This window comes from Balaenoptera acutorostrata, chromosome 1, assembly GCF_949987535.1.
Source record: "Balaenoptera acutorostrata chromosome 1, mBalAcu1.1, whole genome shotgun sequence".
Classification (NCBI taxonomy): Eukaryota; Metazoa; Chordata; class Mammalia; order Artiodactyla; family Balaenopteridae; genus Balaenoptera; species Balaenoptera acutorostrata.
The window spans coordinates 22,048,366-22,308,168 of record NC_080064.1 but is presented as its reverse complement, the minus strand read 5'-3'; the positions used below and the strand labels follow the sequence as shown (position 1 = coordinate 22,308,168).

At 42.1% G+C, this 259,803-nt stretch overlaps 5 protein-coding genes and 1 long non-coding RNA gene across 11 annotated transcripts; 2 read left to right on the top strand and 4 right to left on the bottom strand.

Annotated features, from left to right (window-relative positions):
* Positions 1-58,157: 58,157 nt before the first annotated feature.
* On the top strand, positions 58,158-158,711 carry EYA3 (EYA transcriptional coactivator and phosphatase 3). 6 transcript variants are annotated; one of them, XM_007170507.3, is made up of 19 exons: positions 58,185-58,299; positions 67,633-67,792; positions 95,183-95,283; positions 102,470-102,513; positions 105,904-105,983; positions 110,750-110,816; positions 113,654-113,790; positions 120,518-120,655; positions 127,184-127,269; positions 130,408-130,591; positions 132,506-132,645; positions 136,700-136,783; positions 138,242-138,331; positions 140,418-140,476; positions 142,566-142,726; positions 145,035-145,149; positions 146,468-146,589; positions 152,942-153,042; positions 155,039-158,711. In XM_007170507.3, exons 3-19 carry the CDS (start codon positions 95,251-95,253, stop codon positions 155,117-155,119), a joined length of 1,722 nt encoding a protein of 573 aa, XP_007170569.1. In that variant the 5' UTR covers positions 58,185-58,299; positions 67,633-67,792; positions 95,183-95,250; the 3' UTR covers positions 155,120-158,711. The 6 variants fall into 6 exon arrangements, with proteins under 6 accessions (XP_007170566.1, XP_007170573.1, XP_007170572.1 ...); XM_007170506.3 differs by lacking the exon at positions 67,633-67,792 and adding an exon at positions 80,388-80,434 and having other exon boundaries at positions 58,206-58,299; XM_007170504.2 differs by lacking the exon at positions 67,633-67,792 and having other exon boundaries at positions 58,158-58,299.
* On the bottom strand, positions 123,255-145,026 carry LOC103020176 (uncharacterized). Its single transcript, XR_450018.2, has 3 exons — positions 144,946-145,026; positions 141,700-142,025; positions 123,255-123,682 (listed from the first exon to the last, which is right to left on the bottom strand). It is a non-coding gene; the product is annotated as an uncharacterized LOC103020176 (long non-coding RNA).
* Positions 158,712-160,202: 1,491 nt separating the features above from the next.
* XKR8 (XK related 8) lies at positions 160,203-168,617 on the bottom strand. The gene is made up of 3 exons (XM_007170512.3): positions 168,215-168,617; positions 165,965-166,161; positions 160,203-163,411 (listed from the first exon to the last, which is right to left on the bottom strand). The coding sequence occupies exons 1-3, from the start codon at positions 168,505-168,507 to the stop codon at positions 162,702-162,704; spliced, it is 1,200 nt and encodes a 399-aa protein (XP_007170574.2). The 5' UTR covers positions 168,508-168,617; the 3' UTR covers positions 160,203-162,701.
* A 544-nt stretch (positions 168,618-169,161) lies between these two features.
* Positions 169,162-198,261, bottom strand: SMPDL3B (sphingomyelin phosphodiesterase acid like 3B). The gene is made up of 8 exons (XM_007170513.2): positions 198,201-198,261; positions 182,935-183,148; positions 180,274-180,371; positions 175,125-175,268; positions 173,917-174,089; positions 172,605-172,785; positions 172,392-172,525; positions 169,162-169,798 (listed from the first exon to the last, which is right to left on the bottom strand). The coding sequence occupies exons 1-8, from the start codon at positions 198,259-198,261 to the stop codon at positions 169,433-169,435; spliced, it is 1,371 nt and encodes a 456-aa protein (XP_007170575.2). The 3' UTR covers positions 169,162-169,432.
* An 18,223-nt stretch (positions 198,262-216,484) lies between these two features.
* Positions 216,485-234,460, top strand: RPA2 (replication protein A2). Its single transcript, XM_007170503.2, has 9 exons — positions 216,485-216,760; positions 217,001-217,107; positions 220,842-220,943; positions 221,639-221,752; positions 226,533-226,607; positions 227,114-227,230; positions 232,115-232,222; positions 232,393-232,487; positions 233,653-234,460. The coding sequence occupies exons 1-9, from the start codon at positions 216,751-216,753 to the stop codon at positions 233,735-233,737; spliced, it is 813 nt and encodes a 270-aa protein (XP_007170565.1). The 5' UTR covers positions 216,485-216,750; the 3' UTR covers positions 233,738-234,460.
* Positions 234,461-235,000: 540 nt separating this feature from the next.
* Positions 235,001-249,171, bottom strand: THEMIS2 (thymocyte selection associated family member 2). The gene is made up of 6 exons (XM_007170502.2): positions 249,019-249,171; positions 246,655-246,795; positions 243,628-244,038; positions 240,927-241,993; positions 238,371-238,527; positions 235,001-237,939 (listed from the first exon to the last, which is right to left on the bottom strand). The coding sequence occupies exons 1-6, from the start codon at positions 249,110-249,112 to the stop codon at positions 237,887-237,889; spliced, it is 1,923 nt and encodes a 640-aa protein (XP_007170564.1). The 5' UTR covers positions 249,113-249,171; the 3' UTR covers positions 235,001-237,886.
* Between the last annotated feature and the right edge of the window lie 10,632 nt (positions 249,172-259,803).

The window sequence follows — 259,803 nt, the reverse complement described above, 5'->3', positions numbered from 1 at the left end:
CTCATGCACCTAGAGCCTGTGCTCTGCGATGGGAGAGGCCACCACAATGAGAAGCCTGTGCACCACAATGCTCCAAGGTGGCCCCCCCTCCCTGCGACTGGAGAGAGCCCGCACACAGCGACGAAGACCTAATGCAGCCAAAAATAAATAAATAAATAAAATTAAAATTTAAAAAAAGAAAAAATTCCTTAAAAAAAAAAAGGAAGGAAATTCTTACATATGCTACAGTGTGGATGAACCTTGAGGACATTACAATAAGTGAAATAAGCCAATCAAAAAAAATATACTGTATGATTCCACTTGTATGAGGTGCCTAGAGCAGTAAACTCATAGAAACAGAAAGTAGAATGGTGGTTACAAAGGGTGGGCGAGAGGGGAATGGGGAGTTGTTAGTGTTTAATGGCTTTGGAGTTTCAGTTTGGGAAGACGAAAAAGTTTTAGAGATGGATGGTGGTGATCGGTGCACAATAATCTGTAAGTGTCACTAAACTGTACAGTTAAAAATGGCTACAGTAGGGCTTCCCTGGTGGCACTGTGGTTAAGAATCAGCCTGCCAATGCAGGGGACACGGGTTCGAGCCCTGGTCCGGGAAGATCCCACATGCCATGGAGCAACTAAGCCCGTGCACCACAACTACTGAGCCTGCGCTCTTGAGCCCGAATGCCACAGCTACTGAAGCCCACGTGCCTAGAGCCCGTGCTCCGCAACAAGAGAAGCCACCACAATGAGAAGCCCGTGCACCACAATGAAGAGTAGCCCCCGCTCGCTGCAACTAGAGAAAGCCCATGCACGGCAACAAAGACCCAACGCAGCCAAAAATAAATAAATAAATACACTTATTAAAGGAAAAAAAAGACAAAAATGTTATTTTTCAAAAAATGGCTGAGATTAGGAACCAAGATGGCAGAGCAGAAGGACGTGCTCTCACTCCCTCTTGCGAGAACACCAGAATCACAACTAGCTGCTGGACATTCATCGACAGGAAGACACTGGAACTCACCAAAAAAGACACCCCACATCCAAAGACAAAGGAGAAGCCACAATGCGACGGTAGGAGGGGTGCAATCACAGTAAAAGCAAATCCCATAACTGCTGGGTGGGTGACTCACAAACTGGAGAACACTTATACCACAGAAGTCCACGCACTGGAGTGAAGGTTCTGAGCCCCACGTCAGGTTCCCAACCTGGGGGTCTGGCAACGGGAGGAGGAATCCCTAGAGAATCAGACTTTGAAGGCTAGTGGGATTTGATTGCAAGACTTCGACAGGACTGGGGGAAACAGAGACTCCACTCTTGGAGGGCACACACAAAGTAGTGTGTGCATCGGGACCCAGAGGAAGGAGCAGTGACCCCAGGGGAGACTGAACCAGACCAACTTGCTAGTGTTGGAGGATCTCCTGCAGAGGTGGGGGGTGACTGTGGCTCACCGTGAGGACAAGGACACTGGCAGCAGAAGTTCTGGGAAGTACTCCTTGGCATTAGTCCTCCCAGAGTCTGACATTAGCCCCACAAAAGAGTCCAGGTAGGCTCCAGTGTTGAGTCGCCTCAGGCCAAACAACCAACAGGGAGGGAACCCAGCCCCACCCATCAGCAGACAAGCAGATTAAGTTTTACTGAGCTCTGCCCACCAGAGCAACTGGTCAGCTCTACCCACCACCAGTCCCTCCCATCAGGAAACTTGCATAAGCCTCTTAGATAGCCTCATCCACCAGAAAGCAGACAGCAGAAGGAAGAACTACAATCCTGCAGCCTGTGAAACAAAAACCACATTCACAGAAAGATAGACAAGATGAAAAGGCAGAGGGCTATGTACAAGATGAAGGAACAAGATAAAACCCCAGAAAAACAACTAAATGAAGTGGAGATAGGCAACCTTCCAGAAAAAAAATTCAGACTAATGATAGTGAAGATGATACAGGACCTCGGAATAAGAATGGAGGCAAAGATAGAGAAAATGCCAGAAATGTTTAACAAAGACCTAGAAGAATTAAAGAACAAACAAACAGAGATGAACAATACAATAACTGAAATGAAAAATACACTATTAGGAATCAATAGCAGAATAACTGAGGCAGAAGAACGGATAAGTGACCTGGAAGACAGAATGGTGGAATTCACTGCCATGTAACAGAATAAAGAAAAAAGAATGAAAAGAAATGAAGACAGCCTAAGAGACCTCTGGGACAACATTAAGCGCAACAACATTCGCATTATAGGGGTCCCAGAAGGAGAAGAGAGAGAGAAAGGACCAGAGAAAATATTTGAAGAGATTATAGTCGAAAACTTCCCTAACATGGGAAAGGAAATAGCCACCCAAGTCCAGGAAGCGCAGAGAGTCCCATACAGGATAAACCCAAGGAGAAACATGCCGAGACACATAGTAATCAAATTGGCAAAATTAAAGACAAAGAAAAATTATTGAAAGCAGCAAGGGAAAAACGACAAATAACATACAAGGGAACTCCCATAAGGTTAACAGCTGATTTCTCAGCAGAAACTCTGCAAGCCAGAAGGGAGTAGCATGATATACTTAAAGTGATGAAAGGGAAGAACCTACAACCAAGATTACTCTACCTGGCAAGGATCTCATTTAGATTTGATGGAGAAATCAAAAGCTTTACAGACAAGCAAAAGCTAAGAGAATTCAGCACCACCAAACCAGCTCTACAACAAATGCTAAAGGAACTTCTCTAAGTGGGAAACACAAGAGAAGAAAAGGACCTACAAAAACAAACCCAAAACAATTAAGAAAATGGTCATAGGAACATACATATCGATAATTACCTTAAACGTGAATGGATTAAATGCCCCAACCAAAAGACATAGACTGGCTGAATGGATACAAAAACAAGACCCATATATATGCTGTCTACAAGAGACCCACTTCAGACCTAGGGACACATCCAGACTGAAAGTGAGGGGATGGAAAAAGATATTCCATGCACATGGAAATCAAAAGAAAGCTGGAGTAGCAATACTCATATCTGATAAAATAGACTTTAAAATGAAGAATGTTACAAGAGACAAAGAAGGACACTACATAATGATCAAGGGATCAATCCAGGAAGAAGATATAACAATTATAAATATATATGCACCCAACATAGGAGCACCTCAATACATAAGGCAACTGCTAATAGCTATAAAAGAGAAAATCGACAGTAACACAATAATAGTGGGGGACTTTAACACCTCACTTACACCAATGGACAGATCATCCAAAATGGAAATAAATAAGGAAACAGAAGCTTTAAATGACACAATAGACCAGGCAGATTTAATTGATATTTACAGGACATTCCATCCAAAAACAGCAGATTACACTTTCTTCTCAAGTGTGCACGGAACATTCTCCAGGATAGATCACATCTTGGGTCACAAGTCGAGCCACAGTAAATTTAAGAAAATTGAAATCATATCAAGAATCTTTTCTGACCACAGTGCTATGAGATTAGAAATGAATTAAATGGAAAAAAAACGTAAAAAACACAAACACATGGAGGGTAAACAATACATTACTAAATAACCAAGAGATCACTGAAGAAATCAAAGAGGAAATCAAAAGATACCTAGAGACAAATGACAATGAAAACACGAAGATCCAAAACCTATAGGATGCAGCAAAAGCAGTTCTAAGAGGGACGTTTATAGCTATACAAGCTGACCTCAAGAAACAAGAAAAATCTCAAATAAACAATCTAACTTTACACCTAAAGGAATTAGAGAAAAAAGAACAAACAAAGCCCAAAGTTAGCAGAAGGAAAGAAATCATAAAGATCAGAGCAGAAATAAATGAAATAGAAACAAAGAAAACAATAGCAAAAATCAATAAAACTAAGAGCTGGTTCTTTGAGAAGATACACAAAATTGATAAACCATTAACCAGACTCATCAAGAAAAACAGGGAGAGGACTCAAATCAATAAAATTGGAAATGAAAAAGGAGAAGTTACAACAGACACTACAGAAATACAAAGTATCCTAAGAGACTACTACAAGCAACTCTATGCCAATTAAATGGACAACCTGGAAGAAATGGACAAATTCTTAGAAAGGTATAACCTTCCAAGACTGAACCAGGAAGAAATAGAAAATATGAACAGACCAATTACGAGTAATGAAATTGAAACTGTGATTAAAAGTCTTCCAATAAACAAAAGTCCAGGACCAGATGGCTTCACAGGTGAATTTTATCAAACATTTAGAGAAGAGCTAACACCCATCTTTCTCAAACTCTTCCAAAAAATTGCAGAGGAAGGAACACTCCCAAACTCATTGTATGAGGCCATTATCACCCTGATACCAAAACCAGTCAAAGATACTACAAAAAAAGAAAATTACAAGACAAGGATGTCCACTCTCGCCACTATTATTCAACATAGTTTTGGAAGTTCTAGCCACAGCAATCAGAGAAGAAAAAGAAATAAAAGGAATACAAATTGTAAAAGAAGAAGTAAAACTGTCACTGTTTGCAGATGACATGATACTATACATAGAGAATCCTAAAAATGCCACCAGGAAACTACAATGAATTTGGTAAAGTTGCAGGACACAAAATTAATGCACAGAAATCACTTGCATTCCTATACACTAATGATGAAAAATCTGAAAGAGAAATTAAGGAACCACTCCCATTTACCATTGCAACCAAAATAATAAAATACTTAGGAATAAACTTACCTAAGGAGAGAAAAGACCAGTATACAGAAAACTACAAGACACTGATGAAAGAAATTAAAGATGATACAAACAGATGGAGAGATATACCATGTTCTTGGATTGGAAGAATCAATATTGTGAAAATGACTATACTACCCAAAGCAATCTACAGATTCAATGCAATCCCTATCAAATTACCAATAGCATTTTTTACAGAACTAGAACAAAAAATCTTAAAATTTGGATGGAGACACAAAAGACCCCAAATAGCCAAAGCAGTCTTGAGGGAAAAAAACAGAGCTGGAGGAATCAAACTTCCTGACTTCAGACTATACTACAAAGCTACAGTAATCAAGACAACATGGTACTGGTACAAAAACAGAAACATAGATCAATGGCACAAGATAGAAAGCCCAGAGATAAACCCACGCACCTATGGTCAACTAATCTATGACAAAGGAGGCAAGGATATACAATGGAGACAAGACAGTCTCTTCAATAAGTGGTGCTGGGAAAACTGGACAGCTACATGTAAAAGAATGAAATTAGAACACTCCCTAACACCATACACAAAAATAAACTCAAAATGGATTAGAGACCTAAAGGTAAGACAGGACACTATTAAACTCTTAGAGGAAAACATAGGAAGAACACTCTTTGACATAAATCACAGCAAGATCTTTTTTGATCCACCTCCTAGAGTAATGGAAATAAAAACAAAAATAAACAAATGGGACCTAATGAAACTTAAAAACTTTTGCACAGCAAAGGAAACCATAAACAAGATGAAAAGACAACCCTCAGAATGGGAGAAAATAATTGCAAACGAATCAACAAACAAAGGATTAATCTCCAAAATATATAAACAGCTCATGCAGCTCAATATTAAAAAAACAAACAACCCAGTCCAAAAATGGGCAGAAGACCTAAATAGACATTTCTACCAAGAAGACATATGGATGGCCAAGAAGCACATGAAAAGCTGCTCAACATCACTAATTATTAGAGAAATGCAAATCAAAACTACAGTGAGGTATCACCTCACACCAGTTAGAATGGGCATCATCAGAAAATCTACAAACGACAAATGCTGGAGAGGGTGTGGAGAAAAGGGAACCCTCTTGCACTGTTGGTGGGAATGTAAATTGATACAGCCACTATGGAGAACAGTATGGAGGTTCCTTCAAAAACTAAAAATAGAATTACCATATGACCCAGCAATCCCACTACTGTGCATATACCCAGAGAAAAACATAATTCAAAAAGACACATACGGGCTTCCCTGGTGGCGCAGTGGTTGAGAATCTGCCTGCCAATGCAGGGGACACAGGTTCGAGCCCTGGTCTGGGAAGATCCCACATGCCATGGAGCAACTGGGCCTGTGAGCCACAATTACTGAGCCTGCGCGTCTGGAGCCTGTGCTCCGCAACAAGAGAGGCCGCGATGGTGAGAGGCCCGCACACCGCGATGAAGAGTGGTTCCCACTTGCCGCAACTAGAGAAAGCCCTCGCACAGAAACGAAGACTCAACACAGTCATAAATAAATAAATAAATAAATAAAAGAACGTGAATTTCTTTAAAAAAAAAAAAAAAAGACACATACACCCCAGTGTTCATTGCAGCACTATTTACAATAGCCAGGTCATGGAAGCAACCCAAATGCCCATCGACAGACGAATGGATAAAGAAGATATGGTACATTATATACAATGGAATATTACTCAGCCATAAAAAGGAACGAAATTGGGTCATTTGTAGAGACGTTGATGGATCTAGAGACTGTCATTCAGAGTGAAGTAAGTCAGAAAGAGAAAAACAAATATCGTATATTAACCCATATATGTGGAACCTAGAAAAATGGTACAGATGAACCGGTTGGCAGGGCAGAAATTGAGACACAGTCAACAAACTCTGCCTGAGTTACTGTGTGTGAAAGAGCTTAGTCAGTAAAATTCTCTACATATGTAATATTTTTGGTACGTGTGGCCGTCTGAGGAAGCATGGCCTCGTGAAAAGAAAATGGGTGTGGGCATATATATATGTATATACACAATGGAATAGTACTCAGCCATAAAAAAGAATGAAATAATGCCGTCTGCAGTCACATGGATGGACCTAGAGATTGTCATACTGAGTGAAGTAAGTCAGAGAAAAATAAATATCATGATATCGTTTATATGTGGAATCTAAAAAAATGCCACAAATGAACATATTTACAAAACAGAAATAGAGTCACAGATGTAGAAAACAAACTTATGGTTACCAAGGTGGGGAAGGGTGGTGGGAGGGATAAACTGGGAGATTGGGATTGATATATACACACTACTATATATAAAATAGATAACTAATGAGAACCTACTGTATAGCACAGGGAACTCTACTCAGTACTCTGTAATGACCTATATGGGACTAGAATCTAAAAAAGAGTGGATATATGTATATGGATAACTCATTCACTTGGCTGCACAGCAGAAACTAACACCACATTTTAAATCAACTATACTCCAATAAAAATTAATTCAAAAAAAAAGAGAATGGGTTTCCTTCTTTCATTCCCCAACGTTTAATGATTGCCCATCATAGGTAGCACTCTGCCATGTGCTGTGGGGACAGAAAAAGATAAAGTCTCTGCCTTCACACTTTAGCAAGTGGCAGATGTGTTAAAAATGCAATAGTATGTTATGTCTGCTATTCAGTGGTGCTAGAGCTGGGTCATCCTGGCTTGTGAGGGTCTACTGTGAGCATCTCTTCCCAACTCTGTGTTCAGAGACGTCATGTTGGTAGCTTGACTGAGTATTTACACCACAGAAATTAGCAAATGCTACAAATCTTTTGAATCTCAGCTCCGTCACTGGCTGTGCAATCCTGGGTGAATCACTTCACCTCCCCAGCCTCGGTTTCTTTATTTGTAAAATGGATATAGTAAATGTTGGTTCTTTTCTCTCTCCTAGGAAGAGGATGATTTGACACTTGGAATGCAAATTGGTTGTTCTTGGATGACAGGAAGCCCGTCTCTCCTCAGATTAACTGCTGATACTCCTACCGCATCTCCTCAACTGGCACTGATGTTGCCCCAGGCTGGGGGTTGTCCAGGGAGGGCAGTAACTTATAGCGCCCACAGGGTGCAGGCTTATTATGTACCCTGTGGGCACTAGGGAGAGGGAGGGGGAGACTAGAAATGGAGGAGATGATCATTGCTCTCTGCAGTTCATTGTTTCATTGTTTATAGCAATACTTGATCTCACAGCCTGCAACATTATGGATGTTTCACAACAAATGAATTTTAACTACAGCAGCAGCCAAAAATTGTTCAGGAAGGCAAGATGGGGAATGCGGAAGAACCCTGGCCTTGGAGTTAGATCTAGATTTGTCTCCCAGTTCTGTCATCACTAGTTGTTTGGCCTTAGGTAACTGAATGCCTATCTCTGAGCCTCATTTTCCCCAATTGTAAAGATGGAGGTGGTGACAACTACTGCAGAGATGTGTTAGAAGGTGAGGGGGAGGCAATGGAGACAAAACCATTTTGTAACCTGTCAAGGACCATTACATGGGCCATCAAATGTGAGCAGTTAATTGCGGCAATACTGCCGGTTACCTAATATCTACTCTCTCCCTACTCCAAAACAGAAGAACGCCTATTTTTTAAAAATAAATTTATTTATTTATTTATTTTTGGCTGCATTGGGTCTTCGTTGCTGCACGTGCTTTCTCTAGTTGTGGCGAGCAGGGGCTACTCTTTGTTGCGGTGTGGTGGCTCAAGGCGCGCGGGCTTCAGTAGTTGTGGCACGTGGGCTCAGTGGTGTGGTACGCGGGCTCTAGAGCACAGGCTCAGTAGTGGTGGAGCACGGGCTTAGTTGCTCTGCTGCATGTAGGATCTTCCCGGACCAGGGCTCGAACCCGTGTCCCCTGCATTGACAGATAGATTTTTAACCACTGTACCACCAGGGAAGTCCCAGAACCCCTATTTTATTGGAAGTAACAATGTATCAAGCTTAAAGACTATACTTCCTTACAGCCTCAGGGAGCCAGCTTTGTGACTAAGTTCCAGCTAATGAGATATAAGTAAAAGAGGTTTTTTTTTTTTTTTGGAGTATACTTGCTTTACAATGTCGTGTTAGTTTCTGCTGTATAGCAAGGTGAGTCAGTTATACATATACATATATCCACTGTTTTTTAGATTTCCTTCCCATTTAGGTCACTACAGAGTATTGAGTAGAGTTTCCTGTGCAGTATACACAGTATTCTATACAGTAGGTTCTCATTAGTTATCTATGTTATATATAGTACTGTGTATATGTCAGTCTCAGTCTCCCAGTTCATCCCACCCCTCCTGCCCCCCTTGGTAACCATAAGTTTGTTTTCTACGTCTGTGATTCTATTTCTGCTTTGCAAATAAGTTCATCTGTACCATTTTTCTAGATTCCACATATAAGTAATATTATACGATACTTGTCTTTCTCCTTCTGACTTACTTTAGAGATGTAAGTGAAAGAGCTGATAGGACTTCTGGAAATGTTACTTCAAGGGAGTTGACTCAGCTAAGTGAGCCTCTTCTTCCTGTCCCTCCTTTCTCTTCTCACCTGGAATTTGGTGCTCCAACAGCCATCTTTGGCCTTGAAGTGACCTTGAAAATGGAAGCTCTTTGCCATGATGGTAGAAGAGAATGATACAAGGAGCCTGGGCCCGTGATATTGGTGGCATACCATTCCTGCCCTCTATTGCCTACCTCTGGGCCACTTCTATTTGAGAGAGAAATAAAATTCTCTCCTGTTTAAGTCTCTGCTGTTTTGGATTTTCTGTTACATGCAGCTAAATCTAACCTATATGAATATTTCTGGATGGAGCTGTAGGAGACTAGAGGGGAGAGGAGCCACCTCTGGCAGCACTTGCCCTGGGCTCAAATGGTTTACATGTTTATGAGGTTTCAGTGTTTCCACTTCTCAGCAGCATTTGACTCTGTTAACCATTCTTTTCTTCTTAAAACTCTCATCGCCTGGCTTCTGTGACCTCACATTTCCTGGTGTTTGTGGGGTCTCTTTTTCTGTTTAGTTTAAATGCATTTTGTTTTTTTAAAATTTTATTTATTTTACTTATTTATTTTTGGCTGTGTTGGGTCTTCGTTGCTGCGTGCGGGCTTTCTCTAGTTGTGTCGATGGGCTTCTCATTGTGGTGGCTTCTCTTGTTGTGGAGCATGGGCTCTAGGCGCACAGGCTTCAGTAGTTGTGGTGCACGGGCTCAGTAGCTGTGGCTTGAGGGCCCTAGAGCTCAGGCTCAGTAGTTGTAGCGCCCGGGCCTAGCTGCTCTGCAGCATGTGGGATCAATTTGTTCTGCAGCCCCTGTCATAAAGGTTTTTACTCTTTCTGATCTCTGTTCTTCAAGTTTCCCTTTGATTGACTTCATATAATCTTTGATATACTTTTTTTAAAAAAATAAATTTATTTATTTATTTTTGGCTGCGTTGGGTCTTCATTGCTGTGCGCGGGCTCTCTCTAGTTGCGGCGAGCGGGGGCTACTCTTTGTTGTGGTGCACAGGTCTTTCATTGCGGTGGCTTCTCTTGCTGCAGAGCACGGGCTCTAGGCGCGCGGGCTTCAGTAGTTGTGGCTTGTGGGCTCTAGAGCGCAAGCTCAGTAGTCGTGGCGCACAGACTTAGTCGCTCTGCGGCATGTGGGATCTTCCCGGTCCAGTGCTCGAACCCCTGTCCCCCGCATCGGCAGGCAGATTCTTAACCACTGCGCCACTAGGGAAGTCCCTGATGTACTTCTTGTAGGCTTCTCTTGTGAAGCTGGTTTCCTGCAAGTGATGGTTCATGACAATATCCACACCAGTGATTACTGTGCTTTCGGTACCTTCGCCCTCCCGGCCTTCAGCGGAGGCATTTCCATCAATGAGCAAGTCATCAGTGTTACCCTCTGTCCTACTATCTTCCCCTCCACCTCCAGACACAGCCCCCCACCCCACTCCCCGTGACCTTCCGGATCTTGTAGATGTCGGAGAGCATCTCATCATGGTTGATGAGGTCCCGGTAGATGATCATGATGGAAAGGAGATGACAGCGGCGCTAGCTTAATAGGAGCCCGGAGCTCAAGGCAGCGGCGCACGGCAGGGAGTGGAGAGCGGTTGGAAAAGTGTGGCGTCTCTTGGATTATCAAGTGACAGAAACCTTGACTTCTACTGGTTTCAACAACAACATCAAAAGAACGTATTGTCTCAGTAACTCCAGAATAGTCCAGGAGTAGATGTTTGGACCCAGTTGAATAGAGGGGTTCAAACCATAGTATGAGGACTGGAATGACATTCAAAATATTTAACAACTGGCCTTGCTTTGTCATTGACCCTCAGAATAGAAGTAAGAGGGAGTGTTCTGGAAGTCCCCTGCTGGTTCTGACATTAACTCGTAAGTTACTGGATCATGGGGAAGTTCAGGGATTGCAGAAGGGTGGCGAGGAGGAAGTGGCGAAATCACTCCTATTCCCAGGGGGTTCTGGGCAGCATTTACTTACCAACAGAAATATTTCAACAATAATCAGCCATTCCAGTGCGTACCAGGTGAACAGCAGCCCTGTGTTAGGAGCCGGTTACTCTTTTTTTCCCCTCTCTCAGCTGTACTATTCCATATGGACTCGGTTCTCAGACAGTCTCTCTCCCCTGGTTGTGGGATGGCTGCCAGTGGCTCCCAGGGCTGCGTGCTTCCTCCTTCACATTCAGCAAAGAGGAGTGAGGCCCTTTCCCCCAGCAGCCCTGGCGTACATCCCGAGATTTGCTCTGATGGGGCTGGCTGAGATCATATGCCCAATCCTGATTGATCAACGTGGCTGGCAGGGGAGGGGGTGGAATGGGAGACTGGCTTAGGCTATGTCACTTACCCCACCATTGGAGCCCCAGCTTAGAGGTAGCTTCTTTGGAGTATATAGGCTTAGAATTGAGCTGCTTTCCCCAAAGCAAAATTGGGGTACTGTTGTCAAAAGAAGAGGGGTCATGTATTGATTTCCTGCTCTATGTAACAAGTTACCACAAACACAGTGGCTTCACACAACACAATTTATTCTCTTATAGTTCTGGAGGTCAGAAGTCTGAAATGGGTCTCATGGGGCTAAAATCAAGGTGATGGCAGGTTGTGTTCCTAGGGGAGAACCCCTTCCCTTCCTTTTTCTAGCTCCTTGGCTTATGGCCACATCACTCCAGCTCCTGGTTCTGTTGTTATGTTTCTTTCTCTGACTCTGACCCTCCTTCCTCCCTTATATAAGGACCCTTGTGATTTCATTGGGTCCACCTGGATAATCCAGGGTAATCTCCCCATTCAAAAATCCTTAATTTAAGCATATCTGTGCAGCTCCTTTTACCATGTAAGGTAACATATTCACAGAGTCCAGGAATTAGAACATGGACATCTTTGGGCCAGGGAAATGGGGTGAGGGGGAGGCGTTATTCTGCCTACCACAGAGTGCATGCTGGAAGGCAAAGACAATAAGTATCTACGCTCTCTGCTTTGTCTGCCACCTCTCTGGCTACTCTTTTGTATCTTTTGCAGATTCAGCCTTCTTTGCCTCACTTTATTTATTTCTTTTTCTTTTTTTTTTTTTTTTGGCCATGCAAGCAGCATGTAGGTTCCTAGTTCCCTGACCAGGGATCAAACCCACACCCCTGCAGTGGAAGCATGGAGTCGTAACCACTGGACCTCCAGGGAAGTCCCATGGCTTTTCTTTCTTTCTTTCTTTCTTTCTTTCTTTGTTTCTTTGTTTCTTTCTTCTTTCTTTCATTTTACTGAAGTATAGTTGGTTTACAATGTTGTGTTAATTTCTGCTGTACAACAAAGTGATTCAGTTATACAAATACATATTCTTTTTCATATTCTTTTCCATTATGGTTTATTATAGGATATCAAATATAGTTCCCTGTGCTATACAGTAGGACCTCATTGTTTATCCGTCCTATATACAGTAGCTTGCATTTGCTAATCCCAAACTCCCAATCCTTCCCTCCCCCACCCCTCTCTGCTTTACTTGACTTTAAATATTGTTTCTCAAGTTTCAGCTCTAGACTTCTTCTATCCTCACTCTATATTCTCTCCCCAGGCAAGCTCACTGAGTCCAAGGCATAATTACCAACTATGGTTACATAGCCACATCTCTAGCCCAAACACCTCTGAGTCCAGACCAATTTATCTAAATGCTCACCTGACATCTCCACTTGCCAATCTTGATGGCCCTCCAAATTCAAGACGTCTCACAGCTTCTCTGCAAACCAGGCCCCAAGTCAGTAAATGGCACCAACATCCCTCCAGTTATGGCAGCCAGAAACCTGGACAATCATCCTTAATGTCTATCCTCTCCCTCCTCCCAATCCAATCTTTGACTGAGTCTTTTCTTTTTTTCTTTTTCTTTGATGGAATTTTATTTGTAGCAACAACAATCATTAAAACCAAGCAAAAAACAAAAACAAAAATACCCTCCACTGAATGGGAAGGGTACCTATTATTTGTCAAAACCCTTTCAGTGGAGTTTGACTGAGCGTTTTCAGTTTTACCTTCTTGATCTTAAATTCATTGATTTCTCTCAGTCTACTCACCTTCCACTCCAAGCCACCACCTCTGTCTAAACTGTTAACTCTTCTTGCCTGGACTTCTGCATTGGCCACCTAAACTAGTCTCTCGGGTCCATTATGACCTATCTCCAGTTTGTTCTCCATACCATTGCCAGGGTTATTTTTCCAAAATGCAAATCTGATCATTTAACTCACCCACTCAGAACACTTCACTGGCTTTCCATTGCTCTTAGGAGAGAGACCAAAACCCTTCCCATGGTAGCTAAGGCTTTGTGGGGTCTGCTCCCTGTCTATTTCTCTAGTCCTGCCTCCCTTCAAGAATCTATTGGTCTTTTACTTTTTTTTCCCTCAGACTTGCCATGTTCTTTCTCGTCATTTAACCAGGGCATACTCTGTGCAGTCTGCCAGACCTCTAACTCATCTTTTATATTTCCCATGGACCCTTTTCAACCTCTTGGACTAGATCAAATTCTCCCATTGTAAACTGTCAGTGAATTCCATTATAGACTCTGCATTTCACCTAGGTAGTGCTAACACAATTCCAATTTTCTGTTTACTTGTCTACTCATTTGATTAATACTTGTTCTCCCCAACACAACCACTACTACTAGTCTGTAAGGTCCAGGGGAGCAAGGGCTTTGCCTGTGTCTGTTCGCCATTAAATCCCTGCACCTTGTTCTGTAAGCACTTCATGTCTCTTAAAATCACAGACGCACATGCTCATTTTTGAATCAGGACACTGAGGTTTGTTCCGAGGTCATACAACCAGCTGGGGGATAAATTCCAAATCTGACTCCAAAATCTGCCCTTTCTTCCTTTCACTCTGCTGTCCTCTGAGATGGGGAAAGTGTTGGGATTGTGCCATTTCTAGATGTGCAGTTCTAGAAACCTCATCTGCTTCCTTTGGAAGCCTTTGGAAATGGATCTGAAAAGGCTGACAGTTTGCCTGAACTTATAGGGGTAGGGGGGAAGTTTTTTTTCCCTTTTCTTCCTTTTACGTCTGTCTTTCTTTCTTTCCTCCCTCTCTCTGTTTTTCTCCTTCCTTTCCTTTCTTCCTTCCTCTTTTCCAAAAAATGCACAAAGTTCCTGCTCATTGCCAGACTCTGTCCTGGGAGATGGTGACATAAAGATGAATCAAAAAGAGTCTCTGTCCTCAAAGAGCTCAAAATCTAGTCTGTTAGAAGTCTAGGTCAAGTAAATAAATTCCAAGCCAGTATCATTTCCTCCTCTGTAAAATGGGCATCATCCTTACTACACCAGAGTTTTTGGATGCAAGTAACTGAAACTGACTTAGGAATGAAATTTATTGGAAGGGCACTGGATGGGTCCCAGGAATGAAAGAAAAGCAGGAGAACCAGACCCAGGAAACAGGAGGGTGGGCAGCTCATGGAGCCAAGTCCATGCTCTAAGAACTAGCTTGTGAGGACAATGCCACTGGCACTGTCCCCACTGTGACTATTCCAGTTGTTCCCTTGTCTTTGAGACTGTCCTCCAAGATTCAAAGACCCAGGTGGGAGCATCCCATGAAGCAAGCATGGATCAGTCACCTAGCCAGACTCCAGCTGCCTAGATGTCGGGAGAGGAGATAATTGCTCCCTTCCATTGCAGAATGGGGGTTGGCACTCAGAGCCCCTGACACTGCTGCTCTCATTTCCCTGTGGTTCTTGGGTGACACCAGGGCTAAATAACCTCTTGAGAGGTCACCTATTCATTGAGTCCCTGCACAATGATCTGCTGCTTAGTAGTAGGACTGGGACTGAATTTGGGTCTAGCTGGCAGACTAGCAGTTAGAGTTCTTGGCTACAAGCAACAGACACCACCTCTGCCAATTTTCACCAAAAGAGAATTTATTGGAGGGATGTGGGCGAGGCTCTAAGAATTTATGGAGAGCTGTAGAAGCCAGTTTGGGGACAGACAGGAACCAAAGGAGAGATGGAGGGTCTAGGATCATGTTGGAGACACATTTACACTTGAGTGCTGCCGCCACCAGCACGATGAATGACCTGCAACAAGATCTCCTATTTTGGCTGCACTGCTTCCAATTTCAAATTCTCAGGACATAAGGTGTTTGATGGGGTTAGTTTCCATCATGGCCCTGTCCTCCAGGGTGAGGATAGGAAAATGGCTTTTTTAGTGGGATGGGTCATTTGGAGTTACCTTTCCATCAAGGCCACAGAGGAAATTAATACAGTGTTGGGGGGTGTTTATCAGTTATCTATTGCCAAAATAATAGTACATAGCAAACAATCACATGCTTCCAAAGCATGCAACAATCAGCTCATACATCTGGTGGTCAGTTAGGCAGCTCTGCTGATTTTGGCTGGACTTGCTCACATGTCTGGAGGTTGGCTGGCTATTGGCTGATCTAGTCTAACCTTGGCTGGGAGGACTAGGCCCTCTGGTTCTGCTCCTCCAGTGGGTTACTTCTGGCATGTTCTCCTGGGTAATGGCAGAGGCAGAAGAGGGGGCAAACCCTATCAAGCAAGTGCTTTCTAAGGCCCAGCTTGCATCACATCTGCTGATATCCTATTGGCCAAAGCAAGTCACATGACCAAGGCCAGCATCAGAGTGAGAGAGCACTGTGAAATATCATGGCAAAGGGTGTGGATACAGTTGGCCCTCCCTCCATATCTGCAGGTTCCACACCCACCGATTCAACCAACCATGGACCAAACATATTCGAAAAAAACAATTCCAGGAGGTTCCAAAAAGAAAAACTAGTTACATAGCATTTACATTGTATTTACAATTATTTAAATGGCATTTACAGTGTATTAGATATTATAAGTAATCTAGAGATGATTTAAAGCATACCAGAGGATGCGCATAGGTTACATGCAAATACTTCGCAGATTTTGGTATTTGAGTTGCAGGGTTGGGGCGGTGGTTGTCCTAGAACCAAATCCCCAGCAGATAACAAGGGGAGACTATACAGGGAAAGGTGAAGAATTGGTGCCATGTTTGCAGTCCATGGGGAAATGTCTACAAGGAGCCAATGTCTGTGACAGACGTCAAAGTCCAAGTTCTTTCCATGTTCCACACCACCTGGGGCAGCAACCAAAGGAGCTTTTCTCTAGGACAGGCCTCTGTCCTTATTCAGTTGTATCACTTTGAATGTCAGGTTCATGAGAACAGGGACTTTTGTCTGTTTCACTCACCATGTAACCCCACTGTCTAGAACAGTGCCGGATACATAACAGGTGCTTAACAAATAGTGATTGAGTGAAAATTCCCCTGTGAACTTATCTTATGCATCTAACCAAGGTTTTTCACTTTTGTGGGGAGGTTGTATGCTATGGAGGAAAGGACTTAAATTTGGACACAAATCAACCTGGGCTCAAATCTGGGCTTCATCCTTTACTACCAGTGACCTTGGGCAAATTATCCAGTCTTCCTGAGCCTCATTTCCCTGTAGTGGAAAACTTTTGGGTGACTTCTCAGTGCAACCTCCCCATTTTCTGGTAATTGTCCCTTCCATCTCCACATACTTCCTGTGATGGGGCTTCTGTATTACGTGACCCTGTCCCCAACCCCCAACCCTGTCTCAACTGATTGGACCAGGGGTATGGATCTGAACCATAATGGGCCAATCAGAGTCTCTTCTCCAGGAATTTGGAATTCCAGTCTTAGTCTGATTGGCCTCTTAAATGGAGGAGATAGGAAATCAGGAGCTGGTTATGGTCATTTTCCACCAGAGAGAGCTGGTCTACAGCAGGAGAGAAGAATAAAGCCCTCATTGCAGATTATTTCTTAGGCCCAGTCAGCTATCAGACAGCTAGCTAGGCAGCTAGGTAACCACTGGTGTAATGGTTAAGGGCATAGTCTCTGGTTCCAGACTACCCTGGTTCAGATTCTGGCTCTAACATTTACTAGCTGAGTTATTTAACTTCTCTGTGCCCTCATTCTCATCTGTAAAGTGGGAATGACATTAATACCTACTTCATGGGGTTGCCATAATGATTAAATAAAAGTGCATAGAACTATATCTAATGCATGGTGAGTACTAATCCATGTGCATGGATTCCAGGTCATAGTCTCCGATCCTTAAAATTAATACCCCTTTTTCACCCCACCCACCCCCTTTCAGGAAACACTCACTTCAGTGGATTGTTGATTCCAGGGCAAAGAATCTGAACTAATACCATTTTCACCTGTGAAATGGGGAAAGTTAGGAATCTTGAGTTCTTGGAGTAGTAGTGAGGATGAAATGAGATGAGTACAGCTCTTGGCACACTGTAGGTACTCAATATTTACATGCTTCTCATCCTTCCTACCCTGCCTTCCTCAGACTCCAACTGGGGCCAAGCATGGGAGATGGTGCTTCTGGTCTGGACGATCTTGGCCACAGCTTGGTTTGGCTCCTTTCTAAGGTGAGTCTGATCTGTTCTTACAAGGTTCGTAGAACCACACATCTCAATACTTCATTCTGTACTCAGAGGAGTGAATCATTGATCCTGAGGTGCCTTCTCCCCTAGAAGACTTCATCTCCGATGCACTCTAGATTTTCTCATTGCTGGGGAAGTAACCCAGGGCACAGCAGCTCTTGGTGGGGGCAGGGGTGGTGTGGGCAACAGGGGTAAGAGAGCTGAACCTTACCCTTTCCTTATTTGTCCCCTGCTGGTACAGTCCTTTTCCTGGTCCTTGAGAGCTATATAGGAAGGGAGAAAACTGTGCCACTGGCTTAAGAGAACAGGGGCAAGAGGCTTGGAGGTGTGGACAGAGCTTCTTGATTCATGTGATAATATTCGGGGGTGAATAAGTCCATGACAGGGAGGTTTTCTTCCTCTTGGCCAGCTTCCTCAGCCCTCCTAGCTCCTCCCTTTGAGGCCCCTACTCTGTGACCACCCAGCTCAGCCCCCAGGCGAAGCCCAGCAAGGGCAGGGCGTGTGAATAAGTGGGATGGGAGGTTCTAGGAACATTTTTTTTTCAATTGAAGCATAGCTGATGTACAATATTATGTTAGTTTTGGGTCAACAAAATAGTAATCCAACAATTAAATCCACTACAAAATGATCACCACAAGTCCAGTAACCATCTGTTAACATGCAAAATTATTACAATATTATTGACTATGTTCCTTATGCTGTATATTATGTCCCCATGGCTTATTTATTTTATAACTGGAGGTTTGTATCTCTTAATCCCCTTCACCTATTTTGCCCAACCCCCCACTCCTTCCTGGCAACCACCAGTTTGCTCTCTGTATCTACAACTCTGTTTCTGTTTTGTTGTGTTTGTTACTGTATAAGTGAGATCATACAGTACTTGTCTTTCTCTGTCTGACTTATTTCACTTAGCATAGTACCCTCTAGGTCCACCCATGTTGTTGTTAATGGTACAATTTCATTCTTTTTTATGGCTGAGTAATACTCCATTGCATATATATACTATATCTTTTATTATCCATTCATTCTTCTATTTTTTAAAAATTTATTAATTTATTAATTTATTTATTTAGTTTTGGCTGTGCTGGGTCCCCGTTTCTGCGCGAGGGCTTTCTCTAGTTGCGGCAAGCGGGGGCCACTCTTCATTGCGGTGCGCGGGCCTTTCACCGTCGCGGCCTCTCTTGTTGTGGGGCACAGGCTCCAGACGCGCAGGCTCAGTAGCTGTGGCTCATGGGCCCAGTTGCTCCGCGGCATCTGGGATCCTCCTAGACCAGGGCTCGAACCCGCGTCCCCTGCACTGGCAGGCAGACTCTCAAACACTGCGCCATCAGGGAAGCCCTCCATCCTTCTATTGATGGACATTTAGGTTGCTTCCATATCTTGGCTATTGTAAATAATGTTGCAATGAACCTAGGGGTGCATACATCTTTTCGGATTACTGTTTTTGTTTTCTTTGGGTAAATACCCAGAAGTAGAATCACTGGACCATATGGTAGATCCATTTTTAATTTTTTGAGGCAACTCTATACTGTTTTCCATAGTGGCTGCACCAATTTACATTCCCACCCACAGTGCATAAAGTTGTCTTCTGTATTCGTTTGCCTCTGGGTTGGGGGGCAGGCAGGAGGGTGATTTCCCTGAGATGAGTCGGCTGTTGTCATTGTCCCTTTCCCCTTCTCTCTTGTGGGGAAAAAAGTTGTGAACATGGAAAAGGCCATAAAGTTGGCAGATGCTTCTGGGGACCCATAGATCCATGGTGCTGCAGGCTTCTCCTTCTGCCGTGTTGGCCCCAGTCCTTGACTGGGATTCTGCCTCTGTTTCCCTCCAAAGACAAAGAGCACTGTCTTTGTCCAAAGACAAAGAGCACTGTCTCTAGAAAACTCCAATGCTAACTCAACAGGGAAGACCTCACGGGTGGCTTTCAGGCATGCAAGTGAATCTTCCAACCACGTTATGAAACCATCAATGGCTCCAGTTTCCTCAGTCTCAAAGAATGGGACAGTCACCACCGTGAAACACATAGTGGCATCTAAAATGACAACACCAGGGGTCTCAACAGATATAACTTCCACCACCTTAAAGTCTACACCCAAAATAACAAGTGTTTCAAAAAACATCCCGGATGTCAATCAACATCCACAATGACTACAACCCACAGTAGTTCGGTGACATTTGTTTCTTCATCAGTAACAATTACAGCAACTATTAACTCTAAAGAAAATAAAAGATCAAAATTTGATACTGGCAGCTTTGTTGGTAGTATTATATTAAATTATGGAATTTAATCTATGCTTTACATTGGATGCAAAATGTACTATTCAAGAAGAGGCATTTGTTATAGACCCATCTGTGAACATGATGCCATCATTTAAGGAAATCCGAGCACCAATGGAAAGAAGAAAGACTGATGCAGCCCAGTCAATTAATTTTGTTTTATTGTTAGTTTAAAACAATATTCTCTTCTTGAAAATAGTATGAACAAGCCAGTGCATATAATGTACAATGTATTATATGAATATGTAAAGCTTCCTCAAGATTACTAAAGGCAAAAAGGATTTGGATTTTTTTTTTTTTTGGTTTTTGGGTTTTTTTGGCCACGCGGCATGCAGGATCCCAGTTCCCCGACCAGGGATGGAACCCGTGCCCCCTGCAGTGGAAGCGCAGAGTCTTAACCACTGGACCGCCAAGAAAGTCCCTGGTTTGACTATTTTTTTTTTTTTGGCTGTGTTGGGCCTTCGTTGCTGTGAGCGGGCTTTCTCTAGTTGCGGTGAGCGGGGGCTACTCTTCGTTGCGGTGCGCAGGCTTCTCATTGTGGTGGCTTCTCTTGTTGCGGAGCACGGGCTCTAAGCGCGCAGGCTTCAGTAGTTGTGGCACGTGGGCTCGGTAGTTGTGGCTCGCGGGCTCTAGAGCTCAGGCTCAGTAGTTGTGGCACACGGGCTTAGTTGCTTCGCGGCATGTGGGATCTTCCCGGACCAGGGATCAAACCCATGTCCCCTGCATTGGCAGGTGGATTCTTAACCACTGCGCCACCAGGGAAGCCCCAAACCAGGTTTTAAGCATAATTTTAGTTTCAATGTCTCTTCAGAATGCATCAGTATATTATATGTTTTAAAGCTTAGTACTTGTTTTTTGGCGCGCGCACGTGTGTGTGTGTGTGTGTGTGTGTGTGTGTGTGTTTGCCACGAGGCTTGTGGGATCTTAGTTCCCTGACCAGGGATGGAACCCGTGTCCCTTGCAGTGGAAGTGCAGAGTCCTAATCAACACTGGACCGCCAGGTAATTCCCAAAACTTAGTACTTGGTTTAGAAAAAAACACATACCAAAAACAAAAACAAAAAACCCAGAAAAAACCCAGATAAACCCAGAACCAATATCTGGGCTTAAGTCTGCTAGAGAGGCTGTTTTTTTTTTTTGTTTTTTTTTTGTTTGTGTTGGGTCTTTGTTTCTGTGCGAGGGTTTTCTCTATTTGCAGCAAGCGGGGGCCACTCTTCATCGCGGTGCGCGGGCCTCTCACTATCGTGGCCTCTCTTGTTGCGGAGCACAGGCTCCAGACGTGCAGGCTCAGTAGTTGTGGTTCACGGGCCTAGTTGCTCCGAGACATGTGGGATCTTCCCAGGCCAGGGCTCGAACCCGTGTCCCCTGCATTAGCAGGCAGATTCTCAATCACTGCGCCACCAGGGAAGCCCCCGAGAGGCTGTATTTTTATTAATAACTTCTTTTGAGCATTCCATGACAGTTGATATAATTTCAGTGAATTGCAATGTTTAACATGCTAATGTTTTAAAGACTTAGTTGTCAGTGTTAAATAAAAGTTGGATTATTTGGTACCATGAGAATATTGTCACCACTGCATACTGCTTCATGTCATACTTAGCTGTTAATTTCATATTTGGTGAATATTTTTAAGAGCTGTATCTGGAAATGTTTGGTGTAATGGAAACACCCTTAAATTAAAAGAAAAAAAAAAGCCCATCATATGATTTCCAAAACAACACTTAGAATTCTGAGCTACTGATGGATGCTGTGTTTATCAAGCCAGGGATTGTGGGGCTGCTAAACCTACAGGATGAAAATGCTGCATTTTCATTCACTGTCCATTTTACTCAAAGATTTGGGGAGACAGCATTTTTGTACTAAAACACCAGTGTATTTTGGAATCGATTCTTATGAAGTTTTAAAGCAGGAATTTTTAAGACAGGAAGCATCCTACTTCCTTATGTGGGTATCCTTCAGACAGCTCCTCTCCCTCCCTTGCTGAAGAGGATGCACTTCCAGATGTATTATGTTAATGGGGAGAAAAAGCACAGTATTGTAGGGACACTGATATTAGCCAATGTATTTTGCAATGTTTTCAGTTTTATAGTTTATATTGGAGCATTCAAAGTTCAGGGTCAAATTTCGACAAAAGAGGTATTTAGTCACACGGACTACTAAGCTAGTATTTCTTCTATCTTAGATGGTTAAAGCAAATCGCACCAATTTCTGATAGTCCAAAAAGGAGCTGAGAATCATAATGAACATGCATTTACATTTAATAGGAATTAAAGGTGACTCTTGTGATCAGCTTTTAATTTTCAGAGAATGAAAATTCTCTGAATTTTCAAGAGAATTTTGAAAATATTATATCAAGAATTTTGATATAAAAGGATCATTTCTACTCACTGTGCATTATGGCTGATTGATATGATGAATATGGGTGATAAAAATTATCCAAAATATGGATATGATAGGATGTATGTAGTGTGGAGAAAGCATTATGAAACACATGTGGTTACATTGGTTTGAAAAGAGATGTGACTGATAGGTAAGTTGCCCCAACTGATCTTTCAACCACTGCTTTCACTTCTTTGGAAAATATACTTAAGATATATTTCATAGCAATGGGGCCCTTTTAAATTTAACTTGTTTTGTCTCCTGCATTCTTGATATTTCAGTACTTCAAGTCAGTCAGAACATTGTGGACAGGCCTGAAGTTTTCTTGAATACTTGTTTCTTTAGCATTTTGAAGATATAAAACCACCTTTTAAGCACTAAATGTCATTATTTGCCTATAAAGTTTCCTGTGCTTTGGGTTTGAAATAATTTAGTTATCTCTTTCCTCTGCATATAAGTTGTATACTTTGTTACTTTCAAATACCAGTACTTCAACGCAGACATTTTTTTTTTTTTTTTTGGTTATCTGCAAAAATTGAGGAAAACAGTGATGCAAACCAGAATTTCACTTTGGAGAACATTTCCTCAACGTCACTTTATCTTCCTAATTATGTTTATTTAAGCAAATGTTCAATTTTGTTTGCATTCTTTGAGAATGTGTTTACTTGAAGATAAAATCAATCTAGGTATATGTCTAAATATTAGGCCGAATCCAATCTATGATTTTAAAATGTCTTTGGATAATCTATAAAATGAATAATTCAAATACAGATAAATGAGAGTTGGCAGTATATTATAGTGATAATTTTGTATTTTTCAGGAAAAAAATTAAAGCAAATTCCTGTTACCTTTTTTATTATAATGACCAGCTTTTGGTATTTCATTGTTACTGAGATCTATTTTTAGAATAAAATTGTGCTCTCCATCTTAAAAAAAAAATGCTTTTAAAAGGGCTATGTCAGTTACAATGTCACCAGCAAATTGTGTAAATACTGGTTTTGTCACATCTTTGCCAGCACTGACCATTATAATTATTCTAAGTGTCTCATAGTTGACTTAGGTTTTGTTCCTTTCACAGCGTAGGTGAACAGGGTGTGCGAATAAGTAAAAGTTCATCAGGACTTACAATGCTTGGTGCCAGTCTATTTACCTCTTGTAAAAATAAAATACAGTGTGTGTGTGTGTGAAAAAAAAAGAAAATAGCATTTTCCTTGAAGGAAATGTGAGGATTAAATAAGATGATATATGTAAAATATTTAGAATGGTACCTGGCATATGTTCAATAAAAGCTAGACATTTCAAAAATAAATAAATAAATAAATAAATTATGCTCAACTTATCTGTGGACTTGAATCTCAGATAAATAAATTTGCCAAAGTTGGGGAAAAAAAAAAAAGTTCATCAGGACTGAGGAGGGATCGTTTCTTTGAAGAGGGAACTTAGAAAGAAAAACACATACCACACACTTTGTAAATATCCTGAAAATTGAGGATGTTGTTCTTCTTGTCCACTGCAGCTACTTCTCTTTTCTGAGACATCCATTTCTATATAGCTAGTTCAGTTCCCTTGGCTTTGACACTTGTAGATCTAGAATGTGGAAGTACCCTGAATGATGATGATGATGATTTAACAGCTTGAGATAAACTTTTGAGGAAATTTCAGATCAATTTCTATGTCTCTTTGAATATGCATTTTCTCATGAAAACTTTCCAAATCAGAGGAGAAGCTGAAATTTCTCTAGAAAATTATTGAAGATGATGAGACTCAGTTTCTCCATCTGTAAAATGGGAGAGGGAGGTTGGGATGAGGTAATGTCCAAAGAGAAGCTTCATGGGTTTGCAAAGACCTGCAAAGACTTGGTTGGCAAAACATGTCTCGAGACGAGGAGGATTTAATCCAAGAACAAACAGCATCGTGATTCTTGATGTCCTGCTTGTTCATCCCAGGAAATTATCAAATGACAAGGAGTTAAGTAACCAAGAGAAGGGACGTGGAGCTAGAGTAGACCAGAAGCCATAGATCCACTGTCCTCCATGCCCAATCACATCGTTAGAGACATTGAGAGGGGCTCTGAGTCACCCACTCTCCAGGATCTGGGAGTTCAAGCCAATTTTACTTAACTTCCCAAGAATTACTGTTTGCTCCATCTCAGCAGCCCCTTGCTTTTTTCCCTTCATTGAATCTATCATTTACATGATTTTGCATTCTTCTTTGGCATTTTTACTTGCTACTACCTGTCTCCCTTACTACAGTATAAACTTTCTGAAGGCAGGGAATACATCTGTCTCATTCATTGTTGTATCTCTAGTTTCTGGAAGATGCTAGATGTTCAAGAAATATTAATGCAGTGACAGGTGACCCTAGTGGGCTGGAGGTGTGGGGGACATCCAGACTGCCAAGTCACGGGTTACATACATTCATTTCCTTTCTAAAAATGGTCCTCTACCACATGTAACTGGTAGACATGGGATTTGAAAATAGGCAGGCTGACTCCAGAATCCATGTGCTTAGCCATGAGGGCTTGCAGCTGTGCAAAGGAAGACCATGTGGCCATTAAATCCATGTGGCAGAAGAATATTTATTGACATGGGAAAATATTCACAATATGTTGGTGAGTGAGAGCATCCCGTTTCAAAATACAGCACTAACCATCCAGGGTTGCTGGGAGGATTAAATGAGTCAATACAGGGAAAGCACAGAAAACAGTGCCTAGCACATGGAAAGTTCTTGATAAGTGTTGCCCAAGTAGTTGGTGAGCCATCTCTCATCTTCAGGGTTTCTTAGGGAGAAGTCAGGCCCCAGGCCACAGTGTGGAGAGGCAGCGTGCTGTTGAAGAGCTGCCTCCCTAGGTTTGAAATAATGTATACTGCTCCTCTCCACGTCTCTCCCTTCCACGCTGGGCTGGTAAGATGGTGGGAACCACAGTACAGACAATGGCTCTCTCCAAAGATATCTCTTCATCAAATCTCCCCTTTCTGCATTCTGACCACCTTTTAGTATCTTTGATCTGGCTGAGAGGTCTGAAAATGGTAAAGCTGATTCTACACTTTTCCTCTGTAACTTCTATGTAGGAGGTAGCCTCACATTCACTTTGGGATATGATATCCATGTACTGGCATCTCTGTAGAAACAGAGGTGGGGAAAGGCCCCATTTCAACATCCTATTACATGACTGCAATTATGACCTTGGGTTCTGTGAGACCCCTGGGCTCTCATAATACATTCTTCCTTTTTAGTTTGAGTGGGTTTCTTCTACTTGCAAACAAGTGATTGCTCACCACGGCATAGGTCCTAAAGATCTGAGCTTGGATGGGGTATTCCTCCTGAAGCGGGCAGGAATAAGAGGAACCAGAGCAGAGCCTGAGTTAAAATCCCCCACAAGTTCAAAGGGCAGAAAATGGAAGTCAGAGTTAAGGGTCAGGGCCAGGCCCCAGAGCTGAATTTCAGTTAAAGAGGAGAAGATTGAATTCAAAGTGAGGTGGTGTCCTGGGCAACGGACAGTGAGTGTCCTGGGTGGTGTCCTGCTTTTCACAATTTTGCTTTTCAGACTCTGTAGCCTGTGATGTGCAGTTGGCTTAAAGGTACAAGGACAGGGATGGCCGCCACCAATATCTCCAGGCCTGTGGCTTTCGGTTTTTGTCAAGTTATTTTTGGAGTGGGATTATAGAACCAGAAGATTTGATTCTTGGTATCAGCCACCAGTGGCTTTATCCAAAATGGTACTAATTAGCCCTGCCATGAGCCATGTGTGAGCATATCTGGGAGTATGAAGGTACAGAGTTACAGGCAAAGGAGTGCCCAGGATGTCCCTGGCAACTTTATACCTTTAAGGGAAGGACCAGCTGCAGGTGGAGGAGCTGAAGAAAAAACAGGTGGGGGAAGACAAGGCACTCACCCAGCAGCGCAGCGTTCCTGACATTCCTCTGGCCTCACTCTGCTGTAGATTCCTGATTCCGACTCCTTGATTATCCCCAGTTCCCAGGCTGTGTCCTTTACAGGTTAGACTTTTTCTAATCACACCGCTTTCCCCCTTACCTGCTGGCCAGTCCTGCATGAGGAAAGGGTCACTGGCTCCTGCCAGTCTTTGCCTTTCGAGCCTGGAGTGGCTCCTTTGAGCTGCCGAGCCCACTCTGAAAGGCCTGCTGGACTCTACTTAAAGGTCCTATCTGGCCAGGGCACCCCATACCTAGTCTAGTCTGTTAACTCTTAGTGAGGCAGGATAGCAGGATGGTTAAAAGCACAGGACCTGGAGTCAGACTGTTTGGGTTCAAATGCTGGCTTCCCCTGTTACGAGCTGGGTAACTCAGGGCAAGCTACGAACCTCCCTGGGTTTCAGTTTTCTGTAGAATGGGGGTGAGAATAACAATACCTAACTCATAGGGTCATCAAGAGGATTAAACTGAGTTCATGTATACAAAGCCAGGGACACTAAACTAACCACAAGAGTGAGATGGACAGTTCTGTACAGCAAAGAACCATCCCACCTAAAATGCCATCAGTGCTCCTAGTTGAGAAACACTGACTAAGAGCATGGAACTCGAATGCCTGGGTTGAATCACAGATCTACCACTTACTAGTTTTGGGATCTTAGACACTTACTGAACCTTCTGTGCCTCAGTTTTCCCATCTGTACAATGGGAGCAATGATAGATTTGTAAAATAAGAACAGTGACAGCCTACCTTATACAGGGTTGCTCTGAGGCTTAAATGAGTTAATATGTACAAAGCTTTTTTTTTTTAATAATTATTATTTTTAAAATATTTATTTATTTATTTATTTATTTTTGGCTGCTTTGGGTCTTCGCTGCTGTGTGCGAGGTTTTCTCTAGTTGCGTTGAGCAGGAGCTACTCTTCATTGCTGTACGTAGGTTTCTCATTGTGGTGGCTTCTCTTGTCGCAGAGCACGGGGTCTAGGCATGCTGGCTTCAGTAGTTGTGGCACGCAGGCTCAGTAGTTGTGGCTCACGGGCTTAGTTGCTCCACGGCATGTGGGATCTTCCTTGAACAGGGCTCGAACATGTGTCCTGTGCATTGGCAGGTGTATTCTTAACCACTGCACCACCAGGGAAGTCCAATACGTATAAAGCTTTTAGGACAAGGCCTGGAGTATAATCAGCTCCATATTTTAGCAACTGTTACTATTATACGTCCCCTTATCTGATGTTGTGGGCATAACTGGAGGTGGCATATGATACAAGCATTTTTCTCACATCATAAAATAAATCTTTGCTTCCTTTGAAAGTTCTCTGGAAGAAAAGTTTCCTTCAGGAGGTTGTTAATTCCTATGTGGATTACTCATAAGAGAAAACACTTTCCTTAACACAGGGAAAATGAAACTGGTCATGTTCTAGACAGTGGTGAATTAGACCAGCCTGAAGAGCCAAGGTGTCTTAGTCAGGAATGGTTCAGTTGCAAATAACAGAATCTGTGTCACGCACTAGCCAAAGCAAGAAAAACGTTATGGGGGAGGAAGGAAGGGGAAAATCTAGATGAACACTTGGGGGTAGGAAGTAGACAGGTCTCATGAGGAACTAGAACCAGGAACTGGAAACTTCTAAATAGAACCAGACTCCCACTCTTGCTCACCACTCCCTCCACACCACCCTAGCCTAGCCATCTTCAGCTCTCGCCTGGATGGTTGCGACATTCTCTCTGCTTCTCCCTTTGTCCCCCTAAGACCCATTCCTCACACAACAGCCAGAGCGATCTTTTAAAAATGTAATAAGATTGTGTTGTTTCCCTGTACAAAACCTTTCAGCAGTGTCCCATTGTACCTGAAGGCAGGAATTTGTCCTCTTGTTCACTGCTATATCCCTGGGCATGGCACATAGTAGGTGCTCAATAAATTTGTTGATTGACTGAATGGAAATGCACCAGGACTCCTGGCAGAACCGTTCTCTCCTTCTCCCTCTGAGGTTTCTCATCACTCTTTGTGAGTCTTCCATGGTTCTCTCTCTGAGTTCTTGCCATTCCCATTCACATGGTGCAAAATGGCTGTCCAGCCAATGTCACCTCTCAGCTTCAGCATCACCTGCTAACACATCCCAGAGTCCAAATTTCTGGAAGAGAGAAGTTGACTGATCCAGCTTGGATGAGGGGATCCACCCCTATTCATTCAGTTATGGCTGGGGACTGCTGAAGCCCACTTCTATGGGAAAGGCATTTTAGAAAAGAGGAACATGGGCTGGCAGACCAGCCTCAGAATTGGATACTACCTTTAGGGCAAGGCTCAGGTATGGGGAATCCCCAGTCCTCAGGGAGTCCAGTACTAGGTTTGGGTGGGCAATTACACCTTGTCTAGAAGATCCCAAATAGAATCCAGGATATGAAATAGAGATAATAAACTAGCTACAATTTTTATGAACTATTGAACCACATGCCAGACATAGGTCTAAGAACTTTATAGGTATCAACTCTAGGTATCAAAGTGTACAATCTTCCCAACAATGCAATGAATAAGGTACTATTATCCCCATTAAATAGATGAGGATGTGGAGGCACAGAGAGATTTTCAGTGATGGAGCCAGAATTCTAAGCATTCCAGCCCCCGACTGCATCTGCTCCTTCACCACCTAAACAAGATAAAGACATAATTCCCCTCTTACAATGAGGAAAATGAGGTTCCGAGAGATAAAGTAAAAAGAATAATGTACATAAAGCCACCTGGCTATAAAGTAACAAAGCCTTGATTGCAACAGCTCTGCAGCCCTTAGGCCAAACTTCCCCCATCACCGTGCCCACTGCAATTAAAAAAAAACACCCAGCTTTATTGAGAGAGAATTCACATTCACCTATTTAAAGTGTATAATTCAATGGTTTCTCGTATAGTCACAGATATGTACAACCATCACCACAGTCAATTTGCCCGCTACAACTCTATGGATAAGGTAATTCTATCCCAAAGAGGGGAAGTGGCTAGGCAATCGTCACACAGGATGTAGATGACAGAACCCAGGCCACTGTCCCAACCACTATGAGAATATTTCTGGAAATCCCCACTTGAATAACTATGTTTGTCAGAACAAGGATGGCTTGTTGTGGTGTGATGGCATGGGGGCAGAGCTGGGAGGAGACAGGATAAGAAAGCCCCTATCCCATGGAGACAGTGTCCAAAGCCGAAACTCTGGCCTCTGTGACCTCCCCCACCTAGCCAGACAACCTCTTTTCTTGCTTCTCTCCTTTATTCCTTTGACAAACACCTACTGTCCTTTAAGCCTCGGTTCAAATATCTCCTCCTCCAGAAAGTCTTCCCTGATTCATATCCAGGCTGGGCTAAGTGCTCCGCCATGGTGTCTGCTGGACAGCTTTCTCTGTCTCAACAGCACAGCTCTTCTCTGTCGTGGCCCCTCTGCCTTTGCGCAGTCCCCCCAGTGCTAAGTGCATGGATATTGGAACTAAAAAGGCATGGATTTAAATCCAGGCTCCGCCATGTCTTAGCTCTGTGACCTTGGGAAGGCACACGGTAGGCCCCCCAAAATTTCCAGTTCCTTTCATCCTTCCCTTCTGGTTTCTTGGAGGGTGCCTATTAAGCCTTAGTTCGCATTGGAATCCCACGTCCTCATGTCTGACAGCCTTCTGGCAAATGGCAGACACACTTTCATTGCTCAGACTGTCTTCCAATGGAGAAGCATTCCTCCTTCCCCAAATGCAGCTCAGTCCTTGTGGCTTGGGTGGTTCTGACTCTAAGTCCTAGGGGTGGGCAGAAGACCCAAGGCTGGTCAATCCAAGGTTTTTGTCCTGTGTCTCTAGTGATTGATCCAGGGATAGGGATGGGCCGGTGACTTAATCAGAATCCGTTCATGAAATCTGTCAAATGGGCATTAGAAAAAAGAAGGTCTCTCTGTCTCTGTCTCTCACGCTCAGCATGAGATACACGGCATTGAAGGTTTGGCATGCCAGCAGCCATCTCCTGTCTGAGAGTGACGCCAAGTAGAGTCAAATAAGCCTGAAAGATGGAAAAAACAAAAGTTCTGATGCCTTCCTGGATTCAGATATGCCTGAAGTCCCCTTGGATTCCTATTTTCCTTAAGCTCATCTAGGTTGGATTTCTGATGTTTGTAATCAAAAGCGTTCTAATCAATACATGGGTTCACTTTAATATGCAATCAGGGTAGCTGGATCTATGGTGGCCTGAAGATAAGCCAACAAGCTGTGGATAGCAGAGCAGCAAGAGGCAAAGAACTTTGGGCCCTTGATGACATCATTAAACTACTGAATTAACCAGCCCTGAAGCCAGTCTAATCTAGGATTTCTCATTCTGTGAAACAATAACATTTCCTTATTGGTTAAGTAATCGTGAATTGGGTTTTTTCTTACATGTAGCCAAAACCATCCTTAACTTGGTCTCCAGCCCTCTCCCCCTAATTCCTGTGATTTTAGCCAAGGGATTGAGTGGATTTGGGGCCACATCCCCCAGGCTAGCCCAAGAAATAGTTTGTTTCTCATTGTTACTCTTGTTCCTTTGGTGCTATTTTTTTTCTCGCAGGCTCTCTCAGCCCCTTCTGGACAAGTTGTTGATTCCTTCATTTCTCCAAGTAGTCCTAACACTGAGCAGGTTCTACTGAGGCTTTAGTGACACACAGGGAGAATTTCAGCACAGTAGAGGCACCCACTTAAAGTTATCTATAAGACATCACTGTCCTAAAAGTTCATGGGCCATTACTGCCAAGAGGAATTTCTTTCTGGCTCTATCCCTCCTTGGGAGTCAGCTTGCTCCCATCTCCTCCAGCCTCTAACTCCATTCTAGTCTCCAGCGGTCTGTTCTAAAACTTCTCTTACTCTGTAAGGTGAAGTATTTTCTTCTCTGTTCTAGACCCCAGGCTAAACCTCAGGCTGAAACTGACCCACGGAACACTAAAGTGCCCTTTGAAACAAAGGAGCAAGTATACCTGACAATTATAGGGTTTGTTTTTTTTTTCTTTAACAAAACTAAATTCTTCAACTGGGCTCCCTTGCCACCAGTTTTTGGGACGTTAAAGAGAATATTATAACAAATAATTCTCCTTCTGTCCCAAGCAAGCTTCCAGGGATCATGGGATTTCTCCCCGCTTCTAGCTACACAATCACTAGTTGCATCCATGTAAATATATATTTTTAATAACAATTTTATTTGAGATATAATTCACATATCACAAAACTTACCATTTTAAAGTGAATAATTCAGTGGTTTTTAGTACATTCATTCACAAGGTTGTGCAACCATTGTTACTATCTGATTTCAGAACATTTTTATCACCCCAAAAAGAAACCCTGTACCCATTAGTAAATTCCTATTTCCCCCTCCCCCAGCCCCTGGCAACCAGTAATCTTTACAACTGATCTTAAGGGAAAATATTCGGTTTTTCACTATTAAGTATGGTGTTATCTGTGGGGTTTTTGTAGGTGACATTTATCAGGTTGAGAAAGATCCCTTCTCTTCCTAGTTTGTTGAGTGTTTTTATCATGAAAGAGTGTTGGATTTTGTCAAATGTTTTTTATGCATCTATTGAGATAATCATGTATTTTTGCCCTTTATCCTGTTAATATGGCATGTGACATTGATTGCTGTGTAGATACGAACGTGATGTTTTTAACACACTCCATGTTGCTATGTTAAATCATCGTATTGGTTTATAAGCTCAGGTGAGCCTCATTTGAAGAAAATTTGATAGACAGCAATACAGACTTACAGAACTATAGGCTTGGTTACTTAGGTTAACAAATTTTTTTTTCTCAAAGTTTTTCTGAAGGAAAAAATTCATTGTGAGCATATAAAATATAATGCAAAAATATGTTTAGGCTTTTTAAGGAACTATCTGTTGGTGTCAGTCTCTCTGCGGCTGAGAAAAGCTACAGCATGCATGATGACACTTTGTCCTGGGCAGTGGCCTAACTGGTCAAAATGGTCCCCAGTGCAAAACAAAGTCCACTGCCTCCTCGGGGCTTCTCTAAGTCACCAAGATGGCTGTGGAATTGATTTCTTTCCTCTAGGGGGCAGGAGTCTCCTATCTTGGGCTGGAAAATAGAATGAAGTTTGAATAAAGATAACTGTCCAAGAGTCCACATTTTCCTTCCCTCCTTTTCTTTTTAAAAAGTTTTCTCCTCTGGAACTTTCTGTGCTGAGAGAAGTTGCTGCAGCAGATCTCGCACCAGATGGAGAGAGTTGTGCATTCAGCTTGGCTGTCTTCTATTTTTGTCTGACCAGCAAGCCTTCCTTTGGGGAACTTCCCTCCCAGCCCCCCACTGCCCCCAACCCATGTGAGACTCAAAGGGCTGCCAGTCACAGGACTCTACCCCTCTGACCACAGGAGTGACTAAACTCTGAGTCAACTAGACTTTCTCAGGACTGTGGAACCTTGAGTGGGGACACGGAGATGGAAGGCAGTCGGTGCTGAGTCATTTGATGTGTTTACCTAGAGAAGTGGTTCTCATATGCGGCCCCTGGCCCACCAGCATCAGCATCTGGGAAAATGTTAGAAATATGAATTCCAGGGCCCTACCCTTCATCAGCTGAATCAGAAATTCTGGGAGTAGGCCCCAGAAATCTCTGTTTTACCAAGCCCTCCAGGTGATACTGACTTCTAATTCTGGGAAATTAGAAGTTTCTGCTAGTGGGATTCCCAGAGCTTACCTGGATCTTGTTCTTTCCTGAAACTTGGCTCTCAAGATATTCTGTAGATTCTTTGATCTCTTCCGTGTCCTTCTAATAAATTCCTTTTTGGCTTTGTTTTATTTGAGAGAGTCACAGTTGCCTTCTGTTGCTTTCAACCTAAAAAGACCCTGACTGATGGCCCTCTCACCTAATTCATAGCTGCACAGACCCTTCTTGAACCATGGGTCTTTGTGCCATTCAGGCTGCACTGTTCAGGTTCACCCCGGTCTTTGTATTTAGATTCAGCCCCAACCATATTAATTCCATTCTAGGCCAAAGCAGAGCCCAGCAGGGCTTCTGACCAAGCTCTATCAATGCCCTGCCTGTTAGTAGTTCAGGTGCCTCCCCCAGTAATGAAGGCCTTTGTATTTTCCAAGACCTCTTTACAAAAACATCTTCTCCTATTCCAGCACTTATTTGACTCCTTTTTTCAACTTAGGTCCAACCCCCTTTTCAACTACTAACGACAACCATTAGTACAATGCGGTTTGTTTTCTATATTAGTTGGGGAACGGAATAGCTGTTTTAATAAAGAGATAAAAAAATACAGGATACTCTAAAAATACATATCTTGTTTAATAGCTGTTGTTGTTGTTGTTTTATCTCTTTAAGCCTATGAGTGGGTCAGCATGAGTCCAGTGGTGAGTACGTGGCTCTGCCCCAGGTGGTCATTTTAAGGACACGGGTTCCCTCTATCTTGTTCCTCTGCCCTCTCCTAGAACATTGTTGAAGCAAGCTCTCCACCACTACATCTGCATTCCCAGCCTGTGGGAAAGGGGAAAAAGAGGACGTAGATGGCTAACAATTTCCTTTTAGGATATGATGTAGAAGAAGTGATGCTCATATCAATTCTAGTCACTTTCCAGTGGTGAGCACTTGCATGGTCACACCCAGCTAGCCGCAAGGGAGGCTGGAAGGGAGGCTAGCCACAAGGGAGGCTGGAAGATATGATCTTGAGCTGGGCAGCCATATGCCCTGCTAGTTCTTGGGGTGAAGGTTGCTTTGTTACCAGAAGAAAGAAGGAAATGATGAATAATGAAGGACAGCTAGCAATTTTTTCACATTTTCTAATCTTGAGTTTTATATTCAAGTGTTGAAAGCTCAGATGCCCTCAGGGACTAGCAGATGATTAACTGAGTAGAGCAATCCAGGTGTAAGACTAGAAGGAGTGAGGTGACAGTGACAGTGACAAAGTGGACAGCATGTCCTGTCTAAAGGGAGCAAGATCTAGTTGCCTACCCAATGTCCCTGCTCCCTTCTTTGCTAACAGACCTTCAAGTTTGTTTAGGTAGTTGTGTAACTAGGGCATACATCATGACTTTTGAAGCCAATCATGAAATTTCTGTTTCTAGTGTCCCCAGCCTCCCTTGTAGCTGGGAATGTCCATGTCACTCAGCCAATGAGAGAGTTAGGGAAGTATAGTGGGGGACTTCTGGAAAATCTTTTGCTTTCCTAGTAAAGAGTTAGCCATGACTGGAGCTTCCCCTTAGCCATTCTTCCTTCTTTGAATGTGTATGTGATGCCTGGAGCTGGGGCAGCCATCTTATGACCATGAGGTGGCAAGCATGAGGGGAAGGCCAAAAGAACTGCTGTGATACTGAGCCAGAGAGAACCAAGGCCAGAGGCTGCCTACTTTCAGACATCTTGTTATGTGAAAAAAGCAAACAAAAAAAAAACACGTACCTGTTTGTTTAAGCAATTTAAAATCAGTTTATCTGAACCTCATGGCCATTCAAAACTGATTAAATCCTTCCAGACTTTTTCTATGTGTATATTTACTTTGTAAAAATGTGAAATACGTACACTGCTTTGTAACCTGCTTTCTAGATGTACAATAAATAATGTGCATTATACAATATTAAAATAATGTACAAGGGGCTTCCCTGGTGGCGCAGTGGTTAAGAATCTGCCTGCCAATGCAGGGTACGCGGGTTCGAGCCCCGGTCTGGGAAGATCCCACATGCCGCAGAGCGGCTAGGCCTGTGAGCCACGACTACTGAGCCTGCGCGTCTGGAGCCTCTGCTCCGCAATGGCAGAGGCCTCGACAGTGAGAGGCCCGCGCAACGCGCAACACGATGAAGAGTGGCCGTCGCTCGCCAGAACTGGAGAAAGCCCTCGCACAGAAACGAAGACCCAAAACAGCCAAAAATAATAAATAAATAAATTTATTAAAAAGAAAAGAAAAGAAAAGAAAGCAATGGAGTAATTACCATAAAAAAAAAGAAAAAAAAATAATGTACAATATTATAAGCATCTTTCCCTGCCATTTACTACTGTTCAACATTTTTCACTTTAATGACTTCAGAATATCCATTGTAGGCCTGTAACATAATGCATTTAATCAATCCTTTATTATTGGACATTCAGGTAGTTTACAGGTTAGTTGTTTTTGTTTTTGAGGGGGATGTTTGCTGTTATAAACAATTCTATAGACCATCCTTGCAACTAACTTACAAACTTCTAAGTATATCCTTGTAATTACTTTCCTGATTATTTCCTTAATTTTCTAGAAATGCAGTGACTGGGTGAAAAGGTAATAAATAGCACACTCTCTTAATTAAAATGATACACTTGCCTTTGGTTCCATTTCTGCTACAGGGAGTAACCAATCATTCATTTATTCATTATCCATTCACTTAACAAGCCCCAGAGGCCTGTGCTAGTCACTAAGGAGCACTAAGATGTGAGTAAATTGTGGTTCCTGTCTTCAAAGCACTCATAATGGACTGGCAGGGACAGGCAGGACAACAGCCGTGACAAGATGGAGTAGGAGTGACATTTGTAGTAGGCAGCTTCTGACAAGCTTCCAAATGATCCCCACCTCCTGGTATTTATGACTGTGTAATTCCCTATATGTGAGTATGAGCTGGACCTAGTGAGTTGTTTCTAATGAATGGAATATGACCAAAGTGAGAGGATGTCACCTCTGTGATTAGGTTACAAAGGACTGTGACTGTCACTTAGCTGCCACTCTCTCTCTTGCCCTCTCATCTGCTCGCTCTGATGAAGCCAGCTGCCATGCTTGCTTCACGGAGAGGTCTACATGGCAAGGAATGGAGGGAGGCCTCCGGCCAGCAGCTTTTGAGGAATTGAGGCCTCAGTCCAACAGTCTATGAGGAACTGAATCCTGCCAACAATCATGTGAGCTGGGAAGCCGATCTCTTCCAGCTGAGCCTTAAGACAAACCATGCCCGGATGCCTGATCCACAGAAATGGTGAGATAATGCCTATGGTTCTAAGCCATTACATTTTGGAGAAATGTGTTATGCAGCATTAGATAACTAATGCACAGGTGGAGTGGTCCATATAAGCACAGTGTGTGACAGACGACAGGTGCACACGTGAAGGTGAGGCACTGAACCACTGTGGCGGGGAAGGGCTGCATCTGGTAAGATGTCTGAGAGGAGAGCAGGCTGGCATTGCGTTTTGCAGGCTAAAAAGGCATTAGTTAGGGGAAGAAGGCGTTGCCAGGCAGAGTTTGTAGAACAATCAAGCTTTGTGACCGTTTCTCAGATCTGTTACCAGCTCACTTGTCACACCATCAATTGGAAGTAAATTTACTTGATCAGAGGTGAAATCAACAGAGCTTCAGGGTCCCTCACCAGCATATACCATTCAAAGCCCAGGAAGGGCCCTAGCAATTTTGTGGTAATAATTTTGCATTCTTTTTCTTACAGAAATCCCCCGACTTCAGGTCCTGCCTCAGTGGACCCGCCAAGACCCTTCCACTGTCACCCACCACTCACCCCTCCCAATCTACAACATTGACCTACCACTGTATGTATTTTATTTTGTTTGGCTTCATCTCTTTGGAAACTGTTTCTCAGAAGCCCAGGCTTCCCCTCCTGCCTTCACTTCCTTAACCTAAACAATCTAGGTTCTGTAGACTTTCCTCACAGGCCCTTTTCTCTAACTCTTTAATCATCTTTACTGCTGTTTTTGAAATGTCTCAGAGTTTTCCCTTAGGTAGTAGTGCCCAGAACGTATGTGCTTTTCTAAGCAGCAAGTCTGGCTCCTGACCAGGTGGCATCTGAGCAGGGCCACTTTGCGGATGGCTGAGTCCCAGGAACTGCCTCTCTTTCCTGTGTTGCCCCACCCCCAACTGCAGAATGACTAAGGTTCAGAGAAGCAAAAGGAGTGACTAGGGAAAAGGTAGAAAATGCAATAGGAGAGGGGAAGCCTTGCTTCCTTAAGGGTGGGACCTCTCTTTTAGGATGCTGATGGTAGTACTTCAAGACAGTGATGGTCTGCTAGAGGGAAGGAAACTGACATTACCCTTGTCTACTCTGTGCCAGGCACATGGGCTTTCCAGTTGCTATCTCGTGGATTCCTCACTACATCCCTACAGGTTAAGAGCCAGACTCTCCATGTTATAGCTGAGGAAATTAAGGGTCAGAGTTGAGAAGTAGTGTGCACGCCTCACAGCCAGCAAGACCAGGGTCAGGCCCAGCTGACTTGAGGCCCAGGCTCCAGCCCCACTTGGTGACCTCTCCATCCTTTATTGGTGCTCCCAGGGGCATAATCACCTACATTCAAGTTCTAGATGAAAACTGGTGGGCATTGCAGCAAAACTTTACCTGGAAATAAGTTTTATAAATGAAAACGTCAGGCAAGCTAAATTCTTGTTTCTGGAAGATCTGTCTAAATGAAGAAGACCCACCAGTGAACTGGGAAGCCTCCCAGGGTTTGGATTCACTTCTAGAGAGAGAAAAAAAAAAAATGACAAGAGAAGGCAGGAGATCTAGACCCCAAAGTACAAAATCGGCTGGACAGACTACAATGTGGGGATAACAATGAAAGTAAGAAAATAACAACTGTTGTTTATCAAGTGCTTACACAGTGCCATGCACTGTGCTAGATGCTTTCTATAGGTTAGTGCATCTTAGCCTCACAACAAGCCTGCTATAAAGATAGGGTTATCATTCCTAATTTTAGGTTGGGAGCCTGAAGATGAAGAAACTTACACACGGGCAGGCAGTGGTGATGCAGGGACTGGAACCTAGGTGTATCTGGCTCCAAAAGCCATGCTTATATCCATTAGGCTTTACTAGGTCAAGGCGAATGGGAGCGGGAGAAATCTACTTTCTGTCGATGAAGTTAACACGGCGAAGCGGGGGTTAGCAGGTGCCGTAACTTGGGCGCGTGTGGCACAGAGGAGGCTAGGGCTCCCCCGGACCCAGTTCTTGCGGGTAGCAGAGGTGACTCAGGAGACCCTTGAGAGCCAAGAACTGGGTACTGTGGAAGGTGTCTGCAAAGGAGGCTCTGGGGTCCAGTGTGGGTGGAGAGAATCAGAGTCTCTCAACATCTATTGACCGCTCCCTGGATTGGCTCAGGAACTTGAAGGGGAGGGGCTTAGGCCTCTGGGATGCTGATCTGAGGCTGGACCAGGAAGCTGGAGCTCGCTCGCCCTCCTGGTGCTACGGTCCCAGTGCTGTAGTCACACGTCTGAGTTTGGGTCCTGCCCCTCCTCCTTCTAGGTCTACGACTTAGAGATTTAACAATCTTGAGCCCCAGGTTTCTGTAGAGTGCAGATAATCAGAGTATATATAGCCAAATAATAGATAATAAATTTGCCGTTGGGAGAATTCAGTGAGGTGACGGATATGAAGGACTAACTCAGCGCCTAGGGCGGTGGGCGCTTGGTAAACGGCAGCCATATTATCGCGAGATTCCATCCTCTGCTGAGATGGGGAAGCTTTTTCTGCTTTCAGCTTGCTTTCACTCCCATTGCCTACTTTGGTAGTAAAGTGAGACTGCATTCCAGGGAGGGAGTAAATTTAATATGTCTCTCACCTTTCACTTGTTCAAACTCTGAATTTTTAAATTGTTTTTATGGTTCACAGCTCACTTCACAACTGTAATTTGTCTCCGGCCTGGAAGATTTTAACCCTCATATAAAAGCAAATAGATTTTTCATGCTAGGAATTTTCTCTGTAGGCGTTCTTTCTTCTGTAGGTGTTTTTTTGTTTTTGTTTGCTTTTTGTTTGTTTGTTTTTTGTAAACAAAACATTGGATTGGTGTTAAAATGGTTCACTGGTCAAAATCAGTGACCAATTCTGGTTTTCAGGACAACAACAATATTTTATTGGAAAGAGTGGGTTAGCTCACTGAGGCAAAAGCTAAATGGCAAGCCTCAGAAAAAGCACACAGGGTAGCTCTAGGGAGTTGGGAAGCAGGAAGTGATGAGCAGTAGCTCCAGGCACTATCAGGTGTGCCTTGTGTTAATCTACCCAAGGTTAAATTCTTACAAGGGAGTGTTTGATTGACCTGACATGGGTTGTGCACCTACCCCCTTGGTTCAGGGAAGGAGAGGACACCTAGATTGAAATTTAGAATAAGTGGGCGTACACTGGGGGAGGGTAATGCCCAGAAGGTAAATGGAAGTGCTGTTACAGGAAGAGGGGTATGTGTGCTGGGTGAGTACACACAGCAAGTGTTCCCTACAAATACTGTTCTCCCTGTGATGAAATATCAAGATTCTGGATTTTTCTAGTATTCTCAGATATGCAGGATAGTTGAAAGAATACAACAATGAGCACATATCTACCCTTCCTCTAAATTCAACAACTGCTAACGTTTTGCTACATTTGCTTTATTTTTAAAAACTTTTATTTATTTATTTTTGGCTGCATTGGGTCTTCGTTGCTGCGCGGGCTTTCTCTAGCTGTGGAGAGTGGGGGCTACTCTTCATTGTGGTGCGCGGGCTTCTCATTGTGGTGGCTTCTCTTGTTGCGGAGCACGGGCTCTAGGCGCGCTGGCTTCAGTAGTTGTGGCGCACAGGCTTAGTTGCTCTGCGGCATGTGGGATCTTCCCTGACCAGGGATCGAACCCGTGTACCCTGCGTTGGCAGGCAGATTCTTAACCACTGCGCTACCAGGAAAGTCCTGCTACATTTGCTTTAATTTCTCTCTGCATTTTAAAAATTTTGTGAACTATTTGAAAGCCATAGACATCATGGCCCTTTAGCCTTTAAATAGTGAATACTTCATGTATCTCCGGAGGATAACAACACTTGCCTACATAAATGCAATACTATTACCACACCTAAGAAAGTTAATACGTATTCTATAATATCTTCTAATTGCAAGTTCATGTTCAAATTTCCTCAATTGATACAAGAATATATTTTATAGATTTTATTTTCAGATCAGGATTGAATTAAAGTTCACTCATCGCACTTGGTTTTAGGGTCTCTCTATTCTCTCTCTTTTTTTTTTTTTTTAAATTTTCAGCTAACATTGATTTTGTGTTTCCTTTCAGTGTATTTAGTAAGCCTAAGCAGAGACATCTTTTTTTTTTTTTAATTTTTATTTATTTATTTTTGGCTGTGTTGGGTCTTCGTTTCTGTGCGAGGGCTTTCTCTTGTTGCGGCAAGTGGGGGCCACTCTTCATCGCGGTGCGCGGGCCTCTTCACTATCGCGGCCTCTCTTGCTGCGGAGCACAGGCTCCAGACACGCAGGCTCAGTAATTGTGGCTCACGGGCCTAGTTGCTCCGCGGCATGTGGGATCTTCCCAGACCAGGTCTCGAACCCGTGTCCCCTGCATTGGCAGGCAGATTCTCAACCACTGCGCCACCAAGGAAGCCCTATTCTCTTTTATTTATTTATTTTTTGGCCGCACCGCGTGGCTTGTGGAAACTTAATTCCCCGACCAGGGATTTAACCTGGGCCCACGGCAGTGAAAGGGCCAAGTCCTAACCACTGGACCTCCAGGGAATTCCCTCTATTTTCTTTAAATCTAGAGCAATTCCTCTACATTTTTGGATTTTTCATGTCATTGACGTTTTAATCCAGGTTAGTTGTCTTTTAGAAAATATTACATTGTTTCCTTTGAATTGCTTTTTTTTTGTATAGTTTTTTTTATTGTGGTAAAATATTCATAACATAAAAGTTGCCATCTTAACTGTTTTTAAGTGAAGAATTCAGTGGCATTAAGTATATTGTCAAGGTTGTACACCATCACCACTATCTATTTCCAGAACTTTTTCATCATCCCAAACAGACACTCTGTACCGATAAACAATAAGTCCCCATTCTCCCTTCCCCCAGCTCCTGGTAACCTTGGTAACCTCTATTCTACTTTCTGTCTCTATGAATTTGCCTATTCTAGGCGCCTCATCAGGTGGAATCATACAGTATTTGTCCTTTGTGTTTGACTTATTTCAGTTGACATAATGTTTTCAAAGCTCATCCGTGTTGTAGCATGTATCAGAATTTCATTCTTTGTATTGCTTTTTAAAGTTAATCTGTTAGAGTTTTATATTTAATCTTTTATAAGATAACTTTTTCACATGAAGGAAAGTATTTACATGCATTATCAAATTTAAGAGACTCTGCCTAGACTTTTATACTTGTCAAGTTAATTAGATCTAGATCAGTGAGGTCATAGGGGGTTAATTTATCACCAAACTGGAATAAAATTAACCTTCTATAACAAAAATAGTTTAAAGCTTTAAATGAATAACCACTGTTTTCTACAACAAACATTCTTTTTAAAATGTAGCTTTCTAAAAAATATATAGTTTTCTATAATAAGAATTATTAGCCTCAGGGTTACAAGTAAATACTTCCTGGAATTATTAAAGCAAACATTCCAATATTATAGAAAAGCTCTTTGTGTTTTTAATTAAAAGACTTAGTCTTTGGGCTTCCCTGGTGGCGCAGTGGTTAAGAATCCGCCTGCCAATGCAGGAGATACGGGTTCGAGCCCTGGTCAGGGAAGATCCCACATGCCGCAGAGCAACTAAGCCTGTGCGCCACAACTACTGAGCCTGCGCTCTAGAGCCCATGAGCCACAACTACTGAAGCCCAGGCGCATGGAGCCCGTGCTCCACAAGAAGAGAAGCCACCGCAATGAGAAGCCCACGCACCGCAACGAAGAGTAGCCCCGGCTCACCGCAACTAGAGAAAGCCCGCGCGCAGCAACGAAGACCCAACACAGCCAAAAATAAATAAATAAATAAAATAAAATAAAATAAAATAAAAAAATAAAAGACTTAGTCTTTTTATAATGACATGATTTGGAAGTCATTTGGATCTGTCTTAAATTTTACGGTAACTCCTATGTAAAAATTCACTAGCCTTCTTCCTTATCTCTCAAAACAAAGGAGGATGGATAATCCGGTGTTGGCATTCTCTAAAGCACTTGGATTAATAGCTTCTCATCTTCTCAAGTTTCCTGATAAAGATCAGACCTTTATGGTTTATTATAATGTTTTTCTATATCTCTAAACTCATGAAAGCTTCATAATATTCCTTCTACTTCTCCATTCTATTTTGATTTTTAATCACTTATATAGATAGATATCTGACATAATTCTAAGCACTTTACATATATTTAATGCTCATACAACCCTATAAGGGCTTTCTTCTTCTCTCCTTCCCTCTCCCCCTCCTCCTCCTTCTTCTTCGATAAGCGGTTTTTAAAATCTCCATTTTAAAGGTGAGAAAAATGAGGCACTGAGAAAGTACTTGACCTGCCCAGTGTCACACAACGGTGGGATAGCCAGGGAGTTCTGGGAGATCAGACACAATCTCTTTCCAGAGCCCTTGTTCTTAACCTCTATATATTCTCACTATAGTAAAAAAAAAAAAAAAAAAAAGCAAACTTTACAGATACATACAACATAGAAATTAAGTCTCTTTAATCCTACCCACAAGAAATATTCAGTGCTAACAGTTTATGTTTTAATTTTAAATCTAATTACAGAGTACAAATACACAGATAACAACATTCTTGGTGGCAGTTATAGCCATAATTAAAAGCAAATATTAATCCATTATGTGGTTGGCAGGAAACTTCAAGAGGCTTCAGTTTGACCCAGCTCAAGCTATCCAACTGGACAGGGCTAAGGGGTGGGGATGGCTCAGTTTAGTTGTGGGCAGCTGGCAATGATCCCCACAGCAGGTGGCCACTTGAACAGGAGGGGAACAACAGATAGGAACAGGGGGCCAAAGTGGGTGAGATTAATATTAAATAGGGTGAAAGCAGGGGCAGAAACCAGGTATCCCAGATGAGTCCAGCCAGAAAGGATGACCCAGCACCAGTAAAGCAAGGGGCTGGGCTGTGGGTCTAGCGTTGTCCGTGAAGACAAGTCACAGTTAAATGGCGTCCCAAGGCTGTGCCAAGACAAATGCTACTAGACATCTGTGCGAGAAGATACTGTCTCAAGTATGTTAATCAAAATAGAAAGGCATCCTAGTAGAAGAGTGCTGGACATGGTAGGGTTATGAGTGGGAATCAGGCAACCAGAAATGGTTAGAGTGGGGGCCATTACAGATAGTACGAGAATGGGTATACATAAGGGCCTAAGTGAGCGGTTCTCAAATGTTTTTATTTCAGGATCCCTTAACACTCTTAAAAATTATTTAGAACCCCCAAAGAACTTTTGTTTATATGGGTTATAACTATTAATATTTTCTCTTTTAGAAATTAAAACAGAAATTAAAAAAATAAAGAATACACCGGCACGTGTTCCAGTTAGCCATCAGAGCAAGGATGGCATCACAGAGTCTCTGGAAAACACACTTTTTGAGAGAATAAGGGTTAAAAAAAAAAATGCTGCATTAATATTATTTTTAATTTCACTTACTCCCTGATAGCGGCTCAGAGACCTCCATACTTTAAGAACAACCAGTCCAGATACTACGTAGCCTCTTATATTTGTGTAGTACTGTATAGTTTACAAAGTTCTGTGAATTAGGACTAGTATTCTTATTCCCATTTCAGAGCTTTAAAGCACACTGCCATGGAGCAGGGGAGGAACTAGGCTGTCCTATCTCTCAAGAGCTAATGCTGAGATGGTACCTTGGGTCCCTTGGCTGCTGCGATTGCACTTCCCAAGCTTCACGTGATTCCCGGGACTTGCTCTCTGGTCTAACACTTGGCTTTCTCTCTACCAGGGACCTGGTCAGGTTCACCCTGTGCCTGGAAAGCTGCAGAGCTGTCTGGGAGGAGTTAAAGGCAAGAACATCAGATGCTCAGATTTCCATGTGAGGGATTCTAATGTAGTCATCAGGTAAATATAGAGGGTCTACCTAGAAGGCAGAGATAGTGGGAACTGAGTATTTTAATTTTAATATCATACCTTCTCAGTCAGTTTTCAGCACAGGCAACAGAAATCTTTCTAGGTGTTTAAAGCAGAAAGCAATTAATTTCAGGAAATTGAATGCTTACAAAATCATTGTAAATCATTGAAAATTTGGAGGAGAGAATCAGAGGTCAACTCAAGAATGACTAATTTCAAGAACATAGTCATACTTCTCTACAATTAAGATTCAGGGGTCAGAAAGCTAGGACTGGGTAGCTCTCCTTTGGTGGCCACAACTGCCTTCCCAACTCATGGAGCTGGAGACTGGAAATGGAAAGACTGCTGCCAGAAAACCCCATGTCTCCAGTAATGACCCTATTGGCCAGTAGGAATGGCCAAAATGCAGGAAAATGGTCTCTTCCTCATTTCCACCTTGTAAATCTTACCCAAGTGCATCTAATTGGCAATACCTAGCTTACATCCAGAATCCTAGCTGTAAGGGAGCCTGAGAAATGCCATCTTTAACCTTCCCACTTCTGCAATATAAGAAGGCTCACTAGAAGGAAGTGGGAATAGATGTTTAACCCCAAATGAACCTAGTCAACTCACTAGATTTCTGACTATGGATTGACTGGAATGTGAGCTCCATGCAGGCAGAGGTTTTTGTCTGATTTGTTTTCTGCTGTGTCCTCAGAGCCTAAAATATTACAAAGTAGTTGCTAAATAAACGGGTAGATACACATCAAAATGAATGTTTCCTCAGGAGCTCTTTGGGTGAACATCAGAAAGATAACAATAGTGGCAAGAGGTCCAAGTTACTCTGACAATGTCCGGGGTCTACGTTGCCTTCCTTGAATCTAGATGAGCTTTATGATTGTTTTGACCAGTGGATGGAAGTGATGCTGTGTCAGTTTCCAGGCTGGCCTTAAAAGAATGGCAGCTTCCAGGACCTGTCTCTGCCATGTAAAAAGTTCACCTACCCTGATGGACAGACCATATGGAGAGGCTCTGAGACTATACAGCTAAACCCAGCCTTTCGGGCATTCCCATCAAGTGCCAAGCATATGAGTAAGGCTGTGTTGGACCCTCCAGATCAGCCTAGCTGCCAGTTAGAACATTACCAACGAACTCTGATTGATTCCAGATGGAAGAAAGGAATCATCCAAATCAGGCCTGCCCAAATTCCTGACTCAAAACTTGTGAGATATTATACAGTGGCTGTTTTAAACCACTGAGTTTTGGAATAGTTTGTTACATAGCAATAGATAACCAGAATACACTTCAAGTGTGATATTAATGAATACAAAGCTGCCTGTGGTAAGGATGCAGAAAATGTTCCATTTATATCTCATGTAGATTTCCAGGGTTATAATTTTAATCCTGTCTGGTGAGGTGTACTAAAACATGGGTTCGAGCCCTGGTCTGGGAAGATTCCCACATGCCGTGGAGCAACTAAGCCGGAGTACCACAACTACTGAGCCTGTGCTCTAGAGCCCACAAGCCACAACTACTGAGCCCACGTGCCACACTACTGAAGCCTGTGCTCCTAGAGCCCGTGCTCCACAACAAGAGAAGTCACGACAATGAGAAGCCCGCGACCACAACAAAGAGTAGCCCCCGCTTACCGCAACTAGAGAAAGCCCGTGCACAGTAATGAAGACCCAACACAGCCATAAATAAATAAATAGACAGACTGCAATGGGATTTGGCTCAAGATTGCGGAGTAGAAGGACGTGCTGTTACTCCCTCTTGCGAGAGCACCAGAATCACAACTAACTGCTGAACAATCATCAACAGGAAGACACTGGAACTCACCAAAAAAGATACCCCACATCCAAAGATAAAGGAGAAGCCACAATGAGACAGTAGGAGGGGCGCAATTGCAATAAAATCAAATCCCATAACTGCTGGGTGGGTGACTCATAACTGGAGAACACTTATACCACAGAAGTCTACCCACTGGAGTGAAGGTTCTGAGCCCCACGTCAGGCTTCCCAACCTGGGGGTCTGGCAACGGGAGGAGGAATTCCTAGAGAATCAGACTTTGAAGGCTAGCAGGATTTGATTGCAAGACTTCGACAGGACTGGGAGAAACAGAGACTCCACTCTTGGAGGGCATTCACAAAGTAGTGTGCACATCAGGACCCAGAGGAAGGAGCAGTGACCCCATAGAAGACTGAACCAGACCTATCTGCTAGTGTTGGAGGGTCTCTTGCAGAGGCGGGGGGTGGCTGTGTCTCACCGTGAGGACAAGGACACTGGCAGCAGAACTTCTGGGAAGTACTTCTTGGCGTGAGCCCTCCCAGAGTCTGACATTAGCCCCACAGAGAGCCCAGGTTGGCTCCAGTGCTGGGTCGGCTCAGGCCAAACAACAACAGGGAGGGAACCCAGCCCCATCCATCAGCAGACAAGCAGATTAAGTTTTACTGAGCTCTGCCCACCAGAGCAACTGGTCAGCTCTACCCACCACCAGTCCCTCCCATCAGGAAACTTGCATAAGCCTCTGAGATAGCCTCAACCACCAGAGGAAAGACAGCAGAAGGAAGAACTACAATCCTGCAGCCTGTGGAACAAAAACCACATTCACAGAAAGATAGACAAGATGAAAAGGCGGAGGGCTATGTACAAGATGAAGGAACAAGATAAAACCCCAGAAAAACAACTAAATGAAGTGGAGATAGGCAACCTTCCAGAAAAGAATTCAGAATAATGATAGTGAAGATGATCCAGGACCTCAGGAAAAGAATGGAGGCAAAGATCGAGAAGATGCAAGAAATGTTTAACAAAGACCTAGAAGAATTAAAGAACAAACAAACAGAGATGAACAATACAATAATTGAAATGAAAAATACACTAGAAGGAATCAAGAGCAGAATAATTGAGGCAGAAGAATGAATAAGTGACCTGGAAGACAGAATGGTGGAATTCACTGCTATGGGACAGAATAAAGAAAAAAGAATGAAAAGAAATGAAGGCAGCCTAAGAGATCCCTGGGACAACATTAAATGCAACAACATTTGCATTATAGGGGTCCCAGAAGGAGAAGAGAGAGAGAAAGGACCAGAGAAGATATTTGAAGAGATTATAGTCGAAAACTTCCCTAACATGGGAAAGGAAATAGCCACCCAAGTCCAGGAAGCACAGAGAGTCCTACACAGAATAAACCCAAGGAGAAACACGCCGAGACACATAGTAATCAATTGGCAAAATTAAAGACAAAGAAAAATTATTGAAAGCAATAAGGGAAAAATGACAAATAACATGCAAGGGAACTCCCATAAGGTTAACAGCTGATTTCTCAGAGGAAACTCTACAAGCCAGAAGGGAGTGGCATGACATATTAAAGTGATGAAAGGGAAGAACCTACAACCAAGATTACTCTACCCAGCAAGGATCTCATTCAGATTCGATGGAGAAATCAAAAGCTTTACAGACAAGCAAAAGCTAAGAGAATTCAGCACCACCAAACCAGCTCTACAACAAATGCTAAAGGAACTTCTCTAAGTGGGAAACACAAGAGAAGAAAAGGACCTGCAAAAACAAACCCAAAACAATTAAGAAAATGGTACTAGGAACATACATATCGATAATTATCTTAAATGTGAATGGATTAAATGCTCCAACCAAAAGACACAGGCTTGCTGAATGGATACAAAAACAAGACCCATATATACGCTGTCTACAAGAGACCCACTTCAGACCTAGGGACACATACAGACTGAAAGTGAGGGGATAGAAAAAGATATTCCATGCAAATGGAAATCAAAAGAAAGCTGGAGTAGCAATACTCAAATCACATAAAATAGACTTTAAAATAAAGAATATTAGGGCTTCCCTGGTGGCGCAGTGGTTGAGAATCTGCCTGCCAATGCAGGGGACACGGGTTCGAGCCCTGGTCTGGGAAGATCCCACATGCCGCGGAGCAACTAAGCCCATGAGCCACAACTACTGAGCCTGCGCGTCTGGAGCTTGTGCTCCGCAACAAGAGAGGCCGCGATAGCGAAGAGGCCCGTGCACCGCGATGAAGAGTGGCCCCTGCTTGCCGCAACTAGGGAAAGCCCTCGCACAGAAACGAAGACCCAACACAGCCAAAAATAAATATAAAAATAAATAAATTAAAAAAAAAAAGAATGTTACAAGACACAAGGAAGGACACTACATAATGATCAAAGGATCAATCCAAGAAGAAGATATAACAATTATAAATATATATGCACCCAACATCGGAGCACCTCAATACATAAGGCAACTGCTAACAGCTATAAAAGAGGAAATCAACAGTAACACAATAATAGTGGGGAACGTTAACACCTCACTTACACCAATGGACAGATCATCCAAAATGAAAATTAATAAGGAAACAGAAGCTTTAAATGACACAATAGACCAGATAGATTTAATTGATATTTATAGGACATTCCATCCAAAACCAGCAGATTACACTTTCTTCTCAAGTGCGCACAGAACATTCTCCAGGATAGATCACATCCTGGGTCACAAATCAAGCCACAGTAAATTTTAAAAAATTGAAATCATATCAAGAATCTTCTCTGACCATAACACTATGAGATTAGAAATCAATTAGAGGGAAAAAAAACGTAAAAAACACAAACACATGGAGGCTAAACGATACGTTACTAAATAACCAAGAGATCACTGAAGAAATCAAAGAGGAAATAAAAAAATATCTAGAGACAAATGACAATGAAAACACAATTATCCAAAACCAATGGGATGCAGCAAAAGCAGTTCTAAGAGGGAAGTTTATAGCAATATAATCCTACCTCAAGAAACAACAAACATCTCAAATAAACAAGCTAACCTTACACCTATAGGAATTAGAGAAAGAAGAACAAACAAAACTCAAAGTTAGTAGAAGGAAAGAAATTATAAAGATCAGAGCAGAAATAAATGAAATAGAAACAAAGAAAACAATAGCAAAGATCAATAAAACTAAAGGCTGGTTCTTTGAGAAGATAAAATTGATAAACCATTAGCCAGACTCATCAAGAAAAAGAGGGAGAGGACTCAAATCAATAAAATTAGAAATGAAAAAGGAGAAGTTACAACAGACACCGCAGAAATACAAAGCATCCTAAGAGACTACTACAAGCAACTCTATGCCAATACAATGGACAACCTGGAAGAAATGGACAAATTCTTAGAAAGGTATAACCTTCCAAGACTGAACCAGGAAGAAATAGAAAATATGAACAGACCAATCACAAGTAATGAAATTGAAACTGTGATTAAAAATCTTCCAACAAACAAAAGTACAGGACCAGATGGCTTCACAGGTGAATTCTATCAAACATTTACAGAAGAGATAACACCTATCCTTCTCAAACTCTTCCAAAAAATTGCAGAGGAAGGAACACTCCCAAACTCATTCTATGAGGCCACCATCACACTGATACCAAAACCAGACAAAGATACTACAAAAAAAAGAAAATTACAGACCAATATCACTGATGAATATAGATGCAAAAATCCTCAACAAAATACTAGCAAACAGAGTCCAACAACACATTAAAAGGATCGTACACCATGACCAAGTGGGATTTGTCCCAGGGATGCAAGCATTCTTCAATATACACAAATCAATCAATGTGATACACCACATTAAAAGATTGAAGAATAAAAACCATATGATCGTCTCAATAGATGCAGAAAAATCTTTTGACAAAATTCAACACCCATTAATGATAAAAACTCTCCAGAAAGTGGGCATAGAGGGAACCTACCTCAACATAATAAAGGCCATATACGACAAACCCACAGCAAACATCATTCACAATGGTGAAAAACTGAAAGCATTTCCTCTAAGATCAGGAACAAGACAGGGATGTCCACTCTCACCACTATTATTCAACATAGTTTTGGAAGTCCTAGCCAAGGCAATCAGAGAAGAAAAAGAAAAAAAAGGAATAGAAATTATAAAAGAAGTAGTAAAACTGTCACTGTTTGTAGATGACATGATACTATACATAGAGAATCCTAAAGATGCCACCAGAAAAATACTAGAACTCATCAATGAATTTGGTAAAGTTGCAAGATACAAAATTAATGCACAGAAATCTCTTGCATTCCTATACACTAATGATGAAAAATCTGAAAGAGAAATTAAGGAAACACTCCCATTTACCACTGCAGCAAAAAGAATAAAATACCTAGGAATAAACCTACCTAGGGAGACAAAAGACCTGTATGCAGAAAACTACAAGACACAGATGAAAGAAATTAAAGATGATACACACAGATGGAGAAATATACCATGTTCTTGGATTGGAAGAATCAATATTGTGAAAATGACTATACTACCCAAAGCAATCTACAGATTCAATGCAATCCCTATCAAATTACCAATGGCATTTTTTACAGAACTAGAACAAAAAATCTTAAAATTTGTATGGAGACACAAAAGAGCCCGAATAGCCAAAGCGGTCTTGAGTGAAAAAAACGGAGCTGGAGCAATCAGACTCCCTGACTTCAGACTATACTACAAAGCTACAGTAATCAAGACAATATGGTACTGGCACAAAAACAGAAATATAGATCAATGGAACAGGATAGAAAGCCCAGAGATAAATCACACACCTATGGTCAACTAATCTATGGCAAAGAGGCAAGGATATACAATGGAGACAAGACAGTCTCTGCAATAAGTGGTGCTGGGAAAACTGGACAGCTACATGTAAAAGAATGAAATTAGAACACTCCCTAACACCATACACAAAAATAAACTCAAAATGGATTAAAGACCTAAATATAAGACTGGACACTATAAAATTCTTAGAGGAAAACACAGGAAGAACACTCTTTGACATAAATCACAGCAAGATCTTTTTTTTTTTTTTTTTTTTTTTTTTTTTATAACAATTTTTTTTTACTAGCAGCCTTTTATTTATTTATTTATTTTTTAAATTTTATTTATTTATTTATTTATTTATTTATTTATTTTTGGCTGTGCTGGGTCTTCGGTTCGTGCGAGGGCTTTCTCTAGTTGCGGCAAGTGGGGGCCACTCTTCATCGCGGTGCGGGGACCGCTCTTCATCGCGGTGCGCGGGCCTTTCACTATCGCGGCCCCTCCCGTCGCGGGGCACAGGCTCCAGACGCGCAGGCTCAGCAATTGTGGCTCACGGGCCCAGCTGCTCCGTGGCATGTGGGATCTTCCCAGACCAGGGCTCGAACCCGTGTCTCCTGCATTAGCAGGCAGATTCTCAACCACTGCGCCACCAGGGAAGCCCAGCAAGATCTTTTTTGATCCACCTCCTAGAGTAACGGAAATAAAAACAAAAATAAACAAATGGGACCTAATGAAACTTAAAAGCTTTTGCACAGCAAAGGAAACTACTAACAAGACGAAAAGACAACCCTCAGAATGGGAGAAAATATTTGCAAATGAATCAAAGGACAAAGGATTAATCTCCAAAATATATAAACAGCTCCTGCAGCTCAATATTAAAAAAACAAACAACCCAATGCAAAAATGGGCAGAAGACCTAAATAGACATTTCTCCAAAGAAGACATATAGATGGCCAAGAAGCACATGAAAAGCTGCTCAACGTCACTAAGTATTAGAGAAAAGCAAATCAAAACTACAATGAGGTATCACCTCACACCAGTTAGAATGGGCATCATCAGAAAATCTACAAATGACAAATGCTGGACAGCGTGTGTAGAAAAGAGAACCCTCTTGCACTGTTGGTGGGCATGTAAATAGATACAGCCACTATGGAGAACAGTATGGAGGTTCCTTCAAAAACTAAAAATAGAATTACCATATGATCCAGCAATCCCACTACTGGGCATATACCCAGAGAAAACCATAATTCAAAAAGACACATACACCCCAGTGTTCATTGCAGCACTATTTACAATAGCCAGGTCATGGACACAACCTAACTACCCATCGACAGATGAATGGATAAAGAAAGTGTGGTACATATATACAGTGGAATATTACTCAGCCATAAAAAGGAACGAAATTGGGTCATTTGTAGAGACATTGATGGACCTAGAGACTGTCATACAGAGTGAAGTAAGTCAGAAAAAGAAAAACAAATATTGTATGTTAATGCATATATGTGGAATTTGAAAAAATGGTACAGATGAACCAGTTTGCAGGGCAGAAATTGAGACACAGATGTAGAGAACAAACATATGGACACCAAGGGGAAAAAGTGGTCGGGGGTGTGGTGGTGTGATGAATTGGGAGATTGGGATTGACATGTATACACTGATATGTATAAAATGGATGACTAATAAGAACCTGCTGTATAAAAAAATAAATAAAATTAAATTAAAAAAAAAAGAAGACAGCAATGGTTACTGCACATCTTGAAAATGTGAACTTATTCCACTCCCAAGGCTTCTTACTGGTGTAAATTTTGACAAAACTGTGAAAAAGACTATGATAATGTCCATGCAGGGCCGAGTAGGCATAAAGTGACCCACATCTTTATTATATCAATGACTAGATTGCTATAGATTTCTTTTTAAAAACTAATTAATTATTGTGGTAAAAACGTATCATAAAATTTACCACCTTAACCATTTTTAAGTGTACAGTTCAGTGTACACTTAACAGTATTGTTAAGTATATTGACATTTTTGTGAAACAGGTCTCCTAAGTCTTTTTATCTTGCAGATGAAAGTCTCTACCCATTACGCAATTCCCCTTTGTTCTCTCCCTCCAGCCACTGGTATATTTATTTTTTTTAATGTTTATTTTTATTTATTTATTTATTTATTTTGGCTGCACCGGCTCTTAGTTGCAGCATGCGTGCAGGATCTATTTCCCCAACCAGCGATTGAACCTGGCCCCCCTGCATTGGGAGCTCGGAGTCTTACCCATTGGACCACCAGGGAATTCCCCAGCCACTGGTATATATATATATATATATATATACATATATATATATATATATATATATGTATATATATATATATATATATATGAATTACTACTTTAAAGACCTCAGATAAGTAGAATCATACAGTATTTGTCCTTTTGTGACTAGCTTATCTTACTTAGCATAATGGCCTCAAGGTTCATCCATATTGTATCATGTGACAGTATTTCCTTCGTTTTTAAGGCTGCATTGTATTCTAAAGTATATTTAAAAAATAAAGTATGTATATACCATATTTTATTTATCCATTTACGTGTCAATGGATATTTGGGTTGCTTCTACCTTTTGGCTATCGTGAATAGTGCTGCTATAAACATGGGTGTGCAAATATCACTTTGAGACTGTGCTTTCAATTCTTTTGGCTATATATTCAGAAGTGGGATTGCTGGATCATATGGTAGTCTGATTTTGAATTTTTTGAGCAACTGCCATACTGTTTTCCATAGCAGTTGCACCATTTTACAATCCCATCAACTATCGATTGCTTTTAGAGGCTCAACTATCACGTACATAATAAGATATTGCCTTAAGTACCATAGAGAAGTCAACAGAAACAAAAGCTAGACCATTAGCCTCTCAGATCAATCAGGAGGGTTTAAGTTGATAACTATTACAAAACACTAATTCATTATGTCTTTTTAATGGAAATATATAATTTAGAAAACTTATTTTTAGATAGTTTTAGTGTAATTAGGCTTGTGTTTTGATTTACATTTTGGCTTTTGTTTAGAAAGACATGGCCATAATACTTTTGGACTATTTGAATAGCCTTTCTTTTGTGTTAAAATTTGAATGAAATATTTCAAATCTACAGAAATAATATAGCAAATATCTAAATAGTTAAAACTCAGCTTGAGCAAAACCATATTTTTAGCATATTTCTTTTTTTAAAAAAATAAATTTATTTATTTATTTATTTTTTTGCTGCCTTGGGTCTTCATCACTGGGCGCGGGCTTTCTCTAGTTGCGGTGAGCGGGGGCTACTCTTCATTGCGGTGCACGGGCTTCTTATTGTGGTGGCTTCTCTTGTCGCAGAGCATGGGATCTAGGCGCGTGGGCTTCAGTAGTTGTGGCACACGGGCTCAGTAGTTGTGGCACACTGGCTCTAGAGCACAGGCTCAGTAGTTGTGGTGCACGGGCTTAGTTGCTCCGTGGGATGTTCCCGGACCAGGGCTCGAACACGTGTGCCTTGCATTGGCAGGCGGATTCTTAGCCAATGCACCACCAGGGAAGTCCGTAGCATATTTCTTGATATCTGTCCCCAGGAGTAGTGCAGTAGGGCAGGAAAAAAACCCCAACAAACATTTCCACTCTTGCTGACCATGACAGCAAGCACAATTGTCTGAAGTCAGAGAAAAGAAACTAGTAAATAAATGAATCCATACTTGCTCTTCCTGTAGTTTGAGAGGAATCATGGGCTCTGTAGTCTTGCAGACCTGGATTCAAGTCATGGGTTTGCTTCTTGCCAGTTGTGTGGCCTTGAGCAAGTTGCTTAACTTATCCCTGCCTCAGTTTCCTCATCTCTAAAATGGAGATAATCACAATACTTCCCAAGATTGTTGGGAGGATTAAAAGAGAAATATGAGCATTTATATATTTACTGTGTATGGTAAGTAACACATAGTAAAGCTTCAGTAAATTTTAGTAATTACTTGTTTTGTTTATTGAGCACCTACTATATGCCAGTCACTCTTCTAGTGCTGAGAATTCAGCAGTGAACAAGAGAGGTATAGACCCCCATGGAGCTTACTTTCTAGTGACAGATGATAAATAAACAAGGTAATTTCAGATAGTGATAGGGACCATGGAGAAAAGATAAGGTATGCGAAGGGGATGGAAGAGCTACTTTAGATGGGAGATGGGGGTCATGGGGGGCCTGCGTGAAGCCTTCAGAACTGAAATTTAACTGAAAGTAGCAGAAGGAACAATTCATTGGAAGGTTTGGAGAAGAGTGTTCAAGAGAGCAGAAAGGGTATTTGCTTAGACCCTGAGGCAAGAAAGTTTGGTTTGTACAAGAAGCACAAAGAAGAACAGGATGGCTGTACGTGAGGGTAAGGGAGGCTGGAAATGACATCAGAGAGTTAGGAAGGGCAGGCCAAGAAGGGCCTTGTAGACCATAGTAAAGAGCTTGGATTTTATTCTGAAAGGACTGTGAAGACATTGGAGGGTTTTTATTGATAGTAGGTCCAGCATTCTTTGCTCTGGGGAGGTATTTGTGTGCTTTCTTGTAGGTGTGTTTTAGAATTATGTGTATGTATATGCTTTAGGAATAACTTTTCTGGGGATACCACATTGGTTACTCATGGACTCCCCCTGGTGGAGTTGGTGGCTCAGCTTGCATGGTTTTGGATGAGCAAAAGCAAAGTAAATGAGCAATTGATCCTTTTACTCAACAAACATTTATTGGGTGCCCTCCATATGCAAGGTTCTGTTCTGGTACTGAAATACATCTGTGAACAAAACAGACAAACATGCGTGCCCTCATGGAGCTCACATTCTGGTGGGGGGAGGAAGGGGAGGGTGGTGGGGGTGGGGGAGAGATGTTAAACCAAATTCACTAGCAAATTGTTGGATGGGAAAAATGTTATTGTAGAAAAATTAAGTGAGGGAACTGGGCTAGGAAGTGCAGGGAGGATGGTAATACTTTAATTTTTTTTAAACATCTTTATTGGAGTATAATTGCTTTACAATGGTGTGTTAGTTTCTGCTGTGTAACAAAGTGAATCAGCTATACTTATACATATATCCCCATATCCCCTCCCTCTTGCGTCTCCCTCCCACCCTCCCTATCCCACCCTTCTAGGTGGTCACAAAGCACTGAGCTGATCTCCCTGTGCTATGTGGCTGCTTCCCACTAGCTATCTATTTTACATTTGGTGGTGCATCTATGTCCATGCCACTCTCTCACTTCGTCCCAGCTTACCTTTTCCCCTCCCCGTGTCCTCAAGTCCATTCTCTACATCTGCATCTTTATTCCTGTCCTGCCCCTAGGTTCTTCAGGACTTTTTTTTTTTTTTAAGATTCCATATATATGTGTTAGCATATGGTATTTGTTTTTCTCTTTCTGACTTACTTCACTCTGTAGGACAGACTCTAGGTCCATCCACCTCACTACAAATAACTCAATTTCGTTTCTTTTTATGGCTGAGTAATATTCCATTGTATATATGTGCCACATCTTCTTTATCCATTCATCTGTTGATGGACACTTAGGTTGCTTCCATGTCCTGGCTATTGTAAATAGTGCTGCAATGAACATTGTGGTGCATGACTCTTTTTGAATTATGGTTTTCTCAGGGTATATGTCCAGTAGCGGTATTGCTGGGTCATATGGTAGTTCTATTTTTAGTTTTTTAAGGAAGCTCCATACTGTTCTCCATAGTGGCTGTATCAATTTACATTCCCACCAACAGTGCAAGAGTGTTCCCTTTTCTCCACACCCTCTCCAGCATTTATTGTTTGTAGATTTTTTGGTGATGGCCATTCTGACCGGTGTGAGGTGATACCTCATTGTAGTTTTGATTTGCATTTCTCTAATGATTAGTGATGTTGAGCATCCTTTCATGTGTTTGTTGGCAATCTGTATAACTTCTTTGGAGAAATGTCTATTTAGGTCTTCTGCCCATTTTTGGATTGGGTTGTTTGTTTTTTTGATATTGAGCTGCATGAGCTGCTTGTAAATTTTGGAGATTAATCCTTTGTCAGTTGTTTCATTTGCAAATATTTTCTCCCATTCTGAGGGTTGTCTTTTCATCTTGTTTATGTTTTCCTCTGCTGTGCAAAAGCTTTTAAGTTTCATTAGGTCCCACTTGTTTATTTTTGTTTTTATTTCCATTTCTCTAGGAGGTGGGTCAAAAAGGATCTTGCTGTGATTTATGTCATAGAGTGTTCTGCTATGTTTTCCTCTAAGAGTTTTATAATGTCTGGCCTTACATTTAGGTCTTTAATCCATTTTGAGTTTATTTTTGTGGGTAATACTTTAATTTTAAATATACTGTTCGGAAAGTTCTCATTGAAAGGGTGACATTTGAACCAAGATGTAAAGGAAGTGATAGGGTGAAAGATGCAGTTATCTGGAGGAAGAGCATTCTGGGCAGAGGGATCAGCAAGTACAAATACCCTGAGTCTATGTGCAGGTTAGAAGAATAGCAAAGAGGCCAATGTGCCTTGAAAAGAGGGATAATGGAAAGAGTAGGAGATGAGGTTATTTGTACTGGGGGGTGTCAAGTCTTGAGGGTCCTCTAGGCTTATGCAGGATTCTGGTTTTCACTTTGAAATAGGAATCCACTGGAGGAGGGACCTGATCTGATTAAGGTTTTAACAGGAGCCCACTGCTGTGTTAATAGACCCTGGAAGGGCAAGTGTATAAAAACAGCAAACGGCCACACATTAACTGTGGCTTATACCAACAGAGGCAGTAAATAGTCGTAATCTGGACAGATTTTAAAGGTAGATCCTGCAGAATTTACTGATGATTTAGATGTATGGTGTCAGAGAGAAGAGTCAAGGATCCCGGTAAATGATATTACTTAGTAAATTGTCATAGGAAAAGGTGATCAAAGAAGATACAGCCAAAAAATGTAGCAAAAAACGTACTTTAGAGGTGTATCAACTAATAGTGTTTATTTTTTCTGGATTTTGTGTTATTTATGAAATTTTAAAAACTTGTGATTTGTGATTTCTTTGCTAACATTGAAGATTCATTTTTAGACCTAATATTGTATTTGTAATTGTGGGTTTCCTTAAAGAGAGCCCCCGAATTGAATAAACTTCAGGCCCCCACAAAACCTTAATTCAACCCTGCTCCTTTTCCATATTGGGGTGGTAATTTAACGTTAACGAAGCATTTAAAAACCTTGTTTCTGATAAAATTATTACATAAAATATTGTGCACGAAATAGAAGTTAACTGGAAGCTCAGTACAATATTAGGAATAAACTAATACCGGAATAAAACCATCACCTGGGGCTAGCCTCCCCTCCAAGTGCCTTCCAGAATTTCCTAGAGATTCTTCCTCCCACAGTTTTTCTAAATCTAACAAATACGTCCAACATTTCACTTTCGCTTTAGAGATAAAGGAATTACACGCAACTTAAAACACCTTCTTGAAACATGAGTGCTGAGTATTTTTTTTTTTACCGGGGTTGCTTGGGCCTCGGTGGTACCTAGGCGCCACATGAACCAACCTACCCGGCCCAAGTACCACCGAGGGGCCGGGCGGGCCGTAATCAGGGGCGGGGCTCCCGGGACGGCCGAGTGGGCGGGGTCTAGGCGCTTCCCCGCCCCTCCCCGTGAGGCCTGACACATGCGCCCAAAGTCTTCTGTTGGAACGAGGTGTGGATTGTGTGATGACCCTGGCCGCCAACTTCCGGTTTCTAGGGATGCGCATCCGGGTCACACTAACGCCGCCGTTTCCTGCAGCCGCTTGGTTCTCCTGTGTGTTTGGACCGGTCCCCATGTCCTTCTGTGGGGCCTCTGCAGCCTTTGGGTGAGTCTCCGCTGCCGACAGGGTCTGAGTGCGGCCGGTCGAGTACAGCCTGTAGAGGGACGGGTCAAGAGTTGTGTCCCGGTCCCTGTGGGTGGGGGTTCTCTTTGCCTGTCCCTTGTCCCTGCAATGCTTCCTGAGCTCATTTCATTCCTTTCCCCCCACGCCTGCCTCGCCTCTTTCCCTTCAGCTGAGCCTGTTTTGTCGCCGCTCACATCTCGCCTTGCTATTTTTCCTCCGCCTCATCCGCCTTTTAAAAGCCCTGGTTTCTTGCCTTTTCGCCTCAGCGCTTCCCTAAGCCACTGCCCCTCGGTTTTGCCCCTACTCTCACTTTAGCACCTCTCTTCCCCGACCGTTGATCCTGGAATCTTGCTGTGTTTTCACCCAGCAGGACGGCCCACCTCCTCGTTGTGCTCACCCTGCTCCACTGCGAAACTGAACCTGTCTCTCTCTGGGGTCCTAGGTCCTGGTTCTCCAACTTTCTTCATCCTTGACCCCTACCCCTCCCGGGACGAGTAGGTGACATTTGTGCTTCGCCTGGGTTCTCCCTCCTTTCCTTTGCTAGAGGAGGCCTTTGCCCAAGCCCGGATCTGGGCAGATTTACCCGGCCTGGGGGAAGTTTTCCTTAAGGCGCTGGGTTAGACTGAACTCTGGTAGCTTCCATGGTTAGGGAACAACAAAGGCGTTCCCAGTTCTTCGCTGGTGCACAGTTTTGGGGGCTTTCGCTAGAGCAGGCTAACAGGTGGCAGGCACTCGGAATTGCTGGCAGATTGGGCTTGTGTCATCTTGTTAATCGACAGGTCATGAGGACGTTCTGTCATTTTCTTGTTCTCTATCCCATGAGAATGGATATGCACAGCTGAGGCAAACATGCGGATGTTCTGGGATGATCAGCTCTGTTTTCTGCACGGGCTTTACTTATAGGACAGTTGCTATGACGGAGGACAGAGTTTCTTGGGAGATTATTAGCCCCAGATTTTTAAGCTTATTGCCCAAAATTTTAGTGTACTGTTACTGAAAAAATTTCTGCTAAAGAGTTCATTATAGTAATTTAGAAGTACATTTTCTTTAGTTGAACTCAGTGTGCATGTGTATCTTTATCTTTGCTTCTTATACATTGTTTCTTCATTGTTACTGTATTGACAAGTTTTCTGTTTTTCTTCTTGTTTCTTCATAGACCAGACATTACATTACTTTATTACTTAGCATATTCTTCTCTTTTTTTCTTTACTGTTTTCACTGTCTTAAAACCATCTTTTTCTCATTTTGAGACTTCAGTTTCTCATAAATTTCTTAAATGTCTCTGTAGGCTTTTAGTCATGTCTAAAATGAAGGGATTAGTTTTAATAACGGTTAGTGTCCTGTTTTCCAAAATTTGTTATCTGAGGTATATTTTGAGACACAGAGTTGGATAATTTTTATTTTTGTCCTTCCAATATTGTGTATGTCTAGCATTTGATTACAAATGTTTTTGTGTGATCAGTTTCTGTTCTCATGTAAATTGTGCTCTAAAATTTAGTACTTCAGTGAACAGAATAAATATAGCTTTTAGCATCTGCTTTTCTTTTGACTAATAAGTTGTAGAAAAGTCTCCCTCATTATATGAGACTATACATATGCAAGCATAGCATAGACCTTGGCGTATTCCAAAATTGGGCTGATCCCTTCAGCTATTTTTAGCAAAGGACTTTGGATGGAGCTTGACCGTATTAGTCCTAGAAACCACAGAGAAGGACCCTTCTGGTTGGCTTTCAGGACTTATTTCACTGCTGAGGAAGCCCTTTTGAAAGCTCCTTACTAGTACTTCCTCCCCAGCACCTACCTTGGAAACTCTGGCTTCTGTTCATCCTGGCCTCATCATTTCCCAATCTTTAAAAACTAACCCCAATGAATATGGGCTGACACTATGTTTTCTTACCTCCAGGCTGGTGGACTCTTTTTTTGTACATACATATACCTATATTTGGATTGATGCAAGGCCCTCTTTCAACCTTTTTCATTTCTGAACTTCTTACTTCTTCAGCATGTCTGTTTAAATCTAGATTGATTTCTATAGTTCACAGCTTGAGGGAACCATAAGAATTCAAACTTATCCCTTTATTTTACAAAATACGGAAATCAGGGTTTAAATTGGTGGTGTTTTCCCCAAGGTCATTTTTCGCAAATAAGTCCTGTTCACGTGTTTAGAGAAATGGGTTTTAGTTCTTTCAAAGCTGTAGGCTGGAGAGCACAATGTATTTAGTGGTGCATGTCGATAAATTTATGTCATAGGAATGAACGTTTTAGGTTAAGAAATCTATGATGCAGAATTTAAAATTCAAGGCTGAAGTCATTTTGCCTTCAAAGAGGGACTCCAGAAAGAAACTGTTGTACAGAAGTAGAAGTTGAAAAGTCTTAAGGAGTCTCTTTCTCTCTCTCTTTTCTTCTGAAATCTCTTTGGCCTATTATGATACAAATTCTGCATAAAAGCTCTTACATGAAACGAACATCCTGTGGTCTCATTGGAGCAGTTGTATTCATGGTCCTGTTCTTTGTACAGAACAGTGATAGACTTTCTAATTACTGAAAAGCCTACACCTCTTGCTTAGCTGCCAAAGGAAAAAAATATCACTAGAGACAACATAATGTATGTGTTTTTAAAGCTCAGGAGAGGAATGACTGTCGGTTTTCTATAAAAATTTCTGCTTTAGTTTGGCAAAGTCTTAGTTTGTAACCTTGATGGCTCAATTTAAAATACATTTATGCATATTAGTTTTATGCCTGCAGGGTTTTTTTGTTTGATTTTGTTTGATTATTTTTGATTGTTATTTTTTGTCATTTTACTTGGTACTGTACTTTGTTTTACATGTTTTAATTTTTATCCTTGAACCCTAGGATATGTTTTAAGGAAAATGCAGTTTTAAAAATTTAAAATTTTTACAGTGTCCTGGTCATTTGTACCTTGCGGTATGATGGTTTCTGTGATCTGCCTAAGCCACTCCATGACTTCATTCTCTTTGTTTTGTTTACAGACAAAAGGCTCATAGAACTTCTTTATTGGTAGTTGTCTAAAAGATTTTTGTGTTCTGCATATAAGAGCAGGATATTTTAACTTCTATGTGATTTAAATGGAGGAAGAATAGTTCAGAATTGTTCAACATAGAATATAGTTCAACACAGAAATAGTTCCAAATGTATTTAAGGATATTAAGAATAGGTTTTTTTTTTCCCATACATTATTTAATTGGTTTATACCAAGGGGCCGAATTGTAATATTTATAGTAAAGTGGAAAAATATGTGGACTTTCTATCTGCGGATTAACTTAAAAATACAGGTGCATGTTCTTGTACAGAATATATGGCTTAAGCAAAAACTGCCTTATTGATATGTTTTATTGGCAGAGAACACAGCAAACAGCAGCGACATGATCATCTTGATATTTTTATTTGATTCCATTAACCTAAGTCCTAGGGTATCTAATTATTAAATGTAGAAATAATTAGGGTATTTTCTCTTATTTGTAGTATATTAAAAAGGATATTTGAAATATGGGCTTCATAAAATTTATCTTTGCTGTTTTCCCCTTTTAAATATGTAGTAGTATTTTAAACCAGAAGAGGAGCTGTAGATAGTGCTGACTTATTGTAAGTTAATTAACAGATTAGCCCAAGGCGGTCTTAAAGATCTTGCTACAGATTGTGTTGGATGCACTTTAACTTATTAGCTTGGTTAATATTTGTACTAGTTAGATTTGTTTTTATTCCCTAGGAAATAAAAACAAATAGTTTTATAGTAGTTAGGAGATAGTAATAATCTTTGTAATACATTCCTTTCAGCAAATTTTTTATGGATACCTACTACATACAGTTATATTACATATATAGACAGTTCATATGAACTAGGTGACATTATACAAGGCTGACATTTACACTTAGATTCTGAATTTGACTTTATTTGTATATATCTGAATTAAACTGTAAGACTAAACATAACCTGCATCACCAGGGTGTAGGGAAAAAGAAGACTTAACATATTAGAATGAAAATAAGCTTTAATCCTAAGAAGGTGTCAATTCTTATCAGTACAACGGCATGTGATTTTTTTAACTAGATTTTATGATTTTCTATTTTCAAAACACTCAGTGATTTCTTTTCATTATTTGAATTTAAGGTTCTTGCATTAATCTGTATCACAGCTTAATTAATATAAGTAAAGTCATGTTCTTTATACATAAAATTAAGTAATTTTCATTTGGGAAACTTTTTCACAACTGAACTGTAAAAATCTGTAGTGGTAAAGCAGTAATTTTTTTTAAAAAGCACATTTTGTGTAGCACTTACTCTGTGCCAGGAATTACCAAGTGGCTTACATATAGTATTAACGCTTTAATCCTTAAAACACTATGAAGTAAGTACTATATTTATCTCCATTTACAAATAAGAAAACCAAGGCACAGAAGTTACACAATTTGCCCAAAGTAACACAGCTAGTTGGCAGGAGAGGTGGATTTGAACTTAGTTTTTCTAGCTCCAGAGTTCGTGACCTTTTTGTACAAAGTTCTACTAGTTTAATGATTTCTTCCTTCATAGGTTAAAACAGTTAAAAAATCCAATTTCTCTGAAACACAGAAGAATGCTGCATTTGGTTGGGAACTTTAGAGAGGGGTTTTACCTGGTCCTTTTATAAATGCTGGCTTAAGGCAAATTGCAAACCCTTTACTAGCTAGGTTTCTTAGATGGCAAAAACCACATATTAAGAAAGCAAGTAATATCCATATCCTTCCCTCTTAAAAAAAGTATCATATGGAAGTTAATTACTTTTGAGTTATTTGGAGAAAAGGCAGTTTGTTTAATAAAATGCATTCTATGTTACTAAAATGTTTACCCCTTGACATTAATTTTTTCCCTTTCTCTGATTTGCAGAATATTAAATAAATTTATGTAATAGTCTTGAACTCTGAAATCTTACTGTCCCCAGTATGAATTTAACAACTTTGAAATATAAAACAGAAGACTAAAGCTGAAATTTCTGACTTACCTCTAGTCTCATTTCGAGATTTGGAAATTTGTACAAAATTAAGTGCATCCATTTCTTTAGGACTACCATGTTTAGAGTAATATATTTAAATTAGTCTTTTTATTTTTACTTTAGAAAAGAGGAGGTGTGCTTTCATAAAACAATTCCTTTTTAAATAAAAATGCAAATAATCATTTAGAATATTGTTAGTCATATTACTATTACTCTTTTGTGCTTTTATTATTTCCAGATTTAAAAATTTTGTTGCATCTCTAAGGGAAGGAGATGATTTTATATCAGTTGAGGTGCAGCTTAATGGAAGAGCCTGGGACTTACATGTGATGAGAAGTTATTTTTCTGAGTATTTTTGAATACAATTGAGAATCATGGAATCTGGTTAACAAAAAAACTACCGTTGTTTCTGGTCAGAAGTGACACTTGGTTAGGGATACTACTTATTTTCATTCTTATATGCTATTAACCCCCCTTTATTAATTCAGACATGTTAATTAAGTGCACTGATTTTTAATAGTAGCTTTTGTCTTGATTTTTTTTTTCTCTTTGTCAGAAAAGTATTGTTATTGAGGTGAAAAGTGTAAGCTTTGCTATGATGATTTACTTACTGGTATTTAGAATGTTCTTTACTTTGATTTAAACATTTGATTTTTATTTCAAAAGCAACTCTCTTTTATATGTGGGTTTGATAATCAGTTTATTTTCTAAAATTTCAATAGTTTCCTTTCACCTGAAATTTAATAATGTAGCAATTACTGAATTTAGGAAAATTGGTAGTTTGTTGCTATCAGCACTGTTACTATGGGGATAAATTAGAATGATTAGCTCTTAGGTGGAACTGAACTTATTCTTTAGTTTCCATAGTAGTTGAAAAAGATTTAGGTCAGATTCACCTGTTGTTCCTCCTTTTTTCAAAATAAGAGGGCATTTTAATTTAGCACAACGATGTTAATTTTTTCCTACTAGATTGATTATATTAATATGATAATCTCACTCTCTTTACTGACAGCATAATCCAAAGTGCGTGTGTATGATTTTTTCTTGAAATATTTCAGAATTTAGAGAACATTTTAGGATACGAAATAGTACATACATATCTTATTAAAAAACATACCCTAGTAATCAGTGTGTTATTACTTCACTGAGTTTTTCAAATCTGTTTTTCCTTTTCATCAATTCTTAACTTTGCTATAGGTTAGGAAGCAGTGATTAGATAACATTAAAAAATAAGTGTTCTTGAGAGTGAGTACTAGAGCTTTTGCTTATGCACCATCTGTCATATTGGTGTGGTATTTAATAGCTAGATGAACTGAAAATCTTTGCTTTATCTCATTTCTGTTTATCTCCTGTTAGTAATATTTATTTAGTGTTGGTACCTCTCATTCGGTGAAATTGTTGTTTATTTGGAATAACTATGGTAAACTATTGATTCTTACCCAGATGGTTCCTTTTTCCTTTTTTGTTCATTTTCAGAGGCTTGCCTTTAAAAAACTGTAATTTAGAGAATCACTAAAACTTTGAGTGTTCTTTCATACGTAGCTTGAAGTGGATATTTTCCTCCTTTTTGACTGGTCAGTTTTTTTATTTTTTTATTTTTTATTTTTTTAAAATATTTATTTTGGCTGCACGGGGTCTTAGTTGCAGTGTGCGGGATCTTTAGTTGTGGCATGCGGAATCTAGCTCCCTGACCAGGGGTCAAACCCGGCCCCCCTGCATTGGGAGCACGGAGTCTTAACCACTGGAGCACCAGGGAAATCCCGGGTCAGTTTCTTAAAATCTTTGGGTAAAATGGCATTCAAACTTTTTTGATCACAACCCACTATAAGATGCATTTTTCATTGTTATCCAGTACTTATACACACATATGTACATATTAATATTTAAAATTGAAACAGATGTTTCATGAAACAATATTTATTTTTACTATTGGTGATGCATTGTAATGTTTTCTGTTCTATTTTGTTTAATTGCATTTCATTCAGAACAAACTGTTGGTATCCACTAAATGGATATGATAACCCACTAATGTGTTGAACCTGCAGTCTGAAAAATTCTAGTGACTGCTAGATTTTTTCCAATATTGTTTTTGGGAATTGGAGATGTGTGGGTTTGTTAGTTTTTTTTTCACTGAAATGTATCTTGATTTTCTTAATCTTTTAACCTAAATAATTGTGCAGAACAGTTGAGAGAGGGAGACCCTGTTGCCCCAATTCTTGTTACTGTCACCTCTGTCCTTTACTCTGTGTCTAGGCACATCATTTAAAAAACTGCAGCGATACAGAATCGTGAGGTTGACAACGCTTGGTCATGTGTAGAGCTTTTATCATTAGAATCCTTTTCTAGTTTCCATCTAACAGTCAAAGTTTAGTTTGATTAAGTTCCTTTCACAAACCTTGCTTCTGCTCTTGGCAACTAGTCAAAAGGTTACAAAGCTGCTTTATTCTGCTTTTTTCTGGCCCCATTCCAGTCTTTGTAAACCAAGAAAAGAGAGCCAAGGAGTGAAGCAGTTTGCTCCTGTGTATATAGTCAGGTGAAAGTAACACAGTTGAAGAGTCATTAGGATTTGTTACAGTGGACTGTATTTATTTATTATCCTGATTCATTTCCTGTAATCATAAAGGGGGAAAGATGGTAGAGATATCAACAGTTCCTAGCATATCACAGCTATTAGAGTGAGGCAGGGTCAGCAGGCATACACTACTGTTTTTACCACTACCTCCTTTTAACACGTAATGAGCACTTACTATGTGCCAGGCACTATTTAAAGCATTTCTCTTGTATTAACTCATATTTATTTGGGAGGCCTGGGAGAAGAACGAGAATGAGGAAGAATAAAGAAGAAAACTGGCTTTCTTAGTATCTTCTCATTACCTGGCTTGTGAGTTCTGGCTATTGGTGACTGTAGCATGACATAGCATACATTTTTTAAAAATAAATAAATAAATTTATTTATTTTTGGCTGTATTGGGTCTTCGTTGCTGTGCACAGGCTTTCTCTAGTTGTGGTGCGCGGGGGCTACTCTTCGTTGCGGTGCGTGGGCTTCTTGTTGCGGTGGCTTCTCGTTGCGGAGCACGGGCTCTAGGCACGCAGGCTCAGTAGTTGTGGCTCGCAGGCTCTAGAGCACAGGCTCAGTAGTTGTGGCGCACGGGCTTAGTTGCTCCACAGCATGTGGGATCTTCCCAGACCAGGGCTCGAACCGGTGTCCCCTGCATTGGCAGGCGGATTCTTAACTGCTGTGTCACCAGGGAAGTCCCAGCATACATTTTTAACTTGGTCAGCTTTTTAAAATCATTAGTCCTGTCTGTGATGTTCTGTACTGAGGCACGAAGCTATGGTTTAAAACCTCAGGCTTTGAAGTTAGGCTGCCTGGGCTTGAATTCCAGGTTGGTGAGTTAGTAGGTATATGACCTTGGTTGAGTTACTCTCTACGCTTCAGTTTTCTCATCTATAAAATGGTGATAATAGTAAATAGTACATATCTTATAGACTTATTGAGAGGATTAAAAGAGTTAATATACGTAAAGTACTTAGAACAGTGCCTGACCCATAAAAAACATTACATAAATGTTAGCTATTAATAACTCACAACTCACAGTTGGATCTCCTGAAAGTATTTGTGACCATGATGAGTTCATATTTGTTAAGTAACAGGACATGATTGATATTCAATGTTTTATTGCCCAGGAGCTTGAAAACAGCTTTCCTTGAGGACTTGGAAGGAAGTTCTTGTGCAGAGTGTTGGAATCAAAGCCAGGGACAAAGAGTATCAGCTACAGGCCCAACTTGTTTAATCTCTCACAGGAATCTCTTGTTATTTGGACCTTACCTTTTTTGTTGTTGTTGGGTTTTGTTTTGCTTTTTTTTAAAGATTTTTTTTTTTTGATGTGGGTCATTTTTAAAGTCTTTACTGAATTTGTTACAGTATTGCATCTGTTTTGGTTTTCTGGCCTTTGGCCGTGAGGCATGTGAGATCTTAGCTCCCCCACCAGGGATTGAACCTGCACCCCCTGCATTGGAAGGTGAAGTCTTAACCACTGGACCTCCAAGGAAGTCCCTGGACCTTACCTTTAATAATTTTAATATTTTGCCCTTTGAAAAACTAAGAGGAACTAGTTAATGAATTGACTTTAACTCAAGACCACATTTCTGTCCTGAGTCTGTTTAGCTTATGTCTAAGATATTTCTTTATTTTATTTTTCTTTAACAGTTATATCATCCTAACTATGTGCCAGACACTATTCTAAGAGCTTTATAGATATTAACTCATTTAAACCTATGACAAGCTTATGAGAAAAACACTAATTATTATTTTTCCCATTTTACAGATGAAGTAAATGAGGCTCAGAAAAGTTAAATAACTTGTCTAAGCTCCCACACCACTCATCAGTGCCAGAACTGGGATTTGAACCTAAGAGTCAGACTCCAGAGTTCATGCTTCAAGCTTGCCAAGCCTGCCTCTTACAGAGATGAATTATGTTGAAAAGGGTAAAATAGCAAGTGTTAAAACTTACTTCACTGTTCTTTACTCTGTGTACTGAATGACAACACTGAAATTATGTATTATGGTGTTTTGGCTGATGGATTTTTGAAGGAATAAATAAATTCGAAGTAAAATATTAATAAAAGATCTGTACCTAGATTTTATAGTTCTGACAGCTAAAGACATGCATTTCAAAAGACTCAGTTCTGGTACTATAGCGTGTAGTAAGTTTTGTTCAGATACTGGAGAGTGGATTGATAGATACATGTGATGGATAGATATATAGAATGCTATATAGAATTTTGACTTTAGAAAATGGGTAGTATAGACACATTTATAGAACATTCATGTTGGAGTATACCATGTGTCAGGCCACAGCGCCTATAGAAAAAAATGTGATTCTCTTAGAAATGTTAACTTTAGATTAAAGGAGGGTGGAGATAAAGTTTTGGAGGCTGAGAGTTCTATGGAGTCTGGATCTCCATGCATTAGAGAAACTCTTATGCTTTGTGACTGACACGTTACTAAAAACTGAAGAGAGGTCCAAAGAGGGTTGGAAGGAATGTAGTAGAACTGTTGGATTATTATTAAGGTCATTTTGACACTCTAATTCAGATGAACTCATTCCTTCTCAGTACTTTATACTGTGGTTTTGGAATTTTTCCTGTGGAATGCTATCTCCCAATTTTATTGGAAGCTTGTGGGGAAAAGTTTGTGTTAAATTTTTTTTTTAATTTATTTTATTATTTATTTTTGGCTGCGTTGGGTCTTCGTTGCTGTGCGTGGGCTTTCTCTAGTTGCAGCGAGTGGGGGCTACTCTTTGTTGCGGCGCGCGGGCTTCTCATTGCGGTGGCTTCTCTTGTTGTGGACCACGGGCTCTAGGCACGCGGGCTTCAGTAGTTGTGGCACATGAGCTCAGTAGTTGTGGCTTGTGGGCTCTAGAGCGCAGGCTCAGTAGTTGTGGCACACAGGCTTAGTTGCTCCACGGCATGTGGGATCTTCCCGGACCAGGGCTCGAACCCATGTCCCCTGCATTGGCAGGCAGATTCTTAACCACTGCGCCACCAGGGAAGCCCTGTGTTAATTTTTATTAAGGATAATTTTACAGACAACTTCAAAGGATGATTTTCCAAGAAGTAAGTTTAGAAATTGTAAAAACAGTTCTTTTCAGAGAATCTATTCCTGATAAAATTTTTTTTCCTGTTAAGAATGTGGTACAGCCTAAATGTATTTTTTAAAAAATTCTTTCCCAGTAAGTTCTGATAGTATTCTGTTTAGTGTAAAGTTACTATAAATATTCCTACAGCTGACAGTACCATGATGTGTTAGTCATGCCTCCCAAATAAAGTAGCCAGAAGAATTCACCAACTTTACCACAGTCAGTTGGCTGGGCTGTTTATTTATGGAGGGAGTTAACCAACATGGTGATGGCTTTTGTCGGTCCACAGGAAGTTCAGCAGAGAAGGTGTGGTTGTTTGCTGTTTTTTTGGCCACAGAAATGTGATTTGTGCTGATGCCTGAATTGCTAGAGCTAAAAGGCTCTCTTAGGGTTACTTTAAAGGGAGCCTTAAAAGAGGTCAGTTGCGTGCAGGTCTGCTGGATATTTGTGTCTACTTAGCAGGACTCTTGAGTACAGAGGACTGTGAGTGAATGTGTTAGTAGATAAGTTAGGTAAGTTTTTTTAAAGGTAGTACTTGAGAAAGATTGCCATCAGCTGATAGACTTCAGTGAATTTCTGAAAGATAGGAAACAGTGAGATTGGATTGATAGAGAAACTAGGAGAAGAAATCACATCGGAAAGTATATGTAGACGTTTCAGAAATATACCAGACTCCAAGTAAATGAATATGGAGAATGGAAGAGTGCCTGGAGCATTCATCAGTTTCCTGCCCCTTGCTCTATTTTGAGCTTCTGGTGTTTGTCCCCTGGATAAAGCCCAGAGAAATGCTTTCCGAACATATGGAACAATCTGCCTGGGGAGGGCTTTCCTTATAGTCTCTTCTCCCCGTGGCATTTAGTATATATAAATCAAATCATGTCATTCTCTTGCTTGAAGCACCCATTACCTCCCCAAACTGCTTATCATGTGTTACAAGGCTGTGTGTGATCTGGCCCTTGCCTGCTTCTCAGGACTCATTTCCTACCACTTATTCACTTATTAACATCAGCCTTTTTGCTATTTCTCAAACATATCAGGATGTTTTCCTTTTAGTTTCTTTACACTTGTTTCCTTCTGAAGGCCCTCTTTTACATCTTTGTACAGTTTTCTACTTTTGATTATTCACATCTTTGCTGAAATATTGTTACCACCTCAGAGAAATTATCACCAAATCTGAAATAGCTCCCCTGTAGTCATGCTCTACTCCTTCGTTTTATTTATTTATTTATTTATTATATTTTTGGTAACAGCTTTATTGAGATGTAATTCACATACCTATTTAAAGTATATAATTCATTGGTTTTGACTACATTCACAGAGTTGTGAAACCATCACCACAACCAATTTTATTTATTTTTTGAATTTTATTTTATTTTTTTATCAGCAGGTTCTTATTAGTTATCTATTTTATACACATTAGTGTATATTTGTCAATCCCAATCTCCCAATTCATCCCACCACCACCACGCCACCACTTTCCCCCGTTGGTGTCCATGTGTTTGTTCTCTACATCTCTGTCTCTATTTCTGCCCTGCAAACTGGTTCATCTGTACCATTTTTCTAGGTTCCACATATATGCGTTAATATACGATATTTGTTTTTTCTTTCTGACTTACTTGACTCTGTATGACAGTCTGTAGATCCATCCACATCTCTACAAATGACCGAATTTCGTTCCTTTTTATGGTTGAGTAATATTCCATTGTATATATGTACCACATCTTCTTTATCCATTTGTCTGTTGATGGGCATTTAGGTTGCTTCCATGACCTAGCTATTGTAAATAGTGCTGCAGTGAACATTGGGGTGTATGTGTCTTTTTGAATTATGGTTTTCTTTGGGTATATGCCCAGTAGTAGGATTGCTGGGTCATATGGTAATTCTATTTTTAGTTTTTTAAGGAACCTCCATACTGTTCTCCATAGTGGCTGTATCAGTTTACATTCCCACCAAGAGTGCAAGAGGGTTCCCTTTTCTCCACACCCTCTCCAGCATTTGTTGTTTGTAGATTTGCCCATTCTAACTGGTGTGAGGTGATACCTCGCTGTAGTTTTGATTTGCATTTCTCTAATAATTAGTGATGTTAAGCAGCTTTTCATGTGCTTCTTGGCTATCTGTATGTCTTCTTTGGAGAAATGTCTGTTTAGGTCTTCTGCCCATTTTTGGATTCGGTGGTTTTTTTTTTTATACTGAGCTGCATGAGCTGCTTGTAAATTTTGGAGATTAATCCTTTGTCAGTTCCTTAACTTGCAAATATTTTCTCCCATTCTGAGGGCTGTCTTTTCGTCTTGTTGATGGTTTCCTTTGCTGTGCAAAAGCTTTGAAGTTTTATTAGGTCCCATTTGTTTATTTTTGTTTTTATTTCCATTCCTCTAGGAGGTGGGTCCAGAAGGATCTTCCTGTGATTTATGTCATAGTGTTCTGCCTATGTTTTCCTCTAAGAGTTTTATAGTGTCTGGTGTTACATTTAGATCTTAATCCATTTGGAGTTTATTTTTGTGTATGGTGTTAGGGAGTGTTCTAATTTCATTCTTTTACATGTAGCTGTCCAGTATTCCCAGCACCACTTACTGAAGAGACTGTCTTTTCTCCATTGTATATCTTTGCCTCCTTTGTCATAGATTAGTTGACCATAGGTGCATGGGTTTATCTCTGGACTATCTATCCTATTCCATTTATCTGTATTTCTGTTTTCGTGCCAGTACCACATTGTCTTGATTACTGTAGCTTTGTAGTATAGTCTGAAGTCAGGGAGTCTGATTCCTCCAGCTCCGTTTTTTTCGCTCAAGACTGCTTTGGCTGTTCGGGGTCTTTTGTGTCTCCATACAAATTTTAAGATTTTTTTGTTCTAGTTCTGTAAAAAATGCCATTGGTAATTTGATAGGGATTGCATTGAATCTGTAGATTGCTTTGGGTAGTATAGTCATTTTCACAATATTGATTCTTCCAATCCAAGAACATGGTATATTTCTCCATCTGTGTGTATCATCTTTAATTTCATTCATCAGTGTCTTGTAGTTTTCTGCATACAGGTCTTTTGTCTCCCTAGGTAGGTTTATTCCTAGGTATTTTATTCTTTTTGCTGCAGTGGTAAATGGGAGTGTTTCCTTAATTTCTCTTTCAGATTTTCATCGTTAGTGTATAGGAATGCAAGAGATTTCTGTGCATTAATTTTGTATCCTGCAACTTTACCAAATTCATTGATGAGCTCTAGTAGTTTTCTGGTGGCATCTTTAGGATTCTCTATGTATAGTATCATGTCATCTACAAACAGTGACAGTTTTACTACTTCTTTTATAATTTCTATTCCTTTTTTTTCTTTTTCTTCTCTGATTGCCTTGGCTAGGACTTCCAAAACTATGTTGAATAGTAGTGGTGAGAGTGGACATCCCTGTCTTGTTCCTGATCTTAGAGGAAATACTTTCAGTGTTTCACCATTGAGAATGATGTGTGCTGTGTGTTTGTTGTATATAGCCTTTATTATGTTGAGGTAGGTTCCCTCTATGCCCACTTTCTGGAGAGTTTTAATCATAAATGGGTGTTGAATTTTGTCAAATGCTTTTCCTACATCTGTTGAGATGATCATATGGTTTTTATTCTTCAATTTGTTAATGTGGTGTATCACATTGATTAATTTGCGTATATTGAAGAATGCTTGCATCCCTGGGATAAATCCCACTTGATCACGGTGTATGATCCTTTTAATGTGTTGTTGGACTCTGTTTGCTAGTATTTTGTTGAGGATTTTTGCCTCTATATTCATCAGTGATATTGGTCTGTAATTTTCTTTTTTTTGTAGTATCTTTGTCTGGTTTTGGTATCAGTGTGATGGTGGCCTCATAGAATGAGTTTGGGAGTGTTCCTTCCTCTGTAATTTTTTGGAAGAGTTTGAGAAGGATGGGTATTAGCTCTTCTCTAAATGTTTGATAGAATTCACCTGTGAAGCCATCTGATCCTGGACTTTTGTTTGTTGGAATATTTTAAATCACATTGTCAATTTCATTACTTGTGATTGGTCTAATCACATTTTCTGTTTCTTCCTGGTTCATTCTTGCAAGGTTACACCTTTCTAAGAATTTGTCCATTTCTTCCAGGTTGTCCATTTTATTTGCACAGAGTTGCTTGTAGTAGTCTCTTATGATGCTTTGTATTTCTGTGCTGTCCATTATAACTTCTCCTTTTTCATTTCTAATTTTATTGATTTGAGTCCTCTCTCTCTCTTTCTTGATGAGTCTGGCTAAAGGTTTATCAATTTTGTTTATCTTCTCTAAAATCCAGCTTTTAGGTTTATTGATCTTTGCTATTGTTTTCTTTGTTTCTATTTCATTTATTTCTGCTCTGATCTTTATGATTTCTTTCCTTCTGCTAACTTTGGGTTTTGTTTGTTCTTCTTTCTCTAGTTCCATTAGGTGTAGAGTTAGATTGTTTGTTTGAGATTTTTCTTGTTTCTTGATGTACGCTTGTGTTGCTATAAACTTCCCTCTTAGAACTGCTTTTGCTGCATCCCATAGGTTATGGATTGTCGTGTTTTCGTTGTAATTTGTCTCTAGGTATTTTTTGATTTCCTCTTTGATTTCTTCAGTGATCTCTTGGTTATTTAATAACGTATGGTTTAGCTTCCATGTGTTTGTGTTTTTTACGTTTTTTCCCCTATAATTGATTTCTAATCTCATAGCGTTGTGGTCGGAAAAGTTGCTTGATATGATTTCAATTTTCTTAAATTTTCCGAGGCTTGATTTGTGATGCAAGATGTGATCTATCCTGGAGAATGTTCTATGTGCACTTGAGAAGAAAGTGTAATTTGCTGTTTTCGGATGGAAGGTCCTATAGATATCAGTTATACCTATCTGGTTTATTGTGTCATTTAAAGCTTGTGTTTCCTTATTAATTTTCTGTCTGGATGATCTGTCCATTGGTGTAAGTGAGGTGTTAAAGTCCCCCACTATTATTGTGTTACTGTCGATTTCCTCTTTTATAGCTGTTAGCAGTTGCCTTATGAGTTGAGGTGCTCCTGTGTTGGGTGCATATGTATTTATAATTGTCATATCTTATTCTTGGATTGATCCCTTGATCATTATGTAGTGTCCTTCCTTGTCTCTTGTAACATTCTTTATTTTAAAGTTTATTTTATGTGATATGAGTATTGCTACTCCAGCTTTCTTTTGATTTCCATTTGCATGGAATATCTTTTTCCATCCCCTCACTTTCAGTCTGTATGTGTCCCTAGGTCTGAAGTGGGTCTCTTGTAGACAGCGTATAGATGGGTCTTGTTTTTGCATCCATTCAGCAAGCCTGTGTCTTTTGGTTGGAGCATTTAATCCATTCACTTTTTTTTTTTTGAACTTTTGGCTGCGTTGGGTCTTCGTTGCTGTGTGCGGGCTTTCTCTAGTTGCGGCGAGCGGGGGCAACTTTTCGTTGCGGTGCGCGGGCTTCTCCTTGTGGTGGCTTCTCTTGTTGTGGAGCATGGGCTCTAGGCACGCGGGCTTCAGTAGTTGTGGCATGTGGGCTCAGTAGTTTTGGCTCGTGGGCTCTAGAGCGTAGGCTCAGTAGTTGTGGCGCACGGTCTTAGTTACTCCGCGGCATCTGGGATCTGCCCAGACCAGGGATCGAACCCGTTTCCCCTGCACTGGCAGGCGGATTCTCAACCACTCTCCCAGCAGGGAAGCCCCTAATCCATTCACTTTTAAGGTAATTATCGATATGTATGTTCCTAGTACCATTTTCTTAATTGTTTTGGGTTTGTTTTTGTAATGTCCTTTTCTTCTCTTGTGTTTCCCACTTAGAGAAGTTTCTTTAGCATTTGTTGTAGAGCTGGTTTGGTGGTGCTGAATTTTCTTAGCTTTTGCTTGTCTGTAAATCTTTTGATTTCTCTGTTGAATCTGAATGAGATCCTTGCGGGGCAGAGTAATCTTGGTTTTAGGTTACTCCCTTTCATCACTTTAAATATATCCTGCCACTCCCTTCTGACTTGTAGAGTTTCTGCTGAGAAATCAGCTCTTAACCTTATTGGAGTTCCTTTGTATGTTATTTGTCGTTTTTCCCTTGCTGCTTTCAATAATTTTTTTTGTCTTTAATTTTTGTTAATTTGATTACTGTGTGCATTGGCGTGTTTCTCCTTGGGTTTATCCTGCATGGGACTCTCTGCGCTTCCTGCACTTGGGTGGCTATATCCTTTCCCATGTTAGGGAAGTTTTCGACTATAATCTCTTCAAGTATTTTCTCGGGTCCTTTCTCTCTCTCCTCCTTCTGGGACCCCTATAGTGCGAATGTTGTTGCGTTTAATGTTGTGCCAGAGGTCTCTTAGGCTGTCTTCATTTCTTTTCATTCTTTTTTCTTTATTTTGTTCTGCTGCAGTGAATTCCACCATTCTGTCTTCCAGGTCACTTATCCGTTCTTCTGCCTCAGTTATTCTGCTATTGATTTCTTCTAGTGTATTTTTCATTTCAGTTATTATATTGTTTGTCTCTGTTTGTTCTTTAATCCTTCTAGGTGTTTGTTCTTTAATTCTTCTAGGTCTTTGTTAAACGTTTCTTGCCTCTTCTCGATCTTTGCCTCCATTCTTTTTCCGAGGTCCTGGATCATCTTCACTGTCATTATTCTGAATTCTTATTCTGGAAGGTTGCCTATCTGCACTTTATTTAGTTGTTTTTTTGAGGTTTTATCTTGTTCCTTCATCCAGTACATGGTCCTCTGCCTTTTCATTTTGTCTGTCTTTCTGTGAATGTGGTTTTCCTTCCACAGGCTGCAGAATTGTAGTTCTTCTTGCTTCTGCTGTCTGCCCTCTTGTGGATGAGGCTATCTGAGAGTCTTGTGTGAACTTCCTGATGAGAGGGACTCCTTCCTTTGTTTTATTTTCCAAAGTATTATTACTTTGGGGACTTCCCTGGTGGTTCAGTGGTTGAGACTTTGCCTTCCAATTCAGGGAGTGTAGGTTCGATCCCTGGTCAGGGAGCTAAGATCCCACATGCCTTGCAGCCAAAAAACCAAAACATAAAACAGAAACAATATTGCAGCAAACTCAGTAAAAGACTTTAAAAGTGGTCCACATCAAGAAAAAAGATCTAAATAGAAAAGTATTATTACTTTGTGAAATTATATTACCTTATATATTTGTTTATCTTTCTGTTGGAATATAAGTTCCTTGAGGCTGGGGACTTTGTGTTCATCACTGAATTCCCAGTTCCTAAACTAGTGCCTGGCACGTAGTAGACACTCAATAAATATTTTGTAAGTGAATGAATGAATTTTGAGGTTAGAGAAAGAAGCAAGCACAGCATGAAGCAACTATAGACTTCCACCCAAAAGCAGCAGAAGCAAAAAGCAAAGTGAGTAACTAACTGACAAAGTGTTTCTCCCCCAGATAAAGCTATGATAGCTACTCTCTAAAGTTAGAGTCCTGGCATGGGATACTAGATATATCCCTAGTAATTTATGTGATGTTCAGAAGAGGAAGGAATTCATATCCAGAAAGCAAGTGACCTGCAGACACCGCCTAACTGCATATTTCATCCCTCTTCCATAGTTACTAGAAGTGGATATATATAACTAGAACCTGCATATAATAATATATGAACAAAAATTCTCACCCACTCTGAGGATACACTGTTTAGTTGAAATTCCTGGGGCTTCCCTGGTGGCACAGTGGTTAAGAATCCGCCTGCCAATGCAGGGGACATGGGTTCGAGCCCTGGTCCAGGAAGATCCCACATGCCGTAGAGCAACTAAGCCTGTGCACCACAACTACTGAGCCTGTGCTCTAGAGCCTGTGTGCCACAACTACTGAAGCCCACGTGCTACAGCTACTGAAGGCTGCATGCCTTGAGCCCATGCTTTGCAGCAAGAGAAGCCACCGCAATGAGAACCCTGCACACTGCAACGAAGAGTAGCCCCCACTCGCCGCCACTAGAGAGCCTGCATGCAGCAATGAAGAACCAACGCAGCCAAAAATAAATAAATAAATAAATTTATTTTAAAAAAGAAAAGAAAAGAAATCCCTAACTACAAATATGAACTACTAACCTAGACTTATCGGCCATTTAAGAAAAATTAATTCAATGAAAGAGAGGTACGAAATGCTTCCAACACTAAAGAAAATAGTGAATAGTATAAACTGAAGGAGATTTTAAAGATAAACATCATTAGTAATTTCAGAGGAAATGAAAAAGGAAATAAATGTAAATATTGAAATTTTAAGAATCAGAAAGTGTGAATAGCAAATTAATAAGTACAAAGATTGAGCTGAATTGAAATGTAAAGGATGTCAACAATAATGGCAGAGCAAGAACCTCTGAAAATTCTCCTTCATAAAAGCAGTGAGAATACTGGCAAAAATAGAATCAACTCTTTCAGGACTCTGGAAATTAACTACAGGCTTGCAGCAATCTGAACATTTATTCAAGAAAAATGGCTGAATCTCAGCAAAAACAGTGAACTTTGTATAGCATTTTATCTTGCATTGTTCCCATTCTTCTCTCTCCAGCTCCATAGTAGCCTTGGACACCAACAGCCCCCAGTCATGGTGAAAACTAGCAACCTGGAAGCCACTGGAAGGGGCAGAACAAGATTGGAGCTCCTTCACAGCCCTGTTCCCAGAAAATTGTCATTATTTGACCTGTCTGGTGGTTCCTTGAAAGACCTCATTCTCAAGACTATATTTGACCTGACTGGAGCTCACCCTGTACAAATAGCCTTTCCCCTCTTAGGGTGTTCATTTAAAACAATTAGAGGCAGTTATTGAACATCATAAATTCAGTACTAGAAAACAGATTCAACAGTACATTAAAATAATATTCTACAATGCCAGAGTTTCATCTCTGAACCAAATGCATATGTGGTTCAATATTAGGAGATCTAGTAATATGCTATATTAATAGTCGAGAGAAAAACCAGATGTTCATTTTTTTGGATGCCAAAAAAGCACTTGACCAATGTCATGCTTAGTAGTGGTATGCTAGATGTATTTTTATTAATGTGAGGAACAAGAAAAGGATGCCCAACAATTAGCACTGTCACTTAATATTATAGTGGAGGTGTAAGCCAACATCATTAGGTTAGAAGAAGAAATAAAGAAGTTAATATTGGGGAAAGAGGAGCTATTTTTATGCAGCTGGGGAAAATATATACGTGAAACTCAAGAATCAACCATCTTAACTATTCTCATTGTTAGAAACAATAAGAGACTTCGGTAACGTGGGAGTTTACAAAATTAATGTACCAATATCAACAACTATCCTATATATAAAAAACAACTTCTTTAGAAATGAAAAATATAACAAACAAAAAGATAAAATGCCAACATAAAGAAACGTAGAGGATCTGCTAAGAAACATTTTAAGAAAAAGATTAAGTAACTGGAAATACATACTGTGCTATTCGATAGGAGAACACAATATTGTAAACTCATCATTTCCCCCTAAATTAATTTATGTGTTTAATGCAATTTAAATTAAAATATCATTTTTTTTTAAACTTTGATAACATTACCCTGAAGTTCGTTTGGAAAGCGTATACTTTTCATTTAGTGATTAAGTTTAATTTGTGTATCGTCCTTTTTGAGTTGCATTCAGAGGAGATTCCAGAGTTTGAGATTGCTGGCCTCTGTAGATTTGATCCCTTCATTTTAGACCAACCAGAAAATAATAGCCTCTGGGAAAATTGTTTCAATTAAGAGTCTTTATCAAGAAAAGGAGTAAGTTCCTAAAATTTACTCTTCTTGTTTACTTTGTTGCTTTAAGTTAGCATTAACAGCTTTTATTGGTTAAATTAATGAAGCCTCTATATTTTTACTCTGTCTGATATATACATTTTAGTGTTTAGTTAAATGGCATTTTCAACACTGACATAAATTTTTGAAAGCAGCCAAAACACACTAATTATGATTTCTTTCAGAATATGTCTTAAACACCTGGCATATTCTACCCTCTATTTTATTTTAGTGTTTTTCTTCTGGTTTCAGATATTTTATGAATATTCTATGTTGAGAAAGAATTCTAGGGCTGTATTCAAGAAAAACAAAAAAGGAAGCTCCAAAGAAAGAAGTATATGCCCCCTCCAAAAAGAGGTATTTGCTTAGTTAGAAAAGTCATGTTTTTCTAATGACAGAAATTTCTGATTATCCAGTATCATTCTATAATCTGTTTATTAATGTTCTTAATACAGTGCTTAGCACAGTGTTACAAAATTTTAAATTAAATGTTTAGTAAATGCTTTTATGAAGAATCATACTACTCTATAGATATCACAAAATGACTTCATGAAAGAAATACAAAATAGGAACTTCAGTCAATCAAAATAGAAAAATAGGAGCTTCAATCTTGAGATATAGTGTGCCTAAGAATGTTATTGAAGACCAACTGGAAAGGAGGACTTGTATATCTTTCAGGTTTAGCTCTAGCAGTATTTTTTTTTCCCCAAGCAGAACACATTAAATAGTCCAGTACAGTGATTGTATGCTGATTTTAAATGCTATCTTACAGATACAATACTTGTTTGTTCTCAAGGCATTAGATGGATCACTAAGGTGTCTCAAGATCCATGAAACACCTGGGACCACCAGTTTTACTATGTTACCTGGAAATTTCAACTATAAATTCAGGATTTGACCCAGAGTGAAAGCAGGAAAATGCTAATTTTGTAATGTGACAGTTCTGTTAGGCAAACTGTCCAATTATTTGGAAAGCTTTTTATTCTTAATGTTTGGAAGCATTTTTGCAGCTGTATGTATAATCATGTTTTGTTGTCTTATTTACATACTTTTCTTCATTTCCTACCTTTGTTTTCAGCTTATGTGTTTCATTCAGTGGCCAGATGGCCAACAAACCCAAGCTGAGAGGTAATAGAAAAAACGAATGAAAAACAAAATAAACTTCTTTACAAATAGTATTAGTTTCCTGTGGGTGCCATAATAAATTGCCACAAATTTGGAGACTTAAAACAACAGAAATTTATCCTCTCATAGTTCTGGAGGCCGGAGGTCTGAAATCATGGTGTTGGCAGGGTTGCACTCCCTCCATAGGCTCTAGGGGTAGAATCCGTTCCTTGCCTATTCCAGCTTCTAGTGGCTGCTGGCATTCTTTGGCCATATCACTCCAGTCTCTGCCTCCATATTTATATTGCCGTCTCCTCAGTGTATGTGTGTGGGTGTTAAATTTCTCTCTGCCTTTCTCTTGAGATGGCATTTATGGCCTACCCAGATAATCCGGGATAATCTCCTCATCTCAGAATCCTTAAATACATCTGCAAAGACTCTTTATTCCAAATAAGGTTAACATTTATGGGTTCTGGCGATTAAGATGTGGACCCATCTTTGGCCAGAAATATTTCATGATAGCTGTGTATATTTGTGTTTGGGGGAGGTGATTTCATACTTGATCTCTCTCTCTCCCCACCCTCCCTCCCTCCCTCTCTCTTTTCCTTCCTTCCTTCCCTCCTTCCTTTCTCAGCCTATTAAGGGACAGAAGCTTAAGGTCTCCTAACTCCTCACCTCTAAGTAAGTAGTGCGTGTGTTGTGATCCCTTGTTATGTATGTGATATTAAGATTTGATTTAAAGCATATCAGTCCTTTCTTTTATTTGAAGGGAACTTTTCACTTAACACAGACTTCAAAATGATGTTCTTCAAATCAGTTAATAAACCTTGTAAAGAATTAAAGACTTAGGCATTCCTGGTGAGAAATGAGAAAAGTGAAGATTTGAATTTTTTGTGCCTCTAAATATATTGAAGGTTCTTAATGAACTGGTTTTAAGTAGATATTTAGAGGAATCAAGAGCCTAGAAATTGTACTTGGTGAACAAATATTTATTGATTGCCTGCTATGTGCTCTCAGATACTAAAAAGAAGGTGGTCTCTGCCATTGTGGAATTTACGATCAAGATTCCACAGGAATCTTAGGACCAAAGGAAAATTAGTAGTTTTGACAGAATTGTTAACTGCCAGATTTACAGAACACAGTAGGGGTCAGAGAAGTAGTTTTGAAGAATTCTTAATTATTAAGTAATAATGAAGCAGGGAGCTCTTTCACTAATAACTTTGAGGTTTTGGTAGGTTAGGAAATCTTTTGTTTTTCCAAAACCATGATACTCATCTCTGACTAGAAATGGTAAAATAATTTATTTTTATATCCCGTATAGTTAAAATTACCTGTTTCATTAACAATACATCGAAGTTTGTGTCTTGTAAATTAAAGACTTATGGCTATAAAGAGAAATCAAATTGTTATTTTTGCTAGATTGTACAAGAAATTAAAAAGTAGCTTAAAAAAAGAATCTTTTTAGGATTTTTAGACAGTCCTTAAAGTACCAGTTAACAACAGTGAAAAAGAAGTTTTGAGTTTATAAATTTAAAACATTTTAAAACTTTTAAGAGTATGACCATGAGGTGAAACTGATGTAACAGAATAGTTAGAGATTTAATGAAAGAAAAGGAATAAATAGCTTAAGTTAATATTAGGGATGTAATTTTGAAAGGGAGGGTCGTGTGCTCAATTCTATCTATCTGTCTCTCTATCTATCTATATTTTTGGCTGCATTGGGTTTTCATTGCTGTGCGTGGGCTTTCTCTAGTTGTGGCGAGCGGGGCCTACTCTGTTGTGGTGTGCGGGCTTCTCATCGTGGTGGCTTCTCTTGTTGCGGAGCACGGGCTCTAGGCATGCGGGTTCAGTAGTTGTGGCTCGTGGCTCTACAGCTCAGGCTCAGTAGTTGTGGTGCACAGGCCTAGTTGCTCCGCGGTATGTGGGATCTTCCTGGACCAGGGCTCGAACCCGTGTCCCCTGCATTGGCAGGCGGATTCTTAACTGCTGCACCAACAGGGAAGCCCTGCTTTTGATTTTTATTAAACTATTTAAGGTATTATTATTATTCTATAATTAATGTAAAATCTTACTTTTTTTTCATCTTTTAAATGAGCTGGTGTTGAAACAGGTTGCAGGGCTTCCCTGGTGGCGCAGTGGTTGAGAATCTGCCTGCCAATGCAGGGCACACGGGTTCGAGTCCTGGTCTGGGAAGATCCCACATGCCGCGGAGCAACTGGTCCCGTGAGCCACAATTACTGAGCCTGCGCGTCTGAAGCCTGTGCTCCGCAGCAAGAGAGGCCGCGATAGTGAGAGGCCCGCGCATCGCGATGAAGAGTGGCCCCCACTTGCCACAACTAGAGAAAGCCCTCGCCCAGAAACGAAGACCCAACACAGCCATAAATAAAATAAATAAATAAAATTTGAAAAAAGAAAATGCTCCCTATTAAAAAAAAAAAAAAAAAAAAAAAAAAAAGAAATAGGTTGCAGTTTCATTTAATATAGAATGTAGAATTACAGCTTAGATAAATCATTCTCCACATGTTGGTTGTTTCTAATTTTTCATTACTGTGAACAAGAAACTTACTCAATTTTTAAAATAGAGTTAGCTTTTTACCCCTCTATTTAATTTTGAGGGGAAAATCCAAGAAAAATTATTCAGGCCATGGGCAATTTTATGACCTCTTTTATATTCTAACCAGAGAACAGTCTGAAGATACATACAATTTTACAGCAGTGCCTGAATATTTCTTTTCTTCTTATGGCCCGCATAACTTTAGGTTTTATTGTTTAGATTTATTTTTGGTAATTTAATAAGTGTGAAGTGGTATCTTAAAAATATTAAAATTTATTCAGTTAGTAGTGAGAATCTTTTTTCCAGAGTGCTGATTTGATCTTGGTTGTTACTTAAACTGTTTGTATCCTTTGATGGATGTGCATGTTAGTCATCATTTGCCGCATAACAGATGAGCAGTAAATGTTGAACTGGTTGGGTTTATTTCTTTTATTTTTTATTTTTAAAATTTATTTTATTCATTTATTTTTGGCTGTGTTGGGTCTTCGTTGTTGCACGCAGGTTTTCTCTAGTTGCGGCGAGCGGGGGCTACCCTTCATTGTGGTGTGTGGGCTTTTCATTGCAGTGGCTTCTCTTGTTGCGGAGCATGGGCTCTAGGCTCATGGGCTTCGGTAGTTGCAGCACACAGGCTCAGTAGTTGTGGCTCATGGGCTTAGTTGCTCCGCGGCATGTGGGATCTTCCTGGACCAGGGCTCGAACCTGTGTCCCCTGCATTGGCAGACAGATTCTTAACCACTGCACCACCAAGGAAGCCCTGGTTGGGTTTATATTGTAGACATTAAGCTTTATCTGTCATTAGTTCAGGCATTGCTTCCATTTGTTATATCCTTTTAATCTTGGATTTGTTATTTTTTCACTGCATGAAAGTATGTCTTACATAACCAGATCTGTCAATTTGTTGCTTGTGCTTTCCTTCATTGCCCAAAATTTTATCTCTTTCCCACAGAGGCAATAAATAAGCTCTTCTGTTTTCTCCAAAATCATTTGAAAGCTTATTGGTTTTTCATATATTTAGAATTACTCATAGTGTATGGTGTGGATATGTTTTTCTCCACATTGATATTCAGTTTTTCTGACAATTTTTTTAAAATTTTATTTATTTTTGGCTGCGTTGGGTCTTCATTGCTGTGCGCGAGCTTTCTCTAGTTGCGGCGAGTGGGGGCTACTCTTTGTTGCAGTGTGTGGGCTTCTCATTGCAGTGGCTTCTTTTGTTGCAGAGCACAGGCTCTAGGCGCACGGGCTTCAGTAGTTGCGGTGTGTGGGCTCTAGGGCTTGCAGGCTTCAGTAGTTGTGGTGCATGGGCTCAGTAGTCGTGGCACATGGGTTTAGTTGCTTCGCGGCACGTGGGATCTTCCCGGACCAGGGATCCAACCCGTGTCCCCTGCATTGGCAGGCAGATTCTTAACCACTGCGCCGCCAGGGAATTCCCCTGACTATATTTTTTTAAATAATGATTTTCTCTACTTATGAACACTTTTTGGATTGGGTCATTATTTTGGTCTTTCTAGTCTCAGGGGTCTTTTTGTAGTTTTTTTTTTTTTTATTGTGGTAAGTATACATAACAGAATTAACAGTTTTAACCATTTTTTGGTATACCATTCAGTAGCATTAAGTACATTCACAATGTTGCACAGCCATCAGCACTCTCCTCTATTGTCTTTATTTGATATATTTCTACTTTAGTCTGAAAACATGATTGCTATTATTCTCAGGCAGATTGTTTAAATCTCTGAATCCCATTTGTCCTGTCCATAGTATGAGGATGGTACCAGTTGTGTTTTAAAATGGTTGTGGAGTTAAAATTAAGTAAGGCAACGAATGTAAAAATACTTGGTGGATTTTATATGCTCAGTAAATGATAGGTCTCTTATCCTCCCCACTGTAATTGATTTTAAAGACTGGTGTAGGGCAGATCTTCCTTAATTGCCTCTGTTATTCTCCTCCAAGATGTTCATTATTATTTTTGCCTTATTTTCAGTAAGAAATTTGTAGGCATTGGAATAAACCTTTGTTTACTTCTTGTTTGAAACCTACTGTAAGTGTTCTATAGATTGTGAAGCCCAAATTCATATTTAGTATCATCCCCACTGAGACTACTAAGTACTGTTCTGCAAGAGACCATAGAAATGTTTTCTTATGTTTTTGAAACCATTTTCCTGACATCTTTTCCGATTATGCTTTATGAGGCCTCCTACTTTATAAAATAGAATTTATTTTGAAGAGATATCTTTAGGCTTTATGTTTGGTACTTTGGGTGTTAGGACACTTGTTTCTGAATTAATTAATAGATCCTCCTTAGAAGAGATCAGTTATTGTTGAATAATAATACTTGAAGTAGTTTTCTTCAAGCCACCTAGAAGAGGGTATTTTGCTCTTTGTTTTTATTCTTCAAGGCATACATATAATTATATTTGAGGACACCATGGTAAACATTTGCTAATTGCCTACTTCTTTTATATCCTAAAGTAATCCACATATTAATAAAAATCATAAGTGATGATATACCACTTTTTTGATACCTTCTTCAGGCTACTTTTGTTTATAACTATTGTTGAGATATATTTAATTTTGGGAAACATGCTGTTCATTTTCCCCAGGGAAACTTCTTTAGCCTTTTCTGTGGTGTGCTCTAAAAATATATATAAGGCTTTGGAAGGGGTAGTAAATAGACTTCTAAAATATAGTGTGGTCAATGGTCAAATTTATGAGTTACCTGTTTTCTACTTACAGCTGTATAAAAGATATTCAGTTAACCCCTGAATATCTCTGTGCACACTTTGCCATATGCAAATTCCCCTTCTAGGACCTGTAATGAGACTGTTCTGCTCTATTTTGACACTTCTCGTGATGTTCTAATTAAGAGTGATGAATACTTTGTTTTCACTGAAAACAATTTGACCTTTATTCTGTGTTTTAAAATATAAATATGTATATACACAGTATATATGTATTTCCCCTTCCTATACTTAAGAGCTATAATAACATATTGAAGTAATCTAAGTTCTTGCTTGTGGCCATTTATAATTACAGGGTAAATAGTATGTTGAAGTTGGTACAAAACAGAAATTTTGAGGTAGGAATCTAATGAGAATTTTGAAATAAAATATTTGTTGCTAGTTATTTCCCTTCTAATTTTTAAGTATTAAAAATAAAAATTATGACTGTCATATTACAAAAGAATCCTGCTTTATGAGTGTGTACAATCACAATGTTTAAAATTATGTGACCTTTTCAAACAAATCAGAATTCCTATTTTTTCATTGTTAGTATTTGCAGGTAGGGAAATGTGAAGTCTTAGGAAATACTATTTCTGTTCTCAGTTACAGGTTTTCCCAGATTTCTGCCCGTGAAGGCATGTGGATACTGATAAACTCTCTCCAAAAAAGGTGGTAAAACAGCTGTATTTAGAAGCCAACAGTAAGAATTGAAACTAGAAAATTATGAAAAAACATTACTATCCAAATGCCTTGAAGGTGCTTAAAACAAAAAAGTTAACTCAGAGTATGTTATGTTATTTCATTGGCTGCTTGACTAAGTTAAAATTATATTCATTTACACTACATTAAGTATCCACTTTCCACTTCGATGTCAAGCCATTATATTATTGGATATTTCAAAAGATGAAGCTCATTGAATGTAGAATAATGTCGGGTTATATATATATATATATATTTTGAATTTTATTTTATACAGCAGGTTCTTCTTATTAGTTACCTGTTTTATACATATTAGTGTATATATGTCAGTCCTAATCTCCTAATTCATCCCACCACCACTGCCCCCCTCACCCCACCCCGCTTTCCCCCTTGGTGTCCATATGTTTGTTCTCTACATCTGTGTCTCTATTTCTGCCTTGCAAACCGGTTCATCTGTACCATTTTTCTAGATTCTACATATATGCGTTAAGATATGATATGTTTATCTCTTTCTGACTTACTTCACTCTGTATGACAGTCTCTAGATCCATCCACGTCTTTACAAATGACCCAATTTCGTTCCTTTTTATGTCTGAGTAATGTTCCATTGTATATATGTACCACATCTTCTTTATCTATTCATCTGTCGATGGACACCTAGGTTGCTTCCATGTCCTGGCTATTGTAAATAGTGCTGCAATGAACATTGTGGTGCATAACTCTTTTTTTTTTTTTTTTTTTTTTACATGGAAAGCCCTCCAGGTGAGATAGCAGAGAGCCTTTTCTTTTTTTTTTTTAAGATTTATTGATTGATTGATTGATTGATTGCTATGTTGGGTCTTCGTTTCTGTGCTAGGGCTTTCTGCAGTTGCGGCAAGCGGGGGCCACTCTTCATCGCGGTGCGCGGGCCTCTCACTATCGTGGCCTCTCTTGTTGCGGAGCACAGGCTCCAGACGCGCAGGCTCAGTAGTTGTGGCTCACGGGCCTAGTTGCTCCGTGGCATGTGGGATCTTCCCAGACCAGGGCGCGAACCCGTGTCCCCTGCATTAGCAGGCAGATTCTCAGCCACTGCGCCACCAGGGAAGCCCCATAACTCTTTTTGAATTATGGTTTTCTCTGGGTATATGCACAGTAGTGGGATTGCTGGGTCATATGGTAATTCTATTTTTAGTTTTTTAAGGAACCTCCATACTGTTCTCCATAGTGGCTGTATCAATTTACATTCCCACCAACAGTGCAAGAGGGTTCCCTTTTCTCCACACCCTCTCCTGCATTTATTGTTTGTAGATTTTTCGATGATGGCCATTCTGACTGGTGTGAGGTGATACCTCATTGTAGTTTTGATTTGTATTTCTCTAATAATTAGTGATGTTGAGCAGCTTTTCATGTGCCTCTTGGCCATCTGTATGTCTTCTTTGGAGAAATGTCTGTTTAGGTCTTCTGCCCATTTTTGGATTGGGGTGTTTGTTTTTTTAATATTGAGCTGCAGGAGCTGTTTATATATTTTGGAGATTAATCCTTTGTCCGTTGATTCGTTTGCACATATTTTCTCCCATTCTGAGGGTTGTCTTTTCATCCTGTTTATAGTTTCTGTTGCTGTGCAAAAGCTTTTAAATTTCATTAGGTCCCATTTGTTTATTTTTGTTTTTATTTCCGTTACTCTAGGAGGTGGATCAAAAAAGATCTTGCTGTGATTTATGTCAAAGAGTGTTCTTCCTATGTTTTCCTCTAAGAGTTTTATAGTGTCCGGTCTTACATTTAGGTCTTTAATCCATTTTGAGTTTATTTTTGTGTATGGTGTTAGGGAGTGTTCTAATTTCATTCTTTTACATGTAGTTGTCCCAGTGGTTTTCCCAGCACCACTTATTGAAGAGACTGTCTTTTCTCCATTGTATATCCTTGTCTCCTTTGTCATAGATTAGTTGACCATAGGTGTGTGGGTTTATCTCTGGGCTTTCTATCCTGTTGAATTGATCTATATTTCTGTTTTTGTGCCAGTACCATATTGTCTTGATTACTGTAGCTTTGTAGTGTACTCTGAATTCAGGGAGTCTGATTCCTCCAGCTCCATTTTTTCCCCTCAAGATTGCTTTCGCTATTTGGGGTCTTTTGTGTCTCCATACAAATTTTAAGATCTTTTTGTTCTAGTTCTGTAAAAAATGCCATTGGTAGTTTGATAGGGATTGCATTGAATCTGTAGATTGCTTTGGGTAATACAGTCATTTTCACAATATTGATTCTTCCAATCCAAGAACATGGTATATCTCTCCATCTTGTTTCTGTCATCCTTGATTTCTTTCATCAGTGTCTTATAGTTTTCTGAGTACAGGTCTTTTACCTCCTTAGGTAGGTTTATTCCTAGGTATTTTATTCTTTTTGTTGCAGTGGTGAATGGAATTGTTACCTTGATTTCTCTTTCTGATGTTTCATTGTTAGTGTATAGGAATGCAAGAGATTTCTGTGCATTAATTTTGTATCCTGCTACTTTACCAAATTCATTGATGAGCTCTAGTAGTTTTCTGGTGGCATCTTTAGGATTCTTTATGTATAGTATCATGTCATCTGCAAACAGTGACAGTTTTACTACTTCTTTTCCAATTTCTATTCCTTTTATTTCTTTTTCTTCTCTGAGGGCCATGGCTAGGACTTCCAAAGCTATGTTGAATAATAGTAGCGAGAGTGGACATCCTTGTCTTGTTCCTGATCTTAGAGGAAATGCTTTCAGTTTTCCACCATTGAGAATGATGTTTGCTGCAGGTTTGTTGTATATGGCCTTTATTATGTTGAGGTAGGTTCCCTCTATGCCCACTTTCTGGAGAGTTTCTATCATAAATGCATGTTGAATTTTGTCAAAAGCTTTTTCTGCATCTGTTGAGATGATCATATGGTTTTTATTCCTTAATTTGTTAATATGGTGTATCACATTGATTGATTTGCGTATATTGAAGGATCCTTGCATCCCTGGGATAAATCCCACTTGATCATGGTGTATGATCCTTTTACTGTGTTCTTGGACTGTTTGCTACTATTTTGTTGAGGATTTTTGCATCTATATTCATCAGTGATATTGGTCTGTAATTTTCTTTTTTTATAGTATCTTTGTCTGGTTTTGGTATCAGGATGATGTATTGGCCTCATAGGATGAGTTTGGGAGTGTTCCTTCCTCTGCAGTTTTTTGAAAGAGTTTGAGAAAGTTCAGTGCTAGCTCATCTTTAAATGTTTGATAGTATTGATCTGTGAAGCCCTCTGGTCCTGGACATTTGTTTGTTGGAAGATTTTTAATCACAGTTTCAATTTCATTACTTGTGATCAGTCTGTTCATATTTTCTATTTTTTCCTGGTTCAGTCTTGGAAGGTTATACCTTTCTAAGAATTTGTGCATTTCTTCCAGGTTGTCCATTGTATTGGCATAGAGTTGCTTGTAGTAGTCTCTTAGGATGCTTTGTATTTCTGCGGTGTCTGTTGTAACTTCTCCTTTTTCATTTCTAATTTTATTGATTTGAGTCCTCTCCCTCTTTTTCTTGATGAGTCTGGCTAATGGTTTATCAATTTCGTGTATCTTCTCAAAGAACCAGCTTTTAGTTTTATTGATTTTTGCTATTGTTTTCTTTGTTTCTATTTCATTTATTTCTGTTCTGATCTTTATGATTTCTTTCCTTCTGCTAACTTTGGGTTTTGTTTGTTCTTCTTTCTCTAGTTCCATTAGGTGTAAGGTTAAATTGTTTATTTGAGATGTTTGTTGTTTCTTGAGGAAGGATTGTATTGCTATAAACTTCCCTCTTAGAACTGCTTTTGCTGCATCCCATTGGTTTTGGATCATCATGTTTTCATTGTCATTTGTCTCTAGATATTTTTTTATTTCCTCTTTGATTTCTTCAGTGATCTCTTGGTTATTTAGTAATGTATCATTTAGCCTCCATGTGTTTGTGTTTTTTACCTTTTTTTCCCTGTAATTGATATCTAATCTCACAGTGTTATGGTCAGAAAAGATTCTTGATATGATTTCAATTTTCTTAAATTTACTGTGGCTTGATTTGTGACCCAAGATGTGATCTATCCTGGAGGATATTCCGTGCGCACTTGAGAAGAAAGTGTAATCTGCTGTTTTTGGATGGAATGTCCTATAAATGTCAATTAAATCTATCTGGTCTATTGTGTCATTTAAAGCTTCTGTTTCCTTATTAATTTTCATTTTGGATGATCTGTCCATTGGTGTAAGTGAGGTGTTAACGTTCCCCACTATTATTGTGTTACTGTCGATTTCCTCTTTTATAGCTGTTAGCAGTTGCCTTATGTATTGAGGTGCTCCGATGTTGGGTACATATATATTTATAATTGTTATATCTTCTTCTTGGATTGATCCTTTGATCATTATGTAGTGTCCTTCCTTGTGTCTTGTAACATTCTTTATTTTAAAGTCTATTTTATGTGATTTGAGTATTGCTACTCCAGCTTTCTTTTGATTTCCATTTGCATGGAATATCTTTTTCCATCCCCTCACTTTCAGTCTGTATGTGTCCCTAGGTCTGAAGTGGGTCTCTTGTAGACAGCATATATATGGGTCTTGTTTTTGTATCCATTCAGCAAGCCTGTGTCTTTTGGTTGGAGCATTTAATCCATTCACATTTAAAGAAATTATTGATATGTATGTTCCTAGTACCATTTTCTTAATTGTTTTGGGTTGTTTTTTTGTAGGTCCTTTTCTTCTCTTGTTTTTCCCACTTAGAGAAGTTCCTTTAGCATTTGTTGTAGAGCTGGTTTGGTGGTGCTGAATTCTCTTAGCTTTTGCTTGTCTGTAAAGCTTTTGATTTCTCCATCGAATCTGAATGAGATCCTTGCTGGGTAGAGTAATCTTGGTTGTAGGTTCTTCCCTTTCATCACTTTAATATGTCATGCCACTCCCTTCTGGCTTGTAGAGTTTCCTCTGAGAAATCAGCTGTTAACCTTATGGGAGTTCCCTTGCATGTTATTTGTCATTTTTCCCTTATTGCTTTCAATAATTTTTCTTTGTCTTTAATTTTTGCCAATCTGATTACTGTGTGTCTCGGCGTGTTTCTCCTTGGGTTTATCCTGCGTGGGACTCTCGGTGCTTCCTGGACTTGGGTGGCTATTTCCTTTCCCATGTTAGGGAAGTTATTGACTATAATCTCTTCAAATATTTTCTCTGGTCCTTTCTCCCTCTCTTCTCCTTCTGGGACCCCTATAATGCAAATGTTGTTGCATTTAATGTTGTCCCAGGGGTCTCTTAGGCTGTCTTCATTTCTTTTCATTCTTTTTTCTTTATTCTGTTCCACAGCAGTGAATTCCACCATTCTGTCTTCCAGGTCACTTATCCGTTCTTCTGCCTCAATTATTCTGCTATTGATTCCTTCTAGTGTATTTTTCATTTCAATTATTGTATTGTTCATCTCTGTTTGTTTGTTCTTTAATTCTTCTAGGTCTTTGTTAAACATTTCTTGCATCTTCTCGATCTTTGCCTCCATTGTTTTCCCGAGGTCCTGGATCATCTTCACTATCATTATTCTGAATTCTTTTTCTGTAAGGTTGCCTATCTCTACTTCATTTAGTTGTTTTTCTGGGGTTTTATCTTGTTCCTTCATCTGGTACATGGTCCTCTGCCTTTTCATCTTGTCTATCTTTCTGTGAGTGTAGTTTTCGTTCCACAGGCTGCAGGATTGTAGTTCTTCTTGCTTCTGCTGTCTGTTCTGTGGTGGATGAGGCTATCTAAGAGGCTTTTGCAAGTTTCCTGATATGAGAGACTGGTGATGGGTAGAGCTGGGTGTTGCTCTGGTGGGCAGAGCTCAGTAAAACTTTAATCTGCTTGTTTGCTGTTGGGTTGGGCTGAGTTCCCTCCCTGTTGGTTGTTTGGCCTGAGCCGACCCAGCACTGGAGCCTGTAGGCCCTTTGCTGGGGCTAATGGCGGACTCGGGAGGGCTCACACCAAGGAGTACTTCCCAGAACTTCTGCTGCCAGTTTCCTTGTCCCCGCGGTGAGCCACAGCCACCCCCCGCCTCTGCAGGAGACCCTACAGCACTAGCAGGTAGGTCTGGTTCAGTCTCCTAAGGGGTCACTGCTCCTTCTCCTGGGTCCTGATGCACACACTACTGTGTGTGTACCCTCCAAGAATGGAGTCTCTGTTTCTCCCAGTCCTGTTGAAATTTTGCAATGAGATCCCGCTAGCCTTCAAAGTCTGATTCTGTGGGAATTCCTACTCCTGATGCCAGACCCCGAGGTTGGGAAGCCTGACGTGGGGCTCAGAACCTTCACTCCAGTGGGTGGACTTCTGTGGTATAAGTGTCCTCCAGTCTGTAAGTCACCCACCCAGCAGTTATGGGATTTGATTTTATTGTGATTGCGCCCCTCCTGAGGTCTCATTACGGCTTCTCCTTTATCTTTGGATGTGGGGTATCTTTTCTGGTGAGTTCCAGTGTCTTCCTGTTGATGATTGTTCAGCAGTTAGTTGTGATTGTGGTGCTCTCGCAAGAGGGAGTACGTGCATGTCCTTCTATTCCACCATCTTGAGCCAATCTCAATGTCAGGTTATATTAATGGTAAGAAAATACCAAAATACACAATTAAACTCTAGAACCAGTACATGGAAGTGAGAAAACTAAGGTTTGTATGGTAATTCTGTACTTTTTTTTATTATCCAGTACTGGAGCACCTTGTCTGTGTTATACAACACTTTCATCTGGTGGTTAGTAAATGTGACTTTCAAGTGTAAGCATGTGCCACTTGTAGAAAATGGTGTAAGATCTTAATATTAAAAGTTTTATTATCACATTGGTAAATGCTAGAAGCATGATAAATACTTGCGTTCTTTTATCTAGTATATTTCAGGTGTTTGACATTACAAGATATTGGAAGGAAGGAAGAATACTATATTGATGGAAAGTAGTATTTTAGATGCATGTTGTGATGGAATTACATAATTTATAGTCATTATTAATATATTTTATATACAAGTGTACCACAATGTATGTTTACAAACTTCACATATATCACATGTTGCCAGTAGAATCCCAGAAATTCTGTAATAAATCATGTGCATCCTTTGTAGGTTGCTTTTTTTGTTTTAAAATTATCAAAATTATTGGTGGTCATTGATTAATTACTTGATTTTTTTTAAGGTTTTTTTTTCCAAATGTAGAAATTATCTATGACCTTTTTATTTCCCTAAATTGAAAAATGAAGAAGATAAAGGTGATTTTTAAGATGGAAGCAACAAAAGGTGCTTATTTTCAAAGAAGAAATAGGAGAGGTAGAAAGGAATGTCTTCCAATCTTTTCCCTTAAAGAAGGTTTCCTTTCAGCTTATAGAATTTATCTCAAGAAAAATAGAAAGCTGTTCCCTTTCTGTTATAAAATCACTGTAATATTACCATATTCCTAAAAAACAAAATTCAAGATTTTAACATTTTGTTTTATATGGCTTGAGAATTTATTTCCCCACTATTAAGAGTAATGTTTCTTACCTTTTAAAACCCATGACCCCTTTTGATCTATAAAAAAATCTTGTTCTCCTTTAACATTGTTCATATTTTTAAAATAAATTTATTTCTGTGTTTAAAACAAAAATTAAATTAAAGGACATGTTATTGAGTACCTTTTTTTTCTAACACAATTTTTCTTACCTTCCTCTTGTTTAGGGGTAGATTTATAACCCTTCCACCATGAGAAAGAATATCCCTTCCTTCTCCTTCGCTGAGAATCTACTAATTAGAGATTGCAGTCATTACAGTTATGGCTTTCAATTGAGTAAAACATGGGATATTATCACTTTTTGTTTAGATGAGATCTGGTCACACAAAAATTTAACAAATGAGGTACTAAAGGCATTACATTTCTCTAATGATTTGACCCTAGTTTGCTCTTATTTTGGGGATGAAATCATATATGTATTAAATACATTATGTACATTGACACTGTTAAAATCCCATAAAGACAAGACATTTCATCTTAAAAGTAAAACAGATATAAGCTGGTAAAACATAAAAACAGTTCATCTTTCACAATTGTGAATCAGTTTCACGTCACATTGGTTGTGCTCTTCTGAGTAGAGCAAAACAAATGCAGGGAAGATAGCTCCTGTGAGCTTTAGTTATTGCCTGCTGTAATTCTGCAGCACTAGTTATTTACGTCATGTAGTATGAAAACTTAGCTTTTGAGGCTCTGTGTATGAGTTACACGTGAGTGCATTGAGCATCAAGTTCTTCTGACCTTTAAACTTTTTTTTCTTTTGACATTCTAGATCAGGGCAGGGAGGAAAGCTGTGTCAGAGTTGGACAGTTTTGTGTCTGATTGTGTTCCTTACACGTGTTTTCTCTCCTTTTCCCATTCTAGAGTGTGACTCTAAAATAAAGTGTGTTGTATTACACCAGAATAGAGCAGTATTAGTGGAGTGGTGGTAAATTGGTACAAGTGAAGTTTTTCATTTACCTTTTTATTCATTACTTCTGCAATAAGATTGTATACTTGCTTTAGCTTTGTCTGTTAAGTTGGTTACAGTGGTTGGTAAAATAAGTGAAAACAGGTGTGACCTTAATAAAAGGTATAAACAATCACATCTGTTTTGGAGAAGTGCTACTTTCATTTTTGTTAAATAGGAATGGAGTTTATAGTTTTTATAATTATTTAGTTTTCTAACATCTTTCTGTCTCACTGGGTAGCAGGGCACAATAAGGTGTTCTTACCAGTAAATGTGGGGCTTAGAGTCCTGGTTTTCTTTTTTAGTTTGAAAACCAGGACAGGAAGAGCAGGGTCTGAGAAGGTAAAGATTTTGCTTAAATAATTGACTAGGCAATACATATAGTGGAGCTCGTTATTTCAGGATAAATTGGGTCCTAGCTCTACATGATTATTTTCCTTAATTCTAAAATTCAGTGTTTCACTTTACTTATTTATTTGCATTATTAAAATAGATCCGGAAGAGTTGAGTTTTCCTTTAAGCTGATTACATATATACAGATAGTTGGTTACGAAAGTATTTATTTGATATTCCAATTTGCCCTATTTAAAGCGATTGTGTGTGTTAACAGTTATGTAAATGTTCCCCATTAAAGCAGGTTAGATGTTATCATAACTTCTTGACTGGCTAAGCTAGTTTTTATCATTTTTAGATGTAACCCTAATTCTAAAAAAAGTTGTGTTTTAGTTAATTGCACATGGCTGTTGTAAAGTGTTTAATGCATTGGGCACTATAGTAACCATGTTTTAAGTACAGCAGAAGTGGCTCCACGTGTTGGCTTTTGCAAGGAATTATAAGTCATTGTGTAAACCTATCCTGACTTGGTGCAGCATGTCCATTTTGAAAAGCCACGTGCAGATTTGAGATTTTGAGATTGGAGCTCACGTAGAAAGACTGAGGTAGCAAAATATTTTAAAAATTATTCTCTGATGGCCTCAATGATAATGCTTTAAGAGTACATAAAGCTTTGAATCCCCCCTCTTTTTTAAACAGACTGTGAAGACTGCTGAGAGACACTTGCAGTCCAGTCACATAAGCGTAATAAAGAAATATTGGTCCTCATGGAAGAAGAGCAAGATTTACCAGAGCAACCAGTAAGTATTTCCTTTAACAATTTAAAGTTGATTGTAGAAAAGCTAATCTTAAGAGATTTTAGATAGTATTCAGTTGTACTACAGATTCTAAATCAGAAATAAAATTAAGGAAAGGACTCCTTAATACTTTCCTTCTAAGAAAACAATGTTCTGTGTTCCTAAATTCATATTTTGCTAACTTAATGCCAAGGACTTGCTTAGAAAATTCAGCATTACAAAATAAATATTGTCTTTAGAAATGTCATTTAAAAAAAGCAATGGCTACTCTTAACAGTTTTTAGAAAATAAAAGAGGACATCTATTTACCAAACAGTATATACCATTTCTGCCAGAAAATCTAGTTTTATCATTACCTAAATTTCCCTGACTTAATTATTTTAAAAGTAGTAGTAGTAGTTGAAGAAAGTATAATTTGACCACTAGCTAATTCTTAAAAATAGATAAGACCCTCGAGAATAGGTTGAATTCTTAATTTCTTTTAAATATTTTACATAAATAAATAAATAAAATCATTTAAAATGTCCCCAAGTGATACAGATTTATTGCCTTGCCATGGCTTCTTTTTTGGTTTTTCCTAAGTGTTTTTTGACCCTTAGCGTTTAGAAAAGGAAGGTAATAGTAATCATTCTCTTAAGATACTTTTGTGTTAAAGAATCTTTTCCTTTTGGCTTGACCTTCTTTTTCTGAAATTAGATAAATACTGATTCAGTTTGCTATTCAATTTGCTCTCCTGAATGAGCCTCTTGCATTTTATATTGAGAGAATATAGAGTGGTACATGTTTACCTCCCTATGAAAATCCAACCTAAAAAACTTTGAATTTTGAAAGCAGATAATAGGGTATGTTTTTCATGTTCTAGATGTATTCTTTACATCAGTGATATATTTTTAATATTTCACTTTATGTTGAGACATGCATATTGGTGATTCTTTTCCTATTAGTCTTTTAGCCCCTCACTTAAGTATAAAACTAAGAAGACATAAGCAGTTGATAAAAGGACCTTTTGAAACATTTAAAATGTCATCCCATATCCCTGGTGGAACATTAATAATCAGGGAAATGGTAGGGTTAAAAATCATCCTCAGCGGTGTATCTAAGATATACACTATAAGAACAAATAGCTGAATTAGAGACGGTAAATGTACCAAAGAAGATTCTGTCATTGAGTTTTTAATATAGTAAGACAAAGGTCTAGTCATAGTTTCAAAAGACTTATGTAAGTGTTGACATACTGTTGAAATGAGTATTGTTGTTAGTCACTCCTTACCTATTTAAGGTAATGAGAATTGTGAAGCTGACCTGCTGGTGAGTCATTTTTTCCTCTCTGCTTCATTTGCTTGCTGTTCTGTTCAGTATCTATAATATGATGTGCAAAATCTGATTGTTACTTCAGAGAGAGGTAAGAAATTAAAGTGCTTTAAAAACAAATTTTCTGGGAATTCCCTGGTGGTCCAGTGATTAGGACTCTGTGCTTCCACTGCCAGGGGCCTGGGTTCAATCCCTGGTTGGGAACGGAGATCCCACAAGCCATGTGATGTGGCCAAAAAATTTAAAAAAAAATTTTTTTTTAATACTAAAAAAAATTTTTTTTAAACCCACACATTTTCTGCTGACTATAAATGGTGATTGTCATGGGGCATCCTTTTTTTTTTTTAAATTGATTTGTACCTGGGTCTTAATTTATAAAGGTGATTGAGTGACTACATGAAGAGGTCAGTGCCATTGAAAAAAAAGAAGAAGAAAAAAAAAAGTTTGGACTTCCCTGGTGGCACAGTGGTTAAGAATCCGCCTGCCAATGCAGGGGACATGGGTTCGAGCCCTGGTCCGGGAAGCTCCCACGTGCCACGGAGCAACTAAGCCCGTGTGCCACAACTACTGAGTCTGTGTGCTACAACTCCTGAAACCTGGGAGCCTAGAGCCTGTGCTCCGCTACAAGAGAAGCCACCACAATAAGAAGCCCGCGCACTGCAACGAAGAGTAGCCCCTGCTTTCTGCAACTAGAGAAAGTGCGTGGGCAACAACGAAGATGCAACGCAGCCAAATAAATAAATAAATTTATTTTTTTAAAAAGTTTCATGTTACAGTTCTCTTAGAGATGAGAGACGTAGCAGACCATACAGGGTCACGGGGTAAGCACCAGTGTCATTCAGGAGGCAGAGATGCATAGGGGAATTCTAAGAGAATGCATACGCTACAGCCTTAATTGAGGTTTCCACAGGCAAGGTGTGAAGCAATGTAACATAGGGTAATTGTTTATTTAGGATTGGCTAGTTTGAATAATTCCAGAGGGTTTTGGGGTATAGAAGCTATCACTAGGTATCTGGCGCTGGGTTGATTTACAGCAGGGGAATATAGTTCAGAGTATGGTTCAGAATATAGGCTCTAGGTTGCAGGGGAGATGTAAGCAACTTTGGCTCTTAGTTTGGCCCTGTGATTAGTGGGTGCCAAACAGACAAATATAGAATCTAAGAAAATATAGAGCATTTATTAACTGTTAAAAATAATTAGAATAAGAAGAGTAAATGTCAGATGTTGAGTAAAGCTAATTTTCACAGGCTGTAGTAGAAATCTAAAACTTGAGTGGAAAGAATGGTCCTGTCCCAAGTTGATGATGATAAAGCCATGATTTAAAAAAAAAATTATTTTATTGAGGTATAGTTTATTGAGGTATATACAACGTTATGTTAGTTTCTGGTATACAGCAAAGTGATTCAGTTATACATATATATAATAGTTTGCATCTGCTGATCCCAGACTCCCAATCCATCCCTCCCCAACTCCCCTCCCCCTTGGCAGCCACAAGTCTGTTCTCTATGTCTGAGTCTGTTTCTGTTTCATAGATAAGTTCAGTTGCATCGTGTTTTAGATTCCACATATAAGTGATATCATATGGCATTTGTCTTTCTTTTCTAACTTACTTCACTTAGTGTGGTATCTCTAGGTCCATCCATGTTGCTGCACATGGCATTATTTCATTCTTTTTTTATGGCTGAGTAGTATTCCATTATACACACACACACAAACACACACACACCCACACCCCATACCTTCTTTATCCGCTCATCTGTCGATGGACATTTAGGTTGTTTCTGTATCTTGAATAAAGCCAAGATTTTTAACCCTGCTGTTTACTTGTGTATAAAGAGAGATGCTGCTGATGAGCATTACTGTTGGAGTTATTTTAATCACATTGTCTCTTCCTTATTGAGTTATCCCTTTCTTGTTTCTGTACTACTTGCTAGCTCTATCTCGAGATTGTTCCAGTCATTGTTCACAGTACAACATAAATCCTAGCCTCAGGTTCTCTTTCACTTTCCCCTGTTGCCAGTCAGTCCTCAGTCCTCTGCAGTCAGAAATGGTTCTCTCTGTGGTCATCACTTACTTTGAAACCACTCCATCTTTTTACCCTAGTCTTCATCTTTCTCAGCTACTCTGAAGCGGCTCATATTATTGTCCAAACTAGAACTCTTTTGTAGAGTGAAAGGGGGCACTAACCAAACTCGGTTTTAGGATAGGAGGTATAAATTAACACTGTTCCTGGCAAACTGGAAGCACTTAAAAAACTCTTTTATAGCTATCAGGGTGCTCTTTGAGCTCAAGTTTTAAAAGGACATATATACATAGGAAAAATTTTTAGAAGAATATACACGAAACTTAATACTGAAATCATGGAGGTTTGGGGGCAGAATAAGGTCTTTTGTATTTTATTTTATACATATCTGTATGGTTTGGGTTTCTAAAAATATGAGCATATGTGCCTTTTGTATTTAAATATTAAAAAGAAATTAGTAATACTGTAGACAAAAGAGGTGGTACATGATTACAACCACAGTGTACTCTAGGCTAAAACATGGAAAAGCAGTGAAGCTTGGGAAATATTCTTGATTGAGAGCAATGAAAAGGACCCTAAAATTTGTGGTTTTGGCTTGGAGAATAAAAGGATGGAATAAGTGGCAAAGAGAGAACGACTACACTCAACCCCTAATTTCTTTTTGTCTTATCGATAAAGGAGAGTAATCTTCAAACTATAAAGGATACCATATCAATTTAAAATATTTTATTTCCACATTTATAAGCAGGTACCTAAGTTATTTCAAATGAGTTCTAATTCTCTAGACTCCCCTCAGTAAAAAGACTGGCTTTGGTGCTCCTTCTTTGTGTTCCATAGAACCTTGAACTTCTATCAGAATCATTATTTCACTGTTTTATTTATTACTTTTTAAAAATTTTATTTATTTTTGGCTGCGTTTGGTCTTCGTTGCTGTGTGTGGGCTTTCTCTAGTTGTGGCGAGCAGGGGCTACTCTTCCTTGCGTGCGGTGGCTGCTCTTGTTGTAGAGCACGGGCTCTAGGTGCACGGGCTTCAGTAGTTGCGGCACGCGGGCTCAGTAGTTGTGGCTCACGGGCTTAGTTGCTCCGCAGCATGTGGGATCTTCCTGGACCAGGGCTCGAACCCGTGTCCCCTGCATTGATAGGCGGATTCTTAACCACTGTGCCACCAGGGAAGTCCCTGTTTTACTGTTTTAGAAATTATCTGTTTCTTTTCAACCAGACTATAACTTCCTTGAGGTCACGGACTGTATTTTGTTTATCGTTATATTCCCTTTCAGGAGGGCTTGGTAGAGAACAGTCAGTTGAATGAATGATAGCATGAATATGAACTAGAATTCTCACTATAGGCATTTAACGTTGGAGAATGAATCTGCAGTGTATTTTTCTCTCACATTAGTCTCATGTGGATTGACAGCTTTCCTGGGCCAGTCTTCCATGAAGGCTTCTTTCATCTTGTGATGCTATTATCTTCAACTGTAACCTCCATGGTTGCCAAAGAAATGGAAGAGAGGATTGAAGAATCACATGAGATGTTTTTAAGGGGTAGTTGTAGAAGTGGCTTACGTAGATAGCTCCAACCTGACAGTAAGGGGGTCTGGAAAATGCCATCAATCTGTGTCTTAGTCTATTCTGGCTACTGTAACAAAATGCTATGGAATTGGTGGTTCATAAACAATAGAAATTGATTTCTCACAGTTCTGGGGGCTGGGAAGTCCAAAATCAAGGCGCCAGCGGATTTGGTGTATGGTAAGGACCTGCTACCTGGTTCATAGACTGCCATCTTTTTGCTGTGACCTCACATGGTGGAAAGGGAAAAGGAGGTCTCTTTTTTTTTTTAATTTTTTTTTTATATGGATTACTGTTAGGAGACCATAGAATGTTTTAAATTCATTTCTTTGATCGCAAAGAGGGTCTTTGGGTGAGCTAAGCGTAGATTCATCACCACTATTGGAAAATTACGTTATTATCTGACCTTATGTAAATACTGTCATCTTCAGGTGGGAGGGACAGCACATTTATATTATAGCAAGAGCCTGTATTTTGTCATTTGTGAAATTATGGCAGTAGATAAGCTAGAAAATTGAATTTTTCTTATCTTTAGCCTTGCAGTTTCCAGTCAAAACGTGTTTTCCAGCGTTATTCCATCAACGCATTTTTCTCCTATGCCTTTCAGTGAGGTTATGTCATACATTTGTAATACAGTTAAATTCTCTTGTCACAGTATGTATACCATCCTGGAATTCCTTGAGGTCCTGGTTGGTTTTGGTATCTTTTATCATACAGAAGTTTTGAATTTTTGTAAAATCAATCTATTTTCTCCTTTATGGCTTTTGAATTTAATATCATGCTTAGTAAGGGTTTATCTACCTCAAAGTTCTTTGTTTTTTGTTTTTTTCTTTTTTCTTCATATGCTTCTGTAATTTTGTTTCTAAATTTAGAGGGTTTTAAAAAAAATTATTTTATTTATTTATTTTTAGCTGTGTTGGGTCTTCGTTGGTGTGCTCAGGCTTTCTCTAGTTGCAGAGAGCCGGGGCTACTCTTCATTGCGGTGCGCAGGCTTCTTGTTGTGGTGGCTTCTCTTGTTGTGGAGCACGGGCTCTAGGCACGTGGGCTTCAGTAGTTGTGGTGCACAGACCTCAGTAGTTGTGGCTCGCGGGCTCAGTAGTGGCGGCTCGCAGGCTTAGTTGCTCTGCAGCATGTGGGATCTTCCCGGACCAGAGCTCAAACCCATGTCCCCTGCATTGGCAGGCGGATTCTTAACCATTGTGCCACCAGGGAAGTCCCTAGAGGGTTCTTTTTTAATGCCTCTTTTTTCTTTATCTTTATTGGTACCTATGAAAATTAAGGCAGCATTATATAATGAGTTGATATGCCATAAGCAAATAACCAAGAGTATTTGGTTTTATTTATTTTGTCATGTTTTCTCATGAGGAGTGGCTGTCCATTAGAAATTGTATGGGCCTTGTATTTAACTTGTATTTATTATTTACCTTGTCTGAATTGTTAAATTTAATCATATTAAATAGCTATATTCCCACCGGATATGTTTATTTAAAATTGTTTAGCAAAGTTTCTGCCTCTGTGAGTTCTTACTCTTTGTAGTGGTTGGCAGTACTCTTTGTCAGCTTGAAATACTTTAAGTTTTCATAATTTGTATGGCTAAGCACACTAAGCATACTTCTACTATAACTAGTAATTCTAATCAGAAAACTCTAAAATCAGATTCTTTGTCATATAAAAAAACAGGGAAAACTTAGTAGTGTTAACCATTGATCTTTCATTTATGGATTCTTAAACTGTTTCAATGAAAAGGCTTTTACCTTAGAAGGAATTAGAGAAGGTGAAAATATGGGGAAAAAACAGAATAGTGTGAAGAATATTTTTTAGATTACTGGTAACCTGATTAGAATTTATTTTTATTTTTGGCATGTAAGTAATTTGAATATAAAGGTATTTCTGTTACATAAATGATTAGATGATAGTGAGATTGCCATACTTACTGTGTGAGAATAAAACTGTGTGTCTGGTAAAATTTTAAACTAACCAGTTTGTATCCAAGTTTGGATACCTTATCCTGGTAAACATTCTGTGTTGAGTAAAAATCCTGGTAAACCTTTTATTTTACCTTGAATCTGACAAACACTTTTTTCATTTAAATAAAGAGAGAGCCTCATGTGAAAAACAAGTACATCTCTAACTGTAAAATATAATAGGGATTAATAAAATAAATCTAAGGGAAACAAAAGGAAACAGTTACCCTGTAATTTATTAGTTAATATTAGGCTGCCACTTGAGTAGCTAGATGATTTTAAAAACAGATCAAGACATTGATGCTTTTGTATAATTTTTTTACAGGTGAAAAAAGCCAAGATGCAGGAATCAGGAGAGCAAACTTTAAGGTATACAGAGTTGAATTTCTTTTTAATGACCTACTTATAATTGTTTTTACATGCTGATTAGTATATGGGCGTGATTTGGGTTGACTACCCTGTTTCTGGTTTTTAGCATCAGTCTTCACGTTTTGAAATTATTTGGTTTAAGGTGAAAATTTTCCTCTAAAAGTTTGTCCTTGAAACACATAGGTGCTGATTTTTTTCATTTATTCATTATTTATTCAACAATATATACCAATCTCATGTTATCTCTCAGATCCTGTGATATTTGGAAGAGACACAATGGTGAATATTCTTCAGTCTGATGTACAGTATACATAATAGGGAAGACAGAAATAAGGAAAATCCAAGGGGTTAATCATTAATTACCACATGGATATGGGACACCTTAGTCATTAGCTCAGCTCCCCTTGTAGAAAAGAGGCAGCATCTTTCATGTCATGTTCTGGCTTCCACAACACCATGATTTTAAGTTGTCCACAGTTCTTACCTTCTGTTGTTTGTCTACCAACCATATGAACTGGTAACTGCATCACCTCTAACATCTTAATTTTAAGAATCCTACTCTTATACCACCACACACACTATCATTCCAGCTTATTTATTCTATTGTCACACTAGCCCTGTGTGTTATACACTTCCAATTAAATGATCTGTCATATTTTCATTATCAAGCATTGACCCTTCCCCCAAAAAAGACTTCAATAACTCTCCATTTTCCCCTTTTCCCAGCTCCTGGCAACCATCATTCTGCTTTTTGTCTCTGTGATTTTGAGTACTCTAAGTACCTCTTATTAGTGCAATCATGAGTTATTTGTCTTTCTGTGACTTGTTTATTTCATTTAGCGTAATGTCTTCATGGTTTATCCATGTTGTAGCATGTGTGAGAATTTCCTTCCTTTTTAAGGCTGAATAATACTTCACTGTATTCCACACTTTGTTTATCCATTCTTTAGTTGGTTGTGTTAATTGTTGACAAGAGTTCTATTGAATGAGAATGAAATATTTGTGGCGCTTACTTTTGGAGTTTGGGTGTTTTTGCTCTTTTTTGGAGGAGGGAAATTTTATTTTGGAGCATTTTTTTTTTTTTTTTAAAGCAAGGGTTTTTTTTTTTTTTTTTTTTAATTAATTTATTTATTTATTTTTGGCTGTGTTGGGTCTTCGGTTCGTGCGAGGGCTTTCTCCAGTTGCGGCAAGCGGGGGCCACTCTTCATTGCGGTGCGGGGACCGCTCTTCATCGCGGTGCGCGGGCCTTTCACTATCGCGGCCCCTCCCGTTGCGGGGCACAGGCTCCAGACGCGCAGGCTCAGTAGTTGTGGCTCACGGGCTTAGTCGCTCCGCGGCATGTGGGATCTTCCCAGACCAGGGCTCGAACCCGTGTCCCCTGCATTAGCAGGCAGACTCTCAACCACTGCGCCACCAGGGAAGCCCTGGAGCATTTTTTTTTTTAATATCATACACATTGTTAAGTAAAATTTATGTTTATATAACTGAAAATAATTATATTTTGAGACAGTAATAATTTTTCTAGATATAATAACTTTAAATATTTAACAAAGTGCTGGAGTTAATTCACTGTCTTGGTGCTGTTGTTTCTGTTTAATCTTTAGATACTAAGTTGAATAAGTAGGGGATTTTGCTATAAGATTACAGGACCATAGGATTTTAGGAACTGGTCCATTGTATGCCAGACCATACAAATATACCTTCTAAGATACAGGATCTAGAAATAGTCTTTCAACAGTGGGTATAACAGTGAACCCCAGACTTATTCAGGTACACATAGAAGACCAGTCATTGTAGTCAGAAATGTGAAGTTCTTGTCTGGGTTTATACCTTTCTCCTTGGAATCCTATTTAATTAGGCATAAGATGGGGCTCAAAAGTCTGTATTTTTACCATTCAGGTAATTATAAGAAATAAGCCATTTTGGGAAACAATGATGTAACTATTCAGTATGATTTCTTACCCTTACCCTCAATTCCCATAGTAATATCTTGGTTAGTATATTAAGCGCTATTCCAGAAATACAGACAGTTGAGTAAATAGATTAAAATAAACTTCATCTGGGGATTTACCTTTAAAAATTAATTACATCTTAGGGAAAGTTGTTTGAACCTTGAGAATATACCCGGAAAAAAAAAAAACTTTATTGATACTATGCTTGAATATTAGAGGTCCATTCAGAAAAGATAAGGAGAGCTTTAAGAATTTTGGTGCTGTGTATTTTTTTTTTATAAATAACGTTTCTTTTAAAAATTTTTTTCTTTTTAAAAATACTCTTTCCAGATATGTGTAGTGTCTGGGACAGGGTCCTCCCTGTCTCCCTGGAGTGTAGAACAGCAAAGCAGATTTCTTCCTAGGGAACATGAATGTGGGAAGAATACCTGGGCTGGGGAGAAGTTGTATTGTAATAATACTAGCTACAGTTATATTGTACTTACTCTGTTCTAGTCTCTGTTCTAAGTACTTTTCATATATTAACTCATTAATTTCTATAACAACCCTAAAAGGTAGCTTCTATAATTATCCCTTATTGACAGTTGAAAAACTGGAGCACAAATTCAGTGACTTGCTTAAAGTCATAAAGCTAGTTTTGGCAAAGTGGAATATGAACTCAAGCAATCTGGTTCTAGAATCCACACTCTTAAGCACTGTGCTATACTGGTAGTTGAGGGAATATGTGGAGAGTGGAAAGTAAGGTAGAAGGAAGAGGGAGGACGTTGTGAGGGATGAAAGTATAATCTCCAATTCAGAATTTCAGTGAGTATCTTCCCAACATTAAAGTGTCTAACGTAATGACTTGTCCTCCCAGTTTACATGACTTATCTTTTACAATTTCTCTTAATTTGTCTTACAAGTTTTTTTAAAAAGATGTTGCTAAGTTTTGGGAATGATAACAAATAAAAATTTGTTTATTTTTAATTGGGGGAAAGGAAATACAGTGGAATGCACCATTTTAAGGTTCAGAACCCATTCTTGGAAGCAAGCGTGTATGATTTGAAAAAACTTGTCAAGTGATTATGAGGACCATTGTCTGAAATCAAGCATCTTCCTACTTCCCTTTGGTACTTTGGAAATAAAGTGACAGCAGTTTTTGGTGTTGTGGAATTTTTCTTTTACCATGTGGTCTTTAGAGAAAATCCGACTTGCCTGTGGCTTAGGTGGAATTTCCGAGTGATATAAAGATTGAAGTGATGACGAAGAACAGTAGAATGCTGAAGGTACTAGCCCTGGCCCTAGCTCTTTAGGTAGCCGCTAAAAACCAAGAATAAGTATTTCATAAAGTAGACTTACCTTGCATCTTACTTACCTAGGAAGAAAGGGTTTGATTTAATCACCTTTAGCAATGCAGCAGGTCAGTCAGGGGCTAATGTATTCATTTTGGTTTTCCCAGTCAAGTAAGCAACTCTGAAGTCAATGATCAGAAACCCGAAACTTCAAGCCTTGCTTCAAACCTTACCATGTCGGAGGAAAGTAAGTACCATATTCTGTGCACCGTGGAAGAGGTGTTCCTGTGACCAGGTGATGCTATTCTTTTATAATTGGTTTTCACTGATTGCCTTGTTTGTCTCAGAATATCCAGAATTCTTTCATTGCCTTGTTTGTGCTCTCCTATAAGCCTTATTGACATACCAGCTAAGGAACAAAATCACATGGAATTCACTCCCCAGGGATTGGTGATTGTGTTTTTGTTTCGAGGTTGGATGTTCTAAAGGTAATAAATAGTGCCTTACTCAAAATCAGAAAAGTTTGTGGGCCAACCTCTGACTGTTCTCCAGAGGGCTTGATATTTTTCTACCTTCCTAATAACCAAATAATTCTACCTATCCATCTAGGCCAAAAAAAGAAAAGTAAGCCCCGAGGGCCCAAGATTGATACTGGGCCCTGAGGGAGATCCATCTCAGGGATCCACTTACCAACCCTTATTCTCTTGTAGAACAGTTATATTCATGCATTAGACAAAAATTTGTAGAATGTTCTTTTTTTTTTCCTGTGGAAACATGAGCTTTCTCTGACATATCGTGGTAGTATGCTCCATAGGGCAAATAGTCCTCCTTGAAATTAAATTAAATAAGATCTTACGGAAAAACCCCGAACGAACTTTTTGCCAACCCAATAGCTGTGCCCTTCCATATTTTCCCACACACTTTAAAAGGATAAATTTGTGTAAGACACTTTTTGAAAAGATACTTGTTTGGGGGATATATCTTAAGATGATTATGCTTAACCTTATATAATTCCCATGTGTTAAAAAATGGTGTGCCTATTTAAAAAAAAAAATGGTATGTCTTGAGTTGTGTATATTATTTCCTCAAAGATGCTGTTCCAGTGGTTCTCAAACTTTCAGCATACCTAAGAGTCATCTGGAGTGCTTGTTTGTAATGTAGAATTCTAGCCTCATCTTCAGTGATTATCATTCAGTAGACCTGATGTGGATGGGAATCTGCATTTTCAAGAAGATAGCTAATTCTGATACATATGGGAAACTGCTCTAATCAATGAAAAGTGTCTACTCTAATTTTTTTAATATCTCACTCATCCCCAAGAAAAAGGCCTGTTCCTTATATACTTCAGGGCCCGGAGGTAAGTTGTCTTCTTGCTTCTTGAAAACCATTTCTCTTTTTTTCTCAAAAACTCTAGTTCCTTTGAAGTCTATATTTATGTCCCTCCCCCACATTTTTTTTTACCTCAGACTGAACTCCTAGTCATTTTGCTCTTTAAAGACTAGATCTTCTTTTTCTTCTCCATCCAGACTCTTATTATTCTTGGTAATTTCAACATCCATGTAGATGACCTATCCAATACCCATAATGTCCTTCTTGTTTTCCTGTCCCTTTTTACTCAGCATAGATTCTATGGTTCTTTATTATAATTACTCCCTTACAAATACCTTCAATAATTTGGCCTCTTGTGCTCTTCTTGCTAAACCCCAGTCATAATTTAATCCAACTCTCTACCTTCTCTGTAAGTGCATTCAAATAGATGAACATTATTGGAAGAATTATACACCTAGCTGACTATTTACTCACAGGGCCTCAAGTGGGCACCCTACTACATTTTACTCATGAGTTTTACCTTTTAATATTTCACACCACTTCTTTCCTCTCGAAGCACCTATACTCATTCACCTTTCTTCATGCTTAACTGGTGACTCCTTCTCAAATAGAAGCTCTCTGTGACAGGAAGCTCCCTTATTATCCTACCACCACCAAATCTTCAAAGCTACTTGTGTTTGTACCCATGTTATCTTGCTTCATTCTTGTCAGAATTGGAATAGTATTCTTGCTCCTGTCAAAGGTAAAACCTTTTATTTGTGCTTCATACCCTATTTGTTCTCACCTCCCCCAAGGACTTTGGTACTTTGGTTCTTTGGTTATCCTAATACCATTCCTGCATCGTCATGTTCTTCTCTTCTTAATCCATCCTGTCAGTAAAGGGACATGATTCAGTATCTACCATCTTAAAAAACCGTCCTTTGGGTCCACATCCCCTGCTAGATATAGACCTTCTCTTTGTTCCATGACCCATTGGAACCTCTGGAAAGAGTTGCCCTCACTTGCTTTCTCACCTCCCATTCACCCTTCAACCCTCTCAAATTTAGCTTCTGTCACCACTCTTCCAATGAAATTGCTTTTGTTAAGGTTATTAGTTACTTTCAGTAACTGAAAGTGCTAGTTCTAGTGGACATTTCTCTCCTTGTATCCTGCCTCCTGCTATTTTTTCTCCCACCTTTCTCCTTTGCTGGCCTTTCTTCTACTATCTGAACTCTGAATGTTGGTGGGCCTCAGGGTTTGGTTCTAGTCTACCATCTTTGCTCTTTCTGCATCCTTTCATCCATTACTACATTACTTTAAATGTTTTATACATTCTTAACTAATTCCAAATTTGTATTTCCAGTCTGACTTCTCCCCTAATTTCATTTGTGAATCCAGCTGCCTACTTGACATCTCCACTTAGGTATTTAAAAGGAAAGTCATACTTAAAATGTGTGAAAACTTTTTATTCCCTTAGCCCTCACCAAATCTGTCCTCTTCCCGAACTTCCCCATCTTTGGAAGTGGTTTCACTATCCCTCTAATTACTCAAGCTGAAAACCTAGAAACTATCCTGTATTCCCGTTTTCCTCATTCCTTACATACAAATTCATCAGGATGTTGTGTTAGTTTTACCTTCAGGATATATTTCAAGGTTTTGCTTCATCTCCACTGCTTTTTTTTTTTTTTTTAACCAGTACAAAGTTAAACACATCCAAATTTATTTACACAAAGCTAAAGAAATTTGGGTTCTATTTCCATTTTGTGTAATTTTATTCTGGGGTCTGGCTTTGTTGTGTAGCTGACATAGGTCATTGAAACTTGATTATCCCACCTCACATGTAATTTTTTGTCACAAGGGAACAGAAAACTTGGGTATTTAGTGCACATACAATAATGATCTTAATACTTTTGCAATTTAGTAGGAAGGCAGCTGTCCCACAGCTTGGCAAGGGGACAGAGAAGTTACAGATTTTAAGCAGATTATGCCTTGACTCTTTTGTTTTTTAATTATTTATTTTCTTTCTTTATTTTGGCTGCAGTGGGTCTTAGTTATGGTACACAGGATCTTCCTTGAGGCATGCGGGATCTTTCATTGCGGCACGTGGGCTCTTTGTTGGGGTGTGCGGGCTTCTCTCTAGTTGTGGCGCATGGGCTCTGTAGTTTGCGGCACGCGGGCTCTCTTGTTGAGGCGCACAAGCTCGGTAGTTGTGGCGCGCGGACTTAGTTGCCCATGGCATGTGGGATCTTAGTTCCCCGACTAGGGATTGAACCCTCGTCCCCTGCATTGGAAGGCGGATTCTTCACCACCGGACCACCAGGGAAGTCCCTTGCCCTGACTCCTTATAAGCCTTTCATAGTTCCCAAGTGCTGCAAGATCAAGGCTCATTCATTCTCTAGAGAAGTAAAAATTGGCCTAGATCTCCCAGGATGTTTTGTGGACCTCTTCTAGAATTAAATTAAATCAGAGGAGGGGAAGGATTTGGGTTTTTGAATGTACTTGTCAGCAGAGAAGGAACCATTATGTAGAATTCAAATGAACTTTCATTCTATGCGATGAATGCTAAGAACTTTAGATCTAATTGAGATCCCTTTCATTTTTGTCAAAGTGATTATGGATTAACATAATCTGCAAATTGCCATTAAGTATTTTCAAAGACTTTGAACAACGGCAGTGGACAAGATTCATGATAAACTCACTGGTGATGATTTATCGTACTGTTGGGCATGAATGGGCCCTGCATCTGATCTTGATCAGGGTTCCCTTTTTGGGTCAGACACTCAGGGAACCTAGCTAGACATAAAGTTAGTTGGTTCACCCTTAGTCCCTAATCACAATAGAGCAACCTCCTTTATAGTTGTTGAAGGAAGTTCTTGAACAGTTCAAGAGTCTGGTACAAGCTCTGTGTGATGTTACTCTGTCTACAATATGGACTGAAATAGTGCTAATGAATAGGATTCTGCTATCTGTCAAACTTGAGTTGAATATTTACAGTATTTATCCCAGATGAAATCATTAGGGTCAAGCCTCATGACGGTATCTATTCTGGATGAAGTCATGGAGGTGAAGAGGACACTAGCTGTGAAAGTCTCTTTACTTGATAGTTTATCAGAGTATTACATCAGTTCCTCAGGTGTGTCTCTGCTTTGCCAAACGTAAAGCCTTTACTACAAAGCTGAAAAAATAGTAATACAGAAGCATACTTACATCTTTCTGCTGTTGATTATATACAGCAGTAGCTACAGTTTTCTAATAAAATTGGATTCTTGCTCCAAATCTGTCTTCCTGCAAGTCATTCTTATGACCTTTTATTCAGAATAGGGTAAGCACCCAGAGAATGAATAAGCTGAAGAAGTATAATGTGGTTTCCTAGACATAGATCTTGCATTTTAAGTTTGCCTATGAGCACAGCTGAGAGCTTAGGAAGTTGCTTCATCTATGGTTGTAGATCAGTGATGGGTGAAGGCAGAGGTCAGTTGGTACTGACTTTCGAGCACTTTACCATACCCCTTGCATTCTAGCTTCTTTTACTGTCTCTAAAAGTCTCTAAGAATGAGGTATTTCCTACTGCATAGTCTTTCTAAATTTCTGATGCCCAAGTTGTAGTCTGTTATTTAGTTTGAAAGGCTATACAGTGAGACATGAAATTTCCCCATTTCATTTTTAAAATGTTCTAACTTTTTCCTGGTGATATCTTTCTTTCAGTTATGACATGCACCGATTACATCCCTCGCTCATCCAATGATTATACCTCACAAATGTATTCTGCAAAGTAAGTTGAATAATTATTTCAAAAATCTGTATGCTTTTTCTCTAGATTCATTGCAAAATTTAACTTGATATTTAAGTTATTAAGTTGACATTTAACTTATTTTCACCTTTCTTGTTCTTCCCTACTCCAGTTTTTTCATTCCCTCTAAATATAGTCTATGTAACATCCTTTTAAAAAGTTGATGATTGTCTGGAATAGATCACTGTTACCCAGGAGCTTGCTCAAAATGAATAGGCACTGAAAAATGCAAAATACCATTAGTGATGAAAACATATTACTGATCTCTCTTTGCTCTACTTTAATAGAGAGATCAATTTAAAAAGCTGAAGCCAGCCTCGGACTGGGACTTCTCAGCCTAATCTATGTTCAGTTTATTGTTTTAGGAGTGTCCTCAAGAGTAGAACTAGGCTTGAGATTAAACAGGTTTAGTGGGTTGAAGTCATTAAGAGGCAATATTTTGGGCCTCATGAGGTAAGATCAGCATTTAAGGTCCACTAAGTTAATCATCTCCAAGATGAGTAGGTGCAGAACAGTGTGTATATTCGAGCCAGCAGTTGTGCATTGATAGAGTGAGCCTACATACATAGATACATACAAGTGTGCTTTATTAAACTGGGATAAATTCTGATGTGCTTACATAGGCAGGGTACGTAAAGAACACTCACCTTTGGTAACAGAGGTGAGTGATATGTATGGGTATGTTATAAAAAGAAAACTTTTTCCTTTTGAATTTTGCGTCAGTTAAAAAAATGAGCTAATTGAAAAGTCAACTCAATGAGTTCTCCAAATTCTAACCTGGTATTAACACTAATAGCATTCTTGGGCCAGTCATTTTCATGTGGTTTTCTTCTTCTGTGAAATGACTGAAACTATTCTCTGAGATCATTATGAAGAAGATAAGAAAATAATTTGAGCTATAAAGACACTATATAAAAAATGATATTATGATCTTTATCATATCTGGAGATTAATCCATTCGAAGTCACTAAGATTTTAAATCATTCTCACGTGATTTGATTAACAGCTACAACCTGAGCTATTTCCTGGTCTCAGATCTGGCTAAGAAGAATAGAAATTTTCAAATTCAGTCTTTTAGGGTCTACCGAGATGTAAATATTGCATATTCCAAATTCATTCATTCGTTCAAAAAATATTTGCATACCTGCTGTACTCAGGACACCTTATTATCTCTGCCTTCTATCTTTTTCCTTTTTAATTTTTTTTTTTAATTTATTTATTTTTGGCTGTGTTGGGTCTTCATTGCTGCGCGCGGGCCCCCTCCAGCTGCTGCGAGCGGGAGCCATCCCTCGCCGTGGTGCACGGGCTTCTCACTTCGGCGGCCTCTTCGTTGCGGAGCACGGGCTCCAGGTGGGCGGGCCTCAGCAGTTGTGGCTCTCGGGCTCCAGAGTGCAGGCTCAGCAGTTATGGCGCAGGGGCCCAGCCGCTCCGCCGCACATGGGATCCTCCCGGACCAGGGCTCGAACCCGTGTCCCCTGCGTTGGCAGGTGGACTCTTAACCACTGCGCCACCAGGGGAGTCCCTATGCCTTCTATCTTAATGCAGACCTCCTTACCACTTAGCTAAAATAGCATTGCATTTTTTAACCGCCTCTATTTCAAGCACCCTCTGCAGTCCATTTTACAAAGAAAGGTCAAACTAATCTTTATTAAAGAACAGCTCTGATCTTGTCATTCTTTGCTCAACAATTTCAGTGACTCCCAGTTGAACACTTTTAGCCTCATATTCAAGGTCTTTGCTGTCTGTCTTCTTATACTTTCCCTTAATATAATATGTGCTCCTTGCAGGCTGAAGCCCTTCCTCTGTACCTTTGCCAGTTTTTCTCTTTTCCTAAAACACCCTTTCCCATTTCTGCACATGCTATCTGCTCAGCTCACAGACCATTTCTTTATAGGCTTCCTTCATTTTCTTCTTCCCAAAACTGGGGGGGAAAAATCTTTTCCTTTCTGAAACACCCCTTTCCCCCATTATTTTATTGTTATGATCTATATGGTACATATGACACTTTCTTGCTTATAAGTACAGCATAACCTATCAAATAAAATAACCGGTATCTAAAAATTCAGTGCATAAAATGTGGCGCCATCTTATTCCAGGGATAAATGACCAGGTCATCTAGCTAGTTTAAAATCCCAGAAGTTTCACTGTTCAGTTCAATCTCTAGCTAAACCTGATGGGGTTGTCACCAACTAGTGGCAGTGTACTCTGGCTTAAATATCAGCGGGGCAATTCTGTGTCCTGTCTAGAACTTACTGGATTTTATTAGTTATGTGACTTCTATTTTATAGGCTCGATCTGGGGATATTGGGCCACACCTGTACTCCCTGTTTTCTAATATGGTTGCTTACCTTTTCTCTGCCAGCCTCACCCTCTTCTCTAAGTCCCACTTTCCCTCTCAGAACTTTAGTTTGGCCCAGAGGGCTAGGTGGAGAATGGAGCCAGTTGCCAATCCTGTTCTGTCCAGTTTTCTGTCATTTTAGGGTTTTGTTCTATATTTAGACATAAGGGCATAAACGAGTTTAGTCCATACTTGTATCTCACATAGGGCCTTGCATGTGGCACGCCACAAATGTTTGAGGCATAGTAGCTGGACCTTGGGAGGAAGATATTTGAAACTATTAAATTTTCTGTAAAATTGTTTGTTAGGTAGGTGACAGTAGAACCTGGAAAGGAAAAAATAATTCTACTTTCTGACCATAGTAAGAGACATTTGATGTGGCAGGTTAGTCTCCTCATTGCTGATTCTTTGCTGTTAGTGGTATTAGCTATTTCCCCTACTTTTCTCACATGAAAGTTTTTGTTTTCTTGAACTTTTCTAGACCTTATGCACATATCCTCTCAGTTCCTGTTTCGGAAACTGCTTACCCTGGGCAGACTCAGTATCAGCCACTGCAGCAGTCTCAACCCTATGCTGTCTACCCTCAGGCAACCCAAACATATGGACTACCTCCTTTCGGTAAGGCATTCTGTTGTGAGCAGTTGCTAAGAATGTTGATTTTATCCCCCAGAAATTTCCGTCTTTCCCCCAAAAGCGAGCACGGCTGATCAGGAAGCTGAGAGATGCCACGTTGTTCTTGGCAGAGCACCTGCTCAGGCACAGGTGTGATAGAAGTTGGGTATGCAACTTTCCAGCACTATATTTGATGCATGTCATATAAAATCATAACTTCTCAATACTCAGTTGTTTATCTGCCGTAATGTAGCTATTTCCAGGATACTAAGTCTTGACTGTAAAGCTTGGAATCTTCAAGTGTTTGGAAACTCTTTGAGGAATTACTGTTGATTTGACTTACTTCATACAAAACATGATACCATGACAAATTTATTTTGAGGTGGCTAATTTCTTGCTAAAACCAAGTAATCTACATATCCAGATGGAATGTACCTTATAGTTTTCTGCCCACCCCCCAGCCCCGCTCTGTTTTGTCAATTTCTCCCTCTCCTTCCCTGCTGCCCCAAACTGATCAGTTGTTGCTCTGCTGAACCAGAAAGTCGTCTTAGAGGGGGAAATCCCCAATTTTGTACAACCTTATCATGTGCATAGAGAGTTTTGTTCTTTGGTTTTAGGTATCTTGTACATGAACTATAAATTAGAATGATTTACTAGAAGTCAGTTTGAGGTTCTTTGGGCACTTAATAATATCTGTGCTTTTTCTGTGTGTGTGTTAATTGATAGATATTGTCAGTGTGGTTTATTGCCCCTTCCCTGCTTTCCTAGAACTGGTGTCAGAAAATTAAGAGAATACTGTATTTTTAAAAAAATATTCAATATGTTAATAAAATTATAACTGTGTAGCCTTTATTGAAACTAGCTAGGAATTAGAGAAATCTTTCAGATTGCCACAGATTCTGGGTGTTGCTTGCTTTTGGTTTTGAGATTCCTACTTTTCCTGGCCTATTTGGCTACTCTTTTATGATACTGACAGCTTTCTTATCTTGAGGCTTGTTAGCATTCCTTAGCTCCTGATAACTACTAGAAACAAAAATTGGGGGTTATGTTTAATGATAGTGGTAGTTGATAACTTCATGAGAGAAGAGAAACAGAAATGCTCTTGTTTTCCTGTTTGTACACCCATGCCTCAGTGCCTGTCGGTATATACTAAAATTTTATGTTTCTGATATATTTAACCAGACAAGACTGAGCAGTCCTTTCGGAAGCAGGACTCTGTGAATATGTTTGTGTTTATTTCTTTTTGCATATATTAAAGCTAATTTATCAACAGCTGGCTAACAATAGGCCAGCAAGTATAAAGTATTTCACATTTTATTTTACTCTCTGTTTTGATTTAAATTCTTTATTAGAAAGCCAAAAGCCCTTTATGACATTGTTGAACAGTTGATTATTTCTGCTGTTCATGTTAAATAAAACTCCTATTATATCTCTGAACTCAGATTTTGGAATACCTAGCACAATGCCATGTGCATATAGGTCCTAGATATTATGGTATCTTTTATAATCACAGCATTTCCCTCATTTTAAAGAAAGAAAGAAAAATCTGTAAAATAGGTAGATCCCTGTTAAAAACTTGAAGGAAACAGTGTTTATTTTATAAAGAAATATTGGTTATAACAGGCTCTTTTATTAATCTATTTCTGTTTAATAATTGGGGGTGAGGGAAACTTGTTTAATAAGTTTTTCTTATCAGTAATTCAGAGAGAACTGTTCATTAGCTTAATTTGCCTTTGAATGATAGGTATGGCATATTCTCAAATTTTATAAAGGAAATTTTAAGGAAATGTTTATAATACTTTGTGTGTGTGTGTGTAATGCTTTTTAAAGTGACTGTATTTTTGAAAGACATTTTCTTATGTTTTAACACATGGCTTCTTTTCTTTTATATCACTCAGATGTAAAATACTCCATTTCTTCCTGTATAGCACAGGGAATTATACCCAATATCTTGTAATAACCTATAATGGAATATAATTTGCAAAAAACAAAAAAACTGTATCACTATACTATACACCTGAAATTAACACAGTATTGTAAATCAACTACACTTCAGTTAAAAAAAAGACTCCATTTCTTTTTTTCTTGTGAAGATTTTGGTAATTTTATTATCTTAGTGTTGCCTGTTAGCACTAAAACTAGATTAGCTAGTCTGTTATTTTATTTCAGATGTAAACAGAGCTTTAGAAAATCTTACTGTAATACGATTGTATGTTATATATTTATACAGTATTAATAATATAATAATATTGAGTGCTTACTACGCAAGCAGTATGCTGAGAATGAGTGCTTCACACTTTACAATACTTTCTTATGTAATCCTCAGGACCACCCTAAAAAGTAAGTGGCAGCATTATCTCTTTTTATAGATGAGGAAACAGGCTTAGAAGGATTAAGTGACTAACCTGAGGTCATACAGTTAGTAAATGCCTAGGATTAGAAGTGCACCCCGGTCTGTTTAATTCCAGAAGTGCTTATAAATTTAGGTCTGTATGAAAAAGTTAATCTCAGAGTTGAGTTTGAAATTTAAAAGTTTCCTCCTTTTAAAGAAGTGAGAAAAGACTGGAGGAAATCTAGGAAGCCCATATTATGACTAATCTTTAAAAGTAAAGGAATGGTGGTCATATCTTTTCAGAGCTATATAGAAATCTGGTGAGATGGTAGAATGAGGATTTGAGGTTTAACTTCCAGTGATCTGCATGAATACGTGTGAGAGAAAGGGTACTCGTTCGTTTTTAGGGGCTCATAAAAGATTGGCTTAACTGCCATTGTTCTACCTTCTTTTAAAAGAACTTTAATATGAGATGGAGATTTGGCAGTATGTATTAAGAGTCTTAAGGATGTTCATGCCATATCCCTCAGTAATTTTACTTTTAGGGATTTATCCTAGGGAATTAATTAGAGATAACCACAAAAATTTACTACCAAGATATTCGTCACAGCATTATTTATAATAGCAAAAGATTGGAAACAACAGACATATTGAATTGAAAGGTATATGTTAAATTGCAGTGTATCCATAGAATGGAAAACTGTGTAGCCATTATAAATCATATTCTTAAAGAATATTTAGTGTCTTGAAAAAAGTTTATTATTAATTGAAAAAAGCAGTATATTAAACTGAAAATACAATATAATATACCAAGTTAGTAGTTTTTAAAAATATGTACATAAAGAATAATTTGGAAGAAAAACTGAATGTTAACAGTACAGGCAGTACAGATTTGATCTCAATTACCAAGGAACCATGCAAAGTGAGGACACAGTTCCAATGTGTACAGGTGTCAGTTAACACAGTCCCGTGCAAAAATGAGAATTGTCTGTATTTTTTGTGTGTGTGATGAGACTGTGCAATTTTTTTCTTTTCACTTTCTATATTTTCCATAATATACATCTACTTATAGTTAACAAAAGTACTCAGATTAAATTACTTAGTATTTATAAGAGCTCATCCCAGTGAGGTATTAAATCAACAAGATATTCTTTCATGTGGTTTTTTTAGCATTTATATGTACTTCAATTCTTAACCAAACTAATCTTCTCTAAATTTCCACTACTCTGATATATATTACTGCAAAGTGAACTGCTCAGATTAGTTTGGTTAGTGACTAACCAATAGGGGGGAAGTATTTGTGCTGAGAAACTTGGGTTGAGTTTGTGATAAGACCCCACTGTGGGGCAGCAGGAGAACAGCACTCAGAGGCAGACTTCCTTTGCCATTTTTAGATCAGCTGCTGCTCTACATCAGGCTCTTGGTGCTTAAAATGACTTGAGAAAGTCTACTTGTAGGCAAAGAACAGTGGACCAGGAGTCAGGAAGCCAGGATTTCATTTCTTCTTTGCTGCTGGCATTAGTGCTCTACAGTCACACCATTTGTTCATGCTGCTTGTTACTTGGAATTCTGGAAAGAGTGCTTTTAAAGGAAGATAGACAGATAGATACACACACACTTAAAGAGTAGGGCTACAGTGATACTGGAGGCAGTGTCCATATTGTCTTTTATTCCTCTGTTCTTCGTAAAATAATATTCAATAGCTACTTCATGTTTCTGCCCAAAAACATTCAAAACTATCTATTATTTTCTCTACTTGTCTTGGACATTTTGCACTAATTTCTGACCTTATAAGATGGACCAGTTTATAGAAGTTTTACATTTTGAAACTTTAAAGATACATACTGAATAATGAGACTAGCAAAACTCTCTCAGTTAATACTATTCTTATTAGTAAGATAGTACTTTAGGACAGTGTAATAATAAACATGTTTCCAAACCCAACACCTCAGGTTCAGAACCTATTTAGAGAAAAAACACGTTGATTACAATAAATCTGAAAGTTATTGTGACATTGAAAAGGCAAGTTGTTTCTATGTTTCTAAAAAGTGTGATAGTCAACCACCAAGAATCTTAGCACTAATATTCAAATTTCACATCATAAATGTTTAAAAAAACTACATTCTCAAATATTTTTTATTGTTAAATGTCAGCCATAACAAGGAATTAAGCTGTGGCTTACCTGGGCAAGACTGAAAATCATCATGAACCAAGGGGTGGAAGGGGGTGGAGGGCAACCCTCCTAATTCGTGCTGGAGATGTCGGCATTCCTTAATCTCCTCAAATATGTTATTTCATGTGTTTAGTAGGTGAGAAAAGAATATGTCTTGTTTTTTTAATGCTTTAGTTTGATAGATTAGGAGTTTGGGATTAACACATACACACTACTGTATATAAAATAGGTAAATAACAAGGACCTACTGTATAGCACAGGAAACTATACTAAATATCTTGTAATAATCTATAATGGAAAAGAATCTGAAAAAGTGTGTGTGTGTGTGTGTGTAGCTAAATCACTTTGCTCTACAGCAGAAACTAACACAACATTGTAAATTAACTATACTTCAATGAAAAAAAAAATAGTTTGAGACAAGGCAATTACCATGTTCCACTGTGAACCTTTTAAGATTTTCACATCTCCTTTTACTATTCTTACATTTACTCATCAACAAATTTTACAGATCTGAGTTACACTAAGATATGTGAATGCCCTGGTGAAGCAGAGGTCCTTATTCTCAAAGCATTATATATTTATAAATTTCTTATCAGATTAAGAGTATATGAAGTGAGGTAATATTGAATTTGAATCTGTGGCTGACCTTGGTATTGATTTCTTACCTGGAATGTGTTTGATGAATCTTCTTGGGCCTAATTATCTGCTTCAACTATATTGATCCAGTAGCTATAACTATTCAGAGCACAGTGAGGTTTTTTTGTTTTGTTTTGTTTTTTAACATCTTTATTGGAGTATAATTGCTTTACAATGGTGTGTTAGTTTCTGCTTTATAACAAAGTGTATCAGCTATACCTATACATATATCCCCATATCTCCTCCCTACAGTGAGGTTTTTAATAGACTTTTGCATAGCCAAAATTATGACAAAAACTTGGGGTCTTTCCTGGCAGTCCAGTGGTTAAGACTCCATGCTCCCAATGCAGGGGGCATGGGTTCGATCCCCAGTTGGGGAACCAAGATCCTGCATGCTGCACAGCGCGGCCAAAAAAAAAAATTTTTTTATGACAGAAACTCTTCACTCATAAAGGATATCCTTAGGCTGTCGTGTAGAAGCAAGCTTTTTTTAATGGTTTCCTAGTTTACTGCAAATGAAAAAGGAGATACGGCCAGAAACAGGAGATTGTCAAGAAGTGACAGATCACAGAGAAAAGACAAAGTGATACAAGAGCCTTCAAATCATAGAACTATAATTGAGTTCTACTTAGTACTAAGCAAATGTCTTCACATATTGCAGTAGCCTCTGGGGATGTTTCTGTAATGTACATAGCACAGCACAGTATAGATCTGAGAAAAGGTATGGTCACTATTTCCTCCCTGCTAAGAAGGCAGGAAAGGATATAAATACTTTTTAGAAAGATTGTCACTTAGGAGCCTTGTGATAAAAATAAAAGTGAATAGCTATGATGTCTTATATGTTCTAACAGGGAAAGATATGTCTCAGGTATTATGTGGAAAAGCTAATTATGAACAGCATGTAACATGCCATTTTTATTAAAAAGAAGAAAAAAGAGATTAGTAAACAGAAGAAATCTGAGTGACTCTTATGCAAACTGTGAATAGCGGTTAAGTCTGGATGGTGGGATTATATATGACTTTATCATTTCTAAAAATTAGAAATTATATTTCTGTTAATGTTTTTTAATTTATAAAAGTAAGCAGGTATGTCTTTCCTAATCAGAAGAAATAAAGGTAATAAAATAACCAGCTTAAGAAGGCAGAGAAGTATACATACATTTTAGAAAAATCTGGTGCTTGTTTAATGGGTAAGTGAATTTTAAACGTATGTGGAATGTCTCCTACCTAGACAATGCAGATAAATGATTTATCACTCTACAGGAATGTCAGGCACTCTACAACAGTGCTAGGGTGTCAGTAGCCCTTTGCTGATCAATTTTCCCCAACCATTGAGGTGAACTTACATACATACATATCACTATTGGGTTTTTGACAAGATTTTTGTTTCTATGGCCCCATTCCCCAATTCTTTGAAATTGTATTTGCTTGTGGTATATTACGAGTGGGAGATTCAATAATTTTCTCTTACAAGCAAATTTATTTTTGTTTTAAGATTTTGATTTTAAACCTACTGGCTGATATTTGAAAGCATAACCATGCTCCTCAGTTCCAGTGTTTTGTTTGTAATTGGTCCAATTTATCTGATTCAGGTGCATTGTGGCCAGGTATGAAACCTGAAAGTGGTTTAACTCAGACTCCATCTCCAAGTCAACACAGTGTTCTTACCTGCACTACAGGGTTAACCACAAGCCAGCCAAGCCCAGCACATTATTCTTATCCCATTCAAGGTAAACAGGCATGGTTGTGTGTGTTTTGTTTTTTTGTTTTTTTTTAAATTATTATTGTTTTTTGTTTTTAATCTACCTATATCTCCAAACATACTGGGTAATATAGGATATTTGCATTTGTGCATGCTTTTTGTGTTAGACAAACTAGAACCTAGGAGTGTGGTTCATAAGTAGTTTAAGCCTTTGACTGTGAACTGCTTAATAGAATTGAAGACTCCTCTTTTGCACGTTGGTGTCCAGAAAACCTGTCTAATTTTGTTCTAGTCTGTTCTCAGTGGCATTTTGTCCTGTAAATTAGCAGAAGACTCCATGGGTTAGAGCTTTGCTGACTTCTTTTATGTGAAGTCCAAATAGAATGGAAAGTGAGATTGAGTGCTGCTTTGTGAGATGTGTGCTGCTTTTCTGCTGTGGTTTTTGTTATACCTCCACCCCCATTTACTACTTCTTGGTGAGCTTTTCTCTTGTTCAAAAAATTCAGTGTTGTTTCTATTTTGTGATGGAAAGCATAGCATTAAAGCTTGAACTCTAAACATCTCTGCCTTCCTGAGTTCTTCCTCTAAAAGGTTAGAATTATGACAGGACTATTTGGAATGAAGACAAAGAAACTCAAAAGGCACTGTGAAGTTAATTCCTTACCCTTCCAAGTCCAATGCAGGGAATTTGTCATTGCTCCAAATTGGAAATTAATGTCCATCTACTTGGCTTCTCATCTGCCTCCTTTCTCCCGATTTCTCCCAGCTTTTAAATATTATTCCTTATAAAACCAGTCCTAGGTATTCTTAAAATATAAACTTTGATGATGAAAAACTGTTTTGATGTAGATTATATTAAACAAAATATTTTGATTTTCAGTATTAACTGTTTTCAATAAAATGATTGAGGACTACTTTTTCTTAGTCTGTTGGGAACAACTGGTTACTACATTCCTAAGACCTTGCTCTGAGCTACCTTTATCTCTTATTGTTTACGGAGTCTCCTCTTAATTATTTTCCTTTCTTTTTATGTTTGTCCCCTCCCCCTTCTTTCTTTCTAAAATGGGAACAAACCAGAAGGAAAAAACTCAAGAGCATGACTTTGTCTTCTCCTCTACCCCCTTTCATTTTTATCAAGTGTTCCTCTACTTTGGTAGGCTTTGGGGTCCAACTACAGGCAAATCTAGTAGCCAAGTCCCTCCTAAACTGATATATCTCTGATGACTACACCTAGGTCATGAAAGAAAAACAAGGAGTTCTCTTCCTTTATATTAATAATCCTCTCCCAAGGTGTAGAACCACCACTCGTCTGTACTTGTACCTTGAATTTGAGGAACCTGATAGCTGTGCTTACTTCTCCCTCTTTGTAAAACAAGAGGAACCACCTTTTGGGGGTCTTTTAAGAGCCATTGCTTTAAAAAAGTCATGAAGCTATGCTTTCAACCTCATTTGCCACTATCCTAATTTCTTACCTTTTAGTAAATTTTTTCCCTTTAGATCAATTAACCCAGTTTCCTCCATTGTGCTAATAATGATCACTGTTGGTATTTGTTAAGTGCATATTATGTGCTTAACATTATTTTAGCAGAGATAGGTGTTACTCATGTAATCACAACACACCTATGAGGGAAGTACTGTCATTAATCTCATTTTACAGATTTGGCACATAAGACACACAGTAAATAAGTCAAGGATGTAAGCTGGGCAGCCTGACCCCAGCACATGGGTGTAATGTTTATGATTTTCAATGTAGAAGTCATGGTATCAATATCACCTCCCATAATTGAGAACCTATACTTGCAAGTACTTAAATTCATTTCCCTTCCCTTTTCTGGTTAACCAATTGGCCCATTATATTGCCATTAGAACTTTGGCAAAGGGTAGAAATTAAGGCAGAAATTAACCATCAAGTTATCAATTTTTACCATTTATTCTGAGAAAAAGTTGGTAGAAAGCAAGTGGTAACAATTGGCTAAAAGGAAATATGGGTATTACTGGCACATTTGAATCACCTGGATTCTCCTCTATCAGTATCACTCTCCTCACCCCCACTTTTCATTTCCTTTAGCACAGATAATTAATGTCAGCTCTCCAGGGCTTCATCTTCCCCCCTGTGTAACTACCCAGTCATTCCACGGAATAAAAACAAGGAGCATTGTATTGATTTTTTCTTTTTTAAAGTGGTCAGAACAGCAATGTCCCCTCATCCCCTCCGGAAGCTTTCAACAATTGACAATAGCCCATCTTCCCGGGGGAAGTTAGGGAAATTACAGCAAATTCCACTTCTGGCTTGATCAGCTCTGATCAAAACCTTTTCTTTAGTTTATACTTCAATGCTCATGAAAACCCTTTGATTAAATAGATCTGGCTTCTTTATATCAACCTTTTCCTAGAGTGTCTGTGACTGTGTGGCCCAATCTCTGGTTATTTTCTTCAATTGAGATGATTTAAATAATTAAAATTCAAGTAGCAAAATTAATTTCAGAAATTTCAGAATTAATTTTAACCCAACCTTGAATTTCAGTGAATGTCTTTGGGCTCTGATAGTGTTGGTAACACACAAGAGTCTTTCGTTGACTAGGAGATTTGTTTTGTATTTTAATAGACTTTATTTTTTTATTGTAGTTTTGTAGATTTGTAGAAAAATTGAGCAGATGATACAGAGAGTTATATATCCCCCTACCCTGCACACAGTTTCCCCTATTATTAACATCTCACATTAGAATGGAACATTTGTTATGATTAATGAACCAATATTGGTACATTATTATTAATTAAATCCTAGGTTTATTTAGATTTCCTTAGTTTTTACCTGATGTCCTTTTTCTGTTCCAGGATCCCATCCAGGATACCACATTTCATTTGATTGTCATGGCTTCTTAGGATTCTCTTGACTGCAGTTTTTCACATTTTGCTTGTTTTTGATAACCTTGACATACTATTCATGAATCCCACGAGTATTTATTGAGCTTTACATATTGTAGGCCGGGTGCTTTGCTGGATGTTGGAGGTGATGAATAAGGTAGTAAGATTCTGCCTTCATGGAGCTTACAGACTAGGAGGGGAGGCAGAAAACAAACAAATAAATAAATAAATAGGTTTTGAAAAGTGCTCTGAGAGGAAAAAAGAATTGGTTGTTGTGACTGGGAAAACAAGAAAGGAATTAGTTCTAATAGAGGAGTCCAGAGAGAGTCTCTCTGGAAGTAGACATGCTGAGAAGGAATGATCATGCTGGAGGGCAAGAGGGACAGACCAGGGAGAACAATTCAGGCAGGGAGAGCAACATTGCAAAGGTCCTTGAGTGAGAAAGAGTCTCTCGTTTTGAGTAACTCGAAAGCTGGGTGAGCATGGGTGGTAGAGAAACATTCATAAAATTAGACAGGTGGGTAGAAACTAAATCTTGCACCAACTTCTATGTGCCGTTAACCCTTGGGTTTACCCTCCAGCTTTGGGGCAATGTCACTTAATTCAACTGTGCCTCTCACAGTTCTATAACCACAGTCTTCTGATTAAAGCTATCTCTGTATCCTGACTGTTTCAGGTGGATCTCTAATGGGGCATGGTTCTCAGAAGCTTTGTCTTTCTATGATTTCACAGCTCTGTTGCAAAACAGGAGTGGGAACTATCCGAAAACAATTGGCCATGCCGTTGGCATTTGGAGAGCTAATAGTCTTTAAATATATGTATCAATAGGAGTTACCACTTGAGTTTTATTTTATCCTCTAAATTTATTTTTGTTGCATATTTTATTGCTGCTGCTTTTGTTTTTTAAATCTTGAGTTTAATTTGTTGTTGTTGAGACCTAGATGTATATTTATGTAGGATGATCAGTGCTTTTATTTTTGAGGTGCCTGGCTATTTAGTCATCGTTGTGCAGGGGGTACGGCATGTAGTGATTGTGTATATTTTAAAGTGAGTTTAGCTTGGGTTCAATGCTGGTTACAAGAGCCTAAATAAATACTATTTATTTAATTATCATCTAACTTTTATCACTAGAATTTAAACGCCATGAGAGCAGGGACTTTGACTTGTTCACTACTCTACTCCTCAGTGGCTGGAACCGTTTCTGGGCACATAGTAGACCCTGGTTTGATGAACAAATGAATGAATGAATAACACATGTTAGAAATTATTTGATTGAGTTGGAGAAAGAACTGTTATTGAGCCCTATAAACTTTCTAGGTTAGCAGACCAACATTTCCTGTAATAGAAGCCACTATTGCTGAGAGGAATTTGTGATTTTTAGTACTGTACTTGTTAAAAACTTGCTATCAACAACTAGCTAATCCAGTCATTAAACTTCCTGTCAGGGATAATTAAGAATATGTGGCCAGTTGTTTGTAAGGTCTACCTTTTTACCTGCAGCCCAATTCTGTAAGTGATCTGAAAATTGTTAAATTTATAAAACTACCTTGTCAGTCAGAGCACCTTTTTCCCCATGTGTGCAGATATCAGCTGTGAATGAGTTGTACCTCTAACCGTTTATAAATCATTAAGAAGGTAGAACAGAATTAAAGGTAAATGGGAGGAAAAGAGGAATATACGCTAGGATTAGGGCTATAGAAAAACTGATCTAGAAATGGGAGTTTGCTGGGAGAGATAAACTTAAGAGATTAAATACTTCATTTTCTTTCCCACATTAAATCACCTGTGTTTAGCCAGCAGGCCTGCCTAGCCTAATGTACTGGTAATAGAATCTGGAATGTACTCAAAATTCTTTTCCCACAAGAATAATTAAAAACTACTTGTAGAGTCATTTAGCTTATATACAATGATTTCTTAGGACTTACCCCTTAGGGGAAAAAATATTGATGGGAAGAAAATATCATCTATAAATTATAAAATCTGTTTCATTTAGATGTTGGGTTTAAGAAAGTAGACAAGAATCCTTTAGTTTACCTGGGGGAAGGAGTACTGTAGAAAAGAAAATCTCCCTGGATAGTGACGAAATCTGATCCCTAGCTCAGCCACTGACTCTGAGGAAAGAAAGGGCACTGGATGAAGAATTGGGAGATCACAGTTGTCATTTTGACTATCTACCTTTAACCCCATGACTGTGGACAAATTACTCTTAACTCTTCTTTGTCCCAAGTTCTTCTGAAAGCTAGCAGTAGCTGTTCCTTATATCTAATTTACCTCAATCTCTTCTAGACTTTCTTCTAAGCAGAGTACCCTTGGGGAAAGGGATAAAAATTCCCTATGATTTTGACCAGTCCTCTCAAGTTTCTGCTGCATTTGTTCACCTGCACTATTCTTTTTTTTTTTTTTTAATTTATTAATTTATTTATTTATTTTTGGCTGCGTTGGGTCTTCGTTGCTGTGCGTGGGCTTTTCTCTAGTTGTGAGCGGGGGCTACTCTTCGTTGCGGTGCGCAGGCTTCTCATTGCGGTGGCTTCTCTTGTTGCAGAGCACGGGCTCTAGGTGCACGGGCTTCAGTAGTTGTGGCTCGCAGGCTCTAGAGCACATGCTCAGTAGTTGTGGCACGTGGGCTTAGGTGCTCTGCGGCACGTGGGATCTTCCTGGACCAGGGCTCGAACCCGTGTCCCCCACATTGGCAGGTGGATTCCTTAACCACTGTGCCACCAGGGAAGCCCACTTGCACTATTCTTAATGGAGGTTTTCCTAATAACTTTCCCTCTAGAGGACTTTGTCGCCAATGGGATAGGTAGTCAGATAGTGTGGTCTACCTGATGGTGAGCCTTTATGGTGTGTGTGACTGCGGTAGAAACCATGTATAAGTATGCTTATGATGAGCAAAAGAGAGGAGTTCAAGAGCAGTACCTCACAGTTTCACCTACATTGTCCACCTGAAAAATGTCACTGTGACAAATACCAGTCACTGAGGATTTTATTAAAACCCTGGTGGAATCTGTGATAGAAGGGTGTGAAAAAACCCAAATTTCTTGTCCTGAGACAGGCAGCCTAAGTAGCTTATGAAATAAATTTTTCCCTGGCCAGAATAATATTGAATATTTTCCGAGTTTTTCCAGGCTCATGGGTGAGATCATTAAATGCCAGAACATGGTGTTTGTTGAAGCAACTCCAAGCACTTTAGAATTTGGAGAACTACATCAATTTCTCAGAGTAATTGTGTTGCACCAGGAAAGGCATCATTTGGGGCAAGTGACAGTAAATATCACAGTGTAGGACTTAACACGTGGATTTCCCAGAGTTCTTGTTGTTTCTACTGGTGTCAGTAGGTCACACTGCAGGTGAGTTATTTTTCAGCTGCCAGAGAGGATGGACTGGAGTGATTTGGTTTAGGTTCTGATTTCACTGGTATCATTAGTATGAACCAGTGCATTGTGTTATATCCTTCTAGGACTTTAGTAGGAATAGTTGAAGACTCAAGTTGAAACAAAAATGTGTGAACCGTTTTATTTCTAATCAAGTCTAAATTAAGGTATGGCATGCAAAAGAGCAAAACCAGTATATAGTATTTATTTCCTTTGCCAATGTTTTTTATCTCCTTGTAATCTGTTTCCTTAGGACAGAATATATTTTCAGTTTCATTTAGGCTTTTACATAATATCTTTAAACATTTTCAATCTTATAGCTTCAAGCACAAATGCCAGCCTGATATCCACTTCATCTACTATTGCCAATATTCCAGCAGCAGCAGTTTCCAGCATCTCAAACCAGGTACGGTGCTGCTTTGGTTCCTCCTGTTGATATGGTTCATCTAGCTAGCTCTTCCTCTCTTCTTTCCATTATCAGTTTGCCAATCTAAGAAACAACCAGTATGGACTGTGGAGAGACCTTTTTCTGGATGCCCTCAGGACTGAGACCTTGGATGGTTTCTCAGGCTACTACCCAGTTTCTCTCATTCCATTGCTAAGACTATGAATGATATGATTATATCTGCTCCTTTATCTACTGTGTGTGTGTCTGTCTCTTACCCTGCTGCCACAAGAATGTAAGCTCCGTGAGGGTAGGGATTTATTTTTCTATTTTGTTCAGTTATTTGTTCTGAGAGTTCAGAAAAATGCCTAGTACTCACATTAAAGGCACATAATAAATGTTTGTGGAAATATTACTTCGACTTTTTTTTTACTTAGCCACTCATTTCTTTGTGAATTCCTTGTGGTCTGGTCTTGATCACTATTCTACTAACTCTGTATGTTTAGATCACTGTTAACATCTTCAGTGTTTTAGGGTTTTTTTGGTTTTGTTGTTATGTTTTTATTTGTTGTTTTCTCTGCAGCAATTAGTATTATCAACCACTGTCTCCATGGATCTTTTTTGTGGCTGCAGTTAACATTGCTATTCTGGTTCACTTTTTATGTTTTGACTGTTTTTGCATTTGTTCATTCTTTTAGTCCACAAGTATTTATTGAGTTCCTGCTGTGTACCTGGAATTCTTCAGGGTAACATCTCTCTCCCTTTGCATATCCTGTCTTCTGTCATGGACAGTCTCTTTAGTTTTCCACATGTTTGTTATTTCATCCCCAGGAATGTTTAACCACATTCACAATGTCCATTTACTTCTTCCAAAATGAAGATTCTAGTCCTGACCTCATGGTATCTACAGGCTTCCTGCTGATTGATGGGCTTTTTTTTTTTTAATATCCTATTATTTCCCTAAGTTGACCATATCTAAAACCAGCCTTTCATTCCACCCTTTCTTCCGTTTCCTTGTCCTCCAAAAAGTAATACCACTTTTTCCTATGGCCTCTCAATTCTTGTCAGTTACACTGTTTTTTAATATACCTAGGCCTAAAACCAGACCAGTCATCTTCGATTTTTTTTTTCCTTACCCAGCCCTAATCCAGCCATTTCTGGAATTCTTTCCTGCTTTTTCTTTTTCTTTTTTCTTTTTTGGCTGCGCCACATGGCATATAGAAGCTTAGTTCCCTGACCAGGGATCTAACCTGTGCCCCCTACAGTGGAAGCATGGAGTCTTAACCACTGGACCACCAGGGAAGTCCCTGCTTTTTCATTTTTGCTGTCATTTCCCATGGTTTAGTTTTTTCCTCTTTAATCTTGAGTTAACTATTCATCTCATCTTTAATTTTTCACCATGCCTGTACATTTTCTAAAACACTGTCTGATTAATTTTCTTTAAATGCCACATTTTATCCTGTCACTCACCTGCTCAGAATCTTTTCATATTTTTGTTTATTTGAATTTGATGATCCCCATTTCCTGCTCCCACACAAACTATACACCACTGCCTAAAGAATCCAATCCTATCCTTAACCAGTCATTCAGGCCTACAGAGATCCTTTGTTTCATCCAGACTCAACATCTCTGGCCCCTTAATAAAACCTTTCCAGGGCCTGTTCATTTTCCTATCCCCTCTGCTTCTTTGTCTCAGAAAGCTCTCTGTCACAGTCTGCAGTGATAGTTGTCTTCCTCTGTATTTTACTCATTTGACATACAATTTATTGCTAATTTGTTGGAAATGTTTTTTGGTCTTCTATCCTGCTAGACTGTTTTTTTTAATTAATTAATTAATTAATTAATTTATTTATGGCTGTGTTGGGTCTTCGTTTCTGTGCGAGGGCTTTCTCTAGTTGCGGCAAGTGGGGGCCACTCTTCATCACGGTGCGCGGGCCTCTCACTATCGCGGCCTCTCTAGTTGCGGAGCACAGGCTCCAGACGTGCAGGCTCAGCAATTGTGGCTCACGGGCCTAGTTGCTCCGCGGCATGTGGGATCTTCCCAGACCAGGGCTCGAACCCGTGTCCCCTGCATTGGCAGGCAGATTCTCAACCACTGCGCCACCAGGGAAGCCCTATCCTGCTAGGTTTTTAACTCCCATGTACCAACACATACACACACACACACTCACACTGTGAATTGTATTTGGCTTATGGTAGATGCTCAGTGTTCTTTATAAATAATTGGTCTGATCAGTTAGCTTCTTCCTACTTGTCACCAATATCAATTATCAGTGGAATTTTTTTAAGGTGTGTATTTGAGCTGTGCATCATACCCATTTTTTACAGCTTTTTTAAGGTGTAATTGACATACAGTAAATTGCACAGATTTAAATTGTATGATTTGATAAGTTTTGTCATGTATGTGCCTGTGAAACTACCAAAAGTTCCCTTCAAATATTTTAAAGAAACTTTATTTTTAAAGAAAACTTGATTATTTAAAAAAAGAGAGGGGACTGCCCTGGTGATCCAGTGGTTAAGACTCCATGCTCCCAATGCAGAGGGCCCAGGTTCGATTCCTGGTCAGGGAACTAGATCCCACATGCCGCAACTAAAGATCCCGCATGCCACAACTAAGACCCTGTACAGCCAAATAAATAAATAAATAAATATTTTTAAAGAGAGAGAGATACTCAGTTTTTAAACTGGGAAACTTTAATGTAGGATATTCGCTTTTTTGTTTAAGCTCATCTGTCCTTAAAAGCACTATCATCTAATGCAGTGTTTTATTAGCTTCTTAAAGAGTAGACTCTTTCCTTCAAAAATTCTGTGCAGAAATTTTTGCAGAAATTCTGTAAATAAAGTAGAAAAAAAAAGGCTGGTATAGTAGAAAAGGGACATTGTGTGTACAGTGCATGGGACACTTTGCTCTCAGCCTTAACCTCATCCCAAAGACAGTCCCTGAGGCGTGTCCTCTTGACTCTTAGGTTTCCACAGAATGCATTTCGAAAATCATTGGTTTAGGTGGAAGACTATATAGGTTAGGTAAATAAGAAGTCGGGTTAATGTTTTAGGGAAATAATTACGAAAAAGAGGGACATGAAAGTCTCTTGTGTTGAAATTAGTGTTATGCTCTTGCTAAGAGGCTTATTTTCCTCCCTTATTCCCTTTGACCTGCAGGACTATCCCACCTATACTATCCTTGGTCAAAGTCAGTACCAGGCTTGCTACCCCAGCTCGAGCTTTGGAGTCACAGGCCAGACTAACAGTGATGCTGAGAGTACCACCTTAGCAGCAGCCACGTACCAGACGGAGAAGCCTAGTGTCATGGTACCTGCTCCTGCAGCACAGAGACTTTCCTCTGGTAAGCTCTGCATTTGGCTTAAGGGCATTTCATCCAACAGGTGATGGTGAAGCTTATTTTATTCTGGTCTAAGTCACTGTTACCATGCTATTGGCCTTCCTTCTCAGGTGAGGAGTATTTAAACACTGTAGCCAGACAACGATGAGTCGTTGGCAGACTGAATATAATACCTGATGTTGTGAACAGAAAAGTACCAAGAATGAAAAGACTTTATTTATGACTCCCACTCCACCCTCCCTGTAGCTATAATATGCTTGTCACAGAGAACTTCAGAATCTTAGCACATTTTATAAAAGCTGGAGGACTGCAGTTTTAGTCTGTGCATAATTGACTTCTGGTTAGGCCTCACAACAGTAGTTCTTAACTTTTTCTGTGTCATGGATCCCTTTAAGATTCTGAAGAAAGGTATGGTTCTTTTTCCCCATGAAATACATAAAATTTAACCTACAAATGTAAACCTCTAGCTTTGAAATGGATCAATGAATTATGATGTCCAGATTAAAAAATCCTGACATAAAGACTTTATGCACACATTCAGTAAACATATGCACATACTTTTTATCCCTATTATGAAAATTTGGTGGTTCACTGTCATGTCATGTAACTTGGGGAAGGACTGTTTATCGTTAACACTGATGCATTTTTAAAAACAGTGGTCTACATCAACTAATGCAGTTTTCTGTGCATCTTGCCTCTACTGGTCTTCTAAATAAATGGACATACAAATGGTTGCTGCTTCAAACCTACATAACTTTGAAATCATTACATGTGTTGATGCCTTAGTTTTGAATCCATTTCTCTAAATATCTTTGTTCTTCATAACAATTTTAACTTTTTAATAATGGAGAGTTTCAAACAGTGGCAGAAGTTGTCAGAATGGTATAATGAACCCTTATATATCTGTCATCCAACTTCAACAATTAACAACTCATAGGCAATCTTGTTTCAACTATACTTCATCCAATTCCCTCCTCAAATTCCAGGTATCATATTTATTTATAATGCTTGATAACATAACCACAGTGCCATTATCCCATCTAAAATATTCAACAATAATTCCTTAATAACATAAAATACCAAAGGGTATTTATATTTCTAGTTTTCTCATAAATGTTAGGAGTTTTGTTTTTCTTTTTACAGTTTGTTTAAAATAAGATCCAAGTAAGGTCCATACATTGTGATTGGTGGATATTTTGTTTTAACCTATAAATTCCCCCATCTCTTTTTATTTCCGATTGTAATTTATTTGTTGAAGAGACAATCAATAGACTGTTTGTCCCATATCATTTCTCAGTCTAAATTTCGCCAATTATAACCTTAGAGGGTAGTTTACCACAGCCCACTGCCTTCTGTATTTTATTTAAAGTGGTAAATGGATCTAGAGCAGTGGTTTTTCAGTTAGAGGTGGTTCTGTGCCCCCTGCCTCCACCCCCATGACCCCACACCCAGGGATATTTGGCAATGTATGGACACATTTTTGGTTGTCACACTGGGAAGGGGGTGCTACTGGCATCTAGTGGGTAGAGGCCAAGAATGCTGCTTAACCAAACATCCTACAATGCACAGGACGTCCCTTCACAACAAAAATTATCTGGTCCAAAAAGGTCAGTTGTGCCAAGTTGAGAAACCCTGATCTAGAAGCTTAATTAGGTTCAGGTTTAATTTTTTTTTTTTTTTGGCAAAATGACTTTATAGATGTGTTCTTCCATTGGGAGGCAGGCATATAAATTCTAGTTATAACTCTCTTCATGATGTTTGGTCTACATTTCCAAATTGCTTAAGTAAAGTTTGGTTTTCCAGCCTTTATCCCTGCAACATGATTCTTCAGGGCAGAGAACCTGCTGACCATTCTGCTCTGGTTCTTATAGCCTGTGACTACACTGGCAATACCGTTGTCTCACTTTTCCTTTCTAGGAGACCCTTCTACAAGCCCATCTTTGACCCAGACTACACCAAGTAAAGATGCTGATGACCAGTCCAGGAAAAACATGACTGGCAAGAACCGGGGCAAGAGGAAAGCTGATGCCAGCTCTTCCCAGGACAGTGAATTAGAAGTATGGGAAGAAACTCATTTGAGTTGCAACCTTTTTTTTTTCTCATTTCTTAAATTTATCAAATATATATCTGAAACTCATGAGATTATGTGGTTCTGTGTTGTATACCCTATAATTCCTGAGCAAGAGAAAATGAATTGGCCAAGTGAAAAGAGAAATGTAAAAACACATTACTCTATGCCCATATCTTACCATATCACTTTCAGATCCTTTTCACCAAGAGCATTGAAAAAGCTTTTTTGAATTTAGATAGCCAGGTCACTTTTTAAGGGAAAGAACAAACTGTTTTCTGTATTCCAGAGGAGAACAGAAAGAATAATGCATCGTATTCAGAAAGCAGAGGGTGTCACAAGTAATATACTGTTCTCCATTTAAAAATCTCAAAGTAAAATGAGAGAACTAAAGTGTTTTAGGCCAAGTTTCTGGGAAACATGCAGCCAGATCTGGTAACTTATTAATGAGATTGGCTCTCACTTATTCTGTAGTTTAAACACTATAGGAATTTATTATGGGCATACATTTGGCTTCATTATTAAAAGACTAGAAAGTCGTACAAAATTCTAATAATAATGGAGTTTTGATATTAATCCTTTTGTTTTCTTTCTTCAATTTTTCTAAAATGTGATCATTTAATAAGAGGGAAAAGCCATATTTAAAAATGAGTCCATTGACAGGTGTTCAGAAGACATAGGTAAATTGAGGCTATGTTTGAAACCTCTCTTCCCTTTTGTTACTGGGGGCGGCGGGGAGGGCAGGAGGAGAAAGAAAGAAAATCTAAAGACCTGATATATTTCTTGGAAAAAACAGAGTACTCACTCATTTTTTAAATTGTGGTAAGGTATATATAATATAAAATTTACCATTTTTTAAGTGTGCAATTTTAAGTACATTCACAGTGTTGTTTGTTACTGCTATCTGTTTCCAGAAGTTTTTCATGATCGCAAACAAAAACTCTGCACCCATTAAGCAATAATTCCCTATTCTCCCCTCCTATTAGTCCCTGGTAACCTCTGTTCTACTTTCTGTCACTATAAATTTGCCTATTCTAGATAGTTCATATAAGTAGAATCATACAAAATCTATCCTTTTGTGTCAGGCTTACTTCACTTAGCATAATGTTTTCAAGGTTCATCCATGCTGTAGCATATATCAGAACTTCATTCCTTTTTATGGCTGAATAATTCCATTGTGTATCTATACCACATTTTGTTTATCTGTTTTCACATGTGATGAACGCTTGGGGTTTTTTCACCTTTGAGCTATTGTGAATAATGCTGCTATAACACTGCTGTACAGGTATCTCTTTGAGTCCCTCTTTTCAATTATTTGAAAAAGTATAAACCTAGGAGTAGAATTGTGGGATCATATGGTAGTTCTGTGTTCAGCTTTTTGAGGAGCCACCAAAATGTTTTCCAAATGACTACACCATTTTACATTCCTACCAGCAATGTACCAGTGTTCCAGTTATTTCCCATTTTTTGCATAATCCATCCTAATGGGTGTGAAGTGGTGTCTCATTGTGGTTTTGATTTGCATTTCCTTAATGATTAATAATGTTGAATATCTTTTCATGTGTGTATTGGCCATTTGTCTGTTTTGTTTGAAGTAATGTCCAAATCCTTTGCCCATTTTTAAATTGGGTTGTTTTTTTGTTGTTGAATGTTAGGAATTCTTTATATATTCTAGATATTAATCCCTTATCAGATATATGATGTGCAGATATTTTCTATGGATTGTCTTTTCACTCTTGATAGTATCCTTTGATGCTTAAAAGTTTTAAATTCGGATAAAGTTCTGTTTTTCTTTTATTGCTTGTGCTTTTGGTGTTATATTTAAGGAAACAAGATTATGAAGATATTCACCTGTGTTTTCTTCTAAGCATTTTATTGTTTCAGCTCTTAAATTTAGGTCTTTGATCCATATTGAGTTAATTTTTGTACATAGTGTGAGGTAGGGATCTAATTTCATTCTTTTGCACATGGATATTCAGTTTTCCCAGGACCTTGTTTTGGAAACAGTTTCCTTTCCCCATTGAATGGTCTTGGTATCCTTGGCAAAAAAAAAAAAAATCAATTGACCACATATATATACAAGCTTTTATTTCTGGGCTCTCTCATCTATTCCATTGGTCTGTATATCTATCCTTATGCTAGTACCACACTGTTTTGATTACTGTGGCTTTGTAGTAAGTTTTGAAATCAGGAAGTGTGAGTCTTCCAACTTTGTTCTTTTTCAAGATTATTTTGGCTCTTCAGGGTCCCTTGAGATTTCATACAAATTTTAGGATGAGTTTTTCTGTTTCTTTAAAAAACACTGTTGGGATTTTGATAGGGATTGCATTGTATTTGTAGATTCACATTGGGTAGTATTGTCATCTTAACAATATTAAGTCTTCTATTCATGAACATGGAATGTCTTTACATTTATCTAGGTGTGTCCTCTTTGATTTCCTTCAGTGATGTTTTATAGTTTTCAGTGTACAAGTCCTGAACTGTTAAATTCATTCCTAAATATTTTATTATTTTTGATGCTGTTGTGTTTTAAAATCCTCTTAGAATTATTCATTGCAAGCTTATAGAAATACAGCTGATTTCTGAATTCATTTATTAGCTCTCAACAATTTTTTGTGGCTTAAGGGTTTTCTATGTATAAGATCATGTCATCTGCGAACAGAGGTAATTTTACTTCTTCCTTTGCAGTTTGGGTACCTTTTTTCCCCTTTCCTTGCCAGTTTATTCTGGCTAGAATTTCCAGTACCATGTTGAATAGAAGTGGTGAAAACAGGCATACTTCTCTTATTCCTAATCTCAGGGGTAACGCTTTCAATTTTCCACCATTGAGTATGATATTAGCTGTAGGTTTTTCATATACGTCCTTTATCATGGTGAGGAAGTTGCTAGTTTATTGAGTGTTTTTATCATGAAAGCGTGTTGAATTTTGTCAAATGCTTTTTCTGCATCAATTGAGATGACCATGTGGGTTTTTTCCTCTATTCTGTTAATGCAGTATATTACATTGATTTTTCTATGTTGAACCATTCTTGCATTCTGGGAACAAATCCCACTTGGTCATGATTTATAATTCTTTAAATATGCTGCTGAATATTGTTTGCCACTATTTTATTGAGGTTTTTGCATCACTGTTCATATGAGAATTGGTCTGCAGTTTTCTTGCAGTGTCTTTGTCTTCAGTATCAGGGTAATGCTGGCTTCATAGAGTGAGTTAGGAAGTGTTCCCTCCTCTTCAATTTTTTTGGAAGATCTTAAGGATTGGTGTTAATTCTTCTTTAAGTGTTTGGTAGAATTCAGCAGTGAAGCCATCTGGTCCTGGGCTTTTCTTTCTTGGGATGTTTTTTATTATTGATTCAACCTCCTCCAGTTAAAGATCTGTTCAGATTTTCTGTTTCTTTTTGAGTCAGTTTTGGCACATTGTGAATTTCTAGGAATTTGTTCATTTCATCTAGATTATTTGTTGGTGTATAACTCTTCATAGTATTTTCTTATAATCCTTTTTATTTCTGTAAAATTGGTAATAATGTCCCACTTTTATTTCTGATTTTAGTAATTTATGTCTTCTCTCTTTTTTCTTAGCCAGTCTAGCTAAAAATTGTCAATTTTGTAGATCTCTTCAAAGAACCGACTTTTGGTTTTGTTGATTTTCTCTATTTTTTTCCTACCCTCTGCTTTATCTATCTCTTCTAACCTTTATTATTTCCTTCCTTCTGCTGGCTTTTTCTGGCAACTTAAATTGTGCAGTTTGGTTTTTGATTGAGATCTTTTTTAAGGTACACATTTGGAGCTATAACTTTCCTTCTTAGCATTGTTTTCACAGCATCCCATAAATTTCGGTATGTTGTTTTTGGTTTTCATTCATCTCAAGGTATTTTCTAATTTCACTTATTTCTTTTTTATCCATTGATTGCTTAAGATAGTATTGTTTAATTTTCACAGATGTGTGAATTTTCCAGTTTTCCTTCTGTTATTGATTTCTTGTCTCATTCCATTACGATTAAAAAAGATGCTCACTCATTTTTTAAAATATTTTCCTCACTCAGCGGGTATTTCTGTGGGACTTAGATGAAACCATCATCATCTTCCACTCCCTTCTTACTGGATCCTATGCCCAGAAGTATGGAAAGGTAATTTGAGTCTTTCTTCCTTTGTTGTAACTGTCCCTCTCCTGACTATGTGTGCAGGTAACCAAAATCACTGTCTCTGTTATCTCCATCTTACCCTGTTGACCTTTCACATAAAACTTCACCCGATGGCTTATACCAGGCAGACTACATGGTCAGGCAGAGCTGATGATAAAGGTGGAGACTAGACCTGGGACCAGTGCTAAAAGCTGAAGTTGTTGGAGAGCGGTATTTTGCAAAGACTAAGTATGGGACTGAGGCTCAAAACACAGTGGAGTCTCAGGATTATCTACTCCAAAGACTAGTCTGTTATCCCTATGTCACATATAATAGCCCAAACTGAGCATACCATTTAGCTGAGAATATACCAGATCTGTACATTTAAAATATAAAATATCTTTCTAAAATAGATTATATACCCTCTTAGGAACTTCCCTGGTGGTCCAGTGGGTAAGACTCCACGCTCCCAATGCAGGGGGCCCGCGTTCAATCCCTGGTTGGGGAACTAGATCCTGCACGCCTGCCGCAACTGAAGAGTCCGCATGCTGCAACTAAGAAGCCCTCATGCCGCAACTAAGACCTGGCACCGTCTAAATTAATTAATTAATCTTTTTAAAAAAAACCTTAAAATAAAATAAAATAGATTATATACCTTCTTAAATGAAACATACCAAGCAGGATTTAACTTCAGTCATCAGTATTAACATCAGTTTTGATAGAGGGCTGAGCTGTTTTGAGGTAGTGGCTGTATATTTCTGTACTAAATTACCTCCAGGCTCCTATTTTTTAGTTTCTGTGAATTAATTTTATAAAAATATCAGCCTCCTTTGCTTTCCTACTTTTACTGCTCCTAATTATTTCTTATTGTCACCAGTGTTTCTGTTAGAAGTACTTTCCCATAGGCTTTTAGTATCCAGACTGGCAAGCTGACATAAGCTCATATACTATATAACAAGATTGGTAATGAGAGTATATAAAATAAGAGCATACTGCCTTTAAGGGAAGGTCTGATAGTTCATTTTAAAGCTACGTGCATTGGTTTTCCTGCAAATATTTCTTTACTGATTTCCTGGTTGTTGAGATTGTCAGATTACTGACTTCTGGTGTTGTACTGTGTGTGTGAGGTGGGGGGGGGGACGATAATGGGTGTTATAAGAGCAATATTTCAGCGATAGTTAGAATTTCTTCTGAAATGGAATTTCTCCAAAAATTAAGTGTTGTTTTTTTTTTTTAAGTGGGTTAAGTTTTCTAGAAACTAAAGTCCTAAAGTCCTGAAATGTTTAACTTTGCACAATCCCAGATTCTTATAACTGTGAATGAAATTGCATCAGTAATAGTGAGACGCACTGTTGTGGGCCAGTGTTGTTTTGGCCTTGACCCAAACTATTTCGAACCCTTTAAAGATAAGAACCAATGCTGTGAGTGCCAAGTCAAGCAAATTATTCTCTTATTGTCTTTCAGGACCCAACAGTAGTGATTGGCTCAGGTTTAACAATGGAAGAAATGATTTTTGAAGTGGCTGACACGCATCTATTTTTCAATGACTTAGAGGTAAGCATTTTAAATTGTTTCTGCACTTCAGTGAAACACTTTGTTCAATAACTATTTATTGAGCCTGTGCTTTTTGTATTTAGAGGAAATGTGGTTAGACAGGGTAGGTATGGAGAGGGCAGCTCGGCACTTGGGTGTACATAGTCTTGAAGGAATAGTGCCTTGGCTAGGTCACCACAGTCTTAGTTCTGGGCTTCAGTTTTATTGGCTCAAAAACTTGATTTTTGTTAGCTTATTTGGAAGTGATCTAGCTCTAGGGGCAGTGCCACCCCATCAGGCAAAACACTGATATATAAACCAACATTCCAATTTATTCAGCTATATTAAATAACATATAAAAGGTGGCTTTGATTATTTGTACTCTTGAATGTTTTTCAGTTTTACCTTCTTAAAAGATAGCCTCTTGATTTGTCAGATCTGTAGATGGCTACTCTAACTCGTTGTATTTTATAAGTGCTTGTCCATGTATAGGTTAGCCTTGATGTCAGATCATTTTATAGTTAGGTGGAGGGAAACCAGGAAACACCGAGAGCTTCTTGGTTAATTTTTTTGGTTTTGACATTTGAGTTCATCTTTGAGGTGAACATCGTGTAGTGGAAAGAGCACAGGACTGGGAATCAGGAGACCAGACTGCGAGTACCAAGTTAGGAAAGTTATCTCCCCATTCTGGGCCTCAGTTAAGCAGTTACCATACACAACAAACTAGTAACAGTTGTTCTATCTCAGGATGGGAATGTATTGCTGGGACACAGAGGTGGGAAGGAGCAGACTTGTCACTTAATGTCCTTTTGAATTTTGAACTGTGTACTACATATATTACCTAGTTTTTTAAATAGTGAAAATTTTAAAGTAAATAAAATTTTAAAGTAAAATGAACATGAAGTAATCCTCTTTCTTTTAAAATACAATCTAGTTCTACTCAACAGACAATTCTCCAACAAATTAAATTAATAGGGCTCTAAACTCCAACACTTTTGTGTAAGCTCCACAGTGCTTTAATCTTCCCTCAACTTCACATGTTGATAAGTTGGGACATTATAGTTTTATTCAGCAAACATTTATTGAAAACCTACTATGTGCCAGTAATTGTTGCCAAATTGTATTTGTAATGATTTTCTAGACATAGTCCTCACTCAGGACTGAAAGTTCTGTGAAGAATTTGACCTGAATGTGTTCCTGCCCCCCAGGTCAGTGGTTCTCAACTTTAGGGGGCATAAGAATCACCTGGGGAGCTTGTTAAAAATGAAGATTCTAGGACTTCACTCACAGAAATTCTGTTCAAAAATATGCATTTTTAAAAATCTTCCCCAGAGGATTCTGATGCAGGTGGACATCACGGCACCACCCCAGGTGGTGTCAGAGGACTGAATCTGTCAGTTAGGCAGTGGGTGGCGTTTTATGTCAGTAGTAGTGTGGGCTTAGAGGAAAGAACCTTGGATTCAGATTAGAAGACCCAGGCTCCTTCTGGTTTCTTTCTACCACTCACTAGTTTTATGACCTTGGGCAAATTGTTTTACCTCACTTTTAGAATATGAGGAGATTGACTTAGATGACCTCTTCTAATTCCTAAGTTTGAATTTACAAATTTCTGTTTCAGTCATTCTCAGTTTTGATACCACACGCACTCTACCAGCATCTGTTTCATCTGCGAAAATGTATTGAGTACATGCTATATAAGGGCACTGGACTAGACTAGAGGGGTACAAAGGAGATGTAAGGCATGGTTGTGCCATAAGAGGCCTACAAGGTAATAGGACTTACAGTCTAGTGTAGGACATAGGCACACCTGACAGTGTAAGGGAGCTTGTGTTTATACCCATGGACTGTTGGAAAAATGAACTATTGAGATAAGAGCATAACTGAGGGTTGGGATGGTTAAGGAAGATTTCATGAAGACTGAGGAATGTAAATTAGGCCTTAAAAGAAGTTGAACAGCAAGGGGGGTGAGAGTGATCCTCCACACATAAGAGACCATAAGGTATTTCATCACCTCGCCATTGTTTGTGGTATTTTTACAATATATTGTGGTGGTAGTAGCACTTCTACTCCCTGGGCTGAAATAATGTGTGGTTTTGTCTTTTAACAGGAGTGTGACCAGGTGCATGTGGAAGATGTGGCTTCTGATGACAATGGCCAAGACTTGAGGTGATAAAAACAATGATGTCTTAAACATCAGTACACCTGTTATGCACAAGACACTGTCTAGGTTCAGAGGAAAACAAAGATGAATAAGACACAGCCCTAAAAGAGCTCACAATCTATTAGAGGAGATAGAAACAAACATAGTTAACGATGGCATGTAGTGTGAGAAGGTGACAATAGAAAATGTGATGGAACACAGACTAGAAGGTAATTCTGATGGGCGTGGGGAGCAGGTGGTCCCAACATTGGAGTGGCCGTCTCAGCACAGTAGAATTTAAGTATGACCTTGATGAATGGGTAGCATGATGGAATGAGAAAAAAGCATTCCAAAGTAAAGGATATACTAGTTTCTCCTTGGCCAGATTTTCAGTCGGGAAAAGTGTGCTTCCAGATTGATTGGTTTTAGATACAAATAAACATCAGGGATTTCACCAAGGAAATTAATTGTGGGGGGTCTGACGGTGTCAGGAGTGACCCTATGGAAGACAATCTCGAACATTAATATCACAGTGAACGCTAAACCAAGGAGGTCTCAGTGGCAAAATGCTTGCTCGGTCTCCTCCTTTCTCTCTTGGCTACTGTCTTCTAGCTCAGTAGTCTTAGCTAAGAATAATCCAAAAATTTATCTACCTTACATTTAAAGACCTTTAGAAAAAAAGTTGTCACATCTTTTCATGTTAATTTGTTTTAATGTTTATCCCTTTTCATAGGCAAAAGTTTTTCCATGTGTCTACCCTAAAATTGTTTCCTCTGTGAATTCTCAAATCTAGAGCAGAACTGGACACATCACTTAGTAAGGATGTAACCCTGTGGTGCCGAGAAGGATAGAAAGGTTTCACTTCTGGAGCAGATCCAGTCGTGTATGCTGTGTCTTGCACAGCCTTGGAGGGCACCAGTCTTAAGAGATTTTACTCACCTTAGGAAAAAGCCTGGTCTGAAGCAGTTTACAATCCACTCAACCCTAGTATTTTTTTTTTTCTCTTATACATATGGCTAACTAGTTAATTACCTATCTTATGTCTTGGCAGCTTTATTTTCTTAAATATAGAATCTCACACTGAACTCTATTTTGACTTCTGATTGAACCAAGTTGTCTCTAATTCTGTCAGTCATTTGGAAATCTTGACTTAGGAAGTATTAATCCCTCCCAACCTGTTTAACTATATAATGGTTGTCTATTGCTGTGTAACAAATTACCCCAAAATTTAGTAGCTTAAAACAGTTACCATTTATCATCTCATAGTTTCTGTAGGTCAGGAACTTGAAAGTGACTTAGCTGGGTAGTTCTGAATCAGGGTCTCTGAGATTGAAGTCAAGATAGCTGAAGCTAAAATCATCTGAAGGCTTGGCTGGAGCTGGAGGACCTGCTTCCATGTGTGGCTGATAGGAGGAGGCCTCAGTCCTCACTATGGGCCTCTTCATGGGGCAGCTTGAGTGTTCTCCTGTGACAGCTGACTTCTTTTAGAGCAGGTGCTGTAAGAGAAGCCTGGTCTCTAAAGTCCAACACCATCACTTCCACCACGTTCTGTTTATGTTCAAATACTGTCCATACCTACAGGGAGCAAAGTTAGAAGAGAGGAGTATTAAAGAATTTGTGGACATATTTTATAGCCAATACAGTGACCCATGAACTTACTAAACTAGCCAACAGATCACTGAAGGAAAACATGCCCATTTTCTAACTATTATTAGAACTTGGGGTTAGTTCCTTCCATTATTTTTTCACGTTTCTCCTTTTACACATAGTTGTGTACACAAAAGTTTTGTATTCTGGGTTTTTTTCACTGTAAGGTATTTTCTGTCATTAATGAAAAGATGGTCTGTCTGAAGCCAGCCTCTAGGGGATGCTGGTGATTGAATTAGTCTTGCCTCTCTTGCTCTCCCTTTCCATCCTTTCTTTGATAGAAGTAATAGGGGTGAGATGGAGGACTGATGAAAAGATAGACTCTGACATACAGAGATTAAGAAAGAAGATTCTCAAAGCCTGGCTGTCAGATGCCAGGAATAGGACAGAAAATCAATCCCAGGTGGCATTCAACCAAAAACTCCATGCAGTATAGATTTTAATTTTCATCATCCTCTCTCTCTACAGCAACTACAGTTTCTCAACAGATGGTTTCAGTGGCTCAGGAGGTAGTGGCAGCCATGGTTCCTCTGTGGGCGTCCAGGGAGGTGTGGACTGGATGAGGAAACTGGCTTTCCGATACCGAAAAGTGAGAGAAATCTATGATAAGCATAAAAGCAATGTGGCTGGTAAGTGTGGCATACAACCAGCTAATTTTCTGTTTTTTTCTGACTTCCTGTTTTCTTTTCCAGGGTTTGCTTAGGGCTCCCTGACTTAATGAATTTGTGCCACAGTAACATTTTAACTCTGTATTTAAAAAACAGGTTTGATGGAAACCCTCTGGGGAGGAAGCTCTGCATTTCTCACGGACTTCTCTTGGTATAACTTCGCCAAGTTCTCTTGTTCTTTTTAGATAGATGCCTTTTTTAAAGGAAATGTGTTCCACAGATTATGTTTGATGGCATGTGTTTTTTTCTGGGGTCACAACTACTATCAGTAATATTTAATAGGTTGCCATATTTTTGAACAGATTTACATAGCCATCGGGACAAGTCAGGTAGAACTAGCAACCAGGTTTATAGTGGATGGAAGACTAGGTCCAGGATGATAGGTTGGCAGTATCCGTGCATTGTGATTTGAAGGACCTTGGAAATTCTTTCTGCCCAGATAGATCTCAAATGTCAGGTACCATTATGCCTAAAATTCTATTATTTGGAATTAATTAATTAGCCATAGATTGTTCAAATTAGAAGAGACATTAGGTAACTAATCTAAATCCTTCATTTTGCACTTGAGAAAATTGATGGTCCATCATGAGGGTAACAAGGTCGGGTCACATAGCAAATTAGTGACCATACCACAACTGGAATCCCGAACTCTTGGTCCACTTCACTTTACATTCATGCAATTCCTTTTTTAGTGATATACCCTTGTGAGAAAATACTGAAAACTGAACCATCGCCCTCAAACACCTCCATCTGCACAAAATATTGCGTGAAGTTTCAGGGATTCCATAGACTGCCTAGAAGTACATTACGTCAGGTCAAGAGAGCCCTCCTACCTACCATACCACTACTGCAGTGTGGGGCAGAAAGTAAAAACAGGGCTTCAAAGATCAGTTTGGTGCATTCCTGTTACAGTGCTCCAATACCAGAAAAAATCATAGGCATCTGGGCTTTTGGGAATCTAATTTATTTACTTTTTTCAGATTCCTTTCTTTACTGCTTTTTTTTCTTCATGATTCAGAGCCAGTACTTTTTATTTTGGTAACCAAGTCTTTTTGCTCTTTCTCTCTCGCAGACATTAGCCTTTCTTTTGTTCGTTTTCATATACAACCTAAGTCTCTGGTCCTTTCTCTGCCCAGTGAGTGTCTGGACCTGGTTTCCTGAAGAAAGTGATATATAACCCTCTGTGAGAATCCCCTGAGCTCACCCTGGGGAACATAGTAAAAGTAATATCCACCTGTATTTTGTAAAATATGAATTAACAAAAGTGCCACATGATATTAGTTAAATATATGACATATGCGTGCTTATGTATATGTCATACATGACGTATAGATACTTGTTTGGTTTTTGTTTTGTTTTATCAGAAATTTTGAGAGTCATCTAATTCTAGGCTTGCACTGTGAAAAACCATCAGACTGAAAACAAATTATACACAGTTCTACTCATAGAGATGACTTCTGTTTTTATGGAGTGTTGGTAATAGAATGCAGAATTTCTCTTTTTACCTTCACTACAGAAAATTCAGAGCCAGGTTTATTATTTGAATATTGTAACTCAAGTGTCAGGTAACGTGCTCCCATCAGATGAATTGTTTTTTGTTTTGTGCTTAATCATCTGATCTTAAAGAAATGTTTTAGTCTCTTATCAGCTGGAGTTGTTTCAGAAGTACAGTACAAATAAATGACATTCAGAAAGCTGGTGATTCAGCCTGGGATCTCAGGTTGATGTGTTCTGAAGGGGGTGAGAGCAGTCACTGTGGGAGCAGTGTATGATAGTGGGAAGATTTCTGAGACCAAAAGCCACTAACTTGCTGTGTATTCTCAGGCAGCCGCCTTTCCTCCGTGGGCCTCGGTTTCTTTAGAAAGAGATTGGAAATGCTGTGGACTCTCCATCTGTAATTTTTCCCCCTTTGGTTCTTGATGTCACATCTAAAGCAGTGCTACTCAAAGTATGGTCCACTGGTCTGCAAATTACGTTACCGGTTGGTGATGAAAGAAAGAGCCTCTGCCAGAACCTAATCACAGTGTTTCTATCAGCTGATTTTGTTGTTGTAATTATGCACCTCCCACCTCCCCCAGCAAAATATTCTGGTGAAGAAAGTAAAAAAGGCATTTTGAGTAGGCTAGGGTTTTATCAAGGAGAGAGATGTGTTAGCTCAGAAGAATATTTCACTAACTCACACTGTTTCCAAATTGAATTTAGAAGTCGCTTTCTCTGTGCCAGCAAGGATGTTGTCAAATGATGAATGTGTCTACTTTTATTCCCAAAGGGCTCCTCAGTCCCCAGAGAAAGGAAGCGCTGCAGAGACTAAGAGCAGAAATTGAAGTTCTAACAGATTCCTGGTTGGGAACTGCACTGAAGTCCTTGCTTCTCATCCAGTCCAGGTATGGAAATAACTCTTTCGTTTTCATCCTCTCAGAGAGACGCTTTCTCCCACCCTAGTCCAGGATAGGCCATTCCCTAAAACAGACTGTGGGACAGGGCTGAGAAGAGTTCACATGATGCAGGGAAGTATTCGGTTAGGTGGGAGGCAAGGTCATTTTACTCTAAAAGCACACCGAAGAGTTTTGAAAGCTTTTTTCTTTTCTCTTACTTTTTGCTCACTAAATTATACTCAGTAACCCAGAATCTCCAGCCCAGGACGTGGGTGGGCCTGGTGACATCAAAGAATACATGTAGGAGCTATATCACAAATATCCTAAGGTAGGAAGCGCCAGAGAAATGTAGCAAAACCTACTCAGGAAGTTGGGATTCAAAAGAAAAAGAGTACAGGGTCTTCCCTGGTGGCACAGTGGTTAAGAATCCGCCTGCCAGTGCAGGGGACACGGGTTCCAACCCTGGTCCGGGAAGATCCCACATGCCGCAGAGCAACTAAGCCCGTGAGCCACAACTACTGATCCTGCGCTCTGGAGCCCGCGAGCCACAACTCCTGAGCCCGCGTGCCTAGAGCCCGTGCTCCGCAACAAGAGAAGCCACCACAATGAGAAGCCCGCGCACGCAAGGAAGAGTGGCCCCCGCTCGCTGCAACTAGAGAAAGCCTGCGCATGGCAACGAAGACCCAACACAGCCAAAAATAAATAACTTGAAAAAAGAAAAGAAAAAGGGTACATTAAGCAGATTAAGGAGATTTGAGCTTGAAGCTTAGAATGGGAAATAAATACATACCCTTATTTGTCCCTCCCTCAAAGCAAGAATTCCAGATTCACAGCCTACTAAACAGTAAAACTGACACCAAGGGGTGGATATCTGTGAAGGTAAAGGACTTGTGAAAATAATATGTATTCTGAAATTTATGTTGCCATTGTGTGATGAGCAGAGAGGACTTCAGTCATGTCTCAATCAGATGAAATGGCACTGTAACTGAAAGCCTCATTGTGTTTTCTGGAGTGTGGTATCAGTGCCGTGGGTCGGTGGGGTTTGCTAACAATGCAGTGAGCTAGAATGGTCAGAAGGAAGTGAGGCAAGAATCAAGTTGCTGCTCTGTGTCCACCACAAAAATCTCTGTCCTTTAATTGGGAAAATAAATAAACCTGAGATAATTAGAGCAAAAAGTGAACACTGACACTGAACAGATACCATGCCAGGCACTTTGAGGTTAATTTTTCACAAGTAGGTCCTACAGAGAAGAGCCATTTGAATTCTTGTTCGCAGGTTGGTTTGATTTCACCTTTTTCTTTTCTTTTCCCTCTTTCTCCCTTCCAGAAAGAATTGTGTGAATGTTTTGATCACTACAACCCAACTGGTTCCAGCTCTGGCCAAGGTTCTCCTTTATGGGCTAGGAGAAATATTTCCTATTGAAAACATCTACAGTGCTACCAAAATTGGTACAGTTTCAATTCTGTTTCTTGTCAACTAGCCTTACAATAATACTTGCTACTTAGGATGTGCTTATTATTTACCAGTTCCTCAGTTAGACATTTATATATACATATATCTATAATCCTCACAGCATTCTTCTCCTGACATTACTGATGGGGCAGTTCAGGCTTATCAGTTATGTAGTTTGCTCAAGACTTCACAGCTAGTAAGTTACATAAACAGGATTCGAATCCAGGTCTGTCGGACTTAAAATTTATCATGCTCTTTTCTTTTATAATATTTGAAAGAACATAATACCTAGTTTAGAAATCCACTATGCCTCATTTCAAATTCCTCTTTCACAGAGAGTGTACTGTAATGTAGTATAATCAAAAAAGCACTAGATTAAAAATTAAGGACTAAGATATATACTTTAAAATGGTTAAATCCCTCACACTCGTTAGGATAGCTGCTATCAAAAAAAAAAAAATAACAAAATAACAAGTGTTGGCAAGGATGTGGAGAATTTGGAACCCTTGTGCACTTCTGGTGGGATTGTAAAATGGTGCAGCTGCTATGGAAAATGGTATAGCGGTTCCTCAAAAATTAAAAATAGAACTATCACATGATCCAGCAATCCCACTTCTGGGTATATATCCAAAAGAATCCAAAGCAGATCTCAAAGAAATATTTGCACACCTATGTTCATAGCAGCATTATTCATAGTAGCCAAGAGGTGGAAGCAACCCAACTGTCCATCAAATGAATAGATAAACAAAATGTGGTAATACATACAGTGGGATATTAGTCAACCTTAAAAAGGAAGGAAATCCTGTCATATGCTTACTATATGTATGAACCTTGAAGACATTATGCTAAGTGAAGTAAGCCAATCACAGAAAGACAAATACTGTATGTTTCCACTCATGTATAAGGTACCTAGAGTAGTCAGATTCATAGAAACAGAAAATAGAATGGTGGTTAATAGGAGCTTGGGGAGAGGGGAAATAGGTAGTTGTTGCTTAATGGGTATAGAATTTCAGTTTTGTAAGATGAAAAGTTCTGGAGAACTATTGCACAACAGTGTGAGTATACTTAATATTATTGAAACGTATATTTTTAAATGGTTAGGATGGTAAATTTCATGTTACGTGTTTTTTTACCATACTTTTTTGAAAAGGAAAAACAAAAACAAAAAACTAAGGACTAGGGTAGAGTCCTAACTCCCCCACTTATTCGCTCTTAGGGAAATTAGTGTATCTCCTGAGCCTCAGTTTTCTCATATAAGATGAAAAACTACCAGAGAGGTTTTGAAAATCAAATGAGACTGTGTATGTGAAGATATTTTTTATCCCCTAAAAATGTATTCAGTTCTAAGTACATGAAATAGTAAGTACTCGATAAATATTTGCTGAATTGATTAATGAATTGGCACCAGATTTATATAAAACCAACTTGCTCGGCTGAGAAGGCAGCAGAATGTGTCACTCTAATCTTATGTGCTGTACATGGTCCAGGGAAAGAGGACTATGACCGCTATCTCCTTACCCCTCCAGACCCTTTAGTCTGTGCCTACAGTTCCTACTTCCCTACTGCAGCCAAGGAGACAGTCCTCATTTGAAGATAAGCTGTAGTTATCTACTAGATTAAAAAATGTCAGGCATTGCCAAAGCACTCAGAATATAGCAGTGACAAAATCCTCTGTCCTCATGGAACTTACCTTCAGTCAGTGGTGCTCGGATAATTGGGTGATCCATACGGGGGGAAAAAAGCAGATTCTGTATTCCTTCTTTATGCTATTTGCAAAAATAAATTCCAGGTGGATAAAAAATTTACCATGAAAAGCAAAACGTTAATTTTTAGAAGAGAAAATAGAAAAGTATCTGTATGACCTTAAGGTAGGGAGGGATCTCATTTAAGAGACCCCAAAAATAGTACTTAAAAACAAAAAACAAAAAAATGATCATTTTGATTGCGTGAAGCTTTTAATTTTATATACAGTGAAAGATGACATAAAGTGACAAGACAAGTCACAGACTGGGAGAAGATACTTGCAATACATTTACTTGTTGATTAGTGTACAGAATCTATAAAGAACTCCTGCAGATCAATAAGCAACAGACAACATAATTTTTAAAAGTAGGCACAAACCTTGGAGCAGCCAATTTGCAGAAAAGGTAACCCAAATTGTTAGTAAACATATATGAAAAGTTTTTTAACCTCACCAGTTAAGGATCTGCAAATTAAGGAAATGCAAATTAAAATGTGATGCCTTTCTCGTCTATTAGATTGACAAAAATTTAAGTCTGACAGTGCCAAACTTTGTCAAGGAAATGAGAACTTACTCTGCTAGTGGGATTGAAAATGGATATAACTTTTTGGAAAACAGTTTGTCAATGTTCAGTAAAGTTTGGGATGTGCATAACCCTATGACCAAGCAAATCTACTTTTAGATATTTATACTCGAGAGCAGGGGTCTCAGACTATAACCCACGTACCAAATTCTGCCCACTGCCTGTTTTTAGAAAGTTTTATTGAAACAGAGCCATGCCTAATCATTTCCATAGCTGCTTTCACACTACAGTAGCACAGTTGAATAATTGCAACAGAGATCATATGACCTGCAAAGCTTGAAATATGCCAACTCCTTCCCTTGAGTTATTCTCATTTGCACAAGGAGATATGTGCAAGGATTTTTTTTTTTTGATGCAGCCTTGTTCATAGTAGAAAATAATTAGAAACAGCACGTGAACCTGTCTATGAACAGAAAATAGAATAGTCAAACAATGGAATACTGTATAGCAGCAAAAGTGAATGAACTGGGGCTTCCCTGGTGGCGCAGTGGTTAAGAATCCGCCTGCCAATGCAGGGGACATGGGATCGAGCCCTGGTCTGGGAAGATCCCACATGCCACGGAGCAGCTAAGCCCGTGCGCCACAAGTACTGAGGCCCGCGCATCTAGAGCCCATGCTCCACAACAAGAGAAGCCACCACAGTGAGAAGCCCGCGCACCGCACCGAAGAGTAGCCCCTGCTCACCGCAACTAGAGAAAGCCCGTGCGCAGCAACGAAGACCCAACGCAGCTAAAAATAAATTAATTAATTTTCAAAAAAAAAGGTGAATGAACTAAAACTACATATATCCCTAAGGATTAGTATTAAAAACAATGCTGAACACAAAAAACACATTACAAATAGTATGTACAGTATATAATTTATATAAAGGTAAAAAATGTTCACAATAATAGCCATACGTTGTTTATGGATACACGCTCAGGAAGAGGAAGGAGGAGGAAGAATGTCATCAAGTAGGGGTAAATAGAAAACTTCAAATAAATCTGTACGATCTCATTTTTATATTTTTTTATCTAAAGCAACTCTAAAGTGTTAAGATTTGATAAAGCTGGGTTGGTGGTAGCTATAGAGGCATTTATTTTTTATTGTTCTTTTTTGTATGGTTGAATTATTTCATTTACAAGGGCTTTGATGGGGGAGATACATCTGTAACCCCCCTTCAGATTTTGCTACTGCTGCTCCTGCTTTACTATGCATTTTCTAAGAACTCAGAGCACTCGCTAACCTTCCCACACCTGAAAGGTAGATTTCTGTGGTGCTTGATACTGCATCCTGGCACTCAGAGGCTCATCAAACTAATGGACATGATTTTATTCCTTCTGACAGTAAGTGTGCTTATTTGGTGATTTTCTCATTTCCTCCAGAGCTAATTAGCAGAGCTACAGCGGTACCTGGCGCCATGGTAACCACAGTGAGAGGCTTGAGGCTTTCCTTTACAGAACTATGAGATGAGAGCAGGGAAAGGAAATGTTTGTTCGGTTCCTCTGAAATGGTTTCAGAATTGCAGTTCTCTTAATGGACACTCTGTGATCTGGAATTAAAGAGAATTCTCAAAATCATTTCTGAAAATGTCCGAAGTCTTTTTTTAAATTAATTTGTTTATTTACTTATTTTTGGCTGCGTTGGGTCTTCGTTGCTGCGCGCAGGCTTTCTCTAGTTGCAACGAGTGAAGGCTACTCTTTGTTGCAGAGCATGGGCTCTAGGCGCGCGGGCTTCAGTAGTTGTGGCTCGTGGGCTCAGTAGTTGTGGCACGCGGGCTCTAGAACACAGGCTCAGTAGTTGTGGTGCACGGGCTTAGTTGCTCTGCGGCATGTGGGATCTTCCCAGACCAGGGCTCGAACCCGTGTCCCCTGCATTGGCAGGCGTATTCTTAACCACTGTGCCACCAGGGAAGCCCAGAAGTCTTTCTGATAGAGGAAACCCAAGACCCTAATCTTCTCCAAAGGCTTGGTTGGTCTCGCAGTTACAGCTTCTATCGCTTGACATTTGGTAAGCTGAGTAGTCTTTGGTTTTATCCTCCTGAACAGGAAAGCTCATCTCTAGGATTGTTTTGAAAGTATAAAATGGAAGCAGTGTATTTACCAGCTGTATTGGAATTATTTTTTCATATGGCTACTTCTTTACCCTGAGCTGTTAATAACTCACTCTTAATCCTTTTAGAGGAAACATTCCTAATTGTATTTCTTCCTTGATCATTGCAGGCCAGGACAATGAAAACATCTTTATGTCCCTGTCTTCTAAATATGAGACATTCCCTTTGTTGGGTCTTAGGGGAAATTTCTAAAATCCTACTGACTTAAAAGTTTTTTCTGTAAATCATAAATTAGACTGTGGGTCTAGCAGAGGTTGGCTTAGGTAAGGACCTAATGGTTGGAATGGAATTAGACAGATAACTCTTTAACACTTAATAAGAACATGTTAAGAACTCATTATTAGTTGAATTATTTAATGTTTAAATTGGGGCTCAAGGCATAGAGTAGAGCGCTCCATCCCCTTAATCATTTGTGAAATTAAAATGTATTTACTTAGCAAACATGGATTGAATGCTTGATATGAACGTAAGGTGTGACAATGCTATTATAAAATGGTAGCACTGAAAGGGACCTAAGTGCACCTAAGCCAAGCCTTGTATTAAGAGTGGGAGACTGAAGCCCCAAGTGGACTAGTGTCTGGTCCAGGTTTGAGGTGCCACCTGGGCTAGGCATGTCATAGACTTGCAGTTGCTTAGATGTACCAGTCAGGACTTCTGAGTATGGGTGTAAAGATTCTTGTCAGTTATGATGTAGTCATCTTAGATTTGTGTATTTCTATATTTGTATATTTATTACAACAGTTTTCCAGCAGATGGCATTCAAGTGCCTTGAAGAAGAGGCACCTTTTTCTTATTCACACAGGAACCCTGGTGCTAAGTCACTGAATCTGGCAAGAAGATAGGATGAGAAAGTTAATGGAGCAGGATATAGAAAGGAAGCAGAGTTAGCGCCTTGCTTAACTGAAGAAGGTGGCAGAAGCAGGGAAATAAAGCGTAAGAGATGGTGAAGGAAGAGCAAGAGAAATAATTTTCTTTTTATTTACTTATGCAAGTACAGTGTCTTTGCCATAGCAGTATTATGTGTGCATGTTTAGGTGTTGGTTCCAGGTAGGATTTGAATTTTGATACATTGCCGTGTTTCTAAGAGCTGTCTGCAGTGGATTTAAATCACACATTTCCCAAGGTTAATGTCATTGATACAGGATCTCAGTTGCAGTTACACAGTATAATAGGAGATTCCAGATGTGACAAATACTGCTGCCATATTCATTCGTACTCTGAGACTCCTCCCCTCCTGAAAGACATAAGGCCCAGGACTAGGACTGTTTCTGGGAAATGTAGAGTTGGAAGGAAATGGCTGTTTTTTCCTAATTACTAACCGGAAATCGGGGACTTCCACTTTTTTCTTACGCTAACGGTTTCCCCTCAAAAATCGTCCTTTTGTCATGGCACAATGACCAGAGCCTAGACTCTGGAGTCAGAGGCTCAGAGTCTAGCTACTAGCTTGTTTGTGATCTGGGGCAAGTCACTAATCCTTTGGGTCCATTTCCATCTATCAGAGTAGGGGATGGGACCCATCTCACCGGATTATTTTGAGAATTAAGTGAAGGAACACTTTGAAACTGCTTTGTATGCTGTAAAGTACAGGAGCTGTGGAAGAGGGAGGGAGTGTGCACAGCTCTCATACTGTGTTTATAGAAACATCCCACACTAAGATCTTAGGTACTTCACCCACAGTGTGAAAGTTAAAATAAGAACCTAGAGAGCACAGTGCCTAGAAGTCTGTTGTGTGAATGGCACGATTTCACATTCTTTGGGCAGAGGGCCTGTTGGATCTCTAGCTACCACCCCTGCTCCCCACCAAGCAAACCACATGGGCTGCCCTGATTCTGTCTAAGCACAGGCAGGTGAACCTAGCAGCAGCCCTTTTCTTTGGTATTGAAAAAGAGAAAGGGAGGAATGTCCTAATAGGAAATTCCTTTTTCTCATCAGGTAAGGAGAGCTGCTTCGAGAGAATTGTGTCGAGGTTTGGAAAGAAAGTCACATACGTAGTGATTGGAGATGGACGAGATGAAGAAATCGCAGCCAAACAGGTAACCATGGCAAAGTAAATAGTCTATATGGGAATACATTGAGCAATTAGAAAAATGGTAAAACTCAGAAATCGTAGTCATCTGTTGTGCATTTACAGTGTTTTCCCTTCCTCCTCTTCCTCTCCCATTTTTCTTTTAAAAGAAAGAAAGAGGGTCATTTTTTTCCCCATGCAGAGTTTTCCCTGTAAGTTGTTAGATGTTGTTCCTCCCCTCTCTCTCCTCCCTGCCGCTCTAAAATCTTAAAATCTTTGAGCCCTGCTACAAGGACGCCCATCATTAAACCTGATGTGGGCCCCATCTTCCATCTTCGTCTTAGAGGTCAATGCTTTCTCAAGAGCATGAGACTTTACCACTAAAGGCCAATCATTCAGACTTTTCCAGGCTTCAGAGTCTCAAAAAACCAGTGCGATGAATTGGGAGTTGTTTAGAGAAAGTCCTTCCTGCTCCTGAGCCCTGGAAAGATTATTCTGATGTTAACCTCCTTGCTGTGCAGGTCCCAACCCCAGGTCATCCCTTTTTAATACAGGAAACAGTAGATTAAAAAAGTCTTGGCTATGGAGTCTAAAATCAGACAGTTCACATCTCATCCATTTACTAGCTGTGTGACTTTAGACAATTTACTTATCCTCTTTGAGAATCTTCATCTGCTAAATGGACCTACAGAAGTTCCTTCCCTCTCTACCCCAGTTTTCTTCCAGCAACTCTGTTTCTTAGACTTGAAGGCAGTGGGTTGCCAACTAGAACCATCTAGTTAAACACAAACCTTCAGCAGCTGTTAATGAACTGTTAGATCGGTAATCAGTGGCATTATTACCTCATTATGTTTTCATTTGCCACTTTATGTAGCAATTCAAGGACTTTTTTTTTTTTAATGTGTTATCTCCAAAGCTTTAATTCTAAAGTGCTTGTTGCCCTCTGGGGAAGACACTAGTGGATGTAGGCATCAGTGCTTCTTGGTCTGAAGAAGAAGGGAGTGGGGGAGATAGAAGAACAGCTCAAGTCATTATCAGACTTTGTGTCTCTAAGTAGATGCTTCTAGTCATCTGCCACAGAGTGCACCCATTGGAAAATGCCTTAGATCTCAGTCTCCTCCCTCTGAGGGATCTTTTCTGCACCCTCTGTGACAGAAGACTTTCTAGTCCTTGCTTGAATACACCTAAGGGTGAGGAGACTGCTTCCCGGGTATCCTGTTCCACTGTGGGGTCGTCCAGGCTCTTAGGATGTTCCTCCTTCCATTGAGCTAAAATTTCTGTTTTGTATCCTGGTCCTAATCTGGTACTTCTGAGCACAACGTAACAAGTCTGCTTCCTCTTCAGTATATTCAAGGCCTTTTAAATATTATGTGTGAGCAGCAGGCTTGAAAAAGCACTGAGCTACATGCCAAAAGAACTGTGTTCTAGGACTTTCAGTATTCCAGGTAACTTGCAACCAGTCTGAACAAAATGATTAGTAAAGCTAATTTCCGTCAGCTTTATAGAACACGGTTTCCAACACTCATGTTTTTCAAAGCCCTTCTTTAAAATATGGCTTCCAGAACGGCACACAGTATTCTGGATATAACTCTGATCACATAATATAGTGGGATTATTATTTTCAAGGTCTCTATGTTCTTCATCTTGGTCATGGACAAGATCTGGGCTTTGCAGCTCTGAACCTTATAGAAAATAGACTATCCATAAAAAAATGTAATACTATATTAATACTGATTTCTTACGTGGGTCATTTTATTTGATCCTGAGGATTGTACATAGTAGCTAGAACAGAGTTACCACTGAAACCTAATGAAAATCTCTCACGTCTGTAAGTGTCTTGTAGTATACATATGTCCCTATACACATGACTTACTTGATCCGTATGACAGTCTTATGAGGTGGGCAGGAGTAAGGAGGGTTACCAAGCACTTTGGGGAGAGGTCTGTGGAGGAAGGGGTGTGGGTAAATATAAGCTCCCAAAAGAAGTTGGGTTAACCAGTTCCCCTCCCTCCTCCCCCTTCCAGCACAACATGCCCTTCTGGAGGATCACAAACCACGGAGACCTGGTGTCCCTCCACCAGGCTTTGGAGCTTGATTTTCTCTAAGAACTGGAATGAAGAGCCTTCCCCACGAGCTCCTTTTCACTCCTGAAAGGAGCTAGAGACCGGAACCAACTGGGAACTCTTTCTCCATGGAATGCTGGCGAGAACACAATCAAAACCAACAGCTGCAAGAGATGAAGCTTATTTTTGCTAAGAGCGAGCTGCAGCCCCGTGTTCATCCTCGCGTAGGAGCGGAAGACAGTTGGATTGAGAGAACGATAGACTCACCGCAGCTACAGTGCTTTTAATTCTTCTGGGTTTTGTTTTGTTTTATTTTGTTTCAAAATAAATGAAGAAAAAGAAAAGGAAATTCTTGGGGCAGACTTGCACTCTGCGTCCATGACCAGATTGAGAACTGCCATTAACTTGTGGTGATAGGATAAACGCAGCAGACTTTTATAATAACATCTCTTGCAGTCTTTGTAATCTCCTTAGCTGTAGAACATATTCCCAGTGAATGTATATGTTATTTTTATAGGTAAGGGTCTGGTCTCTGAAGCAGGTTCCCCCCCTCTTTCTAGCAAGAGCGGGGCGTGTAAAGTTTCCTTGGGAAATCGCACCTGAAATATCTGAGATACCTCTCTGTGGCAGTAGCGCCTCCTCAGCTGCTCCAGTGGTCTGCTCTCAAGGGTGGGCGCCTTCCCGCTCCTCCATCTCCTGGTTGGCTGAACTGTGAGGCCTGGGACACTGATTAACTTTAGACTTAGCTGTTTCCCATCCTAGAAGCCTTAGTCCCCTTTCCAGTCCCTCTCCCCTTTCACCAAATGGCACAACCCTAGAAACTCCTTCTCTTAGACAGTAAATTGTAAGCCTTCAGCTTGACTCTTAGTCAAAGAGTATGTCCCAAGGGGCTTACCTCCAAACTGGAGAGAAGAACTAAGGCTTCTTAGGAATTTCCACTTCTTTGGCTCTTGAAACAAGAAGATTCCACCTTTTCCTCCTGCAGAGAAGCACCCTTCCCCAACACATGCTCACCTCTACAGGGCCCTCGCCCTTTTTAGTCATCCGTGCTGGGCTCTTGGCCCTTTCCTGCCCTCTGTACCTCATGTCCACCCCCATGCAGCTCTGGCCAGTCCCCAGGCTTTGGACCCAAGTAGTCAAATCAAGTCTGAGAAAAGGTTCATAATCACATTTTGGCCAAAACTACGAAGGGATTTGACTTTCTTTGAATCCTTTAAGCCCTGTGAAAGGTGTTCTGGACACATATTTACCCAGATCTCAGCCTGAAACTGAAGAACAGATTGCCATGATCACAACCCAGTTTTCCCATGGAATACCCTTCCCGCTTCTCAAATCCCATTCTAAAATGGGAAACCAGAAGGCCAGAAACACTTTTCCTGATTTAAATGAGGTGGTAGACCCCCTACTCCATGCCTGAAAACTCAATCTTGGGCCAAATGCAGGAACATCTCTCAACCTGACTTCTGGGAGGATCGGCGGGTGCCCAGGCACTGGTCGCAGCCTTCAGTCCAGCTGTGTGTGTGGATGTCCCATCCCTCCAAGACTGGCCTGGGCATCTGCTCAGGCAGAATAAAATTCTGTAGAGCTGAGGAAGTTCGGCCTCCTCCAGGTTGCGCAGAGAGAGGTGATTTTATAAGCACCTCAGAGAGGTGCAGTCTGGGTCCTTAGTAGGAGGCATCCTTGACCAACCGCAGCTATAAATGCTTGTACTCAGAGATTCTGCATATCCATTTTCAGAGATGTTGCAGCACAAAGGGGTCAGATTCCTTCCAAAGCCAGATCACCCAGAGAAAGGCTGGTATACACACATTCCCTCAGAACTGATGGAGAAAGTGCTTCATGACTCAGTTTTAGAGAAGATGTGTTTGGAGAGGAGCTCAAGTCAGTGCTCATTACTTAGCTGCCTCTTTGGCCTGTTTCCTTTGGACGGGAAATACAAAGTCTGAGGCAGACCTTCTCGGTCTGAGTTCAACATAGTTGCCCAGATGCTGCTCTGCCTTGCTTGGTAATTTATCTTAGAATGCTCTAGGGTGGGTCTGTACTTCCAGGCCCCAAGCCCTCCCCGTACTGGCAGTAGAGCTGTTGGTTTCTTGCCCTGGACATAGGCCACCCTGTTGGTGCTGTGCTTCAGGCTGATGAGGCTGCAGAGCGGTACCCACGTCGTGCACACAGGTCCGCACACACACACTTCCCTCTCCCTGCCCGCTGGGAGAAGCTCTTTATTCCTAGAATATGACTTGGACTCCTTTTTCGATGGCCTTTTCCCTCCTGCTCTGACTGCACGGCTTAGGTCTTTGCAAAAGGAACTTGAAATTGGCTAAGAGAGGTGAGGAAGCTCTCTGAGCAGTGCCGCCTTTGCTCTTTTCTGGTTGTTTAGAGGGTAGACAGGAAATGGAGCTTCCTGGCTCCTCTTTGCCAAAATGAATTGTTCAGGGAACCCAGTGCTCTTCTTGGACCCTGTGTTTTCCTCTTCCCCAGCACAGAGGTCTGGAGAGGAAAATAAGTAGGCAGCACCACGAGCTTTTGGAGGCTGAGGTCGAAAGGATACTGTGGGTCCTTTCGTCAAGGGGGAAGCCCTCTTTACTAGAAAGAGTCCCCATGGAATAAGCCACATGATGAGTCCTTTTCCCAGCTGGGCACCGTGGGTTCTGTAAGATGGGTCTGCACATTTCGTGGTGAGAGCTAGGCTGTCTCTAGTAGGGAATCTGGAGTTGTCAGCTGTGTCCTGGGTTTAAGAGGTGGCTTTACTTTCGAATGTAAAACTGTGCCTTAGCATCACCCTGTCCGGTGCCCCTGGGGCAGCTGGTGGTGTCCAGGAGAATGGATGCCTGCTCCAGATTTAGATGCCTACTTGGGCTTTGGTTTGGGGTATCCCTGTCTTCTGCTCTGCAAGTTGGGGGAGCAAAGCTAGTGTCCCAGGAGACGTGTGCCACAGCTTATTTGCAGTTTACACAAACTTGTTCACGTTAAAGCTCCAAGCAGAATCTGATTGGCAAACTCCAGCTGCAGTATATGGAGCTTCTAGATGTTCACTACCTTGAATGGGTGTCAGTGCCACTGAACCATGGGGGAGAGGAGTCGAGGGGCAGAGCCACGCTCTCCCTCTTCCTGGGAGAGCAGTGGTGTAAGCCAAGGGCTGGTGAGCTTGGGGCCTTCCTCTCCTCGCTGCTGCAGGAAGGGGGCAGTTAGGACCCCTCTTAAGCAGGCTTCTGTTTCTTACCACTACTTGGCTTCCTTTTTCATCCAAAAGTTGGAATTCCCCAAATACCCTGTAGAGGCCAAATCTGAATTCTGAGATTTTGAAATCTCTTAAACCACGAGAGAAAGTCTAGTTGTGTCCCACCTCTGAGCAGCAGGCCCTCTGTCCCTTCCTCTCCTCTGAGTCAGACAGCTCTAGCCAGCAAGGTTACTTGGCTAGTTCCTAATGCACTGATGGGAGCCATCCCATTAAGGACGACTTCTACTCAAAACATGACCCTCTGGACTTCAGATGCCTCATTTAGCAGGAAAAGGCACTGATTAGATGTATTTATGTGACTGCGGGCATTTGTGGCTGTAGAGTCCTTGACCATAATGTTATATGTAATGGGAACTATCTTATAAACTTGAAAAAATAAAGTTTTTATTTTCTATATGGTTTGCTCCTGTGTCTTTTCTGAGTAGGATCAGCCCAGTTGCCCAGCTGAGTAGGCTTCTAACTAGGGCTTCATAAAAAATCAGAAGAGCTCATTAGAAAGGAGGCACCCTTTCAGTAACTGAGTCATTAATTTCACGAAAAGAAACAAACAAACCATTTGGTATAAATAAATGAGAAAATAAACTAAATATTTTAAAATAATTTGCAAGGGAAAGTTTATTTCTCAATTGTTTCTAAAATACATCACTTTTCAAAGTTTAGGACTGGAACACCAAGAGATTCCATCTGCTGTCAAATGTGCTGAAATTTAATTATTAAAAAAATCAATACCTTGCTGTGCTGAGCTTAAAATGCAGAAGCAATAAAACTGACAAATTGATATCAAACTGTTTGGCTTGTTTTCACGTTACATCAACTACTTTTTTCATTTCTTTGGATGTGAGTCTGACTGTTCATCGGTCTGGAAAACAGTCAGGAATCCTTTTGCCTTTTATTCCAGTAGAGATTAGAATTGGGTTCTAGCTTCCAAGTACCATACATGTCAGACTATAAGATGTATTTTTCCCCAAATTAATTCCCCCCCAGAAAAGAGGGGGGTTGCCTTGTATTCTGAGGCATTAAATCTTTTCATCAGAAGATGCACATTTTGAGCCACAATATAGTTGAAGCAAACTTGTTAATCGGTCAGAAGTACAGGTATCAGAGTGTTATTAGTTTTTAAGCCCAAAGAGTAAACATCTCCATCTCCCCCCTCCAATAGGTATAACATCTGCACGTTTCTCAAGAACCTTTCCGGTGGCAGGTTAAAATGAGCAAATCAAGAGCTTTTTTATTCTTCAAAAACAAGTTTCTTGACATAAAAAAAAAAAAAATTGAAATCTTCAAAGGAAATTTCTAATTACAAGTAACATCACTGTCATCTTTTTAAAATTCTTGATTCTGTAAACTTTATTTACAAATGAAACGACCACTAAATTCCACAGCTTTTAAAATTACATACGTGTTACCCTCGTTTGACAATTTCATCTAGAGAATACAGATGAGAGCTTGGCCAAAAAATTAAGTATCTTTTTGGATTTTTCTCAGGGGAAATAGCCTAAGACACTACACTGCGTCATCTGTTTGGGCATGTGTGGCATCTCCCCAGAGCCTAGTCTTCTCCACATATGACAGGAAGAAGTAGAGAAAAGTAAATGTAGCAAGTTTTGTTTTTTTGTTTGTTTGTTTGTTTTTAACTTATTTATTTATTTATTCTTGGCTGTGTTGGGTCTTCGTTTCTGTGCGAGGGCTTTCTCTAGTTGCGGCGAGCGGGGGCCACTCTTCGTCGCGGTGCGCGGGCCTCTCACTATTGCGGCCTCTTGTTGCGGAGCACAGGCTCCAGACGCGCAGGCTCAGTAGTTGTGGCTCATGGGCCCAGCTGCTCCGTGGCATGTGGGATCTTCCCAGACCAGGGCTCGAACCCGCGTCCCCTGCATTGGCAGGCAGGTTCTCAACCACTGCGCCACCAGGGAAGCCCTGTTTTGTTTTTTTTTAATTGAAGTATAGTTGAGAGCAAGTATTTGTTTTAGTGAACCCCTTAGAAGCTATGTTTGAGGCTAGGTTGGACACTAAGCCCAGGGATTTATAAAGGCCAAGCCTGCTCTCTGAGGTCTCAACCCTCGATATTCCCTATGAGTTGAGAAAAATAATGATTCCACTTTTGTGTGTGTGCAAATGTGTGTTTATAGTCAATTAAAAAAATGATCCTTTTTCTGAGGTTATATGTCCTTTCATAAGACAAGATAATAGATGGTGGTAGTTTTTACTGCCCTTTTTCATTAAAATTAACTTGGCAACCATGTTGGCCATTATACTGGTTCATGAAATGCAAGAGTCTGAAAATCATTGGACTAAGTGATCCTGGAGATCCTTTCTACCTCTACCATTCTGTGTATGTAAAAAGCACCAGCGTCATCTTCCCAGAGTTCCTCCCTGCTCCCAACCTTCATCTCTGTGTCAGCCTTGGCTCCAGGCCAGTATAACTGCTACAAGCCCTCCTTCATCCAGTCACTGCTGACTTGGTGTCTGGAATAAAGCACATCTGCGTGGCTGCCATCCTCACCTCCTTTAGGGCGTACATCAGTTTCTCAGGGAGGCCTTCCCAGCCATTCTATATAAGATTGTAACTCCCACCTACAACACACGTGCACGCTCCCTACCTTATTTTTCTTTTAGCACTTAACACTATCTGATATATTCTTTCACTTATTCTGTTTATTGTGTCTCCACTAGATGAATAAATGAATAACAGACTCTCCTGGATCCCGTCCCAGTGGTGATGAACCTTTCCTTCTGTCTCCAGTGCCCTTTCCCTGCTCCTTGTTTCTCCAAACCACAGACCTCCCCAACACCACTGCCCACATCCACATCCCCTGTCATCACTGCATCGCTCCCAGTGACCTCCCAGCGACCTCCCAGCAAAAAGACCTTTCTTCACCTGCACTCGCGTATTCACTTCCTGATACCAAAGGTGTACCTACTCCCGCCAGGCCCAGCAGCAGAGCCGGCTAAGAGCACACACTAGAGTTAGCCCAGATCTGGGTTCTGATGCCCACCTGAGTGGTCAACACCACACCGGCTCACCAGCTCCTGACGCTTAGAAAACAAGGTTAAGAAGTCTCGCCTTGGGGCTTCCCTGGTGGCGCAGTGGTTGAGAATCTGCCTGTCAATGCAGGGGACACGGGTTCGAGCCCTGGTCTGGGAAGATCCCACATGCCACGGAGCGACTAGGCCCGTGAGCCACAACTACTGAGCCTGCGCGTCTGGAGCCTGTGCTCCGCAACAAGAGAGGCCGCGATAGTGAGAGGCCTGCGCACCGCGATGAAGAGTGGCCCCCACTCGCCGCAACTAGAGAAAGCCCTCGCACAGAAACGAAGACTCAACACAGCCAAAAATAAATTAATTAATTAATTTTAAAAAAAAAGAAGTCTCGCCTAAGCCAGCCCTCTTCTCTGGTCCCAGGACCTTTACCTACTTTGAGAGGAGGACTTTGAGTCCCTGACCCCTTTTTTCCAGGCAGCTTTGAACTTGGCGGTGGATTTAATGACACAACTAGGCTAGAGGATTTCATGAGGTTTTAATAATAATCTAACAATACTGTTCAACAAAGACAACACACGTCTCTCTCTTACAGAGACGCAGATACACACACCTCTTCCACCCACACAGACTGAGGTAGAAAGTACACTGCCTGAAGCACAAAACCATACTCAACGGGCTGAGCCATGGCCCAGACCACGGGTTCACAAAGCACTTGGTTGAAAGGTCACCCCTTGAGAGAGGGGCAGAGGCCGGGCCAGCTGCACTAAGGCCTTGGAGGGGCTGACAGGGCTGACAGGCAGTCAGGCATCCCTGGCTTCCAGCCTGAGAACCTGCTCTGGAGTAGCTGGAGAGGGTAAGGGATGAAGCTGGAATGGCAGCTGATCTGCCAAGGCTAGAAGGATGCTTCTGACACATAAAAGGCCCTCGGTAAACATTTGCTGAATGAATTGAATGACTGGGGTGGGGCAGGGGAGGAAGAATTCCAGAGAACACATCCTGGAGGTCCTGGGGCCTTCCAGCCCGGGAGAGGGGAACCAAGGGTGGGACAGCAGCTCCACCAATTATTTTAGAGGTAGCCAGGGAGGTAAAAATACCAACACTGGGATGCTTTGGGGTTATACTTGTTTGGGGGGAAGGGAAGGGAGGGGGTCTCTTCTTTCCTCCCAAAGTGTTTCATACATAATTGGGGCCCTTGACCCTCCAGGGCCCAGCCCTTCTCATCTTGTTCTCATCCTTGAGGGCAGGCCTCTGTCTTCCTCAACTCTGGTCTCCAGCGCCTGGCACAGATCAGGCATCAAGTGCTCGCTGAGTGAATCAAGGCCCATAGCAGCATCAGGAGCTTATCTTCTATATTCTACCAACTGATTCCATCTGGCCTTCGGTCCCCTGGCGGGGTCTGAGCCTGCCTCAAAGGACACCATTCACCTCTCCCTTCCACGGCAAAGCAGCCTCATCCCTACCTTTGGGGAAAAAGTTCTTAGCCAAATGGGCCATGCGCCTGTTCTGAGGCAGCTGACGCCCCTCGAGGGAGCGCAGACCCCAGGTCCCGTCCAACTGGTCAGGCCCCCAGCGGCAGCTGGGGTGCAGCCAGCGGTAGTAGGCCAGCCGCAGAGCCAGCCCCAGGAGGAAGCAGGCGCCGGCCGCGGGCAGCAGCCTCTGCAGCAGGCACCCGCTGGGCAGCCAGGCGCTCTGAGCCACCCAGGCGACCGCCAGCAGAAGGCTATCGTTCAGGAGGAACGCCAGGTGGATGGTAGCACGGCCTCGGGTGCGGCCCTCAGCCACGTTGAACCAGGAGAAATAAAGGATGGTGGCCACCGTCGCCCGGTACAGCCACTCGGAGCAGGGATCTGGCATAAAGTCCGTGCCCTGAAGCCAGACCCAGAACAGCAGCACCAGCCACAGGCCCAAGAAGTGCAGGGCCACATAGCGGGGGAAGAGGGCTGAGAACAGGGCCACGACCAGGACTCGGGGCCACAGCAGCAGCAGGTTCCACAGGAAGTAGATCACGGAGGCACCCAGCCCCAGGAGGGGCTTGGAGGGGAGGCAGGTGCGCAGGGCCCGGTGGTAGTCAAGCAGTGCCCACGAGATACCCACAAAGGACGTGCAGATGCTGAGCCCTACGAAGAGGAAGAGGAGACAGATGAGCCCTGCGGGCAGCCTGCAGGCACTCCCCAGAGGCCACGGGTACTGCGGAGGCCTCGTAGCCACGCTGAAGTGGGTATTACGGCCCCCAATTTGTTGAAGGGAAAACTATAGCTGGAGAACAGTAAGTTCACACAACCCCAAACAGAGCTAGGATCCATATGGAGTCTGCCCTTCACCACAAACCTTTCCTTTTCGGGTGTTACCATGGTTATATTTCTCACGGATGAGAAGGTGTGTGACTTATACGCTCTCATCGGCACCCCTGTCACCTAGCATCTGGCACCCCTGGGCCTTGGCCACACCCTGAGCATCTTCTAGGGCCCTGTAACCCTTCCTTTCCCGGAAGAGCCCACGCTTTTCTTGGATCTGAAAATCAGCAGTCCAGTTCCCCCTTCTTAGTCTCAGAAAGGGAAGCAGGAAATCCCATGGGGTGGCGACAGGCCTCTAGCTGAAGCTGCCTTCCGGGGCCAAAAGGGATGTCCCCGTTATACGGATGGAACAGCCTCTACTCCCCTCCACTCTCAGACTGGGCCCTGGTTTTGATTTTCCAAGACTCGAAGCGTACAGTGGGGATCCTATCCCACCTCCTAGCCGCCCATCTTGGGCTAGAAGCACCAGGCCCTCCAACGAGGGCTGGAAGCATCTCTAGACTGCTTCCTCCCCGCCCCCCTCCTATCGCATTCAGTCAACAGATGTTCGCTGGGAACCTGCTATGGGTCAAGAACCCACTCCCAGACTGGAATCAGATCTGTGGCCTTTCTAACTACCCCACACTCAGGGTCTCGGCAGGGCTGATGTTCCTCCAGTTTGCCAGCATGCCGCATTCTCTGACCTGACAAGCTGTGCCCTTGGTATTAGGTAGACCCACGCCCTGCTTCCCCTGGCCTACTCCTCCTTACCCTGCAAGTTCTGGCTTGATTATCCCCTATAGTCACCCATCCTGACCCCACCCCACCCCACTCCGCTGTGCAGCCCCTATAGTACCCAACTCCTGTCTGGAGTCTTATCACACAGTAATTATTTCCTTATCTCTGAGCTCCTTCAGGGTAGGAAACAGATTCTGCTCCCCAGGGATCCCCCAGCAGCTGGCATATAACAGCAGCTGAATACATGTTTGCTAAACAAAAGTTGGGAAAACCTGTCTCTTTCCTCAATCCCCCACCCCCACTCTCTCCATACACACAGTGTAGACTGTCCCCATTTAGCCCTGGTCCTAGACACCCACTGCCTTCAAAGAGACAAACAAAAAACAGTCATCCCTCAGTATCCACAGGGGATTGGTTCCCAAAATCCGCGGATGCTCAAGTCCCTAATATAAAATGGCGTAATAGAGTCAGCCCTCTGAATCTGTGGATGCAGGACTCACAGACAGAGGCCCGATGGTACGTGCACAATGAGTGCTGTGTGTCCCAGGGCAAATCACTTCACCTTTCGGCATCTCTTTCCTTTTGTGTAAAATGGAGAGAAATGTAGCACCAAACTAGAGGTGCTATGAATGTGAGCAATGATGACAGTAAAGCACTTTCCTCAGTGCTGGCTAATAGCAGGCACTCAATCGTGATGGCTGCTATTACTGTTTTTTGTTTTTTGTTTTGTTTTTCAATTAATACTGCAGACTCAGATTAGCAAACTGAAAGGGCCCTTGGAGATTGAGTCCAACTCCCCAGCCTGTACAGCTGTGGAAACTGAGGCCAGAGAGGGGATCTCCAAGTCCCGCAGAGAGTGGAGGCAGAGCTGGGACTGGCTCCTTGGGAGGCTGTGCCTTGTACAGCAGCAGGTGTGCGAGGGCTGAGAAGGGGAAGCCTAGACCCTGAATCAGATGTGAGCTGGAGTCCTAACTTGGCTGCCAGCTGGCCTGTGACCTTGGGCAACTCCCCTAAAAGCCCTCCCAAAGCTTCTCTTTGCACAAACCTCTCCTGTGTTTTATGAGGCCACTTGCCTCTTCCTTTTCAGATCACTCCACACGCTTTACTGTAACTACCTGCTTTACAGTCTATGGTCCTGGCAGGCCAGGGGCTGTGTCCATCTCCTTATTCACTGTGGTGTTCCTAACACAGGGACAGGCACAAAGGTGCTCGATCAAAACAAAGGCACTCTGCATGTACAAAGGCGCTCAATAATTTATCTATTGATCAACAAGTTGCTTATTAGGCACCAGGCACCCTACACACTTCATCTGTTATCTTCAAAATAGTAAAAATTACACTTAAGATTTATTATGCACTAGGCACGAGGCTTCATAGGCGTCATTCACTTAAACCTTTCATTAACCTTATGAGGTAGGATCATTTATTACGTCCATTTATTTGTCCAGATGAGAACAAACTGATAGCTCAGAGAGGTGGAGTCCTTTGTCCAAACTCAAGGCTAGAGCATAACTTTGGATTTGAACACAGACCTGCCCGACTAAAGGACATTCTCCTATTTTCTAAGCAGCCTTTATAAAAGAGTGAAAACCTTTCTGACATTTGTGGGCAACTTTCCCAAGGTGTAAAAGGGGGGCTGGCCGAGGGCCTGACACTCACACTGGTAGTACTCGGCGCTGCCGCTCTGCAGCATGATGGCCAGCACCAGTGTGAGCTGCGGTGTCATCTCCAGGAAGGTCTCAAAGAGCCGCAGCATGCTGATGTCCAGGGAGAGGAAGTCGGCATAGGCCAAGTCGAACTCGGAGGGCACCTCCTGCCGCCACACCAGCAGCCCCTGCCGCAGCCCCTGCACGCACCTAGGCGGTACACACGATGCCCCGAGGGGCCCAGTTAGCATCCTGTGGCATTCCTCCTTCCCTACCCATCGAGCGAACGCAGACAGGCTCAAATCCTAGCTCATCACATACATGCTATAAGGCCTTGGGCAAGCGACTTACCTCACTGAACTTGTTTCTTCATCTGTGAAGTGGGGATAAATACAACAGCTATTACTTCTGCGGTGGCCACCATGCCAAGCTCATCACAAACCTTGTCCCATTTACTCCTTTACAATATCCCCATTTTACAGATGGGGAAACAGGACCAAAGAGCAAATGAGCAGTGGAAACAGGATTTGGACCCAAAGCTGTTTGAATTTGAAAGGTGTACTAGGAAATTGCCTAAAGTTATCATTCTCAAATTTTAGCAAGTGTAAGAATTTCTTAGGATCCTGTGGGGAAGGGAGCCATTGAGAGCTTCTGAGCACAGGCAAGACAGGTCCTACTGTACAGAAAGAGCACCCAGGGATCCATTTAAGAGGCCTGCCCAGAGTGATGGGAACAGACGGGGCAGAGTTAAGAGAGTCCAGAGGTTGGACAGACAGGCCTGAGTGATCCACTGGCACGAGGGGGGAGTGGAGGATGCACTAAGATCTCCCCCCGCCCAGAACTGATCTCAGTTGGCTATTGGGAGGTGAGGCCATTCACTCATTGCAAATTCATTCATCAGACGTTTACTGTCACTCCCCCTGGATGAACCTGACAACACACTCAGGGAGCAGGCCCGAGTTGGGCGGGGGGGGTCCCCCAGTGCCCTGGCAGAGGCCTCAGCCTAGTCACAGGCAGGAACAGAGACCCCGTTTTCTCAACCAAAGCTCAGTACAGTCTGTCTGACTCATGCTCAGCAGAAACAGAAGATACATGATGTAATTATAGATTCAGGGTTCATTGCGGGCTGCCAGAACTGTAATAACCGTGCCCCTTCGTGTTCACCCAACGTGTTATTGATGCCTGGACAGTCCCTCAGGCAAAACTGCAACATTCAAAGCTCCTCTCGCCCCCTCCTGGAGACTCAAGGCAAGATCTGGAGAGAATCTGTAAACATGGATTCAAGAGGAGATCCTGCCTCCGTCCATCCCATCCCAACCCAGACCACATCATGTCCTGACTTCATCACATGACTCTGACTCCTTCATTTCAGTTTCCCCATCTCTAGAGGGCCCCCGCCTGAGCCCAGTCCTACATGGCTCCAGGGACATGGATGAGTCAGACCCCATCTCTGCCCTCTTGCTTGGTCTGGGAGTGAGGGGGTGGGGCGGGGAGCAAGTGTTCAGGGAGAATACAACTGGGAAAGACAGGGTGGGAGGCACTGGTCATGAGGGAACAAGCGCTGCTCTGGGGGTCAGGGCTGCTGAAACTCCAGGGGGACCCAGCTGATCATGAAGCTGGCTGACACTTGCTGCCTGCTTACTCTGCACCAGGGCAGTTTACAGGTCTCATTCCATTTAATCCAGACACTGTGAGCCTCTGGAACAACGAGTAAACTGAGACCCAGAGGGGTCAAGTGACTTGCCCAAGGCTCCACCCACAGCTAAAAGCAACGGGAGGTCTGTTGCCACCAGGCACTGTGCGGGGAGCTTCCCCCTCTGCCCTTCACCACAGGCCTGCCAGCCACACCTATCTCTAGATCACTACCTCCTTTAACAGAGGAGGAAACTGAGGCTCAGAGAAAGGCAGGAATAAGGCCACACAGGTGGTAAAGCCAGGATTGGATCCCAAAGGGTCCGACTCCCAGTCATGCGCCTCCCTTCCCTCTCTGGGCCTCAGTTTCTTCGGCTGTGCCAGGAAGGGTACCGTTCATGAGCTCTGAGGGCTGTCAGCCGGATTTCTCCCTCATCAGGGATCAGGAGCTCACCTGTAGGGAGAGGTGCCCGCTAAACTACAAGGGGCTTAGTTTCCTCTCCGGGGTCCCAGTCCTCTCCTCTCCGCCCCCGTCGCGGGGTCAGGGCTCTCACCTGTGCTACCAGCCCAGCTGCAGGAGGTGACGTTGACTTCCGTTCCCCCTCCCTCTCCCCGAGGGCAGGGCGCTCACCTGTACAGGTAGCCCAGCTGCAGGACATGCAACAGCGCCAGGCAGTGGCCTGGGGGCTTCGGCGCGTGCGGGCTGGAGAGGTCGGCGCGCAGCCAGACCCAGCTGAAGAGCTGCAGCGCGACTGAGGCGAGGCCCAACAGCGCCAGCACTAGCGCGGCCCACAGGTAGCGACCGCTGAGCGCATACTGGCTCGCGGCCCACAGGTCGGCGCCCAGGTCGATCAGGAAGGCGAGGGTGCCCAATACGCCCAGGACCAGGTCCCAGAAGAGAGCGGCGCGTGGCGACCAGGGCATGACCCACCAGCCTCTGCCCCTCTTTCTCTTCTGGGCTCGGACCCGCCCTCCCGGCCCAGGGTCGCCTTCCCAGCCCAGGGTCGCAGTGGCAGGAAGGAGGCGGGCACAGCCCTCGGGGCCGCCCAGGACTCGGGCTGCGGGGCGGGACTTCCCCGTCCCGCCCTGTCCGGGGAGGAGCGAGGTCCGTAGACCCCGCGGTTGGGGTATCAGAGGTCCCACAGGCCCCTGGCCCTGCCGCCTGCCTAGGGATCCCCCCACTCTCACCCCAGCCCCGCTGAGCCCCGAGGGCCCCGAGGACCGCTAAGCCCGAAGACGGACCGTCCGAGGCGCAATGCCCTTAGCTTAGGAGGCTTCTAATCGCCTTGTTTTACATTCGAGGCTCCTGGAGACCCAAAACGGCGAATATGGCCCGGAGATTAGCGCCCGGGCTAGAACTGCGATGTCTCACGTCTGCATTGTTGCAAAACAAAACAACAGAACGCCAAGGCCCGTTCCGATCCCTGATTGAGGGACTTCTCTATGTTTGCCTCCGAGTCCGGGCCGTGTGCCAGGGGAGACAGAGGGCACTGGATCAACCAGGCGCATCTTCCTGGCAGCTCATTTTACTCGGATTATCCGAATAGGAGGAGGGGTGAACATTCAATAACTGGGCAAGGGAGTTACTTTAAACATGATTTACAAGTTAATAACAGAATAACATGCACGACGAGCATTGTGTTTGGGATAAAACATGAAACTTGAAAGAAATGTGCTTCTGGTGGGGCCCTTGGGGCTTCATTTCCTGATCGGCTGTCCTGTCCCAGTTCATTCTGCGGACGCCGGGGAAAGGGTGGAAAGTCCAGCTCTCGGGGGAGGTGGGGGGAATGCTCTCCCCATTTTACCAGGAGGAAGGCGAGCCAAGCCAATCAGCGGGCGGCGCCCAAGGTCACTGCACAAGCAGCGTGCGCAGGCCCAGCAGCGCCACTAGCAGGAGCGCGAGGCGGGGCGCGGGCGCGACGCCGGGGGCGCGCAGACAGGCGGCATACCTGTCGAAGGCCACTTCGCGCAGCGCGCACACGTGCTCGGCTTGGCAGGCCTCGTCGCAGGCCCGCGTGTCGTAACTGACCGAGTTGTAGACGTAGTAGCGCTGCAGCGCGCCCTGGTCGCTGGCGATGCGGCCCAGCGCCTCGTGCATAGAGCGGGCGCCTGCGTCGGGCACGCCGTAGGCCTTGGTCACCCGGTACTCGAGCTCCCAGCGCGGCTCACCCTGCGCGTTCGCCTGGCTCAGGTTCAAGAAGTAGGTCACCATGTCCTGCAGAGGGGGCGCGAGGCGGGCCGGCTGTTAGCAGCTGTCCGCTTCCGCCCCCAATCCTCCACCTTGCATTTGCCCCCAGCTTCTAATAGCTGTAATCCTCACCGCTCTTAGTTATTGAGCATTTACTAGTTTCCGGGTATGCTTGGCAGACATCCTCTGATTGAGTCTGATGAAGTAACTGCGCTTATTGTCCCCATTTCACAGATGACGAAACTGAGTCCTAAAGAGGTGAATTCACTTGGCCAGAGTCCCACAAGTGGCTGAGGCAGGATTGGAACCCAGCTTGTTTACCCCATGGCCTGTGCATTTTCTGTTCCAGCAAGCTCCCGGGTACCCAGAAGATTGTCAGTAAAAATTTGCAGAAAGACTGGATAAAACGCAATATAAAAGCAGTGGGATGGGGGCTTCCCTGGTGGCGCAGTGGTTGAGAATCTGCCTGCCAATGCAGGGGACACGGGTTTGAGCCCTGGTCTGGGAGGATCCCACATGCCGCGGAGCAGCTAGGCCCGTGAGCCACAATTGCTGAGCCTGCGCGTCTGGAGCCCATGCTCCGCAACAAGAGAGGGCGCAATAGTGAGAGGCCCGCGCACCGTGATGAAGAGTGGCCTCCACTTGCTGCAACTGGAGAAGGTTCTCGCACAGGAACGAAGACCCAACACAGCCAAAAATAAATTAATAAATAAAAATAAAATTTTAAAAAAGCAGTGGGATGGAGTGCCTGGCTGAGAGAGCTTATAGAATTGTGCTTTGATGGGGGCTTGGGCAACACCCAAGACCCTGAGTACTCAGGTGCATTTTCAGGACTAGAACCCAGAAGGGTTTATCTGTGCAACACTTTCCACCTAAATTTGCAGTCAGGAGAGGTGGGGTAAGAGGAGCTGCCATGGATGGATGGCAATTTCTTGCTAGGCACCTTACATTATTTCATTTAGTCTTCCCCGAACCCTGTGGTCTGAGTGCCCGTGTGGACGACGGACCACACTCTTAAAACTCCTCAGACCTCTTCTCCATCTACATTCACTCTAGAGTCAAGGCCCCAGGTTAACTCATGCAGCCCCTGGTTTTAAATGTCCTTTCTCAACACCCAGATTAAATCTCTGTACCCACCTCTTTCTGGAACTCCAACTTGAATACCCAGCTGCCTCTTCCCTCAGCATTTTCACCTGGATGCCACTTAGACATCCCAAAGTTAACAGGAAAGCCAGGCTTCTGATCTTCCTCCAAAATCTGCTCCTCCTGCAGTGAGCCCGTTTCAGTAGATGGCGACCTCATCCTTCCAGGTGCTCTGGCCAAAGCCTTGGAGCCCTCGTTGCCTCCTCGCTTTCTCTTCCACCCCTCAACCAATCCACCAGCAAATCCTGTCTGCTCTGCCTTCAAAATACATCCAGGATCTGGCTCTCCTCACCACCCACGGGTGCCACCCTGGCCCACACCACCATCACCTCTCAGTGGCTGTGGTCACCTCCTAATTGGTCCCCCTGTGTCTGCCCTTGCCCCCTACAGCCTGTTCTCCACCCAGCAGAATGGTGGTTTTCTAAAATTCCAGAGTCATCCTCATGGCCTGCATTACCTGACCCCACCTCCCCCCCTCCCCTCGTGACCTCCGCCGTGGCCTCGCGGGCCTCCGTGCTCCTCCCCTAACACACCAAGCGCATTCCCACCCTGGACCTCTGACGTGTTTTTCCTGTTCCTTCCCCAGACGCTCACATGGCTCACTCCCTGAATTTACTCAGAATTCAAATGTCACCCTATCAGTGACACTTCCCCGCCCCATCTAACACCACACACATATACACGTACCCTGTAACTGTCACCACCTGCCTCCTCACCCTGTTTTCTTTTCTCCTTAGCACTTATTTTGTGCCACACTTAACTTTATGTGTTTGTTTATTGTCTGTCAGCTCCAGGAGAGCAGTGACTTTTGTTCACTTATGTATCTCCTGAGCTTAGCACGGGGCCTGGCACATGGCAGAGGCTTAACACGTTTTGTTGAATACATTAAGGAATAATATTTCTTTGTCATTTCAGTAATCACAAGCACATCCCAGGAGGTGTGGGATTGCTCATTGAGTTAGGGGCCTGCTTGGCTGCAGCGTAGTCAGTGTAGAGAAGACCTGGCAGTGGGCCTGAGGTCACACTGTGAGAGACCTTGAATACCAGGCCAAGGAGAGTTACACTGTGAGAGACCTTGAATACCAGACCAAAGAGATCCAACTTATCTTGGGAGCATTGGGGAGCCACTGAAGGTTTTTGAGCAGGAAAGAGACAAGAAGTGCTTTAGAAAGATTAATCCCCTCCTTAGCTGTACCAGATGAGCTACAGCAGGGCAGTGCTGGAGGAGGGGAGAACACGTAGGAGGCCTTGACAATGATCCAGGGCAAAGGGCAATTTGGAGAAGAATTGACCTGACTTGGTGGCAGGATTTGGAGGTAGAGCCAGGGTTCTGATCCTGAGCTCTAAAAGGGTGGAAGTAACTTGACCTTCCTGAGTCTCAGTGGTCAGTAGAGGGTGGATTAGCTAGGGAAGGCAGTGATGTTATCAGGTCCCTCCTCCCTCCTCCTCTGGCCCCAGCAGACCCAAGGCTCCTGACCTGCAGGCTCAGTGTGGCTCGGTCGTATTCAAACACCCGGATGCCTGGATTGTTGGCTCCGTTGACCACTCCAGGTAACGTGGTTTTCCATGGGGTGACCCCAGGTGTAAGGAACATGACACTGACGGGGGTACCTTTCAAGAGAGAGTGGAGCTGAGAGGCTGGCGAGGGAAAGAGGGAGTTGGTCTGGCCGTTGCCCTTCAGGTTGGATACCTGCATCATCGTAGAACATCCGAAAGCTGTCGGTGTGGTGGTGCCCGAAGAACTGCCCTGCAATGACTCGATGATGCTTCCGGACCACCTTCAGGTACTCCTGGTTGGGGCCCTCCCGGAACCACGCTTTGTTCCGCGTCTTCTCAAAGAACCCCGGGGGCACATGGCCGATAATGTACACCTACGAGGAAGGGGTGCCCAGCAGGGGCTCAGAGACCCCTTCCACAACTTTTCATCTCTACCTCTCACAACCTGCCCGTCTCCCCAGAGGCAAGCAGATGGGCTCAAAGGTACCTCCTCCCCCATCCCTCTCCCAGGTGATGCGGCATCTCTCTGTACCCAGAAATGAATGTGCCACATGCTTCCCTCCCTCTGTGCCTTTACCCATGCTATGCCTGCCACCTGGAGCGCCCTTCTCATTTTCACTTCTGTAAATGCTACTCATGCTTCAAAACCCAGCTCGAAGCTCCTCCTGAAACCTTTCTGATCCTTCAGAGACAAGTCTTCTCTTCTTGGAGAGCTCAGGCACTGTAACCAAACCTTCCTTGCATGGTTGTGTAGCATATGTTGTGTGGTAATGTGTGTTCACGTCTTACATTCCTCGAGTCTCTCAGCTAACAGTGCCTGGGTCCTTGGTCCCCATTGCAAGAGGTAGAATGGGCGGTGGGGGCAGTGGTAGGAAGGGCAGTTAAGAACATGAGCTTTGGAGCCAAACTGCAGCTGGACACCAGCTGTGTGTCACCTCCCCGAGCTTCAGTTTTCTCATCGGGAAGGGCACCTAACTGGTGGAGATATGAGAGTTAAGTGAGATCATCCATATAAAGCACTTAGCAACATATCTGATGCATAGTGGGGGCAAAAGCACCGGCCATGAGATCCTGCTGGGATGCGCTGGTCAGAGCAGGGACTCAGGCAAATGAGACACAGGGTCAGTCAGCGGGGGCCTGCTAGCCCAGCAGACTAGACGGACACACCTCAAGGGCAGGGCATCCCCTTGAGGTCTAGCCCACAGTGTGACTGCAGCTGTGCTGGCCTTGGATTCTGGAGACTGGGGTTCTAGTCTAGGCCCCGCCACTTACTGTGTGACTTGAGACTGTCACTGCCCATCAGGAGCCTCGCATCTGCAATGGACTCCAGGGTCCCAGCCTCACAGGCTGTTGTGAGGATGGAAGCAGCCCCCTCAGGTGCCGAGCTGATGAAGGACCCTCTGTGATGTGGGCATCTCAAGTGAGTGGGTGAGTCTGTGCCAAAGTGGGGGACTTGTACGGGAAGAGACCCCAGGGAGGGGAGAGGAGGAGTGGGGAGCCCTTACCATTTCCCCAGCTCGGGACGCATTGGTCAGCACATCGTCCAGCCACTGGAACTGCTGGCCAGGGTCGGCCATGCCGGCCGTCTGCTCGTTGTTGCTATAGTACAGATTGGTGTTGAGGACCACGATTCGCCCAGCTGCGCTTGGCCCTGGCAGTTTCTCAGAATAGAAGGCACCTAGGACATCACAGCCAGGGGGAATCTGAAGGGGTCTCCAGCCTCTGAACAGACACACCTCTGTCCCACTCCACTTCACTCGCCCACCTTCTCCTTCCCTTGCGTCCTCCCTTCCCATCTTTCCCATAGGAGCGGCATCGTGGGTAAGGCCAAAGGCTCTGGAGCCAGGCTGCCTGGGTTCAAGTCCTGGCTGTATCACTTCCTAGCTGTGCAACTTGGGAAAGTTCCTTAACCTCTCTGTGCCTCAGTTTCCTCCTCCGTATAATGGGAATAACATGGAGGTGTGTTTGCCCCTCCAGATCCACTGTCAACCCTTCTCTGCTCAGCTCTCTGCCCCAGGAGCTGTGGGTTAAATCCATGGGCTTCTGTGCTGTGAGCTTCTGGTTGGGTTTGACCAATGGGGAGCCCCAACAGCAAGGGACTGAGGTAAGGAAGGAGAGGAGGTCAGGTCACTTTGGGATACTGTGTCTCCAAACCAGTGATTCTCAACCTGGTGATTTTATCCCCAAGGGAACACTCGGCAACGTCCAGAGACATTTTTGGTTTTCACAACTGGAGGTGTTACTAGCAACTAGTGGATAGAGGCCAGGGATACTGCTAAGCACCCTAAAATGTACAGGACGGCCCCACAACAAAGAATTATCCAGCCCCAAATGTCAACAGTGGCAAGGCTGAGAAACCTGGCCTGAGCTGAAGGTCACTGCCCCTACCTAGGATTGTTGTAAGGAGTCTAGCAGTGTGCTGAGGGCAGTTCCGGGCACACAGGAAATGCTCAGTGAATATTCTCTTATGATCCTCATTAGTGCTGTGGGGTTAAGAACATGGGCATTGGAATCAGCCCTGGATCCTACTCCCAAGTCTGCCTCCTCTAAGCTGGGTGACCTTGGCCGAGTGACTTGTGATGTTCAAGCCTCAGTCTCCTTATCTGTAAAATGGGGATAAAATCAGTCCCTATTTCATGGGGATGTTGTGAAGATGAAATTAGATCAGACCTTGGCATAAAGTGCTCCTTACAGTAGCAAATGATGTTAGTACCTTCTCTGAAGAGAGCGATGGATTCGTTACTGAGCCAGGGTCGCCACAGCTCTGCTACCTGATTGTAGATATTGTTGCTTCCGGCCGGGAACTGGTTTTTGGGGTGAAAGTCATGATTTCCCAAAGCAGCATAGACTTTAGTATCTGAGAGGAAAAAGAAAAATATAAGAATGTATATGCAAAAGTGCTTAGTGGAGTTAGTTTCAGCCACTGGCTATCAGAGCTAATAGGGAAGAGCTATAGCACAGATAAGAAAAAATACAGAGCCAAGCAGAAAACCACATTATAGAATCTGGCAGAACTTGGCTCAGATCTGGGAAGGAAGAGCAGTGAGTTCTCTAACTCCATTCCCCGCAGAAATTTCCGTGGTCAGAAATGAAGCATGAGATAAGGAGGAGAAAGCTAGAAGATCCAAATAAACTTCAGATCCATGATCAGCCAGTTGGTCATTTAGTGTGCCTTGTTCTTGTCAATTCCAGATCCATCTTACTGTTAGGGAAGGGGTCTGCTGCACCCTGGAAGGCCTTGGGAGTTTCACTCATTCATGAATCAACAAATATTTACTGAGCACCTAGTACATGCAAACGTGTAGACCTGGGCCCCCAGGCCCAGGCCCAGGCCCAGAGGACTGGCAGTGCGGTAGAGTTGATAGGCATTGAGTAATGGCTGTCACAAAAAGGGAAGAGCCACTTGCTGTGGGAGTGTATAACAGGGGTGGGAGTGGGGGTCAGGGGAGCCTCCCTGAGGATGTGGCCTGTGAATGAACCCAGGAGGGAGAGGGGAGCCTGTCAGACTCATTTCTTCCTTGTGAGTAGCCTCACTCCTGCTTTTATTTTACATCTGTGTCTGGCATGTAGTAGTTGCTCAATAAATATTTGATAATAAACAAAAACTCCTCTGAGCTCAAGGCAGGACCTTGCCCTTATATGAGCTTGGCTTACCCCAGGGAGTGAACTTGAACCAATGAGGAAGGCTGGCGCCTCCAATTCCTACTTGAAAAAAATGATTCTAACAAACCCTTTACCCTGTATAGCCTACAAGATCTGGAAATGCTAAGCTCTGCCAAAGGAGGAGGCCGTAGAATTCCCATGAGGAATTATTCACAAAGCCAGAAGTCATGGCTGTCACTGCCTGAAAGAAAACCTCACCTCTCTAACATAGATACAGGCAGCCATAAGAATTCATTTAAGGACTTCCCTGGTGGCGCAGTGGTTAAGAATCTGCCTGCCAATGCAGGGGACATGGGTTCGAGCCCTTGTCTGGGAAGATCCACATGCCACGGAGCAACTAAGCCCGTGCACCACAACTACTGAGCCTGCATGCCACAACCACTGAAGCCCGCACGCCTAGAGCCCGTGCTCTGCAACAAGAGAAGCCACCGCAATGAGAAGCCTGCGCACTGCCACGAGCCCCCCCACTCACTGCAACTAGAGAAAGCCTGCGCGCAGCAACGAAGACCCAATGCAGCCAAAAATAAATAAATAAATAAACAACAGAATTAAATACAGCTCTGATATTTATTTAAAAAAAAAAAAAGAATTCATTTAAGAGAAAACACAAATCCCTGGCATCCCAAAGGCAGATGAGAAGGGAGGTTATCTCTCCTGGTTTATAAGCAGATAAGGTAGGGTGTCCCCAGAGACATAAGAGAAGCCATTTTTGGCCTAAGCCATTTTGGGATCTAAGCCTGGCTACAATGCTTGCCCTTGAACCGATCTCAGTAACAATGATCTTAAAGGAACAAAAGAACAAACTGTTTTCAGGCAAGGGAAGTAACAAGGGCAAAGATAATAAATCAGTTGTAAAGACTCCCAGTTCTGTTTCAATGGTAAAGATTAGCCTGAAACACTGTCTTGAGCTGTTTGGCAGAATTTAAACCCCCTCAACCATGAGATCAACTGGAACCTAAGGAATGATGATGCTGACCTTTGCTGACCCTTGTGACTTCAATCAACTAAAGCTTGGACTCTGTCAACCTTTGCTCCAATTCTAAGTTGCATTCTCCTGCTCAAGCCCCTTCATGAATATGCATATATCCTTAGCTTAAAACTTCCCCAATTTTGCTGTTCAAGGACACACTGATTTGGAAAGATCCCTGGTGTTCTCCTTACTTGTTGCAAGTAATAAATCCTTCCTTCTCCTGATCTTTGGCTTGGTTGTGCCTTTTGGCTTGACACCCACCAAGAGGCAAACCCAGTTTTGGGGTAACAGGTTTTTGCCACTTCTATGTGTCGGGCACTGTTAGAAGATCCTTACAAGCCTAAGCTCCATGAGGGCATGACCTGGCATCTTGTTCACGGCCACATCTCCTACCCCTAGCATGCTGTCTCACCCGTAGAGGACCCTCAAATATTTGTTGACTGACTAAATGAATGAATGGATTACCTTATTTAATCCTCATATCAACCCTTTGGGCAGGTACCATTATTTTCCTCATTTTGCACAGGGAGAACACTGAGTGTCCGGAGGATGGCCCAGCTATAGAGCATGGCAGAACCTGAATTGGGACCTGGATCAGTTTGCCTTGCACACCTGTGTTTACCATCGGCCACGGTGGACAGGGACCAGTGTTCACAGTGACTCTGATGGGGGGAACACAGGTGCACGTGGCAGGAAGAACTCATGACGTGGAACCAAAATCTCAAATTTCAGTCCCTTCCTCTTCTCCAACAAGTTGCTTCAGCTTATTTATCTCTATGATAGGGAGTGTTCTGCTTGACCTATGTTGCTACCATTCTCAAATAAGATAATGCCTCATTTCACCTCTTCCAATGTGTTCATATTTTAACATCTCTATAAGTGGGACGTGTCTTACCATTGAGGCCATGAGAAAGTTCTGTGTCATACTTTAATGGACAGCTTTTTTTTTTCTTTTTTTTCTTTTGGCCACGCCATGCAACTTGCAGGATCTTAGTTCCCCAACCAGGGATTGAACCCGCACCCCCTGCAGTGAAAGGGCTGAGTCCTAACCACTGGACCACCAGGGAATTCCCTGGAGAACATTTTTTTTCTTAGAGATACATAAAATAATGAAACATCTTACAGCCAATGGTATCTTGGATTTAGGAAATTCAGTAAATGTGCAAGCATGTTATAAACTGTAAAATCTTATTTACACTTGTATGTCAGGTCATAGTAATAAAGCATTTTCTTATCCATTATTTCACTTTTATTCCTGAAGCCCCATGTGGAGCAGAGAAAAGAGTGCTCAGTGTTGGATCTAAGTTTGAATCCCTCCCTAGGAGCTGACTAGCTTTGAGCCATAGGTTCCCTATCTATACACTGGGGATAATAATACCTATTGTTGCCATGGGGGAGAGTGTCCTGGTTTGAACCTAGTAGTGACTTCTGCTGGAAGATGAAGTAGCCCAGGCATATCTGGGTTGGGTTGGGTTGGGTTGAGTTACATAGACTAGAAGCATCCAGGCAACTTCTTTGCACAAATTGATTTAGGTTGAGGGAAGGAGGTGTCAGAAATGAGGTTGCCTCGGGGACAGATGTGGGATGGTAACAGCAGCTCGGGGGCCCCTCCTGGAGTGGCAGTAAAAGTTATAGGTAAGAGATGTCCTCAAACCAGGATCTGCATCCTCAACCTTGCCTGTTTCCTTGACCCCAAGGCTCACATTTGTCATCAGTAAAAATGTGAGAGAGCTCCACTCTCCTGGAGTCTCCTGAGTCTGATTCCTGACAGTGAATGAGCTAAGGCATATAATATTCTTATAGGAGTGCCTGACACTTAGCCCTTGATACATAGATACATATAGTTGTTCTTGCTGCTGCTATTACTTATTTTTATTATCATTATTTCATATCTGGGTCCTGGGGACCCATGACCAAGAGCTTTAGAGGAAGCAGCTGTGCCGGAACCCAAAGGAGATTGGGGGATGGGGAGGGGGGTCCAAGGGGTCTGCTTTCACAGCTGTCCAGCTGGCAGGCTGAGAGCCTGATTCAGCCCCCAGGACCTTGTGTTTGGCACAGCCTGATTAAAGCCATTTTCAAGGGCCATTAGATGGAGCGCCCAGGCTGCATTCTCCCTGTCAAGTCCCGTGGGGCTGCTACCATAATCTCTCACAGTCCTGGCCTGCTCTCCCAGGCTCTGAAGTCCTTGGACTGCACCACGAAACAGCACTTTGGCTGGAAATCAGCATCTCCCCAAAGTCCCAGCAGCCGGGATGGTTTAAAGGCAGTAGATGGCAATTCCAGAGCCACAGCAGGACACAAGGGCTGTGTGTGAGCCCATGTGAGACTTACCCAGGGAAGATGCCTAAATATAATAGTAAATGCCTTGAGAAGGAGCTGTGGGTCTGCTGTTAAACTGTCAGGACAGAAGCCAGTGAAATGTCAGGCATTTCCATTATTAAAAAAGAAACAACAGGCCCAAAATGGAGTTACTTGTGCTAAGCCCCAGGTCAGCAAACCAAGTTAGGTATTAACCAAGTTAATACCTAACCTAACTGAAGTTTCAGCCTCTCCCAAGAATGTGACCTTTAAACAGTCAATCTGGAATTACTTGGTCAGCACTAGTGAGGAAATCTGCCTGATAGACACCACCCCTTCCCCTAAACGAAGGTAACCTTGCCTGAAACAATCCACTTTTTGCTAGAATCTTCCTTTTTCCACTGCCTTCTGTTTATAAAACCTTCCATTTGTACAGCTCCTTGGAGTGCCTTTCTTTTTTTTTTTTCTTTTTTTTCTTTTCGGCCGCACTGTACAGCATGCGGGATCTTAGTTCCCCGACCAGGGATCGAACCTGTGCCCCATGGAGTGGAAGTACAGAGTCTTAACCACTGGACCGCCAGGGAAGTTCCTGGCGCTCCTTTCTATTTGCTAGATGGGATGCTGCCTGATTCATGAATTGTTGAATACAGCCAAATAGATCTTCAGATTTACTCAGTTGAATTTGGTTTTTTAACACCATGAACAGGATTCTGTGTGTATCCACAGGCCGACAAACTCTCATGTTCCTTAGAGGGTTGTTGGAAGGTAAGACACAATCACTGTGAAGTGCCTGGCACGGGACTTGGCCAGCAGCCATCGTTGTCCACGGGTGAAGGTCGTTCCTCTGCATCTTGCTGCTGTTGTCGTCCCACTGTGCCAGGCACTGCCTGGGCATCAGGGAATGCTGTGGGGACCTGGGGCACAGTCTTACCTGGAAAGGCCTTTCTGATGAGCTCGGTCAGGTTCTCCACAATTTGCAGCACGGCCGCCTCTCCCAGGTTCTCGTTGGGCACATGGGGCGTGTCATCACTGCAAAACACCGCCGGGCAGCTCGGGAAGTGGCACAAGGAAAAGAAGGGACGGCTCTACCATAAGAAAAAAGACTGCAGAACTGGGCCTCAGACAGCTACTGAAGGGGAATGACCAGACTGGAGCTGGGAGTCACATGGGACAAAGTCCAAACCCAGGCTCTGCCATTGACCGGCTGTGGGTCCCTGGGCTGGTTGTTTAACCTCTCTGAGCTTCCATTAGCTCATCTATAAAATAGGGACAATAATGGTACCTACACACAGAGTATTTGTGGGACTTCAATAAAGGGGGAAAAGTATATATATAAAATGTAGTAGCTGCTAGGTTGCAGTTAATATGGTCTTGAGAGGGAAGCTCTGGGTTTCCAGTCTCATCTGCAAGCCCCTGGGGAGCTTGGGTTGGACAAGCCGTGTCTGAGTTCTGAGTTTCCCCAAGGGTTCTAAGGAGTTTGCAGCTGGCTTCAGAATATAGAATTCAGATCTACTCTAGTAGGTCAAGGACCTACCCCAGGACCATTTAGTCCCCCATGTTTGACAGACCTAAATTCCTGGATCCACCTTAGAAAGGTGCAGCAAGGTGGGGGAAGAAGTGGGAAAGGAGGTTTGGGGGATGCTAAGAGCCCCACAACTAAAGCCTGAGGACTCTGCTGGACCGACGGGGTGAGGCAGCTGCTGCCCAGAGACTCCCCAGGGAAGGTAATTAGCTGAATCGTCCCGAGACTGCTACTGGCAGCCCACGCTGGCTCACTTTGTGCTGGGTACTTTCTGTGTATTGTACCCTTATCCACTAATTTATTCTTCATAATAACCTACAACATAGGTTCTATTGTTAGTCCCATTTGACAGATAAAGAAACCAAGGCACAGAAAGGTGAAGAATCCTGCCTAATGTATACAACTAGACAGTGGTGGAGTCAGAGTTTGAACCAGTCAGCTTGGCTCCAGAGTCTATGCTCATATCCATTACGTCCTACTGCGATTCTGATACCTTTATTAGGGCAGTAAGAGGGGCCTTTTAGCCCTGTCCTCCCTGGGGACAGGCCAGGAATACGAAGAGAGAACAAAATTCCATTTTTTTTTTCTAGTTTGGAGCATTTAATTCTGTGTGATAGAAAACACATCCAATTTCTACAGGTTACCCCTCAGGGGATTGCAAAAACACATCCAATTTCTACAGGTTTTCCCCCAAGGGACTGCAATTCTCCCGGAGAGGTCCAATTTCTGAGAAATTGAAGAATTATGAAGGGTCCTAGAGGTCATCTTGTCCAATGCCATACACCTCTGCAAGTCCCAGAGATTTCCCAGAAAAATCATGCTTCTGTTAAAGGTCATGAATTTCCCAGAGGGATCAAATCGTTTAGAATGTTACGCATTTCTCCAAGGGCCCCTCCTCAGAGAGCAGGAGGCCAGGGTCATGGCCTAAATCTCACTCTCTCCTTAGATTGATTCCTGAGCCCAGGGAAGCCAGAGCTGCCCAGGCTCCTCCTGAGACACTGTCACATTTCTTAAGTGTCCAGCCTTGCCCCTCCCCCTGCTGACCACAAAGTCCATCTGAGGGTCATTCCGATCACTCCCATGTCACACTGAGGGACAGCTGGGGACGTCATGGGTTTGATCCCGCCTTACAGAAGTGTCCATAGAGGCTGGAGGAGGGCACAAGAAGCCCGAGCTCCTGCCAGCCCTCCTCACCCGCTCCCTGGTTCACCACTTCCTGCAGCAAGTCCTCCCCAATCCCGCCAGAGGGAGTCAGGTGCCCTGTGAAGCTCCCCCATCCACCCAGTGACCCTCTCTCCTCGCTGGGATATAATGGTCGGTGGCCTTGTCTGTGTCGCCCAGGAGACCATGAGCTCCCTGAAGGAGGGTCCAGGTCCCTATCATCTCTGTTCCCCCCGTCTCCTGGGGGTGAGCACAAGACAGGCTGACCTACCAAGGGAGGGAGGGAAGGAAGGAGCGAATGAGTGAAGGAAGGACCTCGGGTGCTGAGGGAAGTCAGAGGACTTCCAGCAGCGTCCATGGGTGAGCAGCAGAAATGGCATCTCTGTGGCCCAGCTGAAATCACCCCTCAAGCTCTCTCCACACAGAGTAGTGCTCTGACCATTGAGGACCCCCAGGGCCAGGGCAGCCGGGGGTGGCCCGCAGCTGACCAGGACACTTGCTCCCAATGCTGGCTCACCTTCAGCCCTCCTACCTTCTCCCCTCCCTGTATTTGGATCTCTGGGCCTTGCAGTCCCCAAACCCCGGTGGGAGTGGCACCAGTGTTCATCGACCCCCACACCCACCCCCGACTTAAAATCTGGGAGTTCCCCCCATGCCCAGACATGCCATGACCGTGTCCCCAGCCTCAGTGAGAGCCACATTCTGCTGAGGCCGTAAGACACAAGGTCAAGGGCACAGACCCTGGAATCAGCCAGGCCCAGGCTCCCCTGGACAAGCTTGGAGCTTCAGGTTCATCCTCTCTGCAACAGGGCTGGTGAGGACTAAGGGAGATGGTGTGGGGAGGGTGCCAGGCAGGCAGGGGGCACAGGCAGTGGCCCGGGGAAGGGTAGCTGTGGTGACGGCTCTCACCCAGTCCAGAAGATGAAGTCTGGCTCTGGCTCGATCTCCTTCATGGCGTAGATAGAGGAGTTGATAAGGATCCAGGGAGAATCGCAGAGGTAGTTACCCCAGGGGCCTGCATTGGGCACCGGCTGGGAGCCAGCGGATGGGCACACCTGGAGGGGGTCTTCAGACACCTTGTAGTCCCGGTCAAGGTGCAGGTCAGAGACGTGCCAGAACTTCCCTGCAGGGGCAAGGAGACCCTGCTCAGTGCAAGTCTGTCCCTGAGCCTGGATGTGGAGGGAGTCAAGGGAACCCTGGGCTGGGGGAAGGGAGGTTGCACAGGTAAAAGGAAGTTTTCTCCGAACCCAGGGCCTGGTTTTGCCCAGGGAGGCACTGAGCAGAGCAGAAGACAGGCTTGGCTCAGTCCCTGACCTCTGACCTTTGACAAAGCCCTTTCTATCTCCCCACCTCAGTGTCCCCAGCAGCAGCATGAGAGATGGACTGCGTGACCCTCAAGAATTCTTTGGGGGACTTCCCTGGTGGCACAGTGGTTAAGAATCCGCCTGCCAATGAAGGGGACACGGGTTCAAGCCCTGGCCCAGGAAGATCCTGCATGCCGCGGAGCAACTAAGCCCGTGCGCCCCAACTACTGAGCCTGCGCTCTAGAGCCCTCGAGCCACAACAACTTAGCCCACGTGCCACAACTACTGAAGCCTGCGCGCCTAGAGCCTGTGCTCCGCAACAAGAGAAGCCACCGCAATGAGAAGCCCGCGCAGCGCAAGAAAGAGTAGCCCTCGCTTGCCGCAAGCAGAGAAAGCCCCCAACGAAGACCCAACACTGCCAAAAATAAATAAATAAATAAAATTTTTTAAAAACCCCAAAACTCTTTGGGAGTTCTAAGCAGAGTGCTTGTTTTAAAGCAAAGGTGGGTTAAGCGCCCAGGCTCTGGAGCCACGTACTAGCTGTGTGACCGTGGGCAAGTTGCTTCGCCTCTCTGAGACCATAACTAGAGCCAAATCTTTTCACCAGGGAAATACATACAAAAATCTGACCTGGGAGAAGGCTGACACATCAAATGCATTGTAAGATCTTGCTGATCAATACCAGCAAAAACCTGGGGAATATGTGTGGAAATGGAGTTTACAAGTACGAGGCCAGAAAACAAGGAACGCAACTTCAGATTGGGTTGAGTTTCTTACTGTGGGTACACTTGTTAGTGACTCTGGATGCGGGGTAAAATGCCAAAAATCTCTGGTGTAATACAGAGAACAGAATCCAAAGAAACTGGCCATGTGGAGTGGCTTTATCATCTGCACTGAGCACAGGGCCTGGTGTAAGTGGTTTCGATGATGCTTGTTGAAGGAGGGCATTGAACAGGTTTGGTCTCTGCCCTAAATCCTGTTTCAGGCTAAAACACGGGTGAGGCCTGGAATTTCCTCACTCTCCACCATTGCTGTCACTTCCTCCTCCACTTCCTGTGTCACTCAGACTCAGAGCCAACAGTCAACACCCACCCCATCCCAGGAAAATGGGCCTGGGCCTGGGGGTCCCGCTTTTGTTGCTTTCAGAGTTGGATTAGTCAGTCCCCCACTCCCTCAAGCCCTCCCTTCCCCACTCCTCGCCACAGGACCTTCAGTGGGGCTCTAAGGCCTGAAGGTAAAGTCTGGACCCTGATCTCACTCCTTGACTTTTCCTCCAGATGCTTCTGAGCTTTTGCCCACCTCTCCTGGTCTAAACCTCAACTCAGGAAAGGATCAAAAACTTGTTCACGGGACTTCCCTGGTGGCACAGTGGTTAAGAATCTGCCTGCCAATGCAGGGGACACGGGTTTGAGCCCTGGTCCAGGAAGATCCCACATGCCACGGAGCAGCTAAGCCCGTGCGCCACAACTACTGAGCCCGAGCGCCACAACTACTGAAGCCCACGTGCCTAGAGCCCATGCTCCACAACAAGAGAAGCCACCGCAACGAGAAGCCCACACACTGCCACAAAGAGCAGCCCCCACTCGCCACAACTAGAGAAAGCCTGCGCACAGCAACGAAGACCCAACACAGCCAAAAATAAAATAAATAAATAAATTTATTTTAAAAAACACAAAAAACAAACGTTCACACTAAGTTGCAAATGACTGATTAAGCAAATCATGGTCCCTCCCATGGTCATTATATAGTCATCCTCACCACAGCCCTGAAGGGATTGATCATTATCCTCATTTTGCAGATAAGGAAACTAAGGTTCAGAGGTCAACATGCCTGAGATATCATGGTAAATGGTGGGGGTCCTCTGGCTCCCTGTCCTCTCCCAGGAAGACGTGATTGCTAAGGGGGTACAACCAGTGCCTTTTATTTTAACTACGTCTTTTTGTAGATAGTCTATGCCTGCATTTTAATTTTTTACCCAAACTGAGAGTCTTTGTTTATAACGGGGGGAATTTAAACTTTTCACACAAATTGTGATCACTAATATATTTGAGATTACTTCTACAGGGGCAAAATCCTAAACCAGAGGAAAGAAAATAACCTCCCCATTTCAACTAGTAAATGGGTAGAGTTGGTGGACTTTTCCCAAGCCTCTGCCAGAGGTGATGAGTGGGTCACACCTGCTTCCAAGCCTGAGGCCAGGCGAGGTTGGCAGTGGAAGCGAGAGGCCCTGGGCCCTTTTCTCTGGCACGTGGGTCCCTTGCCTTCTCTGCAGACCATGCAGAGACCATTCCCCTGCCTCAAGCCAGCTCTTTCTCAACTAACCACAGACATGAAGCAATTCTGCCCCTTTGACATCAGCCCTCAAAGTACTCAAAGTTTATTTCTCCACTTCAGAAACTCCTTGCCTGAGGCTCGTCAGCTGTTGGTTTGTCTCTTCCTGCAAGCTCTGGACTAGTCAGCATAGAACTGAAACTCCTTGCAGCCTCCCTCACACTTCCTATGACCTCTGAGTGCGTGCATGCATGTATGTGCATGTGTGTGTTCATGTGTGTGCATATGTGGGTGCATATGTGTGTGTGTGCTTTTTGTGTATGTATGTATATGCGTGTGCGTGGGTGCGTGTGTGCGTGCCCACGTCCTCAAAGGCCTGACTTCAGGAGAAGCCAGGAGAGTGGAAAGAATGGCAGAGAGAGGGACTTCCTTGGTGGCGCAGTGGTTAAGAATCCGCCTGCCAATGCAGGGGACATGGGTTCGAGCCCTGGTCTGGGAAGATCCCACATGCCGCAGAGCAACTAAGCCCATGCGCCACAACTACTGAGCCTGCGCTCTAGAGCCCACAAGCCACAACTACTGAAGCCCGTGCGCCTAGAGCCCGTGCTCTGCAGCAAGAGAAGCCACCGCAATGAGAGGCCTGTGCACCACAACGAAGAGTGGCCCCCGCTCACTGCAATTAAAAAGAAAGCCTGCGCGCAGCAACGAAGACCCAGTGCAGCCATAAATAAATAAATAAATAAATAATAAAAATTAAAAAGAAAAAGAAAAAGAACGGCAGAGAGAGCCAGAGATCCAGGCAGGGGCTCCACCTCAGGCTCCAGTCTCCTCGTTGTGGAGTCTGATCACAAACCCCTCCTCTGCTGCTTTGCCCAACCCCACCCACCCCCTCCCACCCCCTCTCCTCACAGGGCCTCTTTCCTGGCTCCTCTGCCACCTTCCCCAGTCCTCCCCAGGTCATCGCACGGCTGCTTTCTCCTCTTCATTCAGGCCTCAGCTTGAAGGTCACCTCCTCGGAGAAGCCTCCCCTGACTACCTTTGCTCAAGTTCCACTTCCTCCCACCCCTCTGGTCACTAGCCATGTGACTCCCCCAGTTTTATTTTCTTCAGAGCACTCTCACATATGAACTTATCTTGTTGGCTTGCTTGTCAGCCATCTTCCCCTTCTTCAGTGTCAGTCCCATGAGAGCACAAAGCCTGTCTTGTTCATCCCTGTGTCCTCAGCACCCAGAACAGTGCCTGGGATGTGGAAGATGCCCGTATAGTTGATGAATGAGCAAGGCTGTGGGGAGGATGATTGGACTGGTAAGCCCTCAAAGAATGTTAGCCAGGTGCCCTTCACATGCTCATCTCATTTCATCCTTGCAACCATTCTGTGAGGTGGGATTCTTATGCCCATTTCACAGATGAGGAAACTGAGGCTCGAACCCAACCTCTCTGACTGCAAAGCTGAGACACAATGTTGGCTCAGAGTCCCCGGAAGGCTTTTATAATACATCTATGTTACCCATAAAAGATGGGAGCCACAGGCTTCTATGGAGTTGGTCACAGAATATGAGGAATTAAGCTCTAAATATCATGTCATGGAGAAGAGGATGGGCACCTCCTGGAGAGGGAGGCAGGTTATTGGGTTTCTAATCCAGGCTCTTCCTTGTGTTGGCTGAGGACTCTGGGCAAGCCAGCTGGCCTGAGGGTGTTTGACGTCTGGCCTGCTTGTCTGTGAGCATCAAATAAGACAGTGAACAAGAAAGAGCTAGTCCAGAAGACTCTCAACACACCACTGTCCCTGGCAATTACCTCCGGGGCCAGGAGTGAGACTGGGAGGGTGTGGGGAGTTGGGCACTTTAACACGTTATCCTTTGGACCAGAGCTTCTCAAACATTACCACGCAGTTGCCTCACCTGGGGAATCTCATGAAAATTAAGATGCTTTCTATATTCATACTGCTTGGATATTTTACAGTAAGAAAGTATTCATATAATCTTTGAGTTTTAAGAAAACGTATACCAATCTTAGCTGTCATTGTTATTCATTAATTATTGAGACTATGAATAAATTTAGCATCAAATCCAGTGAGAAGTTGAGGGCACAGACCTGGGTTGGAATTCCAGCTCCAGTGCCCACTAGCTGGGTGAACTTACTCTGTGCCTGTTTCCTCATCTGAAATGGGGACAACAGCGCCCCCCAGCTTTTATGGTTATTGTGAGGTTTAAAATGAGAGAATATGAGAATATGCATAAGCACTCAGCAAAGCAAAGCAGCAGTTACTTTGAATTTGGTCCCTGGGGTGTCCTGAAAGTCCCCTTTCACCGTGGAAGGGAGATGGGACCAGGGGAGTGGCTGTGTCCTTCCCCTGCCTGCCCCAGCGTCCCCTCTGCTGCTGTCCTCTGCAGGAAAGTGCAGGTTTGGGGCCAGGACATTTGAAACAGAACAATGTGAAAACAGATCCTGTCCCCTCCTGGCTGGTCCTCCTTGAGCGGAGGACCGGTGGTACAGCACACCCTCTAGTTTTAATTCTGAGAGCTCATCTCTGCTCCCTGTGCCTGGGCAGGCAAAAGTCTCCTGGCCCTCCTCCTTCTTCACCAAAGGGGTCATCAGGCCCACCTTGTACACTGGGGACAACAGATACAGGGCCCAGGGCCTAATACTTTCGTAAGGCTCATGGAAATGTCTGAGACCTGAAAAAGAGTGCATTGCTTCCGAAGTTCAGAAAAAAACAAAAAAAAACTATGCTATCGAAACCAACAATCCACTTCAAATGCAATATTAAAAATGTCATTAAAAATCATATATATATATATATATATATATATATATATAAAATCATAGATAATGTGAGATACTTTTACTATGATTCATGATGGGGTGGAGGAGACTTGCAAAAATCATTCCTAAAGTCTAATAAGGTCTTTTTTTTTAAATTAATTTATTTATTTTTGACTGCATTGGGTCTTCGTTGCTGCACACAGGCTTTCTCTAGTTGTGGTGAGTGGGGGTTACTCTTCGTTGCGGTGTGCAGGTTTCTCATTGCAGTGGCTTCTCTTGTTGCAGAGAATGGGCTCTAGGCTCGCGGGCTCAGTAGTTGTGACTTGCAGGCTCTAGAGTGCAGGCTCAGTAGTTATGGCACATGGGCTTAGTTGCTCCGCAACATGTGGGATCTTCCTGGACCAGGGCTTGAACCTGTGTCCCCTGTGTTGGCAGGTGGATTCTTAACCACTGCGCCACCACGGAAGCCCTAGAGTCTAATAAGGTCTTAAAGTGTCTGAAAGGTGAGTTTGCTTATGGTTGGAGACAAGAAAAGGAAGGCATTTATTTAGCACCTACTGAATGCCAGATGCTGTGCCAAGCCCTCTGTCTATGTAGTTTCACAACAAAATTAGAAATACATTCTATTATTATACCCATTTTACAGATGAGGAGACTGAGCTAGTTAGTGGCACACCTACGACTCATATTGTATCTAAACAGAAATGATCACGGTGCACTTTGCCACAAGCTAGCTGTGTGACCTTGGATATTAAAAATATATATATCCCTTAAACTTTTACAGCACGTTGCAGTGTAAGTGCATGATCTCACCTAACTATCATTTAATATCTCCTCTGCTATTATCCTTATTTTATAGATAGTGAAATAGAGGCTCAAGGTCACATAGATATTAAAAGGTAGGATCTAGGCTTTCTGGCTTAAGGCAATGGATTGTTTTTGAAACGGCATGCATGAAATTTGGACTCAGGGAAATCTTGTTTTGAATCCTGGCTCCTCCACAGGTGATGGCAACTTGAACAAGAGATTTCCTCAGCTGAGCCTCAGTTTCCTCATCTGTAAAATGGGGATAACAATGCTAGTAGCAAAGGGGTGGATGTCCGGATGAAAGGAGTAATCTCATATGGAGCACGTGACTATGGAGTGGACAAGCCAGCCTGAGTGCTTAATCCCTGGGATACTCTGCCCCTTGGGCCTCAGTTTTTCTCCTCCTCTGTTTCCTCAAGTGTAAGATTCGAGTATTGCACAAAGGTTATCTGAAGGCCCTGCCAGTGATTCCATGACTTTTGTCTGTTATGTGTATAACCCACCATAAAGTGATGTTGGTCCCCAGTTCAGTCCTTCGGTTTCTCTGTTTGTTTGATTTTTGGTTTTTGATTTTGTTTTTTACAATAGGTCCTTGTTGGTTATCTATTTTAAATATAGCAATGTGTACGTGTCAATCCCAAACTCCCAATCTATCCCTCCCCCGCCACGGTTCCCCCCTGGTTCCCCCCCTGGTAACCACAAGTTCGTTCTCTAAGTCTGAGTCTGTTTTGTAAATAAGTTCATTTGTATGTTGTTGTTTTTTTTTTAGATTCAGATCAGTCCTTCCTTTCTGACACTAAGCGATAACCCCAAACACTTCAGTTATAACTCCTCCTCTGTAAACCACTACCCTCCAAAACACAGAGGGTTCACTTGTTAAAACCAACATTTCCTAACCCCTTGTGTTATCTGCATGGATTGCCCTCTCCTCACAGCAGCTCCACGAGGCAGACTCATTGTTCTTGGGGGAAATGTTTTCCTACCATGCGGGCCCATACTGAAAGGACTTGTGGGTTTCTCTGCAGTTAGAGGCTGAGGGATAAATGCAGTGTTGTCTCGGGCTTGTGTGGGAGCAGACAAAGCCAGCAAGCTGGTGCCCCACCCAAGCTCCTGACTAAGGATGGTGGAGGGAGAATCCCCACCGTTGGGTTTTTTTTTTTTTAATTTATTTACTTTTGGCTGCATTGGGTCTTTGTTGCTGTGTGCGGGCTTTCTCCAGTTGTGGAGAGCGGGGGCTACTCTTCATTGCGGTGCACAGGCTTCTCATTGTCGTGGCTTCTCTTGTTGTGGAGCACGGGCTCTAGGCGTGCGGGCTCAGTAGTTGTGGCTTGCGAGCTCTAGAGCGCAGGCTCAGTAGTTGTGGCACACGGGCTTAGTTGCGCCGCAGCATGTGGGATCTTCCCGGACCAGGGCTCGAACCCGTGTCCCCTGCATTGGCAGGCGGATTCTTAACCGCTGCGCCACCAGGGAAGCCCATAGAATCCCCACGGTTTTATGCAAAGCAGGGATGACTGCTATCTGATTTGGTGTCTCAAAGGTCTGCACTTCAGGAAGAGACTCGGATTCTGAAAAATCTTACAGGTGCTGTGGAATTCTTTTTAAATTTAATTCCATTTTTAGATTATAGACGTATACATTCCAGAAAGTTTGGAGAAAAGAGAAAAAAAAATAGTACCTATAAAACCCGCCATCCCAAGAGGAGCCATCAAAGGGCATGATGGATAAAGTGGCTGAGTACCGACTTGGTCTTGCCACTTCCCAGCTGTGGGATCTTGGGCGGGTGTTGTGTCCCCTCTGAGTCTCATTTTCCTCATCTGCAAAATGGATATAATGGTAATAGTACCTACTTTACAGGGACTATAAAAATCAAAGGAGGTTTTTTCATTTCATTTTTCAAATAGGTTTTAAAAGGACAACATATGTCAAGCACCAAGCACAAGCATGGCGTATCATAAGTGCTCAGAAAATAAATGTTAGCACTTCTTGGCTATTTTCCTTACTGTTGTTTGTGTGATTTTATTTTATTTTTTAAAATTATTTATTTATTTATTTACTTATGTGGTTGCAGTGGGTCTTAGTTGCGGCAGGAGGGCTCCTTAGTTGCGGCTCACTGGCTCCTTAGTTGCAGCATGTGGGCTCCTTAGTTGTGGCACACAGGCTCCTTAGTTGTGGCATGTGAACTCCTAGTTGCAGCATGTGGGATCTAGTTCCCTGACCAGGGATCAAACCTGGGCCCCCTGAATTGGGAGTGTGGAGCCTTATCTACTGTGCCACCAGGGAAGTCCCTCTTTGTGTGTTTTTATATAACATTATTTTATAAACAGATTGAAGATGTACAGCTGGGGTTCATGTCCAGACTCAGACACTTAACTAGATGTGTGACCTTGAGTGAGTTATTTAACTTCTCTAAGGCTCAGTTTCCTTGCTGATAATCTCTACTTCACAAGGCTGTTGTGAGGATATCATGTAAAAATTTTAGCAGTGCCTGCCACATAGTAAGTACTTAATAAATGTTACTTAATATTTTCAATTTATGGTATTATCTTGAAACTTTTCTGTCTGGTGGTTTTACCATAATCTATTCAGCTCTTCTATTGCTGTTAGCATTTTCCATTATAATAAACAACACTGCAATAAACATCTTAGTGCCTTTGGTGGCAGGGGAGATTCTTTTTAACCACTAAGACCCTGGGCTTGGGAAGGGGGTGCCTGCTGGCGTTTGGATTTCTAAGAAAACATATTTAAAAGTGAAACAGTGAGGGGGTGGAGATACTTTCAATCATTCCTAAGTCTCCAGTCAGACTGGCAGGGCCCTGAGTCCCCCAGAAGGGAACAGGGTCTCTGTGTCCAAGTAGACGGAGGACGGCCACTCTTGGTCTTCTCCCAAGCAGTCACCCTCCCAGGGAATGACACGTCCTCTCAGGGCATGTCCCAAATCAAACCGCCCTCTCCTCCTCCTGCATCTCAGCAAATGACAACCCCATCCTTCCAGCTGCTGATACAAAAACCTTGGAGTCGCCTCTGAGTCCTCCTTCTCTCACACCCTCCATCTGTCAACAAGTCTTTTTTTTTTTAATTTTATTTATTTTTGGCTGCGTTGGGTCTTCGTTGCTGCACACAGGCTTTCTCTAGTTGTGGCGAGTGGGGGCTACTCTTCGTTGCGGTGCCCGGGCTTCTCATGTTGCAGAGCACGGGCTCAAGGCACGTGGGCTTCAGTAGTTGTGGCATGTGGGCTCGGTAGCTGTGGCTTGCGGGTGCTAGAGCACAGGCTCAGTAGTTGTGGCTCACGGGCTTAGTTGCTCCGCAGCATGTGGGATCTTCCCGGACCGGGGCTCGAACCCATGTCCCCGGCATTGGCAGGTGTATTCTTTTTTTTTTTTTTTTTTTTTTTATTTATTTATTTATTTATTTATTTATTTATTTATTTATTTATGGCTCTGTTGGGTCTTCGTTTCTGTGCGAGGGCTTTCTCTAGTTGTGGCAAGCGGGGCCACTCTTCATCGCGGTGCGCGGGCCTCTCATTATCGCGGCCTCTCTTGTTGCGGAGCACAGGCTCCAGACGCGCAGGCTCAGTAATTGTGGCTCACGGGCCTAGTTGCTCCGTGGCATGTGGGATCTTCCCAGACCAGGGCTCGAACCCGTGTCCCCTGCATTGGCAGGCAGATTCTCAACCACTGCGCCACCAGGGAAGCCCGGCAGGTGTATTCTTAACCACTGCGCCACCAGGGAAGTCCTGTCAGCAAGTCTTGTCCTGAGTCAGACCATCTCCCAGCAGCCCTCCTCTCCCTGGATGATGGCAGTAGCCTCGTCACTGGTTTTGCTCCTTCTCCTTTACCAGGATGAGCAGCCATCCCAGTTTGCCCAAGACTGAGGGACTGCCAAGACGCCCAACTTTAAGTGCTAAAACCAGGAAAGTCTCAGGCAAACTGAGGTCACTTGTTCACCCCACCTTTACCCCATCACAGGCGCTTCTCCGTACAACAGCCCAAGGGTCCTTTTAAACTCACACAAATCAGATCATATCACAGCTCTGTCCCAAACCCTCTAAGGATGTCCCATTTCACTCTGAGTTCTTAAAATTGTCTACAGGTTTATACATGAGCTGCCACCAGCGCCCCCTGCCCCGTAACCCCTGACATCCCTCCCCACACCCTCCCCGTCCTCTCTGCTCCAGCCAGCTAGCCTCAGGCTCTTCCTCACACACGTCGCCTGTGCGTCCCGCTCAGGGCCTGTGCACTTTCCGTCCTATCCTGCTGGAATGTTCTTCACCTGGACGTCCACATGGCTCTCTCCTTTGCTGCCTTAAATCTCTGGTCAAATGTCACTTTATTCGACAGCTCTTCTCTGGCTATCCCTTAAGTATCTCCCCCCGCCACCCTCTCCACTCCTTTATTCTGCTTTATTATTCTCCATAACACCTGTTATTTCCTGGAATATGTATTTCTTTGTTCATGTGTCTTTCAGAGGTTTCTCCGGAGGTGAAGGAATGCTTCACCAGGTCTGGGACTTTTGTTTATTTCTGCCACGTCCCTGGTTCCTAGAATAGTGCATGACATATTTTTTGGTTTAAAATAATGTTTTTATTGCCCAGGACATTCTTTTTCTTGTGTCTTGATTTTTTGTTGTTGTTTGTTTGCTTGTTTGTTTTTGTTTTCTTTTTTAATAACTATAAATTCAAGCTTAGGAAAGATTGTCTTTGTCTTGAAAAACAACAAATTTTTTGTTTTTTTTTTTAATTTATTATTTATTTATTGGCTGCGTCAGGTCTTAGTTGAGGCATGCGGGATCTTTGGTTGCGGTGCGCAGGCTTCTCTCTAGTTGTGGCGTGCAGGTTTTTCTTTCTCTAGTTGTGGCACGCAGGCTCCAGGGCACATGGGCTCTGTAGTTTGTGGCACGCGGGCTTCTCTAGTTGAGGCGCGGGAGCTCAGTAGTTGTGGCGCATGGGTTTAGTTGCCCCGCAGCATGTGGGATCTTAGTTCCCTGACCAGGGATCAAACCTGCATTCCCTGCATTGGAAGGTGGATTCTTTACCACTGGACCACCAGGGAAGTCCCAAACAACAAAGTTTTTATATCATTTGCTAACCTGATCTCGTTGTTGTTGTTGTTGTTTTTAACATCTTTATTGGCATATAATTGCTTTACAATGTTGTATTAGTTGCTGCTGTATAACAAAGTGAATCAGCTATATGTATACATATATCCCCATATCCCCTCCCTCTTGCGTCTCCCTCCGACCCTCCCTATCCCACCCCTCTAGGTGGTCACAAAGCACAGAGCTGATCTCCCTGTGCTATGCAGCTGCTTCCCACTAGCTATCTATTTTACATTTGGTAGTGTATATATGTCCACGCCACTCTGTCACTTCGTCCCAGCTTACCCTTCCCCCTCCCCATGTCCACAAGTCCATTCTCTATGTCTGCATCTTTATTCCTGTCCTGCCGCTAGGTTCTTCAGGACCGTTTTTTTTAGATTCCGTATATGTGTGTTAGCATATGGTATTTGTTTTTCTCTTTCTGACTTACTTCACTCTGTATGATAGTCTCTAGGTCCATCCACCTCACCACAAATAACTCAATTTCATTTCTTTTTATGGCTGAGTAATATTCCATTGTATATATGTGACACACCTTCTTTATCCATTCATCTGTTGATGGACACTTAGGTTGCTTCCATGTCCTGGCTATTGTAAATAGTGCTGCAATGAACATTTTGGTACACGTCTCTTTTTGAATTATGGTTTTCTCAGGATATATGCCCAGTAGTGGGATTGCTGGGTCATATGGTAGTTCTATTTTTAGTTTTTTAAGGAACCTCCATACTGTTCTCCATAGTGGCTGTATCAATTTACATTCCCACCAACAGTGCAAGAGGGTTCCCTTTTCTCCACACCCTCTCCAGCATTTATTGTTTGTAGATTTTCTGATGATGCCCATTCTGACTGGTGTGAGGTGATACGTCATTGTGGTTTTGATTTGCATTTCTCTAATGATTAGTGATGTTGAGCATCCTTTCATGTGTCTGTTGGCAATCTGCATATCTTCTTTGGAGAAATGTCTATTTAGGTTTCTGCCCATTTTTGGATTGGGTTGTTTGTTTTTTTGATATTCAGCTGCATGAGCTGCTTGTATATTTTGGAGATTAATCCTTAGTCAGTTCCTTCGTTTGCAAATATTTTCTCCCATTACGAGGGTTGTCTTTTCGTCTTGTTTATGGTTTCCTTTGCTGTGCAAAAGCTTTTAAGTTTCATTAGGTCCCATTTGTTTATTTTTGTTTTTATTTACATTTCTCAAGGAGGTGGGTCAAAAAGGATCTTGCTGTGATTTATATCATGGAGTGTTCTGGGTATGTTTTCCTCTAAGAGTTTTATAGTGTCTGGCCTTACATTTAGGTCTTTAATCCATTTTGAGTTTATTTTTGTGTATGGTGTTAGGGAGTGTTCTAATTTCACTCTTTTACATGAAGCTGTGCAGTTTTCCCAGCACCACTTATTGAAGAGGCTGTCTTTTCTCCATTGTATATTCTTGCCTCTTTTGTCAAAGATAAGGTGACCATATGTGTGTGGGTTTATCTCTGGGCTTTCTAGCCTGTTCCATTGATCTATATTTCTGTTTTTGTGCCAGTACCATACTGTCTTGATCACTGTAGCTTTGTAGTATGGTCTAAAGTCAGGGAGTCTGATTCCTCCAGCTCCGTTTTTCTTTCTCAAGATTGCTTTGGCTATTCGGGGTCTTTTGTGTTTCCATACAAATTGTGAAATTTTTTGTTCTAGTTCTGTGAAAAATGCCATTGGTAGTTTGATAGGGATTGCATTGAATCTGTAGATTGCTTTGGGTAGTATAGTCATTTTCACAATGTTGATTCTTCCAATCCAAGAACATGGTATATTGCTCCATCTGTTTGTATCATCTTTAAATTCTTTCATCAGTATCTTATAGTTTTATGCTTACAGGTCTTTCGTCTCCTTGAGTAAGTTTATTCCTAGGTATTTTATTCTTTTAGTTGCAATGGTAAATGGGAGTGTTTCTTTAATTTCTCTTTCAGATTTTTCATCATTAGTGTATAGGAATGCAAGAGATTTCTGTGCATTAATTTTGTATCCTGCAACTTTACCAAATTCATTGATTAGCTCTAGTGGTTTTCTTGTAGCATCTTTAGGATTCTCTATGTATAGTACCATGTCATCTGCAAACAGTGACAGTTTTACTTCTTCCTTTCTGATTTGGATTCCTTTTATTTCTTTTTCTTCTCTGATTGCTGTGGCTAAAACTTCCAAACTATGTTGAATAATAGTGGTGAGAGTGGGCAACCTTGTCTTGTTACGGATTTTAGAGGAAATGGTTTCAGTTTTTCACCATTGAGAAGGATGCTGGATGTGGGTTTGTCATATATGGCCTTTATTATGTTGAGGTAAGTTCCCTCTATCCTACTTTCTGGAGGGTTTTTATCATAAATAGGTGTTGAATTTTGTCAAAAGCTTTTTCTGCATCTATTGAGATGATCATATGGTTTTTCTCCTTCAGTTTGTTAATATGGTGTATCACATTGATTGATTTGTGTATATTGAAGAATCCTTGCATCCCTGGGATAAATCCCACTTGATCATGGTGTATGATCCTTTAATGTGCTGTTGGATTCTGTTTGCTAGTATTTTGTTGAGGATTTTTGCATCTATGTTCATCAGTGATACTAGCCTGTAGTTTTCTTTTTTGTGTGACATCTTTGTCTGGTTTTGGTGTCAGGGTGATGGTGGCCTCGTAGAATGAGTTTGAGAGTGTTCCTCCCTCTGCTATATTTTGGAAGAGTTTGAGAAGGATAGGTGTTAGCTCTTCTCTAAATGTTTGATAGAATTCACCTGTGAAGCCATCTGGTCCTGGGCTTTTGTTTGTTGGAAGATTTTTAATCAGAGTTTCAATTTCAGTGCTTGTGATTGGTCTGTTTATATTTTCTATTTCTTCCTGGTTCAGTCTTGGAAGGTTGTGTTTTTCTAAGAATTTGTCCATTTCTTCCAGGTTGTCCATTTTATTGGCATATAGTTGCTTGTGGTAATCTCTCATGATCCTTTGTATTTCTGCAGTGTCAGTTGTTATTTCTCCTTTTTCATTTCTAATTCTATTGATTTGAGTCTTCTCCCTTTTTTTCTTGATGAGTCTGGCTAACTGATCTCGTTTTAAGAGAGAGATAGGAGTTATCTTGCAAGGGTAAAATTTATACCATGAATGATGTAGGTCAAAGCCTGGTGGTACTAAGACCTACATTGTTGACAAAATTATAATCTGCTGGTGGCATTTGCGGAAAAGAAGCCCTTGCAAATTTCTAAACAACAGTAAACTCTGTTAGGAAATTCTAAAGTGTTTTATAGGTCAAAAAGGGAATGAGGGTACTTCCCTGGTGGTGCAGTGGTTAAGACTCTGCACTCCCAATGCAGGGGGCCTGGGGTTCGACCCCTGGTCAGAGAACTAGATCCCACATGTATGCTGCAACTAAGAGTTCACATGCCACAACTAAGGAGCCAGCATGCTGCAACTAAGGAAGCCTGCGAGCTGCAACTAAGGAGCCCGCCTGCCGCAACTAAGACCCAGCATAAATAAATAAATAAATAAATAAATAAATAAATAAATAAATAAATAAATAATTTTTTTTTAAGAAAGGGAATGAGGTTAGTAAAATGCCTCAACAGAGTTTGAATAAAATACTGGATTTGAGAGCTACTCAACCAATATTTTTTTAATGAATTCATGAATCTTCCTGCCACCTTCTACCTCTACCAACTGGCTGGCTCTTACGTACCCACACCTCTGAACAATGTCAATGTCCCTCCTGTGGCCAGCTGTCACCCCCACTTAAAATCTCAGGCTCAAACAGCACCTCCACCACCCACTAACCCTCTCACCCAGCCTCCCCCGCCTAGCTCCCTGCCTTGCTAGTTTTATCAGCATTTTCAGCTTTCTCTGAGCAGCTTCCAGCAGCCCTAGACCCTGAGTTCATAGTACCAAACAGGGAGATCACAGGCATTCGCAGTGCCTACCTTGTCCAGCCCTGGTGATTCCCCAGTGGGCCAGGAAAATCAGCAGCTCGGGCAGCCTCATCCTGGGGGCTCGCCTCATGGGAGCCATCAGGTTCTCCTGGAGCAAGTGTTCGAGCCACAGGCTTCCCAACTAGGTGTTGGTGGCCACGCACCAGAGCAGAACTTCCTGTCCTGTCACTGAGTGTTCCCAGACAGTGGAGGCATTTGGCTCCTCTGACTTTTCTTCCTGTGCCCAGCAGGGTGTGAGCAGGGTTTGCCCAAGGAGCTGTACCTGCCAGGACTTTGGACTCTCAAGTAGGAAGCAGCACCAGTCCCGCCAGTTCCTCAGAGAATGTTGGTACAGCCAACAACTGGATTCTCCAAGAAACTCACTCAACCCCACCCAATGACAGGCAAATAACTACTTTTGAAGCTTTCATGTTGCCCCACCCCAGCAGAACAAACATACCGTATAAAATGTCAGGCCTTTGCCATCAAAGGAACATAACTGCTTGTTGGAGATCAAGATGCTTGACCACAGACGAACCAAGACTAAGAGTCATCTGCTCATTTATGCTGGAAACCATGTCCCATGGAGATAGAGGAGACCCAAGGCCACTCTGCCCTCAAGAGGGAGAAGTAAGCCCCTGGACTGCCGTTCAGTGTATTAGGTGGCTTGACAAGCCCAGAGGAGGGAGCTAACCCTCTGAGGAAAGTGAGAGGGCTTTCTGGGAGGAGGTGACACAGGCTTCATCTCTTCTTTCATTATGGAAATTGACAAACATAAATAAAAGTAGAGAGAATAGTGTAAGGAACCCACAGTACCCATCCTCCAGCAACAGCAGTTAGGAACTCATGGCCAATCTTACTTCAGCTGTACCCCCACCCCAACCCTGATGGATTATTTTAAAGTCAAGTCCAGAGATCATATCATTTTGCCCATAAACACTTTAGTATATATCTCTAAAAGATAAGGATTCTCTTTTTCTAACCCAATGATAATACCATAGCAGACCTAAAAAATAATAATGTTGCCAACCTGGGATCCCTGGACTCTTCAATCAACAGAAATTCATGAGACTGGATGAGAATTTCAGGCAAGGCTTTACTGGGACTCGTGCTGCAGCATGAGGGAGGAAAACAAGAAACAGATGCCCTTGCTTGCGCTCCAAGGAGGAGGGCTGGCTCTTTAAATGGGATGAGGGTAGGGGCGGATCAGTGGGTCGGGCTGGAGGGGTGGTTAGATGATCTGCCCATCCCTTGGTGGTGCTATGTGTGGGGATCATGAGTAGTACCCTGATTTTGCTCCCAGCACCTCAGAAGTGGCAGTTGGTTTGTGGCCTTTTTGTATCTTATTGTTCATAATTGCCCCAACTGCTCATGTTTGCAGTGGTTTTTAGCCCCTTATAGGTTCTTTGTCTTCTGTTGCTCAAGGAGACATTTGCCCTGGTGCAAGTGAAAGCACTCCCATAGAGGGTCCCAGGTCCCAGCCTATCTCAATAGTAATTCCTTACTACCACCAGGTAGATACTTGGTCAATGTTTAAACTTCCCTGATTGTCTCATAGTACTTTTTTTTACAATTGGTTCGTTCAAATCAGGATCCAAACCAGGTCCACACATTGCATGCGGTTGATGTGTCTCTTAAGTCTCTCTTTAATGTTAGGCCTCTCTCCCTCCCCGCTTTTGCTTGTTCTTTGTCAGTGGAACCAGGTCATTTGTCCTATGAAATTTCCCACATTCTGGAGTATTTGGCTGATTGTTTCTTCGTGGTATCATTTAAGTTAGTCTTCTGTCCCCCATATTTCCTATAAACTGGTAGTTAGATCTAGAGGTTTGATGACATTTAGATTTGATTTTTTTTGGCAAGATGACGTCTCATGTGGTCTTGTGTCCTACCTGCTGCATTGCATTGCAAGGCACATAATTGTATGCTTGTCCCACCAGCTTAATCTTAACATACAGGCATACCTCGGAGATATCGCGGGTTCAGTTTCAGACCACCACGATAAAGCGAATATCAAAATAAAGCAAGTCACAGACTTCCCTGGTGGCGCAGTGGTTAAGAATCCGCCTGCCAATGCAGGGGACACGGGTTCAAGCCCTGGTCCGGGAAGATACTACACGCCGTGGAGCAACTAAGCCCATACGCCACAACTACTGAGCCTGTGCTCTAGAGTCCGTGAGCTACAACTACTGAGCCCATGAGCCACAACTACTGAAGCCCACGTGCCTAGAACCCGTGCTCCACAACAAGAGAAGCCACCGCAATGAGAAGCCTGTGCACCGCAACGAAGAGAAGCCCCCGCTCACCGCAACTAGAGAAAGCCCACGCGCAGCAACTAAGACCCAACACAGCCAAAAATAAATAAATAAATAAATTTATTAAAAAATAAAAAAATAAAGTCACATGAATTTTTTTGTTTCCCAGTGCATGTAAAAGTTATGTTTACACTATACTGTAGTCTACTAAGTGTGCAATAGCATTATGTTTAAAAAATGTACATGCCTTAATTTAAAAATATTTTATTGCTAAAAAATGCTAACCATCATTTGAGCCTTCAGTGGGTTGTAATCTCTTTGCTGGAGGAGGATCTTGCCTCCATGTTGATGGCTGCTGACTGATCAGGGTGGTGGATGCTGAAGGCTGGGGTGGCTGTGGACATTTCTTTTTATTTATTTATTTATTGTTGGCTGTGTTGGGTCTTCGTTGCTGCATGCAGACTTTCTCTAGTTGCAGCGAGTGGGGACTACTCTTCGTTGCCCTGCATGGCCTTCTCATTGTGGTGGCCTCTCTTGTTGCAGAGCACAGGCTCTAGGCACGCAAGCTTCAGTAGTTGTGGCACGTGGGCTCAGTAGTTGTGGCACACGGGCTTAGTTGCTCCACGGCATGTGCGATCTTCCTGGACCAGGGCTCGAACCTGTGTCCCCTGCATTGGCAGGTGGATTGTTAACCACTGAGCCACCAGGGAAGTCCCTGTGGCAATTTCTTAAAATAAGACAATAATAAACTTCGTCTCATCAATTGACTCTTCCTTTCACTTGAATACTTAGAGGCCATTGTAGGGTTATTAATTGGCCCAGTTTCAATATTGTTGTCAGAGAATAGGGAGGCTAAAGGAGAGGGAAAGAGATGGGGAAGCAGCTGGTCAGTGGAGCAGTCAGAACACACACAACATTTATGGATTAAGTTCTCTGACTTAACAGGGGCACGTTTCGTGCCACCCCAAAACAATTACAATAGTAACATCATCAAAGATCACTTATTACCACAGATCACTGTAACAAATATAATGATAATGAAAATGTTTGAAATATTGTGAAAATTATCAAAATATGACACAGAGACACGAACTGACAAATGCTGTTGGACAAATGGCACCAATAGACTTGCTTGACGCAGGGCTGCCAAACACCAATTTGTAAAAGACTCATCATCTGCAAAGTGCAATAAAGTGAAGCACAAGAAAATGAAGTCTGCTTGCATTTCTCCAAAGAAGACATACAGATGGCCAAGAGGCACATGAAAAGATGCTCAGCATCACTAAGTATTAGAGAAATGCAAATCAAAACTACAATGAGGTATCACCTTACACCAGTCAGAACAGCCATCATCAAAAAGTTTACAAACAATAAATGCTGAAGAGGGTGTGGAGAGGAGGGAACCCTCCTGCACTGTTGGTGAGAATGTAAATTGGTACAGCCACTATGGAGAACAATATGGAGGTTCCTTAAAGAGCTATGATTAGAGCTACCATATGATTCAGCAATCCACTCCTGGGTATATATCTGGAGAAAACAGTGGTTCAAAAGGATACATGTACCCTGATGTTCACTGCAGCACTGTTTACAATAGCCAAGACATGGAAGCAACCTAAAGGTTCATCGACAGAGGAATGGATAAAGATGTGGTACATATATACAATGGAATATTACTCAGCCATTAAAAAGAATGAAGTAATGCCATTTGCAGCAACATGGATGGACCTGGAGATTATCATACAAAGACAAATTATCATGTGATATCACTTATATGCAGAATCTAAAAAAATGATGCAGATGAACTTATTTACAAAACAGAAACACTCACAGAGTTAGAGAACGAATTTATGGTTACTGGGGGAAAGGGCGTGGGGGGAGATATAGATTGGGAGTTTGGGATTGACATGTACACACTACTATATTTTAAATAGATAACAGACAAGAACCTATGGTATAGCACAGGAAACTCAGCTCAACATTCTGTAATAACCTAAATGGGAAAAGAATTTGAAAAAGAATGGATACTTGTATGGGTATAACTGAATCACTTTGCTGTAAAACTGTGACTAACACATCATTGTTAATCAACTATACTCCAATATAAAATAAAAAATTTTCAAAACAGGAGGCCTGCCTGTACAAGTAAGAGTTAGCCAGAAGAAGGAGAAAATGGGGAAGAGGGTATTCCAGGAAGAAGAAACAACTCCCGCTAAGAGTTGCTGGAACATCCCAGGGAGCTGTGTTGGGTGATACTGGGGCTTGGGGTGCTGAACCGGGGCAGCAAGCAGGAGCCAAGCCATGCTCAGTGGTTTGAGCTGAGAGCTGTGGGGAGCCATGGAAGAGTCTTAACTAGGGGAGAGACACAACCAAATTAGCATCTTAGAAAGACGCACTGGCTCTGTAGAAGATGGTTGCTCTAGGAGACCAGCAAGGAGGCAGAGTAGTCCTAGAGAAAAGCGATGAGGGTCTAACGAGGGAGTGAGTAACTCGTAGTAGAGTGGAATTAATAGACTGTAGCAGGGGAATTGTTCTGTTAATTTATGTTCTCCCTGTATCTTTTTTGAAAACCTGATCTAAGCAGGTAGTAGAGATCCCCTCCCTTGGGGGAGGCTGTGGCCAGGTAGAAGGCCACAGCTTCTCGAAGACAGCCACCTCCAGATTTTGTCCTCTAGAAAGTGGAAGGGAAGAACCTATAAGAGAAGGGAGACTGGCCCAACCATTGAAGCAGAGGGAGGTTGCTGGGTTCCAAAAGTGTCAAGGTGTCCAGGAGGAAGCCGGTCTTCAGACGTGAAGTCTGAGACATTTACTTGGGTTCAATAAATATCCAAAGTCTATTAGCTTCTAGGCCCTAGGGACACAGAGGTGAGCAAAACAAAGCCTCTACTCTCATGGAGCTTACATTCAGCAAAAAAGGACATTACACAAACTAATCAACAAGGCTCCCAGCCTGGCAAAGCCCTGGGGTCAGAGTCACAGCAGAACCTCTGGCCCCTCAGAACCGTACAAGTCTAGCCGCTGACTATATCAGCAGGATCCATAGACAACTAAAGACTAAAGCTCCAAGAAGACACACGGATGGCTAACAGGCACAGGAAAAGATGCTCAACATCACTAATTATTAGAGAAATGCAAATCTAAAGCTCAATGAGGTATCATCTCACACTGGTCAGAATGGTTATCAACAAAAAAATCTACAAATAGGGACTTCCCTGGTGGCGCAGTGGTTAAGAATCCGCCTGCCAATGCAGGGGCACGGGTTTGAGCCCTGGTCTGGGAAGATCCCACATGCCGTGGAGCAACTAAGCTTGTGCACCACAACTACTGAGCCTGCACCCTAGAGCTCGCGAGCCACAAGTACTGAGCCCTCGTGCCACAACTACTGAAGCCTGCGAGCCTAGAGCCCATGTTCCGCAACAAGAGAAGCCACCGCAATGAGAAGCCCGCGCACCACAAGGAAGAGTACCCCCTGCTCGCCATAACTAGAGAAAAGCCTGCACGCAGCAACGAAGACCCTACACAGACAAAAATAAATAAATAAAAATTTTTTTTAAAAATTTTATTTATTTATTTATTTTTGGCTGCTTTGGGTCTTCGTTGCTGCGCGCGGGCTTTCTCTAGTTGGGGCGAGCGGAGGCTATTCTTTGTTGCGGTGCGCGGGCTTCTCATTGCGGTGGCTTCTCTTGTTTCAGAGCACGGGCTCTAGGTGCACAGGCTTCAGTAGTTGCAGCACACGGGCTCAGTAGTTGTAGCGCACGGGCTTAGCTGCTCCGCGGCATGTGGGATCTTCCCAGCCCAGGGCTCGAACCCGTGTCCCCTGCATTGGCAGGCGGATTCTTAACCACTGCGCCACCAGGGAAGTCCAAATAAATAAAATTTAAAATAAAAATAAATGCTGGAAAAGATGTGGGGAAAAGGGAACCCTCCTACACTGTTAATAGGAATGTAAATTGGTGCAGCCACTATGGAAAACAGTGTGGAGGTTTCTTAAAAAACTAAACTTAGAACTACAGTATGATCCAGCAATTCCACTCCTGGGTATATATCTGGAAAAAACAAAAACTCTAATTTGAAAAGATACATGCACCCCAATGTTCATAGCAGCACTATTTATGATAGCCAAGACATGGAAGCAACCCAAGTGCCCATGAACAGATGATTGGCTTGAGAAGATGTGGTGTATATATGGACTATTACAATGGAATATTAGCCATAAAGAAGAATGAAATATTGCCATTTGCAGCAACATGGATAGACCTAGAGAATATTATGCTTAGTGAAATATGTCAGACAGAAAAAGATAAGTACTATATGATATCACTTATATGTGGAATCTAAAACACAGTACAAATGAATCTATATGCAAAACAGAAACAGACTCATAGACAGAGAAAACACACTTATGGTTACCAAAGGGGGGAGGGGGGAGGGGGCAGGGAGGGACAAATTAGGAGTATGGGATTCACAGATACAAACTACTGTACATAAAATAGATAAGCAACAAGGATTTACTGTTTAGCAGAGAATTATACCCGATATCTTATAATAACTTATAATGGAATATAATCTGCAAAAAAAAATCAAATCACTATGTGGTACTTCTGAAACTAACACAATATTGTAAATCAACTATACTTCAATTAAAAAAAAAAAGACTAGGGCTTCCCTGGTGGCGCAGTGGTTGAGAATCTGCCTGCCAATGCAGGGGACATGGGTTCGAGCCCTGGTCTGGGAAGATCCCACATGCCGCAGAGCAACTGGGCCCGTGAGCCACAACTACTGAGCCTGAGCGTCTGGAGCCTCTGCTCCGCAACAAGAGAGGCCGCGATAGTGACAGGCCCACGCACCGCGATGAAGAGTGGCCCCCACTCGCCGCAACTGGAGAAAGCCCTCACACAGAAGCGAAGACCCAACACAGCCAAAAATAAACATAATAAATAAATAATAAATAAAAATTAAAAAAAAAAAAAAAAGACTAAAGCGCCATCTGTGTTCAGGCCCTGGGTCACCCCAAGGAGGAGGAGGGCATCAAAATAACCACCAAGATGAATTTTCTGCCAGTGCAGAGAGAAGAGGGCTCAGGGACCAACTGCTTTTGATTTAACGAAAATAAGGCAGTGTGCTTTTCTTAGCTTATGGCCTGATTCATACCTGCTCGACAGTATCTAGGGCACATCGAGGTTAGCTTAGAAGGTAACCCGTGGGACCCGTAGGGAAGGAGGACGGGCAAGGAGTCTAGGGCAGGCAGCTCCCTGAGGGCTGAGCAGGGAGCTGGCAACGACTAGGCTTGAAATTGGAACAAGGGGGAGACCTCTGAGAGAGCCTAGGTGCTCCTTGTAAACTCCTCTGAGGGGTGCTAGAGTCTTACTCAGCTTTTGGCTGGATGCAAGGACTTCTTTTAAATACCACAGCTTTTTGGTCACTGTCACCACCACTAACCCATAAGGTAACTTTTCACAAATAGAAAAAGGTACCCCGGGAATTCCCTGGCGGTCCAGTGGTTAGGACTCCGTGCTTCCACTGCAGGGGGCCCGGGTTTGATCCCTGGTCGGGGAACTGGGATCCCACAGGATGCTCGGCGTGGCCAGAAAAGAAAGAAAGAAAGAAAGAAAAAGGTACCCCAGCAGGGCTCAGAGTGGAGCCAGGGGGTATTTCAGGCCCCACTCAGCCCTTTGCCAGGAGCCGGTTACCTAAATGATAATGGCTTCTCCCTGGGTTCAGCCTGGCTGGCTGGATCTGGGTTTGCTGGAAAAGGTAAGTGAGGCAGAGAAATCCGAAGGGTTGGGACCATTCTTTCTTAAGTGCAAAACAGCCGCTCTTCTTCAAATTGCCCCAAAGCATTTATTTGATTCTTGGCAACTGTCATCTCCAGAAAATCCACATCACTCTTAGGAGAAAAACATGTGGCATGAAAGCTGATAAAGGCAAGCATTCTTCACGTTTTTGCTGTAGCCTTTTAATTCTATAACCTCAGTGATGCATATAAAACAAATACCCTGATGGGAATGAGGGGGTCAGCCCTTCAGTGCCCAGAACCTTTGTCCATTCCTGGCCTCCGAGCTCCTGGGAAGCTGTGGTTGGCCTGGGGTCCAAGTCCACAGAGGGCTTAGTCCAAGAAGGTCAAGAACAGTGCCAGGTGCTGGCGATACAATGATGAACAAAACTAATTTATAGTTTTGTGAGAGAAATAGGCTTCAGTAAGATTCATACAGATAAACCTAAAACTATAACTGTGATGGTGCCCAGTTTGGATGTCATTCCAAGGACCTTGAACTTTATCTTATAGGTCATGGGGAACCACTGAAGATTTTGGAGCAGGGAAGTGAAAAGATCATAAAATAATTAATTGAATTTTCCCTTTGCAGCTGCAGTGACTGATCCAAAAGAATGAATATCTAACGATGAAACCTGAGGGGCCTCAAATTATGCTATATAATTTGTGTCTTCTCTAAGCTGGGTTTTTTGGTAATGGTTGATCCTTAAAGATCCCAGAGAGAAATTCTGAAGTTGGCCACAACTGACAAACTCACAAAGCCAAATATGAACTGAAGAAGCCTGCTTCTGCTCTTGAGTTCCTGATCTATTTCTCCTTGTGACCCAGCTTCAAAACTAGAGTCAGTTCAGGGGAAGCATAGCTCTTGGCACTTAATAGGCACTAAATATATATTTGTTGAATAAATAAATGGTGGACTAAATAAGACTGATTGGATGAAAAAAAAATTAATAAATTAAAGACATTTTAAACCTTCCGCTTTCCTATGACTTCTGTTTTATCTGTCCCTCTCTTTCTCACTCCCTCTGCCTTGATTCAGGCCCACATCATTACTACCTTGGTTGCTTCTCCAGCCTCCTAACAGATCACCCTGTCTCCAGTCTTGGGCAGTCCCTCAATCTGTCTGTCAGTACTCCCTCAATCTGCCAGCAAGATCATGTAATTGCTCTGCTTCAAAACCTTCAGTGGCTCCCCATGACAGTGGGGAAAAGTCCAAAGTTCATAAAAGGCGTCCAGACCAGGCACTGTCACCCTTTTGTAGGTATCTCTGTTCTATCTGTCCTCCTGGGCACATGTCCTCTTCCAGGGCACCCCCTTTTTTTTTTTAACCTTGTTGATAATCTCTATTAGAATTGCATAGAATCTACAGGCCAGTTCTTCTCAACTTGATATTTTTATGATATTGAATTTTTCTGCCCATGAACTTGGTCTATTTCTTTACGTATTTAGGTCTTCTTAAATGTCTTTTTTAAAACTGAAGTATAGTTGATTTACAATGTTGTATTCATTTCAGGTGTACAGCACAGTGATTCAGTTATACATATACGTATATATATTCTTATTCAGATTCCTTCCCCTTATAGCTTATTACAAAATACTGAGTATAGTTCCCTGTGCTATACAGTAGGTCCTTGTTGATTACCTATTTTATATATAGAACTGTATATATGTTCATCGCAAACTCCTAATTTATCCCTTCCCTGCCTTTTCCCCTTTGGTAACCGTAAGTTTGTTTTCTATGTACGTGAGTCTGTTTGTGTTCTATAAATAAGTTCATTTGTATCTTTTTTTTTTTAGATTCCATATATAAGGGGTATCATATGATACTTGTCTTTCTCTTTCTGACTTACTTCACTTAGTATGATAATCTCTAGGTCCATCCATGTTGCTGCAAATGGCATTATTTCATTCTTTTCTATGTCTGAGTAATATTCCATTGTATATACGTACCACATCTTCTTTATCCATTCATCTGTTGATGGACATTTAGGTTGCTTCCATGTCTTGGCTATTGTAAATAGTGCTGCAGTGAACCCCGGACACTCTTTAAAATTGCAAATATGTTTGAGAAAAACAAGAATAAGCCCCTTTCACCTCTGTTTGTTTAATGTGACAACAGCATCAAAGTACTAAGCATTTGAAGGTAAAGAAGAGCTGACAAGGGTGAGGGGATGGGCAAAAAGGAGGCACAGGAAAAAGAACATCATGATTAAGAGTTGGGCTCAGGGGGCTTCCCTGGTGGCGCAGTGGTTAAGAATCCGCCTGCCAATACAGAGGACTTGGGTTCGAGCCCTGGTCCGGGAGATCCCACATGCCGCGGAGCAACTAAGCCCGTGCACCACAACTACGGAGCCTGTGCTCTAGAGCCAGTGAGCCACAACTACTGAGACCGCACGCCGCAACTACTGAAGCCCGCGTGCCTAGAGCCTGTGCTCCGCAACAAGAGAAGCCACCACAATGAGCAGCCCGCGCACCACAACGAAGAGTAGCCCTCGACGCAACCAAAGAAAGCCCGCGCGCAGCAACGAAGACCTAATGCAGCCATAAATTAATTAATTAATTAATTAAAAAAAAAAAAAAGAGTTGGACTCAGGAGTCACATAGAGCTGCGTTCAATCCGGTTGGTCTTTTTGCTAGCTCTGTGACCTCAGGCTGATTACTGAGTCTCACATGGAAAGTCCAGGCACACCAGTGCATCACTAAAAGTTCACAGGAGCAAGGAGATATTCATCCACAGGTCAGGCAGGCAGGCTGGGCTTGGTGCATTAACCATCTTGGTTTGAATGGGACTGGAGGGGTTTCCAGGACAAGAGACCTTTAGTAAAATGGGGGTGACGATAGTGCTTACCTCGTTTGGTTGTTGTGAAGATGAAGTGAATAAAGCAGGACATTTGATCCTGCCCTCCCAATCCAGAGACACACCCAGATCCTATGTCTTTGCCAATCTAATGCCCTTTCCTCCAAGGCATTAAAAAAACTATCCACAATTTATCTGTCAGCTTAACAAATGTAAGGTATAGCAACATGCTGTGTTAAATTGGAAAAATACATGTAAACTCCTAACCTTAAAAGATAAATGTTTCCCTTCCTGAGTGACTACTAAGAGGGCTCTAACAGCAGCGGCCCCCCGTACCGTTCTCCATTCAAAGGAGGAGCACTGAGGCCGTGTCTCGGGAAAGAAAAAGTTTAGGCTGGATGGGGTGGGATGCCCTCCTGCTGCCAGAAAGCCAGAAGGCTTTAAGGAACATGAGGTTCCTTAGCGCTGATAGGTCCAAGGAACCAACCCATCACTGGCCAAGATGTGACAACTGCAGCATTAATAATAATATGATAACAATTTTCTTATTGTTATTGTCACAGTTTTTGGAAGAAGTTGCATCTGTGAAAGCCCATGAGTTCAGGATAACAGTCCACATAGAAAAAGAACATGAAAAGGTAGTTGAAACACACAAGGCTGTGACTAGTACAGGATATGTTTAACTTGTTTATTTTCATAAGTAAACACACATGGACACTTTGCTTCTTTTATTAATTAGATGCCTATTTATAAAGTGTACATATGTACAGTTCCCACTTGGGTAAAGAAGAAATTCACAGACCTGTGAGAAGTCAAATAGTCCCAGACAATGGGAATTGTGTGCAGAACAAGATGGGCTGACAGGCTGGACTGCTCACACACAGTAACCAAGAAGAAGGGGCTCCAAGAGCTAATTAGCCAACCATCCTAGAGTCCTGCTAACACCAAAGACTACTCCTCCTCTTCTAGGAAGTGAAGCCTTCAGGTGGCCCTATGAATATAACAAAATAATATATCAATAAGAATACATGAATTTTCAAACTTGCAAAAGTCCCCATCAATGTATCAAACAGGACAGCAGGGGACTTCCCTGGTGGCGCAGTGATTAAGAATCCGCCTGCCAATGCAGGGGACACGGGTTCGAGCCCTGGTCTGGGAATGATCCCACATGCCACAGAGCAAATAAGCCCACGAGCCACAACTACTGAGCCCGCATGCCACAGCTACTGAAGTCTGAGCGCCTAGAGCCTGTGCTCCGCAACTAGAGAAGCCACCGCAATGAGAAGCCCACGCACCACAACAAAGAGTAGCCCCCGCTCGCCACAACTAGAGAAAGCCTGCACCCAGCAACGAAGACCCAATGCAGCCAAAAGTAAATAAATAAATAAATAAATAAACTAATTAAAAGAAAAAAACAGGACAGCAGTTTATATAATGCTGCCCAAGTGAGACTGAAAGCCCATGATTTTGAGAAAAGACATTAGGTTGCAAACAATGAAAACCTAAGAGAAAGGTATGACTTTAATAAAAGTCTAACAGATATTACAAAAAGGAAGCTCAGCCTGGTCATCTGTGGCCTGGTGACAGTCCCCTTGGACCACACAAGCAAGTCGTGAGACCTGACTAAGAATAAATTGATTGAAGACCCAGATCCAATAACCTCAACTGGATTAAAATGACATTTCTTTTTCTTTTCAGTCTGATTGAATGTTTGAAAGCCAAGAATAATACTACAGAAACCACAGGATGATAACAAAATAAATAAAGCAATGATCCAAGGAAGCAGGAGACAGGAGGCACCAGATATTGTTGGACCTGAGGCTTAAACAATTTGTGTAGCCCTATTTAAGAGAAAGAATGCAAAGTAAGGTATTAAAGTAAAGAGGTATCTAAACAAAAGAAGGGATTTGGAAGAGGCTGTGCAAGCAAAGGGCCCTGAAACTTCAACTTCATTAACTTCACAATTATCATTTTTGTATTTTGTCTGCTCTTTAAGATATTTGAAGTATCCATAAGAATCAGCCAGCCATACTAGCACTTTAATTGCAGTTTAAAAATTTAAGGATATTTAAGTTTGTAAACAATGTTTAAATACCCAAAAGATTGATTTCAAGGATTATTACCTATAAGAGTTAAAAAATTGAGCATTAAACAAATAGTGTTCTGCACCACTTATAAAAGCCTCTTTGATATTAAAAGAATTCTATCAGTATTATCCAATTCATAATGATTATTACTGGTGGAAATAATCAGTCCAATATAAAACTGAAAATAGCTACTCCATCCAGTAAAATTGTCTTAGGAAAAAAAAAAAAAAAAAAGGAGAATCACATCCTGTGAACATTGAAAACTACCAGAAATCCCCTGAATCAAACTGTACTTGATAGAAATGAGCACCCATGAAACTATAGTGGCAGATGTGAAAAACCAGTAAAATTTGGTATGGATCAAATTTGAATGATGAATTTAACCCTCATTGTAAGGTTTGCCCAGGGAAGAATTGATTCACAGTGATTTCTGCAAAATTGAAAATGGAAAAATTAGAAATGGCTAAATCTCACTATACAAAAAATTGAACAGGAAATTAAGTCTAAATGAAAATTCATCAATGTTGAGACCATTCTGATTAAAATATGTGTATTTATAATGTGGAGGCAAAATGAACTTGGAGGTTTAAATGGCAGGTCAAAAACTTTGGGAGATAATGCATATGAAGAATTTAACAGAGATAATGCACGTTTCTGGCCTGTGGCATATACTCAATAAACCCCAGGGTGGATTTAAAAACATTTTTGTGTTAAAATACAAACAACATAAAATTTACCTTTTTACCATTTTCAAGTACAGTTCTGTGGCATTAGCTACATTCCTGTTGTGCAACCATCACCGCTATCTATCGCCCGAAATTTTTTTTTAATTAATTAATTTATTTATTTATTTTTGGCTGCGTTGGGTCTTCGTTGCTGCATGTGGGCTTTTTGGCGAGCGGGGGCTACTCTTCCTTGCGGTGCGCGTGCTTTTCATTGTGGTGGCTTCTTTTGTTGCGGAGCACGGGCTCTAGGTGCACTGGCTTCAGTAGTTGTGGCTCACAGGCTCTAGAGCACAGGCTCAGTAGTTATGGGGCACAGGTTTAGTTGCTCTGCAGCATGTGGGATCTTCCCAGACCAGGGCTCGAACCCGTGTCCCCTGCGTTGGCAGGCAGATTCTTAACCACTCTGCTACCAGGGAAGTAGGGAAATTTTTAATCTTTCCGAGTGGAAACCATACCCATTAAATGATAACTCCCCATTCTTCCTTTTCTCCAGCCCCTGGTAACCACTATTCTACTTCCTGTCCCTATGAATTTGACTATTCTATGTACCTCATATAAGTGGAATCATACAATATTTGTCCTTTGTGACTGGCTTATTTCACTTAGCATAACGTCTTCAAGGTTCATCCATATTTTAGCATGTATCAGAATTTCTTTCCTTTTTTAAAAGCTGAATAATATTCCATTGTATGTCCCATAAGTTTTGTTTATTGATTCATCTGTCAATAGATACTTGGTTTGCTTCCACCTTTTGGCTTTTGTGAATAATGCTGCTATGAACATGGGAGTCCAAGTAACTGAGTCCCTGCTTTCAGTTCTTTGGGGTAGATACCCAGAAATGGAACTGCTGGATCATATGATGATTCTGTTTTCAATTTTTTGAGGAACTGCCATACCATATTTCATAGTGGCTGCACTATTTTGCCTTCCCAATAACAGTGCACAAAGTTTCCAATTTCTCCATGTCCTCACCAACACTTGTTTTCCATTTTTAAAATAGTAGCCATCCTAATGGATGTGTCACCAGATTGCTTTTAAAGGGTGATTTCTCCTTTTCTCAGTCTTGCTGTGGGTTTCCCTGATAGCAGTCTACCTGGAGAGGGAAACGGAAGACTTCTCAGAAATCCCTTCTATGTGACAGGAAGACTTCAACTTGATAAAACTAAACCTTGAGAAATGAATTCACTGCCCCTCCCAAAACAAAAGGTAAATCCTAATCATTTTAGCGCTAATTGAATACTGAGCCCTCTGCTCAACTTATCAGATCATCAAGCTCTTGAAAAGATGTGCAAAAACCTTAGTTTGACGTTTTGCATAGTTGTATTTTAATATACTCATATTTCATTTCATTTCTTTTTAAAAGTATGATCCTCTCAGCTGAATTTATAACTAGTTGAACCGCTTACTCCAAGTGAACCCACATCTTAAATTTCCCAATTACTCTTAATTGCAAACATATTATCCTACATATCATAAATATGCTCTTCCTTGTCAGACTATGAAAGTTTCAATCACCTTAGGCTTAATATAATAATGTTATCTTGATATGACTTTTCTTCTTGGCTGTATCTTGTTTATTTCTCAGCAATGATTTGGACGCAAACAGAATTTACGTAGGAAAGAAACGGCACACAAGCAACATCTGGCCCACAGATACCTTTTCTTTGGCCTACATAGCATTTTTAAATTTTTTGTTTGTTGTTGTTGTTTTTTTTGGCTGCTTTGTTTCTTTGTTGCTGCACACGGGCTTCCTCTAGTTGCAGCAAGCGGGGCTACTCTTCATTGTGGTGCTCGGGCTTCTCATTGCAGTGGCTTCTCTTGTTGTGGAGCATGGGCTCTAGGTGCACAGGCTTCAGTAGCTGTGGCACACGGCCTCAGTAGTTGTGGCGCACGGGCTTAGTTGCTCCACAGCATGTGGGATCTTCCCGGACCAGGGCTCGAACCCATGTCCCCTGCATTGGCAGTCGGATTCTTAACCACTGCGCCACCAGGGAAGTCCCTTTTAATTTTTAAATTTACTTATAAACAAAATCCTGAAATTTTTACATAAAAATGCAGGCTTCTGGTACCTGCTAAAAAAACTTAAGATGACCTGGCAACACTGAGCCCATATTCTTTATGTCAGTTGCTATTTACCATTATGCTTGTGTGGTTGCTTTTCTTACTGTGGAGAAAAAAGTTTTAAAAATTCTCCTCCATTATCCAATCCACTATATTTACAGTTTTCCTGCCTGACCCTAGTCAAAAATAAACAAATGGGACCTAATGAAACTTAAAAGCTTTTGCAAAGCAAAGGAAACTACAAACAAGACGAAAAGACAACCCTCAGAATGGGAGAAAATATTTGCAAACGAATCAACGGACAAAAGATTAATCTCCAAAATATATAAACAGCTCATGCAGCTCAATATTAAAAAAACAAACAACCCAATCCAAAAATGGGCAGAAGACCTAAATAGACATTTCTCCAAAGAAGACATACAGATGGCCAAGAAGCACATGAAAACATGCTCAACATCACTAATTATTAGAGAAATGCAAATCAAAACTACAATGAGGTATCACCTCACACCAGTTAAAATGGGCATCATCAGAAAATCTACAAACAACAAATGCTGGAGAGGGTGTGGAGAAAAGGGAGCCCTCTTGCACTGTTGGTGGGAATATAAATTGATACAGCCACTATGGAGAACAGTATGGAGGTTCCTTAAAAAACTAAACATAGAATTACCATATGACCCAGCAATCCCACTACTGGGCATATACCCAGAGAAAACCATAATTCAAAAAGACACATGCACCCCAGTGTTCATTGCAGCACTATTTACAATAGCCAGGTCATGGAAGCAACCTAAATGCCCATAGACAGACAAATGGATAAAGAAGATGTGGTACATATATACCATGGAATATTACTCAGCCATAAAAAGGAACGAAATTGGGTCATGTGTAGAGATGTGGATGCATCTAGAGACTGTCATACAGAGTGAAGTAAGTCAGAAAGAGAAAAATAAATATCGTATATTAACGCGTATATGTGGAACCTAGAAAAATGGTACAGATGAACTGGTTTGCAGGGCAGAAATTGAGACACAGATGTAGAGAACAAACATATTGACACCAAGGGGGGAAAGCCGCAGTGGGGTGGGGGTGGGGGTGTGATGAATTGGGAGATTGGGATTGACATGTATACACTAATATGTATAAAATGGATAACTAATAAGAACCTGCTGTATAAAAAAATTAAATTAAATTTAAAAAAACAACTTATAAGGAAAAAGAACATATATATATATATATATATATATATATATATATATATATATATATATATCTGAATCACTTTGCTGTACACCGGAAACTAACACAATTGTAAATCAACTATACTTCAATTAAAAAAAAAATTCCCCTCTATTATCCAATCCACTATATTTACAGTTTTCCTGCCTGACCCCAGTTGTCATGTGAGTTTGTGCCCCAGTTCTAGGATGTTCAAGAAGGTATACTAACTACACTGGTTGATAGAATCAGACTTCCTGGGCTTCAATACAGACTCCCACAACTTAGGTTCAGTTTTCTCATCTGTAAAGTGGGGACAACAGCAGTATTTACCTACCTCACAGGACTGAGTTAATTAATGTAAAATATTTAAGACAGTGCCTGAGGGACTGCCCTGGTGGCACAGTGGTTAAGAATCCGTCTACCAATGCAGGGGACACAGGTTCGATCCCTGGTCCAGGAAGATCCCACATGTCGTGGAGCTACTGCGCCCGCGCGCCTAGAGCCCGTGCTCCGCAGCAAGAGAATCCACCGCAACGAGAAGCCCGAGCACCACAACGAAGAGTAGCCCCCGCTCGCCGCAACTAGAGAAAGCCCGCGCAGCAGCAACAAAGACCCAATGCAGCCAAAACGAAAAACAGTGCTTGCAGTTTTAGCAAAAGGAAATACAATGGCCCCAAAGCCCGGGACCATGTCTATCTTATTTACCATTGAATCCTAGTGGCCAGCACTGAGCTGGGAACAAAAGAGACATCAATAAATATTTTTTCAATAAATTAATTGGAGGAGGGAGGAGGAGTCCTAACAATATAATAGTATTTACAGCAAAGAACTGACAGACGTGTTCCACTCTCTATAGTAGGGACACAACTGTGTTATATGAAGAATACTTGAAGCAACCGAGGATGCGAAAATGGATTAGAGCGGGGTGAGGAACAGGTTCGGTGGATGTCATTCTCAGATCTTCTGCCATCCTGGAAAAGGCGGTGTAGGTTTCTCATAGCCTCACTGGGGAAAATCAGGACGAGGAGGTGGCAATAAAAGAACTGAACTTGGCTTTTTAAGGAAAAGAACATGCAACTCCACGAGGTACCGTGAAGCCACTACGGTGACTTCCCCGGGTGCGCAAATGCTGCGTGATCGCCAGGCCCAGATGCGGAAGCAGGAATTCTACTACAACCCTTTAGATTAACGCGTCGCTTGGTAAGAGTTTGGCGGGAACAGGAGGAGGCCGTACAAAGGAAGTGATGTAAGGTGTCACGGGGGTGGGATTACACGGCCTGAGATGCGTTAGTTATTTTTTTGAGACACCGTCCTATCACAGCGTCCCTCAGCCTCACTTCCGCTTGCGCAGTCTATTTTGCCCTTAGTAACGATGGCCGCAGAGGCTTCCGACCCTCCCGGGAGCAGAGTGCGCATTTTCAGGAACGCGGCTGGAGAAGACGGGAAAAGGCGTAAGATTCGTGAGCACTGATTGGCTGAAGCGAGAAGAGTTCTGGCTGCTGACTGGCTCCGTCTTTCGCGGGAAGGAGTTTGTGGCTCCTGCGAAAAGTAGATATAGCGGAGCGGCCGCCGGAGCGTCCGGAGGCGGTTAGGGGAACCCACCAGGCCGGAACCTTCTGGAACTCTTTCCTGAGGGAATCGTGACGAAGATGTGGACCAGTAATGATGAGTGGGGCGTATTATGAGACTCGCAAGAAGGATTTAGCAAGGGGCTGGGTGGGAGAGGCCTGTGGCGGCGGGGGTGGGGGAGGGGCGGGGGCCGGCCGCGGGGGCGTGCGGGGTCGGGGGAAGGTTAGGGAGACGCTGGAAGTGGCTAGGGTGAAGTCTGGGGGGTCCTGTGGATTTTTCAGAGGCTTGGAGGACGGAACAGGTATTAATACCGCTGTTGTTTAAAACCAGGTGGATTTGAAAGCTATAGCAGTTCCTCTTTTGGGGGAGCCGGAGGCTACACACAGTCCCCTGGGGGCTTTGGATCACCGACACCTTCCCAGGCCGAAAAGAAATCTGTAGGTTGAAAGCGTACTTCGTTTTATCTTATACTGTCCGGAAGCTACTGACTCATCTGTGAGAGAAAATTTATGCGATGAAGGAAGGGTGTTAAACTTGAGCTGATAACCATAATTGTCAATTATTATCTTACCGAATCTTATAATTGAGTGCTGTAATTTTGAAAAATGAAATTCCCCTAATTTTGCATCCATTGTTTCCTTGGCTTTATTTTGAAATTTACCAATAGAACTAATGAATCAACCTTGTGGGAAAAGTGAACTTGTTTGTAGAGCCTAGTTTACATTCTTCATGTATTGGAAGTCGTTTTTAAATGAAATGTAATGAGGTGCTCTAATGCGGTGGAAAGAACATGGTGTTTGAAGTCTAGTGGATCTATGATCCACCATTGCTCTGACACTCCTTGCAGGGTATCATTGGACAAATGATACCTTCTTGGAAATCTGTTTGGCACCTACTAAATGGGATTAATAACAGATACCTTACAAGGTTGTTGTGAGACTTAATATTATGATATATATAATTACACCTGCCCCAGAGTTGCTTTCAGTAAATGGTCGCAGAGAGTATTATTAAAAAAGAACCTGAGCATTGGAGCCAGAATACATGGTGTCCAGAATCAACTTTGCCTTTTAACTGGTGGTGTGAGTTTAGCGAAGCAGCTTGCACCGTTGGTTTTGGTGGCCCTTGATTTTTCTCATCTGATAATAGTACTAGTACTACTCATGTCCCAGGGTGGTTCTGAGAATTGATAAATAAGGTAATGTATAGGAAAGTGACCTGTAAAAAGCTGTCCAAATGCTTGTTATTCACTCTTTCAGAAATGAGTTTCAATTTAATAGCTGCTGTTGATTTCATCCTTTAAAAAATACAGGATTTATCTAAAAAACAAAAAAAAAAATACAGGATTTGGTGTTAAGACTCAGTATTAGTAGGTTCTGTGTTTTACGTCCAGGTTGATAAGCTTTTACCTAAACTGTTAATCCACAAGGGTGTGTCAGTGGGAAAAAATCCATTGATAATTCCCATACATTTGGGCATTGCTTTATATTTTCCATATGATTATTTTATATAACCCTGTGAGTTATTTATTATTTACTGCATTGCACAACAGAGACTCAGAGAGATTAAGGGACACCTGAGCTTGCATAGCTAGTTAGACAGTCCACACATGATGCTGCACAAATCCAAAATCTGATGAGCAACTTCTGTCTATTGTAATTTTCTTTTTCCCAGGAAGACCAGAGGGGACTCCAAGTCCTCTAACTTTGTCTTCCTTGAGGCTGTAAAGGAAAAAACAAAAGATAGTTCATTGGTTCTCATCGTTTCTCCTTTATCTTAACTATTTTTCTTCATTCTGGTTGTTAGAATTCTTAATCTCAGTATCCCTACCTGGGGCTGTGTATTAAGACTGCTTTTCGGACAACAATGATGGTTATAAACTGGAGTTGCAAACCCAGGTCTTTTTATGTTTAAATCTAGTGCCTTTTCCACAGTAAATTAGATAAACACTATCTAAAATGTTTCCTGTCGACTATAAACCTGTTATATTTGATTGAATCATGTGAAATTTCTAATACTGACCGTATTTTGCCTTTAAAAATGGTGGTTTTTTTTATAGTACTGTCAGAGTAGCCAGTGGTTCATAGTCAGCTAGAAAAGAATTTTTTCGAAATTAAACATATCAGTACTTGTGCTGACACCCTCTCTGTGAATCTGTTTGGAACAAACTGGAAACTCTTCGTGATCAGTTCCTGGCACATAATAGGTGCTCATTAAAAAACAAGAACTCGCTGTGATTTGAGATGAATTTGAAGGTATTTACTAACACCTCAATAATTACCCATCTGTAACTTTTTTCCCTGAGGAGTAATAATATTTATTGAATACCTAGTACATGTGGAGCTTGGGATTAGCGTTTTCATATACATTATATATTTCATTTACAACTCAAAGGGTAGATATCCTTATTTTATAGAATAGGTGGTGGTGTGTCCAGGGCTGTGGAGCTGGGATTTGAACACAGGTCTATAGGACTTTCTGGCTCCAAAGCCAATATTCTTGCTGCTGTTACCACAGTAGCTCTTAGTTTTCTTATGCTGAAGATACAGCGAAAATCTCAGGTGTGATAGGTGAAAACGATATAGTAGATTATGAGAGCTAAATCCTGGGACCTCAGCAAATTTTAAATATATAAATACTAATATAGCATATAACTTCACTTATAAAATACTATAAAGTAAAATTGAAAAACACAGTTGATTCCTTTACATCCTTGTTAAAAGCTATTGCAGATATAAAGAGTGAGGAACAATAGCTGACCTAATAATTCCTAATGTTTATTGAGTGCTTACAGTGTGCCAGTTATTCTAGGTACTTCACCATATATTTAATTTTCATAATGATTTTTAATGATTTTATTATTCCTAGTTTTATAGATGAGGAAACTGAGGTACAGATGAATAGAGAAATGTGACCAAGAGCACACTGCTCCTGAGTGGTAGAGCCATCATCTTTACCCTCAAGCTTGGCTGCTGCCTGTTGTGACACATGTGCTGGTAGTTGGCTGGGCTTACTTTCTACCATCCTGGCAATACTCACCATTCAAAATTATGCTTCAGCAAAGTGAAATGTTGCTAGTATCATGGACCTTCAGGGATAAGCTTCAACTGCTAAATCCATGAAGACCAAGAGTCTACTATGTTCAGTCTTACATGTGGAACAGTTACTGGGTTACATCCTGTTGATCTCCAACAGGAAGAACCGTAATCTTTAATCCACCATGCTTTTTCCATCTTGTACATGGTCCCTCTAAGAGTCTATGAGAGTGCGTGTTTGCCCTCAGCCTATAATGCATATTCCTTACCCACTATTTTTTCACTGTCGAAATTCTTGTGCTTCAAGGTCCAGCCTAAATGCTCCCTCTTCTTGAAAGTGCCAAAAATATTTCCGAGATCCTACATAGAGCATCTCATTCTATAGTGTATCAAAATCAGGCTCGTTATTTACATTTTTACCTCCCCTAAGTTAGGAGTATGTTGAAGGCAAATCCTATTCCATTTTACTCATCTTTATGTCCCCCAAACAACCTCTGCCCAGCGGTAGGCAAAAATAAGAATTTATGCTGGTGTTAGGCTGCTTCTGGATGTGATTTGGGTGTCCTCTTCTGCCCATCACCTCCTGTCCCTTTCCTTTAAGATGTCCAGTGTGGCCAAGCCCTTATCCCATTTTCCCCATACTCACATTTGATTGTCAGAACATCTATCCTAAAGCTATACCTCTAACTTTCTGTTATATTTTATCATGAGAGTTAGAACAACTCCAGTGTTCTGCCTCTGCTGGCCATCTCTCAAACCCCTTCTGAGTACCATCTCATCTGTGATAAAAAACCAGCTCCTAAAGGTGGGGTTTCCTTTTAAAAGTCTGTTCCAGAAGCAGGTGATCTTCCTTATGCTGTTTGCACTCTGGCCTACTCATTTTGGTGATCCCTAGTACCGCACAAACTTATCCATTCATCAGGAGCTTTGGAGTCAGACAAGCCTGGGTTTGAAATCTAAAGTGTGGCATTTGTTAGCTATATAACCTCGGTGTTCATCTCTGTGAAGTAGGGATAATGAGGTGCATTTTGAAGATTCAATGTTATAATATATGTAAAGTGCTTGGCACATAGCAGGTGCTAAATGAACAGTAGTTATTATTTTCTTAATTGAATGTATGCATACTTTTTTTTCAGAGAGCCCGAGCTCAGCATATTGTACCCTGTACCATATCTCAGCTGCTTTCTGCTACTCTGGTTGATGAAGTGTTCAAAATTGGAAATGTTGAGATTTCACAGGTAAGTAAAAATAATTTGTGGAAGAGTCACTTAATCATAGGAATGAAGAATGAGATAAAACTAACATCATTTAAAAATACATAGGGGACTTCCCTGGTGGCGCAGCGGTTAAGAATCCGCCTCAATGCAGGGGACACGGGTTCGAGCCCTGGTCTGAGAAGATCCCACATGCTGTGGAGCAGCTAAGCCTGCGCGCCACAACTACTGAGCCTGCGCTCTAGAGCCCGCGAGCCACAACTACTGAAGCCCGTGCGCCTAGAGCCCATGCTCTGCAACGAGAGAAGCCACTGCAATGAGAAGCCCACGCACTGCAACAAAGAGTAGCCCCCACTCACTGCAACTAGAGAGAGCCTGCTCACAGCAACGAAGACCCGATGCAGCCTAAAATAAATAAATAAATAAATTTATGAAAAAAAAATACATAGGGACTTCCCTGGTGGTCCAGTGGTTAAGATTCCACGCTCCCAATGCAGGGGGCCCAGGTTCAATCCCTGGTCAGGGAACTAGATCCTGCATGCCGCAACTAAGAACCTACATGCCACAACTAAAGATCCTGCATGCTGCAACAAAGATCCCATGTGCCACAGCTAAGACCCAGTGCAGCCAAATAAATAAATAAATAAATATTTTAAAAAAAATACCTAAGTGTTGCTTTGGTTTCCAAGAAAACCAAAATTTTTTTTCTTCTGGTCTAGGTCACTATTGTGGGGATAATCAGAAATGCAGAGAAGGCTGCAACCAACATTGTTTACAAAATAGATGACATGACGGCTGCACCCATGGATGTTCGCCAGTGGGTTGACACAGATGTAAGTAGTTGTTTTTGAATCAGGGTGGGGTTACTTCGGGACTTTGGAGATGTTGAACTTTTTTAGTCTTACTTTTTAAAGGCGGATCTTATTATAAAAATAAAACATAAGCAAGACATCAAAGGCAGAAACCCTAACATGAAAGGCCAATACATTTGATGTCATAAAAAATTTAAAATATTTTAAACTTCCCAAAATACTATAAGCAAAGTTAAAGGGCAGGTGACAGGACACACTAGAATGTAAACTCTGTGAGAACAAGGATTTTTATGTTGGCACTGTATCCCTAGCACCTAGAACAGTGCCCGTTACATAGTGGGCCCTGAGTAAATATTGAAATTAGTGGGAAAATTTTTTGCAAAATATTACAAACATTTTAAATTTTCAATTATTGAAAGTTCTTACAAAGCAAAAAGGAAAAAGCAACCACACCTTAGGAAAATGGGCAAAGAAATGCACAAGTAATTCATAATAGACGAAATACAAATTGCAACAACAATAAGAAAAGCAAGTTTACTAAACATTAAGATACCATTTTAACTTACTAAATTGGCAAAGGAGAAAAGAGAATGGCAATGTCCACTTCTATTGAGAGCAGTAGGCGCTTAATTTATGGAGTGATTTGTCACTGTTTGTCTGGGGAAGTGGATACCATCCTACCTTGATGTTATGAGTATCACCTTTCTCAAAAATCAGCCAATGATCAAAATCATCACAGAAATGTTGACCTAGCACTCCACTGCCAGAAATTTACATTAAGGAATAATTAAAGATACACGCAAAGATTCAGTTGTAAGATTGTTGATCATCACATTATTTATAATAATGGAAAACTAAAAGGAATCTCAATGTTAGCAATAGGATATTATTAATTAAATCATGGTATATTTTTTAAAATACTGCAAATGATGTAGAAATGTATGTATTGTCACAAAGGAGTGTTTACCATAAATTGTTGAGAGGAAAAGTGCATGTTAAAGGTAGTATGCATGGTGTGGCCCCATTTTTGCAGAGCAACATGTATGTGAGTGTGTGTATAAACATGGAGAAAATAGACTTAAAGAAAATATATTCTTTTTACCCTTTTAATTTTTTTTAATTATTTTATTTATTTTTTTAAGATTTATTTATTTATTTATTTATTTGGCTGTGTTGGGTCTTTGTTGCTGTGCGCGGGCTTTATCTAGTTGCGGCGAGCAGGGGCTACTCTTTGTTGTGATGCGCGGGTTTCTCATGTCATGGCTTCTCTTGTTGCAGAGCACGGGCTCTAGGCATGCGGGATTCAGTAGCTGTGGCATGTGGGCTCAGTAGTTGTGGCTCATGGGCTCTAGAGCACAGGCTCAGTAGTTGTGGTGCACGGGCTTAGTTGGCTCCGCAGCATGTGGGATCTTCCTGGGCCAGGGATCGAACCTGTGTCACCTGCATTGGCAGGCAGATTCTTAACCGCTATGCCATCAGGGAAGCCCCCTTTTTATTTTTTAATTGGGCAGAAGGCCTCTTGGTTTTTTATGTTGTTTTTAAAATACATTCCTTATAGAACATTTGGATAATGCATACTTTGTATGCTATTTTCACTTCAAAAACCACAAGTCGTTTGTGAAGAATTAACTTGATAGTTATGCATTCTTTATTTTTTGCACCTCAGAAAAATACAGGAGAATTCATTCAACAGTTATTATTGGAGTACTGATTCTGAACCAGACTGCTTGGTTCCAGGTAGACAAAGAATGCAAAAGACACAGTCCCTGCCATCAAGGGGGAAGGTAGTTACTAGAGATGCCTAATACTGCATGCTCATACAAAATGTATGGTGCTCACTTATAAACATTTAAAGATCCCCTGAAACCCCACATCCCAAAGATGACTACTGTTACAACACATTTTGGGAAATACCTTTCAGACGTTTCTCTCTGCATATCTGTACATTTATGAGATGTATGCTTACAGTTTTACCTAAAGGATAATATGATATGCAACTGCTCTGTAATCTGCTCTTTTTGCTCAAAACTACGTAGTGGAACTGATTTCTTAATGTCAATAAATACAGATTTACATCATCAATTTTGGTGACTGCCTATTCCATCATAAGGAATGATACATAAGGAATCTTACATTTACGTTTTTACATTTTTTATTCCCTTCCATAAAGGTACCAATTTACTTAGTGCATGAGAGTTCTCCATTAGTTCTCCACACCCTAACAGTAGGTTTTATGAGTCTTAAATTTTTGTATCATAGTTTAAAAATAGTCTTGTCATTGAGAATTTTCTCACTTTTTATGTGTAATTCTTTGGTTTTAGTGAGATTGGATTTTTTTTTAACTTTATTCAATATTAATTTGTGGAGTGTTTGGTTATTTATTTTTGTTTGCAAGAGCCTGAAAAATAGTAACCTGTTATCATAATTATATGATTTCTCTAGTTTGTCTTTTGACTTTGGAAAGCTTTTCCTCGTTTCAGATTATTTTTCAATTCATGTTTCCTTCTATAATTTCTGTGGTTTCTTTTTATATCTCTATATATGATTAAGTCTTTTTATAATTAAATGATGTATTTTGGTAAAAGGAGAGAAGTATAGATCCAGCTTTACTTTTTGCAAGTGTTTGTTTTTAATTTTTATTGCAGTATGGTTGATTTACAATGTTGTATTAGTTCCAAGTTGTTTTAAAATGTTCTTTGAGAGAATACAAAGTTTTATCTGTGGTATAGATACAGCTATGTAAAATAATAGGTAGAGTGAAATGCAAATAGTTGATAATCTCCAGATAATGGGAATTGGGGTGTTTTTTATTTTTAAACACATAGATTCTATATTCTAGTTTTTTTACAGTCATGTATTTTATAATCAAAAAGAACTTTGAGTCAGCTTATGTATTTTTCTTATAAATAATAGGTACATAGTCTAGAAAACCCAAAAAGAAATATTAAAATCATTTATAATTATCCAAGTTAACTTTTGTTAACGTTTTGATGTATATGTTTCCCCATGTGGGAAATAAGCTTTTTTCCATGAGTCACAGCAGGTCTTTCCAGACAATGAATAGTATTCTGCATTATCATTTGCAACAGTATAAACTAACCCATTATACGAATGTGCACCTTTTGTTGGATATGTAGGTTTAAAATGTTTTAGTATTCAAAACTATGCTGTGATGAATACTCTTAAAGTGAAATCTTTTTTTTTTTGAATTTTATTTTATTTTTTTATACAGCAGGTTCTTATTAGTTATCCATTTTATACACATCAGTGTATACATGTCAATCCCAATCGCCCAATTCATCACACCACCACCCCCACCCCCCACCACTTTCCCCCCTTGGTGTCCATATGTTTGTTGTCTATATCTGTGTCTCAATTTCTGCCCTGCAAACCGGTTCATCTGTACCATTTTTCTAGGTTCCACATATACGCGTTAATATCTACATCTCTACACATGACCCAATTTCATTCCTTTTTATGGCTGAGTAATATTCCATTGTATATATGTACCACATCTTCTTTATCCATTCGTCTGTCTGTGGGCATTTAGGTTGCTTGCATGACCTGGCTATTGTAAATAGTGCTGCAGTGAACATTGGGGTGCATGTGTCTTTGAATTATGGTCTTCTCAGGGTATATGCCCAGTAGTGGGATTGCTGGGTCATATGGTAATTCTATTTTTAGTTTTTTAAGGAACTTCCATACTGTTCTCCATAGTGGCTGTATCACTTTACATTCCAACCAACAGTGCAAGAGGGTTCCCTTTTCTCCACACCCTCTCCAGCATTTGTTGTTTGTAGATTTTCTTATGATGCCCATTCTAACTGGTGTGAAGTGATGCCTCATTGTAGTTTTGATTTGCAGTTCTCTAATAATTAGTGATGTTGAGCAGCTTTTCATGTGCTTCTTGGCCATCTGTATGTCTTCTTTGGAGAAATGTCTACTTAGGTCTTCTGCCCATTTTTTGATTGGGTTGTTTGTTCTTTTAATATCAAGCTGCATGAGCTGTTTATATATTTTGGAGATTAATCCTTTGTCCGTTGATTCATTTGCAAATATTTTCTCCCATTCTGAGGGTTGTCTTTTCGTCTTGTTTGTAGTTTCCTTTGCTTTGCAAAAGCTTTTAAGTTTCATTAGGTCCCATTTGTTTATTTTTGTTTTTATTTCCATTACTCTAGGAGGTCAATCAAAAAAGATCTTGCTGTGATTTATGTCAAAGAGAGTTCTTGCTATGTTTTCCTCTAAGAGTTTTATAGTGTCTGGCTTTACATTTAGGTCTTTAATCCATTTTGAGTTTATTTTTGTGTATGGTGTTAGGGAGTGTTCTAATTTCATTCTTTTACATGTAGCTGTCCAGTTTTCCCAGCACCACTAATTGAAGTGACTGTCTTTCCTCCATTGTATATCCTTGTCTCCTTTGTCATAGATTAGTTGACCATATTAAAGCTAAATCTTAATACATGTTCTTTATTTTCTTAAATTTCTAAAAGTAAAGTTGCTATGCCAATAAGTATGTCCACCAGAAAGTTGTGTGCCTAAGAGCACTGAATGAGAGTGCCATAATTGTTTGCTTGTTGTTTGATGTGCATAACATAGAACTTGGATATTTTTATTCTAATTCCTGGTTTTATTTTTAAAAAATTAAATTCTAAAAGGCAGGGCAAACTAGGTAGTGCTACATTAGGATCCTTCAGCTCTTACTTTGTAACTTTCTCTTTCTGTACATAATTTAGAAATTTTGAAGAGGATTTCACCAGCATCACTAAAACCTGAGTGGTGTGTTTGTATTTTTTCTGTTTAGGATGCCAGCAGTGAAAACACTGTGGTTCCTCCAGAAACATATGTGAAAGTGGCTGGTCATCTGAGATCTTTTCAGGTAAAGTCAGGAAAAAAACGACAGTTAAAATGTATCTGCATGAAGCAGTTTCTGGGGTCATGCCTAAGTTTAGGATACTTAAGACTTAGTAAGTCTATATTTAATGGGAGTTATATTGAAGTTTTTTCATTATTTTCTTCTTCAAAAGGAATAATGGGTTTCCTCAATATAAAACAAACAGAAAGGTAGAGAAAGAACAAGATCTCAGCCTACAGTTGCCATCTGTGCCATTCATCAGGTGTAGAAGGCGGACACTGGATTTGGAGACTAGACTTTGGTTGTATAACCTTGGGAAAGTCATTGAACATCTCTGTGCTAGTTTTGTTCTTTTGACTATATTTCATTGACTGTATTTGGATTAACTCTGAGTTAAAAATTTTCAGTATATAACACATTTTCCTCATTTAGTAAAATACTATAACCAAGAAAAGAACCACAATGTTTTGACCTGAAATTGACTTGAATGTGCTCATTCTTTGTTCACATTTCTCTCTTTATTTTAATAGAACAAGAAAAGTCTGGTAGCCTTTAAGATCATGCCCCTGGAGGATATGAATGAGTTCACCACACATATTCTGGAAGTAGTCAATGCACACATGATGCTGAGCAAGTCCAACAGCCAGGTGAGCAGCTTCATTCTCGTCGTTTTTTCTCTTCCCTGAAAAAACATAAACCGCTTCTGTGCTCTGGCTTTGATTTCCTTGACATTTTGAAGATTGAGCCACAAGAAAGGCATCATTCAGTCCTCAAAAAAAATTTTCTCCGTGAGCTTTGCTGTGTTACTTTATTCCTGATGAAACACTTTCCTCTCAAAATTACAAGTTCCTCTAACCCCAGTGGCTTGGATGGCTGAAGCCAAGACAAGCTTCAAGTGTAGACACATAATTATCGGCTGAGCTCTTAGCTTCAGGATTTTCAGTCCATATTCAGAGAAAAACCCCAACTAAGATAGCATTTTGCTGCTTTCCTTCCAACCTATTGGCTAAACAGGATAATTTATGTGCCATTATTTTGTTCCTGCAATTATATTTCTTGCTTCATATCGAAATTTCTCAACATTTTCTGTGGTACAAATTCAATTTGGCGAGTCTATCTAGGACCACATAATGGGTTTGCTGATCTGAGTATTAGAGTGCCCTTAGATGATTCCAGTGGCAAGGTGGAGGACTGGTTACAGTAGGAGGGACTGGAGCTGTTGCATCTTGTTCTGTGCCAAGCACTTTGCTAAGCACTGGGGATACAAAGATAAATTCATTCAATTTATTGAGCCTAGTATATGCCAGTCATTATTCTAGGCCCTGGGAATATAGCAGTGAACAAGATGGGTAAAGTGTCTGCCCTCAAATTTATATTCTTGAGAGAAATGGACCATCAACAAGAAAACAAATATAATTTTAGGTAGCTATAGGTACTCTGAAATTAAGCAGAGTAGGAGAAGACAGTGATGGAGGAAATAAGAATGGTATAATTTTAAATGAGAGAAGAACATTCCAAGCAGCGGTAATAAAAAGTCAGAAGCCATGAGACTGGAACAAGCTTGGCATACTTGAGACCAACAAGAAGGCCAGACTGTCTGGAGTGAAGCAAATGACAGGGGAGGTGGTGCAGGGATGTAGGCAAGGGAGCGAGACCCCGATCGTGTAGGGCTTTGTAGGCCATAGTATGGATTACTTTTTTCTAATTGACACTAAACCTTTAGAAGGTTTTGACTAGGAAAGTTGATGTGGTCTGATTTACCTTTTCAAAAGCTCACTTGAGCTGCTGTGTGGAGAGTAGACTATGAGGCACCAGCAATAGCAACAGAAGTAATTCTGGGGAATGGTAGCAGCAGCTGGGTAAGAAGTGGTTGGATTCTAATACATTTCGAAGGTAGAGCTGACAGGACTTTTTGGTTTAGATACAGGATATAAAGAAAAGAGAGGGTTCAAAAATAACTCCTAGGTTTGGGGCTTGAGTAACTAGATGAAGCTAGCAGGTTTGAAGGGTAAAATCCAGAGTTCTGTTCTGGACTTAGCAAATGCGACGTGTCGGACACCCAAATGGAGACCAGAATGGATGGTTGACTGTATAAGGCTGGGACTCAAAGGAGAGGTCAGGGGTAGAGAGAGAGCGTTGGGAGTCATTGTGTGGATGGTATTTAAAGCCTCGGATGAGACGAGATATCTGGTGAGTTAAGAGGTAAGAGACCTAAGCTCTGAGACACTAACCTTTAGGAGTCTGGAGGCCACAGCAGGAGCCAGAGAAAGTCAAAGAAGTTGCCAGTTGGGCAGGAGGAAAATCAGGAAATGTGATTCTGTAGAATATTCTGAAAAGAGTACTTTAAGGAGGGAGTGGAGTTCAACTGTAGAATGCTGCCTAGAAGTCAAGTAAGGTGATGAGAGAGGTCTGTCGGATTTGGAAACATGGATCTTCAGAAGAGAGGCTTCAGCAGCGGATAGGGGAAATGTGGGTTAAAAAGAATGGGACTGGGGCTTCCCTGGTGGCGCAGTGGTTGAGAATCTGCCTGCCAATGCAGGGGACACGGGTTCGAGCCCTGGTCTGGGAAGATCCCACATGCCACGGAGCAACTGGGCCCGTGAGCCACAATTGCTGAGCCTGCGCGTCTGGAGCCTGTGCTCCGCAACAAGAGAGGCCGCGATGGTGAGAAGCCTGCGCACCGCGATGAAGAGTGGTCCCCACTTGCCGCAACTAGAGAAAGCCCTCGCACAGAAATGAAGACTCAATACAGTCATAAATAAATAAATAAAAGAACGTGAATTTCTTAAAAAAAAAAAAAAAGGCATTAAAAAAAAAAAAAGAATGGGACTGGGTAGAAAGTTTAGGGTGTTTATTTTATGACTATACTTCATAACCTATACATATGTATCAAATGTTCTATGATAAAAATGGTTTTAAAGTGAGGATGGGTGGAAGCTGTGAGTATAGGCAGTTATATTGAGGAGTAAATAAAATAATCCTTTCCCTCAAAGAGTTTGCCTTAAGCGTTGAGGGTTCAGATCACTTAAGCAGTGAAAGCAGTGAGGAGTGGCAACTGCAGGGTGCTGTGGAACCACAGAGAAGAGTTTCCTGTCCTGACCTGGACATCAAGAAGGGCCTCCTGGAGGAGGTGATGCCTAAACCAAGTCTTAAAATACACATATGGGAGCAGGGGCGCACCTGAAGCAGAACATGAGGTCATTTCAGCAGAGGTATCCAGGGAAGAAATAGCGTTCAGTTCAGTATTACTGGATCATAAAATAGGACTTCTGTTTCACCAGCAAGCAATGTGAAGGCATCTAGCTTGAAAACAAGAGACCATGACTGAATTTTGGTTTTGTTTTTTTTTAATGACCTCGAAGCATTGGCATTTAATGAACTTTTTTTTTTTTTTTTTTTTTGTCTGCGTTGGGTCTTCCTTGCTGTGCGCGGGCTTTCTCTAGTTGCGGCGAGCGGGGGCTACTCTTCGTTGCGGTGCGTGGGCTTCTCACTGTGGTGGCTTCTCTTGTTGCGGAGCACAGGCTCTAGGCGCGCAGGCTTCAGTAGTTGTGGCACAGGTGCACTAGAGCGCAGGCTCAGTAGCTGTGGCCCGCGGGCTTAGTTGCTCCACGGCATGTGGGATCGTCCTGGACCAGGGCTCAAACCCGTGTCCCCTGCACTGGCAGGTGGATTCTTAACCACTGCGCCACCAGGGAAGTCCTAATTAATGTTTGTTGAATGAATGAGTCTCTTGACTGCATGGGATTTCACTGATGAGCTTCCACAATGCTCTTTTACCTGTAATGAGTACTTAACATATTTAATCTTTTGTCATCTTTATTCAGTTCAATAAATTAAACATTGACTGAGCACCTGCTGCCCACCAGGCACTGTGCAGAGCTGAAGGGGCTTATGGGGGAAAGTGACAGGCAAACAGTGTGATGGCTACTATGAGAGGGAATGGGCCAAATGCTGTGAGAGCCAAGAAGGAAGAACACAACTAACTTTGGCCTGGGGGATGTCAGGGAAGTCTTCACAAAGGCAGTGACAACTAAGTTGGGCTTTGAAGCATGAGAAGTGTTTCCCAGGCAGCTGAGGGGAGGGGCATTCCAGACACGGAATAATGTCAGAGGCATGTGTGTGACTGGCAAGAATTCCCTGTGTTGAAAGGGGGTGGTCAAGAATAAAATACAGACTTTGATGTCTAGTTGTGGTAGGTCTTGAATGTCCAGGAGTTTTATATTATTTTCACAAGCAGGGGGAGCCAGCTGAAAGCTTTTAGCTGGAGGAGAGACATGATCAGAAGTTATTACTTGGAGCAGTGAGGAGGGTTGGTTGGAGTAGGAGAGACTTGCAGCTGAGACACCAGTCAGGAGACCAGGGGTGATGAGGACCAATTCGAACCGCTGAACGTTGTATTAATGGGCTGTGGTGACAGACTGGGGGAGGTGAGCGAGTGGAGACTCAAAGATGGCCGAGGTCTACAGTACTGGGCTTGGACTTACTAATAGAAATGGAATATACCAGGGCAAGCAGGTTTGGGGAGGAAAGTAGTGAACTTTATTTTGAAGTGCGTGAGATAGCTAAGTGGAGGTCTTCAGTAGATGGTTGGGAACAAGGATTTGTGGCCTCGGAGGAGGTCTGGGATGAAATCCTGGGGGAACTATCAGCTTTTTGGAAGACAGGTAGACAAAGAGGCTGAGAAGGGATACTGAGAAGGTATAGTTTGAAACTTAATTGGAGAACCAGAAGAATATGGTGTCAGGAAGCCTAGGGAGGGGTACATTTCAAGAAGGGTGTGGTCAGCAGTGTCTGCTTCTGAGAGGTCAAGTGTTATGAGGACTGAAAGGGATTACTGGCTGTGTTGGTTGATAAGCATTGGTAAGTTTGGTGAGAACAGTTTCAGAGGTATATTTGGAGAGAATCCAAATAGTGCTGGGAAATGTAAACAGTGACTATAATCTATTATTTTTTAAAAGTTTGGTGGTAAAAAAGAAGAAAAGAGAGGGTGATGAGAACTATGTCTCCTTTTCTCTCCTTGTAATGCTTCATGCCTAGTTGACGCTCAGTAAATGCTTGCATGATTGAAGCACCAGAGATAGATACCACTATAGCAGATCTCAGTAATTTTCTTCTCAGTGCTATTTTTCCTCTGGTTCCTGTCACATCACAAAAGAAAAGGAGGATCCAGGAAGTACCTTTCTCTCTGTTTGATGTGATACGCTTCAGAGAATGACTTTGTCTTCCGATGAAATACTCATTAGATAATAGCTGTCCTTTCCAAGGGAAGCAATTGTTATTGGGAAAACTCTGCTTAGGGAATTCCCTGGCAGTCCAGCAGTTAGGACTCTAACCACGCTTTCACATGGCCTGGGTTCAGTCCCTGGTTAGGGAACTAAGATCCCACAAGCCGTGTGGCGCAGCCAAAAAAAAAAAAGAAAAACTCTGCTTAAATTGTTTTTTGTAAACTACTTATTAAGCTATTTAAAAGAGCAAGGACTGTGTTTAAATTGGTGAATTTACTAATGTTGTAAACTTATTTCTTAATTCAGCCGTCAGCAGGGAGAGCGCCTATCAGCAATCCAGGAATGGGTGAAGCTGGGAACTTTGGTGGGAATAGCTTCATGCCAACGAATGGCCTCACTGTGGCCCAGAACCAGGTAAACAGCTGAGTGGCTCCAGACATGCAAGACACAGACAGCTGTACATTATGTTACTTCCTTAACGGTGCTAAGTACCCGACTCATTTCTTTCCTATAAAGGGATTCTGGCTTACGCAGGGGAGCTGATTCAGAGTAGTTGCTAAAATCTTTCTGATTTGAATCTTCAGGTACTGAATTTGATTAAGGCTTGCCCAAGGCCTGAAGGATTGAACTTTCAGGATCTCAAGAATCAGCTCCAACACATGACCGTAGCCTCAATCAAGTGAGTATTTGGTTTCTGTGAACTAGGGCTCCAGAATTGCACCCATTTCCCCTCACCAGGATTTCCCGGTAATGAGAAGTAAGTTTAAAAAATTAAAAAAAAAAAAACTGTTGACTAACAAAAGAGAAGTTGTTCAGTCATGGAAGAATAGAAAAAGGACTCACAAAGATGGTGCTGCCTGTCACTTCACTCATTCATTTTTCATTCAGCAAATACTAAGTCCCATTATGTGGAAGGGATGTAATTTTGAGCAAAAATTGACCAGATACCTCTTGTGGAATTTAGTCTGGAGGAATGAGATCCTGTGCTCCTGGTCCTCAGGTGTGCATTTGCACTGGCGTTACTGTCCCCACTGTGGAGAGTGTTCCTCAGACTATCTGGACCTGAAGCCATTAGACAGTCCTTCCAACATCCTTGTCCTGATAACCTGTTAGAGAAGCAGCTTCCTGATTCCAATGAACTAATCAAACAAACTGAGTATTATGGTGTTTGTGATAGTTGTTACTATCAATCAGTTGATATTCTAGGTCTAGATAGAAAAGAATACTCAGGTCTGATTCCATTTCCTGTCCTATAAGATGAGGATAATAATTCCTATCTTAGAGTTTCTGTGATGGTGAGGTGCAGAATGTCTGTCACGATAGTAGGTGCTCTATAAATTGTTACTCTTATTAAATATGTTACTGACACTGACCCTGAGGGCCTTTAAGGGTCTGAAGGTGTCATACCATTTCTAGAAAGACCTTTCCTTTCCTTCTTGCAACTTGATTTCCCGGAGGGGAATGAGAGGGTCAGTGGATGAGTGAGGAGCTATTTTTTTTATATAGCTGTTTATACTAGGAGACATTATATGCAACTGGAACTATAGCTTTAGGTCCTGGTTTCAGTTTGCTTAGACTGGTATTGAAGTGAGGTCCTGTTTTCTTTGCTTTACACAGCTTGAGAGAGGCATCCAAGGCGGCCCTAAAGCCTTTGTCTCCATGGATTACCTCAGTTTTGTAATTTTACTGGTGTTTCTCCCTGCAAGAGCCTTCCGTGAGCAAAATGGCCATGAATTCTTCTCAGCTAAGATAGAAAGTAGGGAAATGAGTGAAGTTTACATATTTGGCCATATCCAAAAGGCAGTTTCCTTTCTTCTGCATTTGGTTTTTTTCTTTTTTTCTAGGCAAGCTGTGGATTTTCTAAGCAACGAGGGACACATTTATTCCACTGTGGATGATGATCATTTTAAATCCACGGACGCAGAATAACTGGATCTAATTGGGTACCCGAGATATTTTCCAGCTGGACTTTTTATGCAGTCTCTTGTCTCCAGCTGTGCATATATTTGGCAGGTTGACTTGTAGGAAGCAGGTTTCATCTATAAAAGGTTTCAATTGACTCCTTTTGAAACTTAACTACTGTTCTGTGTTTTTGAAGCTCAGAGGGATATGGGCAACTGACAGGGATGTAAACCAGGGCGGAATTTCTTAAAGAAGTTACAAATTAGTTACAATATCAGGATAAATGGAATTGGAAGAGGGATGCTACCAAGAGGGTTGGGCGGTATTACTGAAATAATACGCAGGAGTTTTTATTCCTAAATTGTTTCCTGTTAAGAGTAGGACGAGGGCCCGTCAGGAGAGAGCTAGCCACGAAACCCACTAACCTCTGCCTGTTTTTGTTCCCCACTTTGGTTATGTGTTGTTACTTTCAGAATTGCACTTTCTTTCACCTTGTCATAATTGCTGCCCAAAGTGTGTTTTTATAAGCATGGGGTTCTAGAATGGTGGTTTCATGGGGCAGAGAGTAAGATATGTATTTTGTACAAAATAAGTACATTCATATGTTTAATAAAATAGTTCTATTGCAGTAGCTTGTAAAAATGTTCTTATTTTTTTACACTGTAATAATTAATACTTTATCATCTCAGCTAATTCTGAGATAAGTTAATGAGGTGTAACATGCAAATAAAAGTTCTATAACTGTTTTAACTGTGTTTCTAAATGAGATCTACCAGCAGCTGTGTGGAGAAGGCTCCACCCTCTTGGTTTCTGACAATGAACAACAATGTGGTTGTTATTTTCTGTACATGCAGGATAGTTCCCATCTGGGGAGCTGTGCAGATGCTTAAAAGTCAGTCAACCAGTATGTTCATTTGCAAGTATGTCCATTCTTGATTGTTTCCTAAAAGAAAGAACAATGGCTAAAAACAGGTTTAAAAAAGCATATACATTTGAATATGGAATGCATGATAGGATACTTTTATGGGTGGTGGACTTCTCTTTCTAGTTACCATGCTAATGCCCTCAAATGGGCAAGGGGGCAATAGCAGTGGTCTGGGTGGAAGTCACTTTTTCTTTTGATTTTTAATTCGATGATTTAGCAATCAAAAACTACTTACTCATTAATTCAGCGAGTGTTTATTGAATACCTACTGTGTCAACCCATTGGTCAGCTACTAGGAATATAAAGCAAAATAAGAGATTGGTGTCCCAGCACTTGCTGATTCAGCATTCCCAATAACACAGAGTAGCTACTCAGGGATACTGAATTCCCTGCCACCTTGGCAGTGACACGGTCTCACAGGAGCTCTGTGGATTCTGAGCACTACGGAGGCCCGTGGGGCTGAGCAGAGGTAGGCCACTGCTCAGCAGAGTGAAACGCCAGCCTCTGTAGAGCTTCTGCCTGCTCAAGTCAGGGGAACTTGCATTTTGGATATTTGTGGTCACCTGGGATGTCAGGTATGCAGTGTTCTCTTGGTACATTGTTGAGACAGCAGGAACAGCACTGTGACCCAAGTTCTCAGAAATCCCCAGTGTCACAGCCAAGCCATGAGTCCAGCCTAGTCTCAGGAAGATCTCTTTAGGTGTACAGGTGGGAGATGAGGCTCCTTGGGAAATAGTGGTACTTTATTGGATTTAACTAGAGAAAAGCCAGTAAGAATTAGTGTCCGATGTGAATTAATAGATTTGTTTGTTTGTTTTTTTAATTTGTTTTTTAAAATGCTGTTGAGGGAAATTCAAAACTCTTGATAAATTTTTGAGCATGCGTCCCCAGGTTATATTCATTTATTTAGCAGTTATTTACTTCTGTTACTATATTAGTTTGTTATATATATTACAAAACACTCAAAATTAGAAATGAAAAAGGATATTAAAAATAAATATGAAAGGATGTACCAATACAGTTGACCCTTGAACATCACGGTTTGAGCTGTGCCGGTCCACTTATACGCGGATTTTTTCCAATAAACACATACTACACAGTCTGCAGTTGGTTGAATCTGCAGGTGCGGAGGGCCAACTGTAAAGTTGTATGTGGATTTTTTGCCCGTGTGGGGGGTCAACTGTAATTCTTCTCTGTTTCCCAGTCAGTCATCTTGTGTGCTCACTTTGGAGACCACTGCTTGGGGGAATCTCTAGTCCCATTATAATTCCCTCCCCACCACCCAGCGGTTTATTCCAGAGGTAAAGAAGACAAAAGCACCCTGAGGGTGGTATCTGCCTTTGGTCCATTCCCTTCCTACCCTCACTGCTCTAGTAAGACATTCACAATTGTGGTTTTCAAACATGTTTTCCTTTGAAGCCCAGCTTTCCCTGCTATGAAATTGCTGCCTTTCTCCTCATGGTAGCATTTGGCCACTCCGAAATCCCCTTTTGTGGGAACTGGTGGCCCTCTCCTCTGCCCCGCTTTTGTGATCTTGCTCAATTTGGCGCCAGGATTAACTGCAAACATGAAAGTGAAACTGTTGACATTTGCATGGGGTCGTGATCCCTAGGGGTTCGGTGCCAAGGAGGAACTTTCTGTCTCTTGCTTATTGCTTTTCCCAGAGTACTCTCTTCCTCAGGGTCCTCCTGTGTGGTAGAGATTGCATCTGTGGAGGAGGGCATGGGAACTGGTGTGGAGATGAGCATGGGTACTAGATATTGGGGACTGGCCCAGCAGCATGTAGTCACCACTCAGTGGTCACCTGGAGAATGCCCTGCTGGAGTGTGGCGGCCTGGGAAGTACATGGGTCCAGAGAGCCAGAGGGATGTTAGGAGGCAAAGGAAGGACACACTCAGGTGTAGTGCCTAGAATACAGGAGTGGGAATTTGACCCTCTTTAGGCTCCCGCCTCCACTGGACACTCCTTCCATCTTTTTCTCTCTCTCCTGTCCTCTGCTGACCATGGTGCTTAGTTCCGTGACTGCATTAGCCCAAGAAACCAAAGTCCCACTACTTCTAGGAAGTGAGGCCTGTGGTCTTACCTTACTGAACAGGCCTTAACTGACCCTGGAAACAGAGTTAGTTATTCTCTGCGTAGACACAGGCTTGTATTTCTTCTCTTATCTCGTTATACTGGCTCTGTCTCCACAGCCCAGGAACATAGTATAAACACTGGGATGAATTCCATGACTAGGAGACAGCGTAAGCATGTGAAAGGGGTGTTGGTTTTAGAGACAGGTACAACTCTCTAATCTTGGTCAACAGTAATGATACTAACATGTTTATTGAATGTTTATTATGAGCCAGGCACTGTGCTAAATGCTGTACAGATATTATCTCAATCGATCCTTAAAACAATCTTTTGAGGTAGATAACTTAGTTTCATTTTGCATGTGAAGAAACTGAAGCTTAGAGAGGTTAAAATCACTTGTAGGTGGTGAGCAAGGATCCTGACCCAGGCCCATGACTAGCCTGCCCGCTGAAGCACACTAGACTAGCTTGTTTCCCAACCTTTAAAACCAGGCCTTGTCTACCTCAGAGAGTTGATTTAGATAGGGTTTGTAAAGGGTCTGGTACACAGACAGAACTTAATAAGTGATAATCTCTTATCATTTTTCCGGAAGCTCAGATGTCGTTTTTATTCTGTGGTTTTAAAGTGAAATCATCTTGGATAGTCACCTACAGCTGTCATGTGCTGGGTGCTGCAGAGATGAGGAAGACAGTCCTGGTCCCTCAGGGGCTCAGAGCCTGGGTGGGGGATGGGGAGAGGGAGGAGAGAGTGGAGCAGGGGCGGCCAACATTACAAAAGGCTCTCAGTGCAGTGTGTGATCAGGATTGAGGCCCCTTTACCAAGAGGCAGGAGGCACTGTGCTGCCGTCACCAAGGTGGGCAGTCTCTTGGATTCCTTTCTGCACTAACCAGTGGGGCAACTGGTGTTGGGGTGCAGGACTGAGTAGAACCCAGCTGGCTACTTGATAACCAAAGCTCCGAGGCTGAAGGAGCCAAATGCAAGGTGCTGGGCCCAGAGAAGCCAGAGGGAAGCTGGTGCAGGGTCTTTCCTATTTCCAGTCCGTCCCCACCCGGCCACTCCTTGTCCACAGTCTGATTTCTGAGAGACCTTGTCCAAGGTCCTCTAAAGGCGTGTAATAGTTGGCTGATATCTCGGGTTCCCTAAGAAGCAGCAGTTAGGAAGTAAGGTTCCTCCAGCACCTAGAGGGTTTTCGGAAACTGCTCAAGTATTTCTTCGTAATCATGTTCATCACCTGCAAAAGAATCCAAGTCAGTGAGGACCTTTGGCCTTAGGTTCCTTCCCCTCTTTAGGGTACTTTCCTCCCTTGAACAGGGGAGGGCTTGGTCTGGATGCTCTAAGGTCCTTGCTAGCTCAGAAACCACAGTTTGTTGTGTCTGAACACTTCGCAAACATTCTCCTGTGTGCCTTGGGGAGGGTAGTTGGGGGATGAACTCATTTTCCTTGCCAGGGCCCTGGAGCCACTGGGAGAAGGACAGTAGGGACCCTTCAGCCTCAGCCCATCTCATATAGGCCTGTCCATCCAACTGGGACTGTGGAAGGGTCGCTCACGGGCAGGGCCCTGCTGAGGGTATGGCCAGCACCATCAGAGGCAAAAGCAGCAGCAGAATGGCATGGGGGCGGGGAGAAGGAAAGACAGGTGTGAACAGGGGCTGACAGACTCACCTGTATCCTGAGTGATGGGCTTAGTGAGCCTGAGACCCTTCTTGTGACCAGGAATCTCACTGTATAAATTGCAGCTGTCCTTGGTGACCTTTGGGAAGGTCTTCCTCTTGGGTTTAGGCAGCAGAGATGATTTCTGCAATTGGAAGGCTTCAGAAGACTAAGTGGGAGAAAAAGCAGAAGTTAGCAGGGTCCCAAGAAATGGAGTAAGAGAGTACATGAAATGCAATTTCCTTCAAATCTCACTTCCTCTGCTCCCCTCTGAACTTCCTTTTCAGTGTATGGCTTCTCAGGACCCCAGGTGTTTGCTACAAGCACTTGAACTGTTCTTTGGCAGGGGAGGAAGGGGCCAGGGTGAGAGATGACAGGGTTGGGGGCTAGAGACAGGGTGTCCCTGCGTTTTTACACAGGGATTTGGTCATTGTCCTCCAAATCTTTTGCTGAAGGAGAAAAAAGTAGTCACAAAGCCTCAGGACAAACAGAGTGCAGAGCTGAGAGGGGTCCCAGAAGGAAGAGGACTTTTACTGAAATCCTGCCATGTGCCAGAAGCTGTATGCATATCCGTTCATTCATCCTCAAGTGACTCTGAGCTGTTTGAGTCCCCAGTTCACACGTGAGGAACCAGGCTCAGAAAGAGTGTGCCACGTCAAGCCTCGCACAGGGGATCCCTGGCTGGGCCAGGCTTCGGACGCAGAACCATGTCTGTGGCCTGTAAAGCTGCTCCTCTTCCCACCACGTCATGCTTTCAGAAGCAAACAGTACGGCTCCCTGATGAGCAGCAGAGAATACTGATTCCCAGGGGGGGATATTGCTGGTTCTAGGGCAAAAAGCAGGAGCCATCCCAGAGGAGCCATCAGGAACCAAGGCTGAGACGGAGGTCTCAACTCTTTGTACCACATTCTTTCCAGCACTGTCACAAGGCCTGTGTTTCAGATGTCCCAGTCTATTTTTGGTTCTGTCAGAAAACAACTACCCTACCCCCTGCCCCACAGATACGAGCCCCTTCTGGGGCTGAGATCACGCAGGGTTCATCTTTTTAACTTCCACTGCCATCCCACTGCCTCCCCACACAGTACGAAATCCAAGTCTCTGCACATCCCAAAACAGTATGCTTGTTACAGTTTACAAAGTGCTTTTTATGTAGATCACTCCCCCCACCACCCCCCCATGCCCCCCATTCTCAGCAGAGCATGGCTATCAGCGCCCACCTCAGAGGGACGCCGTGAGAGCTGGGTGGGGCAGTACGTACGTGTAAGGGGCCACCCCAGGGTAAGCGCCCCACTAGTAGAGGCTAACAAAACAGCACTGAGAGTTAGTGGTGTTATCCCAGGCTCACTGGTGAGGGAACATGCCCAGAGAGGAAGTACAGCCCACGGAGTGAGGAAACAGGGACGTGAACTTCATGTTTCTGACTCTGACATTCTTTGCCCGCTTGTTGTGATTCAGTTTGGTTCAGTTCGGACTCACTAGCACTTTCTCTGCCTGCCTTGGAGTGGGAGGTCCCTGCCCCACAGGACTCTTGTTCTAGCCAGAGGCCAAGTACAACTAATTAAAATTACATGGCCTCCCACCTCCAAGCTATGTACAGAGTGCAGTGTGACTACAGAAGAGGGAGAACTGTCACCGCCTTGGAGGAAATGTGAGCTGAGCCTTGCCCGTGAGTCTGAAAGGAGGAAGAACGTTCCTGGCAAAAGGACTGGCGTGTGTGAAGTGCTGAGGCAGGAATCCTGGCATACCGAGAGCGTCAGGAGTTCCTCTGTGGTTGGAGCTGCTGAGCAGTGGTGGAAGGTGGGCCTGGGAAGGTGAGACTGAAGTCAGCTATGAAGGACCCTGGATACCGTGTTAAGGGGTTCGCATTACCCCAGCAATGGGGAGCCACGGAAGGTTTCAGAAGGTGGGGCTGAGGCCCCATAGTGACCAGGGGAGGATGTGGGAGGCCGTTCTGACAGCCATGGGGAGGGGTTGAAGAGGCTGCTGAAAGAGTTTAGGTGAAAAATGCTGTAGCTTGAGCTAAGGAGTGACAGCAGGGGTAGCAGAGAGAGGTAAAGCTCTGTGAACTTGGAGTCACAATGCTTCCGCTCCAGTTCAGGCCCCCCCATATATAAACTGTGTGACTTTGGGCGAGTCTCACAGTCGCTGAGACCTCATTTTCTCGACTGTAAAATATGGATGATCACACCAATGTCAGGATGGTCAGGATCGAATAATAGGTACAAAGCGTGCACGCTTATAAACTGCACGTTCTGGAAATAGAGACAGATGTAGAGAACAAGCATATGGACCCCAAGGGGGGAAAGCGGGTGTGGGTGGGTAGTGGCGGCGGTGGGATGAACTGGGAGATCGGGGTTGACATATATACACTAATGTGTACAAAATAGGTAACTAATAAGAACCTGCTGTATAAAAAAATAAAATTCAAAACTAACTAAATAAATAAATAAACTGCACGTTCTGTACAGCTGTAAGAGACACGTGATGCCAGGCAGACAAAGAAGAAATGGCAGGACCCAATGATCCCTACAGGTGGCCCCTCCCTGCCCACTTGGGTTCTGTTGGTACCTTGACGCCTTTCGCCTTGCTGACCTGCTTCTTCTGCCCACTGAGGCCCTTACTTTTCGGAGGCCTGGGCGGGGGAGCTTGACCCTCAAAGGCCGGTGACTTCCGAAGGTGATAATAGAAGGCCTCTGTCAGCTCCTCCACTGGGACTACAGGGAGGGGCCCAGCCGGCTGGCTTGGCTGCCCCTCGGCTTCCACGACAGTCAGGTCCAGCCACCGGGGAGGGACCTCGAAGCACATCTCAGGGTTGGAGTCTAGGCTGACCACCAAGAAGGGTTCCATGATCTTCTCCTCCAGCCGCAGGCCCAGGAAGGAGGGCAGAGGGTCAGCAGGGTGGCTGGCGTCCTTGGCCACCACCTTGACCTCACAGGGCAGTGAGAACTGGGCAATCAGATCCTGCAGGCTGTAGCGCCGGCCATCACCCAACTCTTCCACGAAGCCGCCAGAGAGGTGGAGGGGCAGCAGAATCTGTTCTTGGTCCTCTGCCTCTTCATACTCCTCTCCCTCCCCAGGCTGGTCACTCAGCCGCTGACACACCAGGACATCCATGTCCCTCTCTTGAACCCCAAGGGCCTGGCCAGACCCCAACACCTCCAGCCTGTCTCCCATGGCCAGGGACATGAACCCGGGGTTCTCAAACCCGTCTCCTTCACAGTCCTTTGTGGCCACTACCCGGAGTGGCTGGCCTGGCTGGAGAGCACCCAGGAGGTCGTAGGCCGTAGGGAACTCTCTCGGCCGCCGCCGCAGCTTGCCCTGGTAGGCCCCGGAGATCATGAAGTGTCTGGGCACTTTCCGGCCCTTGGTTGAGGCCAGGAACCGCCAGGGTGGCGAGGCCAGGCCGTAGATGCAGAGCCTCTGGCCCTTCTGTAAGGAGCTCAGCCACGGGCTGAGGAAGATGGGGGGCCCCTCCGGAACTTCCAGGATCTCTGTGGGCAGGGGGAAGGGGCCTCCCCGGGCCAGGGCCTCGCTCAGCAGCAGCGGTTGCATGAAGTGGATGTGCTGAGAGGAGGCGGTGATATCCTCCACGTCAACCTCCAGGGTGGAGGGGATCTTGACGATGGTCCTGCGCACTGTGGAGGGGAGAGGTCAGCTCCGGCGCGCACCCTCCACCCCTCAGAGGTCTGAGCCTGCCAACCTCTTTCCTGTCTTCATCTTTTCTTTCCTACCAGCGTTTTCCTATCGTACCAGATTCCTTGCCCACTCTTTCCTTCAACCTCTTTTTAAAAAGTTACTATAAAAAGTTTTTAAAATATTTATAAAAGTAGAATAGTATAGTGAACCCCAATGTACCTGTCACCCAGCTTCAACATTTAACCCATGGCCCATTTTCTTTCCTTTATACCCCCATCTATCCATTCCCCCTCCACTGGACTATTTGGAATCAGAATAATCACATCTTGCCATCTGTGACTATTTCAATGTGTATTGCTAAAAGAAGGGGTAATTAAAATTTCAAAAATAATAACCACTAGGCTATGATCACATTGAAATAATAATAATTTGATAATTCCTTAATATCACTGACTATCCAATCAGTTCACTTTAAAAATTTTAATTGAATTTTGAATGTAATTTTATAAGCTGTCTTTCCAAATCCTTTCTGGATTTAAATAGATAGAACCAAATCAAGAAAGACACTGACTACATGACTTTGGACAGCCTCCCCCTGTCCTGGCATTGATAGCGCCTGGTGCATAAACTCTGTAAGAGTCTGAGGAAAACTGGCCCACCCACTATGTTGTTTGAGCCGCACCACACGGAAGACAGAACAGGGAATGTTCTCCCTGTTTTGCAGATGAGAACACTGGGGCTCCGAGGAGTGGTGGTGACTTCCCTCAGGTCACGTGGTTGGGATTTTTGCTCTGTGCCAGATGAGCTGATAATTGGCTGAAGCTGGGAGATGGGCACATGCGGGTTCATTACACTGTTGTTTTTTTTCTTCAGAATGCTTTATAAATTACCTGAGCTGCCTCATTCTCCAGGGTAGCCAACTCATTATTTTTACAAAAGCTAGTAAACAAAGCATAGGTTGTTTCTTAGGACAGTCCTCAGTCAGACTGCTGGCAGAATCCAGAGAAGGGTTGGTGAGGCAGAGGCAGAACATGGCCAGTCAAGAGGCCAAGGCTGAGTGGAGGTAGAAGAATGGGGGTGCCCTGGGGACCTCTACACATACACCCATTCTTCTACCTCTGCTCCAGCTTGGCCTCCGACCGGCCAGACCTGGCCAGGTTCTGCCTCTGCCTCACCAACCCTCTGTGCAGCCACCAGCCTGTCCTAAGAAGTAACCTATGAAACAGCTGGGGGATTCGGCCAGACAGTACCCTCCCAGACGGGAGGCCCTTCACAAACAATCCTGCTCTCCCCAGCAACAGGGAAATATATTTCTCCTGAGCAAACGGTCAACGCTGCACTTTCTAACACTATGTTTCTTTGTCCTAGCTGCGGGCAACCTCACAACCCGACTTTTGCCAAACTTTATAAAGTACGTGGGACCTCACTCAAGTTACCCGTTTTCCTATCTCCTTTTGCACCTAACTTCCACTATTGGGGATTCTTTACTCTGTTACGTTGTATATACCAGGTAAACCACCTGGAATCCCTGGACTATCCACGGGGATAGGGGGCATCTTCCCATCAGAGCAGCTCCCCAGGGCCTCCTCTGCCCCTCCCGCCCCCAGGCCCACCCACCTACCGGGGAACTCACAGTGCATGATGGCTTCGACCTCGTACTGGGGCATCAGGGTCAGGGAGCGCCAGGGGAGGGTGGGGCAGGTGAGGATGGTGTCCTTCAGGGCCGGGTCCTGCAGCACCTGGAGCAGAGTCCGAGGGGGCCCAGGCTGCAGTTCCCAGAAGGGCCCCTTCTGGGACAGGGGCAGGTGCAGAAGGACCTGCTGGGCCCCGGTGCCCAGCACACAGCAGGCACAGCAGGTCCCGAGGTGCATTTCCACAGCCTCAAGCTTGAGGGGCTGCTCCTGAGGCACCACCCTGGCCTTGGTGGTGATTCTGTGGGTCGACATGAAGCAGATGGGCAGCTGCTTGGAGCTCTGGGTTGCAGCAGAGACCAGCTCCTCCAGGGTTGCATAGCTCCGGGGGCCAGTGAGGGGGCTGAAGTTGCCTGTGGGGCACAGCAGTGGGTGTCAGGGTGGGGCAGACCTTTGCCGGGCCCAGGGCCACATATCCCATGCCTAGGTCTGGCTGCAGAGAACCAGCCAGAATCCCCCGAGGACAGGGGCCAAGGGTGGGCCAGCACTTGGATATCCAGGCTGCAGGGCTGAGGGACGGCAGGCAGCAAGTGACCATTGCAAATGGACAGCGAGGGCAGGGGTGGGGACAGTTCCTTCTCACACAGGCACGGACACAGAGGGATTGTCACCAGAGACAGAACAGACACACTGCCACATTTTCCTACCTCCCGACCCCACCTGCCTCTCACTTTGCCATCTTTGTCTCCAGATACCTCACCACTGCTCCATTCCCACACACCAGCACCTACCACCCCATCCTGGGTGGGTGAGTGCCACAGTCCCTCCCAAACTAGAAACCCAGGAGCTACCGGCCAAATGACCTCTGACCACCCCTCTACCCCTCCCCCTTCCCTGTCCATTCTTCTGCCACCAGACTGGCCTAAAATACCCCATGTCTGGACATAATATCACTTCCAGGGTCTTCCTGCCCAAAACCCTCAACACAAATCTATTCAAGGAAGCACCACACAAAGTCGGTCTGAGGGACATTCTGCAAACGTACTGATCTGGACTCTTCAAAAATGTTGATATCAAGACAAAGGAAGGCTGAGGAACTATTCCAGCCTGAAGGAGACTAAAGGAGGCCAACTGAATGTCATGTGCAATCTGGGACTAGATTCTGGATCAAGGCAAACACCGGGCTATCAAGGACATTAGTAGGGCGGCTGGTGAAATCTGAATACAGACTGTGGGTTAGACAGTAGTATTGTATCAATATTAAATTTCCTGAATTTAATCACTGAACTACAGTTTTGTGAGTGAATGTCCTTGTTTTTTAGGAGATAAGCTAAATATTGGGAGTAATATTCAGATGTAATGGGGCATCATGTCTATAACTCTCAGATGGTTCAGAAAAAAGATATATATATACACACACATATATAGTAATATATGTTCATATGTATATATGTGTGTGTGTATGTATATATAATATACAGAGAGAGGGAATGCAAATGTAACAACATGCTTAACTGGTGAATCTGGATAAACAGTATACAGGAGTTCTAGCAAGTCTTCTGTAAATTTGAAATTATTTCAAATTTTTTAAAAACCTCAAAATACAAAACAAAACACATCACTTCCCTATTTAAAAGCTCTTTGGCTACTTAATACCTTCAAAATAAAGACCGAAATGTAGGGACTTCCCTGGTGGCACAGTGCTTAAGAATCCGCCTGCCAATGCAGGGGACACGGGTTCGATCCCTGGTCTGGGAAGATCCCACATGCCACGGAGCAGCTAAGCCCGTGCGCCACAACTACTGAGCCTGCGCTCTAGAGCCCACGAGCCACAACTACTGAGCCTGCATGCTGCAACTACTGAAACCCATGCGCCTAGAGCCCGTGCTCCGCAGCAAGAGAAGCCACCACAGTGAGAAGCCCGCGCACCGCAACGAACAGTAGCCCCCACTCGCCGCAACTAGAGAAAAGCCCACGCGCAGCAACGAAGACCCAACACAGCCAAAAATTAAATAAATAAATAAATTTATTTAAAAATTAAAATTAAAAAAAAAAGAACGAAATGTGTCCGTGCCCCACACAAGCTCCCCCCGCCCCCCTGCGGTCTGACTCCCGCTCACCTCCCCACCACTTCCCCTCACCTGGAACCCATGCCCTCACTGGTCCCCTTCAGCGATCACAGGAAACCATACTGAGAACAAGCCTGCAAAGGGTGCCTGCTCTGAGCCCAGCCCTGTTCTAAGTGCATCATACATGGCAACTCACTTAATCGTCACATCAAGGCTGACTGCCCCATTACAGAAGAGGAAGCTGAGGCGCAGAGAGGTCACGGGAACTAACCATGGCCACAGCTAGTAGCCGGCAGAGGTGGGATTCCCATCCAGGCTGCTGGCTTCAGCGTCCAAGCCCATGGTCCACCACACTACACACCTCCTGCAGTGACTGCGCTACGGGGGGTTTCTGGAGCACCAGTGTGCTCATGCTACTCCCTCTAGCTGGGATCCTTCCTCCAGCTGAGGTGCCACCTCCTCCAGGAAGCCTGCACAGACCTCTGAGGCAGGCCACTCCTGCCCGGAGCCCTCTCCAAACTGGTGCCTACTTGTGCTGTTGTCCTCCTCACTGCCATCCTGGAAACTCCCCACCGGAGAGGGCTGCATCTGCTTCATCCCGAACCCCACACCCCAGCCCCCAGCACGAGGCCTGGCACACAGCAAGTGTCAATAAATGTTTGGTGAGTGAATGTGGGAGCGAATACAAAAACTGGCATGTGGACAAAGACATGAAACAAAAAAAGCCCAGCCAAGAGGCAGATGTAATCAGAGATGGACACGGAGAGGACGCAGCGACGCCAGCTCAGGGCACCGTCAGAGCACTCAGAGGACATTCGGGTCTCGGGGCTGGGTAGCAGTGGATGTGAGAGCAGTGTGTGCCCACCCAGAGGGGTGGGAGTTTGTGCTGGGGTCGCGTGTGCCCGAGGGTGTGCCTGGAGGGTTCCAGGGCACTCAGGGAGATAGAGGTGCCTGCCTTACCCTGGAAGTTGGGAGCGAGCTCCATGGTCTGGCCCGTGCCCGGGTTCTCGCAGACCACCTTCTGGAGGCGAACACAGGTGACCTTGATCAGGTCTCCTGTGGAGAGGGAGCACTCGTTCCCGGAGATCTCATAGACGGAGCCTGCGGAGACAAAGAGCCAGTTTCACCCGTTCAGTAAAGGCCAAGCGCTGGGCGGCCCGTGCCCTGCTCCCCCCAGGCACTACTCGGCCACACCTTTGCACACGTTGTTGCAGTGCCTGGAATGCCCTTCCCTGATGCCGCTCTGCCTTCTTTTAGCACTGACTGTACCCCTCTGTGGTCACATCCCCTTGCCTCCCGAACTCAGCTCACAGGGCAAGACTGATCCATCTCAGCCAGCACAGGCCCAGCCCCGAAGTGTGTGTGTTTAAGTCATGAATGAGTAAACAACCCAGTAAATCCCAGTTCCCTTATTAGCTACAAAATCAGGCCCAGGGAGGTTCAGTGACTGCCCGGAGATCACACAAAGCCAAACACCCACACTGGTGCTTTCTTCTTCAGATGACTTGCTGTTAAGGGAAGAACAGGAGAGGATGGCGGGCCCAGTAGGCGGGTCTGGGCCCTGACTTACAAGGTTTAAAGGGCTATAGCAGGGTCCAGAGCATGGAAGGTGCTCAGTAAAGATCTCTCACACACAGCGACCCATCCTGCTGATGAGGGACAGACAGTGCAGGTGGGCAAGCCTCCAGGCCACCTGACTCTACTCCATCCCCAGGGCAGCCCCAAGCAGGGTCCTTTACAACAGCCCTGAGAAACGGATGAAAATCCCACCCCTTATCCCCAGGAAAATACACACAGGCTCATAAAACACACACTTCTGTCTACAGACGCTCGGGGCTGGTAACAAGAGCAGCCCTGGTGCTGAGAACTAACTATATGCCTGGCGCTGTGCTCGGCACTGCAGATGTGTCACGGCACTTAAGACTCATGACTGCCCCTGGAGGGAAGGACAGTTTCTCTTTCCTAAATACGGAAACCGAGCCTTGGCAAGGGTGAATGGGCCGCCCGAGATTATCAGGTAATAGGAGGCAGAATTGGGACTCCGCCCAGGACATTTGCCTCCAAACTGGGGCTCCTAACCACGCGGTGACCACAGGCATCTGCCCCATCAGTATCACCATCTGCCCCCCTCCACCTCACCCCACTCCCACACTCTCATCCTGTCAGATTCTTCTCTTACCCTCACTTCCGCCACTCCCGCACCCCCCCCACAGGGGGAGCATAATGAGGAAACGCAAGTATTGTGACACACAGTGGGAGGGGGTGTCAGGAGGAGGGCAAACAGAGCACAGATGCCTGCAGGAAGCCCCCAGAGAGAGCGGCATTTGAACCCAGATCCCTCAGAGTCCCAAGTGGGCCTGGCGAGACCCCATGGTGTGGTGGCCCGTCCTGCCCCCTGTGGGGCCCTCCATGTGTCTCACCCTTGATCTAGGAACCCCACTTGGGGCCTCAGAACACTTTTCTGGAAGCTGCTGTGGTAGAGCAAGGGAGCGGATGGAGGCAACAGGATGAGGCAGGGCACTCAGAAATAGTTTGCTCTCTAAGGAAGGAGCCTCCCACACCCCACCCAGACTCTCACTTCCCTCTCTCCTCCTCCTCCACCTTTCCCACTCAGTTGCCCACAGGTCCTCCCTCACCCTCAGAGCCGCCGTCTCTCCCCTCACTGCCTGTCAATCCCTCCCCTCTCACTCTTTCAGGCAATGACTACTAAGCCCCAGCTGTGTACCATCCCTGTGAACCAGGCGGGCTGCGGCCAGGTGGGCAGATGTGCAGGTGTGCAAGGAGCCAGGAAGGCTTCCCGGAGGAGGAATCATTTTAGCTGAGAACTGAAGAGTTGATCGGATCAAGTACGGCCCAGTGCCAAGCAGAGAGCAAAGGCGGGATGGGGGGACTGAAGGAAGGACGTGTAGATAGGCGTCGAGGGGGAGGAATGGGAGGGCATACGGAGGGAAAGGCTGACCTGGCTCTTCAGAATCAAACAACAGCCCGGCGTCGTGAGCGCCTGAATGCCGCGACCCCGCACGGTCGGACCTCATGCAATGCGCACCACCGTTCCACCCCAGCTTGGCTCGGTTCCACCCACTTGAGTATCTGAGCTCATGGACTTTCCATCACCACCCTGCGGGGCAATCAGCGATCCGCATTCCACGGAAGCAAAAGCCGTGACCCGGAGAAGTTGGAGTGTGGCCCCAAATCACACAGCTTGGGTAGCGGCAGCGTCGGGATTCGAACCCAGGGCGCAGTGTCCCGGGTTTCTAACGCCCTGGCAGGGAGAACCGGTCCGCCGCGGGGCCGGGGTCGGAGGGGTCTCGGCCCTTCACTCACCCTGAAAGTAGACACCCGAGCAGACCCGCAGCACACGCGGGAGGGAGGCAGGGTCCAGGGCGCACACGAAGTCCTGCAGCGACACGGGCTCCATGATCCACGCGGCTCGCTGGACGCGGACGGAACTGCCCGCCCGCCGCCGAGCGCGGCAACCCCGCCCGGCCGGCCCAGCGGGGCGGGGTTGGCTGGAGCGCCCCGCCCAGGGGCGTTGGGAATGCGACGCCGCGTTCTGGGACGCGCCACCTCTCTCTCCCGGCCTCAGTTCCCTTGTTTCTACAAGGGGGTTGCAGTACCCACCTCTCACATTGGTGGCAGGATTTAGAAGGTCAAGACCAGGACTTGACATCCGGGAGGCTCTGAGTAAATAAAAGCTGGTCCCTACGTGCCCGGTCGTCAGTGAGGTGCCCCATAGTGGAGGGAGGACGAGGATGAAGATGAAGAAGAACCCCCGACTCCCACCCACCCCCGTTATACCCCCTGTCCTCTCCGAACGAGGAAACACGGCCCTCCTGGTGCAGTTCTGAGTCTCACAGGAGGGACACAGCCTGCGCTTTGGGTCTGAGGAGGAAGATAGAGCATCAGGTCTCCCGAATCCCTCTCCGGGACACTCCATGGTCCTCTGCCGCTCATTACCTTTCCAGGACGCAGTTCTACTTAAAAATTCTTCCTTGGGCTAAAGAGAAATCTGCTTAGGAGAGAGACCAACCACTTCTCCTGACCCCAGAGGGGATAAGGATTTTCCATCTCCCTGTATCGCAGGAGTCAGACAGAGGTTCAAGTCCCAGCTCCTCCTCTGCCTTGTTATATAATTTTAGGCAAATCACTTTGATGTTGAGTTTTAGTTTCCTCATCTGTAAAATGGTAGAAAGAATCTTTTCTAAACTGATCGTGAGGATTAAATGAGATGATATAGATATTGTACAAAATGCTTTATTTCGTTTTTTGTCACTATAAAATAACAGAAGACTTCTAATCAGAAATAATAACAAAAGTTTAAAATAAAAAGAATAAACCCTAATTAAAGACATTTGACAAATAAAAAGAGAACATTCTTTTCCCAAATATAACGAACATTTTGCTGTGTTTCTTTCTACTGTTTATTCTGCCTGGGTGTTTGTGTGGTGGTTTGTTTGTTTGTTGTTAATTTTTGATTTAAAGTTGCAAAAATAGTAGAGATTTCCCATATATCCCTCAGCTAGTTTCAAATTCCCCTGTTGGTAACATCTCACATTACCAGGATGCATTTGCCAAACCTAAGAAACCAACACTGCTGCGTTGCTGTTAACTGAACTACAGACTTTATTTGGATTTTATCTGTTTTTTCACTGCTGTCCTTTTTCTGGCTCAGGATCCCAACCAGGATTCCATGTTGCATTTAGTCATAATGTCTCCTGTCTGTGACACTTTCTCAACCTTGCCTTGACCTTGTTCTTATAACCTTGACCGTCTTAAAGAGTACTGGTCAGGTATTTTTGCAGAATGTCCCTCAATTTGTTGTTGTTTTTGTTTTCTGATGTCTTCCTCATGACTAGACTGGGGTTATGAATTTTAGGGGGAGGATACTACCAAGGTGAGGTGTCCTTCTCATCACACCCTGTCGGGGGCACATGACATATCCGCGTGACTTCTCACTGTGATGTTAAACTTGACCACTTGGTTAAGGTGGTGTTTCCAGGTTTCACCACAGTAAAGCTGCTCTTTGGAAGGAACACTCAGGGGGAACTCCGCCCCGCTTCCTGGAGGGGGCAGCATCCAAATAAATTATTTGGAATTCTTCTGTAAGAAAGATTTGTCTCTTCTCCCCCATTTATTTATTCAATTATTTATGTCAGTATGGACTCATGTATATTTAATTTATACTTTTGACTATAATCTAATACTACATTATTTATTTTGTTTCTCAGATTGTTCCAGCTTTGGGAGTTCCCCAAGTCTGGCTCCTGGGACCCTTTGCCATACCCCCATTGTTCCCTTCTCTGAGCACTTCCTTACTGCCTGGTGCTATCAGATGCTCCAGGGTCATCTTGTCTTTTCCCTGCCCTCACCCTACAATCAGGCATTTCTCCCAGAAGCCTTGCTTCCTTTTATTGGAGAATGGTGTTTAGAAACCATACTCTGGTAGCTGAGAGTGCTCCTTGCCACTGTGTTGCCTGTACTTTTTGTCTTTTTCTTTCCTTGCATAGACATTTACAGACACCACTGCCTGTCCCATGGCCCAGCTGAAATCAGGTCCAGCCCTGACCTTCAAGAAGAAGCTCCTGTAGTACAAACTTCCACTTGCAAAATAAATGAGTCACCAGTAAGAAATATACAGTGTGAGGAATATAGTCAATAACTACGTTATATCTTAGTATGGTGATCATTTTGAAATGTATAGAAATATTGAATCACTGTGTTGTGCAGCAGGAACTAACATAGTGTCGTAGGTCAATTATACTTCAAAAGACAAACAAACTCAAAGGAAAAGAGATCAGATTTGTAGTTACCAGAGGTATAGGTAGTGGGAGGGGAAATCGGAAGAAGACAGGCAAAAGGTACAGTTATAAGATAAATAGTACTAGGTATATAATGTAGAACATGATAAATACAACTAACACTGATGTATGTTATATATGAAAGTTGTTAAGGGCAAATCATAAGAGTTCTCATCACAAGGAAAAACTTTTTTTCTATTTCTTTATTTTTGTATCTATATGAGCTGATGCATATTCACTAATCTTCACGAAGTGTGCAAGTCAGATCCTTATGCTGACACCTGAAATTTATACAGTGCTGTATGCCAACTATATCAAGAAAACTGGAAGACAGATAAATAAATTGGTAGATAAATAAATAAATTCAGCTTTGCAAGAAGAAGAAGAGGGAGAAGGAGAAGGAGAGGAAGAAGGAGAAAAGGGAGAAGAAGGAGAGGAAGAAGTTGTTCCTGTGTAACAACCCTCAACAGAAATTTCAAATCCTCCCCTTCACTTGGTTTTATCTTGTGAGCATTCTCCCAGATTCCTGGGCACAGAAGTGGACTTAACAAAATCAGTAGGCAAAAGCCTACTACAACCGACATACTGAAACCATTTCCTTGCCATTCCAATTGGCAGTTGTATATTTATCTGTGTAATTATTTGCTTAATTGTTCCTCAGCAATTAGACAGGTGGCTTCTGAGGGGCAGAGACCAGGGTACCAGTCTGCTTTGCCCCCCACTGTACCCCCAGCATAGTGCACAGGGCCTGGCACGCAGTAGGTGCTCAATGATCAGCATCATTGTTGATGACTCACTGGATGAATGGGTGGAAAAGACTTCCTTGGGATAGATTCCTGAGGCGGAATTTCTGGGTCAGATGGCGTGCTTGCTTTTACAGCTTCTTAGGGTGTATTTCAGTCCTGCTGACAGCCTGCTGAGCCTCCGCTGGATGCAGTAAGATAAGGAAGGAGAGAGACCTTTGCAAGAGCTGAGAGGAGCAGGACACAGAGGCACGCATGGGGCCCCAGACCCAGGAACAGTGTCTGCTAAGCAGAGGAGATGGGATGGAGGGGACATTTCCACATGTTTCCAGAAACACCACCAAGGGTGATTCTCTGAACCCCTAGGGCCTCCAAGCAGGACCTATACAACCGTTCACTCAGTTAATCCTCCCTATGAGTAGGCAAGACAAATGTTATTCCCACTTTACAGATGAGGAAACTGAGGCTCAGAAAAGCGAAGGGACTTGCCTAAGATCGGACAATGAGAAAGTGGAGATGCTTGGATTTTAACCCAGCTCTGCTGCTCCTTCAGCAGGCCAGAGAAAACGACAATTCTTCATCTCTCCCCCATATGTTTCAGGGGATCACGTAAGTCTGACAGATTTCTACACAACCCAATTTTGTCTAGAATAATAGTAGAGGATGAAGAATAAAAAGATGGGTTTTCAGGACTTCCCCAGTGGCGCAGTGGTTAAGAATCCTCCTGCCACACAGTGGTTAAGAATCTGCCTGCCAATGCAGGGACACGGGTTCGAGTCCTGGTCCGGGAAGCTCCCACATGCCGCGGAGCAACTAAGCCCGTGCGCCACAACTACTGAACCTGTGCTCTAGAGCCCACGAGCCACAACTACTGAGCCCACGTGCTGCAAATACTGAAGCCTGTGCGCCTAGAACCCGTGCTCCACAACAAAAGCCACCGCAATGAGAAGCCCGTGCACCGCAACGAAGAGTAGCCCCCACTCATCACAACTAGAGAAAGCCTGCGTGCAGCAACCAAGACCCAATGCAACCAAAAATAAATAAATACATAAATAAATAAATGTAAGGAGAATCGGCCTGCCAATGCATGGGACACGGGTTCAAGCCCTGGTCCGGGAAGATCCCACATGCCGCGGAGCAACTAAGCCCGTGCGCCACAACTACTGAGCCTGTGCTCTAGAGTCCACATGCCACAACTATTGAGCCCATGTGCCACAACTACTGAAGCCTGCATGCCTAGAGCCCGTGCTCCGCAACAAGAGAAGCCACCACAATGAGAAGCCTGCACACCACAATGAAGAGTAGCCCCTGCTCGCCGCAACTAGAGAAAGCCCACGTGCAGCAACAAAGACCCAATGACAAAGACCCAATGCAGCCAAAAATAAATAAATAAATAACTTAAAAAAAAAAAAAAAAAGATGGGCTTTGGAGATAGAGCTGAGCTTGAATCCTGGCTCCATCACTTAGCTGTGTGACCTTGCGCAAGTTCCTTAACCTCTCTTGAGTCTCAGTCTCCTCTGTACAATGGGGACTGGTGAGAGTGGGGTGTTGGTGAAAATGATAGTGTAACATAGGCATCTGGGCACATGCCAAGTGCTCGATATCTGTTATCACTATTATTTCCCTAGGGCCTCCTGTGCCTGTGTCATTTCTTAGAGATCTCAGCTCTCATTTTCTTCTCCCACCACCCTGCTTTCTATTTTAGGAAAATAAGAGTCTGAGTGGGAAACTCTTCTTTGCTCTTACACATCATGCAAATGGAGGAAATGGAATTGGAAGCCAGGCCTATGCTGGCCGTCACCCGAGCCCTTTCCACCCCCAAAACACTGGTCTGGGCCTCCCCAGGTCCCTCAAGAGCCGAGTGGGGTGTGGAGAGGGAAGCCCAGGCTCACAGAAAGGCTGGGGAGCTGCCATGGGAAGGAGCCGAGAGGAGGGTGCCTGCCAGGACCAAGGGCTGGAGTTTCCTCCACAGTCTCTGTCGGGTTTTTGGGGTCTGAAGGTGACGGGCTCGGGGCCTGCTGTGGGCAGCCGATGGTCAGGGGGACTCAGGGGGACTGGGGCCCTTGCTGCTGCATTGGCACCATCCACTCTTGCAGGTGTTGTCATGTGGCCTGGGGTTTTCAGGCAACATCCAAGTGGGCGGGATGATCCTTTCCAGGAAGGGAAGGGGACTCATGATGGTGCAGTGCTGGACGTGGTGGTTACAATGTCCTGCTGTCCACTTCAATGTCCACCAGTGTGACATGTTGGTCCAAGGTGGTGGAAAACACGCCAGCACTCAGGAAGGTCAAGGCCAGGATATGGGAGAGAGGAGGAGGCTGCCTCTGTTCAGGGGTGAGTCAGCTGGCAGAGGCTGGAAGCCCTCTGCGTGCTGGTTGCTAGGTTACAAGGCTTCTGTCCCACAGCCTGCAGCCTTCCCTGGTCTCCTGTGGACTTCTTCCTCTGGCACTGGCCCTGATGGCTATGAGACGTGTGCCCTTTCACAGGTCGAACGACAGTCTGCCACGTGATGGTACCTCTGGGTGTCGAGGGCGCCCCACCAGAGCAGACACACATCGAGTTGCCCATCTTGTGCAGAAAACTCACGGGAGACCAGTAACGTTCCCGGAGCTGGGAACCATGGGGGCTTGAGGGGTGATCTATCGTCTTTGCCTGTTTGCTAGATTTTCTGTAGCTTGGTTTGTATACATGAATGACTCTCTGTCAAGCGTTCCCTGAGACAGCTGTGGAGACCGTCCTAGAGGGATGTCCCTCCCCGGTAGATGTTCACTGGGGGAACGTCCCTTCTGGAAAAAGATATTCAGTACTCGCATCTCCTCAAGGAGGAGCCATGTCTGGTTGTGAAACTCCGAAGGACTGACTCTGCTCTCTCCTGTGTGGTGGAAAGTTAGCTGCAAGTCCTCTTCAAGCCCCAGGACCTCAGGGAAGGCCTAGGGGATGCTGGCTCTGGGGGTGGGGGTAGTGGAGGGTCCCAAGACATCTTACAAGGGCGCAGATCAGTAGGGATGGCAGCTGAGGGGGGCCGGGCAGGAGCTGCTCAGGCCTGGGAACAAGCGAGGTCCCAAGGAGGGAACTGGGGGCGGAGCAGAGCGGGAACACAGAAAGTGGAACCATGGGGCTTGGGCCTGGGGAAGTGAGTGTGAGCCCAAAGAGCTTTTTGCCCCGGCATGTCCCAGCTGGGACTGGATAGAACCAAAACTCCCTGCTCCCTGCATCAAATGCTTCTCTCCCAGCAGGGACTGCAGCACCTGCATGGCTGGCGAGCAGAGGGAAGGAAGTGGGCTCAGTTTTGGGAGCAGGGGTCAGGCTTTGGGTTCCAAACACTACAAAAACCTCTATGTAGTTTCTGGGCTTGGGGGGAACAGTGGGGTCTGCTGTCTCCTTTCAGCAGAGGTTAAAAGAAGTTATCTCTTCCTCAAAATATTAACAATGGAGTTATCATGTGATCCAGCAATGCCACTTCTAGGTATATATCCAAAAGAATTGAATGCAGGGACTCAAACAGATATTCGTACAGCCACATGTTCATAGCAGTGTTATTGACAATACCCAGGAGGTGGAAGGAACCCAAGTGTTCATCAACAGATGAATAGATAAACAGAATGTGGTATATATTACATAAAATGGAATATTATTCAGCCTTAGAAAGGAAGGAAATCCTGACACATGCTACAACATGGATGAACCTTGAGGACATTATGCTAGTGAAATAAACCAGTGACAAAAGGACAAATGTTGTATGATTCCACTTATGTAAGGTATCTAGAGTAGTCAAAATCATAGAGACGGAAAGTAGAAGGGTGGCTGCCAGGGCCTGGAGGGAGGGAAAATGGGGATCAAGTTTCAGTTTTGTGAGATGAAAAATTTCTGGAGATTGGTTGTACGGCAGTGTGAATATACTTAACACTCCTGAACTATATACCTAGTGATACATTTTATGTTATGTGTGTTTTATCGTGATCTTTATTTTTTTTTAAGATTTATTTTTATTTATTTATTTTGACTGCACCGGGTCTTAGTTGCGGCATGCGAGATCTAGTTCCCCGACCAGGGACTGAATCCTGGCCCCCTGCATTGGGAGCTCAGAGTCTTACCCACTGGACCACCAGGGAAGTCCCTATCATGATCTTTAAAAAAAAAGTTCTCGGGCTTCCCTGGTGGTGCAGTGGTTGAGAATCTGCCTGCCAATGCAGGGGACACGGGTTCAAGCCCTGGTCTGGGAAGATCCCACATGCCACGGAGCAACTAGGCCTGTGAGCCACAGCTACTGAGCCTGCACGTCTGGAGCCTGTGCTCCGCAACAAGAGAGGCCGCGACAGTGAGAGGCCCGTGCACGGCGATGAAGAGTGGCCCCCACTTGCCGCAGCTAGAGAAAGCCCTCGCACAGAAACGAAGACCCAACACAGCCAAAAATAAATAAATAAATAAATAATTAATTAATTAAAAAAAAAAAGTTCTCTCAGACTGTGTCTAAGCCTAAATCTAATGTACAGCATTGTTTATTCTTCAACAGTGATCTGGCTGGTAATGAGGTCCAGGTTGTAAACAGTATTCCCTCAAACTTGGAACAGGGCTCCATGGTCTTGGAGTAACGTGTTTACTGTTGGGAGCCCAGTGTCATTTTTATCCCAGATCTCTTGTGTGTGAAGGTTGGCAGTCTTCTTTCTGTCCCTGGTGCTCTGATTTTTCACATGCTCAGCCCTCTGCAGGTCTTTCATTCTTGCTTCTGGGCACTTGTGAATCTTTTTAATATGGAGACTCACACCCTTAGTTCTAGAAACTTTCTTGTTTTGGTTTTTTTTTTTTTTTTTTTTTTTAGAGAAAGTACACACAGCTTTTATTAGTAGAGATCAGAAAGTATAGGCTTTAATTTGACCTCAGTTATAAAAAAGTATCTTACATTAGAATTGAATAAGAGACCTATAGGAGAAAATAATTTTAGACCTTATTTTCCTCTCATGACTTAAGTACTTAAGTGACTGTGAAATTGCCCTTCTAAGCAAAAGGAAAGAAAACAAGAAAATATTTACATTTCTGTGATTATAATGTTTCTACAATTAAGAGTCATGTTGGAACAAGAGCCAAATAGCAATGGGATTAATTAAGTAAAAATCTATACATCCTCTGTTTCTTATCATGATTATATGAGCTTCTCTCTGTATGTTTGCTGAGGAGGAGAGAACAGTCCAAGATATTCAGCTATTTAACTATGATTTTTGTGGTTAATTTCCCTAGAACGTAGTATTTGTATATGAGGTTTGTGATGACCAGAAAACTTATATGTTTGTTATAGGTTATTCTATTTGCTCACTCAGCCAATAAAATGTTTTTTTAGTGGAAAATTGAATTTTCTTACTTAAGCTGTAAGTTAATTTATTAGCTTTGAGAAAATTAATTCAGTGCTCTATAAATGAACTCCACCATCATATAATCAATTCAATACCATGTGTGGGTTTTCTGATTAAAAAGAACGTTTTGACTAGCTCTCCTCTATAGCTGCCGAAAATTAGTGTTGCCTTTGACAGATCTAATTTAAATGCAGTATGAAGCTTGGAGCCTTTTACACGCGTGACAACAGCTTAAAATATAGGACTTTCACTTAGAAAACATAAAATCTGGGTATAGTAATCACCTAAGATTCATGAAGACAGTGGATATTGTTAACATTGACTTATTTACTTGGGAATACTTAAACTTGAAAGAGTACACCTGAGACAAATGAGAGTTTATAAGTAAATACTAAGAAATGTTAAAGGCTTAAACATCAATTAGGTCAATAAGGTATTAGTTCAATTAATGACAGATGAAGTCAAGATTAAGATAGGAGAATATCACTAAACTTTTTGAGTTTCTATTAGGAAATATTACTCTGCTTCTTTTTTTTTATCCACACACACACACTGTATTTTATTTTTACAAGAGATAAATAGACTGACACCAAGCATTGTACATGGATGACCACAACAAAAGCAACAATGATTGCAATTACTAAACATGAAACACACTCATACTATGTCATAATATTGACATTCAGTCCAGTAATCCTCCACTGTAACAGCTCCTTTACTTTGCAGTGAAAATTGATTTGTATATTCTTTGCCTCTGAGTCCTTGTGGGATTTTTTTTTTTTTAAATTCAGACAGAAAGTCACAAAAATTATACTCATCCTCATCAGTTCACTCTGTCCCATGTAATTAATTTTTTTTTTCATCTTGATCTTTTGTTAGCACTTTTATGAGTTCATCAGTTTTTCATTAGAGTTCTGAAAATGCTTATTCATTCAGTTCAGCAGTACAGTCAGTTACCAGAAACCTGTACTTGTCAGAGTCTTTTCCATGAATTTCTTGAAGATGAAACCCTTTTATAGGAACATATTTGCAAAATCATCAGAGTACACCCAGAACTGTCTGTAAATGACAAAAGACTTAAAAATGACCATGGTTAAACATTTGATGAAAGTTCATAATAATGCAGTTGACAAGAAAATTAGTTATTTCTGAGATATACATTTTAAAGTAATAACTAGAATTATTACTTATAACATTATACCAGAACATATAAGATTTTTAGAAGTTTCCTGTAATGTCTGAAACATTTATATTAACATATTTCCATACATATTTCCATACAAATACAAATATAAGATTTTTAGAAATTTCATGTAATGCCTGAAACATTTATATTAACATATTTCCATACATATTTCCATACAAATACAAATATAAGATTTTTAGAAATTTCATGTAATGTCTGAAACATTTATATTAACATATTTCCATACAAATAACCCAATGAAAGTTTAGTATTAGTTGTTTTGTTTGTTTTTTTATACTGCAGGTTCTTATTAGGCATCAGTTTTATACACATCAGTGTATACATGTCAATCCCAATCGCCCAATTCAGCACACCACCATCCCCACCTCACCGCAGTTTTCCCCCCTTGGTGTCCATATGTCCATTCTCTACATCTGTGTCTCAACTTCTGCCCTGCAAACTGGCTCATCTGTACCATTTTTCTAGGTTCCACATACATGCATTAATATACGATATTTGTTTTTCTCTTTCTGACTTACTTCACTCTGTATGACAGTCTCTAGATCCATCCACATCTCAACAAATGACTCAATTTCGTTCCTTTTTATGGCTGAGTAATATTCCATTGTATATATGTACCACAACTTCTTTATTCATTCGTCTGTTGATGGGCATTTAGGTTGCTTCCATGACCTGGCTATTGTAAATAGTGCTGCAATGAACATTCGGGTGCATGTGTCTTTTTGAATTACGGTTTTCTCTGGGTATATGCCCAGTAGTGGGATTGCTGGGTCATATGGTAATTCTATTTTTAGTTTTTTAAGGAACCTCCATATTGTTCTCCATAGTGGCTGTATCAATTTACATTCCCACCAACAGTGCAAGAGGGTTCCCTTTTCTCCACACCCTCTCCAGCATTTGTTGTTTGTAGATTTTCTGATGATGCCCATTCTAACAGGAGTGAGGTGATACCTCATTGTAGTTTTGATTTGCATTTCTCTAATAATTAGTGATGTTGAGCATCTTTTCATGTG

Excerpts from the sequence above, each read along its gene's own strand:
- XKR8 (XM_007170512.3), bottom strand. The coding sequence starts at position 168,507 with ATGCCCTGGTCGCCACGCGCCGCTCTCTTCTGGGACCTGGTCCTGGGC. Across the intron at positions 166,162-168,214 it reads CAGCTGGGCTACCTGTACAG|GTGCGTGCAGGGGCTGCGGC; the intron begins GTGAGCGCCCTG and ends TGTACCGCCTAG. Across the intron at positions 163,412-165,964 it reads CAGCGCCGAGTACTACCAGT|GGCTCAGCATCTGCACGTCC; the intron begins GTGAGTGTCAGG and ends TCCTCTTCGTAG.
- THEMIS2 (XM_007170502.2), bottom strand. The coding sequence starts at position 249,112 with ATGGAGCCCGTGTCGCTGCAGGACTTCGTGTGCGCCCTGGACCCTGCC. Across the intron at positions 246,796-249,018 it reads CTCGGGTGTCTACTTTCAGG|GCTCCGTCTATGAGATCTCC; the intron begins GTGAGTGAAGGG and ends TTGTCTCCGCAG. Across the intron at positions 241,994-243,627 it reads GGTCGAAGCCATCATGCACT|TGCGCAGGACCATCGTCAAG; the intron begins GTGAGTTCCCCG and ends TCCCCTCCACAG.
- SMPDL3B (XM_007170513.2), bottom strand. The coding sequence starts at position 198,261 with ATGAGGCTGCCCGAGCTGCTGATTTTCCTGGCCCACTGGGGAATCACC. Across the intron at positions 180,372-182,934 it reads GACTTCATCTTCTGGACTGG|TGATGACACGCCCCATGTGC; the intron begins GTGAGAGCCGTC and ends GGTGTTTTGCAG. Across the intron at positions 172,786-173,916 it reads CGTCCCGAGCTGGGGAAATG|GTGTACATTATCGGCCATGT; the intron begins GTAAGGGCTCCC and ends CCTTCCTCGTAG.
- RPA2 (XM_007170503.2), top strand. Across the intron at positions 227,231-232,114 it reads TGAGCAAGTCCAACAGCCAG|CCGTCAGCAGGGAGAGCGCC; the intron begins GTGAGCAGCTTC and ends TTCTTAATTCAG. Across the intron at positions 232,488-233,652 it reads ATGACCGTAGCCTCAATCAA|GCAAGCTGTGGATTTTCTAA; the intron begins GTGAGTATTTGG and ends CTTTTTTTCTAG.
- EYA3 (XM_007170504.2), top strand. The coding sequence starts at position 95,251 with ATGGAAGAAGAGCAAGATTTACCAGAGCAACCA. Across the intron at positions 95,284-102,469 it reads AAGATTTACCAGAGCAACCA|GTGAAAAAAGCCAAGATGCA; the intron begins GTAAGTATTTCC and ends ATTTTTTTACAG. Across the intron at positions 140,477-142,565 it reads GACAATGGCCAAGACTTGAG|CAACTACAGTTTCTCAACAG; the intron begins GTGATAAAAACA and ends CTCTCTCTACAG.